Source organism: Mytilus californianus, unplaced genomic scaffold (genome assembly GCF_021869535.1).
Source record: "Mytilus californianus isolate M0D057914Y unplaced genomic scaffold, xbMytCali1.0.p SCAF_6, whole genome shotgun sequence".
Lineage (NCBI taxonomy): Eukaryota > Metazoa > Mollusca > Bivalvia > Mytilida > Mytilidae > Mytilus > Mytilus californianus.
Genome location: NW_026262712.1, coordinates 40,579,263 through 40,867,620, shown reverse-complemented (window position 1 = coordinate 40,867,620; position 288,358 = coordinate 40,579,263). Strand labels below are relative to the sequence as shown.

At 32.1% G+C, this 288,358-nt stretch overlaps 6 protein-coding genes and 1 long non-coding RNA gene across 25 annotated transcripts; 3 read left to right on the top strand and 4 right to left on the bottom strand.

The window, feature by feature from the left end:
* Positions 1-25,846: 25,846 nt before the first annotated feature.
* On the top strand, positions 25,847-29,091 carry LOC127704478 (uncharacterized). The gene is made up of 3 exons (XM_052208583.1): positions 25,847-26,131; positions 26,635-26,835; positions 27,522-29,091. Exons 1-3 carry the CDS (start codon positions 25,951-25,953, stop codon positions 28,520-28,522), a joined length of 1,383 nt encoding a protein of 460 aa, XP_052064543.1. The 5' UTR covers positions 25,847-25,950; the 3' UTR covers positions 28,523-29,091.
* A 12-nt stretch (positions 29,092-29,103) lies between these two features.
* On the bottom strand, positions 29,104-39,050 carry LOC127705646 (uncharacterized). The gene is made up of 5 exons (XM_052209973.1): positions 38,692-39,050; positions 31,162-31,347; positions 30,697-30,823; positions 30,089-30,300; positions 29,104-29,320 (listed from the first exon to the last, which is right to left on the bottom strand). The coding sequence occupies exons 1-5, from the start codon at positions 38,970-38,972 to the stop codon at positions 29,104-29,106; spliced, it is 1,023 nt and encodes a 340-aa protein (XP_052065933.1). The 5' UTR covers positions 38,973-39,050.
* Positions 39,051-75,108: 36,058 nt separating this feature from the next.
* Positions 75,109-85,512, top strand: LOC127704485 (uncharacterized). The gene is made up of 2 exons (XR_007983297.1): positions 75,109-75,168; positions 84,978-85,512. It is a non-coding gene; the product is annotated as an uncharacterized LOC127704485 (long non-coding RNA).
* A 13,863-nt stretch (positions 85,513-99,375) lies between these two features.
* LOC127704472 (titin homolog) lies at positions 99,376-224,400 on the top strand. Of its 18 annotated transcripts, none has more exons than XM_052208559.1 (13): positions 144,803-144,880; positions 156,421-156,551; positions 164,615-164,789; positions 179,439-180,530; positions 183,414-183,461; positions 185,461-185,521; positions 196,204-196,234; positions 199,723-199,783; positions 205,116-206,894; positions 208,791-208,835; positions 217,408-217,431; positions 220,509-220,654; positions 221,814-224,400. In XM_052208559.1, the coding sequence occupies exons 3-13, from the start codon at positions 164,628-164,630 to the stop codon at positions 221,962-221,964; spliced, it is 3,600 nt and encodes a 1,199-aa protein (XP_052064519.1). In that variant the 5' UTR covers positions 144,803-144,880; positions 156,421-156,551; positions 164,615-164,627; the 3' UTR covers positions 221,965-224,400. The 18 variants fall into 18 exon arrangements, with proteins under 18 accessions (XP_052064522.1, XP_052064519.1, XP_052064520.1 ...); XM_052208560.1 differs by lacking the exon at positions 144,803-144,880 and adding an exon at positions 151,630-151,683; XM_052208561.1 differs by lacking the exon at positions 144,803-144,880 and adding an exon at positions 151,728-151,818.
* LOC127704476 (dopamine beta-hydroxylase-like) lies at positions 121,208-185,116 on the bottom strand. 2 transcript variants are annotated; one of them, XM_052208580.1, is made up of 10 exons: positions 184,932-185,116; positions 138,763-138,848; positions 136,962-137,096; positions 133,169-133,301; positions 132,890-132,988; positions 128,601-128,771; positions 124,100-124,272; positions 123,312-123,555; positions 122,537-122,633; positions 121,208-121,854 (listed from the first exon to the last, which is right to left on the bottom strand). In XM_052208580.1, exons 3-10 carry the CDS (start codon positions 137,022-137,024, stop codon positions 121,329-121,331), a joined length of 1,506 nt encoding a protein of 501 aa, XP_052064540.1. In that variant the 5' UTR covers positions 137,025-137,096; positions 138,763-138,848; positions 184,932-185,116; the 3' UTR covers positions 121,208-121,328. The 2 variants fall into 2 exon arrangements, with proteins under 2 accessions (XP_052064540.1, XP_052064539.1); XM_052208579.1 differs by lacking the exons at positions 138,763-138,848; positions 184,932-185,116 and having other exon boundaries at positions 136,962-137,179.
* A 16,392-nt stretch (positions 224,401-240,792) lies between the features above and the next one.
* LOC127705175 (uncharacterized) lies at positions 240,793-262,375 on the bottom strand. The gene is made up of 7 exons (XM_052209423.1): positions 262,216-262,375; positions 261,105-261,256; positions 257,863-258,144; positions 255,446-255,616; positions 253,649-253,878; positions 253,115-253,226; positions 240,793-249,203 (listed from the first exon to the last, which is right to left on the bottom strand). Exons 1-7 carry the CDS (start codon positions 262,302-262,304, stop codon positions 241,825-241,827), a joined length of 8,415 nt encoding a protein of 2,804 aa, XP_052065383.1. The 5' UTR covers positions 262,305-262,375; the 3' UTR covers positions 240,793-241,824.
* A 1,382-nt stretch (positions 262,376-263,757) lies between these two features.
* LOC127705644 (uncharacterized) lies at positions 263,758-277,811 on the bottom strand. Its single transcript, XM_052209972.1, has 7 exons — positions 277,513-277,811; positions 274,451-274,520; positions 274,026-274,081; positions 270,438-270,497; positions 269,477-269,536; positions 267,714-267,986; positions 263,758-264,074 (listed from the first exon to the last, which is right to left on the bottom strand). Exons 1-7 carry the CDS (start codon positions 277,700-277,702, stop codon positions 263,758-263,760), a joined length of 1,026 nt encoding a protein of 341 aa, XP_052065932.1. The 5' UTR covers positions 277,703-277,811.
* Positions 277,812-288,358: the final 10,547 nt, after the last annotated feature.

Here is a 288,358-nt window from a genome sequence, read left to right as displayed (position 1 = left end):
AACGTCATGAAAGTATTTATGTCAGTGCTTTCACACAAAATATGAAGTTGAGTATTAAATGTTATCTGTTTAAATTGAAGTCGAAGCATTTTGTAATGTTTCAGCAATATGAATTAATAATATGTCATAAACCCGTTTACTCCGAAAATCGAACAGACATTAAAGGAAAAAATAATCATCTTAAAACCTTTTAACCACTTTCGTCATAGATTTTATTGTTAACTGTTGAAGAAATTAAATTGCCTGATTAATTTAAGTTGCTATAACCGATGTTTCTAATCAGTAAGATTATAAACTACTTTGTTTGTTTAAAAATGAAAATTGTTTAATGACCTTTTCAGTTTTGAGCATCACTGTCGAGACTTGTGTAGACCAAACGCGTGTTAAGCGTATTCAATTTTTGTAAGTGTAAAATTGAGAATGGAAATGGGGAATGTGTCAAAGAGACAACAACCTGACCATAGAGCAGACTCCAGCGGAAGGCCACCAATGGGTCTTCAATGCAGCGAGAAACTCCAGCAACCGGAGGAGTCCTTCAGCTGTCCCCCAAACAAATATGTATACTAGTTCAGTAAAAAGGACGTCATACTAAACTCCGAATTATACACAAGAAACTAAAATTAAAAATCATACAAGGCTTAAAATTCAATACGCCAGACGTGCGTCTCGTCCACACAAGACCATTTAGTGACGCTAAGATGAGAAAAGCTTAAAAGCCAAAACAAGTACAAAGCCAAAGAGCACCGAAGACCAAAACTTCCAAAAAGTTGCGCCTAACACGGCCAGGGTTTTCTGCCTGGGACAAGAACATCCTTATTATATCAAAAAGCATCCTCATTTTAGACGCATTTTGGGTAAAAAAAAACTATATTATCTATATTCTGTGAGAAACGATCTGTGAGTACATGTAGCTTTTAAACTGTTAGTGTCGAGATAAGCAGCTGTCACGTACAATCGAATCAAGCATATCATTTCGACTTGTTGCAGGACATTATCATTAACATTTAACTCCCTATGCAATTATGTAGAACTACTTTTGATATAATACAGAATGGAAATGGGGAAAATGTCAACAACCCGATCAACAGCAGAAAATAGAAAAAGACCACCAATGGGTCTTCAACACAACGAATAAATAACAAATATGAGGGTTGTAGCTGCTACACTGAACTCATAAACATACAAAAGAAAAAACATTAAAAAAACCCACAAAAGTCTAACAAAAAGTAGATATTTATGTACTTTTAGAAATATTGCTGCTGATTTTCATTTGGTCTCCTTTTTTTCACAGGGAACAGGAACAAAAACAATGTGCCAAACAAATCATTCCAGGATTTATTTATTAACCTGTGATTAACTCCAACAAAATTGATATCTGGGATGCGAGATATATAGCAAGATCGTATTCACTGCTGGAATTACTAATATAAAAATAAAACTACAGGACATTGAGTGTCTGTATAGACCCAATTTCAAAATATCAAAGATTACTTTAACTATTGCTTTATTGTCATTTTGTGTATGTACATTAGTAGTGTCGGTTTCTTTACGATTGTTGAACCTTGATTTCCATCTTTTGTATATTCTTTTTCTTTCATTTTACTTTTCAGGTGCCAACATTTACACATATGCTGTGTATGTCCATATAGTTGCAATATCTATAAGTCTGAGATTCCAGTACTGATATCAATGCGAAAACTAAAGAAGACCAATATCCATCTCCTTAACAGAGACAAATTAACCGATACAAATGACATCATGGTAGCTGTAACAAATTTCATCTTCACTTTGTAGAAAAAACATTTTGGAGTTAATGCGTTAAGGAGAAATTTTTACTATTCATATTGAATATAATGTATCCTATCAGTAGGACAGCAAGTGTTTAACATTCGCAAACCGAGAAACCCCCTCATCCTAAAGGTTGTTTCGAGTTTGCTTATAGCAACAGTGTTGCATGAAGGTGTAATACCACCATAGATTTTCCCCTATTAGTGTTTGTTAAATTTGCACTTTTCAAAAAATTGTGCAGAATTTATCTTTGTTTCAAATAAAGAAATACTTGGCATGAGTAAAGGTTTATCCTGTCCAGTACTATGGAAAAAATTTCACATAACATTTCATTGCATATAAGAAAATAACCATCACTGGAAGTTAACCAATCAAATTTTCCCCTTTTTTTAACCTGTGTACAAGCTTTAGTAACCATGTAACCTCAAGTTTCCAAAATATTCTATAGAAACCCCAAATAAAGAAATAATGGTGCTTTGAAGTACCCAAGATATATGTTTATGACCCACAAATGTTTTACTGCAATGAAATGTAGGATCAATTACCTACAACTGTAAAATTCAAGGGAATATTTTTTTTTCGACTTATTTTCGTATGCAACCTGATGTGACGTATTATGATTTGGTGGTATTACACCTGAAGGTTGTATGTATTCCGTCTTTTTCTATGTATAATCATTGTGCTGTGGCGGCATTTTTATTTTTTTTCCTGAGACATTTTCTCATTTTTGTGGTGTTTAAAATGTTTTTATGAATGCTGTGGACAGCACATGTAGAACTATGCCTTGTATTGTTATATTAACAAATATCATAAGCTGAATAAGTGTTAAAGAAGAATAGTATTGTTAATGAAAGATTTTTTATTTATAAATATATATTAAACAACACTAATTGTACAATATGAATAACCTGATATTAACATAATTTTGACATTTACATATATATAAATCATAACTAACACACAAAGACAGTAACTCAGTTTCAGCTTTACTATCACTGTTTCTTACAAAATAGATTGTTGACAATTTGATATGACCTAATATAACTTGAAAGCTATATATATAAAAAAACAATTAAAGTTGTACACACTTTTATAATATTGGTCTAAAATAAAACTTAGAATGGAAACGGGGAATGTGTCAAAAAAGACAATAACCCGACAAAGGAAGGCAAAAACAGCAGAAGACCATCAAAATCTCAACCCGTGGATGTCTTCAGTTTGACCCTAAAGAATACTGTATACAATTGCAGCGAAAACGGACTCCACACTATACTCGGAAACATATCAACAAAATAAAAGAAAAAGACAAAACTAACAAAAGCCAGAGGTTCCAGACCTTGGACAGCCGCAATATGCGACGGGGTTACACATGTTTTTTTAGATTGCAACCCTTCTGCAATTTCTCATGATAATATGGATTAAACGAACACACAGCAATACGAACTGTAAAACTCATTTTAAAAGCTTTCAGAAGGTAACTTTAGAAAAGGAAACAGAAGAAACTAAGCAAAATGACAATGATCAAAATAAATTAACAAATCTTACTAGTAGTTACAGATATGCCAACTCCATTGATTAAAAGCTTATGATTTCTTCATATAAAAATCGAGTAAGATTCAAAATGTTTTTGAAAGAGCCTATCGACGATTTGTATTCGTTTTTTTTTTTTATAATTGAATTGAAATTTGTAAAACGTGAACGATGACAACATAACGACAGACTAACAAACAAATTATAAGGGCCATCATCAGTGTTTTGTGATTTGTATTTTGTAATGGTTTTGAAATTGTTTAACCGAGTTTGGTGCTAATAATCATGCCTGTTTTAGATACTTATTAGGCCTAACAATGCTGTTTCCTATATAATCTGCAATATGTAAGACAACATATATATGTATATAAAGTATAAATACAAGACAACGATTTTTCATACGAGGGCGCTGGATCGTTACGAGTAGAGATACATGTATACAATAATTAAATTCTTTAAACGCCTAAAAAGTAAACAAAACAACACAACTATTAAAATAGATGAAACATTTAATGAAATTATCTATAATTATTTCGGATAACACATATCCATCATCAGTATGATTATCAGGTAAAAAGTAAAATCACAAAAATACTGTACTCTGAACCAATGATGATAAAATGTCCAGAAAATGAATCATTAAAAACACAAAAAGAAGTTACTTATTATTTTGCATGGCAATGTAAAAAAAGGATAAAAAATGTATCCGTGTGTTTATTCGGGTTTTTTTCGGAACATGATGAAGAAAAAAAGGATTTTTGGTTCTTTATATATTATATCAATCTTTTTTTTTTTTTTTATTTTGTTTACTTAAGAACTTTTATAGTAATGATTCATTTGATTCGAAACCGAATCTACTTGCTCGGAATTTGTTTGCTTAAATTGCATTTAACAATTGAGTTATCATTTTCAAATTTAACGATGAGGATCTGAGTCTGCATGAAATAATTCTTAATTAGAAAAAAAAAGTACAGTCACAAAAATACTGAACTCGAAGGAAAAAAAAAAACGGGAAGTCTCTAATCAAATGGCAAAATAAAATGACAAAACACATCAAACGAATGGACAACAAATGAATCAGATCTATCTACTATGATTTAACTATGGCAATAAACATATCGGTAATGACATACGTAATTAGTTGTTTAGGATGTGCAATGTTGGGTAGACAAGGAATGAGTTTTCCTAAGGATTTACACAAAATTTACAGTTTAACATTACTTTCTTAAGAATGATTTATAAATAATAAACATTTGCATTTGACTCACAGAACTATTTAACAAATTATTGATGTTTACAAACGAGTGTTGTTAATTTTTCAATAAGCCTTTCGGACACAAGTATTTCATCAGTTGTTTTCATTATCATGTCGAAAAGAATACAGGCGGATGATTCTCATGGGACATTGAAATCTCATATTTTTTTAGTGTCTTTTCAATAAATTCAAACATATAATCAATGCAATTTAAATCTTTACTATCCATACGCACTTGCTACAAATAAAATTAACAAAAATAATATATTTGTCTTTTATGGACACCTTTATTCAATACAAATGTAGTCCCTTGCAGACACAAACGCTATTCTAATTTTGAGTTTAAGTATGTTTGCCAATACATCTACAACATTTGTCCTTCAAACCCCTTTTTGCTTCTGGAACCCTGAGACACAAAATCAATGGATTTAACGCATTAAGAAGAAATTCTGCCAGAGAAATAGTTAAGGAAACGGGCCCTACATACGTCGGATCTACACATGTGAACTGGAAAACAAAAACTACAATTTTAAGTGGACAATAAAAACTGAGATACAAAACTATAACTATAGAAGCAATGCGAGATTGTGATCTTTGTGTGACAGACTGATTAAGTCTTGGCGATGTACACTTCTGAACTATCCCGGATAACATTCCTGCTAATAATAAAGCAACAACAATGAGGTTGAGAACAATGAAATCCGCATTTGTTTGGAAAATAGTTGACCATTTAGGTTTAGATCTACCGACAGCGCAATCTCTTAAACCTTGAAACCCCATAATGCACTCAATTAAAACACATGAAAAGTAAATACAGAAAATACAGCGAAAAACATTTGTCCTTGTATGATACACAAGTGCTTTGAGGGGAAAAAGAGACAGATAAATACGTTGAGAAGCTAGAAGACATAGATGTAAACTCCTAACATTTACAATAAAACCCCTACCACAGTTGATAAGCATACACTGGAATGCTGATTCGAATTCAAATATGAACACGAGTGAACACTGCGCTAAGCTGTAAAATAACAGGTCAATACCATGAATCAACGATATAATAGAAAAACTTAAAAGTGTTGTAAATATTGGTGACCTAAATGCTTTCGAAATGGAAGGAAGGACTAATACTAAGGTATTGCCAAAAAGAATGAGCATACAGAAAAGAACACACATTCCTATGTAAGCGCTTTTAATGTATTTACTTCGAAACATCGATTCACAATACTTGTAACTCGTATCTACATAAGTAGTTATATTTTCTGACAGAAACGTTTGGTTTGCCACCGTCAAGTCCATTTCACTAAAATCAAAAACAAATCCGGTACTTCCGTTGCTGGAATGCGTCAAGTTAGAAGTTAATATAGAATTCACCCATTCTAACAGCTGTATAGGTAGTGGTAAAATTTCAGGACAACTAGTTGCAGCTAAAACGCCAGAAAGAGACTGTAAATATATTTAATGATAATTAAACATCACTATCAATAAACATGATGAAATATAAAGTTGATAATACAAGACAATTTTGAACAGATATATCATGTTATGGAGGGATAATTAAACATCACTAACAATAAACATGATGAAATATGAAGTTAATAATACAAGACAATTTTGAACAGATATATCATGTTATGAAGGGGTGTTTGCGGAAAAAAAAACAGTCAAGGGACTGTGAAATTTCCCGAGCCACTAGGCGCGGAAAATTTGGTCCCAAGACTGGTATGTTTTGCAAGTACTCATCCATAACATGATATATCTGTTTATTTACATAAAATAGATTTTGATTGAAACACTCTATACTGGTGAAGGGAAATATTTTGTTAATAGTAAGCTGTAATCCATAAACATGTTTATGCATAATTTTAAGGATAAGCAGAGACTATCATAATATCGCGGGAATTATACATATACTTATACACGTTAGCGCTGTCTTTATGTAACATCATATTCGTTAATTTTGGCGAGAAAGGCTCGCGCGGGTACAAAAGGAATATACAAAATGGCATATACCATGGCATAGAGGGGACTTTGAGCCAAATTCACCGGCAGTGGTGTAAAACATGCAAGTTCTTTTAAAGTGAGAAAAATATTTGAATTTGCGACAAATACACTGGCTACTAACCAATCAAAATCCGTCATTCTTACATAAGGTGTAATTTGTTTAAAAACACTTTAGATTTGATTATCATTATCGGTATTAGTCGTACTCATGTTGATTTGGTATTTAAAATGAAACCAGAAAGTGGAGTGTTGCTTCCTGTATGATTATAATCTACATCATTTTGTTTATGCCCTAACTATATATATACTACTACATACACTAGTACATCTATAATTTGTTCTTTTTTTGCAATCATGTGTCACATAAAAATATTATATTATGTCCAGGAGTAGTGTTTTGGGCGTATGATTAACCCGAGGAATTAGACTAACTTTTCATTCCGAGTGCTAACATTAGCATACCAATATCAAACCTATATCTTTTATACGTTTATAACATGCACAAGTGACAATGTGTCCTTATAATTGTTTTTGTTGTTTTCTCCTTCTTTGTGAGTGTGTGTGTAGATGTCTGATTGTGTGTAATACACGAATTCATAGAAATACCCCAGTATAATGGATATCAGGCTCAAAGTCTTCTCCATCCGGCATTTGCCAATAGTTCCACTCTTGATCTGTAGAATTCATGACTGAAATATAAATAAGACAAGTAATATCAAACAAATAATACATACGATCGATTATCACATATATTAACGTTTCTGTTCATCCTTATCTATACAAAGGTATTAGCTTCCATTGAATCGCAATTGATATCTTTAAACAGGTAATTTGTAAAACCCTTTAAGGTGGTACCTAACACCTTGACTAAAATTTATTTGGCTCGTTTAATTTTCATAATATTTTGACAAAATATTTACTTTGACCCTTTGAAAATAAAACTTTTATAAACTTGAACCAATCATTCTCTCGGAAAAATTTCATTGGACATATAGCAGTTTGACAAACACTAATTTTGATCATTGAGAAGCTTAATACTTCCTTAACAATACAATGTGTTTCAAACGTTTAGCTGATTTTACAGAGTTATCTCCCTGTAGTGTAGGTACCATCTTAATGTACTTGATTTCCTTTTTTTAACAGTTTAACAATTTATTAATAATTTCATTTTAATTTCCACACAATATATGTTTATCTAAAAAAATGGCACACAGTACAATCGCTTTTTTCCAACTACTTTGTACATCAATACACTATGTTGTATTTATATTTGTTTAATTGTCATGTGTAATTAAATCATATTGCATAATTGCTTCTAAAGGTTTTAGTTAAGATGATGAATATTTTTTTCCTGCTCATAATACATACCTAACTATGGTCTCTGATTATATGTATGCTTCAAATAGGTTTCCTGCTATTTTTTTCTTACTAGCAGCTTTGTTAACCTTAAAAGATGAACAGACGAATACAGCTACATATATGCGCATATAAAAATACAATCTGCATACATAGTAGTCCATCTACGACCCAACTAGTAGAATAGACATATTAAATTACATGTACATACATAATAGAGAGAATTGTAAAAATATGTTCATGTTTAATTTTTCTGATTTACCTGTTGGTAAACTAATTTTGACCATATTTGCACATAATTATGTAAATCTACATAGTAACATAATAAATCAGTAATATTTTTATGTCCAGATAGATTGTACAATTCAAATGACAGCCATATTGGAACACAATAACTACAACTTTTGTCACCATCAACTTAGAGTGCCAGCATGTCTTCATCAAATACGGGGAAAACAATATTTTGTATGTCTTTACACCATCGAATTTTCTTTTCAATTTATAGGTCTTTATGTTTTAGATAAAATACGTTTTGTATAACACGTTTAATTCATTTTCAATGATGTAAATCTATGTTAAAGGCACCAATTGTGTTTATTGTATACATATTTCAATTGATGCTTCGGGTAAGAAAACCACACATCGTCGAAAATAATTTTATAGCATCGCGTTGTAAATGGAAAAACGTCGATTGTTGAAATTATCATGAGCATGTTGAAAACGCGAAAGTAATACACAGTTTCTATCTGTTTAAAAATCAAACGGGAATATATGTAATAGTAAAAGTTCAATGATAAGTTAATATTGATATTAAAAGACCTCCGAACAAAAAGGGATGTTCAGATTTGAACAGCCCTTTTTGTGAGGAGGTCTTTTAATGTCAATATTAACTTAATCATTGAACTTTTACTGACTTACAAACCGTCAAAAACATAAGAAAAGTACACAAAAAGCACTTGCAGAAACCTAATTCCCCTGAATTGGACGAGTCTAAAGATGTTCAACTTAATTGATAGTTAAACAGTACTCAGGCTGATATGTACAATTAACAGTTACCAAATTGCAATGGAAACGGACCGATTAAATGGCAGTACATCATTTTATTATGTATTTATTAAAAATTTGTTAGCATTAAAATAGCATCAATTGATAGTTTTACAAACTTAGGGGGTAAATGCATATTTTTGAATTCAACTTTTCGAAATAACGATTTCTTATTTAATAAATGAGGCAATCAAAACCCTATACAGACCTCATTTATAATTGACCAATGAACATTCTGCACAACAACGTCTTGTTATATATATTTGATGTTTTTAATCTGTTAGTAATCATGAAATAGATTCGTAAAGACCAGATCTTAGAAAACAGTAAGTAAATTCTTCCGACAATTAACTTTTCAAACTGCTTGTTTCAGAAATTCGAACAGACCTTAATGTATAAGGCCCTTCACAATATTCATCCGGTTAATGTTCATTTTGTTTTTGATTCTGTAATTTTCCAACACTACGTAACATGCGAATGCAAAATAATTAGTGTTGTCTGTTCAGTCCAATTAATTAATAGATCTGAGCTTTTTTTTTTTTTTTTTTTCTTTTATTAAATAAAAACTATGCATGCAAACTTCAATGAATAACATCGTATTAAAAAACCTAATTGTAACATATATAGCATCAACTAGGTTTCACTGGTCAGATCAAAACTTGTTGAGTTGAGATATTTTCCCAAGTTCAATGTATTATATGAAAAAAAACTCTTTTATTCTAGTCGTCCGTTATTCCCTTTTCTTGTCTAAATGAAGCAAAAACTCCTGAAAAAACTTGTACATTTCTTAGTTTGATCCTTATCATATTTTATAAAACGTATTAAACCATTAGATAAGAAGCATAGTAAAAAAGTATTTAAAACTTTTTTAAAAGCAGTCAGTAATGTAATAAATTGAAGAAGAAAAAAACCCAAAAACTCATAAAAATTTCAATGGAAATTGTACATTATAGCATTTTACAAGATCTTGTGTTTGTGTGCTTAGTACATGGAACAAATTATGAAGTTGATTGGTTTTTGTTTGCTTTACGTCCAGTGGCAAATATTTCATGCATGTTCATCACTATGACAAATAGATTTAAATACAATGGGTAGGTCGTGCAATAGGAGGTCAACAGTGAGGTTGGACGTGAAACTTTAAAATGCCACTGGAAAATGAGGGTATATTGAATAAGGACAAAAACTTAGACTTGCAACAGCTGGCCATATTCGGACCACTCAAATAATTGGTGCAAGAGTTTATAATTTGCCGAGAGCGTTGATCCATGAAATCTTCTCTGAAGTCGATCATCGATGTTTACGTGTAGTTTGAAATATCATTTCACGCATCCAATTTAGGTTAGATACGTTTAGCTCGCTTTAGTAACTGTGAGAATTCAGAAGATGTGGTATGAGTGTGTAACTGTTTTGTTTATTGTACTTGATTTTTTGGAATGATATTCTGTACTACCGCTCTCCTGGTTGGTCTCGTGTGATGGTGTTCGCCTCGAGTGCGGGAGGTCGTTTGTTCGAATCCCGACAAGGGCCAAACAAAGACGTTAAAATTGGTATTTGCTATACCCTTGCCTTGGGTGCGTTCGTTTGGCTTTTCAGATATGTAAATGCGCAGCTTTGTCTGATCGAAATAGGAATGTATTTCCGATGACTGGTGTAGTAGGAAATTTCACGCTATCTATACGTTAAATCATTAGAGGGAAATACGATCTACGCACGAGTTGAATGATTGAAATGTGTAAACAACAAGAAAGATCGGCTAAATCTGTTCAAATAAGTTGCATGGCTGACTTTAACACATTTTTTGCCACTTTTGCCAGGACAATTGTAGATGAACAAATTTTAACAAAACCGATTAGCAAGACAATAACTAGAAAAAAAAATGAAACGCTCAAAATAAGTTGAATCCTTATATAAATTAATGTTAACATTTTTTTATCCATTTTTGCTTTTCTGTCAACTATTATACCAGTCTGAGATATAAATAAACTTTAAACAGCAAATGTTGTCAACTAGACGAGACAGTTGTCATTGTACGCTTCAATATAAGAGTTATTGCCACTCAATTGAGATTGTTTTTCTGTTCTAATAAACCTCTCCTATTAGTTTTGCTGGAAAGGATACAATGTAACCCCTGATGTGTACTACGACAACGTTTTTCAATGTTAAAAAAAAGATTAAATGCAAATAGAAAACTGATGGAAGAAATGCTAAGATTTACGCTTAAAACTGCAAATGTAAATAAAATTGAAATATCTAAAATTAGGAAAACTGTTAGAAACAATTATCAACTGAAGACAAATGATTATACATCACTATATGAAGCTGATACATTAATTGTTCCATTAATGTCCAGTGGCAAATATGTCATGCATATTCACGACAAGTGGATCAACCTGAAGCAAATGTTTACAATTTTAGAGTGGCACTTTTTACAATAAGGCAGAGCGTTCGATTTAGGTAAAACGTATGCCGTAATAGAATACAGTTGAACCATGGTCGAAGTCGTAAGTTAAGCTTTTAGCCCTCCTTCCCTTTTTTTCTTCCACGGTAGACGAATGTCAAAAACAAAACGTAATGAATTTACAATCAATAACGGCCACTATAAGTAAATGAGATACATGTATATGAACTTTTTTGTAAATAAATTCCTATTGCAGCCAACATCTCCCGGTTCGAGACAGGTTAGTATTTCCACTAAAATACCGTTTGATTTTTGACCGGAGAGATTAAAGCAACCAAAAGCACGTTGAATCAAAAAATTCTAAAAATGTAAATAATGGTATTTTGCTGGGTGTTTTCCCGATCCTTATTCGGACCCCCTGATTTTAAGAGGGTGTATCTAATTAGTCATACCCGATTAACTTTTAGTAAATTTAACCTCAACTTAAAGATCTACACCGGGTGAATAAGTTCGAGGTACAATAAGTAGACAATAGAAATCCTTTGTGAAATGAGATCGTCCCAGGTCTCTTAGATAATTATTTTGCGTTGAATAACAATGAAAAATGCACGAGCAGGTTTGTAAGAATAAATAATATATCAAAAAGAAAAATATTGGCATTTATAAAAAGATATTTTGCTGTGCTTTCTCTGCGAATTTTTTTTTTTTTTTTTTTAAGATTTCAGTTAATTTCAGAAAATGCATCTTTTTTCGAGTTTCTGTTCAATTTTAACATGCCCCAGCTCTATGTTATATTTGACATTCATTGGTAAAAAAAATCAATTTATTGTAATTTGACCTAAAACATTTCTATTATACTGGGATGTTTCGATATATGTGTCTCAGGTATGACTGACGACATTTTAATTATCAAAACGCTCATTCAATGCTGTAAAATTGTAACCTTTTTCGTGTAATCTAAATACTGACTAAAGATTAATTATTTTAGTGATAAAGTCATGAAAGTATATCGAATGGTTTATATTACCAACATGATATAATTCCGAACACCGATGTACAGATGGGTGCGGTCATAACCTGTACAAAAGTTAACCTGGAGCAGACTTGTTGACTGCTTTCTAAGTAAACTTGAGAAATTTTAAGCAGACAAGCAAGTTAACTTCGTCGTTGGTAGACCAGACCTACAGTCTGCTTTTTTATGACTACTGAAGACCTATTGACAGGTCTGCTTTAGACCAGACCTGTGGACAAGTCTGCTTTTGACCAGTCATGAGGACAGGTCTGCCCCAGACCATACCTATGGACAGGTCTGCTCCTGACCAGACATGTGGACAGGTCTGCTACTGACAAGACCTGTGGAGAAGTCTGCTATTGACCAGACCTGAGGACAGGTCTGCTAATGGCAGATTACCGTGTTTAAGACTTTTCATATTAGACTTGAGCTTTAAAAATGTTACCAATAATCGCATTGTTCTTTTTTCCCCAGTAGGCCTGTATAGAAAATTTCTTTAGTCGTTAGACTATAGATATTATACATATTAAAAAAAATCTTTTTTTTTCATTTCATATTCTTATATACATTAAACAATGGCTTTAAAATCACAAACAGCTATCAAAAAAAAAAATGAAAGTTAGTTTTTTTTTATTAGAAAGCGGATAGAAAGGTTATCCAACGCATCGGAACAATATTCTTGTATCATGGGATATCAACATCATTGTCGACGTTGCTTCGTTCCCCATTTTTTACAGTCTCTTCCTAAATTTTACTTTTTGCATTACATGGATATTTCATCGTAATTCACCTTGATTGCATTGGATTTACGATTCTGTTTTCGACAAAATATTCTGACAAAAATTGTACACTGTCCAGATACATAAGGTGTTGTATAATTATGAAAAATCTAGTCAATTTAATTTCGTCAGATATGGGACGTCCGAAAAATATACTCGTTGTTCACATGATTGAAATAGTTGCCACTTGACGTTTAGATACCAGCTACAAACAAAATCAATCAACCGACATAATATAATAACAGTATACTATTCCAAGAAGAGAACCTCATATACTTTTCATTACAAAGTACAAATGATATCAGACATGTCAGTGTTGGATGATGCGGTCAAATATAGTTTTGTTATACACACCATCCCGAACTACTAACTTTAGTGACGGTTCAATATTATAAATACAGAGAAGAAATGCTGACACTCTAAATAAATGCGGAAAAGATTTTGCATTCATTGTTTTCCATTATTGCTTTAATTTGTAGTATACAATCCAAGCTGACATAAAAAAAACTTCTGATTTATAATGCAGTCATAAAGATTTACATACTAAAGTGCAAATATGGTCAGTTTTGGTTGATACGGTCAAATAATTTTGTTATACCAGCCAGCCTGAGGTATCACAACTACTGAAATTATGTTACGTATCACCATATCTTGTATATTGCACAAAAGGAGGACATGCTGGCACTCTAAATTTATGCGGACAAAATTTTGTAGTAATTGTGTTCCAATATTGCTGTCATTTGTATTATACATTCAATCCTGTTAACAAAATATTGCTGATATACTACGCGGCTATAGATTTACATAATAAAGTGCAAATATGGTTTATACGATGTATTGAAATATATATCCACTGCTCGTTAGCATTGTAACCAATATCGTTTTTTTAATTGATAGAAAGGCAGATCACGGATATATTTGTATAACAAGCAAAGTTTTATGCGTACTTTATTTACAAATACATGTATTTAATCGTGTTTTTATCACGGAAGTATTAATTTTACTTTATTTGTTTATATGTTTATACCAAGAAACAAAGACATTAAAAAATATTTTTTTTAAAATCGACGTAGAGCGGTCCTGGTTACAAATCAACTTAATGTTGAGCAGACCAGCCAAAAAGTTAAATTGAGAACAGGTCTGGTTCGTTCGATGTTGTCAAAATCTAAGTTAACTTATGTTAACTTATGGCAGGACTGGTTCGAAGTTAACTTAATTCAGTAGCGGACCTGTTTCCAAGTTAACTTTTTCGGCAGACATAAAAACAGTTCTAGGACAAAGTCTGCTTTTCAAGTTTAGAAGATTGTGGTCGTAAGACTGGTCAGAGCAGTCCTAAATCCTGTCACAGGTTATCTTTGACCAGTCTAAATGATTGGTTATCAAGTTAACTTGCTGTACAGGTTAGTACTGCACCCATCTGTATTTGTCTTTAAAATCTATTTTTCATCAATGATTGGGACTGTCTATTTTCTGTATTAAAAAAAATGATTTGTGCTGGCACGGACCTCTCATCGGCAAATTTCAAAATGATTACCCATTGTCAGATAATTTCTAAGCGAACAAAACATTTCCGACTAAGTCGTTCAATAGTCGAAGCTTATGTTACATTACTTAAGATCTTTCAATATAAAAGAAATACAAATGTTAAATTATATATAAACAACTTACAATAATTTGTGATTCCTCTCCTTGTTCGCAAAGATCCTGATTATGGAAAAGACACATTGGTCATTCTTTAAAACAATATCAGAAACTAATGAGAACTAATTGGTGAATTTTTATTCGTGTTTTTATTGAGTTATCTTCTTGACATTTTAATATTACTGGTTGAGAAATAAACTCGACCTTTAGATTTCCAGGTTCAAATAAACCTACATAATGGTTATCTTCATTTGCAAAAAGAAACCGTTATAGATTTCTAAAAATTTTACTTTTTATATTGTCTTTTGAAGTTGACATTGTAAATGTACAGCGTGCATATCATTTAAATGTGCGTTTTGCAAACGGAGGCGTGTGATGGTAGCTTAAATATTTTATAAATGGATTGGTTAACTATTAAATGCATTTAAATGACGATATTCTTTTGTAAGAACAATTAATAATTGTATCGTCTCCAAAATACAAATACGACAAATGTTTAAAAATGAAATAGAAATTAAAAGAAAAACAAAGAAAACACAATCAAATTTTGTAATGTGTTCTTCTCTATTTAGTTACAATGCATTGTAGCCAAAATAATGTTTGAATAATATGCATGTTTAACTTATGTTTATTCTATTTGATAACTGAAACTAAACCTGTAGTTTGTTTTCAGTGCTTACAAAAATCGATGATGCTTTAAACACATACACTTATTGATATCTGTATAACTTCCGAAGACATATACAAGATATGACTAGTCTATAATCATGAATTCGAAAACCATAATCAACAGTATTCAGAAATAGTTAACCTTCTTGAATAGTAAACAAAGACTACAGACAATATTATAAACCAATCGTAACGTCAAGAATATAATATGAAATGTTTAAGAAACTCCAAACTGTATTACTTTAACTATTTGTTTGATTTGTTTGGGCTTTTGTTTTTGTAATTTGATAAGAACAGTTTCCTTGGTGTCTTTTTTGTTATCTAATTGTTTTCTGAATACTCACACGATAGGACGGGGAAATCCCTTTTCAACTTCATCTTTTGATATATATTATAAACTTGGTTTCGAAAGAAACAACAATCGATGACTGATTGATGGTTGGTTGAAAAAAAATTTCCATAGAAATGACAAACTACTGAGATATAAGGCATGTTTCAACATAATATCATAATAAAGCCATGATGATGCTAAAAGTGTCAACAAAAATAAGAACGAAACATTAGAAACTTTTGCATCTGAAGCGCGTTTATTGCTTAACCTTCCTCAGGTGCGTTTGGAGCCGAAAATTCAAAAAAGAAGAATGTAAACAAATGAAATAACTGTAACAGTTACAGATCATTATGACCACCTCTCCCCCTTCCTTACCATCATAAAATGAAGACATTAACAATAGGTAAAATCTATCTCAGATCAACTCAATAAGTATTGTTAAACACCAAAATCAACCAATTCTTCAATTGCCCGTGTATCGGTATTAGAGCAAAAAGTAGGTTTACGATGCTCTACAATAATAATAAAAAGAAAGAAACCAACTAGTCTAATTGGACTAAATAAGATACGTAAATAATCATCAGATGATAGCTTCAGAATAGTTATAAGAAAAAAGATAAAAGAAGATGTGGTATGAGTGCCAATGAGACAACTCTCCATCCAAGTCAAAATGTATAAAAGTAAACCATTATAGGTCACAGTACGGTCTTCAACACGGAGCCTTGGCTCACACCGAACAGTAAGCTATAAAGGGCCCCCAAAATTACTAGTGTAAAACCATTCAAACGGGAAAACCAACGGTCTAATCTATATAAAAAACGAGAAACGAGAAACACTTATGAACCACATCAACAAACGACAACTACTGAACATCAGATTCCTGACTTAGGACAGGTACAAACAAATGCAGCGGGTTTAAACGTTTTAATGGTACCAAACCTTCACCCTTTTTCCTGAAACAATGATGTAACATCACAACATAGAAAGACACACTATAAAATATCAACTGAAATAGCTTAACTCAATCAAAGGACATATTAACACCATTGAACATACACTGAACAAATAAATTTGACCTATGATACAATGTAAATACAAAATAAATTCATTATTGTCTAGTTCGAGTAAATGTTCAGTTTAAAGAGTTTTATGAAGTATAAAGAAAAATATCTACATTAAGGTAAATGATAACCAAGTGAGCATGCTTATTAGCGCCGAAATCGGTGAAACAATTTCAAAACTTTTGCAAAATATTTTGAATACTATTACACTTATGATGTCCTCTATAACTTGCTTGTTTGTCTCTCGTTATGTTGTTCATGATGTTCTTCGTTCACTTTTTGCAATAATATCCTTTCAATTATAAAAAGAAATCATTAGGCTTTTTTAAACACTTTTTGAATCATACTTTTGACTTATTAAACCACTATTTTAAAGCTGTGTTTATCGAATAGTTTGTTTTTATGTTTGTTACATTGTCGTTTGTTTGTTGTTTCACTACCGACCTCTTCTTATTTTCTCATATGAACCGGAGTTCCTTCAGACACTTGTCAAAAACAAAAATATCAAAGAAGCCAGGTTATTTAATTTCACTTTTCTGATTGGGTTCCATTAATATATCCCCGACAGCAGCTAGAAATTAAAGAAACAACAGACACGCTTTTCTCCGCTTCATTTTTAGACTTAAACCTCTAATTTGACATACACAGTCATCTCTCAGTTCCAGAATCTATGACAAACGAGGCGATTTTAATTTTGAAATTTCCCCCACCTTAGTAGCAATATACCAACTTCACCTGCATATGGGATATACATTTCCCAACTTATTCGGTATTCAAGAGCTTAAAGCTTGAAGCTCTTACTCAGACTTTGTAAAACGTTACCAGTGTCTGAGCAGAAAGTTGATGAACCAGGGGTATGTCAAATGTCAAAGAACGTCTCGTCCTTTTTTCTAAAAAGGTTCATCGGAAGGTACCAAGACCTTGTTGATTAATATTCCGTATCAACTTTACAAATAATACACGATGGCCTTGAAGTATAGATTTTGCGTACTGACGTCGTTATATCATCCTTATACGCGTTATAGTTTTCTTTTATTTGTCTTTATTAATATTACTTTTACTGTTTAGTCTGGGTGTATTTATATCCATTTAACGTGACTCTGTAATTATGCATCCCTTCACTGTGTTTCATTTATAATAATGTGCTTTGTCTGTATGACTTTTTGTTTTCTTTGATACATAATAACGTTGTTCTTTTTTAGAAGAAATTCACAATAAGCATTAAGACGAGCGGCAAGAAGGACAAGGGAAACTTCTAATTTAGATTCTGCAGATAATATGCCTTAAAGAACTAGACTATATTCTGTTCATACTTTGAACGACAAAGTTATTTTATATCTACCTGTGTGACGTCAAACGCGTGGTTCTACGTCAGAATTTATGTTAATCTAACCATGTGTCTGTCAGGATAAGGATACGGTCCAAGTACTTAAAATATTTCAATCCTTTATGGGTGGATTTTATTGTGATTAAGATGATCACACAATTTTGACTGCTGTACCCCTATTTTTGACATTAATACCTATTATGTCTGTTTGTTTTGTTCACCCATCGTTGTCAATGTAATGGAATTTGATGCGACTGTCATACAAGTGAGAGGTTTAGCTAGCTATAAAACCAGGTTACATAAGAAAATTCCTGTACAGTCCCTGTAACGTAAAAGTTAACACTTTTTTCATTCGGGAATCGTACGTACAGCGTTCGGGAATCGTTCGTATAGAGTTCGGTCATCGTTCGTACATCATTCGTATAGCGTCCGTACAACGTTCGGTCAGCGTTCGTTCATCGTTCGTTCATCGTATGGTAAATGTTAGGGTTTTATTTCAGAAAGTTATTTCAATTAATATTTTGAGTTAAAATAAATTAATATAAAAAGATTTGGGATAAAAAAAAAACAATTATTAGTTTGGATTGATTGAAAGTTGATTGCGTACGTGCATATCCCAAACAACCAAACGGATGCCCCCACTTTGGCAAGTTTTTTTTTACTGCCAGCCGTAAGAAAACCTTTAGTGACCATATTTATATCCTTTTGTCACCCTTTGGACTATATTAGATTGGAAAGATTGGATTGGAAACATTTCACTTGTTAATTAAAGCAAATAAGTTATCTTATTTATTATATATTTTGTTTCATACTAACTGCGTAGTTCTTGATGTCTTTTTGTAATTTTGAATCATTTCAAATTCGATCTTATAAAATGTTAAAAAAAAAACTAACCTATACAATACCTTAGTTAATTGAAACGTGAACTATTTATTTACATAAAACATATTTAGTCGTAAAAATAGTATTGGTTGTAAACGTTTTATCTTGATTGAGAAACGTTTAGCAATGCAATAAACTTACTTTAAATGTACTATAACTTAACGTAGATTTCGAACTGTAAACCATATCTTACCGATAGAAAACAAATCTGCAACTAATATCATTATAGAATACCCTGCTATATAAAACGAAGGGGAAACATTTCCTTACACCACATTTTGACATGAATAACATGAGACCAATTTGAAATACCGCGCAATAAGTCTCTCTCTCTCCTCCACCAAATATTTCCTTGAAACAATAAATTATATATAATGTTCTATAAATGAGGCTTTATATGAGATACACGTTTTATATTTAAATGTATTTAAAGAAAAGACAAGACATCCATGGTATTTGTTCCCCTCAATATCACAGTCTGATATAAACCGAAAATTGCCAGGGATATATAAAAATTCCTTAAAGACTTCTATGGAACCAGCGTCGCTTGTGATTCCTGCTGTCGGTGTTAAAACTGTTATTTTGACTGTAAACAGTGCTTAAGTCCATGTATGAGTAAAATACAGAATTAAAAAAATAACTCTACCGTTTTTTATATTTCTTTATTTTAGAGGTAAGCTCCTGGCCAAGTTTCACCAATTTTAACGCAAATCATTTACCTTAAATAACCAATCAATTGTATTCTAAAAGTTATTGATTTGTTCTGTGTACGAATACATGAAATATTTGTCACTGGACGTTATGCATGCAATCGATGATCAAATACAAATCTACAGTATTTATAAACATACTGCAGTTGTATATATGAAAGAGACTAAATAATATAAATTTTAATTATTTTACGCATATTTGAAGGATTGAAATAACCACTTCCACAAATGGTTGTTATTGAAAGACTTAAAGTTTTACAAATATCACATGCCTCTATGAAATTTCATATCGACGCACCAAACTATTTCCTTTTATCGTGCATAGCTCATTTTCCAAATCACTTAAGGTTTTTCTAGACCTTCTTACTTGTTCATTACATTCTAAAATTAAAATCCTACACAAATTGCCAAAACTTTTATTCTCAGGCTAGACAGCGTAAAAGATGAATACTGTTTTGTTAGTGTACACACGGTGTTTTGAAGGCCGATATTCAATTTCGCTGAAAAAGAATTAATTTGCGCTAATTCTTTTTTCGTATCACTTTATTTTAAAAACTGCAGCATTCATTTGCGCCAATAAAACAAGCATGTAATTGCGCAAATGTTATAGACTTATTTGCAAATTGTTGTTCTTAGTGCACTCAGGAGGCCCTTTGCGGTATTTCTACTTGTTCACTAAGAACAAAATATTGCACGAAGGACCAGTCCTGATGGAATGATAGAATTGACACAAAAAACATGGCATATAGAAGGAATATAATTTCAAATTTTATAATCATATCTTTAGTACCCGGTAATTATAAATTTATTTAATGTTTTATCGACACGCGCCACCCTCTGTTGATTGTCACCTGTGTAATCGATAGCAATTCATGTTCGTTCAACCTTGACCCGTTTTGAATCCGCTTGTATTTTAAATTAACATGTTTATGATATTTCAATTGTCTCTGATTTTTTTCGTCTGTTTGTTACTGTCGTATTTCTTTTGTTTTTCTGACTGTTATATTTTTTAGTTCAATGTAATAATGTATGTTCTACTATTTTTGTATTTTTTTTCCTTTTAATTTCTCTTGGTTGTTTGTAAACTTCACTTTTTTATAGTTCTCTAGTATTTTTTTATTACAAAATATTTTAGAATGTATATACTTGTTTACCAGCACATTAGATACACATGACTGTTCAAAGTATAACAGTTTATTACATTTTGGTCGAGCCTGCGACTTTTGTCGCAAAAGCGAGACGTATAGCGATCCTACATTCCGTCGTCGGCGTCGGCTAGCGACATCCACATACTCACTCTGTGGTTAAAGTTTTTGAAATTTTAATTACTTTCTTAAACTATCCAGGATTTCTACCAACAGAAGAATGTTAATGATCATAAGATAGTATCCAGAAGTAAAGTTTGGAAAAAAAATCCTGGTTATCTGTGTTTTACTTACATGTATAAATGGACTATTTTTCTCTCAGTTAACATTACATTCATTCTGTGGTTAAAGTTTTTGAAATTTAAATTACTTTCTTAAAATATCCCGGTTTTCTACCAAACTTGGATAGAAGCTTGTTTATGATCACACAATAGTATCCAGAAGTAAATTTTGTAGAATAAATCGTATTTTATTTATAAATGGAGTTTTTCTGCCAGCTAACATTATTTTCACTCTGTGGTTAAAAGTTTTAAATTTTTTAAAAACTTTCTTAAACTATCCTGGATTTGTACCAGTGGCACGCGCGGATTACAAACTTTATATTTATGAGTTATATACTCATATCTTCTTTTATCCATGTTCTTTGTGGTCTTAAAACATCGTTTTAGTGTCCTTAGTGCAAACACGTTAGTCTTAGTGCACTAAGAAGTCCTATGCGGTATTTCTGCACACCGTTTTGATATTTAATTAATAACTGGATTCCCTCCTCCTAGCTATTTACGGGCTAGTTTCTGAGTGCTTAATGCATGTATGTGATCTTATTCACCATTCAAAATGATTGTGCACGAGTCATCTCTAAACAGCCTTGCAAAGCATGATTTAACAGCGCGCATTATGTTTCCATTTAATTTCTCCTTTTTCTATAATAAGTTCAAATGTTGCTTTATTAAATGCACATAGGTACGTATTTGTAAACTTATGTTATTACTTTATTTCATGTATCTTTTGTGTCTTCTTTTTCGGCTTCAATTACTTATTTTTTTTCTAATTGACTTATTCGTAAATCGAAAAACGCAGAAACCTAAATAGAATCATATGGCATTGAATGATTTCTCCAACTCAAAACTAGTTATAGATGCCTCTTAAATTTTATTTTTCTCGTTGGGTTGCTTGTCCATTAATTGACGTTTACGCAGTATTCTTTTTTTCGGTATTTGTAAAAAGCCGCTCATCGATCAATTTCACAAGAAATATAATACTCGTAATTCATGTACATTGAAGTTTAACTTGCTATCAATTTTTCGTATACGCACACAGATAAAATAAATGAAACACTTTTAAGCTGTTTAAATCATGCAGTGAATTTTGAAAATATGGTTTTGAAAAACCGATTATTTCTGTTTAATACTTTTCTGTCCCTTTTCTTAATAATTAGGACACGTGCCACTGGTTAATATAGAACTAGTCAACCATGAATAATCCCAAACAACAAATTTTTTGATTGGTTTGTCATACTTGCTTATCAATTTTGCATTGTTTTCGGCTGAGACTACTATAACAGTTTTTTTTATATAGATTAGACCGTTAGTTTTCCCGTTTGAATGGTTTTACACTAGTAATTTTTGGACCCTTTATATAGCTTACTGTTCGGTGTGAGCCAAGGCTCCGTGTTGAAGACCGTACTTTGACCTATAATGGTTTACTTTTTTAAATTTTGACTTGGATGGAGAGTTGTCTCATTGGCACTCATACCACATCTTCTTATATCTATAGTAGTCTCAGTTTTTGGCAATATTGTAACAATATCCTTTAGAATTTTAAATTGCTTGAGTCATTTAATATATAATTTATTTTTGTTGTTGTTCACGAATTATATTTTTAGATTGATAATATAATTGCATCATTTTTTAAGCATTATAGAAGTCACAGTAAACATTAAACTTATGCATGGCGGAAAAGAAATATACGAAAACGATAGGTGCAATGTTCATGCAGCCTTGCAAATAATATTTAAAAAAAAAAAAAAAACATTTAATTAAACTTAAGACTTTAATTTAAGTATTTTTGATGGGATGTTGAGGTTTCCAGAACATAGAAAATACACAAGAAAATCTATAAATACACTAGTCTATCAAAATGTGCTTGCTGTCCATTTTACAATATATTATTTAAGAATTTAGTGTTTTCTTATTCATTCTGACATATGTGTCCCTGGATCTGAACAAGAAATTGCGAGGACGTTATGCTTATCAGTTTACCTTTAAAATGATTTTTCAAACAAAATGGCCCTAAAGCTAAATGTCATCGTCAGATGTATAATGGAAGGTGATAAACACTTAAGAATATATATCACCTGCTGGTTCTTTTTACCTGGACACAGATCTTATTACGTAACAAGTTCGAATGTAAAATTATCGAATTGGTATATTCAGTCGAATATATACGGTATCTCTGGACTGGGGTTTAAAAGATATTTTGATCTGACAATGTATGAAAATTTATTTGTGCTTCAAATCACTGATTTCAAATTATAGACCAATCTCATTATTATCAACAGTGGGAAAAGTATTTGAAAAAATTGTATTTAAAAAGTAATTTGATCACTTAATTAGTTATATTTCAAATATACAAGAAAGCGTTTTTGTTTCAAGTTCATATTCGCCTTTTTAGAATACTAATGCAGGAGTTCCACAAGGCTCTGTACTAGGTTCCGTAATATTTCTTATTGATGTATATGAGATAGCTGGTAATTTGATAAGTCTAACTCGATTGTCTGCTGATGAAACATCCCTTTCTAATTTAAGTATTATAGTCCTTACACAATAGAGGATGTCTTTAATAGTGATTTAGAACAAATTTCAGCATGGTCTAAAGATTGGCTTATTGATTTTAATCCTAACAAGACAATTACTATGCTATTCTCCTGTAATTCTTCCCCAGATGATATTAAAATAGAACTTCAAAATCAAGTAGTAGAATTGTCTCTTGTCATAAACACTTAGGGATTACTTTTGATTCCAATGGTAAATTCTATACACATATAGAAAACGTTTTAAATTGTGCAAGCACAAGATTAAATTTCTAAAAAGAATTGAAATATGTATTGACTAGAAATTATCTTAATCGTATAAACTGAACACTTATAAGATTAATTATGGAATATGCATGTGAGTTATGGGATGGCTGTACTCAACAAGATTCCGACAATCTAGAACATGACGTTTAGTTGGAAGCAGGAAGATTAGTAACTGGGTTGTCCGTGTTTGCTAGTCCGGAAGGTATATATTTTCAGTGGTGCAGGCCCACATTTGCTAGTGGACAGAAGAAAATCCAGAAAGCTCAATATGTTCTATTCTTCACATAAAGAGGGACTGCCTCTACGATTTAATGCCACTTTTTCAGTTATAAATAGATATAACCAGAAAATTCTTTTTTTTTCATCTACTACTATCGAATAAAATAGCCTTAACCCCGACATATGTACGTCCAGAAATATGATTATATTTATCTAACTTGATACAGACACAATTACACTCCAATCTTTATTATTAAGGACAGTTGATTGGATAAAAGTGATGGATTGCCACGCCTATATTAAAACTGAGGTCCTATAAACTGACTTCAGATAGCTCCCAGTATTCGAATTTGATAAAAAATGGTTGTGGTGATGGTGGGGGGGGGGGGGGGGGGGGGGGGGGGGGTCAGATCGTCGTTTCTAAAGTTCTATATCTTTTATTTTTTTTACCATTTCAGTTTTCTTTATTCTTCTGCCAATTAATCTGTATAATAATTGTCCTAAGCATACATGTAATTTTTGCCACTGGACGTTAAGCAACAAACAATCACCTCTTTATTCTGTTATCTATATTTATTTATATCTATTGGTCCCATGAGTACATGTATCTGTTCTTTAAACCCCATCAGAGACATATATTATATATCTCTGACCCCATTCATATCCTCATAAATGATAACCTTTTCCTAGCCTCATACATATACGTACATTGTAACTGAAACAGGAAAAATATACAGTCATATTACTGTATGCTGGAACTAATAGATAAACGTATTAGTTCCAGATTATCTTCTAAAATGCAATTGCGTTTTAATTAGAAACAATGACAACCAAATTCTTTTTTTGTGGAAAGAGGGGGGGACAGTTTTTTTTTAAACAAATTATTGGTTTCCTTTGAAAATAGGAGTGAAAAGAAAATACGACATTTAGTTTATAAAAATGATAATGTGAGAATTTTTTTATGAAGACATATCCCATACATCGATACTTATATTCTTGGCACTAAATATTTATTTGTACATATTTATTTAAAACACATATTTTGGTTAGTAATTTCTTTCCTGGTCAGGGGATGATATTGTATTAAAAACCAATAAAAATATTCGTACTTTTCCAATCAACATGTACATCAAATCAAGGAGGTTATATGAGATCTCATATAACCTCCTTGATCAAATCTTTTAAAATGAGACATTACACACACGTGTTAAAATTTACAGACCCACCGATAACTTGTCATAATCACGCATGTTGAAGCTGGGGTTAATTAACGGCTAGTTAAGAAGTCAAATCTAGCTGTGATTAATTTCCACTCTAGATAAGCAGATTCAGTAGCAATATAATCATGTTAGAAAATGTATTGGTGACCTGGACTGGGGGCACGTGCCCCCTGTGCCCCCGGTAAATCCGCCACACTGCCCATTTTTTTTTTAAGTTATTCAACATGAAGAAATACAAAAAAAATCAGCTGGTTTTGAAATTTTTTAAGAGTTGCAAATATTTAACAAATTAAAATTATGATACAGAATGATTCTTTTTATTTGTTTTCCTCACGAGTGTTTGCTGAAGCATTTTTTCCCGAATCCCGAAAAGTTTGATCATATATTCCAGAGTTTAATAGGGAAGTTCGCCGTGACGTCACGGATTGATCACGTGACTTACTGGTGGGCACATAAAATGGATGATTGAAAATCGCAAGTCAATCGATGTTTACCGTTAATTAGCCATGGTAGCTTCATGTTGTGTTATCGGGTGTACAAACAGATTTGACAAGGACAATCCCAAAAGTTTTTACCGCATTCCAAAGAAGCCAGAGTCGCGCAAAAAGCTCTGGATTTCAGCAATCAGACGAGATCAGTGGGAACCAAGGGAAAATGACCGTGTTTGTTTTCGACATTTCATATCTGGTAAGTCAATATTTTAACTACAAATTCATATTTTTTCTAATATTTGTTGTCTTTCGAAAGTATGTTTCTACTTATCAAAGCATGTCAACCGGAGTTTATCCTTTTAAACACACATAAATGAAAAAGGGGGGTGGTCATTGGATCATATTTCTGTAACTTAGTGTAAGATAATCAGACAAGGTCAAGGAAGTTTTTTAAATATATTTTCAAAATTATATATATTATTCTCAGCTATTTCCGTACTTAACCTTGGTATTTTTTAACTTTGTGTCTTCCTGTAATTGTTTTTTTTTCTTCAATCAAATGATGACATGCAATGTACATCATACAAGTACCCCATACATGTAGCCTAGGATACATATATGTGATACTTATCTATGACTGTGTCGGTCATATAGTGAAGTCATGTTCTTCGGTCAACCAGTTGTACAACTTTCAAATGTTTTTAAAATAGCAAAACAACCTTGGTGTAAATTGAATTATAAATCATATGTAAATTTCAGGTGTGAAGAGTAATGACGAGAACAACCCAGACTATGTGCCATCAGTTGACATGGGGTATCAAAAGTACAAAGCAAGTGGTGACCAGCGATACGCCCGGTTTCAAAGAGTGGAACAAAGACAAGCAGACAAAGAGAAAGTCCAAGTGGCTTCAGTATTGCTTGACCTTAGTAATGCAGAGAATATCCCAGAACCTGAATCAGGTATTAAATATGCACAAATCATTAGTGTAATAATATATATAAAAAGAAGATGTGGTATGATTGTCAAGGAGATAACTTACTTATATTGACCCTTTTTATTTCCTAGAATGAACATGTAAATTTTTGAATACTGTTGCTAATTTGTTCAGTAGTTTATTTTACTTATTGAGAATTAAGAGAATATTAAACACATTGGTTCTTCAATGAATTATACATTTCAATTATCTATTACTCATATTGTACTTAACAAAACAAGTCCTAATTAGTGAGATATAGAACACTTAATTTCAGTGGAGTGTTTGAATAGCAGTTTCTTTTAAATTTAAATCAGAAATAATTGAACATGTAATTAATCTTTGAAAACAATAATTAATTAGTCTTATCACTTTAATCAAGGAGAGGTCAAGGTTAACTTTAGCTATAGATGATACATGTATCTACAAACAAAACAATTCATTAACAATGTTGTAAATACACATTAAGCATCTCATCATGATTCAAAGATTTCATCAATATCTGAAGTGACAGCAGGATCTTTTTTCTTTAATAAAATGATGTAAAGAAATGTAATGGCAATGGATGCTTAAACATTTTACTAAGTTTTATTTATTGAAGGCTGTTTAACAGCTATTGTATAATATAAAAACATTTTTTTTCACATTAATAAATTTTCTCATTATTTTCAGTGCAGTCAGACAACAACCAACACGATGCTTGCATCAACAAGATTGCCACATTGAGAATTGAAAATGAACAACTGTATGCTGAATTAGGTCGCCTTCAAACAGAAAACACCACCTTAAAGGCAAACATCAGTCAGCTAAATTTTGAAAACCTTGTTACTGCCAGTGATCGTAAAATACAGTTTTACACCGGTGTACATTCTAAAGCTCTATTTATGTGGTTGTTGTCATTTTGTTCCTGTATATTGCCATCATGTAAAGTAATGTCACCAACGAGTGTTCTGCTATGCCTATTAATGAAGTTGAGACTCAACCTTCAACATGAAGATCTTGCCTATCGCTTCGGTGTCTCCAAAACAACAATATCAGACATTCTCAACCTAGGACTTCCAAAATTAGCCAGCAAACTGTCCTTTCTGATTCAATGGCCTGATAAGGAATATCTATTAAGTAATATGCCATCTGTTTTTAAACAATCTTACCGAAGGTGCTCCAGTATCATAGACTGTTTTGAAGTTTTCATTCAGCGACCAGGCCAATTAACTGCTAGAGCTCAGACCTGGTCCAACTACAAGCACAACAACACCATTAAATTTTTAGTGTCAATAACACCAACAGGAGCTATTTCATTTGTATCAAAGGCATTTGGTGGTAGGACATCCGACAAGGTTATTACGCAACGCAGTGGTTATTTGGACAAAATTCAGCATGGAGATCAGGTGTTGGCTGATCGTGGGTTTTTGATATCAGAAGAACTTGCCAACAAAAGTGCAACACTAGTTATACCAGCATTCACAAGAGGAAAAAAACAACTAAGTGCCAAAGAAGTAGAACAGACCCGTAAAATAGCGCATGTCAGAATCCATGTTGAGAGAGCAATCCAGAGATTAAAAAACTTTAACATTCTTAGTTCAAACATGAGTATGTGTATGGTTCCTCATTCCGATAGCATTGTTACCATTTGTTCAGCAATTTGTAATCTCCAACCAAAACTTGTGTCTTAAAAAACTCTTTTAAAGACTTGTGTATATAGTTATTTGATAATAGAAAGTTTCTTATTTCAAATTCAACAGTCTGTAATGAATATAAAAATGTGTTTCAAAATAATTTATTTCACACAATGATGTATTACAAAATAATTTATGTCATACAATGTACAAGTCTATGGTTTTCAAACATGAGCAGAATAATTTTCATTAATGATGCATTAACAAGGACTTCTGTTTATTCCACATGAACGAAAAAGCCAGTTACAAAATATATATATGAAAATGTACATGTATATTAACAGATAAAATAATATATACAACTATTCTTTTTAAATTCAAAAAGTTTGAGCAAAATTGTTTCCAAATTTTCTTTATTATAGATAAATATCTTGTTAAGTTTTCATTTTTCAATCAGTCTTACATTTATTAGTGTGCATTCCAGCTATTGATAATGCAATTTTTAATTGTAACATGTACATGTATGTCTATTTTTATCAATACATATATATATATTGCATAAATACAAGATGTTGATTGAAAATGTTTTGCAATGTCTATGTATTAATAAAGTAATTCAACTGGTATTGTTTGAATGTCTATATTTCACAGCTAGCACAAAACCACCTTCCTCTTGGTTTACGTCGAATGTTTACACATTTGTAGTGGAACCATTCATAAGGACATTGGTCACCATCACACCTTATCATTCGACCATACTCTGGTTCGGAACAAATACACCATGATTTCTCATTAGCATTGTTGTTGTTGTCGACCCTGTCATCGTTGTTTGTTGTTGGCTCATTTTCAAGTTCTCTGGTGAGAAGTTCACGTATAACAAATGATTTAAAAAAGTTCTCACACTTGTGTATCAACTTGTGGCAGAAGTCTAGATCAATTGGGACTCGCACTATTACCATGCTTGCTTCAGGCTGACATTTGGTATATACAACAAAGTCACAATACTGGCAGTTGGTGATGAACATCTGCATCTGGACTTGCGTAAAATATCTGTGGCTGGTCTTAAGGGTTAAATTTGCGTCGAGACAGAAGTTTTTGTCACTTTTTGCAGCTTGTGGTACAGTTACATCTTTGTGTTTAAAAGGACATTTTACCTCTATTGTACCTCTGCCACAGCACTTACAGTTCACAATGCCATCAGGGCTGACTCCTAGGAATGGGTGACTTGTGTTTATAAAGAAACCACACGGAGAACATGTTAGGTCTAGGTGGTGGTTCTGTTGGTGATTTGTGTATGCCTGTCTACATTCATCTTCATGGTCTACGCCCCATTTGACTGACTGTTTTTTTGAAAGGTCATATGTGGAATAACCGGCTATCCTTTTGACAAGGTTGGCTGCAGGAGTTGTTGCTTTACGAACTAGCACATCATGAGCTTTGGATGCTGTGATTCTACCCATTCTATGTTGATACCATAAGGAACTGATGGCTTGATTTCTAGTTGCTACCTCTAAATTTTCTGCCTGGTATTGTGAAACAGTATATGAATCTATGGTTTTATCACAAAAGTCATTTATGTCATTGTTATCGGTCTGTTGAAGTGTTGACAGCAGTGGAGGGTACTTGTTTTCAGTTGTTTTTGAGGCAGGTGGATTATCTATACTTGGTGTCATAACGGAGGTAAAAAAGGCAGCATTAGGTGCAATAGCATACAGTTCCTTTAGGACTTCCTGGGGAGGGAGAGGTGCTGCCCCGTTGGCTTGGACACTTGCGATATCTTTTGTACGTCTACCCTTTATATGCTGGAAAATGTCAGTGACAGTAGTTGGAGTAACCTGACAATAAAAATAAATCAATTAGTTAAACTGGTGTTGAAAATTAATCATACATTGAATATACTACATATCTATACACATTTAAATAGTAACATACAAAATTAATTATTTTGCTTACATGTCATCTAAATCTGTGGTTAGCAGGTGTGATTAGCAATTCTTTTGTATTTTGTCAATCTCCTCAACATAAACATTTCTAATTACAGACATAGTGAATATTTTTTTTAGCTAATATAAAATATCGATTTGTCTCCTACTTTACATATATCTTTGATTTTTTTTTTATTATCCTTTTAATATACTGATAAATTTGCAGACAGGATAACACTAAATGCACTTTTTATTCCTGAGTCATATTGTAAAACTTTATACCTGAATAAAAGTGTAAAAATATACCTCTTTTCTAAATCTGTTATTCCACTGACAAGCTTTACTGGTTGAACTCGTTTGTGTGATTCCAATTTTAACAGCCATCTCCACCTTGAACAGTAGTGCCCCAACATGACTGCATACTTCCCCTAACCTGTAAATGAAGGAATTTTTGTTATATGACATTTTGAAAAATGTATCTGTGCTAATGAAACCAAATGTAATACATCAATTGAATTGTTTCATATTTTTCATGTCAGGGCCTTTTATAGCCGACCATGCGATAAGGGTTTGTCTCATTGTTGAAGCCTGTATGGTTGGCTATATCTGCTTACATCCAATTCAATTGAACTCTGCTGGATAGAATTGTCTCATTGGCAATTGTACCACATCTCCTTATATTTCATATCAATATATAAAACACATTACATATATTTATATAAGAACAATAGAACTCTGGGTCACAATCGAGTCATTGAACAGTATACATACCCTGCCATACAGGTACAGTGAGCACAGTATACTGTCCCACTGCTCTTTTCCAAATACACCCATGGTTCATGTGGTTTATCTCTAGCTCTCTGTGACGGTGTGACCTTTGCCTTGAGGACCATGAATGGACAGTCGTTGTCCACTGGGTGAGAAAACACGACTTGTACATGTCCACTGACGACGTAACTGAAAAAGAGAAAAATCAGTATAAGGAACATAAAGCAAAAAGAACATTTAGTTATCATGGTTATGGACATAGATATAAGAAGATGTGGTATGAGTGCCAATGAGACAACTCTCCATCCAAGTAAAAATTTATAAAAGTAAACCATTATAATGCATGTATGATACTTATAAATGTATATGTATAAAATTATTCAAAATATCTTCAGGTGACAAAGTGACTAAGCCTTCAGTACAATGACTATGCTGTATACATAAACCTTTTTAAACCATCTTTTAATTTTTTTTTAAATTTTATAGATATTTTTTAAATGTTTTATTTTTATGTATTCTAGTTCAAATATATCAAAATAAGTCAAACACTACAATTATAGATAAATCACTATCAAATTAAATTATCAATCAATATAGAAATGTAAAATGCAAGGTAAATTTAGTGTATCAAAAATAAAGGGTATTATGTGCATTTATTTAATGACACTACATATGATAATATGCACAGGGACATAAGTTCAAAATAGATGACACAGTTGTAAATACAGTGAATGACATTGTCACAGCAGGAATATACGTTTACCTGTGATCTGGTAAGATGACCAAATATGGCATTAACCACGTGACATAAACAACCCGATTACCTGAGAAGGTGAGATTACAAAAAAAAAATTTTCAAGCTCTTTCTTCATGTAAAACTTGTTTTAAAATCGAAATAATAATTCAAATACATATTTTAACACTTACTTGTATGCATCTAACGATTTGTATGCTTTCATTGACTCCTTGGTGTAGATGGAAGGCGTGTCAATCAGGTAAAGGTAAATATCACCAAAGGTCAGGTCGGGCCAGGTGCTAGGGTCAGAACTCCATTTTTCAGCAATTGCGTACGGATCTGGCAAACTTTTAGTTCCCGTGTTGTACAATAACTTTGTGGAATATCTCTGCTTTGCTTCAACTGACAGGGAATTTGCATATGTTGATAAATTGTTGAGAGAACTCGATGAAGTGTTTGTTTTATCGGCCATTATTTTTATGAATGGGTCTTGCCCACCAATTTTATACGCATGCGCAATGTGACGTCACTTTCGATTCGGACGAACTTCCCTATAAGGGAAGTTCGCCGTGACGTCACGGATTGATCACGTGACTTACTGGTGGGCACATAAAATGGATGATTGAAAATCGCAAGTCAATCGATGTTTACCGTTAATTAGCCATGGTAGCTTCATGTTGTGTTATCGGGTGTACAAACAGATTTGACAAGGACAATCCCAAAAGTTTTTACCGCATTCCAAAGAAGCCAGAGTCGCGCAAAAAGCTCTGGATTTCAGCAATCAGACGAGATCAGTGGGAACCAAGGGAAAATGACCGTGTTTGTTTTCGACATTTCATATCTGGTAAGTCAATATTTTAACTACAAATTCATATTTTTTCTAATATTTGTTGTCTTTCGAAAGTATGTTTCTACTTATCAAAGCATGTCAACCGGAGTTTATCCTTTTAAACACACATAAATGAAAAAGGGGGGTGGTCATTGGATCATATTTCTGTAACTTAGTGTAAGATAATCAGACAAGGTCAAGGAAGTTTTTTAAATATATTTTCAGGATTATATATATTATTCTCAGCTATTTCCGTACTTAACCTTGGTATTTTTTAACTTTGTGTCTTCCTGTAATTGTTTTTTTTTCTTCAATCAAATGATGACATGCAATGTACATCATACAAGTACCCCATACATGTAGCCTAGGATACATATATGTGATACTTATCTATGACTGTGTCGGTCATATAGTGAAGTCATGTTCTTCGGTCAACCAGTTGTACAACTTTCAAATGTTTTTAAAATAGCAAAACAACCTTGGTGTAAATTGAATTATAAATCATATGTAAATTTCAGGTGTGAAGAGTAATGACGAGAACAACCCAGACTATGTGCCATCAGTTGACATGGGGTATCAAAAGTACAAAGCAAGTGGTGACCAGCGATACGCCCGGTTTCAAAGAGTGGAACAAAGACAAGCAGACAAAGAGAAAGTCCAAGTGGCTTCAGTATTGCTTGACCTTAGTAATGCAGAGAATATCCCAGAACCTGAATCAGGTATTAAATATGCACAAATCATTAGTGTAATAATATATATAAAAAGAAGATGTGGTATGATTGTCAAGGAGATAACTTACTTATATTGACCCTTTTTATTTCCTAGAATGAACATGTAAATTTTTGAATACTGTTGCTAATTTGTTCAGTAGTTTATTTTACTTATTGAGAATTAAGAGAATATTAAACACATTGGTTCTTCAATGAATTATACATTTCAATTATCTATTACTCATATTGTACTTAACAAAACAAGTCCTAATTAGTGAGATATAGAACACTTAATTTCAGTGGAGTGTTTGAATAGCAGTTTCTTTTAAATTTAAATCAGAAATAATTGAACATGTAATTAATCTTTGAAAACAATAATTAATTAGTCTTATCACTTTAATCAAGGAGAGGTCAAGGTTAACTTTAGCTATAGATGATACATGTATCTACAAACAAAACAATTCATTAACAATGTTGTAAATACACATTAAGCATCTCATCATGATTCAAAGATTTCATCAATATCTGAAGTGACAGCAGGATCTTTTTTCTTTAATAAAATGATGTAAAGAAATGTAATGGCAATGGATGCTTAAACATTTTACTAAGTTTTATTTATTGAAGGCTGTTTAACAGCTATTGTATAATATAAAAACATTTTTTTTCACATTAATAAATTTTCTCATTATTTTCAGTGCAGTCAGACAACAACCAACACGATGCTTGCATCAACAAGATTGCCACATTGAGAATTGAAAATGAACAACTGTATGCTGAATTAGGTCGCCTTCAAACAGAAAACACCACCTTAAAGGCAAACATCAGTCAGCTAAATTTTGAAAACCTTGTTACTGCCAGTGATCGTAAAATACAGTTTTACACCGGTGTACATTCTAAAGCTCTATTTATGTGGTTGTTGTCATTTTGTTCCTGTATATTGCCATCATGTAAAGTAATGTCACCAACGAGTGTTCTGCTATGCCTATTAATGAAGTTGAGACTCAACCTTCAACATGAAGATCTTGCCTATCGCTTCGGTGTCTCCAAAACAACAATATCAGACATTCTCAACCTAGGACTTCCAAAATTAGCCAGCAAACTGTCCTTTCTGATTCAATGGCCTGATAAGGAATATCTATTAAGTAATATGCCATCTGTTTTTAAACAATCTTACCGAAGGTGCTCCAGTATCATAGACTGTTTTGAAGTTTTCATTCAGCGACCAGGCCAATTAACTGCTAGAGCTCAGACCTGGTCCAACTACAAGCACAACAACACCATTAAATTTTTAGTGTCAATAACACCAACAGGAGCTATTTCATTTGTATCAAAGGCATTTGGTGGTAGGACATCCGACAAGGTTATTACGCAACGCAGTGGTTATTTGGACAAAATTCAGCATGGAGATCAGGTGTTGGCTGATCGTGGGTTTTTGATATCAGAAGAACTTGCCAACAAAAGTGCAACACTAGTTATACCAGCATTCACAAGAGGAAAAAAACAACTAAGTGCCAAAGAAGTAGAACAGACCCGTAAAATAGCGCATGTCAGAATCCATGTTGAGAGAGCAATCCAGAGATTAAAAAACTTTAACATTCTTAGTTCAAACATGAGTATGTGTATGGTTCCTCATTCCGATAGCATTGTTACCATTTGTTCAGCAATTTGTAATCCCCACCAAAACTTGTGTCTTAAAAAACTCTTTTAAAGACTTGTGTATATAGTTATTTGATAATAGAAAGTTTCTTATTTCAAATTCAACAGTCTGTAATGAATATAAAAATGTGTTTCAAAATAATTTATTTCACACAATGATGTATTACAAAATAATTTATGTCATACAATGTACAAGTCTATGGTTTTCAAACATGAGCAGAATAATTTTCATTAATGATGCATTAACAAGGACTTCTGTTTATTCCACATGAACGAAAAAGCCAGTTACAAAATATATATATGAAAATGTACATGTATATTAACAGATAAAATAATATATACAACTATTCTTTTTAAATTCAAAAAGTTTGAGCAAAATTGTTTCCAAATTTTCTTTATTATAGATAAATATCTTGTTAAGTTTTCATTTTTCAATCAGTCTTACATTTATTAGTGTGCATTCCAGCTATTGATAATGCAATTTTTAATTGTAACATGTACATGTATGTCTATTTTTATCAATACATATATATATATTGCATAAATACAAGATGTTGATTGAAAATGTTTTGCAATGTCTATGTATTAATAAAGTAATTCAACTGGTATTGTTTGAATGTCTATATTTCACAGCTAGCACAAAACCACCTTCCTCTTGGTTTACGTCGAATGTTTACACATTTGTAGTGGAACCATTCATAAGGACATTGGTCACCATCACACCTTATCATTCGACCATACTCTGGTTCGGAACAAATACACCATGATTTCTCATTAGCATTGTTGTTGTTGTCGACCCTGTCATCGTTGTTTGTTGTTGGCTCATTTTCAAGTTCTCTGGTGAGAAGTTCACGTATAACAAATGATTTAAAAAAGTTCTCACACTTGTGTATCAACTTGTGGCAGAAGTCTAGATCAATTGGGACTCGCACTATTACCATGCTTGCTTCAGGCTGACATTTGGTATATACAACAAAGTCACAATACTGGCAGTTGGTGATGAACATCTGCATCTGGACTTGCGTAAAATATCTGTGGCTGGTCTTAAGGGTTAAATTTGCGTCGAGACAGAAGTTTTTGTCACTTTTTGCAGCTTGTGGTACAGTTACATCTTTGTGTTTAAAAGGACATTTTACCTCTATTGTACCTCTGCCACAGCACTTACAGTTCACAATGCCATCAGGGCTGACTCCTAGGAATGGGTGACTTGTGTTTATAAAGAAACCACACGGAGAACATGTTAGGTCTAGGTGGTGGTTCTGTTGGTGATTTGTGTATGCCTGTCTACATTCATCTTCATGGTCTACGCCCCATTTGACTGACTGTTTTTTTGAAAGGTCATATGTGGAATAACCGGCTATCCTTTTGACAAGGTTGGCTGCAGGAGTTGTTGCTTTACGAACTAGCACATCATGAGCTTTGGATGCTGTGATTCTACCCATTCTATGTTGATACCATAAGGAACTGATGGCTTGATTTCTAGTTGCTACCTCTAAATTTTCTGCCTGGTATTGTGAAACAGTATATGAATCTATGGTTTTATCACAAAAGTCATTTATGTCATTGTTATCGGTCTGTTGAAGTGTTGACAGCAGTGGAGGGTACTTGCTTTCAGTTGTTTTTGAGGCAGGTGGATTATCTATACTTGGTGTCATAACGGAGGTAAAAAAGGCAGCATTAGGTGCAATAGCATACAGTTCCTTTAGGACTTCCTGGGGAGGGAGAGGTGCTGCCCCGTTGGCTTGGACACTTGCGATATCTTTTGTACGTCTACCCTTTATATGCTGGAAAATGTCAGTGACAGTAGTTGGAGTAACCTGACAATAAAAATAAATCAATTAGTTAAACTGGTGTTGAAAATTAATCATACATTGAATATACTACATATCTATACACATTTAAATAGTAACATACAAAATTAATTATTTTGCTTACATGTCATCTAAATCTGTGGTTAGCAGGTGTGATTAGCAATTCTTTTGTATTTTGTCAATCTCCTCAACATAAACATTTCTAATTACAGACATAGTGAATATTTTTTTTAGCTAATATAAAATATCGATTTGTCTCCTACTTTACATATATCTTTGATTTTTTTTTTATTATCCTTTTAATATACTGATAAATTTGCAGACAGGATAACACTAAATGCACTTTTTATTCCTGAGTCATATTGTAAAACTTTATACCTGAATAAAAGTGTAAAAATATACCTCTTTTCTAAATCTGTTATTCCACTGACAAGCTTTACTGGTTGAACTCGTTTGTGTGATTCCAATTTTAACAGCCATCTCCACCTTGAACAGTAGTGCCCCAACATGACTGCATACTTCCCCTAACCTGTAAATGAAGGAATTTTTGTTATATGACATTTTGAAAAATGTATCTGTGCTAATGAAACCAAATGTAATACATCAATTGAATTGTTTCATATTTTTCATGTCAGGGCCTTTTATAGCCGACCATGCGATAAGGGTTTGTCTCATTGTTGAAGCCTGTATGGTTGGCTATATCTGCTTACATCCAATTCAATTGAACTCTGCTGGATAGAATTGTCTCATTGGCAATTGTACCACATCTCCTTATATTTCATATCAATATATAAAACACATTACATATATTTATATAAGAACAATAGAACTCTGGGTCACAATCGAGTCATTGAACAGTATACATACCCTGCCATACAGGTACAGTGAGCACAGTATACTGTCCCACTGCTCTTTTCCAAATACACCCATGGTTCATGTGGTTTATCTCTAGCTCTCTGTGACGGTGTGACCTTTGCCTTGAGGACCATGAATGGACAGTCGTTGTCCACTGGGTGAGAAAACACGACTTGTACATGTCCACTGACGACGTAACTGAAAAAGAGAAAAATCAGTATAAGGAACATAAAGCAAAAAGAACATTTAGTTATCATGGTTATGGACATAGATATAAGAAGATGTGGTATGAGTGCCAATGAGACAACTCTCCATCCAAGTAAAAATTTATAAAAGTAAACCATTATAATGCATGTATGATACTTATAAATGTATATGTATAAAATTATTCAAAATATCTTCAGGTGACAAAGTGACTAAGCCTTCAGTACAATGACTATGCTGTATACATAAACCTTTTTAAACCATCTTTTAATTTTTTTTTAAATTTTATAGATATTTTTTAAATGTTTTATTTTTATGTATTCTAGTTCAAATATATCAAAATAAGTCAAACACTACAATTATAGATAAATCACTATCAAATTAAATTATCAATCAATATAGAAATGTAAAATGCAAGGTAAATTTAGTGTATCAAAAATAAAGGGTATTATGTGCATTTATTTAATGACACTACATATGATAATATGCACAGGGACATAAGTTCAAAATAGATGACACAGTTGTAAATACAGTGAATGACATTGTCACAGCAGGAATATACGTTTACCTGTGATCTGGTAAGATGACCAAATATGGCATTAACCACGTGACATAAACAACCCGATTACCTGAGAAGGTGAGATTACAAAAAAATAATTTTCAAGCTCTTTCTTCATGTAAAACTTGTTTTAAAATCGAAATAATAATTCAAATACATATTTTAACACTTACTTGTATGCATCTAACGATTTGTATGCTTTCATTGACTCCTTGGTGTAGATGGAAGGCGTGTCAATCAGGTAAAGGTAAATATCACCAAAGGTCAGGTCGGGCCAGGTGCTAGGGTCAGAACTCCATTTTTCAGCAATTGCGTACGGATCTGGCAAACTTTTAGTTCCCGTGTTGTACAATAACTTTGTGGAATATCTCTGCTTTGCTTCAACTGACAGGGAATTTGCATATGTTGATAAATTGTTGAGAGAACTCGATGAAGTGTTTGTTTTATCGGCCATTATTTTTATGAATGGGTCTTGCCCACCAATTTTATACGCATGCGCAATGTGACGTCACTTTCGATTCGGACGAACTTCCCTATACGTGTAAAAACCGAATTCACACACATAATAAAGTCCCAACCCGACGTTCATAAAAGGTCTGTTCTAGAGTTTAGTTTAATTTTCAGAAATTAAAATCAAACACAATGTTTTATACAAATTCGTCTTCAGACACGTAAATAATATAGGTTATTAGCTTGCCTGGATTGTGATAGAAAATATCCAATGAAATGCATAAAATATCTAATGCTATGGGTCACGCATGGACTGTCTTACTTTATCATGTTTATAGGGATGCCCATGTGGCACATCAAAGATAAGATTGATTTACCCATTGTACTTTAGAATTGCAACAAATCTTAAATTCACTTGAATACATTAATATATTGACCTGTTATCTTGTCGACTTTAAAGCCAACATACAGATGGCCGTTATATCCTGAGAAGAGACCTCGATGAAATTTGAAAGTTTTACAAATCTTAGTTTTCACGGGAACGAATATTTTGTAAAAACGTTGTAGTGATCAGATTATCAATGACGCGTAATACCGATGAAAAATGTTGTCCTGCATTTTTTCTTTAAATGTAAACTTATTGTAAATATAGCCCTGCTTTTTTATTTTACACTCTATTCGGTATGGAAGCGCATATGGTACACCCCTTGTAAAGTTATTTTGTTGCAAATAAGTCGGAATTATTAGTTAAGTTGTGTGTTATAAGCTGGAATCAAATCATCATGTGGAATCAACTTGTCGGAATGATGAAGAAAAAATTGCATTACAATGTCGACTTGCTAATATAAATGTAATGACATAGTAATACGAAGTCGACATGTTGAATTCAACTTGTTAATTGATTAAGTCGACAACTTGTTTATTTGATGATGAGGTAAAACCACGTGACCATTTTGGAAAAACATTATTCTATTTTTAAATCGATTTCCATATGTCGTTTGTTTAATGTGCCTCGGATGAGTGTCGCTATCCATTGTGTTCAAGTTCAAATTAAAGGTCGAGTTGTTGCTCAGAGTTATTTGGTATGAAAAGGGGAAACGGCAGTCAAATATCAGAAAAAAAGTACTAAGAAATAACAATATTTCGGACATAAGGGGGATATCCTCACACCACTTGGTCCGGCGTTTATTTTCCTTAGTTCTCAAACGGAAGAAGTATTATAATAAATTCTTTAAGGTTTCCAGGGCACCCTCTGTTTTGCATGACATTGCTGCTGTCAGTGTAAAATTGTAATGTTGACTGTAAATATTTTATTTTTCAGTAACATACAAACTTTAAATAATTCATGGAAATTTACAAATTTATCAGGACAAAACATTGTTATTAACTGCAAAAAACTGAAAGCTTATATAAAAAGAAGATGTGGTATGATGGCCAATAAAACATCTCTCCATCACATACCAAATCACGGAGAACTATATGTCACTGGTATGGTCTTCAACAATGAGCAAAATCCTTACCGCATAGTAAGCTATGAAAGATCCCGAAATGACAAATGTAAAAAAAAACTAGAAACAGAACGATCTAAATGACGAAGACGCCGACGCCATTACCGACGACGGAATAAAGGTTTGCTGTGTCTCAATTCCGCGACATTAATGTCGCAGGTACTACACACATCAAATGACTTGTACTTTGTTGTCAAAAAATGAAACACTTTTAATCAACTCACACTCAATTTAAAGGGAAACAACGGTTAATTTATGTTCCAATTGTCGTAACCATAATTCCGTCCTCTTTTCCTCGAGGATGACCTACCGCATTAGACAAAATAACTGGGTTTGTAATTTCACGAATAACGCGACAGGTGACTCACGTTGAGCAGGATCAGCTTTCTCTTCAGGAGCATTGAGATTTACGCCGGATTTTAATGAATTTATATTGGCCAGTAATATCGATCTATTGAGTTAGCCAGCTGCAACTGATTTGTAAAGCTTTTGTTGAGCTGTTACACGGCGGTCCAAGGTTAGGGTTAAGATTGAGCGCTCACATACATGTTTAACTCCGCCACATTCTTCATATGCATATCTCAAGTCAAGAGCCTAAATTGTCGTTGGTTCATGTGTTTCATATTTGTTTTTCGTAAATTGTTTTGTTATAAATAAGGCCGTTACATTTCTCGTTTGAATGGTTTCACATTTCAACGTGGTGGCCTTTTATAGCCGACTATACTTACGATTTGCTGAAGGCCGTACGGCTGCCTATGATTGCTTACATCTTCTTCGTTTAAACTCTGGTGGCTAGTGGTCTCATTGGCAATCACACCACATCTCCTAATTTTATTCAGTAGTGGCGTCGACGTCTTCGTCATTTAGATCGTTAGGTTTCTCGTTTGAGTTGTTTTACATGTCATTTCAGATTCTTACTATGCGGTAAAGGTTTTGCTCCTGTTCTTAATTTTATTTAGCTTGCGGATTCTTTCCCGTGCGCTTTCTGTGTGTATACCAGTAATTCACTGCGATTCTACTCATGTACTTAGATTCTAGGGAACAGGAAAATTTGGTTTATTTTGCAGTAAGTAAAACTGTTTTGTTCTGATTAATTTGTAAATCTCCATGAATTGTTATAAAACTTGTATAGGAGTTATTCTTTCAGATCAAAATAAAGCATCTACAGAAAAAAACTATTTTTTAAATTTTGTATGTTACAGAAAAATGAACTGTTTACAGTAAACATTACAATTTTACACTGACAGCAGCAATCGCATGCGAGACAGAGGGTGCCGTGGGATCCTTCGCGAATTTTTCATTTTACTTCTGTTTGAGAACTATGGAAAATAAACGCCGGACCAAGTGGTGTGGGGATATCCCCCTTATGTCCGACATATTGTTATTTGTCAGTTCTTTTTTTCTGATATTTGACTGCCGTTCCCCATTTCCATACCAAATAACTCTGAGCAACAACTCATTCATTAATTTGAACTTGAATTTATAGCGACACTCATCCAAAGCACATTAAACAAACGACATATGGAAATCGATTTAAAAATAGACCTCTGTTTTTCCAAAATGGTCACGTGGTTTTGCCTGATTATCAAATAAACAAGTTTTCGACATAAGCTATTAACAAGTTGAATTCAACATGTCGACTTCGTATTACTATGTCATTACACTTATATTAGCAAGTCGACATTGTAATGCAATTTTTTCTTCATCATTCCGACAAGTTGATTCCACATGATGATTTGATTCCAGCTTATAACACACAACTTAACTAATAATTACGACTTATTTGCAACAAAATAACTTTACAAGGGGTGTAGCATATGCGCTTCCATAATTCGGTCCTTCCTTTCTTAGTTATTAATATCTCTGACTTGTTTTACATAAAGTCATCATGCCTTTTTCTTTTTGGCAAGATGCCCATTCTGCCTTTTTTTCTCTAAACTCCTGTCATGCCCTTTTTTCAAGTTTCATACTAGCCCCCCCCCCCCCCCCTTTCAGCCCCCAGCCCCCAGCCCCCGCCCCTAAAAATAAATGGTAGCTCCCTTATTTTGAATCAGTTGTCCTCCGACAATAGAGTACAAACTAGCAGTATTGGCAGTTTGACATTTCTACGAGCTACGTGACGACTTACTTTAGATATGCTTATTGTGATATAAAGTTAAAAGGTCTTTCTTCTTACAACGAATTTGCAAACGTTAATATATTATTAAGATCAGTACACTGTGTGTGTCCATGTAGCCGTGAGATATGGGACTTACGTATTTTCACGTCAGACAAACTTCTTCGTGCATGTGGCTTCATATTCGATTAAGTAATTTCAAAAGGGATAAAAAATGTCTTAATTGATAATTTCTACATTGCATTTAAAAAATCCATTGAAAGAATATTGTATAATTATAAATCATCGCCCGCTGTTGGAAGTTCACTTTCGCCATTTTTCGTGCTTGTCATGAGACGATATTTCAGGGGTTTCGATTGTTAATAGATATAGGAAGATGTGGTATGAGTGCCAATGAGACAACTCTCTATCAATGTTTATCGTTTATAAGATGTTGTACTTTCAATGCTATTTATAAACGCAGAGTAAAATTAAAAATGTTTGGTATACAAATTTTAAATTATTCATCTTAAAAAATATTCAGAAGATAATGGGAAATATCAAAGAATCATGATATAAATTTAAAGAAAAGAAGAAAACCCAACTCATTTTTTATTAAAATTGAAAATCCAACTTACGAAAAGTCGTATTGACCTCTAAAATTCTATACACAGAAAACAAGTACTTATAGTATCTTAAAATGTCCAAATAGAGTCCGTTTAATAAACGCGTACTGGACATAATTGTTATATTTCTATTCAGACATTCCACATTTTATCAACCGTTTCTGAACTATTTTTTGAAGATTACGAATCCGTGGCTTCATTGCACATTTAACGCAAAATACATTTTGTTTTTTTTTATTAAGAAAATCAGTAAAATACACAGTTACTTGTGTGTAAAATAATTTCAATGGAAGCTTTCTGAAGGTATTTGATAGGACGTACATGTACGCCAATTCATGAGGTCGTGACAAATTGTAACCAATGTCCAATCAAGTTTTTCTGTTGTTCAAAGTTTGACGTGCGGTGATGTTTGAACAGTGTTGAGTGTATTTTACATTTGTCATTTCGGAGTCTTTAATATCTTACTATGCTGTATGGATTTTGCTCATTGTTGAAGGCCGTACAGTGACCTTTAATTTGTTATTTCTACGTTATTCAGTCTCTGGTTAAATTCTCTCATTAGACATTATACATTTATTTCCCGTGTATGAGGGAGATATAAAGATTTGTTCACCCAAGAATATTCATATTTCACGAGGGCTCTGCCCGAGGGAACTCTGATTTTTCGAGGGTGAGCAAATCTTCATATCTCCCGAAGCAAAGGGAAATGAATGTTTTATTCCACTGCCTATGGTTTGTTTACTATCAATACATTAAATATTATTTTGCATACATTTTGTTTTCTTATCCGCTTGTTTTTATAAGTTAAACAAAACACGACATACCCATTGATAAACAGTACGGATCAAAATTTAATTATAAGTCTTTTTGTTTTATCGTCTGAAATAAATTTGAACATGATAATGATTATTGCTATCGCTATTTTAAGAAGAATAAGAAGTTCAAAACGTTATGTACATTAACCGCGCGTAACGTCACACGATGTAATCCCGACATTTCAGAGGGGAATATGATCCTCAGAATGGAATATGAAAATTTGTTCAACGACACGTGGGATAGTCTCAACCAATCAGATATTGATTAAACTATCAATATGTATAAAAAGTGGAATAATATCCCATTATAGATGACATCATTTGCACACCGACCGTGCGAGGGCTGTATAGCCAGTCAAGGTCGTTAAAAACTCCCATCATCATCATAGATGAACCGACCGTGCAAGGGCTGTATAGCCAGCCAAGGTCGTTAAAAAGTTCCATATATATATCATAGATGATCAGGTTTGATATAAAAAAGAAAACTACATTATCGTATCTCGGATATATATCTATTAAATATAATAAAGAAAACTTAAAGTAAGATTGAGTACAACAAAAGCTTTGCCTTATTAAATCCTTGATGCTTTCTCCTTCAGACTGTCAACACCGTCACCCTACGAATATAGTCCCAAGTGTGAACAGTGTATAAATATAGTCCCTAGTGTGAACAGTGTATAACTTGCATTTTTTTTGGATATACTTTCCCAATTGATTTCTTGAAATTGAATGCATGAAATATCAAGAAGGGGAATGAAATTACATGTTAAAACAATTTGGGTGCTGAATCTTTATGTTAAGGAGTGATTTGGACCAGTTAAAATAGGTAAACAATTAGTACGTCTGAAGCTGTCAAACTGAATTTTAGACCCCCTTATCACAGAATTGTCAATATTTTGAGTTAGAGCTGGTATAGAGGAGGGACGACACTCTGCACACGGCACGCAGATTTGTCTTATATTATCGATCGGTCGCGGTGGTATTGTGTCATTTATATCAAACTACTCGTGGTGTTGACATCACCGTTAATGACACCTGGACAAACGAAATTTGTTGAATCAATTAAAAAAAACAAGTAATATACAGGAGGGCTGATCATGCAATATACATATACTTTGTACACACATAATAAACAAATTTGTTAGTTATTTCTTGACAATAAACATATCTATACCCAAACTAACTGTTTATTACCAAGGGCTAATTTCGACATCGATAAGCACTGAATTCTCAATTTATTCAATCGGTTTTAAGTGTTTAATCGGGACAAAGTTGTAAAATACTTAATTTTAAATATTGCATTATTTCGTCATTTGTCAGTTAACAAAACAGAGATAACACTAGAGAGAAGGCAATTAAGCAATCCAATACACAAATAATGCACGATTCAATTATGAAAAAAAAAACTATATTTATCATGATGGTTATTCATAAGACAAAATTTTCATTTTGTTTTCAAAATGATTAAAATACATATAAGAGTTTATATGCCTAAAATAACATAATTACTAGCGGATTTGACAAATATTATTGATATTTTACTTACCGGAAATCATATTTTAGCGACTTATTACAAAGCAACGGCTGGAGACTTAAGGAGACTTAAGAAGATTTAGAATGTTTGAATAGTGTTCTTTAATTGACAAAAATTTGAATGATTTTCACGTGCTGATATTTGTAAGATTTACAAAAATCTGTGCCTCGTGATTTCGCAGAGATCGAAAAAAAATTCCCGCCATTACAGTGCATTTCTTTATTGATAGAATTTACTTAAAAGATGAAAAACATAAAGAAAATATTTCATATAAAGTGATCTTCTATCATTGATTAATCTTTTTATTTCAAAACTTTCTATATTTTCTGCGAGTGCAAGAGAGTACATGTATATTTGATATAAAAACATGACAGATCGATCTTTTCCAGATTCAAAATTGTCGAGAGACGCTAAAATCGTACCACGTGACCTACAAAAATTTGCACACAGCACCTAAGGCTGTCGCCCCTCCTCTGGAGCTGGTAGAAGTTTCTATAATTTTGATATTATTTGTCCCAATAGTAGTACACTACACTGTAAAAATCTTTCTTGAGGTAGAGCAGGTGCGATTTTTTTAATTTGAATTTATTGTCTAAAAGTAATGCACTACGAAATAACTGTGTTCTCGGGCCTAATTGTTAACGTGGTATTATATGTGATAAATTGTTGTAAGCAATAGTAAACTGAGTATAATAATTTATTCACAGTACGCACTTCCTAGTTTAGTTGTGGTGATAGAAATCTTAATATCATTGATACACAGTTGAGAAATATGGTGCAGTTCTTCAAATGCAGATTTAAACCTTATTAATATTAAACCCAATCCGGCATGCAGTTGTGGCCATCCTGTTGAGGATAGTATTCATTATTTTTTAAGAGCCCTTTTATCAACGAAGCAACAGAAATATTGTTTTCAAAATTAGAAAGATCTACTATATCCATTTTGCTTCTATTGGCTGGTGACGGTGACCTTTCATTTCAGCAAAACAAAGACTTTTTTGAGTCTGTACAATCATTTATCAGAAATACACAAAGATTTAGAACATTCAATTAAAATTCGGAATTCCTACTTCCTAACTCTTCACTCTAGTCCAGTTTTATATATTACTCTATATTATATTATACTTGTTGTTTTTGAGACAAGGCCATATTTTGTCAAAAGAGAAGCACAATTACCCCAAAGCGAATTGCGAGAAGTGGTTTCGTATTTCGTTATAGAAAAAAAAATACTAGTAGTTTATGTAAAGTAACGACTCTCGTACGGTGTCGCGTTAATATCTTTTTAATAAATTGGTGCAATTGGATGCAAAACATAATGACCATAAAATGTCAGGTTTGCGAGATCAGACAGTAACCTAACAACTAAACAATTGAAAATCTAGGGATCAATATTTAACATTCGTCAGCAATGAGCAATTTTCATCAATAAAACATGATTTAGTAGAAACCACATTACAACAGAAATTGGAAAATATGGCCTGGAAGTATTTCTATAAGACATTGTTGTTTTCCCGTTCTATGAAGCTTTCTTATTGGCAAACATGGTGATAGATTTTATAGATGCTGTCAGGCACCGACCATTGAAAACAATCGATCTGTTTAAAATAAGAAATGAAAATAACTGTTTGATGTTGTTTTTTTTTTTTTGGCAAATAAGAAAAATGACCGTTTGATTTAAAATTGTTTAAAATTATTTTGAAATAGATTTATGAAAATAATTTATTTACATGTGAAAAGGCTAGACTTTGTGGCGTAGGGATGTGATTGAGTGGTTTTGTTTACAATTATTTCCCATTATTTCGGCAGTGAAAATCTGCAATAATTATTTGTTCATCATGTTGTGTGATTTACACATTATAACAAAACTAAGAATATGACGGATGAATTTAGAGTTAGCTGTTTAATGTCCAGTGGCAACTATTATATGTATTATTAGGAGGACATTTCAAATGTTATAAATATGGACAAGGATATCCTTTGTTATGCAAACATGTATCACGGCACAAGCGATGACCTATAGACCGTGTGTATCATATGTATATTTAGGGTGGGGTTGCTCCGAATAAAGGAGGTATAGATACAGGAAAATAAAGAAAAAAAAATATAAAATTAAAATAAAGTATAACGGGAAAAATAAAGAACAGAGGAAAATGGTATAAGAAAATTAAAGAATAGAGGGTCTAGTTTTTTTCCGGACAATTGTTGATGATAGTTTAAAGTCAAGTGCATTTATAGTTAAAATAATACACAATCGTATGTACATCGGTAGGGATTTATGTTCGGGGTTGATGAGGCACATAACGAGTAATTGTTTTTATTTGAAATTTCTCGAATATTTGTTTTTTTTTTCGACTGATTTGATAGATGAATAAAAAAAATCTATAATCTAAAAAAATTGGTTTAATTACGATATATGGATACAACTATTATTCAGTCGATTTTAAAATACATGCGATAAAAGAGAATACATAAAAATATTTAACAAACCTTTTGGACAAAAGGTCAACCTTAAGACCCCAAATAACTTTTGTAAGAACATTAGATTATTTCCGAATTCCATCTTAAATCAATTGTTCATTTAGGTAAAAAAAATAATGTTAATACCTTGGGCTATTTTCTAAAAATGTTGACTAAATACCATGCAGACTGCAGTTTACTCGCACATTCACCAAGTACGTATTTCTACGGCTAACAAAATTCATAATCGTATCTTTTAATTTGTTTAAATTTATTTCAGTGTTTATTTTTCAAACGTTTTATGTAAATAATTTTGGATCAACATCGAGTCATATCAAATTATAATTTATTAAATTATTAATTAAAAACTGAAACATGCATCCAATCTAAATTTTACGCCTATTATCACCTATATAAAAAAATTAAACAGAACACCATTCATGTTTTATATTTAAAAAAAAAAACATATACGCTAAACGAAACTATGCACGCCAAGAAACGATGTACGCTAAACGATACGATATACGCTAAACGAAACGATGTACGCTAATACGCTAAACGATACGGTATACCCTTAATGAAACGATGTACGATAAAAGGACGCTTATGTTATCGTTTATGGTATGGTTTATGGTATATGGTTTCGTTCGTACATCATTCGTTCAGCGTCCGTACAACGTTCGGTCAGCGTTTCGTTTGCATTCGTACACCGTTCGGGAAGCGTACGTACATCGTTCGGGCATCGTCCGTACATGATTCGGGCATCGTTCGTATTGTTAACTTTTACGTTACACGGACTGTACCAAGTCAGGAATATGAGAGCTGTTATCCATTCGTTTGATTTGTTTGAACTTTTTATCTTGCCGATTGATTAGGACTTTGCTTCTTGAAATTTCCTCGGAGTTCAGTATTTTTGTGATTTTCTTTTTTTATACTCATCAATCTTTGTTTTTACTTTTTTTCAGTGTTCTGTTGTTTCGTTGTTTTCCTCTTATATATTATCTGGTTCGTCTGTGTGTGTTACATTGCCGTTTGGTGTTTTGTTGCACTTTAATGTTTCTGTTATTTCGTTGTTTTCCTCTTGTAGGTGATGTGTTTCCCTCAGTTTTAGTTTGTAACCCGAATTTGTTTTATTTGAACATGCTGTGTTGCTTTCGTGTTAAGTATAAAATATGTAAAATTAAATGTGAGTGAAAACATTAAATGCCATTCTGTAATTCATACTTTATTTTATGTGTATATTTAAACGATATATCAATTATCAACATTTCGTTTACTACTCTATTCGTCTATCGAACTTATTCAGTTATTGTTCTTGTCAATATAACATTATCAGGCTTAGTTCTATCTACTGCATCCATGAAAGCATTTTAAACAAGACATGAAAGAGCAAAATTGAGATAATGACTCTGAAAAATGAAAAATAAAGCGAACAAAACCATGATCAAAAAATGAAATGACGGTAAATATACGACAGTCCACACAACACTTCTATTTAAACCAAACTAGGACCAACCTTTTAATAGTGCCTAGGTGGTCCAGTGGTCTAGCGCGATGGGCATAGTGCAAGGAGATTTGGTGCCACGATATCTCAGTAGCATGAGTTCGAATTCCGGCGAGGGAAGAACAAAAAAATTGCGAAAGCAAATTTACAGATCCAACATTGTTGGGCTGATGTTTAGACGAATTATATATTATACAGAATATGTTTTCAGCCTTGTATCACCATCACTGCTGGTGATCCGATGGATAAAATATGTTGTAGAGTCGTCACTGGTTCAGTCGTACTTATAATATAAATATTTCTGCGACTGCATCTTACATATATTGGTAGGATCCTTCACAATAGATAATGCAGCTGATCTGTAAAAATTTCATCTTCATGCCTAATATATCAGGTACTGTGTTACGACGCTAGATTAAAACTGACAAGGAAAGGTAACACTCGGCCACCGAAAGCTTTATTATTGTAGAGCCTAGGTGGTGGAGTGGTCTAGCGCGTCGGGCATAGTGCAAGGCGATTAGTGCTACGATATCTCAGTGCATGAGTTTGAATCCCGGCGAGGGAAGAACAAAAAATTTGCGAAAGCAAATTTACAGATCGAACATTGTTGGGCTGATGTTTAGACGAATTATATTTACAGCAAAAATAATTGTCCTATCCCGCAAGTACCGATGAAAATTATATGTGTAATTTAATTTAGCCTTTAACAAAAGTTTTCTATGACTTATAAGATGACGGAAAAAATATCCGGACGCCTTTTATTTTCGTTTTCCTCCCGCAATAACCAAAACGGAATAAACGAGAATGACAAATTCGACTATACAAGGTAACTTTAGGACACAAAGGCATGATGATTAATTTATTGCGGAAGGAAGAGAAGCGACAAACAAAATAAGGTCTTCTCATTTAAAAGTATAGATTCCAGTCTCTTTAACGCATCAGTTTCAAAAAATGATATATCTGCCAAATGAAAATAACTTTCGTTATAATTTCCAAGAGGTCATTAGTTTAACCTGTAAAAAGTAATAAGTTGCTTATTGGTCAACTTTAACTTTATTTCTCATAGGAATCAGTGCTTGAACGTTCAAATATCCCATCAACACTGACAAATATTTGGAATGTTGCCACATGAAAATGAAAATAAAACAGAGATATATCATGATATGTCATGTGTATATGTCAGTGTGGCTTGGGTATTATAACAGGACAATGAGAACCGTAGAAACCTCAATTTCAAAATATCAAAGATGGTTTCGACTTTTTTTTATTGTGATTTATTTTTTTTTATTTACATTAATTTTGTCGGTTTCAGTACGATTGCTTAATTTGGATATCTCTTTTCGTATGTTCGACTTCCGTTTAATTTTCATTTTCAGATGGCAACATTCCGGCTTATGTATTTTGTATAAGTCCTGTTATTATATGTGTTATCCCAGTAGTGAACAAGATCAATTGTATTTCTGACATCCTTGATCTTATTTTTAGTGGAAAAGATTACAATTTAATACAGAAGTACTTGATATGGGTTTGCAGAATTTTTACGTTGTCCGCTTTATTCGATTTAACAATGAAAATGATAGTTTTTCTATATATTTCATTTGGAACCGTTGTGAGAGTTTCAGTGGAAAGTGATCAATCCTTAATTGTCTCGAAATATATACAAGTTTCTTTGTCTATGATTAAAAGCTTATTTTGCTGGCTAAGAGAACAATAGCAAGTTAATTGTCTTTATAGCCTTAATAGATGAATGTACTAATTTGTGAATTAAAAACCTTACTCGATTCAAACTGCTGTTGGTACAGTACGTAATTCTCTACTATACTCAATCTACAATACTAAAAAGAAAAACTTGTGTCTAATCCGTTTGGCCTTTTTCAATAATAAACTATGTTTAAATTAGCCATCTAATCTGAATTTTCTTGTAGTAAATCTTCTCTATAACAGAAAAAGTCCCAACTTCGGAACTATGTATTTTTCGTGAGTTAGGTATCAGTTTACCAGATTATATATCGTGGTTATGGTCAATGCAAGGTGTCATATTAATAAACATAAATATAAAATAAATAATATATACAGTGTTTCAATCATTTAAAAAAAAATCATATTGAATAAAGAGAGAAATTAAATCTATCGTATTTTGGAAATAGAACCTTTTTTTAAACTAGGTTTGTAAATACAGATGCATTTACACATATTGTATATACTTATAACAACTACAAACAAAAACAATGATTGGTACCTAAGGGACATTCGAATGATATTTGTTATTAACGATTTGTTATATTTTCCATAATGCACATGGTGTACCTATACTAGTTTATAGCAAACTGACATTATAAAAGTATATGTATACGTTAGATGAATTGATTTGGCAGCATTACCATTTATTTTACATATACATGTCACATATGAACATGGTGAAGTGTTTAGCTTCAACACTTAACAATAATATTTATAAAAAAAATGATTAAAAATTTCTAAAATGATTATTTTGTTCGTTCTATTTTTCTGATTTTCATCCAAAGGGGTTAATGACATATTATTAATATATATTGCTGACAATATTATTAACTACTACAATTCAATTTAAAAAGATAACATTAAATGTTGAACTTCGTATTTTGTGTTGAAGCACTGATTAATATGACATATAGATACTTTATAGGACGTTTTTGCTTTGAATTTGTAAATCTTTGTGATAATTTGTGATAATATTGTACAGTATACCAATAATTCATTGATTGATTGATTTGTGTTTTAATGTCTCCCAGCTATAAACTACTTTTTGTGAAGGTAAGTTTTATTGGTGTAGGAAGCCACAGTGTTCGAAGAGAACCACCGACCATCGGTAAGAAAATTGACAGTTCTAGTCAAGTACGATTTGAGTCAAATTAGCCTACCACGTGGGGGATTCGAACTCACAACATCAGTGTTGACAGGCCTGTTAAACATAAGTGTGTCTACTTAAAGCACACGACAACTAATGCTCACATATCAATGAGATATACTTCATATGTACATAAATAACCTGTTTCTTTAAGATTGTGTCTGATTTAAAAAAAAGTCTTGTTCTAATATATGAAACATTTTTTGCTAAGGCGGCGTAAAGCAGTCACCAAACAATCAATCAATGCAACTTAAATACCGATCAAAACTAAGTCAAAATGTTCATACAGCAAGCTTAGTATCAACAAAAGACGTAGGATAAATCATCGTACACGATTATCATTTGTAGATGCCATGGTCTATGGATCGAGGTAATTACATGAGGGTAACCCTTTAACTTATATAATTATTTTCAAGAAAATGGATACATTAACTGAATTTTTATATCTCTACGGTCGTTATGCTTTATCGTGTACTGAAAAGAAAATGTCTTAGACCATCCATTATATAAAGTTGTCACAAAAAAAGGAAAACACCACTTTATTTTCCTTTATCAGAAACACTAGAAGCTCAATGTTTACTTTAATGAAAACTGTTTACATGCTTCTCATTAATCCTGTTATAAAAATAAAAATGAATTAAAAGACATTATAGTGATTTCAAATAAAAAAGATTAATCTTGATCTTTTAAAGATTATGTATTAATAAATTATGAGTGAGTCATACAGTACCCTCATCATGCTAAATATGCCCACACTGTAAGTAAAAACCTTTGTTACCTATGAGTTATGGTAGATATATATGTAAATGTAAATTAACAGATCAAAATTTCATATTGTTATTCATAATGTGGAATTTGTGTTGTATAATATATATTGAAATAGCATATGATTAATAAATATTCCATCTACAACACAGTTCGATATAACACTTATTTAGTTATCAAATTTGTTATAAAAAAGGCTGAGTTTTATCCATAGCATTCACACAAGCATTTTAAACAACAACAGAAAACGACAAAACAGACAACACCATGAGCAAGCAATAAAAAGACGAGAGTATTACAAAAGCCCATGCAACACTGCTGCTAAATGTAAACTGGAACAAACTTTGACATGCATATCAATTATATGGTCATTTTTATAAATTTACTGTTTTCAAAAGTATGAATTATTCGAAATAATAAGGATTTTCTTATTCCAAGCATAGATAACCTTAGCCGTATTTGGAATTTTGGGTCATCAATGCTCTTCAACTTTGTACTTGTTTGGCTTTCTAACTTTTTTGATCTGAGTGTCACTGATGAGTCTTATGTAGACGAAACGTATTAAATCATAAGCCTGGTACCTTTGATAACTACTTTATGTTCATGACGTTTAATCACTTTCTGTCTTTCTGAGGGAAAATATCACGTTCCACATGAATAATAAGAATCCGAAAATACCTGTATATCCGATGATGACATTGTGTAGGTAAGGAAAAGTGTGACTGTTGCATGTCTTATTTGATAGTTTCGCAGTCTCTCTAACGCATCAATTTGGAAATGGTATAATTACCGAGTGAAGTTGACGTTCGTAACAATTTCAAAGAGATTAATAATTTTACTAGTTAAGCGACCCTGGTTTAGGTTTATTAATCGGTCAATTTCAACTTTCTCATTGGAATCGTTGGTGAAAACACTTAACTGTTAGATATGTTGCAAAATTTACACATACATAAACAAAAATTAAACAAGAGGAGAATATAAAAACGAAATTAAAATTTACCGACAGTAAAGAAACCGACAAAATTAATGCATGCTTAATTAAAAAATCAAAAATAATTATTGTCTATTGATCATGTGTGTTATTTAAGATGAGATCAAGATATTGTTCTCTTTCATATCAATTACTATGGGATCAATAAAGCTCGATACAGAAATCCTGGAATTGTTTATTCAAATAAATCCTTAACGTCTATTAAAGAACTTAATGTATATTTTGTAATAAATTGCTGCAATTCGTTTAAAGCCTTCTTCTCTGATGAGAAAGGTAAATATTGCACCTGTCATCAGGTTTTTGTTCGGGTTTGTTCGGCTGTTGGTGTGGTTAATCGGTGTTTCACGATCTCTCTCGTGTCTCGTTTTTTTTTATAGATTTGACCGTTGGTTTTCCTGTTTAATTTTACTCTAGTCATTTGGGGCCCTTTATAGCTTTCTGCTCGCTGTGGGCCAATGCTCCGCGTTCTTTTGGTACCCACGTTTCATTGTTGATAAACCACAACTCGTTCACTATGCCCGTGTCTGTTGAAACGTTTTGGATTTCAATGAATGTTACCTATGTATTATTGGTAAATTATAAAGTCAGTGATTTCGTTACCACAAATTAATCAAAACCTTTTCTAAACTGTTCCATAAATATAAAGATTTGATTTTGAAGTTTGATTGTACCTTTAAAAAAATGTTTCAGACGGGATAGGACATCCTCATTTTTTCGGATATCTTTTATACTTTTGTAATCGATGCATTACACGTGTAGATCTTTTAAATAAACTTATTATAAAAGGTTGCCACTTCATATATGTATCCATCTGATGAGTTAAGCCTTATTCAACTAAAATGCAACATATACATTGAAGATTGCTTGAATTTGCTTAGACATATAATGATTGCCCATAGTTTGTAGAAACGCTCTAACTTCAATTAATTAAAATCAAATTTATAGTTAAACTTTGTATTTTGTGTGAAAGTACCTACACATCGAACATAATTGATTAGTTGATGTTTTCTGTCTTGCATTTCTTTTTTTTTATAATTTGGAATGACACTACAGCAATGACATATACTTGGTTCATGTGTCCAGCTGCTACACAAGCGATTTGCTTAGTCAAAATTTCTAAAGAGCAAGCCCATAAACACCAAAAGACATATGCAATAACATTGATAATGAATATCTTAGTGATAAATACGACGTATATAGATCGAAGCAATTTCATGCAGTTGGCACTATAAATTATAGATTACAAGAAAAAGTAGTCAATTTACTGAACTGTATATCTTTCAAATCGTAATGAATATTCTATATACACAAAAGACGATTTCTAAAAATCTTATTGATATATGTCACGAAACGTTTACATTTATAAAAGATTGTAACATGCGTTTCAATCCTGATAATATACGAAAACAAATTTCAGACATAGAGATATTAAACGAATAAGACTAATATTGCTTTCTAAATTTTATTTATAGATAGAGTATGGTTCGTAACACGAGTTGGATTATCTTTGCTTTATTCATCAAAACTCTGTTTACCGCTATGTAACGTCAATGACATCAACGTGTTCTCACTCTTTACTGGCAGAAAACCTATTTAAGCTTAGAAGCTTGAGATTTTTAATTTTTCTTTAATAAAATTCTCTTGAATACCCTCAGATACAAGGCTTAAAATGTTTTGACGCTCGAATAACAAACATTAAAACATGGCTATAACCCCGTTTTCTACGACATTAATCCAAACAATTTTTTTTTTGTTATCCTCACTGATTAAAGACTTCGTTTAACGCAATTAAAATCAAGCAAGATATTTTATTTCATAACAGTAAAATAATAATTATTAAACGAAAGATTAAAAAGATGATTACTTTTTCTTTTAGTTTCCTTTTGATATTCGTATAAAACCAGTTAATGATCTTAATATACATAATACTTGCTATCTTTGCTAAGGCGTAAACATGTCTTGGCTGTATAAATTATTAGATCCTCAAAATTACTCTACTTATAAAGTTTTGCTGCTTAGTTATATACAAACATTTGGGGGTGACAAAATTTTACACTTTAGTCAAGATGGATTGCTTTATTTACCTGAAAAGTCAATCCCTGTTCTTTTTTTGACATTTATACCTATTATAGATATAAGAAGATGTGGTATAAGTGCCAATGAGACAACTCTCCATCCAAGTCTTAATTTGTTAAAGGATTATGTCTGTTTTATGTTTTAAGTATTATGTCTGTTTGTTTTGGTCATACATTGTTGTACATATAATGGAATTTTATGCGACTGTCATACAAGTGAGAGGTTTAGCTAGCTTTAAAACCAGGTTTAATCCACCATTTTCTACATAAGAAAATGCATGTACCAAGTCAGGAATATGACAGTTGTTATCAATTCGTTTAAAGTATTTGAGCTTTTGATTTTGCCATTTGATTAGGGACTTTCCTTTTTGAAATTTCCTCGGAGTTCAGTATTTTTGTGATTTTACTTTTCGCATGATATCCTGGTATATTTTTCCAAGTTGAAAAATAAGTTTAAAGATGAAACAATACTGATATTCTGGCCAAGCCCTTATGGCTGAACTCAAACATCAAAATGGATGGCAAGATGTTTTTGAAGTTCACATGTATTGAAAATTGTATTTTCTTTATTAATGATCTGGTGTCAGATAATAATACATTATTTTCATTTGAAGAATGGAAAAAAGTATAATATCCATACTCATTTTGTAGAATTTTATGCTATTATAAGTGCAATTCCAAATAGGTAGAAAAGTATGATAGAAGTAAGTTCTAAACTGGATAATATTGAAAATAAATTAATTGATAAAGTTTAAAAGGAACCAAAATCTTGTAGATTCTTCTATAAATTATTTTTGGAGGATAATTAAGTGTTAGCTTTATCTTTCCGTAATAAACGGGAAATAGATTTAAAAATGCTTATTGAAGATTGGAATATTATTCATTCCATGCCTTTCATTATAACCAGACATTCGTTTTTTATAAAATGTTCAATTTAAGATTTTTCATAGGATTCTACCATGTAATTCAATTTTATTGAAATGTAAATTTAAAGAAACTGAACTATATACATTTTGTTCAAAAGTTATTGAAAATATTTTCACATTTTTGGGGAATGTAATATATCACAAAGCTTTTGGTTATCCATTATAGACTGGTTTGAACATTATGGCCTTGCAGTGCAAAAAAAATCATTTTTTATAGGTGTATCTGAGGATATTGTCAACAGTAAAACGTTTTAGATAATAATATGTTGTTGTTATTCAAATACTACATATACAAATGTATAACATATTTCCCACAGAATATGATGGGATAGAATATTTCAAATATTCGATTAATAAAGAAAAATACTCTGTAAAATAAATCAAAATGGATCAGAAGTGGCATTTGTTAGTAGCAGCAATTATTGTAATGTGTATATCTCATTATATCTTTACGACTTCATCAATATTACAAGTGTTACTTTTTTTTATAATTTGTGTCTGATACTGTAGTATGTAATTTCACATATTTCATCATGACAAATAAAAAAAGTTACCATGGATCTTGTCAAACAGAATACAAAACGTATTTTCAAACAGATTTTCCGTTATCTAATACAACCGGATTATTTGCATCATGTTACTGTAATAAAGCTGGCTAATTTGAAACGAAATCCATTATAGGATTTAACGTCTTTTTAAAGGAATTTATTGGTGTATAAACTCGACCATTTTACTCACAAACGGACTTTTATGATATGTTTGTGAGTGATTTTTGTCCAGTTTATGCACCAATAAATTCCTTTAAAAAGGCGTATAATCCTTATAATTCTTTAAAATTGGAGATAAGGGATTTGTTCTACACTCGTAACCTCTTGCACATTGTATATTTGTGTCATTGAATTGGCCTGGAACATGAATATATTTGTTGGTTTACGCAAAAATATGTACTCAATGAAATTTGGAATCTGATAAATATAAATTACAAAAACTCTAATTATCATTCAAATGAATGTTTTGTGTATTATTTGAATTAACGACTAACGCAAAGTGATAATAAATTAAGTTAACGTCGAGTTGGACTGTGTTATTATCACCGCCATCTTGTTACAAAAAGAAGTTCGGTCAACGTCGTCTATCGAAAAATAAACAACGTCAAGAACAACTACCGGAAGTCCTCTCGACCAATCATATCAACGTATTCCCTCATTTGCAAATCATATAAGAATTATTACACAATAAAAAAACACGCATTTTGGCCTCTACATTACGTGGGATTATTTGTGAGTCCACAGTTGGCTCGTTCACGGTTACCGATAACAAAATAGAGTTATTGTATTTGTAAAAAGCCCCTGTTGTATTTATTTTGTTGTTTGGAAAGAGAAAGTAGGATTTGCAGTATCATGAGTATATTAACGGATCTAATTTGATTTTAAATAAAAAATAATCACAGCTTGAAGAGTACATGTTTGTACAATATGAGTTCACATTTAATCTGCTGTCCTTGTTCTAATTGTCGCGTGACAACAGTTTTCAATAATGTTTACAACAATTATGTGGATCAATTTTTTAAAAATTTAAAGTTTTTTTGCCAGAACAGTCATTTCGTTTTGATATCATGTTGGTGAATGAAGGGAGATACAGTCCTTTATCATTAGCCGTTGTAAAAAAAACCAATTAAAAACAACTGTAGAATGTGTTTTGAAATCATATTTTTTACGCCAAATCTTTCAATAATATTGGCTATCCAAATGTTTGAATGTTGTTTACTCTTCTACTCTAGCACCCAATTGCAAAATATGTTATTGATATAAGGACAATATTTGTTAGGTTCTTGATCAGACATAAATCATATTCCTATAGAAATAAAACGTCTATTCAAGCAGCAGTATTTAATTTCTGTATCAAGGAAGCCAGTAGTAAAACACATAAAGAGAACTCGTGCTAAATTTTCAATTGCAAGTTTATTTGAAGCTGTCTACGGAAACTGTTTTATGAAGTAGATCTTGCTCATTCTTTAGTTTTCTATAGTTTGTGAACTATCGTTTGTCTTTTCGTCGTTTTTCGTTTTTTTGAAATTACATTGTCACTTTGAACCTATGGTATTGGTCGTCTTTATTGCTATAACCATATTAACTGATGTGGATATATCCGCGATAACAAATTGTGAGTAATCTGTATTTTGCAAACAAGGCATATCTATGAAGGAGGAGCCAAAGATACCAGAGGAAAACTCAAAATCATAAATCGAAAATAAACTGACAAGTCCATGGCTAAAAGAGAAAAACACAAACAGACAAATAATAGTACACAAAACACAAAATAGAAAAATGAGGACATGAAGCTTAATAGAAATAATAAAGTAAATAATTTGTAGTATGCCCTGCTATTCATGCAGATATTATATAAACATATTAATAATGCATTACATTAATATTGGTGTTGTCAACGGTTAATCGGAAGGACCGAACATCGAGTGCAAAAATCGCCAACCGGTTAACCGGACCTTTTTTCAATACTTATATATTTGGTATAAATGTGTATTGAAATCTTAAATTTATTTTTAAAAGGATAGTCTTGCTTATCAATTTGACAGATCAACTGTCCAGTATATTGATTTCTATTTTTAACCTTAAAAACACACACATTTTTCAAATCAATTAGCACAAAAACTACTTGTGCTTCATACTGTAAGTATGACAACTTTCATTCCAAATATTGATTCCCCTATTCTCCCTGGAAGATCCAACATACCACAGTATTCAACGCAACAAATGTCAACCCCAAACTTCACTTCACCAACGGACTATTATCCTCATGGACCACAATCTTTTCCAAATATTCAACCTGTTATGCATTCAACAATGAATATGGGACACGACACAAACATCAAAACTGAAAATCTTGGACAATAGGTGAAAGAAATGTTGACAAAATTATCAATTCTTGACTCATTTGGTGAAAAAATTGACAAATTTGAGAAAGATGTATGCAAATATTTGCAAGTAGTGTAGGAAAATAACAGTTGGTAGGAGAAATCGAAAAAAAATTTTGAACTTTATAAACTCACAGTTTGAAGTAAATAGAAATGATCTATCCGAAATGAAATCTGAAATAACTGCTACTAGATCTGACAACAACGAGATTACCTCACTTCGGATGAAACCTCATGAAACGGATATAGGTGAACCATGGAGGGCAAACAAACTCAGCGAAAAGTGACATTTTTAACGATTCGGATGACTTTCACGGATCAACTCGCTACAAAGTTAACAAAACCTCAGATATTAAAAGATTATCTCTAAATGTATGTGGTGTCAAGCAACAATTATTTTATCCCGAACTTCAATGTTTAATAAATAAATTTGATATTGTATTTGCAATCAAGAAACAAAGCTTGATGATATAGACATAATTGATTGTGAAAACTTTATTTTCAAGTATAAAAAGAAAAAGAAAATTTTAAACTACAAATCTGGTCGTATTGCTCTAGGTTACAAAAATTACTTAGAACGTTACATTACTGTAATATAATCAGAATGTCCTTTTGTTTTCTGGTTTTCTGGTAAAAAAGAAATTTTTGATTTTCAAGAAAATATTATATTTGGTATTACTTATATACCCCCAGAAAATACAACTTATACATCAGATGAAGCCTTTTCGTAAATTGAATTTAGGTTTGAAATTTTGAGTAAGAATACTGACTACATGTGTTTACTTGGCAACTTTAATAGTCGAACTGCAACACTCAAAGATTTCCATGAAAATCGGAGATACCGATGATACTCATTTTAATGAATTATCCGATATAAATATAAATGTATTTTCAGATATATGTATTCTCGATGATATGAACAAATCAATATCTAGAAAAAATCCTGACACTATTGTAAATAAGTATAGTAGAAAACTAATTGAATTTTGTAAAAATAATAATATGTTTATCTTAAATGGTAGATGTGGGAAAGACAGTATTGTAGAATGACTTGTAAAAATAAGTGTAGTTGATTATATGATATGCACTTGTAATGTTCTTGAAACATACTCGACTTTGAAGTAAACAAGTTTCGTAGACTATTTCAGATGTTCACTCACCTATTTCACTTACTTTGAGCTGTAAAAATAAGAAGCATTCAGATTTGGAGACAAATAATTTTACACCACAAATTAGTAAATGGAAATGTGAAAAAAAAACTTTGGATTGTAGAGATAATTTAGATAGAGAAATGATTCAGAAATTATTTTTTAAGATACAGTCTTTAACTTATGCAAACGAAAACGCACAAAAAACGAAAGTATATGAAGTAGTTTTTGGTCTTTGTAATCTATCATTGAAATCGGCAGAAACTACTTTCGGTCTCACAGGTAGTAAAGCTCATTTAAGACATTCAAATAAGCAATGGTTTAATCTTGAATGTTTGAAAGCAAAGATAACAATTCAGAAAATCAAAAAGACTGTGTAAAAAATATGGTTCAAATATATTTAAAAAAAGATTAAGGGTGAGTGAACATTCTTATAAGAAAACTATGGATAATGGATGGTGAGATTTAATACAGATCTTCGAAACAAAAAGAAAAACTTGAGAACAAAAAATCCCAAAGAATTTTGGAAATATTTTCATCATGTTCATGGCAAAGAGATATTATAAAAATTCCTTGGCAAACTTTGGTTGACTTTTTAAAGATTTAATTACACATAAAGATCATTCAGACGATTTTGTTATTACAAACAAGATAAATTCAGACGAAGTAGATGGGATGATTAACAAGGATATAGCAGCAGATGAAATAAGAAAAGCAGTAAAAAAAAATTAACAAGTCTCCGGTTGATAATTTAATTATTAATGAATACATTTCATCTTCATTGAATTCTAAGATTGACATTACGGTTTATTATTCAATTTGATTTTTGATGCAGGTATTGTACCAGAGTCGTGGCTTTTTGGTGATGTTTTACTTAATTTTTGTTAAATAAAGGGAGTAAGATGAACCAAAAATGATAGACCTATAACACTATTATCTTGTACAGTACATAATAATGAAAAGTCTGACTTCTTTACTTATGATATAGGAGTTAGACAAGGGTAGAATCTCTCTCCTATATTGTTTTCTTTTATATCTAAATAACTTGCAAGACTTTCGAGAAACTACAAATGCTAAAGGTTGAGAAACTCTTAGTAAAGATATAGAACATGAACTAATGGTTTATTTCAAAATGTTTATTTCACTGTATGCTGACGATACAATTTTGATGTCAGAATCAAATGACGACTTACAATTGATGCTAAACGAATTTTGTGATTATTGTAAACAATGGAAACTGAAAATAAATGTACAGAAAACAACAGTTTTGGTATTTTCAAATGGTCGACTGTCAAGAACTTAAAATTGTATATTGAAAATCAAGAAATCGAGATAGTGAATTAATATAATTATCTTGGAATTATATTTTCAAAAAGTGGCTCTTTTTCAAAGACAAGAAAATATATTTATGGAAAAGCTACAAAAGCAATGTATGGATTGTTACATAAATGTAGGGAAAATAATTTATCTATTAAATATCAATTAGGTATGTTCGACAAAACTATTTTTCCGATACTTTTGTATGGATTTGAAATTTGGGGTTTTGAAAACTTGGAGTTACTCGAAAAAGTTCAAATTTCCGATTTTTTAAACTTATACTGCATTTGAAACAATCTACCCAAATTTTATGATTTACAAAGAGCTGGGAAGATATCCAATTTCATTTCATGCAAGAGTTCGTATGGTTAAGTTTTGGTTTCGTCTTTTACATGGAAAAGGATGTAAAGTCTCCTCACTTTTTTGTTTTCTATGTTGTGTCATCTGTACTATTATTTGTCTGTTTGTCTTTTTTATTTTTGGCCATGGCGTTGTCAGTTTGTTTTCGAACCGTGAGTTTGAGTGTCCCTCTGGTATCTTTCGTCCCTCTATTTTATATAAGCTAATATTTATTTATTCTAATAATTATGGTTTGGAGAGCAAATGGTTATGTTTTATAAAAAACACATTAGACAATTATGGAATGTCAAGTATTTGGAATCAACAGGGTACATTTACTTTTCATGTTTTGTGGATTTCTAAATGTGTAGAAAGGGTTTTTGTTTTTATTAAAAAAAAATAATCTGGCCGCTTTTTTTACCACAAAAAAAGTCTGGCCTTTTCAGGTTGCTAAAAAATATACTGGCTTCATCTTCAGCAAGCATGTCTTTACAAATGTTGAAAAAAAATATTCTTGCTTTGGACAGACTAAAAAAAATTATTATGGTTTGCATGATACGGAGCCCCTTAAGTGCCAAAGATGAAATTTAGAATATTTGTGCGCGCGACTTTAAATCTTGTGTGCACAACTTTAAATCTGTAGGGCACAGCTTTTAACTTGTGCGCACAATTTTTTTAATCTTGTGCGCACAACTTTTAATCTTGTGTGCACAACTTTTAATCTTGTACGCACAACTTTTGTAAACTTGTGCGCACAACTTTTTTAAACTTGTGAGCACAACTTTTTTAAACTTGTGCCCACAACTTTTTTAATCTTGTGCGCACAACATTTGTCAATTTGTCCGCATAACTTTAGTAAACGTGAACGTAGGACTTTGTAAACTGTTAACAGAACTGACAGTCATTCATGTCTATAAACTTGCTTTCATTTGCCATTTAATCAAACAAGGATGGACCTGATTTTTACGTATATTATTTTGGGAATAAATCATATGGATATACATATACTGCATTTTCTGGCATTGTAGCTTTTAACTTATGCGCACAATTTTTTAATCTTGTGCGCACAACTTTTAATCTTGTGTGCACAACTTTTAATCTTGTACGCACAACTTTTGTAAACTTGTGCGCACAACTTTTTTAAACTTGTGAGCACAACTTTTTTAAACTTGTGCCCACAACTTTTTTAATCTTGTGCGCACAACATTTGTCAATTTGTCCGCATAACTTTAGTAAACGTGAACGTAGGACTTTGTTAACTGTTAACAGAACTGACAGTCATTCATGTCTATAAACTTGCTTTCATTTGCCATTTATTCAAACAAGGATGGACCTGATTTTTACGTATATTATTTTGGGAATAAATCATAAGGATATACATATACTGCATTTTCTGGCATTGTAGCTCGAATATTTAAGCTGTTATCCGAATTACCATGCGAGCTATTGCCATCAATAAGCGTCAGTCGTCCGCCCGTCCACAATTCACATTTCACACCTCTAAAAACACTAGGCCAATTCGGACCAAACTTGGCAGGGATGATCCTTGGTAGGAGGGGGTGCATGTTCTTTTTTACTCAAGTGGTGTGTGGTCTGTGGGGTCTAAGAACTTGAGGTTAACTTACAGTTTTGAAACAAACGTAAGAACCAGCAGCAGCAAGGCAGTCATATTGTCTGACTCATCAGAAGGACATGATGTTTCAAATTTGTATGAATGAAGGTCCGGGGGTCCAGGTGGTCCGACCAATTAGGATCCATGGTTTAACATTAGCTTTAATGTGAAAATTCTTTAACAGTTTTTATGAGTCAACAGTAGCAACGCAGTCATATTTTGTATGAAACATCAAAAGGATAGCAGATTAAATTTTGAACAAATGAAAAATATCTTAAAACGAACCAGCAACGATGAGGCAGTCATGTTTAGCATGAAGCATGGATAGGACATACATATTCAAATTTATATAAATCGATGCCTAGTAATCTTTGGGTACCAGCATCTATGAGAACAAAGCTAAGAATATTCATCAATGAACAAAAGATTTAAAAATATTCTTAAGAACCACCATTGATAATGCAGTCAATTCTTGAATGAAGTACAAGTAGTAAATGAAGGTCTGGGACGCAAGCAGTGGAAGTCCGAAGATTAAAATAAGCTCTAATTGGAAAAAAAGCTATTAAAATCCTCTCTAGAACCAGCAATGACATGACAGTTATATTTTGCATTAAGCATCACAGTCAGTGCCGTTTCTTTCACGTTTTCCTTTGATGTTGTAAAATATATATTTATTGAAAGTGATTTAATTTAAAGTATTTTATAATGATCAAAAGCTCGGAAATATTAATGCCATCAATTACTTATCAATTATGGACTTCTGACGAGGTCAGTTCGTTGTTATATGGACCTGTTGAAGCTATATCGACACAAAGAACGTAGTCCTAGGTAGATATTTTGGTTTATCAGGTCCATATAACAACGTTTTTGTCGAAATAAGAGTCTTATATTTTTATATTATATGTTATATTTGTAAGAATAAATAATAAGCATATTAAGATGTATGTGACGTTCTCTAACTGGCATATACGGGGTATTGTATGAAAAAGGCCGTTAAAAGAATATCATCGTCTATGATGCTGAAATACGAAATAAATATTAAAGCTTTGCGACTGATATAATTGTTTTATCGGCTCGATTCTGTTATATTTCAAAAATTTTCGTTTGATATTTTTATTGCGATTTCAGTAAATGTTAGATATAATAGTTTATATTAATAAAATCAAAATACGAATTTTAATCATGCGACGAACATCTTGTTGCAATTTTCGCATTAATAAAATCGTCGCAATAATATCTAAATTTGCAGTACTTCGTCAGTATTTGCGTCCTGAACTTCAAGCATTCCTCGTTAATATTTGGTTTGTTTGTCCTCCGGTACTGTCAATTGATGTAATTTTGGATGAAATAAATACCAGTACATTCAAGTTAGGTACTACAGTAATGTGTGTGTGTGTGTGTGATAGTGTGTGTGTGTGTGTGGTTTTTTTTTTACATAAAACCCTCGAACAAAACTATTTTATTCTTCCACAAATAATTTGCGTCTGTTCCAAGGCAGAAATGTGTGGTCATTGACATATGTGATTGTCTCTTTATATGTTGTAGTTGCTCGATATATTTGAAGACAAAGTGTTGTGTCCGCCAATTTACCAACTTGATTATTTTGCTTGAGATATTTTAAGGCTATTCATATGGTAATTGCTTTCCAACTTTATTTAAGATCAAGTGTGAACTCCAAATGTCTAGTTTCTTAGGGGATGCATGTTGTCTCTTTGACATTACTACATATTCCTTCTCTTTCATTTTCATTTATAGATAGAAATGAAAAAGACAATGTTTTTACCTGTCGGGAAAAAGGGGTTAATGAGCCAAAAACAGTCTTTTTTGTCAACTTTTGGGCTGTCGACTAAAGGAGGTGATGGAAAAATAGGCTGTTTGACAAATGGGAAGTCTGACTTGTGGACTGTCGGAATATAGGTACCCACCCTTCCAGCTCACAAAGCTAACCAGCACGTTATCAAGTGGCAGATAGGCCGGGCTGTCTTAAATAACAGTGACATGTACGTTCAACTACTAGTAACTTCGAACCGATAAATAAGAACCTGCTTTTAACAATGTTGACTTTCGACCCTTTTTGGTGCCTTAATTTCCAGATAAGAAGGGAAAAAACCAATAGCAAACTCTGATTTCCATCTGGTCCTGGTAACACTTTCCTAGACATCAAGTAAATCAATCCACTGCAACTTCATAGGATAAGGGGCATTAGAGAACCTTTTTAGTCCCAGCATTTGACAAACATTTGAACATCTTTCCAAGGTGCCAGAGATATATTGACAGGGATTATCATGAAAAGGGCATATTTATGTAGATGTCTTGAGGAATCAAGACTATAACTAAACATTTGAATGAAGGAATCATATTTAAAGTAAATGTTTGCCTGCTTTTACTTCATTGTTTGACATACCTTGATCCGGTAAACATCGAGAGCACAACAAACACAACTTCATATTTAAAAGAAATGTATATTGCGGAATCATAACTAACATGTTAAAATATTTAGTTGGTGTGTGCTTGTGCGTTATACCTTGATGGTATGTTATATGTTTTGACCAACATTGATCTTTATCGCCCAAACTACTTTACACAGATGTAGATTTATCGAGTCTCTGTAAAGGAGGTGTCTGTAATCATGTAATAACTCATTGTTGTGCTTTGGTAGTCATTAAACCATTTTCTTCAGTTATAAAATTATCACACCAATGAAATAATGCAACCATTTATCGATTAGAAATAACACATTGTGAAAAAATTATCAGCCTCAACATGCCCTTGTAATCATGTAATCATGCAATCAAAAACCATATCATAGTCCCGTATCGTTATAGACATACATCAAATGATTCCTTCTTGTACTTGCATTGCGGTGAGACCGTTGAAAGCATCATTGTGACTTTCAGATGAAGAACAGCAATAAAACAGCTGTTCCGTTGCTTTAAGCTTTGTCAAGTGTATGTAGAAATTTTGTGTCATGCATTTATACACCATATTCATCGTTTCTTATTACACAAACAATTATTGCCGACAGACCTACACATTAATATTATAATAAATCAAATATTTGCATCAGTATAGACATTTGGGAAATATGTGTGCAAGATATAAAAGATGAGGGTAGTTTTTTCATGATTTTCTACACTTAATGAATTTAATTGTTCTATGTGTTTCTGGTACAAGTTAACTAGGCTATGAATAAAAAGAGTCAATTATGATCAAAATAATTTTTTTAAAAATTAAAAAAACGTTTTGATATGCAAACAAACATGTATCTATCAAGACTTCAATTTGGTAATAAAATGGTGTCCATTACCCAAATAGCATCGATAAGAAACCGTTAAATTCTGTTCTAAATGAGGGATAATTTTCGTAGCTCTTTGTTACTTTCAAAACTTTCCCACATGACCCAGACCATCTTGTGAATCAAACTGAATGGAATATCTGCCTGTTCCTTCAAGATTAAGTCACACGCTGTACAAAAGTATAAACACAATTTTAATTTGGCCTGGACTATTTCCTTGATGTATTTTCTCAAGTACTGCATGGCATCTCTATCAACAAAAGAAAGGGTTTCAAGAAAGATAAGGCTTCCCAAAACGTTCTTAACAGTCGGTTGTAAAGCTGTTGTTATATCGTTGGATTGATCAAGGTTCCCAAGTCCGGACAATGTACTTTGGTTGCTGAATTAGTTCTTAATGTGGAATTTCCTCTATAATGAGATTGAAAATTGTCAGGTTTTCCCACTTTATACAAGAGCGGCTATCAAGAAAATCTGCAAGGTTTATTTTGTCGATCTCTGCAAAGTTTTCCAAAGCACACAACACAGCTTCATTCTCACATGGAGTCCGGTACTAAAAAGATATCCATATTATCCGGTTTTACCTAACCAAACATTGCTTCTTCAAATATAACTCAGTCTAGTGCAATTGAACCGTGAAAGATTTAAAGTTGTGCGCACAAGATTAAAACCAATTGTGCCCACAAGTTTAAAAACGTTGTGCGCACAAGATTAAAAACGTTGTGCGCACAAGATTAAAAAAGTTGTGCGCACAAGTCTAAAAAAGTTGTGCGCACAAGATTAAAAGTTGTGCGCACAAGTTTAAAAATTGTGCGCTCAAGACTTAAAGTTGTGCGCACAAGTTTAAAAGTTGTGCGCTTGAGATTTAAAGTTGTGAGCACAAGATTTAAATTTCATCTTTGGCACTTAAGGGGCTCCGTAGCATGATAAAAGAAATCTGGCTTAATATAAAAACCCAGCCCCCCGCTGTTAGTAAAATCTGTTCATTTTGACAACACTTATTAACATATAAATAAATCTATATTTTTCCAAACATTATCTAGTAAAGAATCACCTAATATAAGGAAAATGAATCGAAACACGATCAGAATACACAGCTTTACCTGTACCTTTTTAAAACATTAATATCTCATTTTCTCCGAAACAGTTATCTTACTGAAGAGAAGTACTGAATGACAATTTCATCCATTTTGTGTAAAGAAAGTGTTAGTTCTATTTATATTACGTACGACATTGAAAATTGAAGGGATAAGCTTATTCACTGCAGTTATCATATCGAATATTAAAATTGATTGAAATGTAAATCTAACTTTTCTTAAGAAATCGTGTAAAGAAATTCCACTCATCACTTGATAGACTGAATGGATATGGTATGTTACTATGTAACTATGTTACCGAGTGTAAATATTAGGTATTAGAACAATCGCGTCGAAAATTTAAAGGTATCCCAAAACACCAATATTCAATGATGTCTTTATAGCATGACAAATCATCTTAAAGTCTACCTGTTTTCCATTCAACGCCTTTGAACATGTATGTTTAGTCATTGTCATGATCACTATTTATATGAACGCATTCATTTGTTTATATTACGATTACAAATCTTAAATATAAGTGAAATATTTTACCAAAATGACTTATAGTCAGTTGCATTATTTGGACACAATCCCGTTGAAATGCCGTTTTCAATCAACCAGAATAATTTAAAGTGTAAATTCTGTTTGCTAGATACATTGAGATAATAAAAATAATAATATTTGTTTAAGATGCTACCTTTAAAAATGCAAATAGGACACTGTGTAGACTTTTTAACTAATAATGTACATGTCTATAAATCCACGTTTCATCTAAATACTGCGGTCAAACTTTATTTAATCTACAGTATACTTATCGTTTTTCTGTCTTTTCATAAATCACCATTACACAGCATTATGTATGATATCCAATGAACAAAAACGTATGGCGTTAAGCAGAAAGCTACATAATTTGGGGATGAAGTAAGTTTTCGTGAAATAGATATTGATAAAGCTTAATTTCTCGAAGATACCACAAAAGTGCATTTTGTCAGACTGTCTCAGCGTTTAAAAATCAAAGCAAACAAACGTGAATTCTTAATAATCAAACAAACTAATCAGTTACTGTTAAATTAAATAAAACAATAGAAAGAAACCCTTAGAAATATTACAAACTGTCCTATTTGTTAATTTTGTCTAGTTGATCATTTTGATGTTGATATATTCTTTTTATCTATTATTATTTTTATCATTATATGCAGACTTTATCAAAACTACGAAATGAAATACTAATGACAATCCATGACAATTGGTACATAAAAAAATAAATGAATTCATAGATTACATAATGAGTAGGTGCGATAAGACCCTAAAAAAAGTGCCCCTAGTTTTAACTAAAATTCAATATAAAGATGTATTGACCAACATCACAATGCATCATGGTAAAAATAATGACTAAAAAAGAAATTTGTCTAAATCAATGTATTAAAGTTCTTTTCATGACCTCACAAACACCACATATTTTGATATTCCACAAAAAATCAATGAATACAAATACATGTTGTACATTGACAAAAAGCGCATGCGTCGACAAAAAATCCTTGTTCTCACTTTGTCTCTATCCGGAGTGTCTGTTAAATTTTATCAAAATCCCTTCTGATTGCCTCTTTGGGTTCTAACCTTTAACCATTCATCAGAAAAGCTGTTCAAATGAAGTTTGATGTAACTTTCTGACGTGTCTTTTTAAATTGAAACAATGAATTTCATCTTCGGAACCAAATATACCCTTACTGAACACACTCCTTTTAATACGACGCATTCATGACCTATTTGTATATCTTTTTATCGAAAGCATATTATCATTATTTAAAAAAAATATTTAATGAGGGAAACACGACGAATATTGAGTTGCAGTATATTTCTAGGAAGAGCTAATGAGAAAGCACTTTTTCACAACTTACAAAATTGAGCTTAAATGAGTGTTCATATCAAAAATTAGTTTCTTGTATTCAAATATACCTCAAGTTAATACCTTACACTGTTTAAAAGCAGTATAATGGGTGCAACACATGCATTTTGTTGGAGTTTTCTAAGGAAAATTTATTTGTATATTCATTTCATTGTATCTATTGTTTCAATTGTTATATGTATTAAAGCATTGAAGGTTTCAACTCGCTCAGGCAAAATTGACCTTAGATTGATTTGGCTATTTTAAGGGGTTTATTGTCATGTAGCTCTTCAACTGTTTAGGTTCTTATATATTTTGTGTAAAGAAAGCGTTAGTTATATTTGTATTACGTAAGACATAGAAAATTGAAGGGAAAAGCTTGTTTACAGCAGTTATCATATCGAATATTAAAATTGATTGAAATGTAAATCTAACCTTTCTAAAGAAATCGTGTAAAGATATTTTACTCATCACTTGATAGGCCGAATGGTTAAAAGCAGTATAATGGTTATGGTATGTTGCTATGTTGCTATGTTACCGAGTGTAAATATTAGGTATTAGAAAAATCACGTTGAAAATTTAAAGGTATCCCAAAACACCAATATTCAATGATGTCTTTATAGCATGACATATTCTTAAAATCAACATATTTTCCATTCAACGCCTTTGAACATGTATGTTTAGTCATTGTCATGATCACTCTTTATATGAACGCATTCATTTGTTTATATTACGATTACGAATTTAAAATATAAGTAGAATATTTTACCAAAATGACTAATAGTCAGTTGCATTATTTGGACACAATTCCGTTGAAATGCCGTTTTCAATCAACCAGAATAATTTAAAGTGTAAATTCTCTTTGCTAGATACATTGAGATAATAAAAATAATAATATTTGTTTAAGATGCTACCTTTAAAAATTGCAAATAGGACACTGTGTAGACTTTTTAACTAGTGATATACGCATAACATGTTTATAAATCCACGTTTCATCTAAATATTGCGGTCAAACTTTATTGAATCTACAGTATACTTATCGCAATTCTGTCTTTTCATAAATCACCATTACACAGCACTATATATGATATCCGATGAAGAAAAACGTAATGCGTTTAGCAGAAAGCTACATAGTTTGGGGATCAAGTAAGTTTTCGTGAAACAGATATTGATAAAGCTTAATTTCTCAAAAATACCACAAAAGTGCATTTTTTCAAACTATCTCAGCGTTTAAAAATCAAAGCAAACAAACGTGAATTCTTAATAATCAAACAAACTAATCAGTTACGGTTAAATTAAATAAAACAATAGAAAGAAACCCTTAGAAATATTACAAACTGTCTTATTTGTTAATTTTGTCTAGTTGATCATTTTGATGTTGATATATTCTTTTTTATCTATTGTTATTTTTATCATTATATGCAGATTTTTTATCAAAACTGCGAAATGAAATACTAATGAAAATCCATGACAATTGGTACCTACAAAAATAAATGAATTCACAGATTACATAAGGAGTAGGTGCGATAAAACCCTAAAAGTGCCACTAGTTTTGACTAAAATTCAATATAAAGAAGTATTGACCAACATCACAATGAATCATAGTAAAAATAATGACTAGAAAAGAAATTTGTCTAAATCAATGTATTAAAGTTCTTTTCATGACCTCACAAACACCACATATTTTGATATTCCAAAACAAATCAATGAAAACAAGTACATGTTGTAAATTGACAAAAAGCGCATGCGTCGACAAAAAATCCTAGGTCTAACTATGTCTGAATCCAAATGGTTCTGTAAAAATTTTATCAAAATCACTACTGATTGCCTTTTGGGGTTCTAACTTTTAACCATTCATCAGAAATGCTGGTCAAAAGAAGTTTGATGTAACTTTCTGACGTGTCTTTTTAACTTGAAACAATGAATTTAATCTTTGGAACCAAATATGACCCATACTGAACACACTCCTTTTAATATGACTCATTCATGACCTATTTGTCTATCTTTATATCGAAAGCATGTTATCATTATTTAAAAAAAAATATTTCATGAGGGAAACACGACGAATATTGAGTTGCAGTATATTTCTAGGAAGAGCTAATGAGAAAGCGCTTTTTCACAACTTTCAAAATTGAGCTTAAATGAGTGTTCATACCAAAAACTCATTTCTTGTATTCAAATATACCTCAAGTTAATACCTTACACTGCTTAAAAGCAGTATAATGGGAGCAACAAATGCATTTCGTTGGAGTTTTCGGAAGTAAAACTTATTTGTATCTTCATTTCATTGTATTTACTGTTTCAATTGTTATATGTATTAAAGCATTGAAGGTTTCAACTCGCTCAGGCAAAATTGACCTTAGATTGATTTGGCTATTTTTAGGGTTGGATTGTCATGTAGCTCTTCAACTGTTTCGGTTCTTATATATTTTGTGTAAAGAAAGCCTTTGTTCTATTTGTATTACGTAAGACATAGAAAATTGAAGGGATAAGCTTGTTCACAGCAGTTATCATATCGAATATTAAAATTGATTGAAATGTAAATCTAACTTTTCTAAAGAAATCGTATAAAGAAATTACACTCATCACTTTATAGGCTGAATGGTTATGGTATGTTACTATGTTACTATGTTACCGAGTGTAAATATTAGGTATTAGAAAAATCACGTAGAACATTTAAAGGTATCCCAAAACACCAATATTCAATGGTGTCTTTATAGCATGACACATCATCTTAAAATCTACATATTTCCTTTCAACGCCTTTGAACATGTATGTTTAGTCATTGTCATGATCACTCTTTATATGAACGCATTCATTTGTTTATATTACGTATACGATTACAAAGTGAAATATTTTACCAAAATGACTAATAGTCAGTTGCATTATTTGGACACAATACCGTTGAAATGCCGTTTTCAATCAACCAGAATAATTTAAAGTGTAAATTCTTTTTGCTAGATACATTGAAATAATAAAAATAATAATTTTTGTTTAAGTTGCTACCTTTAAAAAATGAAAATAGGACACTGTGTAGACGTTTTAACTAGTAATATACACATAACATGTTTATAAATCCACATTTCATTTAAATATTGCGGTCAAACTTTATTTAATCTACAGTATACTTATCGTTTTTCTGTCTTTTCATAAATCATCATTACACAGCACTATGTATGATATCCGATAAACAAAAACGTAATGCGTTTAGCAGAAAGCTACATAATTTTGAGATCAAGTAAGTTGTCGTAATAGATATTGATAAAGCTGAATTTCTCGAAGATACCACAAAAGTGCAATTTGTCAAACTGTCTCAGCGTTTTAAAATCAAAGCAAACAAACCTGAATTCTTAATAATCAAACAAACTAATCAGTTACTGTTAAATTAAATAAAACAATAGAAAGAAACCCTTAGAAATATTACAAACTGTCTAATTTGTTTACTTTGTCTAGTTGATTATTTTGATGCTGATATATTCTTTTTATCTATTATACAGATTATTTATGGATGATAACTTATATAAAGAGTCCATAGATCATTGTAATCATGTCTCGGTTTGTAGATCGTGTTGTTTATTGTTATTGTTTAAATTGTTTTCAGCTCTATGCATGATAATTTTCAGGATTCAAGGCTACATAAATTGTTTCACTGATATGTCGACTACCCCTTTCAGAACACAAACAATTCTATAGACATACTGGAAGGTGCGGCATACAGGAAATGTCGGTGATGAAAATGTTTGATGAAACCAAACTCTTCCTCTGATGTGGGACAGCGGTGTAACAGCACAAAATCAGAACAAACTAATAAATTTATATGTAAAGAGATTAACTTATTTGACCGATACAAAGCACAAAAAAAATTACAAAATACACAAAAGACAGTACAGATCTCAGAATATTCACGGATACTTAAAACTAGCTTATGCCAATAACAAATAAAACAAATATATCTCAAAAACTAAAATTTTGATTCAATAAAAATACTAGATGTCTATTGAAAAACCCATCTATCGGCTTAACCAATCTGTCGAATAAAGAAATAGCAAGCAATAAAAACAACTTCATTTTCGGGAACTAGAAGAGGCTGTTTAATAACTTACTGACTCATGAAATTCATAACGTATGCCTTGATTTTTTTTTTTTTTTTTTTCAATAAGGAATATAATGGCCAAGGCATAGTTTAAACTTTTAGTTTTGATAAAAAATTAAAGTCTGTATAATAAAGAAATTGTGAATTTAAACATAGAAAAAAACGCTGTCAATAATTATCTAATCCCGCCCAGGTAAAAACGATACACACCAATGCAATTTTAAAAGACATATCATTTAATTTCTATTTGTATTTAAGGAACATTTGCGAATCGTCCGCTATCATTTAACATTGGACTGTAAAATAAACAACATACAATGCAGGTAAGATTTATTGAGTTTTAAAGAGGGATTATAATTGCTGTGAATTGATTACAATTTGTGGCATACCAATTTTTGTAGATTTTATGGTTACATATGAATCATAGATTCAAATGAACAAAACATTACAAATATTCGATAGCATTATATGCAGACTTTATCAAAAGTACGAAATGAAATATTAATGAAAATCTATGACAATTGGTACCTACAAAAATAAATAAATTCACAGATTACATAAGGAGTAGGTGCGATAAGACCCTAAAAGTGCCACTAGTTTTAACTAAAATTCAATATGAAGAAGTATTGACCAACATCACAATGAATCATAGTAAAAATAATGACTAGAAAAGAAATTTGTCTATATCAATGTATTGAAGTTCTTTTCATGACCTCACAAACACCACATATTTTGATATTCCAAAAAAAATCGATGAAAACAAGTACATGTTGTACATTGACAAAAAGCGCATGCGTCGACAAAAAATCCTTGGCCTAACTTTGTCTGAATCCAAATGTTTCTGTTAAATTTTATCAAAATCCCTACTGATTGCCTTTTTGGGTTTTAACTTTTAACCATTCATCAGAAAAGCTGTTCAAAAAAAGTTTGATGTAACTTTCTGAAGTGTCTTTTTATCTTGAAACAATGAATTTAATCTTCGGAACCAAATATGACCCATACTGAACACACTCCTTTTAATATGACTATGTCATGACCTATTTGTCTATCTTTTTATCGAAAGCATGTTATCATTATTTAAAAAAAAATATTTCATGAGGGAAACTCGACGAATATTGAGTTGCAGTATATTTCTAGGAAGAGCTAATGAAAAAGCGCTTTTTCACAACTTTCAAAATTGAGCTTAAATGAGTGTTCATACCAAAAACTCATTTCTTGTATTCAAATATACCTCAAGTTAATACCTTACACTGCTTAAAAGCAGTATAATGGGAGCAACAAATGCATTTCGTTGGAGTTTTCGGAAGTAAAACTTATTTGTATCTTCATTTCATTGTATTTACTGTTTCAATTGTTATATGTATTAAAGCATTGAAGGTTTCAACTCGCTCAGGCAAAATTGACCTTAGATTGATTTGGCTATTTTTATTATGTTTTTTTTTTTTTGCATATGGCTCTTCATCTGTTTCGGTTCTTATACATTATCGGTTTTTAAATATTCGGCTTTGAGAGTTCCTGATTAAGGTAAATCCTGAAAAGCGTTTCGGACGCATGCACTTATTTTTATTTACCTATAACAGATGTTTATACATAGAAAGTAAAATATACCTAAGTATTATTTTTTTTGATTGACATATTTTTTATATGGAACTTACTTGAAAAAACATGTTATAATTTGTTCCTTTTGAATATACAATGGAGTTCGGTAATTTTGTAATACTATTTTTATTTTACTCTCATGATTAATAAACGCTTTTGCTTATTATTTCACTAAGCGATGTTCGGGTTGTATCCTTTTCAATATTTCAAGAAAGAAATTTTAAACCCATTTCCGATCGGACAACTGATAATTTTATGAATGATATTTGTGCATTAAGTGTTTATTTAAGCAAGTTTTAACATCAACATGCATTTATTTCTATGTTCATATGTATCAAAAATATACATCATAATCATCATAATAATGAAAGCAGGTAATTCAATTTGTTTGATATATTATGGTTGTTTTTCATCGGTCAGCAACTTATATCAATGCTCACCAAAATATTGTTAGTAGGAAGCCCATAAAAAATGTTTGTTTTTCTAAAAGTTTAAAAGTGGTAATCTATTCGGTTTATATCGGTTGTTTTTAAGTGTTGATATGCTAGATCGTATTTTTTCGTGGTAATGGGATTAAATATCTCTAGAATTTAAATTATATCAACCTTGCATAATGTGGAAGTTATTCGACCAAGTATCATTCCTTCAATTGTTTTCCAACAAAACATTACATGATACAATGACATTTTACGAGCCCCATTCAGTTTACACTAAACTATTTGAATGATGGTGATTGGTGATGTTTATATAATTAAGGTATTTATCTCTAGTAATTTCCCTATACAGACAAAGCAACAAGTGAGTAGTTTGTATTTAGATTAATTAAATATCGGTTTAGAAACGTTTTTCACCTAATTATTTAATAAAACAGAAGATAAATTTGCTTAAACATACATGGGAAATCTGCAATTGATAGTTTTCAATTATTATTATTATTATTATTATTATTATTATTATTATTATTATTATTTTATTCGTTTACATATATATTTATTTATGTAATGTTCTGTTTATGATTTTCCTTGGCATAAATTTAATTCTGGCCGTTTGTATATACAAAAACCAAAATAAGTTCAAACAGAGAAAACTCAATAAAATCTGAGAAAAATATAACGCAGGTTTTTCCAAAGACAATTTTGGTTAAACCTGGTTTCTAATTAGCTTAATCTCACACCTGTATGACAGGTGTTTATATTTGTGTTAAATGGAAAGAACCGAGCCACCTAACAGACATAAAATGTTAAATGCGTAACAATAATTAGGATTCAACAGCAAATACTGTGTAAACACACATCACAGACATATAACACAACAGACTAAAAAAATAAAAAAATCAGAATTGATTTGATTTGATGAAAGTATCCTTAAATGAACGTGCAAAAATAGAATATTATCATTTAAATCTTTTCATATTTTTATAAGCTTCGTTGTATATAATCAGCAATTGACATGTAAAACAAAATATGTTATATACAAGAAGAATATGATTGTGAAGGGACAAGAAAAAAGGTTTCTTTTTTTGTCTTTCTCGTCATTTTAAATAAACGGAATACGCAAAAGAATGATTATAGAAATTATGATAATGATAATTTTAATAATGATAGTAGGAATAACGAGAGTGATAAATCGAATAATAATTGTAGTAATAACAATAATCAAACTAAATTAATTAAGATTTATTATAAAACTAGTTAATTCGTTTTTTTTGTATTTCGATTATAGATCAGACATATCAGACGAAATTTAGAATGTTGAAATACCAAACAGTATTAAATAGCATTATAATCAACGGTGTATTTGATTTCCATCAGCTTTTTAATGTCAAGCGACTTTTTACAATAAACATATTCTATTCAACATTTTGAAAGATATAATGGTTTACATAGATCATATGTGGTGGTGTTAGCATGACCTTCAAATATATTTTTCAAATTGTTCACTTTTGTTTTATATTTCATGGGGTCGATATGTGGAAAACAAAACCAAAAAAAAACGAGTTCCGTTGGTCAAATTTATTATTTTGTGTACAAAAGAAAGATACATTAGTTTTTTCTAATTCTTACTCGATTTATCCTTTTCCTGACCTGTTGACATTTTATTTAATCAACGTGTGGTTCGTTTAATCTCAGTTCTCCATTGGTTAAAATTCGATTATGACGTCAGATTTTCTTACTTTTCTCAGAAAATCCTATTGTGACGTCACCAAAAAAGGCAACCATGCCTGATGATGACACGTAGAAAGAACACAAATTTTTTGCATGTCGTTCGAAAAGACGAGCCTCGCGTTTTAAATTTGAAAATTTAACGGTCTCGAGTGGCAGAATCTATATTTACCTAAATATCTGAGCTGCCAAAAACTATTTGAATATCATTTAACTACTGTCGCCTCAATTTCCATAACGACTGTTAATTGTTAACAGTTTTAAAAGTTTACATATTATAACATTTTTGAAGAAGGCTCACAAAGTCAAAACAAAACTACAACATGTACAAACAAACACAAAACAAAACAAAATACCTACAGTACAGTAGCGATCGCTGGGGAACAGGTGCAATTAATAATTGATACATGTTTTTGTTGATTGATTGATTGATTTTCAGCACTATTTAATATCTTGTGATGGTCAGTTTTTTTTTTATTTTGGCGGCGGCGAAAGCCGGAGAGAAACATTAACCTTCGGTATTAAAACTGACAATTAAGTCTGAAAAACGCACCCTTTAAGTGCAAGTTTCGAACTTACAAATTCAGTGTTAATATGCAAGTGATAGTGTATTTAACTACTTTGATCCCTTCGCCGCTGAGTACTTCTCATGTTGGTTGTATATTAAAGGCAACAGTAGCTGATTCCTATTAAAATCTCATATATTCACCTCGTAATTGTCTCGTTTATATCATGTTAATTTTTTCAAGTAAGAGACACAGCTAAAATTGAATAATTTTCGTTTAGAAGTTTTTACTCTTTTGTTTAAATGCATATCTGTTTGATCCAAAATTGTCCCCTGACTAGATAGTCAGTAACAAGATAACTATTTCCTCAATTGCATAGTTTTTAAATTAGTATCCTATTTTTTTTCAACCTAGAATTACTTGGAACATATAGCCTTCCAAAAGTATATGTTCCAAGTAATCATTGTGTATGAATTTAAACTCTGATAAGATATTTAGCACGTTAACTAATTTTAAAAACACTTTTCAAATTGTTATATCCACATTGATAGACAAAAAGTTCTATTATTGTGTTGAACGTGAATCTAATGTTTACTAAAAGTTTTTTCTTCATAGACCATATACTTGTATTTTAAAGTATGGTTTTAATAAAAGTTTAGCAAATTTGTACAATTAATGTTCAGGCACAACACAACACATGTGATAATCAAAATTTCTTTTGCAGAATCAAGTCTAAAATAGTTTCGAACATAGCATTTGTACCACTTTGATAAGAATCTGTTTAACAGTATTTCTTATCTTTTTTCGTTATCAGAAAAACATCGTTCTTTAGAGTTCTCAACTACCACTAAAAAAACTAATAGTAAAAAACTACTCCTTATATTCATGATTTATTGTAACATCCCTGAAATGTCCGAGGTTCGTACAATTAATAAATATATTGGGGAATTTTAAAATTCATGCTGTATCTTTAATTGATGTTAATGGTACCAATAGATTCACATTTCTACAGGTATGTTCCTTTCAGCAATGCTCAGGGCCAAAATATGTTACAAACTAGTACACCACATTTAAAAACTTACGACGGAATGTATGATATGAATGAAAGCACTATTGGTTAATTGATATACATATTACTACATTTGTTGTCTGTTCTCAGTTGAGAGTACCAGCATTTCTTGTGTTTGTTTTAATTTAAATCAGTAGTTTGAGTTTTATGAAAGATGTTTCTGCATAATAAGAATAGTATTTTTATACTGTTCGTAAATAATTTGCTAGCTTAAAGTTAGGGTGCTAAAATTGCTTATGTTTTATTAAGATGAAACCTGTTTATGTGGTAACTGAGAATGGACTGTACTTCAAAATGTATGCTGCGTGGTATTATTAAAGGCAGAAATATTTGTTTCTTCATAATTAATAGCATGTACCGAACGTACACGATGAACACGGATATTGCCAAAACGTTTTAAAAAAAAACAACTACATGAAATAAATTAGCAAAATAACTTATATTATTTATTTCTTCAATTAATTGCAAGGGATAACATTTACAACTGTATTTAACATAGTTGACGTAGTGTCCATTCTCTATGATACTTTTTTCTTCATATTTCGACAATGAAAATTAGACAACCGTTACTTAACAACACGACTTAGGCTGCCCATTACAGTGCTGATCACTATTAACTGTAAAAAGCTGACCTTTTTCATAACCGGTCAAAGGAAAACCTGTTCTTATATGTAGTAGGTGCTGGCATTCTCATATCCCGTTCAAATACAGCCAGTTAATAAGTCGGGTCTGAATCAGATATTTCTATAGAACTAGAGCAAACTTAGATAAACGGAGCTATTGCTCCGGTATACTGCCGACGAGGATTTTTGTTTGTCTGCTCCAAATATAATAATTTGAACAACAGTGGAAATGCCAGCTATAAAGTAAACTTTTAAAAAGGTAATGACTGCATGCATAGGCATAAAAACTATTTATACCTAATGCTTCAATTAAGAAGTTGCCGACCAATCAAAACAGATATAAAGGATGAATAACTTTCGTTTACATGTAGTCGTGATCAATGTTGTTCTCAATGTCATTATGGAAACCTACGAGTTCACGTTGTAGAAAATGTTTAAAGAGAGAGACAGGAGATACCAAAGAAATATATGAATGCATAGGTCGATTTCGAATTGGCAATATGGCCATGATAAAAAAGAGCAAAACGACAAATCAAAAGGTTTCAAAGCAAAACATAGAAAATTAAAGAGTGTGCAATATGGACCCAATCAAAAACCGTGGGTTTAGTATATATATAAGCCTCAAATCCGTGTACGGATTCACATCTGTGTCATTTTCTCAAATATATGTTCAATCGTTAAGTCATTCGCAAATATACGTCCATTTAAAAAATACGGCTTAAAATGTTTGTCCTTTTCTCAAATCTATGTCTAGTCGTTACATATTTTTACATATTTCAAGCTCCTTGTCCCGTCCTAGATGTGCATGAAATATTTATCATTATACGTTAAGCAATCTTCGCTTTGTTAGTGATAAATGTCGTTTCTTAAAAATCTAAATGACTTCTGCCACGTCCGCATTTAGATATTTGTATATTATTTCCTGTTGTCTCTGTAAAATTCTAGAGGAAAACAGTCCACAAAAATACATTGACTATTGCTCCTTTTTACGGGTGGCATTTTCTTCAGATCTTTTAACTAGACGACATATTGATAATGCTGAAGTCAAGATGATTGTGATGCGATAAAAAACACAGTACATGAAATGGACACGTACTTCAGGGAAGAAAAGACAGCATTTGTAACGGCTATGACTCAATATAAGATAGAACACATATTTGAGGAAAGGACATAGATTTGAGATTGGGTATAGATTTGAGCCTTATATACGTAAAACATATATGCCCATTAAGTTTACTCTTTTTGTTAGAAAATAAATAATTAACTATCACTTGTACAAAAAAACTAAACATCAACATTTTTCTGATTTAGAATATCCTCGAAGAGCATGTAGCCGTTATAGACGAAAATGCAATCCAAAAGATATCTTACAAGTTTGAAAATATCTTCGACCCTTCTTTGGCTCCTCAATTTACTAATGTTCTTTTGAAAGAAATACGTGAAAATAAAGTCGAAAATGATTGGGAAAATACGGAAATTTCAATAATATCAGATAGACGTAAAGTGTTCTGCATCTTCAGTGGCAAAAGAAGTGATAGCTGGGTACTTTATTTGGAAAATGGCGAAGTAAATATGGTGAAAGCAGTGCGTAAGGAATTCTTTGATGAGAAAATACAAGTGCCCGTCATTAACAAACGAACAATCGCAAAAGCCATTATCAAGTTCATCGGCAACGAAGGAGTTGATGTAGATAAAACGAAAGACCAGTTAAGAAAACTTTTACAAGCATTAATTGATTACGTTCAACACAATGATCAATCCGATATATGGGAAAATGCAACAGTAAATGTTTACGACAATGAATCTAATTCTTTCACATTTAAGAGTGGGAATGGAACTAATGAATTTCTTGTGAACATGACAAATAGAGAGCCTACGATTATACAGCTTAACATCAGCAAATTCACTAGCTTGAAACGCAATATTCGGAGGATCAACAGCGTCATATCCAAACCCAAAAACGTACATATATTGACATTTGCTGTGTTTGCTGGTATGTGTTTTGTTCTCCATAAGTACCTTCCACAGTTTTGTAATTTCATCCGCAGCCTGTTAGCTGTCGAATTGGACAATAATGTAAAGATTGACAACTGACAAGTGTTTTGTTGCAAGGTTCTTTAAATGACAAGTTTTGTAAATAGATTTGATAATAAAAAACTCTTCAAGTTATCTGTGTTTTACAGCTTCCTGATTAACGTATATAAATAACATTTAAGAATTATTTTTCATATGTTGTAAATCTTATATTTATCAGCTGGTCAACTGAAATTTCCCGAGGAAAATTTCCCCTGTAGCAGGTGGTTATGTTCTGGCATGATATGTGTATCATATCATTACATTAAAAATACTGTCAGTGTGTTATATAATACTTTTATGCATTTGGCTTATCAATTGTCAATTTTGACCTAAGAGGTCCAATAACATCTAATATCAAGTGATATTTGGATTGAATTCATAACCTTTAAGTAATAGAGAACTAGAATATGTTATATGTAGTCATCTGTCTATAAGGAAACTGAGGTCAAAGTCATTAGTCAAGAATTGTTATAAACTTTGAACATTTTTTGATATCAGTATAGCTCAGACACTGTAACAGTTAGCAATATAAGGTTTTCACAAGTCATTGGTTTTGAGTTTTGACTTGAATACAATTGAGTCGAAGTGCTTTCTGGACTTTTTGTAACAGTTTTTTCTCTTAAATATTTGAAACCAGTATAACTTTTCAACCATACTTTGAAAGATCTGGTGTTTTCCGATTTTAGATCCAAAACCAATGACTTTGAAATTCGGGTCAATGTCAAAGGTCAATTAGACGATGTAGATGTTGACCTTTGCTACAACATCATACTGGTGTATGATTAAACCATGTGGTCTTTTTTCATTAGGTTGGATAGGCATATGACCTTTTAAAAGTCAACTGAAATTGACATTGTTTAAACCTGGAGTAGTTATGTCTGGTGTATGTTTATTTATGGTTATTGTGATTCGGATATCACTGATTTCCCTTTTTTGTTAGATATTTATTGATCAACAGTATTTGCCACGACCTTTGATATACAACTTAAATTCAAGAAAGTGTATGGTTAGATGGGACGTTTAGAAAACTAAATTTGGTATATTGAAAAAAATATGAGTATTTTCAAAAGTTATACTTAAAAATGCATTTACACTTACTAACGGAATTGTCAAGCACTGTCCATTACTCTTTCGCTTTTGTCCTATGCGACTTATTGCAAATTGTTTTTAAGTGAAGCTGCGATTGTTAGCGGTCAACACAAAGCCGATCATTTTCTTTATCAAGTTTGCTAAATTTCTACCTTAAGTCTAATTTTCTCATAAATGAATTCCAATACTAGAATGCAAATCAAAATTAAAAATCAAAGCAAAACCTATTGCAGTTGCATGACTATATATAATAAACATGCATTTGTAGTTTGTAACTGTTATAAAACATATTTATCACTTGTTACAGTAATTGAGCGACTGGCTTTTACAGCAGGAATGTACTTTCTATGAAATAAAATTATTCGTGCGTCACGAGAAGAATGTCGGAAAACCATGCATAATATTCTTTAGAACAAGAACAAGAATTGATACAAATATTTGAAATCATTTTTGGGTTCTGTTTCAGGGCTTACATCTCCTAATCTGCTAATTCTTCAAATTAATCTATTGAAAAGGTCTTAATTTTACTATATGATCCCTAAGTAAAAAATGTCACATTAGGGATCCCCTCTGTTGTAGTATGACACAGTATTATTTCTGTAGTAGCAAATTATTAACTTTAACCTTATCAGGATTCACAATTTTTCTAATTCTTTCCGTGTATTTTGATAACTATTCGACATTAATGTAGAAATGATTATAATATTTACACGTATTGATATTGTTTTTTCATCTCTGTGCCCTCTTCTATTCCGTTGATATAAATCAAAAAGCCGGTTATGTGTTTTTTCTCGGTCATATTTACTGGATTCCTAGTCAAATATTTCTTTCATCATTTATAAATTGGTGTTGTTTCGTTTATCTTATTCTTTATTTTTTTTTTTGTTGAATGTGTTTGTAACATTACTACTTTTTTTAAATTTATCATTATAATTCCCTTATATAGCATGAAAAGGCTAATGAGATTAACTTAAAGAGTAACAACGTTTTTTTTCTAATATTTTATAGAAGCAAGCCTTTACTCAAGTAACCAATTCATCGTCTATTCCGGATTTTATTTTACGAGATAACCTTCATTTAACCACAGAATGTAAAGAGCAATTGCAGGATTTAAGACAACGTATTCACGACTATATTGATGGTGAGACCGATGTAACAATATCAGTTTACGTCACTGGGGGATTATATGATGAATTATATAAGTTCAGACTCGGAGATGGAACTGAACATTTGATAATAAATGTCTGTAATCATAACACTACACATGTGTATGGAACTGATCGAAAAAGAACACAAATCTACAGAAATACCAAGGAAGCCCTTCTTAAGCTTGGTGGTGGGGCTGCGGTGACGATGGTTGCCAGTACTTTAGGACCTGGTGCAGCTCTTCTTGGTTTGCTTGCATTTTGCTACATGGATATTCGAAAAAACTTCTTGCAAATTGATGATAAGTGAATTTGTTATTCTTGTATTGAACTTCAGTTGAAATCCGTTATGTCATTTCAACTATGACAGGTAGCCAATAAATGAACAAATGCAATTTTTCAAGGCTATATTACTAAACAAACATCGTTTCAATCGAAAACACCTCTTCACTTTAACGATATATGTCTGCATGTCACATCTTAAACATAAACCTCACCTATTTCAACATAAATTTCAAATATCAATCCCAATGATGCAATCGATATTGACGACTTTAAATTTCCTGTCCCTCTACTAGTTCAGATATATAGACACTTTTGAAATAATGCTCTGAACATTGTTAATACTTTCCTGGGAAATTTTCTAAATAGCTTAAGCCGTAATCCATAACTCAAGAGTACATAGTACATGTAGTGGTTAAGTTGAGGTCGTCAAACCTTTCAAAGGTTTATGGAGGCTTTTATGATTTTGTCCACCGTTAACTAAATCGGAGTTACAGACAACTATGGATATGTTGCAGTTGTGGTCATAACCACGTTCTCTTTTCGTCAAATGTGAAATCATCGAATGAGTGTTGTTTGTTGGTTGTTGTTTGTCTTATCATCGTTTTCCATATTTTTTTGTTATGGGGCCAACTTTGTTTGGGATAGTACAAAAGTAAACCTTTACACATTTCTCCTCGCCATGACACATCCCACTCTAAAGTATTATTTTCTGAAGTAGAACTGTATTCACAGGTCATTTTCAACATGTCTCCTGGCAATAATTGTATTGGTTGTTTATACCTGGTAAAAAGGTCAAAAGTAAAATAAAATGAAAATTAGGTAGGCTCAAACCCAAACATCTGAAAACCAAAGATGTATAAATACATAAAAAAGTTATGAGCTATACGACCAAAACGGACCCAAATGAATAATCATACCAACTTTGCGTGGGGTAGTTTTGAGCTTCTTAGTAATAAAAGTAGATGTTGAGTATCAGATTTTGGAAACAATTCATCGACTATGGTATGTTTCCATAAACTATCAAAACCTATGTGAATAGCCTATGAAAATCAAGAGACGACTGTTCCCGAAAGTATTATCATGTTTTTCTCAAATGCATCTATTGTAGAAATAATTAAGAGCTCAGGCCTATCATATTTCTTTTCTTAATTTTGATCTTTAAGAACCTATGTCTTGACGAAAATTTAACTGGTGAAAATACTGCAATTTTGATTTTCTTTTTGCAAACATCCTGGGACAGAATTAAATATCATTCATATGGTATATTGTCAAAAGATATAACATTTTTATATACGGTCGGCTTAATACAGAAACAGTTGTACAATAGATTTCTAAAGAACAAATAGCTTACCAAAAATAATGTGGATGAACAACTTTATAATTAGTATCATTTGTGACAATCTGTTGTAGTTTAACACCTCTATGGATCTCTATTCTTTGTTTCCTACCTAAAAACATTTTAAAAAAATATTAATACAAGTTTACTAAACAATGCAAGGTGCATTGCAATGTATCACTTCTATGTATACATATGTGGACGTTTTTGGTTTTGTGTTGATAACAGGTATATTAGATATGAACTATTTTCTACATTATCTTACCACTGAAGTTGACCTTATAAGGCTTATTTTCGCATTTTCAAAACGAAAACATGTAAATTAAATATTAATATAAAAACTGCTTTTAAGAAGACAGCCACGAAGTTTCTTTTTTAAGGCGCTAGATTACAAAGTAAAAGCCGACAGGAAAGGCATGTTATAAAACCTGGACAAATAGTTTCTTACTTCTTTGCTTTTAATTCTTAAAAGATGTTTGTTCAGCGGAAGAGCAGTAAATACCTGTTAAATCTGGTTTCGCTTGATCGGGGATAAAATCTACTACATTTCACACAACGAGGAATTTTTAAATCGTACACATCTGAATTAAATGCGATGCATGTAGTATCAAAGCGTGGTGGTTAACAGATTTAGCTCAATTCCTCTCCGAAATACTTATTTTATTATTTAATACCACAATCCCGTCTCCTTTTCCTTGAATGTGACATCCCCGATTGAGATTTATCATTCAATTTTTACTCATAAGAGCAAAACGACGGGTACCACACATGAACAAGGATCTTCTTACCCGTTTAGAGCACCTGAGATCATTCACATTTTTTGTGAGTTCAAGTGGTTTGTAGTTTGTTACATATTGTCATATAATTAGTCATAAACATGTTTTTAGTTTGTCAAACATTACTGCTAAGTCTTTTTAAAGATTTGCATAACACTTACCTAGCCTGTGCATATGATTCATACCAAGTATAATGTAGATTGGAGATGCAACCTGCAAAACAGTGCAATCTCCTGGGCATGCGCTCACTACTTCATACGATTCACGTCCGGGTGGAACTGAAAAATGTGTCACTTCCAAAGGTGAAACTCCTGCATCAAACTTCCTGAGCTTTGGTGTGTAATATAAAGTCATACCGGAACTGTCCGTGTATCCTTGGCGGCGGGTTGGATTGTAGTACTGAAACTATAGAAAAGGTAACATGGCATGAAAATATCTCGTTAAATCCGGATTAATGACAAAGGAAAACAAGACGTAGATTTCTTTTGTAATTCGAATATTAAATGCATATTGTAATCATACCAAATTGTTCATTATTTTTTAAGACATATACTAGTGCATTTATTGTTATTTTTCGTTGGTCGTTACAGCTGACACGTGCTACTCTTATCTTCCATACTCAATTCGGATTGTAAAAGCTATGTGTTTGAACTTTCAAACAAGAAGAAAGTAATGTTAGCGCAAATGGCATTTTGTTACAGAATACGATTGATTATTCATTAAATATCAATGTTATACGACAGTTCGACGGTGATGTTGTATACAGTTTATATATCTCTCGTTACATTATAACTGCCGTTATTGGTGCACTTTCTTTATCTTGCATGCAGTACCGTTAAACTACGAAACACTTAGTACGGTGGCGTATAGTAAGCTGAATCAGCGTTGCGATACAAGTAACTGTCAGTCTGGCACAACATAACCAATATAATTTTTATAACCGATACATACAGCTACCATGACTTGTTTAAATCCTTTAATGCCAATCCTCACTCCAGTTTCTGCTGGCATACACGTCTAGGCCAATGTAGATGCAAAGAAATATGGTAGGACCAACCTTGGACTGGAGTCCAAAGGAGTCACAACATACTGGATTGGTCAACCTGGTTTACAGTTAAAAGATTTGGACTCCCTATTGGATGCGAAAAAGAAATTTTTGCCTTTCCTTATTTCATGATTATTCACTGTTGAGCTAATGATTTGACAGATTTAGAATTGACAGGGAAGGGTTTATTTGAAAATGTAAAATGTTCTATCCTTCGTTACCAGGCATTATTCAAAAGTGTTATAATAAACTGGTCTTCAATGCTACAACGCAGATACTGGCATATTGCACCCTTAAATGCTGGTCCAAGAATGGAACAGAAGAGGAAAAGAGTTAATTCAGTGGTCAAAAACTTTGTAATTAAAAACAGGGGGAAAGCTTTTTAACATGAGAACATTATGGCAAGGAAAGTGTCTTTATACAGAACAGATGGAACTCATTTATCACAAACTGGAAATCAGGTTTTCTTAAACAATATACAAGGGGAGAAAAGGCGGGGGGGGGGGGGGGGGGGGGGTGTATGAGTCTTTTCTAAGCACAACAAAATCAAATTTTCCACAATGCCTCAATAATTGAAATTTTGTGGAGGTGAGAACCCAAGTCAGACCATTTGGTAGCTGACTTGGGCTCTCATGTGGCGGTCCAGGGAGACTGGTAGTGATTGGGGATTATTTCACTCGGCCCTTGCTCTGGGCATGACAAGTTCTACAATTTGAAGGTTTGGAAAATGTGGTTAGTGGTAACGGTGGGGTCTACAGATGGGTAACTCTGGGACCTCCTCCGTCTACTCTTTTAGAGGGGAGGCCTACACCTGGCACTAATAATTGGAGCATTGGTAATACAAGTGTTTTCCCCGGTCACTCCCCATGGTAGGTGGTGGTGTAACCATGTTTAACTACCAGGGGTTTTATGACACTTTGTCAACATAGGTCAGCTGATAGCCATTGTGTATAGGTAATCGGTAGTCACCCTGGCGTCTCAACAAAATATTATAGAATACTCTGTAGCCAAAGTAATGCCACAAAGTACAAATGTATATTCTAGTCATGAAAATGTAAACACAAGTTGGTGTAATAAATGTATGTTTATTTGAATGATTGTTTTTTGTATATAAGTGGTAAAGGTTATCAATGCATAACAGAGGATGGAACCTCTACACAACTGAGTATAGTATACAGACAGCATGTAGTATTTTAATCTGTGAATTACAATAACAACAGGCAAAGAGAGACAACTCTATAACAATTTTAATCAATTTGTGATTGAAGAAAAGAGAGAAAACAACAATAACTCTTGGTCGTTGTTCTTCATCTCATTGTTATTCAATCAGTATTATTTTAGGGTATTCTTCTATGAGTATTGCAATTAATTGGATAAATATATAATTCAGCAATACAATACTTTACATAAACTTATTCAAGATATGTGAGGCTATCTTTCAGAAAAATTTAGAAATGCAATATTCTGTTACAAGTGTTTATGCAATACAAGCGAACAAACAAGTTCTTAATTTATTTGAATTGCATATTTACATGTTACATATGAACATCGTTAAGTGTAATAGTACTTTGTTTTCAGGAAGACGAAGCATTTTATAATTGTCAGCAATAACATTTACTAATTAAATTAATTAAATCAACCCTTTTTCTACGAATATAGAAGAAAAATCAAACGAAACAAATATGTTTCTAATGGCATATTGTTATTCTAAACTGTTTCCCAAAATTGATCGCCCTGAAGATCATAAAACACATTTTATTAAAATAAAGTATGTCAATAAAGGTTTTGATTTTGTAAATATTGCCGGTATTTTTAACGACCATTCTGTTAAAGAACAAATTCCTGGATATTTTGATAATACTGAACTCCCTTTTATTTGTTATATTTACAAGAAATCTACCCGGAAATTTGTGTTTGATTATAGCCAAGTCTGTAAAGATGTAAATATCAGTGAAAATACACCTACGTCATGTAATTGTAGTAATTCCGAATACACTTATGGCCCCATTTCCCATGTTATAACAGAAAACCTTAACATCGTTCGCGACCGAGAGTTAAAATCATTCCTCAGTTAAGGACCTTGATATCGCCCCCCGTTAATTATAGTTGGAATGAGCGTAATATCATCCACGACTCACTTCGTGCTTACTGTTTGAAATGGATAAAACGTGAAAAAGCTGACAAAAAATCTTTGGACTCTTTTTTCAATTCAATAATGAAGATAGTTGATATACGTATACAACATTTTAAAGAACATTTTACTCTTCAAGACCGGACTTGGGGTATAAATAGCTGCCAATGAAAAATATCATGGTTTCTTAGGTTTTCTTCCAGTTTTCAAAATTAGAGCACATTTTTTCAAATATTACTTTCAACAATTTTTTTTATTCACATGAAATTTAGCACTCAAGGAGGAACAACAACCATACACCTATTCACAAAAAATTGCTGAAAAATAACTTGTATTTGAAGAAATATCAAGGTTGTAAATACTCAAGGGGCAAGATTTTCAAATTTTGAATTTCCCAGACTGACAGATGAAGGCGGAGCTTTTATTGTTATTGTTTACACAGGAAGTAGGAAATACCATGCTTTCCTGCATATCAGCATGCTGATAACAAATCAGCTTACCTTAGAGGCAGGAGAACTTTTGCATCCAATTTACAAACACCAAATGATTCATCATGTCAATTAAATATATTTCTAATCAGCACTTATATTTCTGAGTTATTATTCCCACATGTGACCCATGTATTGTTGTTCTGGTAAGTTTGGAAAACACTGTCTCACTAGCTCAAGCACACACTTAGGCATTAAATCCCTGCGATGATATACAAATTTATGTCTTCGAGGATCTCTTCTTAGTGACTCTCTCTTTCGCAATAAGTACCTACGGTCTTTCCAAACTCCCCTATGTAACAAATTGGTCCAAAAACGTTTATACTTGTCTTTTCTCAAATATGCATTCCGTTCATGTTCAGGGTAATTTTCATTTTCCCACCACAACTGTCTGTTCCTTTCATTTGTTATGCATGGCCGGCATAAACAATTAGGACATTCCTCTGAGTTTTCATCTTGTGCAATGAAGAAATCTCCTTCATTTGACTCATTTTCCTCAACACTAGCATTTTCACCAGATATGTCATTAAATTCCCAATCATTGTGTGCAAAAAAATGAAAAATTGCCTCACTCTGCTCTTGTGTAACTTCTAATGACAAAACTGATATTGAATTATTTACTGTCTCCTCCATATTTTTTTTAAATATATGTCACTCTCTCACTCTTTTTCTAATGAACACTCAGTAGTTAGGGTAATCTTGGGACAAGTATTTTATTTGAGAATAAATTGTCAAAGAAATTCTGCTTTTTATCACAATTTATTTTGCTGATAAATTTCCCTTTACATAAAACATGTTTATCTTTTCTAAATTTCCTTAATTAATTAAATTTATTATTCAATTAAAATGATAACCTTTAAGTAAGCCTCAGTTATTATATTACACATACACATGTTTTGCTTACTATCAGAAATATTTGGCGGAAACATTCCACAGCATCATAATACACCTGCTGATTTTTAGTGTGGAACTGTCAAGTAGGGGGAAATTAGCAACAGTTGGTTAAAGATTTTCAAATTAAAAAAGAAGATGACCAAATAAAATAAAAAAGGATATTCATTTATAAAAAAGTATGTCTTAATGATATATGCAAAATATATTACTATAATGAAATAAAAAGAAAAAAAATACAAATTCACCTATTCCATTTCATGGAATATTCCTGGAAGAATTTCTTAGGTCTCATTTCATGTATCCATTTCATTTGTAAACTTTATATACATCACAACGTATTCATAAAGAAAAAAAGAGAAAATGTCAGAGAATGAGCAGAAAATTCGCAAAAGAACTCCTAGTTTCAGAATTGAACTTTCTGGAAAAGAGGAAAAGAAAAAAATCATTTTTGATAAACTAACTAAAATTCGAAGTGAACTTACAAAGAAATGCAATAGGCCCATGGGAAACTTACAAGTACTTGAAGCTTTGAAAAATGGTTTGACAATGAAGATGAAAATCCTGGGCCAGCAATGTGTCCAAGCACATATATTAGGACCAAGAAGACTGATCCAGAAAATTTTCTTTATTGCTGAGGATTCATTTCGCCGTTGCATTCAATTTTCAGAATGGCATGCAAGGCAGTGCAGTCATAACCTGTGTACTAATAGACTTATTCAAAAGGGACATGTAGTTAAAACCAATTTGAAATGTGGTAACCAGGAGACACCACATGTTTTTTCTTGGTCGTCGTCTCCTTATTTACCAACAAAGGAGTATCTAATAAACAGCAGGGTAAACCATGGTATTGTATGCAGTGGTATACTTCCTTCAGACTACAAACGATTTGTTAGTGGTTCCGGAATAGGCATGTTAAATGTGGAAAAGAGAACAAGCTTCTTCAATAAACACCAACAACATATACAAGAGGAATATAATAAATGTATTGACACTGCCTTATTAGAGGAAATTGCTTCATATGAAGACCTTGACTCAATAGACATTATGTCCGATGCACGCCATGGATGGAGGAAAAATGCAAAAGACACTAGTGTTGTAGCAATTGGAGAAAAAACTCACAAAGTTTTAAAATGTGAGCATGTTACAAAGGCTCATGATATCGTTTCCCAGCGCCATGAAAAAATTGGAACCGTGCGTATTTACCAGTACATGAAGGATAAAGATGTACGAGTCGGTGTTCATTGCCACGACAGAAATTTGTCAATAAACAAATACATCCGAGAAGAAACTGAAACGTTCAACCAAAATGATACTTGGCATAGTGTGAAGGCAATGAAAACAACAATGAAAAAGATTTCATCCGGGCCTCAATATTCTTAAAGCAAAACGTGGTGTTTTCAGTTGAGTGATAAAGTAGAGCCCGTGGCAACACACGTACATTGGTGCATAAGAAATTGTAACCAACAGAAAGAAATGTTGAAATCATCCTTGTTGAATATTTTAGACCACTACAAAAATATCCATACTGGTTGTAGTGAAAGTTCTAGATGTCGGAAAGATACTAATTATGAACCTTCGCAGACTGTGATTTCGGATCCAGTAGCTGAAAAACTACTTGTGAATGCCATCCTCGGATCGAATATTTACAAATATGCAAATGACTACATTCTTGGCAGAGACACTTTTTATGTGGAAAGTTTTGATAATATAATAAACATTTATCAAAATAAGAGAATTTCTATTGGGGATTAACAGTACAATGCAAGAAATAACTTAGCCGTGTGTCATTGGAACGAAAACGTTGATCATGAATATACATCAGTGTCCCATCTCAATGATCATAGGATACCACGGAGTAAAAAGGGGAAGAAAAACTTCAAAAAAGCAACGTATAAATTTAGAGATAAAATCTGGTCTCGTTATATTAACAATATATACAAAAAGAAAAAACAAAACAAAAGGAAAGGGAACAATAACATGAATAATTTATTACAATTTCGAGAGTTGGAGTTGAATGTAATTGTATTTATTATTTTCTTTCACCGAAGTCTAATATTCAGAATAATTAAAAGGTAAATTTTAAAACTTATTCCTTGTTTATTCCATTGATTGGAATTTTATCAGTATATAACCTTTTGTATTATTGCCACTGATAAACGTGAGTTTAGCCATGTGTTGGTATTGTCAACAGATGCTGTGTGTGATATTTATAACTTAGCTCCACCCCTCCTTCCAAATATGCTTAATTGCTTACCACCTGGTAAATTTTATAGGTCAGATCCAGCCTTTAACAACAACCATAAAAATCCTAATTCTCGTATCAAACATAAACTAAAAGAACTAGCCAAGGAATTTGTTTTTGTCCCGGCTGATAAAGCTGCTAATAATATCATTACAGTTTGACGTAAATTTTACATTGAGGTTCTGCAAAAAGGAAATCACGAATTCACCAACATTCCAACTGACTTCATTTTCGGAAAACGATATCTGTAACAAACATAAACTATTAGCTACTTCTTTACAAGCAGAACCAAAAACAATGAAAGTCCCAACTATGTACTGGCTTCCGAAGCTACACAAATCACCTTACAAATATAGATTTATTTCGTATTCAAGTCATTGTTCCACTACTAAATTGTCTATTCTACTTACCAATACACTTGGTACAATCAAAAACCTGATAATAAATTTGCATGCTTTGATACTATATCTGCCTTTGAATTTTTACTTGATAACATTTTTGTTCGCTTTGGAGATTCCGTATATCGTCAAGTTATCGGAATTCCAAGGGGGACTAACTGTGCACCACTTATTGCGGACCTGTTTTTGTATTGTTATCAGTTACAATTTATGGCTAAAATCAGCAAAGACCCATCGAAACAACATCTGATACAAAACTTTAACAATACTTATATATATTTGGATGATATATTGACTCTCAATAATGACGACTTCAGTATGTATACTAAAGAAACTTACTTTAAATAAAACTAATACTAACAATGACCACTTTCCTTTCCTCGATCTTGATATCAATATCATTAACGGAAAGCTTAATACAAAAATTTATGATAAAAGAGATGATTTTTCATTTCCTATCGTTAATTATCCATTTTTAGATGGTGACGTTCGCTTGTCACCATCTTATGATGTTTATATATCTCAACTTGTATGATTCGCACGTGTATGTAACAACGTATTAGATTTTAGCGAGAGAAATTTATTTGTATTACTGAAAAATTATTACACCAGGGTTTTCGATATCATAAACTAATCAAAACATTTACTAAATGTTATCATCGGTATAAGGACATCATTCGTAAATATAACTCAACATGCAGACATCTTATACGTTCGGGTATTTCACACCAATCTTTTATGGTAATATTCTTTACAAAGCACAAAAATGTCAGTATTCACCTCAAAAGCTAACAAAACCTTTAAACGGACTTATTAAGAAGGGATATAGTTACGATACTGTTGTCAGGTCATTAAAGATTGCATATTTTGGCTTTAATATTGATTCACTTATAGGGTCTTTGCATCGGAATTAAACACATTTATTCTAAAACCAGTTGTTGGCATGACACAGGTTATGTTCTTCTCATATATTTTATGACGGTATAATACTAAACCCCTAACAGGAGGGATTGTGCCTGATATTCATATGATGAAGACATAATCTTTCAATCAGTTTAATTGAGGTCTGGAGCTGGCATGTCAGTAACTGCTAGTAGTCTGTTGTTATTTATGTATTATTGTCATTTTGTTTATTTTCTTTTGTTTCCTATTCTGACATCGGACTCGGACTTCTCTTATACTGAGTTTTACTGAGAGTACTGTTGTGCTTTTGTTTTTTTCTACATTTGCTAGAGGTATAGGGGGCGGGTTGAGATATCAAAAAACATGTTTAACCCCGCCGCATTTTTGCGCCTGTCCTAAGTCAGGAGCCACTGGCCTTTGTTAGTCTTGTATCATTTTTAATTTTAGTTTCCTGTGTATAATTTGGAGTTTAGTATGACGTCCATTATCACTGAACTAGTATACATATTTGTTTAGGGGCCAGCTGAAGGACGCCTCCGGGAGCGGGAGTTTCTCGCTGCATTGAAGACCCATTGGTGGCCTTCGGCTGTTGTCTGCTCTACGGTCGGGTTGTTGTCTCTTTGACACATTCCCCATTTCCATTCTCAATTTTATTCTGTCCTTAATGATCTGTCATATCACGCAACTTACTCTATTGGATAGGCTTTTTTGTGAAACGACTGACAAATCACAAATAAATGGTTTTATGGCATCTTCTGTCTAAAATGTGTCCATACAAATATATTGCATACATTATTATCGATGACAATATATTAATGACAGATACTTTATACGTATATACTGCTGCTAACATGACCGATACGGTGAATCAGAATATGTATAGAGCAAGCTCATGATCACAAAATTACATATGAAATATTATCGTACAAAATTCATTGTCAGACAAATACCGCGATCTTTGGATCGAGGCAATAACATGCTATTGTCATTTTTTCAAGAAAAGAGGTAAACTAACCGAATAGGATATCTATTCGACCGATATCAGTTTTCTATATAAAAAGAAGATTTATTTAAACATTATTAAATAAATAATGTTTAAACTATTTATTTAATAATGACGCTATAAAACCAGGTTCAATCCACCATTTTCTACATAAGAAAATGCCTGTACCAAGTCAGGAATATGACAGTTGTTGTCCATACGTTTGATGTGTTTGTGCTTTTGATTTTGCCATTTGATTAGGGACTTCCTGTTTTGAATTTTCCTCGGAGTTCAGTTTTTTTGTGATTTAACTTTTTAATATATAGTAATAACCAAACGTTTACATATAAGGTAAACGCTTTTAACATATACGACTGTGAAGACATCGTGATTTCAAACGAGTAAAATTTAATCCGACTGTTCATTTGTATATTCTCTTTGTTTTGTTTTTATTTTATCAGGCAAAGACATAGAATCATGCCGTCATCATGTTACTCAGCTGGAAAAAAACATTTTTAGCTGAAGAAAATCAGTTAGAACTGACCTGCTTGTTGGTACACTTTATGTTTACTACCCAAGATCTTCTAAAAAATAAGGAATAATTGGTATATTATTTCCAGTACCGAAAAAATTAATCTATACCAAAAAAACCAAGTTAATCGAGCAAAAATTACAGGTTAAAGTGACACAAGTCACCGAACATTCATCTTTTGTAGTGGAGGTTTGTTCTTTATAATAGAATTTCATTCTTAATTTAGTAATACATATTTTTTCCGACTGGAAGTGAAAATTAGGGGGTGCAGCCTTGAGTTTCAAATCAACCAAAATCCACAAATATATGTAATGAATCGGCGATGCCTAATTAGTTAGTGTTATCCTCCAGTATGGTGTCTTTTCAAAACTTTAAGTAGACTTAAAAGTAAAGGTTTAAACAAGATAAGGAACAATAGTCTGATACGGATAACTATATATGGCATATATACACACTTAAGTATTGTTATATTACAGATCCATTAGGTATGGGCCACCACAAATTAAGCACAGAAAAAGACAGTTGACGATGTATACCCACTTCATGGCTAGAAGGGTCTATAAAGATCTTGAGATTCAACTGAATGAACGATTGAACAGCAAGCTGGATAACCACTTTACCGCTGTTTTAAAATGTGTTTATAAAACCTATTATATATTTACTCTCAGACAGGATAAATTATTTCCCATGCAAATATAAACAAGCTATTATATGAGTGATAAAAAATCATTGAACGTGTAACATTTGTAAAGTACATCTGCATGTTGCGACCCTTCGTCCATCATTGGCTCCTTTGCTTACCAAATTAACATTAGGCATAGCCTCTACTTGATCTGCAATAAGCTCAAGATCATTCAGCCAAAATACTGCATTGTGCAGAATAGCATAATCGTTATAATGGTGCATACCATTTCAGGTTCATACGAGTCTTCATAAAAATGATTCAAACTTATAATTAACAATATGAACTAATGAATCAAGCAGACAAGACTTTCTTTGTGACAATTGATTGAAAAATAAAACGACGCAAAAAAAAAACATGGTGCTAGAGATCTGAGTTAGCTATACAAATGGAGTGCTATATTTGAAGTGACAAAATAGATTCATTTCCTTGATACCCCACCCCTTAATTGAAACAGTTGTCCGATTAGGTTATGTATCGCTGTCTTGAAAACTGTATTTTGATGAAATAACATGATCCCTTCTAATATTTTTTCGTCGTGCATGTGGTTTGAAACATCAAAGTTTTCAGTTCATTTGCATCACTGGTGGTTCAAAAATGTTTTGTCTGAAAAATAAAATTTCATCATAAATGCATCAAAGTTATTCGTTATGTCTCCACAACTTTCTTCAGTGTTGATATGCGGCAGAAGCAACATGCTACACAGTGTACTCATAATTTTTCTCCAATACTGTGCTGAGTTTCTCCCACCATTTTTTTATTTGATCCATTTTTCCCATTTATCATGTTCCTTCCAGTAGTTTTGGTTTTCTGTTTTTTATATAAATTGATATATTATTTTGATAAGTATTTCTGATTGAAAGAATGGAGTGGCTCAAATTTCCATCAGACATCAATCTAATCATAGTATTATCCCAGATTTACAGAATGGAAAGGCTGAAAAAAATATATAAAAAATCTAGAAACCTTGTTTCCATCTCAATTATAAAATTTCCTCATTTCAAATAAAAAAATATTGAAACAGATTGCATATCAGAATAAATTTCAACATTAGATAACTTCAAAACTTTCCCCATGAGTCAGTAAAAAGGATGACTGAGTTGCCATGTATGGATTAGAATGACACTCCCACAAAATTTTAGTTGTATCTTTCTCTAAAATCATATTTGATTGAAATGTCTGAAATTTCTGTCTTCTGCAGACATTGAAGACTATTCCAATATTATTTGTAGGGGGAAAGATGTATTGGATTTTGTTGCTTGTAATCAATAAAACTATAGTAAATAGTAACTTCCTCATATTTCAGTATGCAGAAAACTCAATAATCAATGGAGTATTATAATTCAATAAATGTATATTTCATGCATTGGCATATATAAGCATATGTCTATTTAATTGAATGGAAAGATTATCATTTCCCTTTGAACAAATATTTAATCCATTTAACCTGATTGATTGATAAAAATCTGTCTGATCACCCCTACTATGCTGAGAATTTTGTTTGAGTCCAGACAGATGATGAAAATATCATGTTTTCTCCTTGTCTAGGGACGAGGAATCTTAAGGGTTGATGATACTGAATTTACACTGATCAATTCATTGATAAACAGACCAGTGACCTGATAACTACTTTAATCCAGGACGTAAGAAGAAAGCTCTCAGACAAAACACAAAAATCGGTAAATATTAACGGTTAACATTTAAACAGTTAATAAAATAAATCACTTGGTATATTTATAAAATGACAAAAGAAATTGTTTTTTATTTGTTTTTTTATATATGTTTAAAATTAAAATTTCTAACATAAAATTATTGATTTATTTGAATATATTTACAACCTTTTAAGGCAATTATTATGACTGTTTGTTGTCACAATTGAACATTGGCATGTGCAATATTTATTTGACATTTATAAAATTGAAAGGTGATCGAAACGGAAATGTTAAATACATGTAGCATACCACACGCATGTTCTTTTTGACTTATTTCAATTCAAATGACATACTATTCTGAAAATTTGTATCCTGTATATCTGTTTTGTAAGTATTGAATTTGAATTTGTATTATTTATTATTGAATGTTAGATATCTCAAATCATTTCTTTTTAAATATAGCAAATCTTATAATAACTAAACCATGATGGTGTTATAGATTAAAGCCGGCTATATAATTGCAGTGGATATACAACATAGAAGCAGTTATTGTCTCATGGAAATGAGAAACACAGATCTTTTTGAAAATTAATTGGACGTTTTAAAGTATTTTATATGATGGACTGATAGTACTTTTTTTTTTGACCAATCAGAATAAAGAATTAAAAAAATATTTTTTTCCAAAACTGAGTGTACTGTGAAATCGTTTTCTGACCCGGTGCCGGCCTGATATGTAAAGCTCTCTCCGACTGATTTTAAATTTTTTTTCTGAAATATGCAGGGACAATAACAAAATAAAAGGCGATATCTAGATATGTAATTTGTTTTTAATATAAGGTGTTTTACCATGATTCTATTATTTCTATTTTTTATTTATAGAAGTTAATTCTTTAGTTATTATCAATCTGTTATTACGATATGGTTTACTATCACACTTTATTTTTAGAACAATTAAATGCACAAAATATCAAGAAGAGATTAAAAACTTTAATGATGATGATAACTTCGTGCTTTCGTATGAAAGAGGGATTAATTCTATTTAATCAATTAATATCTGGCCATCCTGTTGTATCGAGCTTTCTAACAACTTAAATGCAAGCTGCTCGGTTATAGTAACATGAGTAATCAAGATCTTCTTCATAAGTATAAATTTGTATAAAAATCTAAATTTACTTTTTTTAAAAGCCTTTTAAAAGTATGACTTAGGGTAAGCAAAACATTATATCCTCCACATGAGACATTCTTTATATGTGGTATAACGGATTTAAGCATAAAATAAATGTTCAATCCTTGTACACATTATTAGTTCATGTGACAATGTCAATCCGATATTTGAAGCATTTTTTTCCCAGGATTTTTTTTTTTTTTTTTTTTTTTCGAGCACAACATATTAATAATGAGATTTGATATTTGCCAATGAACTAAACTTTACCAGTTTCTTATTTTTTATGTGACATTCAATGAGAGGCTCACTGTGGAATGTTGTTTTGTATCCAGTATGTTTGAATATATATATGAATTACGGTAAACTTTTCAGGGTAGAATATGCAGGGAAGTTCAAAAGGAGAGTATCAATATTATTAACTCAACTTTTGATCAATTCATACTCAACAATGAGTATGACTAAAATATCAACACTAAATTTATCAGACATTTTGCTGTAAAAGGTCATTGTCTGACAAGTATGGTCAGCAACACACAATCTTATAATTCAAAATCAAAAGAAATTGTTCTCTACATAGATTTAAAAGTGTACAAAATTTCATGTGAACCCACTGATATTTATATAAGTTGTCATTTAAAGTGCTAAAGTGGACAGAATGGTGGAAAAAACAAATAGGTAAAAGATACCAAAGGTAAATTCAAATTCATAAATTGAAAATAAACTGCCAATTTCCATGGCCAAAAAAAAATTACAGTATACAAAACACAACATAGAAAACTAAAGCAAAGCAATACGAACTCCACCAAAACTAGTGTGCTTCAGAAGTGTTAGCAAACCTGTTCCTCGGGTGGCACCTGTCGTCATACTCAAGTCTAATTCGGTAGGTTTGATTCGAAGAGAAGAGGACGGAATTGTGGTTAAGACAATTGGAACATATTTGTGGTCATCTGTGAAACAGATGCTTTATAACGGTCAACCAACTGGTGATCGCTTCCGTAAAATTTTCGAATGAATAATTTCACCTTCAGCACTTCATGTCCTTGGAACCCTTTGTTTAATACCTTTTTCATGATTGAAACGCAAGCTCTAGAACATCAAATCCATTGGAGATATATAATTTACGTCATTTTGTCTCTGGTGTAGAGTTGTCTCATTAGCGATCAAACAACATCTTCTTATTCATATTTAATATGTAGGCGCTGGTAGAAGTTACTTCATTGAAATTGATAGTTCACACTTTCAAAAACTGATTTATTAGTACGTAGTTGGCCCCTTAAATATGTTTTTTTCATTTTTACTCGTTACTGTTGATGATGTGTTTTTAAAAATTAACGACATAAAAAAAAATAAACATAAACGTTTTCGTTTTTTTTTTTTTTTTATATATATACTATGAGGAAGTCTGTCAATATAATTTCAAAATTCAAAATGATTAGCATAAATCTATTATTCAGATATAAATTCTAATTTTATAAAAACCTTGAACGATTGAAAAGTGGTTAGTACACGGTGGAATTTTGAAGTTGACATCTATCAATGCATCATGACATGAATGATATTGTTAAATCTATAAATATCTGGATATCGATCTAACTCTGCTAAATAACGGTAAAAGTCAAATAGTGCAATACTTATCTAAGGTACAATGGTAACTTTGTGGTCTAAAGTGGAGACAGAAAATGTAAAAAGGATTTTCACACTCATAAGTCGAAGGCTTTCATGGCTGAAAAACGACAAAAAGACAACCGTCTACAAACCACTACATGTACATATAAAATTAAAGACTGAGCAACATGAACAAAATCAGAGGAAATCTCAGGTATCAAAGAAGGCTAACATATCTTGCATACAATATGGCTGATGATAAAGCAAGACAACGACAAAAAACTAGTGCTATCTTCTTATGCCCGACACCTTTCAATGTAATAACGAAACTCAAACTTAATTTACCAAATTCAGTTGGGGAATATTTTTTGTTCACTTCTCTGTTCTAAAATAGCAAACTTATTGAACGACTGTTATAAATTGATAGTACATGAATAAGGAAACTACAAAAGCAGAAAAAAATAAAGGTTCCGTGTGCTTGTTTTCGAGATATAAGCCATTGAAAATTTGGTGGTAAAAATTCTCTCCGGAATTCTCTTACATTTAACATTGGCACCTTTTTTCTTTCAAAAACGATGAAAAATAGCAAGGATTTTTTAGGATTTTCAAGGATGACATTTTAAATTATATGTAATCAAATTATGGAAAGAAAAGTAGGGGTTCGTTGGCAAAATTTTTGATGGCACTACATGGATAAAACCAGAGGATTCCAAATTTCTGGCAAAAATTCAAAAACTATAGGAGCGAACATCCTTAACATAGTTATGCTGTTTGACTATCGGTTGCAGTTGTGGATTCAGTATTACCCTTGAGCAATACAATAATTGATCTAATTTTAATTATCAGATGTATATTCTTCACATAATTTATTTGCTAGTGTGAGAATGTTATCAACATATTTGAAAACGTTTTTCTTTTTGCAACTACAAAATCAGATTTGAAATATGTTTCTTATAAATTAAGGAGTTGATACCCACAGACAACGAACTAATCTAAACCAATTTATTACTTGTTATATAACATTCCATGCGAATCATGAATGTTTTGTTATCAACAGTTTATTTCGGATTTAAGTTACAATCAATATTTCAGGGTAGAATATGACGAAGTTATAAGCGTACACGAATGCAATACGTGAAATTTTAATCAGTTCTTCTTCTGCAATGACTTTAACAAAATCATTTAAACTGTATTTATCCATCGATTTTCAAAAAATGATTGTCTGACAAGTATAGTCTGCAATGAAATGTCCTAATATTGTTCAAATCAATAGGAACTTTTTCCGCTTAGAAATAATTTGTACAAAATTTCATGAGAACGTTTACTGTTATTAATATTAGATATCGTTCACAGTGCTAGTATGCACCGAAAGGTGGATGGACAGGTTTTAGATAACAAGCAATAGTGTGATCCTGTTCCGAGTATCTTATAATTTAAACCAATTACCACTACGGCACAATAACAGTGATCGTGTTACGTAATATTTGCAATCATCCCATTTTCTCTGATTTTGTTAATTGTGTATCACAAATGTCTTAGTGTTATTCTGTGTTGAATGAAATCATATATATCTTAATACAATTGACGTACATCGTATTGACTTCAACTTGATTGTAAATGGATTGTTTTGAAGCACATAGCGTTGAATTTTTGAAAATTACAAATGTTGAAATCTTTGGGAGTCAATCTAATTTGTTTAAAAGATTTGTTTCTAAAAAACAAGATCAAATATTTTAATGTTGCATATGATAAGACGTACATTGTACAATAGTTAAATGCAAATACTTTTTAATCTGCTTTTATCGATGTGTTACTCAACAATGACTTGTTTACTAACGTTTCAAAAACTCTTCATAGATAACAAAATGAAAGTTTTGTACGCCAGACGCGTATCTCTGCTACAAAAGACTCATCAGTGACGCTTGCATAAAAAAAAAGACAAAATAAAGAAAAATGTTGAAAAGAATTGAAGACCCAAAAGTCTGAATCGTTTTGCTATATACAGCTACGGTAATCCATACGTTTTGTAAACAGTTAATTTATAATTATGACCATATCAATAATAATTCATGTCAACACAGATGTGCTCACTCAAGAAGAGGGACTGAAAATACAAAGAAGGTATATATTTTTTTATATTCAAGTCGAAGAAAAACTAACAACACCATGGCAAAAAGCGACACAAATGACGAACATACAGACAACAGTCTACATAAAACATAACTGTATAACAAAACTAAAGACTGAGCAACACAAACCTAACAAAAAAACGGTGATGATCTCAATTGCTCTGGAAAGGTTAGCAGATCCTGATTCACATATGGCACCCGTCAACACTTAATTCATAAAATGATTTGAACGAAATTATCATTATTTGACAAGAAAGAAACTAGACATCTAAATATCGTTTAAATCGAACGGATTTTATCTTCAAATGGTTTACAGATCTTAATGACTCATTGTTACAAAGTGAAAGTATATTTTTATAACATACTTGAATTGACTAGGTTAAGAATAACTTGTATGCAAATTTTCGTTGAAAATTACCTTGGGATCAAAATTGAAGTGTATGACCTTAAATGAAAATTAAACAAACAAAATTAAGACAAAGAAGATAAAACAAACATTTATAGTAGTAATCATTTTCACCTAAAAAAACATGCAATGCAAGATACTTTTTAATGTTTGTATACTAAACACAATGGATGTGTTCATGTGGTACTGATTGATATTTTAGACTAGGAACCCCGCTTCTATTATTTGTTGTATTTGGATTCGAACAAGCGTTAAGTAACTGCAAGTACTCCTATATCGGTACATTGTGTCTTTTCTGTTTATCTTACTTGTGTTTTGTGTTTTATGCCAATCTAATCAGATATTCTCTGATACACTGTTTTTACCCATTCAAATGACAACAATAATGATTCATTATCAAAGACCCTTGATATGACAATTTTAACATTTATCAGAATTTTCAATTATTGACAGTGTCTCTAATAAATTTGCACAATACTGTATGATGTATGATAACAACTACTTAACTTGTTTGAACATGTTAAATGTGTTGTTGACATCTAAAATGGTGTTTGGTTAATTTATCATTTACATATATCCTCATCTCTGTCTGAACTAAGATAAATACGTTTTAGACAACATTTATATCCTTTGATATCCAATGTATTAAAACAAATAGTACAGCCAAGTTTGGGGAGGACAAAACTTTTAAAAAAAAATGATATCAACTTTAAAAAATTGTTTCTCAAGAACAATTTTAACTTACATATAAACTTATGAATTTTAATCATTGTCGAGTTGTTAGGCTACATAACCCACAACGGCTGATTAATATCAAATAGCATAACTATGTAACTAAAATACAAGACGCAAGTCAAATCAGTGGTAGGGGCCGTTTTGAACAAGCACTGAGGTGACAGTTGTTTTAGGTGTCCAAGGCCTTACTCTGTCTTTGAAATATTAATCAGCAAAAAGTATTCTTTGACTACGACTTTGGAGACAACGAACAATACTAAAATAGTTATACTACCAATCATTTTACTAATTGAAATGATATTAATAGCATTATTTAGTAATAAATATGGTCAAAAGACTTGAAATCCTGGGAATATTATTTAACAGATACAATCAAACCAAAAATATATTGATACAATGGATAATGCTTACTCATATTTATGGATTTCCGATTAACGTAACTTAGATTTTGAATTTTTTTAAATACCAAATTTTTAATGTAATTGGTATGTTTTGGTGTCTGTTTACGTTGCTTTCAGACGTTTTGTAGTCGAACGACTTTTGCTGACACATATTGTATTCTATTCAACAATATTAAATGCAAGAGGCATGTTTAGGACAGTGCCGTTTAAAACAAAATTTTAAACATACTTATCAAATCGCTTACTTTTGTTTTATTCCTTAAGTGGACCAAAATAAAAAAAAAAGAACGTTGAGTTTCTCAGGTTAAATGTCTTAAAATAAAAATAATAATTTCATCTACAAATAAGAGGTGTCAGTAGATTTTTGGTGATGGCAGTAAACAAAAACGCAAAGGTAGCAATTTAAGAAAGGATCATAAAACAAAAGCAGAAAAAAACACAATTTTACAACAGCCGTTGTATGGGGACAGGTGTCATATATAGTTGTTACATTTTAACTGTAAATCTAAAGCAACAGCAGTTTACAAATTTTCAAATCTTTCATTTTCGGTAAAAATATGATCGTTTCTTTTTTTTGTTTTTATTAGGCTTTTTTGGTTTTTATGGTCACGAACTTTTTAAACAACTTGAACAAATTGATTAAATCCGTTTCTTTAGTGTTCTATATTTAGTGGACCAAAACAGAAAAGAAACGTTCCACTAGTCAAATTGATTCTTTCTGAAAGGAAAATGTGATGTTATCTTATTACATGTATTATTAGAGCCGTTACAAATTACTATGAAATAGTAAGAATTACTTGAATATCTTATGTGTTTAATCTCATTAATATCGTCAATCAATACATTACGATAAATACAAATATCGTTTCAAAGTGAAAAGGAACATTCTTTTAACTTTCTTCATGAACATAAATCAGGACGTTGGTTTTCTCGTCTGAATTGTTTTACATTTGTCATTTTGGGGCATTTCAAAGCTGACTATTCGGTATGGGTTTTGCTCATTGTTGAAAGCAGAGTTTACGTTTTCCGAACTCCGGCTTATTCTTTCTAATATGTTTTACTTCTTATTCAGCATCTCCCCGAAGAGCATGTAACACTTATTGACGAAATTTAATCAGGAAGGTATATAAAAAATTGAAAAGTATTTTTGACTCTCCTTTATTGACTAACTTTTGCATGATACGTCAAGATAAGGAATAAAAAGAAACTATTGTCACAAGGGTACTGCACAACGGTGAATCTAGTGTGTTTGGCGAGGTGTAGCGTGAGTTGATTTAAAATATCATAAATAGTTTAATAAAACTCCTTATAATAGTCTGTTTAAATGAAATTCCGATAATGTGATATAATTATTTTAATTAACAACCGCATCTGATTCAGTTTATTTTCAAACTAATCCACCAATAAATGAATTAATCAATAAGAAATAGGATCGAGTAAAACGACAGAAGATATGCTGACCCTTATTAGACATTTTATACCACCCTGCTATTTAAGTTCGTTTTTGGCTTTCTTTTCTGCTTTCTGTGAAGTGTTTCTTAATCAATTTGTAAATGGTATAGTTTGATTGCTCATTTACTAATCAGAATTTATCAAATAAGCAACGGAGAAGTACACATGTATATAAAGAATAATGTTGGTACCTATGGACAGATGCATGAGCTGATGGTATCCTCGGAATTAAAAGTCAACCAGAAGTGGTATAGCGTCCGAAGCGCTTTACTGGATTTACCTCCATCTATCTGGCTTACTATTTTAGATGTCTTTCATGTATCGATGGATAAAAACTATGTTGCACTTATCTAAATCACATGAGGATCACTTTTTTATTTTACAATTTGAATTATATAGCCACCTTTGTCACTTCCTTGCTTCCCTTTTATCATAACTGCTTGTAATAAAGAATAGAGAGAGAACATTTTTCAATTTTTTTTTTAATTTGACTTAAAAGAAAACAACTGAAGATTACTTACAATAAGTTATAGATATTGTTTTCATAAAATTGCAGGCGTTATGAATAACTATAACAAAATACTGTCATGAATGATTATCCCATTGGTCTTGTATTTCCTAATAATGTATCAAAGTAGCTTGTTGCGTGATTGGGGTAATAACAGGAACAACTACAGCAGTAAAAGTGCGATTTAATGTCATTTTAATCAATTGCGTCAATTTCTGTGGTTGTGGACTGTAAGTCTAAAAAGGTTCAACTTCGTAAGCTATATTCTTACGATATAAAAAAAAAACATCAAACGAATGGACAACAACGGTCATATTCCTGACTTAGTACAGGCATTCCCGTATGTAGAAAATGGTAAATTAAACCTGATTTTATAGTTAGCAAACCCTCTCACTTGTATGACAGTCGCATAAAATTCCATTATATTGACAACAATGTGTGAACAAAAAAAACAGACATAATAGGTAAAAATGTCAAAAATAGGGCAAAAAATAAAAACAAATAAATTAGACTGTTAACGAGATTCCTGATGAAAAACTGACTAACATAAAAATGAATTTTAAGTGGACTTTATTTTATTTCTAATCATTCCAAATAGGAACGTAACCAAGGTATATAGAAGACCTAAAACACAAATACAAGAAACCAGTGATAAAAAATAATGAAAAGGTAAGCACGACGTCGTCATATAATATATTGCACTGACACATTTCATAAGCTTTTGAGGGACCGGGGTTTCTTCATTAGTTAAACTTAGTAAAGACGATTCATTATACCTGATCCGAATCAAATCCTTGGATTCAATTTTGGTTTACTTTACTCTTTGTGCATCCATATATTACAAATTATGTAAGGGAATAGCTCATCCAACTAAAAATCATACTTGAGATGCAACAACATGCATTTAACATGTTTAATGTGAATTAACGTAACCGACAACATTCGCATCAAAGACATCATCCTATTACGTTAGTGACATTGGATTCGTTATTTCAATATATAAGAAGAAAGATGACTCATTGTTTTTTGAGTTAATATAAAGACATTCTGTCAGAAAGTTTGTACAAATATTAACACCATGTTTATATATTTTATATAGCTTTTTTCCATTTTCAAGCTAGAAGATAAAATCTCCGCTTGTATTATACAAACAGTCATGGCGGCAGTTAGCAAGAGGGAAGATCAATTCATACGTCTTGAAAAGCTGGTTGATCTATGTACCAAAGCTCTTCGTAATAAATTCAATATACTGCTTACACCAAATAAATTACCAAAAATACTAGAGAATTTCAAGTATTCCATAACCCATAGAATAAGTCGTCAAGAGTACGACAGATTATACCCACCAGGAGGAGGTAAGAATTAATAACTATAATGACTATCAATTTTTACAAGAGAAAATGTTAAACTGTCTAACCAAGAAATTAAAGTCCTTTTCACTTGCATCCCTAGGTTCGTTTTACAACATCATGATGGTAAATTGATTTTGAACATATATGTATATTTCTATTAAAAAATTAAGTATGACCTACAACGGTGCATTTAATTCTAGACTCATTTATGGACATAACCACGTGTCTAACAGTTCAGTGCCCGTTTGTGATTCCTATGAATACCATTGTCATGCAGAATGTATGTTTGTCACAAAATATTCACATTCATAGTTGCATTCTGTTCAAGTCTATATACAAACGTTAACCATAGAACTTCAATCTTTCCCAACTTCAAACATTCGATTGAACATAAATGTTGTCTTATTATTCTTTGGCGCTACCAGAATGCCGCCAATGTTCCCCACTGTAATATGTTTTACTATTTTAACCAGCGAACAAATTCATATTTATCAAACGAATTATGTAAATAATAATAATAATAATAATAATGTTGACGATAATAAAGAAAATAGAAAAATGAATGCGTAATAAATAAAGAACGAAAAGAATATAACACTATTGTCTGATTTGGAGTTTAAAATTCTATCTGAAAATTCCCGTATTGCGACAATAATTTCAAAATATTTTTAAGCATTTTGAACCATATTATGACTTTACGGACAATTTATTGTATTAATAGTGACAAGGAAATCAGTTAATTTGATTCAGCGTCCTATTATTTTAAACTCGTGTTAGCGATGTGAAACATTTAAATGAGTAATTATAAAAATAAAATGATTATGATAATTTCTTTTTTAAACGGGACATTATCTCTTATTTTTAAAAGACGACTGTTAAGATGAAAATTTTTTTTCATTTTTTAGACAATTTGGAAGGATCGGATTTGTTCAATCTCGAAAAATCTTACACTTACCTCATATCATTAAATGGTCAATGCAATCAAACCAAATACACAATTGTACGAGTATACGACTAAGTATTCAAAAATGCAATTTATAGGGCATATTTGTTGGTGTGTTATAATGTCAATTGTCCCCAACATAACTTAATTTTCTATGTACATATATGATATGTTCACGTATATATATAGTTCATGAACAAATCTTTTTCGAATGAACACATATTTGATTTTTAGGAATATATTTGTTTTATGAATACATTTTCTATATTTAAGAAAATATATCTAATATAAAGAATATTTGAACGTTTGAACGTTTGACTCGCCATAGGTTAGCAACAAGTCATTACATTTATTTCATCAATATTGATTTATATTTGTAAAGCCCCTGTAACGTCAGACGATATGGACTTGACGACATTGGTACGTGTATTACGAAATACTGTGTTAGATGAACCATTGTCTGGCTTTGGTTGCCATCCACAAGACAAAGACATTAGTTTCGCAGCTGATGGTGTTCGAATACACACTTCTAGGAACAAATTATATCACACAGACTTCGGTAAACTAAAAGAGCATGAGTGTGAAAACATGTCACATACATTGATAGAGGTAGGTCATTTTAAAACTAGTCAGTCTTTATAGCATTTCAGAATTTGCACATATAAAGGAAATTAGAAACGACACTCCAAAATACAATTACGCCTCGATTTAAAAAAAAAATGATCGGTCTTTAGTTTTCTATGTATTTAATGGACTTATCTGTCTTTTCGTCGTCTTTTGTTTTTCTGGCATGGCATTGTCAGATTGATATCTATGACCTATGAGTTTTGATTGTCTAGGTATCGAGGGCTTCTGTTTTTGCAAACTAGAACAGTAAAAATTAAGATCAACTTATCGTTGTAGTATAGTTCATAAAACATTCACACACAAATTCTCGTCCGAAGTAATTTATTCAGTATTTGCCGCTTGGTATTGGAGATTAAACATTCATCCTTCTGTTATAAAATAGAATATTGAATAAACATAAAACGAATGATCTCTACTACATGCTCGCTAAAACAATATCATTAATATTTTGGTTTCCTCCAATAACCTGTGTGTATGTATGTCTTACTTTCAAACCAAAATTTATCGTAAAGAATGAAAAAAAAGCAGATGCGATACAATTGTCATTGACCAACTTAATAATCAACAATAAATGGGAATTAGAGGTTTCATAAGTAGAAATTTGTCATAATAGGAAAAGTTTATCTAACTATGTAGAATATTGTGATTTGTACTAAATGCTTAAGCTTCTCTTCAAGGTTATCAAAAGACTCGGCGGACCAGGATTTGATGACCAGATAAGACATATAACGACGGGAAGTCTGGATTACCGTGCAGGAAGTATTTCTTGGCATGCACAGGAAGCGATAGCTTTGGTACCAAATGCATTTAATGAGTTGGTGTTTCAACCTGCAAAGGCGTCAGTCATTCATCTAAATGAACAGCAGCCACTTTCCTATTCAATTAGTGGAGGTACATTCTTATCCTACGTCATGCAGGATGTTTCTGATATTCAATCACGCGACGAACTTATTAACTACCTACTTGAGGTACAGAACCTTACTGTGAGACGATGTATTTTTATTCTAAATGAATATCCCTTTCTTAAACAAAAACTTGCAGAACTCAAACTATTTCAAAGAAAACAAGATAATTCACCAAATGATTTGACACTTGTTGATTTAGGGACAGAAGGAAACACTACCATTCCTGGATCAAATTCTACTCTTAATTCAGATTTACCAGGGCTTCTTTCTCAAAGTGGACACGTTAAACATACCTCTAAGCTTTTGCCGAGGTCATCTGCTATAGATCTCCCATACACAAATGATAATCTTTTTGAGGAACAATCCTACAACCCGCTTTCTTGCCTTCAAATGGTATATACTAGACTGTTTGAGCATCAGAACAGCACGAGCTATTCACGCTTACTAACAGTTTCTGGATCTACAGACAGCACAACTAAAATTGAGCGTTGTAATTCATTCAGATCAAACGTTGAAAATAACTTTGACGCTACATGCCGGATGGAACAAAAATTTGAGTTTCCTTCATATAGTCAATCATCAACTAACTACCCAGGTTCAAATTGGTTACCGACCCATGGTTATGTATCTATGAAGCATGCAGACATGAGATGCGTACCTCCCTTTAACCCTTTTATAACTTTAAGTCAAACTTCAACGTCATGTGTTGCAAGAGATGAAAAAAATAACCTTTTAGATAACAGTGTAACTAACCTCAGTGAATCAGATTTTAAGGAAAGTCTCTGTTGCCTCATATGGAAAAGGGATCATGAACCTGCGAACAAGAAAGCACGTGATGAACAGAATGTATTTTGTGACTTAAGGTGGTACTTTATGTTGACGATTTTTCTTTTCGTTTTATACATCATTGTAAGAGAAGTATACCCTTACGTTTGTGCCATCTGTAAGTCAAGACTACATGCTACAAGTTTAACAGCCCTTATTGTTCTTTTATATTTAATGTTCATTCTCCATATTTATATAAACTACATGTAATGTCAAGTTACCAATGAGTCAAAATGTGTCTCTCATATTGAACGCCACAGCTATCTTATGTGGTACTTTGACATTACGTTATGTGGTGTTATTATTACTTTATTAAATTTTGTCTTTACACATATGGTTTTGACATTACTTAATGATGTTTTGATATTACTCAATTTGTAAATGTATATTCATTACTTAATGACCTTTGGATATTACATAATATGACATGATATGGTTTGTCATTATCTTTATATGATTTCAACAATATATAATGGTGTTTTGTCATAATTCAATGTTGTTTTAATATTACTTAATGTGTATGTGGTTTTGTTATTTCGTAATGATTTACTGTCAATTCTTTATATGCATGTCTTTAACATTACATAATGATGTTTTGAAATTTGACGATTTTACACTACATGATGTGTTCGTGCCAGTATTTGATGTCGCTTCGTCATTTTGTAATGTTGTTATCACATTACCTGATGAGGTAAAACCTCATGACCCCCTTTTGAAAAAATAATTTCTATTTTTAAACCGATTTAATAAATCAAGTCATTATGAAACCATATCATGTTACATCTATATCAAAATATCATTAAGTAATAGAGTATCACATAAGACCGGTTAGGCGTTACATACTCTTACACTTATGGAATTTCTTCTTTCAAAGCACAATATAAGCACATGAAGCATGTGAAATGATAATTTAACTACTAAGAAACAAAAGGCATGAAGGTTCTCATTCAGAAAACGTTTAACCCAGTTAAGAACTAAGATAGCAATAAAAATAGACTTACGCCATTGTTAGAAATACGACTAGCACAAAAAGTAGTATTGGAAATTGTTTAAACATTTTGGAGTATGTTATACTGATTGTAGATCGAATAAAAATACCATTTCATTGATTGTAGGGTAAATAAATTGATATGGTCATAGTTCTGTAGTGTATAAGGTTTTCTCGTGGTGTTAATAATTATACAGTCCAAAATGAAAATCAATCAACTCATTTTAGAATAGTTTTTAGATAACCTTACTAACACTATATGCATGCTAAGTCGTGCACTAGTTTTTGGTGTGTACGTTCCATTTTTTGCCACTGGTAATACACAACATGTGGTTGGTTGAAATTTCAAAAAAAACTAGTATACCTTCCGTCATATGGTAACGTATCTGTTCTGTTATTCTTTTTTCTTTTTTTTTTGTATGGATGATTATGAGTCGCTGCGGGTCTTTAAACGTTTTGTGTACAATTTATCCAAATTGATCTATAGCGTGATACATTGTTTAAGCATCTTTATGTATTTGAAGACTTCATGTTTACCTGTAAATGTCTATTGGTTTTGTCGTTGGATTGTTGTCTCATCGACGTTTACCCCATGTCGCCTTTGTTAACATTTCCATTTAAATGTATCGTTTTGTTTGAGTGGACCATCAATTAGTCATGATAAATCTAGTAAATATTTACAAGGGAAATGAAGTAACAACTGGTCAAAAATTATATCATATTTTATAATATTTGGTATTTGTTAACTATAAATTAACGAAGTGATAATAATCAATGAAAAATACAAGACCAACGGATTGATAAAAAGTTGATATAACTAAAACATTATTGATAATATCGATTTTGGGGAACAAGATAGATTATAATATTTACTTGCTTCATAAATTATAAATCCCCAACACATCGCAACGCTTTGATAATATATTGTATGCTTCTTAGATTAGTTAGTTTTCTTAAATTATACCATATGGATATGCATGTACCTTGAATGTTTAGATTTTGACCCCACAAGAACAGAGTCTTTTATTTGTGAATATTTAAAACATAATTTGTGATATGTCCTGAGTGTTCTTGTGTTTATTTTTACTGGTGTATTCCTGTCACGGTATGTTGTCATTTAAGCGGTTTGTTTAACATTGCCATATAAGCTGGAGGTTTGGCGAGCAATAAAACCAGATTCACCCCACCATTTTGTTCTTAAAATGTCCTGTACCAAAGTCAGGAATACGGCAGTTGTTATCAAATAGTCCGTTTTTTATATGTTAGCGTTTGTTTTTGTTGTAGTTTAGTAATTTTGTTGTTCCGTTGTTTCCCTCGGTTTAAGTTTGTGATCCGGATTTGTAAACGCTTAATCGATTTATGACTTTTGAACAGCGGTATACTACTGTTGCCTTTATAAATTAGCATAACAGTGTAAATTAAGTTGGGAACTGAGAAATAGAATTACATTTTCAAATAATTTGGAAAGAAACTTTCTGTTCAAGATTTGTCTGATGAGGAAAAGGCGATGTTTATGCTTAATCACAGGTAAATAAATTATGGTCTTACATTAAAAGTAATAGCCTAAAGGATTCCATACTATTTACTGTTATTAAATGATTGTGTTAACTTGTTTGTATGGAATATATTTAGTTATATTGTATACTTATTATTTACTTTGTTACAAACTTATTGTTTAAAGTTTATATGACAATAAGCATTTGAATTTGAATTTTAAATTGATATTGATAACAAAAATATATTCATATAATTTAATAAGGCATTTTGGTAGAAGTATCAATAGTAGGAATTTTTAACTTCGCAAAATTTATCTCGAATCATATTCTCGACTACTTCGTCGCGCAATGTGTTTACTTTTGTATCATACTTACAGGTTATCAAGGTTTCCATTTTAGTAGCAATATAAAACTTCACCCACCTGTATATGGGATATACATTTCCCAATTCATTCGATGTTCAAAAGCTTGCAGCTGCTACTAGCTCAGATTTTATAAAACGTCACTATTGTATGACCAGAAAGTTGATGAACCAGGATAATGTCAAAGAACGTCTCGTACTTTTTCTAAAACAAAGTTCTTCGGAAGATACCAAGACTTTGTTGACAAATATTCCGTATCAACTTCACTCATAAGGCATGATGGTTTTGAAGTATAGATTCTAGGTACTGACGTTGTTTATCATCTAAATTACTTGTTACAGTGTTCTTTTATTTGTGTCTTTGTAAATGATTAACCTTTACTGTTTAGTCCTTTTTTAATAATAACCTTTTGACGCGGCTCGATACTTTAACATTCCGCCATTGTGTTATTGTGCTATGGTCATTTTTGTATTCTTGTCTTTCGTTTTTGTTTATGTGCTTTGTCTAAATGCCATTTTGTTTTTCTTTGTTGACATATTTGTTTGTTTTAAAGTGATTAATATTATAACACAATGTTGACTGCTGTACCCCTATATTTGCCATTTGTTCCTTCTATGTCTGTTTGATTGGTCACACATTGTTGTCAATATAATAGAATCTTATGGAACTGTCATACAAGTGAGAGGTTTAGCTAACTATAAAACCAGATTTAATCCACCATTTTCTACATACCTGTACCATTTCAGGAATATGACATTTGTTTTCCATTCGTTTGATGTATTTGAGCTTTTGATTTTGCCAGGGTCTTTTCGTTTTGAATTTTCCTTTAAGTTCGGTATTTTTGTTATGTTACGTTTCATTGGAGTTTAGCAAGGTAACGAATAAGTCAATATATATTGATAATGCGAGATGGTTCAATCAGTGTGATTAAAGCACTATGTGAAGCATCATTAGTGGAATAGTGTGTGTAACTAAAATAATGTCATTTGTTGAATAAAAATTACATTATACCTATACATATCTATTTTTAAAAGTATTCAAATGGGTCCTTAAGTATATAATATGGAGATGTGTTATAATTGCCAATGAAACAATTATCCAACAGAGTCTAAAGGACGTGGATGTTAACAACTATTGGTTACCGCCATCAAAACACATACAGTACAATCAGCTTCAAACGCCCCCGACAAGACAAAATGTAAACAAATCAAACGACAAATAAATTGTATGACTCATCAGATTTGCGTTAACTTAAAGTCTTGGTTGCTTTCAGATAATACATGTGATGTCTAATTATCAACATGTATTGTTCAAATATACCAAGTGTTGTTTCGTACAATCTTCGTACAATTCTAATGACTCTTAGTCATTGAATCTAACTATAATTATACAAAAGTTGAAATACAAATCACTGGTTCTCTTTTTCTTCAAATTGAAGCGGACTATTATTTAGAAGAATAAAAAACGGTTGCATCACCTCTTTGCATGTCTGAATTAGATATTGTTAAATTCAGATTGATAGGAAAACACTGTTATCACTTAGTGGTTGAATAAGAGTATGTATTAAGAGAAATCATAGCTGTTAATGGATAAAAACAAATCTTCCAACGAATGAAATAAGAGGAAAATGTTCAAAATATATTGAACATTTTTCTTTCCTTTTTTTTTTTTTTTTTTTTTTTTGTAAAAACGGCCTTTTAATTAAAAAAAACTATATTATCGAATTTAACTTCTTAATTGGTGTGCAGTCGGGAACCAAAAATGATAAATGTAAATATAAATTCAAATTCAAATTCTATATTTTCCTAATCACAGGGCCCTTTTTTTGGCATTACAAAATTTGTCAGGATCATTCACACTTTCATACCAATCTTTTTCAATCCGCTCTTACTATATATTTCTATATGAATATAGGGGCAAATACAAAATTTCACATTAACCACAATCAATATCCTTTCTGTGCAGAACTGAAGACCCGCGTTGAATCTTGACACAATAGTTTTCTCTTGTTTGGACATACAAACTTGTGACTTAGGAACTTCTTATATGTTTACAAATACATTTCCAGACCTTATTTTATGCTTGTTTATGTTGAACAGGGAAAGAAACAATTTCCTTTAATCGTGAAAATGATCATAAATCATAAATCAGTAATTATACTTAATTTAAAGTTGCAACACCCCTTTGACTGCTTTAACCTTATTTGACTGTATTCTTTAGGCCTGTAAAGATACCCTGAAAAGTCTTTTTTACTGTCAAAGGTTTTAGTCTATAATATACGAAGTGAAGTTAAATTATGGAACACATGAATTGCTCTATGTAATGGGTCCGGCGTGTAATTGAAAAACTTCAAGATTTTTATGCTATGATATTTTTTGTTTGTATTTATGAATAGTTTGTTTTAAAGTGTCTCTAAAATGTCATATTGCACTAATTTACATACGAAAATTTCAAACTATTATATTGTGTCAACCATGTTGTGTACCACATGTATTGATGTCGAATAAATAATAATTATAGTGTATGTATATATTGTACTAACAGCAGGATTTTAGAATACAATTTGATAATAGATTAGTGAATATTTCAATCATGTAAAATACAAACATTTATAATTGTTTATTGTAATCATCGTGCTAACTTAATTCTACCCGACAATAAACGAGGTTCTGTCGTACCCATTCGCTTATGCTGAATGTTTTATTACACAACTGAATATATCACATAGGTTGTCAACGTTATAGTTCTTGAATATTGATTCAGTTTTCGCTATAACATGTATGGTGTAATGTTGAATGTTGCATCGTGCAATGTGTAATGGTGTACCGTGTAATGGGAGATTGGGATATTGTGTGATGGAATAGTTGCCTTCATTTTTTGGTCGTGCGGTGACTGATAGTTGCCTACATGTACGTCATTTGGATTCCTCGTTGATAGTTGCCACATTGGCAATCAGACTACATATCCGTTTCCTTTACTCTGGAAATTTAAAATAGTGAATATATGTACGGTAAAACTTTCGCAAGTATTACTGTATCATCAATAATCCATTGTTAATTTTTTTCCTGGAAAGCAGCAACCATTATAAAAAAACAATCATGATAAAAATAAATTCTAGCATTCCGCATTACATGTCAGCTGAAAATTTCTCTTAGAGATAAATATTTCATATGCAAGTTCTGCTGTATTGTTGACACAGAAAACAAAAATCACAATATAAAAACATGAATTATCGTTTATGTTGTAAAGTTTAGTTTTATTATTGACCTCACTATCGATATTTAGGGTGCTAGTCAAGATCCAAGATATACCCTTGGTATTTAGATCATCAAGTTTAAACCTACCATACACAACTCAGTACTAAATGTATGTCAGTGAACTTGTTATAAGCGAAATTCCTGACCATTTTATTCATGATGAATTGTCTCATTTTACGTATCTGATTTTCTGATACAGTGTATTGTTTTGTGTTTTTGTTTGGGCGTTTTTGTCTTTCGACGGCGTTTGCATAATTAAATTTGTTTTTGTATGTTAAGGTTGGAGCTTGACGTTGATTGCAATAGTTTGTGTGCTGCATGTTTGTAATATTTTGTCGAGTGAAACTTACAGTTAACTGAACAAACAGTCATAGGGCACGTACGAGTGGTTGGTGGATGCTTGATGTACAGAATGATTACCGTCCCGTTGTTTTGAAAATTATAATAGACAAAGAGAAAATAGAAACAACGAATTCACCAGCTAAGAAAAGATTAACATATAATGCACATTGATAGATAAATGTTCTGTGTGAAGAGCAAACTGTGCTGGATAAGAGTTTTGGTGTGACATGTCCAATCTAAATTATGCTTGCCAATTTGTATGGTTATGCAGGCTTATTGTTAAATAATTCCATACAGTAATATTTCAGAAACTTTTGTCTGTGTGGATAAAACTAATCTTGAAAACTGATTCCAAAATCTGAATATGCATGCACAAATCTGATGCCTATGCCGGAATGGTTACAAATTAAATGTCACACATCTGATGTATATGCTTAAATGGGCACACCTCTGACGCTATGCCTGAATGGGCACAAGTCCGATTCATATGCCAAAATAGGCACAAATCCGATGCATATGCCTAAATGGTCACAAATCTGATTTCTATGCTTGAATGGGCACAAGTCCGATTCTATGTCTCAATGGCCACAAATATGATTCCTATGTGTGAATGGGCACACATCTGATTCCCAAGGCTGAATAAGCACTGATTTTACTCCTGAGTCTGAAAGGTCATAAATCTGGTTCCCATGTCCCAATTATCACTTTTTTGTTTATTCCTCATATTTGGATTGTCTTTCATTTTTTTAATCGGATTGAATAATCTTCATCTAAACTATAGTTTTGTCAATTTAAACAAAAACATGTACCAGTATACCTGACCAAATTTCAGTTTTGTAATTATGCAAGTGCGTGTGTAGTGTGTAAGACATAGGTTGATATTTCCTTAGAAACACATATCCTTAATCAAATAACAAAATAAATGTCCAAAACTAGATAAGCGATCACCATTACTCCCTTCTTTTGATTAACATTATTTCATTGTTGTTGTTATTACATTCGTTGCCAGTGCTTCAGTGCTAACTACAGGTGCCTTTGAAACATAAACATTGTAAAATTGAGAATCAAAATGGGAAATGTGTCAAAGAGAAAACAACCCGACAAAAGTAGAAATAGCCGAAGGTCACCAATGGGTCTTCAACACAGCGAGAAAATCCCGCACCAGGAGGCGGGTTTCAGCTGGCGTCTAAACAGAAATGTGTACTAGTTCAGTGAAAATGGACGTCACACTAAACTCCCAAACATATAAATGAACTAAAATTAAAAAAAAAACATACAAGATTAACAAAAGTCAGAGGCTCCTGACGTGGGACAGGCGCAAAAATGCGGCGGGGTTAAACATATTTTGTGAGATCTCAACCCTTCCCCTATACATCTAGCCAATGTCGAATAAACAAACACACAGCAATACGCATAGGTAACAAAAGAAACTAAGCAAAATGACAATGAAACATAAATTACCAAAGGACTACTAGCAGTTACTGACATACCAGCTCCAGACCTCAATTAAACTGATTGAAAGATTATGTCTTCATCATATGAAAATCAAACACAATCCCTCCCGTTAGGGGTTTAGTATCATACCATCATAAAATATACGAGAAGAACATAATCCGTATCATGCCAACAACTGGTTTTAGAATAAATGTGTTTATTACTTATAGCTTGAATACCATGACTCCTGCAAAGACAATGCTTTGCTAAGTGAAAACCAAAAATGATTCTAATAAAACTAAATACTAAAAAGGTGCACAATGGAATAACATGAGTACGATTGGGAGAATTTTTCAATAAACTGTTATGAATGGTTAAGTAAGAGTTTCGGATACAAAATTAACGTGCAATTGCATGTGTCTACAGATATGACGGTGTCCGTGTCGTTCCAAAGTAAACCAAAAAAAAAACGTTTCAATTAAGAAATGAAATACGAGATGCAAACCAAAAACATCATGTGAACAAATTTCTGTTAAAGTTTAAAATTCTGTCAAACGGTTTACAAGCCGTTGCGAATACACAAGTGAAACAGAAAAAGGATCTACTGAGCAAACAAACAGACAAACGAACGCACCGAATTCCCCATTGCTATATACCATCCATTTTTGAACTCAGGGGGTAAAATGACATCTGAACTGATTTACTGAATTTCATCCAGATATTCGGTAGTTTATTTTAACAACATACATGTACAGAATAATTTATGTCAATGTCTGTGTACTTAGAGAACACTATCTTAAAATGAATTTTGCAAGTTTTTGGTTATTACATATCTTCTGACTTTTCAATAGTTCTAGACATAACTTAAAATATTTGTCCCACATTTTATTTTACATTAAACTTGATTTATACACCAGACATAAAGTGTCAACCAAATCACGACAGAACTGTTCCTACATCAGAAAAAATGGTATCTGGAACTAGTCCCTTGTAAAATTCCTCACACTTCGTTAAAACATCGTACAAGGCCATCAGTTGTGTGTTGGCTTTTACTAGTCTAGTCTCTTTCCATAGATCGTATATGTCCCCTTGCAAACATGGATCTTGTCTTACTTTGCCAATCATCCGTAAACACAAAGGAGAGCACGATTTGTCTTGTCCGCAGTTTCGTATTACAGTATCTACTAACGTGCGGTTTGTTGTGGCTAAATTAGAAATAAAGCTCCGAAAATGGCATCCAAAGACAGGAGCATCGATCATAATCTCGCAAAGAGGAACGGATCTATAATTCTGACAGTGATGTGAAGGCCAACTTTGTTTGGGATAGTACAAAAGTAAACCTTTACACATTTCTCCTCGCCATGACACATCCCACTCTACAGTTTCATTTTCTGAGGTAGAATTGTATTCACAGGTCATTTTCAACATGTCTCCTGGCAATAACTGTATCGGTTGTTTATACCTGAAAATAGGTCAAAGTTGAAAAATGAAAATATAACTTTATACATTTTGTACATTCGCAGCGCTTTTCTTGAATAACTGTCACCAGTAACGTTAAAACCAAAACATTTAAAAGCTATGGATGTATTTATAGTGTAGAGTGATCCTTATCTAAGAAAAAAAGGAAATTTCTTTGTTATCTCAATAAAAACAACTGTTATTTAAAAAGAAAAGCAGAAACGAATGTTCCTATTTCAAACTTTCAATATTTCTTCGGCATTTACCTTTCTCAAATTTCAATACTGCTGACCATATAATTTTCAAATTCTAATAAAATTTTAAATCCCCCCCAAACCACCCTAAAATGTTCTTGAAATGTTGTATAAATATCTATAGATAGCTTAAGACGACGTTTTTTTCGGAGAGGAGAATCATTCTAGATTTTCATAAAATCATGTATTCTTAAAACAAGAACACAGACCTATTTTTTTTCCGTTCTAATTTTTTTATCTTTAAAAATTTTGTATTGACAAAAAATTCATTGATGAAAATACAGCAACTTTAATGTTTTTTTACAGCATACATCCTGGAACATAATTAAATTTCAATCATATAGCATACTGTCAGAAAAAACATCCACAACTTTATATATAGCTTGACATAATACAGAAACAGCTGTAAATTGTTAAGAACAACTTTCTTACCAAAAATAATGTGGATGAACAACTTTATAATTAGTATCATTTGTGACAATTTGCTGCAGTTTACCACCTCTGTGAATCTCTATTCTTTGTTTCCGACCTAAAAGCATTTCAAATAAGATATTAATACAATTCAACTGCACAATGCAAGATTCACGATAAAACTTTGGAGTATAACTTCTATATTTACTGCTGAGGAAGCTTTTGTTTTGTTGTTGATAACAAATATATAAACTATGAACTATTTCCTACTTTGTCATAGCATCGAAGTTTGCTTTTACTTCTAAAAGCTGTTTGTTCAACAGACGAACAGTACATAACTGTTAAATCTGGTTATGCAAATCTACCTCATTTCACACTCTGAGGAATGTTTACATCGTACACAAATGATTTTAATGCGATACATATAGTATCAAAGCGTGGTCGTTTATACAGGTTTTGCTTAAATCCTCTCCTGAATACTTATTGTGACGGTTTTTTTTATCCCACAATCCCGGCTTTGTTTCCTCTAATGTGACATCCCCGAATGAGACTTATCATCAAATGTTTACTCATTTGAGAAACAAATAGGTTGCCAAACGTGAAGAATGATCTATTTACTATTTTAGAGATTCCCCATTTTTTTATGGATTTCATGTTGCTTAGGTTATAGTTTTCTGTTTTGTTTTTTGAAGACTGCACAATTTGTCAGATGTTCTCGTATGATTACGTCATAAACATGAATATGGTTTTCAAACATTACCGCTAAGTCAATTTAAAAGATATGCAAAATACGTACCTAGCCTGTGCATATGATTCATACCAAGTATAATATAGATTGGAGATGCAACCTGCAGAACAGTACAATCTCCTGGGCATGCGCTCACTACTTCATAAGATTCTCTTCCTGGTGGTACTGAAAAGTGTGTCACTTCCAAAGGTGAAACTCCTGCATCAAACCTCCTCAGCTTCGGTGTGTAATATAAAGTCATCCCGGAACTGTCGGTGTATCCTTGGCGGCGGGTAGGATTGTAGTACTGAAACTATAGCGAAGGTACCATGGCATGAATTTATCTCATTAAGACTGGATTAATGATAGATGAAAAACGAGGTATAAGTTTCTTTTGTAGTTCGATTTGTGACAATAAATGCATATTGTTATCATACAACCGTGTTTCTTATTTCATGAAAAGACATTTACTATAGTGCATGATTGTTGTGCTACTCTATATTATCGTTACAGCTGACACGTACTACTCTTATCTCCCCTACTTCGTATTGAACATACTATGTGTTTCATACAAGTGGAAAGTAACGTTAGCGAAAATGGCAATTTGTTCCAGAATACGACTGAATATATATACATTAAGTATCAATATTATACGACAGTTCAATGGTGATGCTGTATATAGTATATATCTCTCGTTACATTACAACTGCCTTTACGGATACGCTGCCTTTATCTTGCATGCAGTGCCATTAAATATGCAACACGTTGTACAGTAGCATTGAGTACGCTAAATCCGCGATGCGTAACTGTCAGACTGACACATTATAACCAATACTATGTTTATAATTGATACATACAGCTATCATGACTTGTTTAAATCCTTTAATGCCAATTCTCACTCCAGCTTCTGCTGGCATACACGTCTGGGGAACGCCTGATGTATACCCTGTAATGATTTCTTGACAGGGAGTTGTTGGTATCCCATTACAAAGATATGCTCTGTCTGTTCTATTGAATTGCCTTCTGGGATCTAAAACAATAACCAAACATTGAATATCATTTCTGTAAATACAGGTATGATGGATCTGTTTTCGAAGGTCAGTACATCGGTGTTGACTGACTTGAATTATCATTGACATGGTCATAATTATAAATAAATAGTTTCAAAATTTTCGATGGCCTCGGTGGCCGAGTGGTTTAAGTAGTTACTACTGTAATCACTAGCCAGTCAACACTGCAGTTGTGAGTTCGAACCCCGCTCGTGCTGGTGCACTCGATCTTACTTGACTAGGATTGTCAGTTTTCCTATCGAAGGTCGGTGGTTTTCTCCGGGCACTCCGGCTTCCTCCACCAATAAAAACTGGCCGCCACGAAATAGCCCAAAATCAGTGCTTAAAAGTGACGTTAAAACACCAAAAATCAAAAATCAAATCAAATCAAAATTTTCGAAATACTAATGATTTTATAACCTAGGAGTAGATTACTATTACCCTAGCTTTATTTTGACAAACCTTTCGGAATTTTGGTTCTGAATGCTTTTCAACTTCGTACTTTATTTGGCCTTTTTAACTTTCTTGATTCGAGCGTGCGTACAAAATTTTAATCCTGGTATCTTTCATGAGTTTTTTTTACCCTGAACATTTAATGTGTTCCTAATGAAGACGAATACACATTTCAGTTAGAATATAAGAGTTAGAATGTTACTTTTTACGGGCGTCATTATAATTTGGTTGACCGTTAGGGAATATCTGAGTGTGTCAAATATGACCACGGATATTTTCCACTTGTCGTTGCCGAAATTTCAGTTCCTTTTTTGCCGATTGTGACATCGTTCAATTGGATTTACCATCAAATTATCACTTGCCATGCACAACACGACGCGTGTAACGAGTACATCAGGAACGGAGTACACTTCCAGAGCAACCGAGTTTCATACCTTGTTTTTTAGTGTGTTTTGTGATCTCGAAATCTTCATTTTATTGCGTAGTATTTTGAGGAATGTTTTCTCGTTATTTTTGTTTTGGTCATGATGTTTCAGATTTATTTCTGACATGTTTTTTGTTATCCACTTGGTATCTTCCACTTCCTACTTTCCAAGCCCAATTATAAACAGATTTCTAGTGGAAACAGTCTGAATTGCATGACCCCTAAACGTATCGAGACCAGATTTGACTCAGACTGGGTAAGTATATACTACAATGCATGCAAAACCTGTAAAATGTCTCAGTTTCCGGAATATGATAATATGAGAAAGGAGAATTGGTATAATTTCAAATGAGACAACTATCCATCAAAGAACAAGGGAAAAAAAAGCTGTGAACAACATTAAGTCCTTGTATGGTAACAACCATGAGTATAGACCATTCTGTTTTGTAAGCTATAAAAAGTCCCGGGGTAACAAGAAGTGAAACAATTTAATAAAGAAAAACTCCATCCTAATTTAAGATAATAACAGAAAACGAAAAACATATACGACAGAGGGCAACTAATGATAACTCGTGGACTACTGGCTCCTGGTTTCGGACATGCACATTAAGAATGTGGTGGGATTTAATATGCTTGTGAGCGCTCATTCCTCCCTCATAATTGTTATAATCCTTTAATTTCTATCCTCACTCCACCATCTGGTGGCAAACAATTCAGGGGAACGCATTCTTTGTAACATGTGATGATTTCTTGACAGGGAGGTGAATGTGTTCCTTGTCCGGGTTTAGCAATTGTTTCGGTCGTTTCGATAATCAGCTTTTCGTCGTTTCTTTTAGGGTTTTTTTCAAATACTCGTCCGGGTATGGCGCAATTCGTTTCGGGCCTTTTCGATTATAGAAAAGGTTTTCAACGCTCCAAATATTCTGGCCTAAATAATCATTAAACAGACATAATTTGTCAAAATGCGCAAGTGGTACAGTAAAATTTGTATCGTTTAATGTGATGTGATTATAGTAGCAGATTGGCTTATGAGATCTTTGACAAGAGTTACAATGTCTCTGGTAACACGAGAAACTGAGATAATATAAACCGACAAGGGTGTATACTATGTGTCAAATTTAAATTGACATTTGACAAGGACTATAAGGGGTATGCCATTAATTCCCAAACCAACATTAACAAACAACAACAGACAACTTTTGGTGCGAAACCTCATCCAAATGAAGATTTGTTGGGATTAAACTTCTAGTAGATTTTTTTAGAACTCAAACTTTTAATATCGATCAATGGACTAATAAAATGATCATGATATAAACTTTAAAACAATAAGCACTGAAAAGCACTAAAATGTCTAATAACGGTATAACATGTATAAAAAAAAAGTCGTCAAGTACGTTTCAGTATATAATGCATTTATGGAAGGTAGTATACACTTTTATCGCTATTTTACGAAATTTTCCTTTGATATTGCTGACTGATAATTTTCTTTTCAGTGGAGTCGAGTGATATGAAAAATTATCGCTAGAAACTAAGGGCCCACGTGCCCGTTGTCAATGAAATTAACAACGTCGTCATAGGAAAAACAGCGCTAAACAGATTATCATTGGTCATCTCAACTTGATTGCTTTTCTCACTTTCGCCGTACCGGCTCAAGCGAGAAAATCAATCTCGTTGAGATAACCAACGATAATCTATTAGTACAAGACAAAATATAAGATTGTTACTGGGTCAATTATTGAGACCATTGCTTAGCATACTATCTGTGGGGAAAATACATATTAAACACAACAAACAGTTTGCACTTATAATTATTGAGTAGAATATGAAAAGGAAATAACAAACAAAATAATAAACATATTATATGAGTTATATTTTGGACGAGATATTTATGATAAACGGTAGATAATCCAATGTAAATTTTGTTGCATCGTTCATTTCTAACGCACTACATTGTATCATTCGTCACAACTCGGCCGATTCCGTACCTTGATCTAAGATAGAAGGAGAGTAGCGGATTCACCCGAGGATTGCCGACTGTACATTGCATAAGTCCAATACCTTCGTTACATTCAAGTATAAATTGTGTATACGTTAGGTCGCTTCTCCCGACGTCTATGATATAAGAAACGAAAACAGTTGTACAAAAAATTACTAATAATTTATATCATATCGTATATCGAACCAACTGAGAGCGCTTCCCTCAAGAAGAAGGAGTCATTGTTTTTTGAATACTAGTATTTATCATCAACATAAAAAAAGTCTAAATCATTTGTTGTGTTATCTTTTAACAAGCCTCGTAATCTAAGTAGACCGATTGACAAATTTGTCTTCACCAATATATTACATAATTATCATAGTGTAGACAGGAACAATATTCGAAAATGAAATAGCACTCGCAATTAAAAAGCTAATTCTTAGATTTGGACATGCACATAAAAATGTTGCTATTTAATTTTAGGCTACGTTGTTCGGAATAAGATCCCTCTATAATTTCAAGGTTGATTATAAAAATATAAAACAGATAAAGATCACTCTATAAATTCACTCTTTTAAATTACAACAAACGAACTTAAAAAAGAAAGATTTTTAAAACATTGGTAATAGTTACCGCTTTTAAGAGCCAAAGATTCCAACTTTTGCTGTGTGGATTAGGTTACAGATCCAAGCAAATACATACAAATGTTTCGACAATAGTAAAAAAAAAAACTAGTAATAATTATGCAGGTGTGGTGTCCACTCTCCTCAGTGCAAAAGACATTTTAATGAACGGAACGTAAGCATGGAATATATAAATGACAAGAGTAGTGGGGTATACGCCAATGGGACGGAAACGCAGGTTAACGACACACGCACATAAACACAAAAGACATCTAGTGTCAACATATCGACTTTAAAAAACAAGGTTTATAAACAATTTTTCAACCTCTATATTGCCGTGAGTCTAGAAAAATCATAACTAAACAGAGAACATCTAAGATCTGTCATCAGTACAAAATTCCCTAACTGACAAACACAAACATCAGAGGTATACAAAAAAGACAACAACTGAAAAGGTTCCTAACTTGTGACAGGCACTTGTGGACAAATACAATAAAGAGCTGCGCCATGAGTGCTTGGTACGACCGTAGTTTTTATGACGAATAAAGTTAAAATACTCTCCAATGCCATATCAGAAATTTCTAAAAAAAAAACTAATTTTTTTAAAGGGGGCTTATTTTGATAGATGTAAACAATTCATCAAAGTTTCATGAACATTGGTTAAAACGTTTTTGAGTTATTGTTCGACATGTTGACGACAGACGGACGGACAATGGTATACCATAAGACGTCTCGTAAACGGGCCTATAAAAACTAGACGAAACATCAATGAATACTGAATAGCAATAGTATAGCTCCATACATACCCTCAAGTATTGGTATAATTATACTTACCACAACCGAATACAGTAATTCCATGTAATATCTGAGAGTTGTCTTTAATTGGCAAGGCAGCAATCACGTGATACTCTGCGTCACTTGGAAGACTGAATAGCGAACATACGTAAGATACTCGCCTAGCAGGTACATATGACAATGGTAGTCTCAGGGTTACATTTTTAACATCTAAAAAATAAATTATACACAATAGTATACACTGAAGTAGTGGGGAACGTAAAAAAAGGAAAACACTTGAACACTTTATACATGTCATGAGTACGAAGCGCCCTTTTGGATCTACCTACACCAGGAAAGTCCAAAGCCGAAAATTTGAAAGCCATGGATACTCAAGAACCGAAACAGTTGAAGAGCTTTATGACCAAAAAGGACCCGAAACAAATAGCCAAATCCATCTAAGGTCAACTGTGCATCAGGGGACTTTAAACTTTACTTTCTTAATAATTTCCAAATTTATAAACGGATAAATTAAGAACAATTTGTTATAAATCATATCAGTACTGAACTATTGACTACAGAGCTGATGATACTATCAGGGACTGGTAGTCCACCATCAGCGTAATTGACCCAGTGTTGTAAAAAACGAAAACAATACTTTATAAAAACTCCATGCGTCAAAAGCGTCAAAATATGAATGCAATTTTAGTGTAAACGGGTTATCATAATAATATAATAAGAGGGTTTGGATGGGGTTCACAGAATATAGAATGACGGACAAAAACTAAAAGAATAGAGAAAAATGGCAAAAGATAATTAGAGATTATTTGGTGCTAAAGTATAAAGAATACAAAAAGAAAAATGGCACGAACAATTATTGAATACAGAAATGAAGATTACCAACACCCATCCAAACTCTAATATATTTATCTTTTTTTTTTAGCCTATTTCGTTTTTCTTTCCATCGTACATTTATATCAATATTATATAAATAGCTTACTGATATGGAAAATAAAAGAATTTCTTTAAGAACAAATATATAAATATAAAAAGATGTGGTATGAGTGCCAATGAGACAACTCTCCATCCAAGTCAAAATTTATAAAAGTTAACCCTTATAGGTCAAAGTACGGTCTTCAACACGAAGCCTTGGCTCACACCGAACAGCAAGCTATAAAGGGCCCCAAAAATTATGCCTTTAAAGCTTTTAACGCTAAGTATATGGAATGGGTTTTGCTCATTGTTGAAGTCCACTAGTACAGTTGTGAACATATATTTGTTCCGCATAATACTTGTTCCCCCGGAACAAAAATATGGAAAATAAAAACTCTTGGGAACAAGCATTACATAATATTACTTCCACCTTTATAAGATATTTTCCTGGAACTAAAACATATGGTTTCATAATATTTGTTCCTTTAAAGAAAGAGTGTAATGTATTTTTGTTTACACCCGATTGCATCTTAATTACTGCTCACCTCACCTGTGTATGGCATTTACCTGTACAAATACTCCTGGAACTTTTATAATATAACAAATTTTCCACAAGAGCAATTAATGGACGACCAAAACAAAGAGCGCCCTAACAGTATTGGTGAATATTTTCCTCTCATAAAAAGCTGTAAATGAACAGTCAATGCATTCTCGAGATTTTGTTCTAAACAGTGTTTTGTATATATATGTACAATATATATATGTCTAAAAATGATTTTACCTCATTTGTTGTTACTTATTTGCTACCATGATAGAAATCAGTATATTTATTATAGGGAACTTAATGCAAAAGTTCCAATTCGAAGTTTCATATGATACTGGTGGAAAATGTCACAACATTGTCCATAATAGTTATTCCATAGAACTTTCAGCATATAACAAAAGTTCCATTGGGAACTTTCATTATGTAATATTTTATCCTTTGTGAAGAAAATTCTCTTATATCATTGGATAAAATATTACATAAGGAAAGTTCCCAATGAAACTTTTGTTATATGATAAAATTTCTTTGGAACAAACATTATGGGGAAACTTATATTCTGTCACACAGTTACTCAATTTGCTTGAATCCACGTCCTTTTAGACTCTGGTGGATATGGGTCTCATTGGAAATCAAAACACATCTCCTTATCATTTATATTTTATTTAAGAAAATTGTCGTTGCGTTGAAGACCTATTGGTGGCCTTGGGCATATTTTTGCTATTTGGTCGGGTTGCTGTCTCTCAGACACATTCCCCGTTTCCATTCTTTATTCCGGCGCGGGACGTTTGCACTTTTTCATAGGACATTTGCGCTTTTACACTATTTCCTTCTAAAGACTTCCCTCTTCTTTTATCAAGGCTTAGGACCGGTAGATTTGACCTATAGAGTTAAAGTCATAATTTTCTTTATGCTTAAAAGTTAAATAGTCATACACATATATCATAGCACATCCATTTCATCGCACATTCGTGTTTAAAAGTCTTTTCATAGCACAATCATATGGTTATGTATAGCTAAAAGCAAACATTCTAAAGACATTAAGACACGGAAAGTCATCACAGGTCAGTTTTCACTTAATATCTGAAGCCCTAGGAATGAACAAAGTTAGCCCTTGTAATCTGGTCTGACTGGTATTTCGCCCACATTTCAACTAACTATTCTAGTTTCTCTTTATGTAATTGTTTTCCTTTACTAGTCTCTATAACTTTAAATTCAATGTTTAAGACTGTGTTCATGTGAACTAAATAGGTAAAAAGCGCAAATGTCCGGTCAAATTTATATAGGTTTATCAAAATTTAAATAGTAAATGTCCTCAGTGTTTGCAGCGCAAATGTCCTATCGTGTTACAGGTTAAAAAGCAAGAGGTCCATAAGAGCCTGATATCGCTCACCTGTTATTTCAGTTTCAGGCATTTGACTTATTTGCAGATCTTACTTTGCTGAACAATTTTATCATTTATACACTTTCTCTCTTTCTATAATAATATTAAAGATAATACATAACCCAAAACTGTAAAATTTCCTAAAAATTAACTATTTCTGGACAGTAACCCAACAATAAGTTGTCCTATTGGTCTGAAGATTACGCGACAGGTAGATCTAAACCTGTTTAACACTTTCACCTATGTCAGTTTTGCTCTTACTGCTTTAGTTTTTGAGATGAAAGCCAAAAACTCCATGTTTTTGAATGGATCAAATCCCAGAATACAATCTATAAACTAGATACCCTAAGGAACCTTCAATTAAAGTTTTTAAGTATTTGGCCTAGTAGTTTCAGAGAAGAAGATTTTTTAAAAAGTAATTAGACTTTCACAAAAAATGTAAAAAAAAACGTTTTAAGGGATGAATTGACTATTTTGATCATGTTGACTTATTTGTAGATCTTACTTAGCTGAACATTTGTTGCCATTTATACTTTCTCTCTATCAATTATAATATTAAAGAAAATAACCAAAAACAGTAAAATTTAATAAAAATAAACTATTTCCAACAGTAACCCAACAATGGGTTGTCAAACTTGTCTGAAAACTTCATGACAGATAGCTCATGACCCATTTATCACTTTCACTCCCTTTTACTTTTGCTCTAACTGCTATAGTTTTTGAGATAAAAGCCAAAAAATGCATTTGACCCCTATGTTCTATTTTCAGCCATGGCGGCCATGTTTGTTAATGGATCAAAACTTCGGATACAATTCATAACCCAGAGGAGAAGATTTTTAAATGTTAGCAAACATGATGAACAAATTGTGTAAAATTGTCTTTAAAGGGCAAAAACTCCTTAAGGGATCAATTGACAATTTGGTCATATTAGTTTTGTTGTAGATCTTACTTTGTTGAACATTTTTGCAGTTTACAGTTTATCTTTATCTTCGATAATATTCAAAATAATAACCAAAAACTGCAAAATTTCCTTATAATTACCAATTTAGTGGCAGCAACCCAACAATGGGTTGTTCGGTTCGTCTGGAAATATTAGGGCTGATAGACCTCGACCTATTGAACATTTTTACTTCTGTCAGATTTGCTCTAAATGCTTTAGTTTTTGAGATATCAGCCAAAAACTGCATTTGACCCCTACGTTCTATTGTTAGCCATGGCGGCCATGTTTGTTGGTGGATCAAAACTTCGGATACAATTTATAAAGTAGATACCCTAAGGAACATTCAGTTAAAGTTTGGAGGTATTTGGCTCAGTAGTTTCAGAGGAGAAGATTCTTGAAATAGTTTACGACGACGACAACGACCACGACGACAGACGACGACAGACGACGACGGACGCCAAGTGATGGCATAAGCTCACACGGGGACCTTCGGGCCCGGTGAGCTAAAAAAGGCAAACGACCAGTGCACCTTTATTCCATCTATATACTACCTGTTGCATTTATTCCATCGCAAGCTGGCAATTTGTTGTTACACTGCAGTGAACCATTTCTGCTTTGACACGTTTCGCTGTCCCACGGCTCACATATTCCTAAAATAACAAGTGGAAATAAAAATAAATTAAGAAATAGACATGCATATTTGTGATCCGTAACTTTTTTAAAAGGAAATATAAAAGCGACGTTTTAAATTATCATATTTCCAAGAACTCAGGTTGAAGCGTTTTTATTTATAACGAAAGTAAAGTTTTTAATGATTCTTTTACTTGTACCTGGATGGGAGAGAGGTGGATATAGCGCCTGTTTGCTACCAGGAGTCCATAAGCACCATGGGTCACCTAACTCATATCCGTTGTAGCGTCCATCTTGGTCAGAATCCTTCCAGCATAAATCGGTTGTCCATTGCTATAAAAATAAAATACTGTTGTAGTATTTTTATTTGTATCATTTCTACTTACACGATATTTTATTTTATCGACGAGGGTCTGGATGGGGTTCCTCCATTTCTATATTCTTAATTTTTTTCGGCCAGTTTTTCTCTATTCTTTCTTTATTTTTTTGCCCATTATTCTCTATTATTCTTTATATTTTAGCATCTCATTATTCTCTATACATTATTTTTTTTTATCCATTTTTCTTTATTCTTTATATTTTTGATCCCTTTGTTTTCTATTCTATAAATCCACACCCTCATCAATTTACGGAAATAAGAACCTCGAAATGGTTGATGTTGACGTAACATGTGAACCCCTTAAAACGGATGATTTTTGTTTTGTGCAAACATATTGTACAATGTGTATTGTTTTACAATGGTTTATAGTTATAAGTCTAATCTTGAAAGAGGTGAACGACCATAAAAAGTTGGCAAATAACTGTGAAAAAAGGAAAATGTATCCGTGGGACACAGGTGATGCCCCCGCTTGCATCGTAAAAAGTTATAAAGGGACATAACTCCAGAACGGTAAAAGTGAAGCCACACAAATTCAAACTTGATCTGTGTTTTGTAGTAATAAGCATTGTGTATAAGTTCCACAACATTTGGTTGAGGCAAACGAAAGTTAGAGAAAGGAAACTAATTTTGGGACGTACGTCCGGATGGATAGACCAACGGGCAAGGGTAACACTTAATGCCCCGCATAAAAACTGTCGCAAGTAATCAAATTGGGGAAAAGAAAATGTTCTGTATATTTATTTAAAAACGTAAATCTTTTCCATATGCTTATACTCATTTTTTGGGGGAAACCTCTTGAAACATTCCTCTTGCGAACATTTGACGAATGCCCAAAAATTGGCACACGGTCATTCGAATTAAACTTTCAACTTGTATGATATCAAATCATTTCAGTTTGGTTGAACCAACTACGAATTGGTGCTATATTTTCCACTGATTCCGATGTTGCTTTGTAAATAATATCCGCAGCCAAACTGGCTCCACTTAGAAAGATCTAGCATGATTTACTAGGGTTATTTGAAACTAGAATGTATGGTTCCGTGCACATGGACGACATGGACATGATGGATATAGTGAATGTCTTCAAAAGTTTCAAAATTTGCATTTTTCATAATTGAATAACATATGAATATTTTATTAATTACTTGTCACTTATGTGGTGAAATTTGACATTATATAGCGACATAATTTGTAGCATGAAACGTAGAACTGACATTTAAATAATCCAACAAACGTGTATCGATACATGACATTTCATAAGGAATTTAGGAAGGCGCGGATCCAGCAATTTTGATAAGTGGGGGGGGGGGGGGGGGAGGGGGGGGGGGGGATTGCAACCCCTGGAACCCAACGAAACGCTGAAATGATTAAAAATAAAATATTAATTGAAAAAAATTTAACATAAGGAAGGTTGCAACCCCGGAACACCCCCCCCCCCCCCCTTTTTTCTTGATCCGCCAATGCTAAACATTTTAAAAGATAATTTGGGAAACTGTGACCCAGATTCAAATGCTCAACAATGTTGCCATCTACATTATTTGACCGAGATACAATGATTGTTTGACAGCTACCTGTCTAGCTTACAGAACAATTGGCAGAGTTTATAATGAACAAATCAAAATAGGGAATTTGATTTAGAATAAAAATCCCGGAAAAACACATTACAAAATCCAACAAACAAATCTTTTGATTGATTGGTTGGTGTTTAAAGCCTCTTTCAGCATTATTGTGTGCTATTTCGTGGCGGTCAGTTTTGATTGGTTGAGGAAGCCGAAGTGTCCGTATAAAGAACCATCACAGGCTAGTGATACAGTAGTTCGATTATTTAGACCACTCGGCCACCAGGACCCCTAACAAATCTTCTGATTTGCTTTCATGAAATTTCATCAATACGTACTAGTTTTGGTTTAAAATGTCGTAATTTTTTACGTTTGTATCTTATATAGGAACTTCATACGTCTATAAATACAAATTATTTCCCATAAAGTATAAGGACATCATGATAATTGGTCATTGTACTTTCGCCTGGTCGTTGGTCGATGTAACAAACTATTTATATGACAACTTTATTGCCTATTTATGTAAACGCTAGTCCTGGGTTCATGACCTTAGAAATATCTGAAGATTATGTAAAGGAAAAAAAAATCATCGGGTTCATGTGGCGTATTTTATAATGATTCTAGAAGTCAATATGGTAGATCATTGATGGAAAATATTGAATATTATTTTTGAAGGCTATACATGGTGTAGTACCTTGTCTGTGATGTGTGTAATAAGCTAATTATAAAGAAGCTCGTATTTTATTTGTGAGGAAACGATTGATTGAAAAAAACGGCTTAGAATGCACCAATTTGATAAAAATATAGATCTCTGATTTTTCTATATGCTTCAACGAGTAAGAGAGTTACGATGTATTTCTGAATTTTAATCAGATTGGCTATTGCACAGTCACCTCACGGAATTTCCAGCAATAAAGGAATGTTTATCATAGTCCGATATATATTATGATATAGGACAATTACTTGCATTACATCCTTAAGTGGTGTGAGGGTCTAGATGGCGTACTAATCTAATAGATATAGGAAGATGTGGTATGAGTGCCAATGAGACAACTCTCCATCCAAGTAACAATTTATAAAAGTAAACCATTATAGGTCAGGGTACGGCCTTCAACACGGAGCATTGGCTTACACCGAACAGCAAGCTATTGTGTATTTTTTCTCTATTCTTTATATTTTTTTCCAATTATTCTCTTTTCTTTATATTTGAGCACCCTATTATTCTCAATGGTTTATTTGTTTGCCTTATTTCTCTCTATTCTGTATTCTTTTTGCTAATTTTTTTGACCATTTTGTCCATTATTCTCTATTCTGTAAACCCCATCCAGACCTGATTGTAATCTAGCCATGGCGGACATGTTGGTTTAATGAACCGAAATATGCCAGCAACAATAAAAGTCTATAGGCTAATTCTTAAGTTGCTTATAAGAAATGTTTATAATACGGTAATAGTTTTACGAAATTGCAGTATAAAGCGGAAGGCGACGGTGCTTTACTTTAGGGATGTTTTTACAAGATTATTTGTGATGGCAAAAAGAAAAGAATAAGGATATAATATAGATTAATGGGATAATCAAGAACCATCAGTCGAAGAAAAATAGACAAAACCAAGGCAAATGAAACATTTTGGGGTCAACTATGACACAAATTTTCCACAATGGTCCATCAAATCATGATGGCGTCCGTAAAACTTTCAAAGAGACGACTTCAATTTTACCATTTGAGTTCCTTTGTACAATATATTTTCTTGCGAGCAAGATAAAGCACTATGATTGACCAATGAAACATAAAAAATTACTATTTTCTGTTTTTCCCAGACTGTATTGAACGACTTTGTCTATGCTGGTCTCCAATTTTCCCCTCTGTCTTCTTGCATGAACTCTTTACTGTTATAACTCTTTTAATATCTGTCAGAAGTTAGAATTTATATCTTTTTTTTTTGTTGTTGTTTGTTTCTAATGCTGTTAAAACCCACAATTGGTCAATCATAGTGCGTTGTCAAAGGAAAGAGAAAGTTTCCTTATACATGTGGTCATTAAGATAAAGCATACTTACGAAACCATTTAGTTTGAAGTCTTCACCAAACGCATTTCTCGGCCCAGACCCCAGTGGTCCCATATGACCAACGCCTTTCCATATCTGAGTGGCATCACATGGGTCTTTAACGTTCAGTCCATTTGGAATATAAGCCTGAAATTGATAATATCCAAAACATTGATAACAAGATGAAACTAACAACAGTATACTAATAATATGCATAGTACAAATGTAAAAATTTCTGTCGCTACATAAATAAACCTCGTTTCTGACAAGTATGAATATATAAAAAGTGATTCAAGTCATTTCATCAAGACAGGTAGAACAGGTTAGATAATAATTACTTTGATAAATGTGTATTGTTGTGATTCGCTCGGTATAGTGTGGTATTTTTTTTATACCGATGATAGTGAAATTTTGAATGCTGGCAAGTTCATTGTCGGTATTTGCATATTTAACCAACATTTGTGTCAGGACGATATCCTTGATATACGTGTTTGTAAAATTTGCACACTAAACGTCAAAAATATACTGATTGGAATACTAATACCATACGTGTTGTATAATGTGTTAACCTTCTCTGGATAGAGAGAGATATAGAGAGAGCGCGCTATAAATTCGTTTATATATTTATACGAATACGAAAGTTTTATTTTGATTCGGTTCACATATAACAATACAAACTTAAGCTCTTGAGACAGTGGCAGATCTAGAAACTCTCATAAGTGGGGGCCCACTGACTGCCTATGAGGGGCCTGCTCCGGTCATGCTTCAGTGATTCCCAATATAATCAACCACATTTTTCCCAGAAAAGAGGGGGCGGCCCCCCTGGGCCCCCCTCTAAATCCGCCTCTGTGAGAGCTTTTTACCGAATGCAAATAACATAAACATAACATTAAAACACAGAACATGCAGATAAGATATATAAGCAGCAATTTTTGTTCAAATGCATAGGAACCGCACAGGCATATTGAAATAAATGCAAAGCATTACTAAACTACACATCTAAACATGCCAAAACTGAAGCATAACTAAAAAAATGAAGCACCTAAAATTTAAGCAAAACTAAAAATTAAGCACAAATAAAAAATATAGCACACATGCAAAATTTCAGGCATAATGCAAACATTTAGAGCAATTTGCCGGGAATATAAAAAATCAAACGAAAATACGCATGATGGTCCATGATGGCAGTTCAACATCCATTGTCTGAGTTATGCAACCAAACTTCAAATAAATGGACACGTGTGTATACCAAGACAAACACGAACAGTTACATGTTAACGTGCTTTGTTGCATTGTAGCTGTTCAATATACAAAACATTACCCTATAGAAGGTAAAGAGATGAGGTATGATTGTCAACAATGAGAAAACCCATACCGCATGGTCGGCTATAAAAGGCCCCGACATGAAAAATATGAAACAATTCAATTGAGAAAACTAACGGCCTAATTTATAACAAAACAATTTACGAAAAACAAATATGACAGACATGAACCAACGACAACCACTGAACTACAGGCTCCAGACTTGGGACAGACACACAAAGAATGTGGCGGGGTTAAACAGGTTTGTGAGCGATCCTTAGAATATGAAACATTTTCAAAATATTCTATTTACACGATCCTAGTTTTTGCTGGAATAATTCCATAAATTTGGTGGGAAATCATGCATACATCAAAAAAGGATCGTTAACTTTTTATACATGAAGTTTTAAACTTGTGCATTTTCCTTTGATTTTAAGCACTTGGACGGCAGCTTTTCTTTGTTTTCTTAATGATAAATAAGATGAAGCAAACATTACAAATACAAATTTACCTATTTATCGATGATCTCATTGTCCATAAAACTCATTCTAATTGGCCAGGAACAATCAAGGTCCATCAACGTTGATTTGTTTCTCTCTGAAATATGATAGATCTGACTGTAAATGACGTCTTTACACTAAATCAATTGGATGTTGGATGTGTACTGATTGATATTTTAGTCTAAGATACATGATCTAGCTGTCCGAAACTGCGAGTACTCTCAGATATGTTCTTTGTGTCATTTTTGTTGTTAAGGATGTATAAATACGCTGCCACGTCCGGTCTGTGTATTTGATAGATGCTTTTCTGCTTTGTATCTATCTAATGAGTTAAGCTTTCAGCTGATTTTGGTAGTTTGTTCTTATGTTATACAGTAACAGTAAAAATAAGATTGAGATTGGGAATGGGGAATTTGTCAAAGAGGCAACAACCCGACCAAAGAGCAAAAAATAGCTGAAGGCCACCAATGGGTCTTCAACACAGCGAGAAAATCCCGCACCCGGAAACGCGGGTTTCAGCTGGCCCCTAAACAAAAATGTGTACTAGTTCAGTGACAATGGACGTCATACTAAACTCCAAAACATATACATGAACTAAAATTTAAAAGCATAAAAGACTAACAAAGGCCAGAGGCTCCTGACTTCGGAAAGGCGCAAAAATGCGGCGGGGTTAAACATGTTTTGTGAGATCTCAACCCTCCCCTCTGTTCCAGGTTAGGGGAGGGTTGGCGCCTTTAAACATATTTAACCTCGACACCTTTTATGATGTGCCGGTCCCTCAGCGGCTCTTTTCACAAAGAAATCATACTGTCCCTAGTCATTAGCCTGTACATGTAGTTCTGTGGTTGTTGTTGGTTCCTGTCTGTCATATGTGTTTTGTTATAAGTTAGGCCGTTAGTTTTCTCAATTGAACTGTTTCATATTTTTCGTGTCGGGACCTTCTAACGTCGACTATACGATATGTTTTTTTCCCATTGTTGAAGGCCGTTCGGTTGCCTATTGTTGCTTACAACCACTTCATTTGAACTTTGGTGGATAGTTGTCTCATTGACAATCATACCAAATCTCCTTATTTTTACATTGTTAACGTTAACATTTTTAAATTTGGATGCCTGAAACTTTGATCGTATAAATGGACCTTAACTTAATCTGAGCCTCGTATGTTTTTATATTGCATACACAGCTCCATAAAATGCCATTTCTCCTGAGTTTATTCCACACCAGGGCCATTTTCAAACGTCTTTCAATCTTTACTATTTTGCTTAAAGACAATTCCGTCATATGCTTTCATTTCGTTTGAAAGCAGATCATATTGTATAAAAAAACAATACCGTATGAAAGCAATCCAAGATAAAGAATTATTAGCTCCGCCTGCCTAGTTAATAAACACCTTTTTTTCGCATTGTTCCTGTACTTCGTGCAAACGATTATACTTTTTTTAAAATCGCAAATCTTATTCATTTGAAAAAAGTTGCTGTCAATATATCTTGTAAAAATGGAGGATTTATATAAATATATAACAACTAATAAATAATTATAACATAAACGGTACCAATTTTACTGCACTAATTGCTCATTTAGACAATCAATGTCTCTTCAGTGATGCTCGAGGCCAAAATATTTTAAAATCCAAAGCTTATTAAAAAGATGAAGAGCTATAAGCCTAAACGGACAAAAAAGGTATAGCCAAATATCCTATGATATACATGTATAATAATAAATCAAATTTAATAGATATTTTACGAGCTATCAACTTTGAAATCCACATATTCATATATGCCAATATTATTTGACGTATTATAATGATTGATTTCACGTGGAATAATACTGCTGTCATATCAATAGACCACGCATGAAATATTTGCCACTGGACGTTAAGCAACCAAAATCAATCATTAGACAATTTCTGACGAAGTTTGGTTTTCAAATTTGAAATGCATGTGAATAACATGAATAATAATATTTTTTGTTCCGAATATCTGGAAACATAAAAAGAATTTAATGCTTAGATATTGAATGTTTATACGAATTCTGATTTTATACGCCAGACATGCGTTTCTTTTGTATAAGACTCGTATGTGTCGGTCGAATCAAAACATTTCTAAGCCAAATCAGTTACAAAGTTGATTGGGGTTGAAAAACAACATTCCCAAAACTGATGCCAAAAGAAATGTCATATTTGCTTGGGATATAGATACCTTTTTTAAAATCAATCAAGAACAAAATTCTGTTGTACGTGATTTGAGTTATATTTTGTCTTAATTCAAAGATGCCCTTCGATGTGAAGTTTACGGAAACGTATAGATTTTTGTTAATTGTCTTTAACTCCAATGGGTAGAACCGAATTACATTTTAACTTTATGAAAATGTTTTAGTTATGTTTTATGAACTTTTGATATTCAATTTCCTGTCGGTTTATTTTAACGAATTTCTTATTTTTACCATACGAATGAATTTGTTTATATTTTTGAAGTGGTCCAAACAGATTTTGCATACAAAGATTTACGCAGGCACCATTTGTGATAGTATTACACAGATATTTTGTTTTGTATGATCTTAAAAATGATATGGTATATTAATTCCTGTCTTGACACAAATCGCAACGCGCACGTACTTGACGAATCCCATATGCTTTTATTGTTGTCACACATCTGAAAATTATAAGCCTTCAACACACTGAATTTTCACGTATAAGAACTGCATGTTCAAAATAAATTTTTTTGCAATTTATAAATTAGAAGACGTGGTATGAGTGCCAATGAGACAACTATCCATCCAAGTCACAATGTGTAAAAAGTAAACAATTATATGTCAAAGTACGGCCTTCAACACGGAGCCTTGGCTCACACTGAACAGCAAGCTATAAAGGGCCCATAAAAGACTAGTGTAAAACAATTCAAACAGGAAAACCAACGGTCTAATCTATATAAAACACGAGAAAAGAGAAACATTAATGAACCACACCAACAAACGACAACCACTGAACAACAGGCTCCTTACTAAGAACAGGTGAATATTAAATGCAGCGGGTTTAAACGTTTTATTTAGGAGGTTTTAAGGTGATTTGCCTGGTTTTCTTAATTAGTTTATTAGCTTTGTTCTGTCTTTGTTTTTTTCTATTGTTTGTTGTTGTTTTTTCATATTTTTTTTTTGGTTTTTATAAAAATAAGATGTGGTAAGATTGCAAATGAGTCAACTCTCCACAAGAGACCAAATGACACAGAAATTAACAACTATGGGCCACCGTACGGCCGTCAACATTGAGCAAAGTCCACACCGCATAGTCAGCTATAAAAGGCCCCGAAATGAAAAATATAAAACAATTCATACGAGAAAACTAACGGCCTAATTAATGTACAAAATAATAAACAAAAACAAATATGTTACACAGCAGCAAACGACAACCACTTAATTGCAGGCTTCTGAGTTGGGACAGGCACATACAAAATGTGGTGGGGTTAAACTCGTTTGCAGGCGCCAACCATCCCCTAACCTGGGACAGTGGTGTAACAGTACAACATAGGGACAAACTATAAAAATCAGTTGAAAAAGGCTTAACTCATCGGATGGATACCAATAGAAATACATCTAACAAAAACACAGAGAGGACGTGGACGGGTACTTATGTATATACATCCCCACAACAAAATGACACTAAGTAAAGATCTGATAGTACTCGCAATTACTGACAGCTATAATTCAAAGCCAATAGCAACTAATAAAAAAATCATGCATCTAAGACTAAAGTATCAATCAGTACACATCCAACATCCAATGGATTTAATGAAGACGTTATAAACAGTCGGAGAAAAACATTACCTTGTGCAATGCCAAGATACAGGTACCGACAGATTGTAGAGCTATGAATGTGCATATGTATATAAAAATAATATTTAGCTTGATTTTAATTTACTGATAACAAGTTGTTTGTTTTAGGATTTTCAGCCAACAACATGCGAATTTGGAATATAAAAAGACGCACCTCCCATTCATTGTATCATTTATATACCCAAGTGGTTTTAAGAAAGCGACACAGCCAATAGCTGAATCTCGTTTTCTGATTTTCATTCAATACATATATTTAGCTATCTTCTTGTTAATAACTAAGGCCTAAATCGCTAATTATATTTGTTCATCTTCAATGCGTTTGTATACATTTCAGAACTATATAAACTTTTTCTTAACACCAATAACATATAAACGCTAAGTCAAGGCAAAAGACTTTGTAGTGACTTTCAACATTCAAACATTGCGGAAAGACAAGAAATAAAAAAATCAGATTATTTGAATGGAATGATTACAAGACAATCATCCGAATGAACTACTTTTTTCCGAAAAACAATAGTGCAGTGGAACAATCTGGAAGAGAATATCGCATACCAGAAGACATTTGAGAGTTTCACGACTGGGCCCTCCAACAATATGACTAACCAACCAACTCTCCTTGGTTTCCAGTGCACATATATCCGCGATTGGACCGGACCCTTTACTGTGTATACAGATACAGATACCATAATAGACTAACAAATGTTAAGGGATGGGAAAAGTTCAAGGGTTGACTGATATAGAACCCATTTGCCTCTGTGTCTCTTTATAGAAACAATTCTGACTTTATAGGACATTGATTTTCTATTTTGGTAAAAAAAAATGCAATCTAATCTTAATTAAATGTTTGGAGTGTATTTGCTTCCGCAGTCCAGCTGATTTTGTTTTAACCATTCATTCCGTGCAGGAACTTTACATTCATGTATAGAACAAAAATGTTAAAACTTGAATTTAAGCATAACACCGAGTCCCGGCTTATATATTTCAGAAAATTTGAATAATGTTTTTGTTTATTTTCAGAAGTGAATTGCCTTCTATAAAAAAGAAGATGATCGCCAGTGAGACAACTCTCCACAAGAGACCACATGACACAGAAATTAACAGCTATAGGTCACCGTACGGCCTTCAACAATGAGTAAAGCCCATACCGCATAGTCAGCTATAAAAGGCCCCGAAATCACAAATGTAAAACAATTCAATTGAAAAACTAAACGGCCTAATTAATGTACAAAAAATAACGAAAAAAAAAATATGTAACACAGCAACAAACGACAACCACTGAATTCTAGTATTGTACAGATAGGTAACAGAGTAAATTCGATCTGGTAGGAAAATGAGTAAAAAAAGTCATTGAATGTCCTTGGAAAATGAGTCCAAAATATGGAAAATATGCCCATCTGGCACTTATTTTTCTAGAAAACTACTGAATTGTCAGATACTCCATTCTTTTAAAGCATGGAACATAAACTGGTCATAATTAGGATGCGAAGACATTTCGGGACCTGTTATCATACAGGAAGCCAAAATAACTGGTGACACTGTTTACTCTATTAGAAAAAAGCTTTTCTATAGTAATAATTTTTTAAGTCTATTCTATCAATTTAGCTTGTGAAAAACATGCCCTTTTACACTGACTGCATGCTTTTTCATGAAAAAAAATCCTTGGTTATTGCGTAGCAAACAGTGGCAAACATTTCAGGTATATATTCAGTACGATTTTAAAATGTATATCAAACTCTTTAGAACTTGAATGGCGAACTTTTATACAAATAAAAAAAAATAACACGAAGAGAAATGAAAAAGACAAGTTTCCTAGTTATAAATTAAAGTCCATGTTATCAATTTTGCTCGGAAAATAAGTCCCCTCTAAATTTCTTATGACAATTCTTTATAGTATGTTAAATTGTTTTTTTAAGACTTGAATCAGTAAATAAATGAAGTTAAACCTTTTCACCGGTCAATAAATAATATGTCTCTGATAAATCGATTATTTAACATCTTTAGAATCAGCAGACTGACTACACATCTTAATCATATATATTTTATCAGCCCTTGTTTAAATACATAGAGTTTAAGTCTGTGTTGCTTTGTGACAGCTATAAATAGATTGTAATAATTTACTAAAATGAATTTCCGGGTTTTATTTCCGATTTCGAGATCAGTTTAGATGTTGTGTTCCCTCTAGACTTTAGTTCGTATGAACGGAAAGCTTCTGAAGATTTCCGAAAGGAAGGGGCGGGAACGACTCGGTGCACTAAAACACCGTAGACCGAAACAAGTCGTTTTTCTCTTTGCAGATTAATGGTAAATGTATGAGATATGCTATAGAAACAAAGATTAAACATATAATACCATATAATTTTAGATAAGATTGAATTGTGTTCGTCTACATGAAAAAAAGGCAAATTCTACTGAGGTAGAAGCCACCAAAATGGTGCTATTAAAAAAATCAAAAACCAATAAAAGTTAAAGATCATAAAAACTGACAGCACTAGTATGGTTGGGAAAAAAGACAAGTAGACAAACTACCCACAACACACTGCACAGAAAAATAAAGATTGAACAACACAACCCCAATAAAAAACTAGGGTCCAACTTGGGTTCTCTGGTAGGGTACTAAGGGGAGTAAGGCAGTTTCTGCTCCACCAGTGGCACCTGTCATGTTACTCAATGGAAGTAAAAATTAGTCACATTCTTTGATTTTACAATCCAGACTTTTATACCAGGGTTATAAGAGAAATGGTATTTATGTCGTACCATTAGAGCTTTTGAAATCTGTTTTAATCATTGGTGTGGTCTATTTATATTGACAGTTTAGTGGCGTAGCTAGGCGGAAGCTCGGAAGACCAGGCTTCAACATCAACTTGATATTAAAAGAGAAAAAAGAGAGAGAGTAGGGGGAGGAGAAATGGGCGCTGTGTGGTCAATGACATCACTTCTCAGTTCGTTTTCATCCCCTGTGCTTTATTCCACCTCTTTTTGTAGCAGACGAATATTGTGTCTGTGGGGTGTTCTGCTTAGTTACAATGCAATGCAGAATGTTTTTACCCATAAGAATTTTGAAAGTACCATTTCATATGCCAGTACAGACACACAGGCTTTACAAGATGATTCCTCAGTCAGGAAGCCAGAAAGTCAAACAAGCAGTGAATTCCCCATCTCCATTCTCAATTTTACAATAACTTTGCATGGAGTTCATCTTCATTCCCTAATGTATCTGGTCCTTCATACCCTGACATTGGTATCCTTACCAAAGAAGATCTAGACTTGTCTGGATATATTGTTTATATTTTATCTCCAAACAATTTATCAAGTGATGGTTTTACTATACTGGTCTTAGTCTATAATTTTTTTTTACCCCTCTGGAATCTCCTGAATTTTACAATTTCTTGGAGGAAAAATATATAATTTTTCATTAGAATATTTGACTTGTACCAAACAAAAATGCTTTCGACTGGACCCTAATACTCATATTTTTAGTTCATATTTGTGGGTCTATAACCCCTAAAATCCAGGATTTTACGGGGGCTGTACCCCCTGGTCTGCCTACCAGGGCTTTGACTTGGACTGGCTCTGGGCCTTTAGCCAAAATTTCCGAAATTGGGCTTCACCTTCTAAATATATCCAGCTACGCAACTGCAGTTTCAGCATGTTCAGAGTATGAAATTAAAATATCAGGGCATAAACATTTTATTTTGATAAGCCAGAATTTTGTAAAATTTGCAAGTGCTCCTTGAACTCTGGATTCTTCTATGATATACATTTTGCAAGTCACTTTCTATCTTTAAAAGAAAATTGAAACATAAAAGACTAAAATTAGTAATGTTCTCAACAAAATTTTTAAACGTGAAGGTATATTAAGGCCTCTTTTTTGGTCCCTTGGATTTAAAAATAGTTGTCTAATATTTCATTTTGCAATGTTTTGTCAAAAACTACATGCATGAAATGCATGAATTAAGTGGCAATTTTAGGTCTAATATTATGTAAATTTCCACATGTTTATGACTGACATCACAAGTGACATTTCTGCTCTTAGGTGTCTTATATTGTATCATGCTTTTCATCTGTCAATGTACTCAATGATCACATTAACATCACCATGATCACTTTGAAAGCACATTCTGTATGTGCCTGTCCCAAGTCAGGAGCCTGCAATTCAGTGGTTGTTATTTGTTTCTGTGTGTCATATTTGTTTTTTTCGTTCATTATTTTGTACATAAATTAGCCGTCAGTTTTCTCGTTTGAATTGTTTTACATTTGCTATTTCGGGGCCTTTTATACATTTAGCTGATTATGTGGTATGGGTTTTGCTCATTGTTGAAGGCCGTACAGTGACCTATAGTTGTTAATTTCTGTGTCATTTGGTCTCTTATGGAGAGTTGTCTCATTGGCAATTATACCACATCTTCTTGTTTTAATATTGAAGAATAGGCTAAAAAAAATAGTTTTTAGGGTTTCCAGACCTGCCCTCATTTTGAGCCCTAGTGTCTTATGAAGATTTCTTTGAAAACTGTTTACCAACACTTTATTTGTTGTAACTGCTACTTTGTTTTATCTAGATATGCATCAGAATTGATACATTTTGTAAAAAAGATATATGTTAAAACAGAGTTACTTTGTTCAATTAAAAAAAATGTGAAAATAGTGGACATTATGGTCTAGAGCAAGGCTTCCAAAACGGTCATATATGCCGGACATTTGTATAATGTCCGGTAAAAGTCCGGCTGGGCAAAGCATGAAACGGTCATCTACTTTTTAGTTTTCAAGGCTTTAAGAGACGGTCATTTTAACATAATTCGCGATCTTTTTGACCCAACTTTTTGCCTTTAACAGCCACACATTTCCGGTCATAAAAGTGACATGATCATTAAGTACTATCAAAACAACCCCTACTTTAATACCTTCTCATTTTAATCAAGGCTAATTAGTTGTCAGACAGCTGAAATTTACCTGTTCAGGTGACAGCTAGGTAAACTATTTTGAACTGGACATTGATCGGTCTATTCAAAGTTATTTTCTTACATTTCAGCGGTTTGCATCTAATTAATTTAGTCAAAAAGATTTAAATTATCAGAAATACGTTTACAAATATGATTTGATGAAAAAATTAAAATGGTGAAAATGAAAAATAGTCATAACCATGTTGTTTGAACCTAGAGACATGTCACTGTTTGAACTAGTACACGTGTGCGCATGTGCGCAGGTGTGAAATTTAATTATGCATCCTAATTTCTTCAAAAAATGCTTAAATTGTCATTGATACCTTTATCTCGGTTTTATTTCGAATATTTTCTTGAAGAAATAACGTAGAAAGAGCTACTTCCACTCATTCACGCTTTGCAAACGTACACGGAATTTACGTATCCGTCTCTGGTCCATGTTTGGAAGCAGGAAAACTCGCCCCACTGGCAAATCGCCCCTCACCAAATTGCCCCACTTTTTCACCAACTCGCACCACTTTTAAAAAATCGCCCCAAACTGGTTTACCAACTCGCCCCACTTTTAAAAAAATCGCCCCACTTGTGAAAAGGGTTAAATCCCGTTAATTTTTCTCCTGCCAACTCGCCCCACTTAATGAAATAATGTAAACCTAGATGAATATATAATTTCAGGTCTGCCAACTCGCCCCACTTAACTAAAAAAATCTTATACACAGAATACAAAAAAACTAAAATTTACTAAATCATTATTATTGACATTGAGTTGGCCTAGCTTGGCTCACATCGAAACAGTAAGCTATAAAGGGCCCCAAAAATGACTAGTGTAAAACCATTCAAACGGGAAAAACATGTGTATCTTAGGTTTTAATAGGTATTGATTTTATTTATAAGTGGGGCAGTAACATAGATATACAACGGGATTGCATCTTTCTTCATAAGTTGGGCGAGTTGGCATTACTAAATTCATCAGGATTTATCTATTTTTCACAAGTGGGGCGAGTTGGCAGACCTTATATCAGAGGGATTTTTTTCCCTTTTCATAAATGGAGCAATATATCCAACCCATTTTCAATGGGATTTTATTCTTTTCATAAGTGGGGCAAGTTGGTAAACAAAAGTGGGGCGATTTTTAAGAAAGTGGGGCGAGTTGGTGAAAAAGTGGGGCGATTTGCCAGTGGGGCAATTTGTCATGGATTCCCATGTTTTACCATTGTCAAGATAACATCTGGCATAAAAACGAAAGTAAAGTTTTTGACAACGTTATTTTGCACAAATAAAGAGTCTAAGGCAGATATAAGTACAGTAGTACGCTGATGTTGCACACTTCGAATGATGCACTGCCAATTTAACAGTTTATGTCAGAACTTCGAATTTGAATCAAAGAAAGTTTAATATAGTTTTCTTTAATGTCAATCAAAATTTGGGATGACCAACTCGGCAACTGATTTAATACCATAATTGCCTTTTGTTTATTTAGTCTTAAGGGATTAAAATCGGGATAATATATAAAATGTCCGGCTGACTAAAAATAATTTTGGAAGCCCTGGTCTAGAGGTATGTAAAAGACCAATTATATACATGTACAAAGTGAAAACATGAATGTTTCCAGAATTGGACTCCAAAAATAAATAGCGAAATTTCAGGGTGCAGTCAACAGTTTTTTTTCTATAACATCATATTTTGAGGGACCATGCATAAGTGATCCTTAGTGGTGTTATTTTTAATAAAGATATTTGTAAAAAACTAGATTCACACATGTATCACTGGAATCAGAATTTTCTTTAGTTTATAATGAAATAAAAATAAAGTTTAATTTTAACATAGTAAAGAAGTTTTATCCAAAGAGAATGAAAAAGTAAGCCCAATCTTGACATGAAAAACATAAAATCAGGTCATGTGCATACCCATCATGCCCTTGTATGCATGATACAGCCACTTTTCAGATAATCAAAACTGTATGAATTTCATAGATTTTTACCTGGTCCTTTAAAAAATTCTCTCTTCAGTTTATGTTTGCATGGTTCGGAAACAGCTACAGTAGCTACAAATAAGTTTTCAATTTTCACTTCCAAAATTACAGTAAGCTAACAGTGTTGTCTCCTTCATACATTGTAAATCTGCCATAATCAACTTGTTAAACTGACTGCTAGACTTTTGAAAAAGAATTTTGAAGAATTTTGATTTCTTTGAGACTTGCTTAACCTTGATCACTGATCAATGAAATCATTATTACTCATAAGAGAGTATTTCACATGATAAAAAAAAAATAGAATTTTTTTTCAAGCAGTCACTGAACCATGAAAATGAGGTCAAAACCAAATTTATGTTTGCATACAAATCCAGCACTATATTATCATATGTATAAATAAAAAATAAGAAGATGTGGTAAGATTGCCAATGAGACAACTCTCCACAAGAGACCAAATGACACAGAAATTAAAGTCTATAGGTCACCATACGGCCTTCAACAATGAGCAAAGCCCATACCGCATAGTCAGCTATAAAAGGCCCTGAATTGACAAATATAAAACTATTCAAACAAGAAAACTAACGGCCTGATTTATGTACAAAATAATGATCGACAAACAAATATGATATGCAACAAACGACAACCACTGAATTATAGGCTCCTGACTTGGGACAGGGACATACAGAATGTGTGTGTGTGGGGGAGGGGGGGGGGGTTAAACATGTATTTATTTTAGGATTTAAAAAAAAACATTAACGGAAAGCTTAATACTAAAATATATGATAAAAGAGATGATTTTTCATTTCCTATCGTTAATTATCCATTTTTAGATGGTGACGTTCCCTTGTCACCATCTTACGGTGTTTATATATCTCAACTTGTACGATTCGCTCGTGTATGTAACAATGTTTTAGATTTTAACGAGAGAAATTTATGTATTACTGAAAAATTATTACACCAGGGTTTTCGATATCACAAACTAGTCAAAACATTTACTAAATTTTATCATCGGTATAAGGACATCATTCGTAAATATAGCTCAACATGCAGACTTCTTATACGTTCAGGTATTTCACATCCATTTTTTTATGGAAATATTCTTTATAAAGCACAAAAATGTCAGTATTCACCTCTGAAACTAACAAAACCTTTAAATAGACTTATTAAGAAGGGATATAGTTACGATACTGTTGTCAGGTCATTAAAGATTGCATATTTTGGCGTTAATATTGATTCACTTATAGGGTCTTTGCATCGGCACTAAACACATTTATTTAAAAACCAGTTGTTGGCATGACACGGGTTATGTTCTTCTCATATATGTTATGATGGTATGATACTAAACCCCTAACGGGAAGGATTGTGCCTGATATTCATATGATGAAGACATAAGCTTTCAATCAGTTTAATTGAAGTTTGGAGCTGGCATGTCAGTTAACTGCTAGTAGTCTGTTGTTATTTATGTATTATTGTCATTTTGTTTATTTTCTTTGGTTACATCTTCTGACATCAGACTCGGACTTCTCTTGAACTGAATTTTAATGTGCGTATTGTTATGCGTTTACTTTTCTACATTGGCTAGAGGTATAGGGGGAGGGTTGAGATCTCATAAACATGTTTAACCCCGCCGCATTTTTGCGCCTGTCCCAAGTCAGGAGCCTCTAGCCTTTGTTAGTCTTGTATTATTTTTAATTTTAGTTTCTTGTGTACAATTTGGAGTTTAGTATGGCGTTCATTATCACTGAACTAGTATATATATTTGTTTAGGGGCCAGCTGAAGGACGCCTCCGGGTGCGGGAATTTCTCGCTGCATTGAAGACCTGTTGGTGGCCTTCTGCTGTTGTCTGTTCTGTGGTCGGGTTGTTGTCTCTTTGACACATTCCCCATTTCCATTCTCAATTTTATTACATACATGTAGATGTATTTTGGAAAATAGTATTGGTAGGATGCTGCTTAATTGTAATTTAGTTACCTCACATTTCCTTTCACAAATTTTAATCAATGACTTCTCCAACCAAAATCTTTCAAAATTCAATAATAAGTAAAGATGCATTACCATGTACTTTGTGATGTCATAGAAATGTACATCATTACATAATCTATGATGATCATTAATGTATATATTGAAATACTTTACATTGGAAACTTTACATGTACATGTATGTGTCATTACTTGCTTTGGAAGTTTACCTGCACAGGTGAATTTATATATAACATTTAAGACTTTTATTATTACAGCTGGTTAGGGGGAATATTTTGATAGGAATAGAAAAAAGACACAATATATTAATTATTCGTTTATTACATGTACTTGTGTCATTCTAATTGTATGCGTAAGTAGACGATAATCACATTTTTATGCTAAATTTTTTAACGTATGTTAGTTCATTGTAAGATGGTTGACAGGCTGCGGGAAGGGTGTTACCTTTGTATGTGGTTTAGAGTGGCAGGCAATTATCACGTTTTAGAATTGGTAGATTGATTGTCGTTTGTTTAGCAATATTAAAATCTGTGTATCTTCTGAGAGGCATATTAAATCAAAGCTACTTAATTTTTTTCCCATATATACATTTGTACATGTATATATATCATGTTGTACAATTGTTAGATTGATTGTCGTTTGTTTAACGATGTTAAAATCTGTGTATCTTCTGAGAGGCATATTAAATCAAAGCTTCTTAATTTTTTTTCCATATACATTTGTACATACATATATATCATGTTGTTAATTTGTACAATTGTTAGATTGATTGTTTCTTGTTAATCAATGTTAAAATTTGAGTACCTTGTGACCAGCATATTGAATCAAAGTTTATTATCTAGAGATTTTTCCATATATATATATACATACCAGTACATGTGGGTATTGCATAAATGTACCAGTACGCAGGCCAGAGATCTCAAAATCTTTTTTTCCTGGTGATTTTTGAAGAAAATCTGCTGGTCCTTACTATTCATTGGATTTCTATTGCAAAATACCAAAATTGTGTCGGTCCTTAACACTTTTTGGTGGTCAAAACCTTCGGACCAACAATTTTCCAGAATTGTTAGTACCTACTTTTAGATGTAGTATTGAGTCTATCTTAAATATGCCTGTTCATACATGTACATGTAGGCATGAACTCTATTATTTAATCTGATCGATGTCACTTACATGTATATTGAATATACAATTAATGTAGCAGGGACTGCTTCACTTGAGGATGCATGAAAACACCTAAAACTATTTTGCAGGATTCATATTTCTAAATCGAACTTTCAGTTGCAAAATTTTATGAACTGTTATTTGTCGCTTTCTTTTGACCTTGATATTGTGTCTTTCCTTCACTGATGACTTTTTTTATTGCTGCTATGATATCTTTTTAAAATTAAAGGCATTAGATCTATTAAGTATTGATTATTTGATATAATAAACAGCTTATAAAATTTAAATACTGGACCACAAATATTTTTTATGCACCCGCCGTAGCAGAGGGGGCATTAAGTTTTACCCTTGTCCGTCTGTATTACCACTAAACACAGATCAAGTTTGAATTTTGGTGGCGTCACTTTTACTGTTCTAGAGTTATGCCCCATTACAAATGGAAAAATTGCTGAATTTTTCATTTCCGTTCTCTAACTTTAGTTTGCCTCAACCAAATGTTATGAAACTTATACACAATGCTAATTACCACAAAACACAGATCAAGTTCGAATTTTGGTGGCTTCACTTTTACTGTTCTAGAGTTATGTCCCTTTACAAATGGAAAAATTGCTAAATTTTTCGTTTCCGTTCTCTAACTTATGTTTGCATCAACTAAATGTTATGAAACTTATATACAATGCTTATTACCACAAAACTCAGATCAAGAACACATTTCGGTAGCGTCACTTTTACAGTTCTTGAGTTATGTCCCTTTAGAATGTTATATGCAAGAGGGGCATCATCTGTGTCCCATGGACACATTTCCCAGTTATTTTCATTTGCCCTAGCTTGGCATTTCTGACCTGTATGATCAAGTATCTTATAATTTCCAAAAAAGAAAATATCAGACACTCTAGGGCAAAATTTTAAGTTTCTGACTAGGCTTTTTGGAATCAATGAGTTGTCTATAAAATCTTACCTCAGGGTGTCATGAGGTCATATTGGATTGTTTTTGTTTCTCATTATTCAAATTGACAATGTTAAAATAAGTTTTTTTGAAATAGCAGGAAAATTGACATGAACTCTCTTAACATGGCTGGTAGTATAAATCAGCAATATTTTGGTCCATAGATTACCAAAATCTGAAAGTTTGCATCTTTTAAAAATTTTAAAAAGTGTAAGATTTTCATTCACAATTTATATAGTTTTTCTAACTCAATAAAAACAGTTTACTTCAAATGTCGTTTACATACTTGAACAGCTATCAAATTCAGTAGGGGAGGCTTCCGTTACATTCGTTTGATTCATAAAGTTTTTTTTTCACTTCAATCGAATTTCTACTCATGTGTGCAGGAAGTATAATTATAAAACAAGTAATTGAGTTTCTACATTTAGGCTAAATTGTATGCTTCCTCTTTTGTATATGGATCTTATTTTTCTGACTTTGGTTAGAAAAATGATTTTCAGGTTGATTTTTTTTTTTAAACACACTCCTACATGTACATTGTTTTTTGAATCTTTAATATCTACAATTTTCTGATGCAAATACTCTACTCATGAAAACATTCTAGTCAAGATCAGGGATTGAAGTTAAAATTTTGGCATGGTAGCCCACATATATAGTCCTATACAAGAAAAGCAGAAATTTAAGTAGCCCACACCAAATTTTAGGGGCCATTGGCGAGTGGGACCCTGCTAATTTCAAAACCTGAAGATGCATATATGTCAGTGAATATGTTTCTTTACAACAATTCTAGTCATTCCTTGTTTATGAGTGTTCCAGTATTTCATAATAAAATATTTTTCCTACCTACCGACCCTGCAGTCTGAAGGTACGGTCGGAAAACTGCAAACAAACATATTTTTAAGGTTGGCCTCAATCATGAACTTAATGCACATGTTTATATATACAGTGATATTATGCAAATTTTTACAAGACATGGCAGTTTGAAAAAGGAATTGCTTTTGTGTTGCTTCTAGCATATCTAGATTTAAATTGAAGTGTATGTTCAATTAAATAAATCAGAATTTGCATTGCTATAGATTGTTCTTTATTGAACAACAGTTATGTCCCTTTGATTATAAATTCACAAAATAAACTTGGCTTAATATTACTATCATCAGTTAAATCATGTATTAGTTTGTTAAGAAACTCAAATGAACTAAACAAATGATATAGGGCAACTTTCAAGGTAATTTTCATGGTACAAATTTGTTTGATAAGCTAGAAAGTCTAAATGTAAAAACCAAGTCAAACTACATTTTTGTTTAAAAAAAAAAAATATTTTATCAGTTTCAGAATTTTTTTTTTTAATCAAGGATAATCTTTATTCGATGAATGAATAAAATGGCAGGTTTATATCCTAATTTCACCCTTATCAGTATTTGTATAATAATTTCTCACACAAATTTCTGAATCAGCTGTAAATGATATTGATTTCGGAACAATGGATACACAGAAAAAGCAGGTAATTACTGATAGATATATGCAATATCTGTATTCTTTATTAATCCTTTGAGAATATATAAAACATTCATAGATGTAAAGCTGGCATTCAGTTCAGACTGTTAAATGGAATGAGTCTGTAAATGGTTAAGGCAATTTTGTGGATACAAGGATTTATGGGGTACTGTATTCATTGATGAGAGAGCAACTTAATAAATATAATGTAACAGTTAATGATCGTTAAACGAAAGTTCCTTATGATTAATTATCAAAGACAAAGTATATAGTTTAAACTCTTCACCATTGATTCCTCTGAAACAGCTCTCTCCATCCCATTTGGAGCAAACTTTTGAAAATCAATCATTACTTTCATCAAATGATTTGAGATTTCAGTGTTATTGTCTTCAGAACCCTATAATCAATATTTTTCAATATTATTATTGTAAAAATGATTTCCTGCAGTTATTCAAAGAGCAACTAAACTTTGTGCCTGTCTGTGCCTATTATCCTCAGAAAAGCTAAGCAACTAGCTACACCCTCCACTAAATCTGCATATTTTTTTTATTTGCTCAGTTTCAGGTGTTTCCCATTCCTCATTTTCCTTCCAGTAGTTTTGGTTTTCTGTTTTTTATATAAATTAATATATTATTTTGACAGGTATATCTGATTGATAGAATGGAGTGGCTCAAATTTCCATTAGACATCAATCTATTCATAGTGTTATCCATGATTTTATGTATTGAAAGGCTGAAAAAAATATATAAAAAATCTAGAAACCTTGTTTGCACCTCAATTATAAAATTTCCTCATTTCAAAACAAAAAAATATTGAAGCAGATTGCATATCAGAATAAAATTCAACATTAGATAAAATCAAAACTTTGCCCATGAGTCAGTAAAAAGGATGACTGAGTTGCCATGTATGGATCAGAATGACACTCCCACAAAATTTTAGTTGTATCTTTCTTCTCTAGAATCATATTTGATTGAAATGTCTGAAATTTCTGTCTTCTGCAGACATTGAAGACTATTCCAATAATATTTGTAGGGGGGTCAGGCTGTATTGGATTTTTTTGCTTTTAATCAATAAAACTGTAGTAAATAGTAACTTCCTCATATTTCATTATGCAGAAAACTCAATAATCAATGGAGTATTATAATCCAATAAATGTATATTTTATACATTTGTTTATATAAGCATCTGTCTATTTAATTGACTGGAAAGATTATCATTTCCCTTTGAACAAATATTTAATCCATTTAACCTGATTGATTGATAAAAATCAGTCTGATCACCCCTACAGTGCTGAGAATTTTGTTTGAGTCCAGACAGATGATGAAAAGTGCATGTTTTCTCTTTGTTTAGGGATGAGGATTCTTAAGGGTTGATGATACTGATTTTAGACTGACCAATTCATTGATAAACAGACCAGTGACCTGATAACTACTTTAATCCAGGACGTAAGAAGAAAGCTCACAGACTAAACACAAAAATCGGTAAATATTTACGTTAACATTTAAACAGTTTATAAAATGAGTCACATGTTATATTTATAAAGTGACAAAAGAAAATGTCATTTATTTGTTTTTTTTAGATATATTTAAAATTTCAATTTCTAACATCAAATTATTGATTTATTTGAATATATTTTACAACCTTTTAAGGCAATTATTTTGACTGTTTGTTGTCACAATTGAACATTGGCATGTGAAATATTTATTTGACAGTTATAAAATAGAAAGGTGATTGAAACGGAAATGTTGAATACATGTAGCATACCACACAAAGGGTTTTTTGACATATTTCATTTCAAATGACATAACATTCTGAAAATTTCTATCCTGTGTATTGGTTTTGTAAGTATGAATTAGTATTGCATTTTAATTTGTATTTATATTAATTTTCAGTAAATTTTGGTATGAATTATAATATGTACATTTCATTTGATTTTTTTAAACATTTTTAGCAAGTTGAGAAAAAGTATGAACTTATGTGGGTGTGAGTGGGAAAGGGGGAGGGGGTCAGGCAGTTTTCTGAAACTAGAAAGATCTAGTACTTGTTATTTGACATTAGTCTTGATCTGTGCAAAGACTTACTTTTTATGCCCCACCTAGGGGCATTATGTTTTTCGGTCTCTGCGTTCGTTAGTCTGTCCGTTCGTCCGTCTGTCCCTATTCAGATTAAAGTTTTTGGTCTTTAGGTAGTTTTTGATGAAGTTGAAGTCCAATCAACTTGAAACTTAGTACACATGTTCCCTATGATATGATCTTTCTAATTTTAATGCCAAATTAGAGTTTTAACCCCAATTTCACGGTCCACTGAACATAGAAAATGATAGTGCGAGTGGGGCATCCGTGTACTATGGACACATTCTTGTTTCTTAAAATGATAAAAGTTCTCTCAGTGGCATACACCTTATCGCTATTTAGTCCAATCCAGAAAAAAACAGTCATTTAGACAACTTCCTGTTTGGGTCAACAGGCAACAAACAAAGGTCATCAGTAACGAGCTGAGGGAGGGAAAAATTTAGAAAGCGAGCAATAGGAAACTTTGATAGATTATGATCCACTTTTTCGAAACTCAACTTATGGTCAAAAAATATTTTGTTTGAAGTATTAACGATGTTTTAAACAGGTCTCATTAAAAAGTATCATGCATGGTGCATTGTTTAAACAGGGTCCCAGATACCTTCAACTGGATAAAATAGTTGTGTAATTTTAGAACTTATCCGGAATGGAATAAATAGCGATTAATTGTATTCAAAGGAATGGTGTCTCCTTTTGAATTAAAGCAACACATTCATATACAGTTTATTTTATAAACCAAATAACTAATGATGTTGATTTTTTTTAACACAGATTATGAATAAAATATATATGTCAAAACAAATATTTTGATAAAAAATAATCAAGTTGAATATTAGGTCTAAAATAATAAAGTCTGTTTCTGCTATCCTCCCTATATTCCCTTTAAACATGTAAGTCAATCATAGATATATTTGTGTTTTGATCATGTTACTTGATACTTTATAAATAGATAAATGATATATATTTTAATAAATATATAAATATATTGGTCACATGGTCACTTTGACATTTTAAATTCTCAATGTAAGCCTGTCCCACTCACTCACACACACACACACACACACAGTTTCGTACTTTTCCCCAACTAGCTCAAAATGTTGAAGGGAATTTTTCAACTGTCATATACACAGAAATAGATGTTTATAACCACAAATGTCAATAAGATGATGTGTTAGGTCAGCTATCACATTTTATTGACATTTTTGGTTAAACACTAAAAAAGTCCAGACATTATTGGTTAAGCACCCTCCAAGGTCAGAAAATTTCCTGTAATGGTCTATTTAAAATTTCTTTAACTGAAAAAAGAAAACTGTTTTACCTACATTTTTCTGTCAGAAGGCATGTTACCTTTGCCCCAGGGAGTAATATTAAAAATCCCAAATGACATTTTATAATGGAATCAATTTACATGTTTACAAGTTTTCAAATAATTTATCACTTATTTTTATTGTGAAATTTGAATGTCAAAATGACCAATATTGAAATAACAGTTATCATTAATATCAATTAACAATTTTAACACACATATGATTGACTAATCATAACTTAATGATTAACAGATGTTCTGAGTAATCCATTTCATTTCATTATCAGACATGATGATGACTCACAGTGATTCCATCAAATCTATTTCTGTGTAGATGACAGTTGAAAAATTATTCCCTTTGCACAATATTCAAAACATATGGCATGGTTTGTACATATGGCTAGCTACATGCATTCAGTTTTTCCATGTTTAATGCATTTTGTTTGTTCAACATGCATGAAACATGATTGCATAACATTGTTATTTAATGTAAACATGCAAAAATATGATTTTGAAATGAATTTTAGCTGAGCACTCTAATTGTTTGTTTTTGTGCTTTAGCATGAATAAACATATAGAGAACAGCTTTTAACAGAACATTTACAGTAAATATTTTGCTTTTTATGTATGAAAGGTTTTTCAAAATTTCTTGTTAAATTTTGTATACTGTCAAAGTGAAAATAAACTAACAACTCATCAATCAAGGTTATAGAGGATTGAAATTTTGTCAGAACACATGCACTGGTATTTTTTTGTTAATAATACAGGGCACATATCTGTGTTTTTCAATGAACAAAGATACTGTTATTGACCTCTTAGGAGAAAATCCGCTCAAAATGGTGATGGGGACTGTCTTGGCCGTCAAATTTCTCATTTGAATTGTCTTACATTGTCATTTGCAGGGTCTTTTATAGCTAGCTATGCAGTTTTTGCTCATTGTTGAAGGCCGTATAGTGACCTATAGACTAGTTGCTAACTTCTATGTCATTTGGTCTCTTTAAGAGTTGTCTCATGCCTCATAGGCAATTCTACCACATCTTCTTATTGTCTCGCCTTGACAGAGTCAAAAAGTGAGACATAGGTATGCTGTTTCCGGCGGCGGTGTCATCAGCAATGTATTAGTTTGTGATTATGGTGAACCACTAGTGGTAGGTCAATGATATTTGGTATGCAGTTGTATTAGCATTGGCACATCTCATTTCCATGGAGATTATTTGGCCCTGCCCCCTCAGTCATGGTCTATTGAGTCATTGACTTCTAAACTTTGCTTAGTTTACATGTATTAGTTTGTGATTAGGTCAGTTTATGGGGAACCACTAGTGGTAGGTCAATGATATTTGGTATGCAGTTGTATAAGCATTTGCATATCTCATTTCCATGGAGATTATTTGGCCCTGCCCCCTCAGTCATGGTCTATTGACTTTGAAACTTTTGCTTAGTTTACATATGTATTAGTTTGTGATTAGATCTGTTTAAGATGAACCACTAATGTAAAGTCAAATTTGTATGCAAATGTCTATTGGTATTTGCAAGTTTCATTTCCATGGAGATTATATAACCCCACCCCCTCATTATGGTTCATTGACTTTGAAACTTTTACATAGTTTAAAATTAATGTTTGTGTTTAGGTTTGTTTAAAGGGAATGACTTATGAAAAGTCAATGTTATTTGGTATGCAGTTGTATTAGCATTGGCACATCTCATTTCCATGGAAATTGTTTAGCCCTGTACCTTCAGTCATGGTTCATTGACTTTGAATATTTGCATAACTTACATGTTAAAATATTGCTATTTTAATTTCAACATTTGCATTGTCAGAATAACAAAAAGGCGAGACATATCTCTGTGTTAACAGTTTATTTTTATATTGAGAACAGTTAAGTGTCTGTGTTAGTTTTGCTTTGTAGTGACGGCCTCACTGTGACTTTGAGATGAAGAACAGGAATACAATTGCTATTCTTTTACCAATATTTGGGTTTTGTAAAGTCCATGTAGGGAATAAGTATTATAAACTGATAAATCACATCTCTTCTTATTCATAAAATCTTCAGTATAACTGATGAAGGTCAAAGAAATTATATAGTCACATCCGAACTGCATTTATTGGTGACACACTCGAGTTACTTTTTTTAGCCATGTTTAAGATTCAAGATTTTACAAGTAATGCAACTTAGTCAGTTACTACATCGTGTGTGGTATTGAAAATCCATGACAAAAATGGGTCTCCTTGACCTACTTTTGGCAATTGAAAGACTTATTTAAACTTGCAGAAAGGGGCACATCAATCTTAAATGATAAATAAAAGATTGCCACAATTGATGAATACAAAAACTTGTGAGAGATAAAACTCTTGCTCCAGATCTTTATTGTAATAAAGTAAACATATTCTATTCTTCAAAGTATATAGTAAAAAATGTTTCTAGAGTGCAGCTGACAAAATGAATGCATTGATGTAAATAAGATGTGTCACTGTTTAGGAATGAAGATCCTGTTGTGAATCTACCTAAATTTATGTAATTTAATATATCAAAGATTACATAATTTGTTCGTCACAAGCTCGGAGTGTGACTTTATGATCATTTATGAATGCCCTTGTAAACTTCTAAACATTTAAAAGAAGCTCTTAATCTCTTTTAATGATATTTTGACAAAAATTAGCAGACATTTCCCGCCAGAGTGACAGCACGTTAAATAAGTTTGGTACTTTCCTTTAAATTAATATTAAATTGTAAATTATATAAATATAGATTCTACCACTCTACTGAGTGTGATACAATATTTATCCACTCGAGACAGTAAAGTTTTCAAATTTAAAACGCATTTTATATATTTGAAAATTTAATTGTCGAGAGTGGATAAATATGGTATAGCACAAAGATTTGGTGATAGAATCTGTTTCTCTAATGATTTATAAACGATATACAGACAAACTCAATCCTTCTTTTCGAATGATTTGCAAAAAGATGTGTTCTTTCTTTGTGACATCATCAGACATGGTCACCTTTTTTCATGACATCACAATAGGAAATTCAGAGGAAAGCAAGAAAATTTGACGTCTTAATCGAATTTTGACCAATGAAGAACTGAGATCAAACAAACCACACGTTGATTAAATAAAAATAATCAACAGGTCAGGAAAAGGATAAATCGTGTAAGAATAATATAAAACTGAATATCCATCTTTTACAATGTAACAGCTTTGAGATTAAAGGACATCTGATTGATAGGAACCACTACCCCTCTAGGTTGATAGATATGAGGTCAATCAGGCAAAAAAAAAAATGTGTTTACGGTCACCCGACCGACCCTCATTTTATTGCTGCGACCCTAATCTTTTTTTATCGGCAATTTGCTGGAATTCTGGAAATTCCCACCTTTTCTGTCACCAGTACTTGTATTTACTGTATTAAACAACAATTGCAGCCTCCAGTGAAAACAAATTACAATTTAAAAAGAAAACTAGCTGATAGACAAGCATGTGCACCACTACAGTGTCTTCTGTTTCTCTGTATTAAGCTAATTGTATCAAGAAACTACAGTTGAACTCCCCCACCACCACCACCGCCACCACCATCACAATCACCACCACCACCACACCACCCCCCCACCCCAAAAAAAAAAAAATAATTGACCTACCGACCCTGGGTTTTTTTCAGCATGTGGAAAATCACATATTTTTTTATTTGCCTCAGCCCAGGCTTGTAAAATTCTAAAGTGCCTGTAAGAATTTCTATTTCAGGCCAATAGATTCTAAACAAAATTTATCAACAAAAAATGATTGTGAGGCCTGTGGCTGCCAAAGTTTATTGTGAAGATTGCATTAGCATCAAACAGGCATTTCATTCTAAATGACATAGACATATTGGCTGTCAATTACTATTACAACCGAAACATTAATACTTTGCAATTCTTGAAATGTTTTGTTTCTTAGTCATGTTGATTTTTGTCGAGCCTGCGACTTTTGTCGCAAAAGCGAGACATAGCGATCCTACATTCTGTCGTCAGAGGCGGCGTCCACAAATATTCACTCTGTGGTTAAAGTTTTTGAAATTTTAATAACTTTCTCAAACTATCCTGGATTTCTACCAAACTTTGACAGAAACTTGTTTATGATCATAAGATAGTATCCAGAAGTAAATTTTGTAAAAAAAATCCTGTTTATCCGTATTTTTAAATTGAGAATGGAAATGGGGAATATGTCAAAGAGACAACAACCCGACCAAAGAGCAGACAACAGATGAAGGCCACCAATGGGTCTTCAATGCAGCGAGAAAATCCCACTCCCGGAGCTGGTCCTCAGCTGGCCCCTAAATAAAATTGTGTGCTAGTTCAGTGAAAATAGACGTCACACTAAACTCCAAAACATATAAATGAACTAAAATTAAAAAACATAATAGACTAACAAAGGCTTACTTATAAACGGACTTAGTTTTTTCTGCCAGCTAACATTCCATATTTCATTTATGAAATTATTTAGTATAATAAGCCAGATCTTCAAAGTTGTCTCCCCTTTTTTTTTGAAAGTTGAGTAATGTTTAATAAAATATCATAAGATTTGTTTGTGAACCAAGAAGTAGAAAAAAATCATACACTTGAAGTTTTATTGCAGAAAATCAATCATTGCAAAACAGCTCAATTTACTTTCATTGAAATCTAATTTTAAGCTTATTTCATAGACTAATAATTCTGTTACACAAGATTTATTTGCAATTTTTCACAATTTGATGTAACATTTTAAAAGATAATCTATAAATGAACCCCCATGGGTGGAACAAATATTTTGAATGAATGGTTTATTATGAAAAAAAGAACTTTTCCTATATTTTTAAAGTGAAATTTATAAACTTCTGATAAGAATTTTGAAATTTTCTAAGTTTATCTTTTATTAAGATTTTAAATGATTTTTTTTTATTGAATGTTTTACTGGATATTCTCTGATGTACAGGGACATTTTTGTCGACTGGCAGCATTTGTTGACAGACACATAGATTTATAGTGAAATTGACATTGTTTGTATACATGTATATTTCAAGTTGAATTTTAATGTTTGATTTGATACATTAATGTACATGGATATATATGTTGACCAACTGCTTATGACCCTACCATGTAAACAAAAGTTGTCATCCAAAAGGTCACTTGTAACATTTATGGAGATAATATCTGATATCTGATATTGACAGTGTTACATATTGTACATTGATTTGTCTAAGATAAATTCATTGAATTACGAATATGAAACTACTATTTCTATGAACAATATACTTCCCAGATGTTGGTGTGGAATCTTATTAATAATTAATTGAAGAAAAATAGGCCTTTTACAGCTTGTATATCTTCTCATAGATTTTAATATTTTGTGTGGATTAACAGTAGTATTTTGTGTGGATTAACAGCTTTAAGTGGATTAGGATTGTTCGATTCTTGTTAATTGGATTAATTGATTTGGTTTTATCCTTTAAAATTTGGTGGTCGGAAAATTAGTAAAGTTTAAGAGTTAAAGTTCATACAACTGCAGAAAATAAACATTTACTTAAGAAATCAAGATGTCAGCGGAAGAGTAAGTAACTAGTATTCTTATCAGGTAAAAAGGAGAGAGAAATAGAGAGTGAAAGAGAGAGAGAGAGAGAGAGAGAGAGAGAGAGAGAGAGAAAGAGAGCAAGAAAAACAGGCACATGGCAACATATAAAATGGGAGAGAGGGAGAGAGAGAGAGAGAGAGAGAGAAAGAGAGCAAGAAAAACAGGCACATGGCAACATATAAAATAGGCAGGTGCTGTGAAAATGGTCCAGCTGGAACACTATTTCAGGTGGACAGCAAAATAGTAAACAAGGTATTTTCTGGACTTGCAGGTCATCTTAAATTGCGATTTTTCTGGATGAAAGACATGTCATGTGGCACAACAGGTTGTACTGTAAAGATTTTGTCATTGTTTTACTGGTTGAGAATAGACGAAACATAACAAAATTTAAAAAAAAAATTTAATACAGAAGATGCACAGGAACGTGATTCTAGCCTTTCTCAGGCAAAGTCAACATTTTCCCCATCTATCCTAAAAAATGACAAACATTAGAACAGTGGCAATATTCTAATTTGCTTGTATCTAGAGAATATTGGTAATTAATTCTTTGTTTTCAGATTAAACAATTATGTTTTACCATTTCAGAGTAGAAGAAACCATGTCTCAGTTCGATGCTTTGTTGGATTTTAATGACACATCCTCGGGGGATGGGACAGTGAAGAAATCATCAGATTTTGATCCATTTGGACCAAGTCCAACGATGGATGTCAAAGGGAGTAGTGATGGTGATCTTTTGGGTGATTTTGGATTTTCTGGACAGGTAAATACATCAATGAATTGTCAGATTCTGATTTAGGCCATCTCAAGTGAAGCTAAGGCCTAAGAATATATATATCTGTTTACTACCTCGTGACTGACCCTAAGTTTGATCGTCAATGGTAAAAGATCTAAACAAATATTCAAGAAATAAGATTTTGTGTTGTTTGAGCAGACAAGGAATCCTATGATCTCTGTTTATTATTTTGTCCCAAATTTGTAATAAGATTGACAAAAAATAAAGTTGAATAGTTGTCAAAACCTTAGAAATTACAAGTGAACTATCATGCATTGCAGGGGCCTCGGTGGCCGAGTGGTCTAAGTAGTTACTACTGTAATCACTAGCCAGTCAACACTGAGGTTGTGAGTTCGAACCCCGCTCGTGCGGGTGTACTCGACTCCAATCTTAATTGACTAGGATTGTCAGTTTCCTATCGAAGGTCGTGGTTTTCTCCGGGCACTCCAGCTTCCTCCACCAATAAAAACTGGCCGCCACGAAATAGCCCAAAAGCGGTGCTTAAAAGTGGCGTTAAAACACCAAAAATCAAAAATCAAATCATGCATTGCATGCATCATTTACCAGATGTGTTGTGTAAATTAGGATTGGACTTGGGAGAAAACATGTAATTTTTGGGGGATTTTATCGATATGACAAAAAAAAAAAAATCCTGACTTCCTACCTAAATGTTCTTTATGGCTGGAGTCGGGAAACAGACATAAATTTTTTGGACTATTTGAACCAGTAGATTATATTGCCGACATTTTAGAGGCTGGCATTTGAAAGACCATGAAAAATTCTTGATGCCAAGTTTATGATAATCTTGACTCAAGCTCTACTGATGATGGATAATAATGAACTAACTTGTTGCATTTTTATTGATATTTGATTTCGTTGTTTTGCAAATGCCTGCATACTACAGCGTATTGAAAATTTGTCATTTGTTGAAATTCTAAATCCCTGGTTCACCTGTACCCACAAAAACCACCATATTTGTATCCAACGAATAATAATTAAACCACAGTATCCTGTTTTTAGCTAAACAAATTTCTTACAGACTAATGTGTTTTAACAAATCAGATAACGTCAAACATTCATTCTCAAGACTAAACAAATTTTTCGACAAGGACATGAAATTACAAGTAGAGGGCTTGTATTAAAAAATGCATGATACAGGCAATTGTATGCTGTAAATTCATGAATTAATGAGAACATTTGTTATTGTGAATCTTTGACATCTGACAAAATGTAAAATCTAATTATTAATAATGTGATTGCAAATATTTTATGAAAGAAAATCTCTATTGAAATTATGAATGCGAGTTTTGATTATTACGAACATAGTACTGTTGCATTTTTCGCCATAATAAAAACATCTCAATAATTTCTGAATTTACAGTATTTATTAGACCTCTTGAATTTGCTGTCTACTTTAGTGAAGTTTTGTACATACATTTTCTGTCTTATTGTTGACACTGCCCCATCTTATTATTTGGACAATAAAAAATCATAGCTAGTAAAAGAAGATATGACATTGTAGGTCAAATAGACAATTTTATGTCGGAAAATTTATTCAGTTTCAAGTGGTGTCTTTCCTCCCTTAAGAGGTATATATAAATCCATGTAGAAGATGTGATATTTACATACATAGATAATTGAACCACAGAAACATAAGAAGTTATCTTGTAATCAATTATTTACAACCTTTTATTGACTATGGCGAGAAGTTGATTTAAGATGTAAGAATTTACATGTTTAGCGATAAGGGTATTGTTACAATGTATTAAGCGTGTATGTGAAACATCTTTTTTGCAAAGATTGCAGATTTTTTTTTTATTTACCATTGTGAAATAAAAGATGTTGCAAATTATTTAACAATAATGAATGATTATACATACCAAAGGTACTCATCAGAGCTGTTTATAAAAACTAACAAGGGGACCAAGGATCGCAAATTGAATTTGAAACTTAATAATGGGTTTCAACAAAAAATATGTTTCATACCAGTTAAAATGTATCCAGGTCTCCACAAAATTGATTCTTTGGATGGCTACCTTATTTTTATAGTGCCTTCTTCATGTACCAAGCATGTTTTACTGGAACAGCCCTCATCAAAACTTTTCTTAATAGGTAATGGACTTTAGAACACATTTGTAGATAGAAGAAAAAATCATACATGGGTTCTAAGAATATATTTGAGAATGCTTAGAAGTTTGTAAAAGATTACCGGTAGGCAATCCATGTTGGTTGGAATTTGATCCTCTTTCCTCTTTCATGTAATAGTTCCAAGACGAGGGTTATACATTTTGCAAACTTTTCTTGCATTTAAAGTTAAAGATTTTAGATCTGTGACACTGATAGCTTGCATTTGGCTTTCCATTTTCTTGACAATAAGTTATGCTGCCTTATGTAAGTAAATATTTTTAGATAAGTAAAATCTGAGGTCCATTTTTGCTGAACTAGTACACATTTTTGTTTAGGGTGCGGGATTTTCTCGCTGTGTTGAAGACCAATTGGTGGCCTTGGGCTGTTTTCTGCACTTTGGTCAGGTTGTCTCTTTGACATGTTCCCCGTTTCCATTCTCAATTTTAAAATCCACTTAAATGCACAAAAAGAACAGACATTCAACAATTTAAAAAAAATTAAATAGCCATAAAAATATATATCACTTTGCATGTCTGTATGCTATTTTAAGAGATTGCGTAAAAAACAGAGGGTGGAACTATGGAATGCCTTTCAAACTTTTCTGCATTTAAATATTTTAGATATGACAAATCTTTAAAATCTGTCGTTGCTTGCATTTTTTCTTATGCTGCATTATGTAAGTAAATATTTTTAGATAATTATATAAGTAAACTCCACTTAAATGCACAAAAAGAACAGACATTCAACAATTTGAACAAAACAAATCGGCCATAAAAATAATATAATTGAAGAAACTAAACATCCATAAACTTTTACATTTAAATTTTTATGCAAGATTACTAAACGTTTAAATTCCTACACAAATTGTTCTTTAATTGTTAACTTTATACAATTATCTATTGATATTGATAAGTACGTTAGTTTAATAAATAGCGTTAAATGACAGTTTAACATAAACAAACGTCACACAGTAGACGGAAGGAAGTCCCCACTTGGGGCCTCATTTGTCCAAACCATCTCTGAGATTGTTGATAAGTAATACACAAGTAACTTTACAATTTCAAGTGAGGAAAAGTTAAAAAAAAAATCCAGGATCTTATCATCTGGCATATTTGTAAGTAAAAAAAGATTACCTTAGATAATAAGTTTATAAAAGTCTTTTAAAAAATGTTAATTAAATTGATACTATTGCATTTAATTGAAAAAGAAAGTGGAGACATAGGAATTTTAGTATATAGGTTGTAATACACATCTAATTATGTGTTCCTAAGGAAATAGAGTGTGAACTCTTATCTTTATTGTTGAAAAGGATGTAGAAAAAGAAAAATGTAAACAATGCATCTTCAGTTCTTGATTTTAGGTGGGGCTGGTATTTTAAAATATATCAGTTTAAATTTCACAAATTTTAAAGTATATAATTTAAAGTGTTGAGATTAAAAGACGTGTGTGTTCAGCAATATTAATTTAAGTGGTTTATTACTATTTTTGCAATGAAAGTGGGTGCTTTATAGACCTGTCCAGGGTTGGGACAGAAAAGTTGAAAGTCTTAGTAAAACTTTTTTACATTTTTTGCAGCAATTTATAATCCCATAGAATTTTAATTTGAATGTTTGAAGCTTTGATTCTTCTAAAATTCATGACTTGACATTGCCTTTTTTGTCATTTGGATAAAAGGAGGCGTGAGGGATAAGTCTACAAGTCGGCAACCCCAAGGACACAAAAAAGCAAAAGACATTTGCGGATTTGTTTGAGGCTTATAGGGAATGCAGGATTTTTCTTAACTTGCATGTATATGCAGTTTTTAAACTACGATTGATTTAGAATTTTATGATTTCTCTTGAATGTGTGAAAATTTGGGTTTTCCTAAAATTCAAGACTTCGGCTAAGTTGAAAAAACTTCTAATGAGGGTAACACACATTCATGAAGTCCAGGACTAGTTGAATAAAAAAGAATGAACAAAAAGAGCGAGTTTTCATCACTTTAATTCAGTATTTAAGTGTCATGTAAAGCCAAATAACTTTACATAAAGGTCTTATATCCTTGCTGTATGGAAGGGGGTATACTGGTTACTGTCTGACTGTCCATCTACAGTCATTCCTTCTCTTGAAATTTTTGTTGCATTTTTCTCAGGAACTGCAGACTAGAACTTTCTGAAATTTGGTATCAAGCTGTATGTGATTATGCTATGATGTATTTTCATATTCATCACTAATTAACTTCCTGTTAACCAAATACTTGTATATTCCTTCAGATAATGACCATATATATAAATTAATTTTGTCGCTTTTTCTCAGTAACTACAAGTAAGGGCTTTCTGAAATTTGGAATCAAGCATCATGTGAGAATGTTATACAGTGTTGTATTTTCATATCCATTGCTCATTAACTTCATTCTTACTGAATACTTAAAGGTGTGGTATCATTTGTGAGCTGTTGCTTAAGAGTTCAACTTGATATATTTTGGAAAAATTACCTCTGACTTCAGAATAAAAGTATCGCATCCTAATTGATCGGTAGTAGTCAAGTAACATTATATGGAATTTGTTTGCATATGAGTTCTGTAAATTCAGAAATTATTGTGCTTGATGAACAATTGACACAAATTAAACTTTTAAGATTTTAGGTTATCCTGCATACAAATAACACTCTCTGTATCAAAAGTTAAATTCAATTTTTTTGTGGTCATGTTTGAAATAATAAAAATATGGCACAACTTATGACTTCACATGTATTGTAGTTTAAAAAAAATTTTCTTGATATTTAGGTCCATTTAATATGGACAGTAACAAAGGATGATTGACACTTGACAGCAAAAAAGTTAAAACATTTATGACCTTCGTGTATATACTACATCAGTAAAAGAACAGAAAGAAATTTAACAGTTTGTACATACTGAAGGTTAACAGACCTAGACCTAGGTGATCAATATGTCAGGCATTTTGGGCAGGATAAAAAAAAACATGTCATGACTCTCCAAAAAGTAAAATAACAAAAAAATACAGAAATTCCAACGAAAGTTCAAATTGGAAAGTCCCTTATAAAATGGCAAAATCAAAAGCTCAAACACATCAAACGAATGGAAAACAACAGTCATATTTCTGACTTGGTACAGGCATTTCCTAAAGTAGAAAATGGAGGATTAAACCTGGTTTTATAGCTAGCTAAACTTCCCACTTGTATGACAGAGGTTTATAGTTCCATTATATCGACAAAATTGATAAAAAAACCAGTTGTGTGATCTGTAATTAACTGATTTGACAGTTTGACTGAGTAAGGGTTTGCATGGCGGCTGATACAAGCATTATGAGAGACACTTGTCCAATCTAAGTACCCGGTATCGCTACTTTACAATAGCAACCTTTTTGAATTTGATATCCCTTCTTTTTACTATGCTGACGAAATGTGTTTTCACTTTGTACTTTTCCAGTACATTAACAGATAAAATGTGTAAGGGAACACAAACATAATCTTGCAATGTAATCTGACTTTTAATGTAAAAATCTGAAGTTTGTTAGAAAATTATATGTAATGTTATACACCTTGTCAAATTTATTTCCATAACTGTTATAATTCTAAAATCAGTGTCCGGTTACATATAACAAAACCTGTTTTATTTTGTAAGTAAAAAGTCATGTGTGACAATTTTAATTTTTCATCTTTTTGACAGCAGGAGATTATTTAAGAGGATAAAAAAATTTACCAAGCTGAATACACATCCTGATAGAATTAAATACACATCCTTTTCAACTGAATATGGTTTAAATATTTTACATTTCACAAAACAGGACTTGTAAATATATTGTATAATAGAATGATTATGATCTGACATGAATTATCTCCCCTTCGATCTTAGACATCATACAGTGATTGTATTTGATGGTTTTATGATAATTAACTTGCCATGCTTGAGTGATTTCTGATAATGATCAATAATTTGTACTGTCTATTTAATCAGGGGACTGTTTGAGGAGAATTGTTTAAAAAAAAATGCAGATTAAAAATTTCAAAGGTCAAATGCACTTTAGCATGTTAAGTTAAAAGTAAGGAAAAAATACAAAGTTCACTTTTTTCAAAATTTGATAAAGTGGAATCCAGGAGGAAATAATAAAATAGTATATATATATGGTACAGTTGACAACTTATTATATATATGGTACAGTTGACAACTATCTCGTAATTTTTTTTTTATTTTATTAATTTGTTCTTTTTTTTATTAAACTTTTACTATGCTAAGATGACTAATTAACAGACAACAAAATGAGATGTTTGACATGTCTGTTTATGAGGACGATCTTATAAGATATAAATTTTTGGCATTGTTTAGACATGTAAGGTCACTCAATATCTGGCTTAGATGGCTTTTATTGGACTTTTATTAGACACAATTTTCACTGACGATTTGTTTGTCCAAAAAAGAAATATAATGTAAGAATTTCTAAAAACAAAATCTAAAAGATTGCATACAATGTATTTGGACCATGGCATGTGTGTTCAAAAATAGAAAAACAAAGGATATGGGGTATCCATCCATGACACAAAATCAGTAACATGCACAGCAAAAATACACACAAAGGAACAGTGCTTTTATTGCTGTTCTTCATCTCAGAGTCACAGTGAGGCCTTCAACACGGAGCAAAAAAAAAACTCTTACCTCACTGCAAGTTTAAGACAGCCCCTAGCACTGGCTTGAGTGGAATTCAAAAGCCTATATAAAACTGAATTCCAGAATATCTTTTCCAGATTGGGTTTACTTTAAATTTCTTATAGAATTTATGGGCAATGCTGTTTATTGGTGCGTTTTCAATGATACATTTGTACGTAAATTTTTGCCACCCCTCCTAATAATAATAATTGTAGACTGTATTTAAGTCATAAATTTTTTTGAAATGGTTTCCCCAGTAGAGCATCCTTTTGTTCGTAAATGAAAGTGCAAGCTTTCACTTGAAAAAAGCTAAATATTTTTAGAATGCATTCATTATTGCATAATGGTTACATCCTGCAGAGAGCCAAAACAACACTCTCAAAATCTACTTCAATTTTCTTTGTTGATTTCATTCTATGATAAGTAATTTTCAGCTGAATGTAAGATAACAAGGGTTTATTATTCTTGCGTATGTTTGGAACAAATTGATTTAGATGGTTTTCTATGTAAATAAAGGTGATAGTAATTTAATTTCCAATGATTCTCGATCAATCAATGTGTCACCTGTTTAGTTTAGCTAAAAGTTAGGTGACAGCATTCATTATTAAGTTCTCTCAGTTAAGGAGTTTTGAGGTTCTATGGTACATTTTAAATTCATAGATATTTAAGTATTTTTGTGTCATAATATTTTAGTTTGAAGCCATTATTTACAGTTTAACGAGAGTTTGAACCAAGAGCATCTTGTTAATTAATATTGTTGAAAGTTAATCAGTTATGATAGGACATAACAAATTTAATAGATTCTTGCTCATAAATTTGGAAATGGTTTCTTCAAGACTTAGAACTAGAGATGTGGGTTGGTAGAGAGGGTATTGGGGTTTGGTCAAATATCCGTTTTTTAGCTACAGTTATTATATTAAAGATATTTAGGTCAGTTTGTGTTATTGCACATTAAACCAATGACTTAATTTAACTTAAAAAAAACTAATTTGTAAGGAGTTAATTGAGAATAATCCAATATTCTAGATTAAATACTTGAAACTTTTCCTTAATTTATACGAAATATGTTTAACATTATGAGATGTAAAACATAAATCTGTCTACCTATTGGCAGTCTTCATGCTTGATGAGAGGCCCAGAAGCCCAGGCTTGTAAAATTCCTTTTGGGCTTGTAAAAATCATCTCTACAGGCCAACAGAATCTAACTAAAATTTTCAAAAAATTGAGCTTCTTGCCTGTAGATTTAAAAGTGTATGGTGAAGACTGTATTGGCCCAAAAGCTCTCAAGAAAAAATCTCAATATGTCTAACTATTTTGGGAAAAAGAGGGGGGGCCTATTCAAAAATAAGGAGATGTGGTATGATTGCCATTGAGACAACTATCCACCAAAAGTTCAAATGAAGTGGATGTAAGCAATTATAGGCAACTGTACAGCCTTCAACAATGATCAATTTAGCAACCATTAAGGTTGGTATGGTCAGGCACTTTAGTTGTCCTTATGTGTATGTACACTTTGACGAAAAAACCTTTGATTGGAAACAATGTCAGTATTGCAAAATGGACTATGAGAGAATAAAGTCTTTTTCTGATTTATTGAAGCAAGAACTTGGTATTTACGTACATCAATATCAATGGTTGAAATTATCAGTTTATTATTGTGATGGTGCTTATAATCTAATGTTCATCTACATGTATCCTGTATTTATAACCCTTTTTCCTGACTAGAGACGTATTAACCTTCAACTATTGGATAGACATGACCTTGAAAAGATCACTGACCTTTGCTAACTTAGAGATATTGGTATTTATATTACTTTAACTTAGCCCTAATGGTTACAAATATTTTAATTGAACTTTCTATGTTAAATTTGTCTTGAATAATTTAAATGGTTTGACATTTAGAAAAGTGGGCAAAACTGTGACATTCATAATTTTGCATATATCACAAATTATGTAAACAGAACCTATATTGGACCTGCAAATTTTATAACCAGTTAATGTAAAATTGAGAATGGAAATGGGGAATATGTCAAAAAGACAACAACCCAACCAAAGAGCAGACAACAGCCGAAGGCCACCAATGGGTCTTCAACGCAGCAAGAAAATCCCGCACCCGGAGGTGGTCCTCAGCTGGCACCTAAATAAAATTGTGGAAAGTTCAGTGAAAATGAACGTCACACTAAACTCCAAAACATATAAATGAACTAAAATTAAAAAACATACAAGACTTACAAAGGCCAGAGTTTCATGTTGCATATTTTCTTCAGACATATCATCTTAAAACAGATGTATTGAACATTCTTAAGTATGTATGGGCAGATTTATTTGCAAATTAGATTGATGGAGAAAATCATGTATTTTATAGCTTAACATCAATCATTAGGATGAAACAGCATTTAAGACTGGATTTAGTTGATAGTTTATGCATTTTTGTAGTTATATGAATATGTAAGATTCGTGTGCCAATTTCTTATTTTGTTGTAGAATTTTGTATTCTGTAAGTCTTTTCTTTCATGTTAATACTTCACATACGATAGTACAGGGGAATTCTGTTTTTATGCCCCACCTAGGGGCATTATGTTTTTCAGTCTGTGCATCCGTTCGTCCGTCTGTCCGTTTGTCCGTCTGTCCCGCTTCAGGTTAAAGTTTTCGGTCAAGGAAGTTTTTGATGAAGTTTAAGTCCAATCAACTTGAAACTTAGTACACATGTTCCCTATGATATGATCTTTCTAATTTTAATGCCAAATTAGAGGTTGACCCCAATTTCACGGTCCACTGAACATAGAAAATGATAGTGCGAGTGAGGCATCCGTGTACTATGGACACATTCTTGTTCCAGGCTGTCTCTCTCTGTATGTCCCTTAGTCCATTTGTCCCATATCAGGTTTAATTTTTAGTTTAAACTAGTCTAATCTGGTTCCATCAACTTGAAACTTAGTACACATTTTCATTTTGATGTGAAGGTCTTGAAGTATGTGCCTTTGGTTTTTTACCCAGATTGCCTGCTTTACTGAATATATAAATGTGATAGTGTGAGCAGGTCATGATGTCATATCTAGACAAATGTTCATGTTTTACATAGTAAAGATTTATAATTGTCTGCCAAGTTTTAGAACTTTCACTGTAGAGCAATAGTTACTCTGACTCAATCACAATTTAAGCAGCAATCAATGCAACTGACAAGAAAACAAAATATAACAATTAATCATTTGAAGCATGTTTCAGTATTAGTGGCACTTAACCCAAAAATATTTTTTCATGGAAATCAGCTGAAAGGCTTATCCTTATTTTCTAGAGTAGACATTGTTTCATTGTTACATACAAGAAGTATTTTATCAGTAAAATGTACTTCAATCTACATGCAATATATACATTTAGTACAATATAAAACATGTACAATACAAATTCAGTATTGTATTTAGCTCACAAGTACTACTTGACTGGATTAATGTTGAATTGTAAGAGGAAATCTTCAAGTAGTCAAACCTAACCGGAAACCAGTTGTTCACAATTGCCAAAAAATAACCTTGGTGAATCATTGTGTTGTACATAGAAAAGAGTAAGTCATTGTAGACTTAATCTATTAGTAGTTTGAAGGATTGTGCGATATTTTTGTGTAGTAATTTGTGATTATACTTGACGATCGATGAGATATTTTGGTATTGTAGTGCATACCTTGAGTGCATTTCTGTGCAATTTTTTGTTTCTGTCTAATTTATGATGTGCAGGTGCACTTTTGAAAATTGAATTATACAGTGCAAGTCCTTTAGAGGGGTTACTAGTTAGTGAATAGCATCACAAAGTGCAAATGTTACTGACTTGAGTCAACTTGAGACTTTTGGCTACCTCCTGTAAATTTTTGAAACTGTACCAATATGAAAAAAGTGCTACTTCTTTTAAGTGAAGCTTGGCAGAATTTTTCAGTTGCACTGAAGTTACAGTAAAATTTTCTACAAATATTGACTGAGGCCACGGCTAAGGATTTTAGGACTCTAAAAGTCACATATTTACATTTATATTATAAGTGTGCTCTGTTTGCAATTTATTGATCCCTTTTCAAAATTATATTATTTTTTTTTATGTTGATATAACTTACACTTTTAAAGCCCATAATATTTTGATAAACCTCTAAAAAAACCCTGAATTAAGCTCTCCAAAAAAGGACTCTGTCAGAAAAGTAAGATTTTTAGATATGAAAGGAACATTATCAAAAACATAAGTTTAAAGTCAAGCCTTAAATGAATCTTTGTCTACCATGTCTACATTATCCAAGAGTCCAAACATACTGATAACTTCAGAATTATATTATCTTCAGGTGTAGCAAAACTTATATATTTTGAACAATAGGCTTACAATGGACTATATTCCGTAAAAAAGCTAAAACCTGTTAAAATATCTTACTGATGGAATTCTATATCCTCTAGCAAATTTTATTTAATAGTTCTGACCCAATTCTGGTCAAGCAGTTTATGTGCTATTAGCAGTTTCTTGTAACACAGATATTTTTAATTTTTCAATACATACTGCAATATTTGGTTTACATTTAAAGCAAAACTTGTGAGTTGCAGTTAAACAGTGAGACAAATAAAGTTCAATTAGCAAAAGGTATTAATTTCTGTTTTAAAGACTATTCTATATATATTTTTGTGCCTAACGTAATGAAAAAAAAATAGTGTTAGGTTAGAAATGTTTACAGACAAAACACCTGGGATAATCATTTTTAATTAATGGGAAATTATTCACACAGGTGTGTTTCATGTTTAGCCAATACCTGTAATTAAGGTGGGATAAAAGAAAGATTTTATAGAATCAGAAACCATGAAAAAGTAATTTGCTGACATATACATTTACACTAGTTGGAGACAACTCTCCAACAGACTATTAAACCATTTGATTGTTTCAAAAAATCTTAAAACCAGCATCAGCACAACATCATATATATTGGAATCTTATTATTGTAGCAGTCAAATTTGTTCAAATATAAAAATAAGAAGATGTGGTATGATTGCCAATGAGACAACTCTCCACAAGAGACCAAATGACATAGAAATTAACAATTACAGGTCACAAATAGTCTTCAGTATTATAAGTGGTACTAGTTTTAAGTTTAGAATCCTGTATTACATGTAATATCTTTTTCTTGTCCTTCAGTTTCAAAGTCAAGGAATTGTATATATATATAGTAATTAGCTTATGAGATCTTTAATAATAAAATCATGCCTATATTTATGCACTAACTTTGAGAGTATTATGTATTAGGTAACTATTTTTCAAGGATTTCATAGTTTAATAACATAATTAACCAAAGAAGTTGGTAAAAGTCAATGTCAAGGCGGTCTGTCTGTATGAGAATCAAATCACTCAATATGATTTGGTTCAAGATTTTGAATGTTCAAGTATCTTAAAGTGGTATGTACTTAAAAGGTGCATGATTTGACTAAGTGTTTTAAAAATCTCACAAAAATGCTGAGAATTTTGTAAATTTATACATCTTAGAGATTAGAAAATTCATACATGACTACAATGATACTCACAGCTGCATGTATTCAAACGATATGTCAAATCTTGAATTTTATACAAAAATGTTACCTTTTGGTTACCCTTAACATTGTGTAGGTAAAAAATAAAATATCATACTTCGAATTAGTGTCATAAATAGGTACATATAAAATGAGTATTACCGATTCTTATGACATGATTTGTTGACAATATTAAGATATTATTAATAACAAATTAATGATCATATTTTATAGCTTTAGGTGTGACCACTCTGACAAGCTATGTTTACTGTTAATGTCCAATTACTATGATGGAAAAGGTGACAATTTTGTCTCGACTAACGTTACTAATGTTCTGACCTCTGTTGAGGGCAAAGGAACAGTCCAAAAGACAAACTGATACCTTACTGTATATATATATGTCTTTTATTATTAGTCCAAAAACATTGATGGGTTCAAAGTTTTTTCCAAGGATCTTGGACTTGCTCAAATTTCTCAAATCAGCAGTACTGAACTTTGTTACATGTAAAGGACTCACTATGACTTTTGAGACCAAGAACAGCATTAAAAACACTCTTTCTTAACTTTTGGTTTTGTTATAAGTGGGACATTAGGATAATTGATAATTTGAAAACATATGACATCATAAGGACCATCAAGCATTACTTTTGTCAATCTAACAAGTGTCTATTAGAAGATGGTTCTGGTGAGGGAAAATTCGGTTTGAACTTGTAAGAGGAATTGAAGAAGTTTGTCACAAATGTTTTGAAACAGACTGACATTATTTGAAGAAGAAAAAAAGACATGATCTTTTTTCCAATTTCAGGAATAGTCTTCACTAATATCAGGAAGCTTATATATACCTAGCTGCCATCATTTCCAAGATTTTCTGAAATTGGTGAAGAAAAAATTATCTTTGTTCTTTTTTCTTTTTTTTTTTTTGAAAAAATTAATTAAGAACATAATATGAAAAAAATTAGAAATCTTAAATATTAACCAACTTTCTATAGGGGACATAATCTTACCAATAGAAAAAACTTATTTTTTAGGCCATATAGCATTGCTGAGACAAAAACTAGATATACCGGGGCTACCAATCCCTGTTGGACTCAATTCCATGAAAATATCAATCTATAATAATAATAAAATGTAACCCCTCCTCTTTCTTAATTAACCCTTCCATTGTTTATCTTAGTCAATTCTTCCAATACACCACACATAATGCATGTAGAGGTAAACCACACTTAGACAGAAGATGCATGACTAATAGAAAGGTTATATTCTCTTTGCATTCCTTAAATAATTGTATGTTTACAATAGCTCACTTTTAACAGTTTAAAGAATTTCATTCAACAAGTAAGGAAGGTGTAAAAAATGGCTGAAATCATGGTATGTTCGTTTTCATTTACTTATCGATTTTTTTCTAAGATTTGTTTCAGAGATTGCTCCGAAATTTAATTATGTAGACATTTTTGTGTCCTTGTCTTGTGATGGATTAGAAATAGGAAGATGACACATATCTCTTCCAATAATAGATAGTTATTATCGAATGTTCTCTGCATAGTAGGTTGTTGTTTTGGGCTGACAAAAATCCTTTTATTGAATGAAATAGATTACAGTTGATAGTTGATACTGTTAGATTTGAGTAAGTCCATCTATATCCTAATTTGTCAACACAGATCTCTAATATATCACAGTTATTGTATTGCCTATTGGTAGGAATATGAGATTGTCATTACATTTCAATGTTGTTTTTTACATTTCTGAGTAAACAATTGTTTGCTAGGTATTATAATATATTAAATATATATAGTCCTTAAAAATTTATATTAATGAGAATTTCATTTATCACGTAAGAAAAGTGTAATAAAATGGCACAAATTATGGTATGTCGTTTTCTTAAAGATTTTCAGATTGATGAAGAATTATTTTCTAAACTTATCTCTTTTAATGGCTATATTTAAGGTTATGCTGGGAAAATCAAGAGTTGCTCAAAATTCAAGGCTGCCCCCTCGGGCTAAATATTCAAGGATGGAGGAGCACCACCCTTAAATAGACTGGTTATCCCTGGGAGATGCTAAATGTTTCATGTCATGCAACCATGATGTCAGACTTTAAAGGGGCATAATCTGCCAAATTCATGTCCACTTACTTGACTAAAACCTCTATTTTGTTTTATTACATTCTTAACTGTATTTTAGAATTTCAGAATTCTCACAGAAAAACCAAAAAACAATGTGTGAAAACTGTAAAAAGTGTCAACATTTTGTGCAGGCTTTGAATACTTTTTTATTTTTGCTGTTTTTCAATTGTATTGTATCAAAATACAATTTCATTTAGAATTCATCCTCGTTATTTTTCTATTTGCAGGCTTCTGTAACAACAAACGGTAACGGTCAGAGTGTGAACCCATTATATGAACTTTCAATGGACCAAGGTTTCTCTGCTTCAGAATCAAATAATTTAATCATGTCGGAGGAAATTGAAGTTTCACAAAAATCCACAAAATCTTCAAATCCACTTTACGATTTTGAAAATAATGACTCTGCTGAGCCATCTGCTAATCCATTATATGACTTGTCTGCCGGTGAAACTAATGGACATGATGTGGATTTACTTGGAACTGGAATTTCTGTTGTGACTGATGATTCTGGTGTTACCATGGAAACTGAGACATCAAATGAAGGAGATAATTTATTGTTGAATACAGGAGATAGTTTAAAGTTCGAAGTTCGACGAGATGAAAGTCATGAAAGCATGAATGGAATAAGTGATGAAGATAGTGAATTAGTTGAAAAATTAAACGAAGCTGAAAAACGGGAATTATTACAAAATCAAACTGAAAGTCTGGCACAAGGATCGGATGTCATACGTGAACAAACTGAGATCACATTTGATGATCAACCAGGAATTCTAATTACGCAGGAAGAGGACCAATTGATAAAAACCGGGGAAGATCTAGTTGAAGTTGGGGACCAGTTGGTAGAAACCAATGAAGATCTAGTTGAAGTTAGGGACCAAAATGAACCAGAAGTTATTGAAGATGTGCAAAATGACCAATATATTACAGAGGAAACAGAAGAAGTTGTAGAAATCACTCGACAGGAAGTGGTAGTGGACACACAGACAGAACCAGAAGTGCCACAATATAATGAGGAGTTTATAGAAACTGCTGAACAAGAGGAAGATCTAAATCAGAATAATCAACCTGACACAGTTGAGGTCGTGCCTGACACAGTTGAGGTCGTGCCTGACACAGAGGAAGTCGTACCTGACACAGTTGAGGTTGTGCCTGACACAGTTGAGGACGTACCTGACACAGATGAGGTTGTACCTGACACAGTCGAGGTAGTCACACAGGAAGAAGAATTACAAGAACAGGAAGTAGAATTACAAGAACAGGAAGTAATTCCCACCGAGGAATTCAGAAGTAGGAGTAGCAGCAATTCATCAGAGGAACAGGTAATACTCTGAATTTAAAAACATAGGGAAGATCGTGTAAATCATCTGAATATCGATTGATGAGTGTAAAATTATAACTACAATGTCCATAATTGATGAACCAATGTCATCATTTTACAGCTACAAACTCCAACTCCCTCAGGCAAAGCTGACCTAAGATGAATTTGACAATTTTCTTTATGGCCCTTTTGGTCATCTAGTTAGTAAACTTTCTATGTATTTACACATCCCTGGCTTTCAAATGATTAGGAGGGGTCTCCTGGTCAAGTGGTCTAAGTAGTCAAACTACTGTATTACTAGCCTGTCAACACTGAGGTTGTGAGTTAGAAACATGCATGTGGTAGGTGCGCTCTACTCCAATTGACTAGGATTGTCAGTTTTCCTATTGAAGGTATTGGTTCTCTTTGGGCGCTCTGGCTTCCTCCGCCAATAAAAAAAACTAATCACCACCAAATAGCACAATAGTGCTGAAAGTGGTGTTTAACACCAATCAATCAATCAATCAATCAAATGTTTGGGTTTGAGTATCCCTGATGAAGCTAAATCCAGAAAAACTCTTCGGATGCACAAAATTTTGTATTAAAAGATTTTTTGTTCATTTACAACAGGCAAAACATCTGTAGTATAAAAATGAATAAATTTGGTATGATTGCCAATGAGACAATTATCCAGATACCAAAAGAACAATGATGTGAACAATTAGTCCATTTTAGACACAGGAAAACTGTTCATTCATATTCAATTTGATAGGTTTGATTGGTGAAATTGCAATGCCAATTGTGTTTATATGCTAATTTTAATCCAGAATCAAATACCATATTTAGGTTTTGAAATGCTTATATTGTTTACTTAGGTCAAGTATAAAACAGTTGTGTGTTACTTCATGCCAGCGTGATTACCTTTAGTTCTTGGTGCTGACCTGGGCTAAACATTTATTGCAAGTCTTGAAAAGCACTGTAAAACTTTAAAAAATTTCTTGTCTATATTTGTCTAAGCACAAGTTGTGTTACATTCTTGCATAAATACTGGTGAATATTATCCATCCTAGTTACATATTTCACTCCAAATCTCAGGCAAAAAAATAAAAATTATTACATAACCTGCTGAAAAAAATATGATTGGTTATAAATGAAGTTTAATTTGATCAGCAAATCAGGATACATCCTTATCATGTTCTCAAATCATCTGCACTTGATGTGTTCACATAGGAACTGATATAGGAAGAAAGCTATAATTCAGAATTTATGTTTCAATTCAAATATTGATTTGAAATTAAAGATTATATCAAATACATTAAAATTACTAATAAAGTTACAAATTTTCCCTCCATCTATATATATAGAATCTAGTTCTATAAATGTCAACAACTTATTATGTGAATTTCATTAGTACAGTCCAAATTTCTGCTGTCATGAATTGTTTTTGTTAAAAAAAATCACTCTTTTAAATAAGAAATTAAAAGAAAAACATTTTTTTTACACAGACATTTATAATTCATTTTCTAAGGAAGATTTTTTCTCCTGAAGTCATATTTAATGGATAAATTTACATACAGTATAATATTACTACATAGTAATTCTTCAGGGTTTGAAATTAGCATGGGCCCACTCGCCAATCGCTCCTAAAATTTGGTGTGGGCTACTAAAATTTCTGTTTTTCTTGTATAGAACATATATTTGCTACCAAAATTTAAGCTGTGAGCTACTATGCCAAAATTTAAACTTCCTGCTTCTTGAAATCAAATATATCTTTTTCATGTAAAAGTTGAGAAAAAACTGCTTTCTAAATGAGGGAACACAAAGTACCCCAAAAAAATCAAACCCTAATATCATTCATGAGCATTTCATGATCAGTCAAAAGTAAGCCATGTTGCTAGTTTGAGGGAGAGAACTCTAACTGACTTGTGTAACTTGTGAAATGTAAATGGTATTTTGTAAGTCAAAAGACCTTGTAATTAATTGGAGGAGTTTGTCAATATGTCTTGTTTTCTTGTTATACAGATTTTATGACAGAAATGACATAAAAAGTTATTGTAGTGGTATATAATTACACCCTTTCCAAATAAAAATCTTTTTATTTGTTATATGACCTTAAGTTATGACCTTCAGGAAGAGGTGAAATAAGGGGGAATTCATCTGAATAATTCTGATATTTACTTTTAAATACAAATTCTTTTTAAAATTGCAGAAATGATGACATTAAAATGTTGATGAAAGAAATTAATTTTAATTAGCAAATTTAATATAAGTTAAGTATTTATAAGTTAAAATATGCACAAGTTTAGAACCAATATAAATAGTCATGAAATATGAAGATATTTAAATACTAAAAATCTTATTACAGTAATTGAATGCTTTATTTTTGATGGTGCATTTTCAAAAATAAGTCATTCTGTTCAACTATTAGAAATAGAGATTGGAATATATGCTGAATTGGCTTAACATTTTCATTGTGGTAGATATGTTGCATTAAAAAAAAGTAACTTTGAGGGAAATATAATGTTCATACATGTACATTGGCTGAGATGAGCTCTTATTTTAAAGACAGCTCTATACAATGTAAGAAGAAAATAGCATTTCGGGTCGGAATCCATGGTAGACTGTTCTTGATTTAAACTTAGTCAATCTCCTCCTCCCCATGGAAGGCACATTTTAATCATTTCTTTGAGCATAGATCTTTGTTTTAAAGATCATTTATACATTGTAACTATGAAGTTGCATTATTAAAATCATTTATGTTTTTCTCTAATGGAGTTTCATTATACTTTCCTTCTGTAACCAAATGTCTAAATAAAATATTTCTGACTTAGGGTTCGATTAATGGCAATTTAAAAAGTTAAAAAAAAATTGTTTTATTGGATTTTAATTTTCTACATGTATTTAGGTTACATATAAATCTACAAGTTTTATATCCCTGAGCGTAACACCAGTTGTAAGTACACACGTGTATTACATATGACTTTAACTTTTGTGTACATAATAACGTATTTATAACTTAACATATGTATACATAATACATATAATTTATTATCTAATATCTAAAACAATTAATTACATGTATTTTACAACCACATTGAATTGTGCCTTTATTATAATAGAGGCAAAAGATACCAGATGGATATATTAGAAACTTTTTGTAAGTTTAAGAGAAATTTGAATTAAGTTGCAACATTTGCAGTATTTGATTACAATTTCAAAATGATTTATATTAACATATTCAGATTATTTTATGAATATGCAATATAAAAATAAGGAGATGTGATATGATTGCCAATGAAACAACTATCCATAGACCAAACAACAAAGATCATGCGAACATTTACAGGTCATCATAAGGTCTTTAACAATGAGCAAAAGCCATATAGTCTACTACTAAAAGGCCTAAATATGACAAAATGTTAAACAAAATATTTTTCCGACAATTAACAAATGTTTTTTTAATTTTGAACAGTCACAACTCAACAATACTAAACATGAAGAAAATTAATAACCATGCATGCATATTTAAATAAATTTATACAATGCAAGCTATCTTTCTTTTCAATTTAATTTTTGAAAAACAATTTGTTATTTTATTAAAATAAGTAACCAGAGTAAAACTAAATGATTAGAGTTATCCCTCTTTGAAAATTGACAAATTTGACAATTGGTACATTTTTCTAATATTAATCATTTATCAAATATAATATTAACGACTTTGTACTAATGCTAATTTATCATAGTCAATTATATATTATCAGTAAAATACAGTCTGATGTACAGAAATATGCAACCTGTTCCAAGTTGTTAAATTTGTATCGTTCATTGATACCTATCGAAAGTTATTATCAGGAGAAAGTGATACCCTCTTTTTCAATTATCATCAAACAACCTAACAGTCGCTGATATTCTGATGCAGATTCAATGCAAATACCCTAGCAACAGGAATTTTTTGATAATTACAAACTTTTAGAGGCACAATAAAGGGTTTCAAAGACATTTTTGTCTGTACAACAACCATGACAATTTTTATTTAAAAATAAGTTTTTAATTGAAAGCAAATGGACGCATCTTTAACGGAATGATGATAAGTTAGATATTTTTCTGTCAACATATTCCAACTTTGCAAATGCTTTCAATGCATATAACACTTCTGCCCATGCCTGGCTTAAGTTCATAATGAATATAATATATGAAATTCAAAATTTTGAAAGGTATTCTCTCTCTGAGAAATCATGCTTATGACTTTACTAAACCACATGAAAGCAGTCTGTGATAATACTGAAATTAATTCCATTTATTTCGCATGTTGAGTATAATTAATTAGGAAAAAGATTTTAATATATTTTAGTATCTAAATATATCTAGTAGAGAATTGATTGATAAGCATTATATCAAACATTGTGCAAAAACATATACCTACCTTTGAAATATCTGCCACATTTCGTGCTTAATTTTCATGTGCGTAGAACAAGATTGCTCATTCCTGGCAGTGCCCCCATTGTTGACTGCTTGCAGTGTGCATTTGCAAGATACATAACAATGTTTGCTGATTAGTAACACACCTAAGCAATAATTATTTTTTCGTTTCCTTGTGTCCTCTTGCTACTGCTGTCATCTGAGATTGGATTAATTGGTATAAAATGGCTTCCCTTAGGACTAAAACTCCTGGAAAATTGACAGCGTCCTCTAAATTCCAAGTCTCTACCACTACAAGTGAAGCAAAAACAGAAAAAGTTCAAACAAATGTTGGGAAAGTTGACAAAGGTCAACTTTCTACTGGGAAGTCAGTTCAAACAAAAACAGGAAGTGCTCAGGCTCAAACTCAAAGTGTTAAAACCGAAAAAATGGATCCCAAATTAGGGAAAACATCCACGGAAAGTAAAACCGTTACAAAAGTTGAATCTAGTGATAAAAAAGGTGGAAAATCAAATGTGTCTTCTAAATTTCAGAAGGAAACTACAACCACCTCTAAAACTACCACAGTCACAGAGAAGACAAAGGTCGCACAAGGTAAGATTGAGATTAGGCATAATAGTAATACAGTACAGATCAGGAGGGAAGGGGAAAAGGTTGGGGGGGGGGGGGAGATTTTGTCATTTCCACCTGTTTATAATGGGGGGAGGGGACACTGAGTGGGCAAAACTACAAGATGGTCCCACTGTGCCAATTTGAATTTGGACATGTTATTTCTTATCAAAAGAGTTGAATACACTAATTACTATACTATGGAAGAATGATTTAAGCTTTTGAATTCAGTATTTATCAAAACTTCTATGGATCAATTTGAGTTGGCAGGGTGGGCTGAACATGGTAGGTAGATCAGGGGGAAGGGATTCACTTAGATCTTTTTCTGGTAAGGGTGAGCAACTGAGACATCCAGTACCCCCATCCTTTTCATATATATTTTAGATAACAAAAATACATACCCAATCATATATTTTTAGACAATAAAATATACCTATAGCTATCATCATGATCATGATTACGCTATTTCATGGAGAGGTAATAGTTTTGACAATTATCGCATGCATTATCGACAGTGTTTTAAATTGCATCTGTGAAAAAATGGATTTTGGGGGGATTTGTGAATCTTTAGCCAGTTATTTCTTGTATGAAATCTGTATGATACCAGAAAAAACTGGTTGAATATTTTTGTTGTTATGCATCACTCTAAAGCACCATTGTTTTCTTCTCCCCCACACTTATGTAGACAATTGCTGATAAGATAATTATCTTATGTCTTATCTAATTTATTTCTTTTCTGTAAATTGGTGAAATTATGACTTCTTTGTTATAAAAGTACAATTTTATTCTTGGATGCATGATTTGATTATTAGTTGTTATTGGCTTTGAACTAGCTTTTGGCAACTGTGAGAACACTAAGGTCAGTACTTTTGTGTCTTAAGGCTTTTTATTGTTGGTTGTTTTTTTGTGCATTTTGTTGATCTGACAAGTCAAAGCCTCTTTCAACTAATTTTGATTGCTTGTTCTTATATTGTGCTGTAATACCAATGTCCTAGTTTGGGGGAGGGTTGAGCACCCGCAAATATGTTTAATCCCGCCACATTCTGTATGTGCCTGTCTCAAGAATGGAGCCTTTAATTCAGGTTGTTGTTTGTTGCTGTAATATTTGGTTTAATGTTTTTTTCCATAGGTAAATCAGGCTGTTTTCTGTTAACTTTTTGGGTTGCTGTCTCATCAGAAATCACATGTACTTTACATCTTATTTTAGCCTTTTGAAGAAACACCTTTGTACATGTTGTACATGCATCGGAGATGAGTGTATTGTAATGAATACTGTATTCAACAAATAACTTGATAGATAGACTTCACTTTTGTCTGTGAGATTGTATCTATTCTTAGCTAACAGACATTAATTAATGGAATGTTCATATTTCTAGAAATTGCTTACACTATACCGAAAAACAAGTGTGTGATTAGTTCACTATTTGTCTAATGGCCTTGTACTGCTTCTGTTATTGAAATGTTGTTTACTGAAATTATAGTATGAATGTTACCTTTTCCCTAAATGGCGTTTTGAAAAAGCTTTGGTTTTATAAATAAACATGCAATTTTGCAAATTTCTTGAAATAGCATTAAAATGATTAGAAAGAGATTTGGGGTATACATCAAGGAAAAAGCAACACAACACAACCACCTAAAAAAACTAATCTAGAGATCAAAACCCATTCTTTATTTGAAATCAAGATGAACAGGGGCGGTTCCAGCCATTTATAAAAGGGGGGGGTTTCCTAACCCAGGATAAGGGGGGGTTCCAACTATATGTCCCCATTCAAATGCATTGATTGTCGAAAAAAGGGGGGGTTTCAACCCCCCCCCCCCCCCCACTGATGAATGAAATTGGACAGAAGTCATAAAAAGATCTACCTTCAACACTGAATTCTCAAAATAAAAAAAACATTAAAGATATTAGTCATAAGACAACAAATTAAAAGACATGACTTTGCACAGCTAGACACATTAACATGTGATGGGTCATTACTGGATAAAACTTGTATCCAGGGAATAATGCATATTTATGGATAGTCACACCAAGAATTAAATTGGCATAGGCTCAACAGCTAGGAGTGGTAAAAGATATATTATGGGAATGGACCAATCCAGGATTTTTGTGTGTGCAAATATCCAGTAATTTTGGAGCTAGTAAATTTTACACTTTGGGAATGTTGGGAATGTCTTCTTTGTATCTTCAACACTTTGTTTGGCATGATTCAGGGAAAAATCTCGTTGGTAATTATTCCTTTTTCAGGACTCTGAGGAGTGACTGAAACTAATTTTGGTTTTTGGAAAATTTTACTCATAAAATAAGAGAAACAAATTCTTCAGTTTTGTCTTGTGATTTCAAAGTCATCTGAGGGAAACTTAATCTAAACGACTTTAATGTCCTTAAATTATATCATAGGTGTCCTATTATAGTAGTTCAATTCTATGTTATTCAAATATATGTAAATATTATTTCTTACCTATGTTTAAATCTCGGAGCAGACGTTATGACAGAATAAGCATTTTAAGGTATACCTTTAAATACTATATCTATATAAATAGTAAAAAAAGCTGATTGTGATATTGTTGATAACTGTTAACTACGTTATTCATTGGGTATTTAGTTGGACCTGAGTAGTAAAATAGATTATCGTATTATTAAACGGACCGTTAGATTTGAAGTCAAAGGTCAATCATATTCTCTCGATGGTTATATTCATGAAAATGTTTTTGGACATGGTGCAGTGAGCATATCCGTCAATATCTGGGACACCAGCACCGGGAAGGCACCCTAAGATTATTTATTGGATTATTGATAGAAATGGCAGGTAAATAACTTGTTGTGTCTTGTTAACAGGTAAATTCACCTGTATAATTAACACCTAAGATCAAAATGATTGATACCTAATAATGAACAATGTTTACCACTTTTTTGTAATCTGTAGAAAAGGTTAAGAATGAAATTGCTCATTGCTTACCTAGCTTATCTTTTGAATAAAATGTACTCACAATTGCTGTATGAATGTGAAAGCAGGTTGACTTTCCGATTTTCAAAACTTGTTAAATTTAATTACCTGATTAGTTGCTTTGACACCTTTGTGATTTTAGATTAAAAATTTCTTTGTATATTCACATAAAGGAACTGGATTATCCTCTTTAATAGTGGTTTCAGAATGCAGGGGAGGATCCAGGAGTTTTGCAGTCTTCACGCTAAACCACAGGCCCAGCAGCCCAGTCTAGTAAAATTGCTCTCGGGCCTGTAATATCATATCTACAGGCCAACAGAATCTAAATAAAATTTTCCAAAAATTGAGCTCCGGGCCTGTAGATTTTAAAGTTCATCGTGAAGACTGGTTTTGAGGGGGGAGTGTAATTGCTAAAAATGGAATATACAGCACAGAGGGGATGCCAAAAATAATATATTTTCTGAACAAAAGGGGAGCATACACCATTTTAACCCCTGTTCTTGAATTTACCACTAGAAAAGAGTTCTGATGTATACTATGCACAGTTTGATTGGTTGAATTTTGGATGCTTAACATCTGCTTTAACATCTGAAGATGGGTGAAGGATTAATAAAGATACTATTTTGGCACCAGCAGACATGTTTAACCCAGCAACATTCTGTTTGTTACCGTCCCAAGTCAGGAGTCGGTAATTCAGTGGTTGTCATTTGCCTTTTAAAGCTTACTATGCTGTATGGTTGTTGCTCATTGTTGAAGACTGTACAGTGACCTGTAGTTGGTAAATTATATATCACGGTCTCTGGTGGAGAGTTGTCTCATTGGCAATCATATATGTATACAGATATTTACACGATTTGAAAATCACTCCCCATCTTCTTTAATAAAAGACTTAAATTGTCTGTCAAATTTTCAAAAGAAATATTTAGGCTTTAAGAACCCTATTTCCAACTATTGGTGGCTTCACCTTGAACGGAGTTAAGAATTCTATAAGCATTGACGGCTTGACCTTGCAAACAAGGAAGTGATTTAGAAATGCATGTAATCCACATATAAGATTGGATATATACATGATATAATCTCTGTCTTGAGAATGTTCTGAAGTGTGTAGATAAATAACTGTCAATTTAATTTCTTACCAGTATGTTACAGGTAGATATTAAACTGTGAATCAATTAAAGTTTACTAGCATGTAACATGCAGGTAATAGATCACACATTTTGTTTAAAGATAAGCCATGTTAATGTCAAAAGTTTTTTTGTTATTTGGAGAATTTTGAGTTGATGGCAGATCCCTTGTTTTGGCATATTGATAGAAATCTGTCCATTATGGATTTTTTTTTTTCGTGGGTACCTACTTTTTTTGTTGAATTTTTATTGATGGTTTTGACAATTTTTGGTATAAGTCTATAGAAAAGATAATTTATATTTGTGATTCACTTATTCCCATAAAATCCACGAATAAAATTTGATCCGCAGTATTCATTGATTTTAGAAGACTCTCTGTGTATGGTGAACTCTTTTGGTGAATTTTTGTTGTTTGGTTGCATGTTTTTTCATTGATGTATACCTGTTACCATGTGAAAGAAGTAAAACCATGTGGAATTAACATAAATAATGATTATAGACAGGGTTGAGGATAAAGATACATGAACAAATACCTAACAATTACAAGTTTAAGCACTTCCCTTCAGTGATATCGATCTCTTAATTGTTCATTTTATGATGAAAAACTATCCAATTTGACCTTAATATTTGTCTAGATTGGATTTTTGCTTAAGACAGCAAGGACCACATGCTTGGACCAACATTCTCTTAGTCTTCTAAACTTGTGGTGATATAGTGCTGTAGAAGTCTGTCTATTGTCGAAGACCATTTATCAACCTCTTAACCACCGAAGTCCTGAAAAATTGTGAATTTATATAGCAAACTGTCAATGATCTGTGTGCCTTCAGCACCAAATTTCATAAAGGCAACAAAAATAAGTGTGATAAAATTCACAGAAATGCTAGACTTTGTGTCCTTTTTTTTAAATTTTCAACAAGGTCTGGTTGTTTTGCACATATTTTTATATTAGGTAAAGATAACATAGAAATGTGTGTTGCATGACTCAGATAAATTTTTGATAAATAAGTTATTGAGTGTTAATATTGTGTGAAGATTAGATAATGACACAAATTTCATTGAATTCTATGATTGATTTAAAGCAGGCTAATGTACAGATTAATTAATACAATAAATTTAAGATTTATGAAAGAAATTTTTTTGACAAAGTACCATATCTCATGTTTGAATGAAATTTATATTGGCTTTAACCTGACCTCTTTACAAAGAAAAAAGTTGTCTTGAAAGTGCATGTAATATTTGCCACTGGACTTTAAGCAACACAAAAAAATCAGCAATCACCTCAAGGTGAACCTGTGATCAACATTTTAGAAATCTAATATTTTTTCTGAAATTTTCTCATTTCTTGGTTACATTGTTCTTGATTTGTATATATATTTTAACACTACCTTCCAGTGTCTTTTTGTTGAACAGTAATGTTCACAATAGTGTTTCAGATTATCTTATGCTTCGTTAAGATTTGCTTGTTTCTTCCACGTCATATTGTTCCACACAACCTTCTATTATTAAAGAATTAGAAAAAACATTGATAAGTCATGCTGAATAGGCTTGAAATATTTGACACTGGATGTTAGTAAAACAATAATTTATCAACCTTATTATCCTCTCTCATCTACAGAAAAACATTGAAAAGTCATGCTGAATATGCTTGAAATATTTGCGACTGGATGTTAGTAAAACAATAATGTATCAATCGTATTATTATCCTATACTTTCATCTATTATTTTGCTGAAGTCAGCTGATTTTGTATTCTTTAACCTGCAAAAGTATATCGTGATGTTTACACTTTACCGTGATTGATTTCATGTTTATCACTTGTACCTAGCTGTATGTAAATGTTTATTGAAGTTTCACTCTATTGAAAACTTATCAAGCAAAGGAAAACGTGAATGGATTGTGTTATTGGCATAAATAATGTATAGAAGTAAAATAAGGTGAAATTGAATTAGTTTTAAATAGTGTTATTTTTGAGAAGAAAGAGCATTGAGGTTAATCCTATCTCACTTGTGTTAGATTGGTATATTGGAATGATTTTAAAGCAAAAAAGAGTCTTCTTTTCATATATTTATATGCTTATCCAATATGTGTATTTTTAGATGTGTGACTGATATCTAGGTCAGTAAGACTTCAAGTTCAGTGAAAGATATATTCTTTATAGCTCTGTCTATTTTCAGTCTTCTCCAATGTTATCTTTTTTAATCAGAATATGGAGATGTGATATGATTGCTAATAAGACAACTATCCACCAAAAGCCAAATGACCTGGATGTAAGCAACTATAGGTCATCATAGGATCTTTAACAATGAGAAAAACACTTATGGTATAGTGAGCTAAAAAAGGTTCCCAAGATGACATGAAACAGTTCAAAAGAAAAAAAACAATGGCCTGATTTATGACAAAACAATTAAAGAAAAACAAATATGATAGTCAGACCAGCATCAAGAGTTGTCTTTCTTTGAGCAGGTTTTTTGTATAAATCTATATATTATTAAATGGTGTATTTTAGAATTATATTTTAGAAGAAACTTCTTCCTCCCAATTTTTGTTTTCTCTCAAAAATTTGAACATATCCCTCTGAAGGTCTTACTGACCATTCAGATGAAGAACAACAATAATAATAGTGGATATCCATTGTTTTTGGTTTGTCTTGTGTGTGTATAGTGATCGAGTGCTAATAATTGATACACCATATCCTTTCTTTTCTATACACTCAAAAATCTCCCTTCATCATATTTTATGGTTGTCATGTTTATAATTTGTGTTTAACTTACCTTACTAGTAAGGTAGGTCAAAAGACAATTCCAAATGACCTTGAACTTTATTGTATGCTCTGTTCCTATTTAATTGGTCTGTTCCAGGTAGATTTTGTACTGTTCACTGAAGATTTTTCATTCTAGCAGCATCCTGAATAAGATATATCTATAAACCAATTGATTTTAGTACATGACCTCAGTGCATGAACAGAAGTTTAACTTGACCTTGGGTGAACTTTTGACCTTTTCGAACTTTTTATGAATGGCTTTTGGACTTTTATATCACCTTATAATTCTACAATTTATGTTTCTTGTATACATATAAATTTACAACATACTTGACTGTCACATCTGTTGCCCAGAGTTAAAAAGAATTACCTCAAGCTGTTGTAACGATGCAGATATGTCAATTTTACCTAGCAGAAGGCTATCTTCCTTGAGAACAGTCCTGATCAATACTTTGACCTGGCAGAAGACTATCTTCCTTGAGAACAGTCCTGGTCAATGCTTATAGATTATATCCAACAAATATTTATTATTGATTAATTAAATATTTACTATTTGTCATCTTGATTGGAGAATTTGTTTTTAAACTGATAAAAATCTGCAGTTACAACAGATGCCTAGGAATATGTAGAAATTTGACCCTAGGGGGTCAGGGAGCGTGATTTTGTCCGGATTAGTGTCATTGATAAAACTGTCCTGTAGGGATACAGATTTGGATTATTTTTGCTTATGTTGTAACATAAATAATATATATTTGTTACTACAATTCAGATTTAGAAGTTCTGGAAAATATTGACATTATTTTTGCTGGCAGACTAAATATTTGCACATTTAAATATCCGTTTATTGGTTTGTGTGCTTAAACTGACTTTCGAAAAAGTTTTCATATACTTGTGGAGTATCTAACAGGGATTTTACGATTAAGAGGGATTAAATAGCAAAATAAACCTTTGTCTAATCTTGCTGTTCTTTAGCTTAAACAAGTCATTCGTTGAAGTGTTAATATTTCAAATGGAAGCTTTTTATTTAAATTGTAATTATGATTTTGTAATTCTTCATAATTAGTGAAAAAGAAATTGAAAAAAAATAGCATAGTTTTTCAAGTTCTTGACATTTAATTGGATTTAAGGATTACGCTTATAGTTTTTCTTATCCTTTTTCGAAATGAAAGATAATCACCATGAATTAGTCTGCTGAAGACAAGACGGGACATTTAACAAAAGAGAAATACTCTGATTGTTCTAATTTTTGCACTTGCAGTGTCAAAATTGTTATATGACAATTTAGATTTATGATAACAGTGGGGCTTTATTGACACAAGAAACTTTTTAAAAGACCAAAGTTAAAAGAATGTGGGACATGATAGTTTCGTGTACGTGGATTATTGTGTAGAATTATGCAGAACAAATCATGCAGGCTACAATAAAGAATGCTTCTTGGTACACAAGCTATTTGCAGCATTTTAAGGATAAGGATACCAAGTCATCAAAGTTGAATGTAACATTCGTTGACCTAGGCAAAGGTAGGGTTCACTTGAAAGTTTGTTCAATGGGCAGGTATAATTTTCAAGTTTGCATATTTTATCTTACGCCAAGATGTCTTTAGATGAAATTGGATACCCTGCATTCATCATGATTTTCAATAACATATATGGTAAAATTGCTGAAAGACCCACCCCCTCCTAAATTATTGAAAACTATCACTGTATTGACAATAATATCTGTGTGTAAACTAAATACACCCATTCAGGCTAACGCCCTCAATGTGTATTTAATACATAGACAGATAATATTTGCATTCTATCTTTTTTTCTTTTCTTGTTTCACTTTTCAAATTGAAGTTTTGGTATATATTGGGGGAACAAATGTTTGAACACTTGATTTAGAAGAAGCATATGGTTTTGATTTATTTACTTCCTTCTATGGGTAAATCTGTCAGAATTTGAAAATGCACAATTCCTAGAAATAGAAAGGAGTAAACTTGATTAATTTACATATTGCACAGCTAAAACTTCTCTCATAGAAATTAATGGGGAATATTTAGATTTAATATGAATAAAAGATGTTTGGTATGCCTAAATGTGACAGTTCCTTTTATGTGTAAATAGGCCAGAATGTAAAAATTGGTAATTCCTAGAAACTGCAAGTAGTGTCTTGATTAATTTTCACAGTTTAAACTCCTCTCAAAGTAACTTAGATGGATATTTAGATATATAAAAGATGTTTGGTATGCCTGAATGAGACAGCAACCAAACAAATTAAAAAATCAAGACATAATTAGAGGTCAAATTAAGGTAAAAAATTCAGTATTGCTTAGAACAACAGATAAATTTCTATACCATATATATGCAAATCTTTTAATCAACCAAAATCGGAAAAAGAAAGTATAATTGTAACAGATACTTTCAAAGATCTGTTTATAGACACCAACAAATAATTTTCCTAACATGCCTGTCTTTAAGAACCCGTGCAACAACTCTTTGAGGGGCACGTAGATGCACAGACTGTTGCAAGGTTAAATTTCTGTGCCTATCCAAAATTCCTCATTTTCTCATGATCATGCATGAAATATTTTCCACTGGATGTTAAGCAACCAACAATCAGGCAATCAAACCAAAAGTAATATGAATAAGTGTAACAGAAACTAGCAAAGATCTGTCAACACTGAAATGACCAAAAACGCTCAACATGCTTTTAAATTATATACCAAAAAACTCAAGTTCTTGATTAATGACTGGTACATGTATACACATATATATCCTGTAAATGGTTGTGTTAAAATACTTTTTAAGATATATATAAAGCCCCTCTCCCCTTTTCCCCTAATAAATGATAAATAAAGCTTCCGTCTGCCTTTATTAAAAATTTAAGCACATAATACAACTTTTTTAAAAGAAAATATTGCAAGAAATTTGAGATGAAATTACTCGTTAATAGTGTGAAACTAAGGTGTATTGCATTGTTTTTACCAGTTATAATTAACATATAACCATGATTAAGTACATCTGGTCACTAATTAACATGACCTAATCAGACAACAAATTAGTCTCAATACTGGCAATAGACTTGTTGCATAGCATTCAGAAAATGGGATTTCATCAGCATTTAGTGTATTTCCTTGACTGAATTTGATTTTGGAAATGTATGATTTGTAAAAATGTCTGGTTTCAAAGAAAACTGGTACCAGCATTATGTTGGACAATTGCATTCTGGGAGTAAATTTTGTGAAAAGGATTTGTGGAAATTTCAAAGTTCTGGTAGGTGCTCAAAACTTTGATTAAGTAAAGTTGATTCTCTGAATTTGATGTATCTTCTTTTGATTGTATAGTTCCATTCATCACCAGCAGTTGTATGATTTATTGATATTCTATTTTAAACCAAACATCTAAGCTTGATATAATCTCTATACCTTATATTGTTTTCTCATGGGTATCAACAGTTTCATTTTCAGTATTAAAGATGACTTAATAAATCTTACTGACTGAAAGTTAAAAATATAAACAGAATATTTTGAATGAAAATTTAATAACAATGAATAATGAGCACAATTTTAGGTTTGCACCATATTGTTTGCCAGCAAAAAAGAGGTACCTTTTCAACCCTATTGGGCTTGCTAGTGCATGATTATAAGGTATACATCTTTTTAAAAAAAAAATTGTTTGATTGATTGTTGTTTAAAACAAATGTCCAGTGGCAGATATGTCATGCAAATTTAGGACAAGATTTAAAAGTTTCTATTACAGTATGTCTCCAGAAAGAGTACAGAGATTATAAAAAGAGTGAATTTATGGCATTTTAAAATCATATTAAAAACTTAAATTTTGATATTTTTATACTTTCAGGAACTGGAGGCTCAGTTACTTCAAGTCAAAGGTAAATTTTAATGATCAATAAAGAAGATTGAGGGGAAGTGTCAATGAGTCAGTATCAGACCCAAAAACATGCAAAAAGCATCAGGATAACCATATGTAGTTTTCCAATTGCTATAATTTTTAATCCCCCACCGTAGGTTGACAAGGGCATTAAATGTTACCCTTGACTGTCCGTCCTTCCATCTATCCGTCCTTCTGTCTTTCTGTCTGTCCCATTTTCATTTGTTTGAAGCTTGAGCCTGGGAATTTGTGTCCTCAGACACATTCTTCTTTTATTATTTTCTTAGTCTTAATTATTTAATTTTTTTATGATACCATTTTCTGCTTGATCTTTATATGTTTCCACTTTTGTCACAAAGAGAGCATTTGTTTCAGCCATATTTTTTGCAAGTTTTCTCAGTTTTTCCTGTTGTCTGTCAGTGGTTCTTTATCATGCATTATTGTATGCATATGCCTCCACCAAAAAGACTGGCCGACATGATATAGCAAAAGTAACTGTAAGTGGCGTTAAACACCAACCAATAAAGAAAATTATTTTTGTCAGCTATGACTCCTCGAGTAAATTTAACCCTATAAGAATCATGCAGGCATTGTTGTATCATCTTGCATAACAAGAAAAGTAACAAGAGATTAAGAAAGTATACTAATTCAACCATTAACATGACAACATGACATAACTGTAGTTATGTTCTTTACCTACACGAAGATTGTTAGAATTAAACAGATTCCATGACTACATGTATACATGTAATCAATGACATTGTTTGAATTAAAAACCAACACGCTCCTAGTGACTGAGGCTTTTTAAAGCAGTGTCTGGGTAAATTTTATGGTGAACATTATTTTCTTAAATTGGGATGTTTTTAACTTATCTCTTTTGAACTTTTTGATATTGATTCTAGGCCTTTTATAGCTAATTGAACTGTATGTTCATTGTTGAAGGCAATATAAAAACTTGTTATTGAAGTTCTTTGGTTTTTATGACCCCGTCGTATCGAAGGGGGCATTAAGTTTTTATACTTGTCCCTCTGTACATCTGTCTGTCCATATGTCCTGAAATTGGTTTCCGTTCTTCAACTTTAGTTTGCCTCAACCAAATGTTATGAAACTTATACACAATGCTTATTACCACAAAACACAGATTCACTTTTACCTATTTAGAGTTATGCCCCTTTACAAAAATGGAAAATTGCTGAATTTTTCATTTCCGTTCTATAATTTAAGTTTACCACAACCAAATGTTATGAATCTTATACACAATGCCTATTACCACAAAACACAGATCAAGTTTGAATTTAGGTGGCGTCGCTTTTACTGTTCTAGAGTTATGCCCCCTTATAAATGGAAAAATTGCTGAATTTTTCGTTTACGTTCTCTCACTAAAGTTTGCCTCAACCAAATATTTTGAAACTTATACACCACAAAACTCAGATCAAGTATGAATTTGAGTAGCGTCACTTTTTCCGTTCTTGAGTTACTCATTTATAACGTTATATGAAAGCGGGGGCATCATCTGTGTCCCAAGGACATATTCCCCATTTATCAATGGATAATTGTCTCAATTGCAATCATACCACATTTCACTATTTTTATATAGATTCCTGTATGTATATCTTATCTCTGAAACCAAAAAATATGCCAGGCTTGACAGGAAATGTGTGTTTTTTTCAATGGAGCTTTTTTGTTTGTGCTCATCTACTGTTCAATATGGCCACCAAAAAATTTTTTTCTTAAAGGCAGCCATGCACCTCATGGGTGTAGAACTTTTTTTTATATATTGTGATCTAGTTGATTCAAAAAACAATTTACATTGATATTGTGATGAGTCATACCATATCAATATACTGCAAAAGCAAACACACCTTGCAAGAAGATAAAAAAACTTCAATGACATACATCACTGTCAATCTAAAACAAACCAATACTTTTCCTACATTAAGCTGAGAAACACCAGTTAAAACAGCTGAGATTTTTACCTTAGCTTTGACTATCACACCCACTTGATATAATCATGTGGGTACATGTAAGTTTATTTTCGTCGATACCAATTTTTAGTGGATTGAGGAAAAACAAATTTGTGGATATTTAGTTTTGAGGGTTTGCCAAAGTCTGTATACAATTCTTTCTAGACTGAATAATCTATCCCTTGTGTGATTATATTTGTCATTTCATATTTCCTTTTTATCATTTGGATTTTTTTTTTTGTCCACATGGACAAAAAAAAAAAAAAAAAAATCCAAATAATAAAAAGGAAATATGAAATGACAAATATAAACACACAAGAGACAGATTATTCAGCCTAAATTCTTCAGAAAATGTGTATTTCATGGATCATTTAAAATTGTGGTTAACCAATTTGCACCAAATCCACAAATAATGATAAGTTCATCCACAGTAACACAAAAATTAGATTTTTTTCTGTTATTGCACTTAATTAAACGATGACTTTGCAAACTTTATTGTATGTTCCTCATTAGAAAAAAAAAAGTTAAAAGTTCATGTAGTATCTGCACTTAAAGTTCCACAAGTGCAGAGTCAAAAACATACATGGTATTGCAATCATGCAACATTTTGTGCAGTCAGTTTGTCGAGACTGCATTTATCTTTATGATGAAGAGCCATTGATACAATGTAGTATATGTATAAAGCCTTCTTTATGATGCCAGCTATGTTTCAGTGTAGTACTTAATCATAATTTTAAAAAGTGTGGATTCATTATTACTAATGAGATTCAATTTTTTCAGGATTCTAAGCATATAGGTGAAGCATTAATTTTAAAACTCTTTCCAATTTCCAATAGGCTTCTATGCTGAAATATGTAAAAAAAAAAAAAAAAAAAAAAAAAATATCCACAATTATTCAGTTTTTCTTCAATCAATGAAATTTGGTAAAGACTGAAAAACATCTATCCACAGTTATGACATTATATAGTGTAAATCAAGAAAGTATTTTAGCATCATAGGCTCTTTGTCTGAAATTCAAAGTTTGTAACCAAAATCTTTTGTTTTTAGAAATAGCTTAAGGATTGAAATTTAAAGAGATAACTTTCTGTCAGTATTGCTGATAGGATTTAGAGGGGCACTAGCTTCCAGATTCATTCCCCCCCCCCCCCCCCCCCCCCCCCAAATGGTCTCAAACTTTCAAATTGGAGTTATGATATAGTCAAGGCTTATTTGAGAATTACAAAACTTCCAAATCATTAATAATATTCAATATTTACTACTATGATTTTATTTATTTTTGTGGGTACCAATTTTCATGGTATAAGGAAAACTTGCATTTTTGTGTATATTTTCCAAAGTCTGCATATATTCCTTTAGAACAATTATAATTCGTTGAACATTTGAATTTGTTCTTCCTCTGTACCGTCGATTCCACGAAAATTAGTATCCAACGAATAATAACTAATCCACAGTATATATAGTTATATATAGCTCAGGACACATCTATCTGTCCTTGTGTGTTACAAACATTACATTTATTTTACAGTGGTGTTCTAGAGAATGGATTTGATGAAGGTGCATTCAGAGAGACAGATAAAAATGAAGAGGTAAGGATAATGTAGAGACTTTGAACACCAAATCAAAGTATATTGAGGCGCTTTTTTTTAGCTCTTTCAACATAGAAAACATGATTAAGACTTTCCATAACCATGCACAGTGGTTTATTACTTTTTATACGCCCGTTTACGGGACGTATTATGGTATACCACTGTCCGTCGTCAACATGTCGGAGATTAACTCAAAAATGCTTTAACCAATTTGCATAAAACTTTGGTGAATTGTTTATATCTATTTACATGAGCTCCCTTTTTTTTTCATAAAATTTAGATTTTACGTATCCGAGTTGTGGGGTTTTATTCATTAAAAAAAGGGGGATTTTCCAGTTTTCGGACAATAAGTCAAGAATGCTTTCACCAACTTGCAAGAAATTGTGGTGAATTGTTTAGGTCTATTGACATGAGCTCCCTTTCCATTTTTATAAATTTTAGATTTTACGCTCCAAGTTACAGGGTTTTATTCATAAAAAAGGGGGGATTTTCCAGTTTTTGGACAAAAACTCGAAAATGCTTTCAGCAATTCTTATGAAACTTGAGTGAATTGTTTGTATGTATTGATGTAAGCTCCCTTTAGAATTTTATAAATTTTACATTTTACATTTCTGGGTTATGGGGTTTTATTCATTAAAAAAAGGGGTGATTTTCCAGTTTTTGGACAATAACTCAAAAATGCTGTCACCAATTCTCATGAAACTTTGGTGAATTGTTTATATCTATTGATGTATGCTCCCTTTTTATAGAACCGCAAAAAAAATTTTGGGATCGTATAATGGTATGATGTCGTCGTCTGTGTCGTCGTCCGAAGACACATTTGGTTTCCGGATAATTTCTTTTGTTTAAGTGAATGGATCTCTATGAAATTTTTCAAGAAGGTTCAATACCACAAAAGGAGGGTTGGGATTGATTGTGGGGATGGTGGTCCTAACCGTTTAGGAATTAGGGGCCCAAAAGGGGCCCAAAAGAAGTATTTTTCTAGTTTCAGGATAATAACTTGTGTATAAGTATCTTGATTGATCTGAAATTGTACCACAATGTTTAATACCACAAGTAGAAGGTTTGGATTCATTTTGGGGGTTATGGTGCCTACAGTTTAGGAATTAAGGGCCAAAAAGGGCCCAAAACAAGCACTTTTATAGTTTCCAGACAAAAACTTGTGTGTTAGTGTATGGATCTCTCTGACATTGTACCACAAGGTTTTATATCACAAAGGGAAGGCTGGGATTGAGTTAGGGGGTAATTGCTCCAAACGTAGGAATTAGGGGCCAAAAACAAGCATTTTTCTAGTTTCCAGACAATAACTTGTGTTTAAGTGTATGGATCTCTCTGAAATTGTACTACAAGGTTCCATACTACAAAGGAAAGGCTGGGATTGAGTTTGGGGGTAATTGCTCCAAGGGGGAATTCAAAAAGTTTGGGGAGGGGATTTTTTTCCAATTTTTTTAAGGGGTTCATATTTTTTTTTCAAAATTTTTCAAATTTCAAATTTTGAAAAGTTTCAAGAAGAAATCTGCAATTGCATAGTATTTCACAATAGATTTGTAAGATCTTTGACCACATTTATTTTGTGTCAGAAACCTATATTATGTCATAAACTTGATCACAATCCAAATTCAGACAGTATCAAGCTTGAATATTGTGTCCAAATTTACCCCAACTGTTCAGGGTTCGATCTCTGCGGTCGTATCAGGCTGCGCTCAGAGAAGCATTTTATTATTTTCATAAATTTCTAATATGACATTGAGAATTAATTGAACTTTATTTGTTTATAGTCTGACAACATATTTACTAAGTATTGTACAACAGCAAGAAATCTTTAATTGAATATAAATTCAATTCATATAACCAATTTCAAGTTCTTTGACTACATTTATTCAGAAACCTATAATATGTCAAATATTTGATACAATCCAAATTCAGACCTGAATCAAGCTTGAATATTGTGTCCATTTTTGCCCCAACTGTTCAGGGTTGGACCTCTGCGGGCGTATCTAGCTGCGCTCAGCGAAGCAGTTTATTGCCCTATGCTGACTGAGACACATAGTTATATCCATTCTTGTGATTCCATCCATCCATTTCCAAGATGCTTAGACTTTGTGTATCAAGTTTTGATTTTGTGTTTCTATCAAGTTTACACACTTCTTGTACAAACATTCCTAAGCAATTCCACTGGGCATGTAAAACAATAAAGAATGTTTGCAGTTATCTCCCTTGTTGACCTTAGTGCTTCTCTTCTCTTCCATTGATAAATAATGAAAATGCAGTAATGAGGATTTTCTGATTGTGTGGGATACCATAATAAAAATCTACTGATTATATTACTGATTTAATTAAAGCTACATAGTATCATTAGTTGATAATACACAAGTTCCATTCTTTAGATAAGGACTGAAAGAAAAGTTCTAATGTCAGCAAAAAATTTCAATGAATAAGAAACGATATGGTGTATAAATTTGTGACACAATATCCCTCCCTATATGCAATTCACCTAAACAAAAACAAAGGATGAGTTCTTTTATTGTTGTTTATCGTGTGACCTTCAACACAGAGAAAAAATTCACAATTGTCTTGCACAGGTTTGGTGGCAGGATTCTTTGAATTTATGGGGCCTCTGTGACTGAGTGGTCTAAGTAAGTTCATTTACTGTATCACTATCCTGTCAATAATGAGGTTGTGATTTCGAACACCACACATGGCAGGTGCGTTCAACTACAATCTTAATTGACTAGAATTGTCAGTTTTCCTGCAGAAGGTAGTGGTTCTCTCCATGCACTCTGCCTTCCTCCACCAATCAAAATTGACATCCACGATATAGCCATTAGTGCTGAAGGTGGCATTTAACACCTTAATCTTTGCTAGATGTTAATCATGTTTCAACAATATAAAGATGTAGTATGATTGCCTATGAAACAACTATCTACTAGAGACCAAATGATTTAGATGTAAGGCACTTTAGGTCGCTATAAGACCTTCAACAATGAGCAAAACCCATACCGTATAAGAAATGTATTAAGACTGTTCCAAGAATATGCTCATCAGGAAAGGAATAATACAGAGAGGCCGTGGCTTGTAATGAAATATTGCAGAACTTATCTAGTGGTCACCATTGTCACAGAAATGTATTGAGCAGCTCCTGAATTCAATCTTTTTCAAACAGACATTAAGGTTATTGAGAATCAGGTTTTACATAGGTGAAACCTATTCTTTTAGATTTGAATAATTCATATGACTAAGCTTTGATTTCCAATATTATTTTTCTGACTACAGTTTATCGGTCCCTATGGATACCACTGTGTGGGGTATCATACTTAGATGATGATATGGTAATTTTCTATATGTGCTAAACACAAGGCCAAAAATAAAAATCTATTTGTGTCCTCTGTTCCTTTTTTCTGATCCTTGTACTTCAAATTAAATAAAAAAAGGTGAATTTGCTTTATATACTTGAATGGTTAAGTTTTACTATAAAAAAGGTATAGATAGACTTTCTTATCAACTTTCTTTAAAAAAAAAAGTCTTTTATTTTATCAAAATCTTCAGAAAAGTACTGCTATTGAATTATTGTCTTCCTGTACTGTAATTTTCTCATCTAACTTATATTTTACATTATCTATAATTCTGTGTTGATTGTTTATCAAGATAGCGATCGGTTAGCTTAGCAACCTAAACTCTAAAGTTAATTACCAGTCAAGGTATTCAACGATCATCGATTAAAATTTATTTTTTTCTTGATTGTAAGTTGTAGGTTCTTAATAAATGTAAAAAATAGACATGTAGAACTAAGTTTAGTATATATTCATGCATTGGTTCAATAATTTTCATAACTCTATAATAACTAGGAACTCTTTTCGTAGGACTTTAAAGGGTCTTTTTCACAGGTATTCAGTCAACTCACATATATTTTAGTGTGGCCTTACAGAAAGATTTTTTATACGACCGCAAAAATTAAAAATTTTTTGGTCGTATATTGGTATCACGTTGGCGTCGTCGTCGTCAGCGTCGTCCGAAGACAGATGGTTTCCGGATAATAACTTTAGTATAAGTAAATAGAAATCAATAAAATTTTAACACAAGGTTTATAACCACTAAAGGAAGGTTGGGATTGATTTTGGGGGTTATGGTCCCAACTATTTAGGAATTAGGGGCCAAAAAAGGGCCCAAATAAGCATTTTTGTAGTTTCCAGACAATAACTTGTGTTAAAGTGTATGAATCTCTCTGAAATTATACCACAAGTTTCCATACTACAAAGGGATGGTTAGGATTGACTTTGGGGGGTTATGGCTAAAACCATTTAGGAATTAGGGGCAAAAAAAGGGAAAAACAAGGGCTTTTCTGGTTAAAGGACAATTGAGACAATTTAAAAGCAGTGTAAGGGAGGTAATCAAAATCAAAATCCAAATCAATTTAAATAACAATGTTTGATTACCTCCCTTACACTGCTTGTAAATTATGTATTAAGAAATGATGATTGTCTGAGATATTTACCATAACTTGATTGAAAGAATTATTTTTTGGAATAAGGGAAAGGGGGGAGGTGAAAAAAATTGGAGGGGGACAATTTTTCTCATTTCAGATTTCAGAAATTAAAAGAAAATTTCTTCAAATATTTTTTTTTTGGGGTTAATATTCAACAGCATAGTGTATTGCACAAACGCAAAAAAATTGAATATAAATTCAAATCATATAACCAATTTGAAGTTCTTTGACTACAGTTGTTCTGTGTCAGAAACCTATTGTGTGTCAAAAATTTAATTACAATCCAAATTCAGACCTGTATCAAGAATGAATATTGTGTCCATTTTGGCCCCAACTTTTCAGGGTTGGACATCTGTGGTCGTATACAGCTGCACTCAGCGAAGCATTGTATTTTTTTTAGTACTTATTTCATTAAAAATTTAGACAATCCTACTTTTGCAATCCGTAACCTCTGTTCAGCAGTGGAACTGATGAACTAGTTTTAATTATGTTAGCGAATTATGAATAAGTTGATACTTGTGGTCATATAATTCAGTGGGCAGATTGTCTAGAAAAACATAGGGCCATAAGTTCAGTCTGAATTTAAAATTACGGAAAATTCAGAAATTATTGCCAGGTTTTTATTAATACCAATAATGTGATTAGGCGAGTAACGCAATAATAAGAACTTGCATTTTGATATCTTTTATGTATATCTGTATGTAGATTTTCCTGAAATTGCAACAATTAAACTCAAATTTTAGTCCATTCTTCAAAATTCGAAATAATTAATGCATGCAATAATATCTGAATTTACAATTTATGATATTAGAGGAAAAAGGTTCAGAAAATTTTTGTTTATCTTTACAGATCAGTTTCGATCAGATGTCTTCAATTAGGAATAAATTAGAATCAAACCAATCTGATGAAATTATTAGAGAAAGGAAGAAATCAGTCCATGAGGAAATAGCCGATGCCGAAGGTGGGGAATATGAAAACGAACCAGTCAGAAATCCAGACGTGGTACGGGAAAGTGACAAAGATATTGGAGCCGAATTACCAGAAGTTGGATCTGCTCAGAATATATTGCAAAAATTTAAACAGATTGAGACTACAACTAAATCATACAAGAGGGAGTCTACCCCACCTGAGACTAGAGTTGCAGGAAAAGTTGAATATGTAAGCGAACCAAAAAAAGGAATTGAAATTGAACCACAGAAAGTAGAGGGAGGTGTTTTCGAGAATCAACCTGTGATGGAGGAAGGTGTGGTTCACTCATATGATGCCCAAGAAGAGGCCCTACCTGAAAAGGGATATGCAAAAAATATATTGGAAAGGTTTAAACAGATTGGAACTCAATCAGGGGAGTCAAATCAACAGAGACGGGAACTGACACCAGATCGTAACACTAAATATGAATACGTTAGTGAGCCTCGATCTGTCATGGAAAAATACGAAGGAAAAATGGAGTCTGGTATTTTTGAGAGCCAACCCCAAGAGGATCTCCCAGATATTATTCGTTCAGGCATGCAGAGTGAAGAAGCTTTACCTGAAAAAGGAACAGCAAAAAATTTAGCATCCCACTTCAAAGAGATTAGTGATAAAGCAGGAACACCACATGTGTCAGAAAGGAAAAGGGAGTTAACTCCAGATAAAACTGGAAAAGTGGAATATGTCAGTGAACCAAGATCAGTTCTTCCCCAATACGAAGGAAAATCTGAAAGTGGAATTTTTGAGAGTCGTCCTGAAGACAAAGAAGAAATTGTTAAATCTGATATGCAAGTGGAAGAGATTTTGCCAGAAAAGGGCGCAGCCAGAAATATTGCTGCCAAATTTCGTGAAATAGAATCATCTAAGACGCCTTCACCATCTTCTACCCCTAAACCCAGATATAAAGAAGTAACCCCACCAAGGGATGATGTTGATGGTAGAACAGTAGCAGGAGTTCTAGAGAGTACACCAACACAGCGTGGTGATATAGTCAAAGGCTCAGACGGGATGGAATTTAAGGAAGAGGAGCTACCGGAGCGTGGTATGGCTAAAAACCTTGCTAGTAAATTTAAACAGTATGGAAAAATACAAACTTCTCCTGCTACTAGGGGGAAGAAAGAATTTACACCACCTCCAGATAAAGGAGGTGTATTTGAAAATACTCCAACGCCATCTTTACAAGTTGAGGTCAGGCAAGCTGAGAGCGGCATTCTAGAAAGCACTCCAAAACTAAGAGACGATGTCTCTCGAGAAGGTGAAGCATCTGCCGGAGATGTTGAATTCCCAGAAGAAGGCTATGCTAGGAATATGGTTTCTAAATGGAAACAGCTCGAAACGAATAGTGGAAAAAATACGCCATCGCCAAAACACAAAGAATTCACTCCACCAAGAGATTTCCCAATGTCTCCAAAATCCCCCGCTGGTATTAATAGTAGTGTGCAGCCTGGTGACTTACCTGGGCAATATCAGGAGCAAGGAAGGCCAAGTGTGTTTGAAAGTCATCCAACTCATTTATATGGTGTGGCAAGAGAAGGAGAAAGTGATGCCCCTGAGAGTATGCCGGAAAAAGATGCAGCCAAATCTATGGTAGAGAAGTTTAAAGCTATTCAAGAGCAAGCCAAGAAAGCAGGAGCAACTCCTAAACCAGTATCAAGAAAGGTAAGTCAACATTATTGGCAATGAAACAGTAGTATGGGATTTTCTGTAGAAAGTTTATCACATTGTTTAATTAAACATGCAGTTTCTTGATAGAGGTATGAATAGGGAATTTTTTTACAAAATATTTAGATACCACTCAATCATATGTCAGAAGCTTTCTTGATAGAAATCTAAATGTTCTTTGAATGTTTTCGTTCTATTCATAAATGTAATAAACTTTCTATGGTCAATTTAGATTTGTTGTAAATATTGGAAATGCAAACGTTTTTAAGATTTTGTTTATGCAAACAAAAATTTTTAAGTCCTTAATTTAATATCAGTCACAAAATTCTTGTTTTAGATTTAATGTAGTGATGTGTATGTTAATAAAACATGAAAAAACAGAAAAAACAAACAAAAAAATGACTAAGAATATGGTTTCAGTCAAAGGGAAGTAACTGCAGTATTACAATACAGATTTAGAAAAATTGTTGCAAAAAGAAAATTTTAAGAGTTTGCAGTTCAATTTTTTTTATAGATATGATTTTTTAAACGCATGTTTTATGTTGTAGCATGGTAAAGACTCATTATTTTTTGTTGCTGAATTATAACTGAATTCTTTTTCATTTTTTTTTTCTTCAAATTTTCAGGAATAGATTGGAGTTCTTCTATTCAGAAGAGGGAGGTGTGTCTGTCTGTAAATAAATTCCAGATTACTGAATATTTTGTATTTCAGCAGTTTCCTAGAAGTTTTGTTTGTTTACATTTCTCATGACATGATTTCAATATCCTTAATATCCTAAATATCCTAAATATCCCACACCTGAATTGTTGACATATATTTTTTTATTTAAACAGTTGACAATAGACTTAAAACTTCCTTAAACATTTACAAGGTGAAATTAAGTTATGGGACTGAAATGAAAATTAAGTTATGAGACAAAAATGAAAATTAAGGTTGTTTGACATGAATGATATTTTCAAAGTCTGAGGAAAGTTCATGTTACTTTACACATGCATTAAGTTAGGTATTTTTAATGTTTGAAAATTCATTGTTAAAATCTTAGATTTTGAACACCATATGTTGACAAAACATTACAAAAAGAAAGATGAAGATATATTTCAGGGATAACTAAATAGGCAGAGCTTACAGAACACATAGATTTTGGTTGACAGCTGAAAAGATTAGCAGATAAAGTTCAAACTCTTCTTTTTATGTAAATCAGAAAGCCCACTTCCCTATCTTCACCAACCGGTAGTATCAGATGTCCTAATTTCTTTTTAACTACACAGTTTTGTAAAATGTTACACCCAACACCTTTGATTGTTAATTGGAGTAAAAAGTTTAACATTTTAACCCTGGCTTAAGTTGTATGTAGATTTCAACAGGAAATAAGAAGCAAATTAGTCATTTTAATCTTGAGGACTAAGATTTCCTGGTCGTTTTATTACAGTCGGAAACTCTTTGTACAATGGTTTGTTATTTTAGTTTTTATTTTTAAAAACGGTTTACAGATTCTTAAAATATTTATCTTTTTTTTTCTAATGCTACTTAAAATTTTAAGAAATCAAAGTCGTTTTAAAGTTTGATAAAAAAAAGTAATTATCTTTTAATCAGATACAGATGAATATACTAGGATTTTTTTTGTGGTTGAAGCAGACACAATTAAATAGCTACTAAGATTGCTTAATTGCATTAGCTGCTAAAATTAGCTAGTCAAAAGAAAAATATGACTTTGAGCATTCAGTGCATGCAAATTATTTGCTTGTTTTTAACATGCATTGTTTGAATCGTTGGTGCATTATCATGCATTTGGTCAATCATTGGTATTTATAGATGTGTCAGTGTTTGTCGTGTGTACTTGAGTTTTGATTGTCTCCCCTTTACATTACGGCATGCACATTTGTCATTTGTAGGACTCTAGTGACAGCGGTAGTTCTCCTGTTGAGACCAGTACCAAGGTTTGTTACAGAAAAATACTCACTGCGAAAGACTTGTTTATCTTCTAGCATGAGCTTGTCAGAATATGAGTATTACATGACACCTGTTTGATAAGAATTGTCAGTACTGGGGTAATAGGATTTTTTTTTACTTTTCTGTTTGATAAATAAAAATTTGGAAGAGATTATTACAGAAAAAATTGTACAGAAGCTTATGGAGTAGTTTGATCAGACTGAAAATTTTTATAGATGTTGGCGCTGGAAAAAAATTTAGTTTCAAGGATTGTTACTGGGATTTTTTGTACATGTATTAATAAATAAGACACTTTGGAAAATTCAAGCTATTTATAGAAAAACAAATTCTAGCAAATTTTAGGCATAAACTTCAGATTATCGACAAAATAAAAAAAATGGATAGTTTTTGCCAAAGCTAAATAATTTGAATATGCTTCTGAGAATAGGGAATATATATATACAAAGTTAGCTTGCCAGTAAGTACAAAAATACATATTCTGACAGGCTCATCTTATACATTTCAGTTGCCGCCTATGTCACTTAATATTTTAAATCCTCTTCTTAATTTGCTGAACTTCCAGCAAGATGAAACTCAATTTAAAATTCTCAGTTGCTCTAGTCAACACTTTACTAATCTTTCACATTGTTTATGCTTGCATCTTGATACTCTTAGTTCTTAGTTTCATTATCTGTAGACTTCACTCTACTAACTGTAATCATGTTTATACTAACTGTTTAAAAAAGGCAACATTTCTGTTCATAAGTTATGGATAGAAAAAAGTAATCAAAAAAGGGAGATAAATTCAGTGTTCTAAAATGCTTCAAGGGAGATAATTCAAATATTACAGTTTGATGTTGAGGAAAGAAAAAAGGGATAATGTCCTCTTAAAATATACTTTTTGTCATCATATCAGTCTTCTACTTCTTATTTCCTGATATATAAGGCTCTTGGTTTCAGTTTTGAGTGATCTTTTGTTAGAAGGAGATCTGACTTTCATTAAGCTTAAGATGTTGGATTTGTATGTGTTGTATGTTTTCATTGATCATAGCTTTGTTGTTCTTTCTGCAAAGTTTTTGCAATACATGTCAACATTAGTATTTTGCCATTTCTATTCGTATTTTGTTTCAACAAATTTTTGTCATCGAACATATTATGCTTTCTCACATCTTTCGCTGTTTTATAGAAATATACATATATACACTTATTTTCGATAGTTCAATGCATATTCTTGTAAGATTTGTAAAATAGTCAATGTGTGTCAGAAATGTGGTTTAGAACAAAATAGGTTTATTGAATAAAAAGGGTTGTAATTAGATTGTGGATAAAAATTTTGTTCAATAATTTTTATTTTTACAATTTCCATGAAGAAAATTACATTGGTTAAAGAAAAGAGAGTATGTTAGGGAAACACAATTATTTCTTTAGTTGCTATTGTACATTAATGGGGGTCTCTGGGCAGAGTGGTTCATCTTCAGTGTTCACTAGCCTGGTTGTGAGTTTGAATCCTGCTGCTTGTGGCAAGGTGCCATCGACTCCTATCTTAATTTACTAGAAATGCCCGAGTTGGTGGTTCTCTCCAGGTACTTAGCCTTCCTCTGCCAATAAAAACTGGTCACCAAGATGTATAGGCAAGTCAGCTGAAAGTGGTTTTTAACACCAATATTCAATCATATCATCCTTCTATGTTCAATTGAAATCAATTAACTGATACAGAATCAAATAAAATATTTGAAAAGTATATGAGATAAGTGGAATAGAGAATTATTAAAATCAGAAAATGGTAGGCTTTCAATAGGGAAGGAATAATATTCATTTCATTCTTCACGTTTACAAATGTATTTTATACTCTGAAGTATAATAGAAAATTAGTTTCTTTGTCCCTAATTATGAAATTAAATAATGACTTCCTTCCTGAATTTTTCATCAGGGTACTTGTAAATTATTTAAATGTTAATGCCATAAAATTGAGAATGGAAATGGGGAATGTGTCAAAGAGACAACAACCCAACCAAAGAGCAGAAAACAGCCCAAAGCCACAAAAAATGGGTCTTCAACACAGCGAGAAAATCCCGCATCCAGAGGCGGGCTTCAGCTGGTCCCTAGACAAAAATGTGTACCAGTTGATTTCAGGAAAGAAACATGAATCCCTATCTACTTTGGAACTCTTTGATATGATTCCTTAGGGACCAGTCGTTTTCTTGTATTTGGAGGGAAGACAAAAGTAGGACTGTTTTTTTTTCCACAACCCATCCTTAAAGAAATAAATTGAAGTCCTCTTTCTAACATAATTTAAATTTCAAGAGCCCCCTCCCTGGTTCTGCAGATTGCGAAGAAAACGTGGGCTTGTAAACCTAATGATACTGAGCTCAATTTATTGGTTGTTATTAAATATGTAATTACGTGACATCAGGTTCTGCATATAATGAATTATAAATGATATCATTAAAGTAAAAGATTTACATAAGTATTTTTAAGATAGTTGTAACAACTTTATCCAGCAATTTAGTGTGTGGGCGTCAACTTAAGACCTATATAATATTTAAATAAGTTTTAGTTTTGGTAACATTTGCATGAATGAACATAAGGATCAGCCACCCATTAAATACCCTAATTGATTGTAATGTATTCAAAATGGTCTGACTCATTTTAAATGTTTACCCTTAGGGATCCCCGTAACAATAATCAATGTACATTTCAAAACAATTGATTACCAGTGTTTTACAATGACAGGAAATGAATTATACAATTTTGAAACAGACCAGACAATTATGTTATAGAATTCATTTTAAAAATGGGTCTGGCTCAATATGATTCACTTCAAAGTGATTGACATTGTGAGGGAAAATCTCATGATGGATTACTTGGTCTAATTGATTTCCCTTAGAGGTGCCTCTTGTATAGTGATCACATTTCTTTAGCTGTGTAGTTTTATGTCAGAGTCAAAAGAGTTCATTCAAGGAGTTCACAGTGTGTTGTGTTTTTGTGCAGGATGAGTGCCATTCAAAAGCGTGTACAGGTTTGTCTGACCCTTGGTGGACATTTGTCTGAATTTAGTCTGCTTATGACATTTTCAAAACCTTAAATGATTTCATAAATTGAATTTTTTTATTGTTAAAAAATTTAAATTTGAATTTAAAGTTTTGTATGGTAAAGTGAATGAAAACAGATGGGAAATTTACATTAATGTGAAAATATGTAAAAAACCAAAGTAAATATAGAACCTTTTAAAGAAATGTATCATGATATTTTCATAATACATGAATTATGTCATTTTTATACCATAATTAAGTAGTAATAAATGTATATTGCCTTTGACATTTGGACATAAACTGCAAGATAATTGTTAACAATACAAACATTTTATGGACAGCTATCTCTTTGAGAGCTAATTATTTTATTGTTTTATGTGGCCTTGTCAATAAGACACTGGTCAAGAACTAATTAATTATTTATTCACATGTAAATAAAAGTGGGTTAGCTAGGTCCCAATAGGAGATTGAGAAGGTCAGTTGTCATGAAATACATGTATTAATTATGCAAGTATTTACAAGAGAATTATTGAATCAAAAAGAAAGAAAAATGGCCTAATAGAGGATGGGTTGCTTTGTTAATATCATTGGGTTAGGAGGGTCTTTGTATTCAAGTCATATTTTAGTCAACGACAGTGTATACATAGATGATCTATTATGCAAATCAGAGTCCTGTAGGAAGCTTGTGCATACATGTACATCCTTACTGGTACATTGCATCCCGTTGACCTAATGCTTTCATAGACGGTACATTGTTTTTATTGTTATACTTTTTTGAAACCTTGAGAATGCAAAATGTTTTGCAAAAACACATATGGAACTCAATAATCATCTGTTAACGAACCCACAGTTAGACTTATGTAAGAAGATAAAATTCATGAAAGATTAGGTCATTTGTGATGAAGCTTCTCAGCTGTTTCCAGTATTTGTCATCAAACCTTGACCTGTTTATATAAAGCTTTGTTTATATTCAAAACATGAGACAGGATTCCATGAAGGTATTGATTTCACATTTGAATATAATGGAATATTGACAACACGGCTCGAAGTTCATTGTCCTGAGGGTAAATCCTTTATTGCTGAGATATCAGCTGATTCATAATAACAAAGATTAGTTCAGATGTGCAATACTCTGAATCAATAGACATAAGGTTTCCAGCCATCCTTAGATAGATTGATGATTGATTGTGATTAGAATGGGCTTATCTGTAAGGAATAAATTGATCCAAATCTGGATCAGTCATTTAGAGGGGAGGGATAGCGGAAATTATGACCTGCTTTATTTGAGGTTTCCTGTTGTAGGAAACTCGGATCATTTCTAGTATAAATATATGACGTGAAAACCTGGGACGATTTGAAATTTGACATTTTCTGTAGTTTTATTTTAAATCAAAGATTTTGGGGGATAAAGGCATGAAAAAGAAAAACATTGGAAGCAAAAACTGGAAGAGGTTTACATTTGAATAAACAAAAAAGGGGAGGGGGTCCATCCGTGAAATAACAGAAAAATGGTGGATCTTCATTTATGCTACTTAGTTTTCTGATACTGTAGTTACACCATTTTGACATAAAATTCAATCATTATAAATCAGTAAAGTAGGCCAGACATGTGCTCTCTCTTGTTTAATTCTTATTACACATATTTTTTCTAATTTAAATCTGAATGAACTATGTCAGGACTAGACAGACAGACTGTTCATGCATGATATGTCATATCATCTGATTAATCTCAAATGTGAGGTAAATCTGTCTGACAGAATAAACAAAAACAAAAAATATATGGATGGCTGTAGGGACAAATTGAAAAAGCTTTTAATTTTAAGTTCAGGCAATACATATTTATCAAAAATGCCACTTTTGTGACAAAATTTATCATGTCTGAAACTGAAAGATTTGATAATGTTAAAACCTTTGAAAAATGTGAGATTTTTAATCATTACTTCTTTTTGTCAAAAGCAGATGTCCACTGCTACAAAATTGTTCTTGTAATTAACTTTTCTAATGAATACTCAAATCTTTGCAATCAAAACATTTTTTCACAGTTTTAACATGTAAGCTCATTGTCTCTGAAATTTTGGCCACAGGGATTGTCTTAAAACAAATTTATCAAGCCAATTTGGCCAGAATAAAATCCTTTCAATATTATTATTTAAGATAAGTCTCATTGGTGGGCTGTGTCGAGGTTTATTATCTATCAACAGAGGAGGTTAGAAAAACACCACTCCAATAATATTATTCTCTAAGATTAGTCTTATTGATGATGACTTGAGTGTTCAGGTTAATTTCTAATTATACCTAACTTGTTATACATTCTTGTGATAGTTAAAATGCATTCCTCTTTGTGTCCAACCCTTCCCCTTGACTTATCGTGTTTATTTTTGGTCTTCTCTTGTTTCTTTGCCGCCATATAGCCTTTCACGGCTAATTGGGTGGAAACTGTTACCCCTTTAAATACCTATTTTATTTTTGGTTTTCTATTTTGTTTTTTCGCCTCCATATATGTACATGATATACCAGGTATCCTTCTTTGGCTACCTAAGTGAAAATAAAAATCAATCGGACGTATATCCCGGACCTACATTTGTAAGTTTAAGTTAAGTAAAAGCCATATTCTTTTATCTTTTGTCATCAAAAATATTATATAGTTGATGAAATTTAACTTTTTAAAAATGCAGATCATCTTGAAACCTTATATTGAGGGAAATTATCAGAATTTTAAACTGTGCATTGATTTTTCACTTTTGATACTCTCCAAACCTTTAAAAAATTGATTTCATGAAAAAATCTATAAAGTTATTGAAATTTATGAGCTCATGGATTTTTATGAGTGCCTCAACATCTGTGCAGTGCAAACTTTAAACTGATAAAATCTTTTTACAGATAATTCTTTATCTAATATACCTCTGAGAACATTCCTCATCATGGCTACTTTTTTTTTTTTATAGAATATGCAATGTAAAATTATAATTTTCTCACACATTTGTGTCTAAACCAAAATGTCTGTTACTTACTTTACAGAATTATTCGAAATTTCCCATATAAAGCCAAGAGCAAGTGGTACTTTAAACTTTAATGTAGAATTTAATTTCCCATTATATTGATGGTTCAAAGCAATTTTTTACATGTTTTACAAATTAATTTAAATCCATTCAAGAATATATTTAAAATTTTTCTTCATCATTTAACCATTTATACATGCAAATGAGATGCATTAATGGAAAACCACAATCTATTTGCAAAATGATTAAATAACCTTCTTAGAGGATCTAGAATGTCATCATGTGAAGGTTTGAATATATCTCTGATAAGATTATGAGTATTTGATATTGTTGGGTTGTTGTCCAGTTGATCTATATTTCTGGTTATATTTTCGTTATTTTCTTTTCTTACTGAATGGCACAGGAAAGTCTAAATAAATTATAATTTGATTAAAACCTAACTTTTTTTAAGAAATGCATAGCAAGTTTCAGCCCCAACACCAGTTTTAATTTCAAATATTTTATCTGTGAGGATACTTGTTAAGACCCTCTTTCAAACAACATATATCCAGCAAAAACATGAAAAAGGCAGACAGAGCAATGTTTGACCTCTTATTGAATTCCTGTACTGAGTGATGAAAGTTTTGACAACATACATGCAGGTGTTCTACCTGTTCAGGTACAAATCAAATACACACCTGTCTTAATTACACACCTGATACTTTTGTTAGGACAGAGGAATGTAAATCATGGTGGATGACCTTGGTCTATTGCATAAAAGACATTCCTAATTCTTGACTGACAGTTATTTAAAAACAAAAACAAAATTACTTTTTTGATAACCTTCAAAAACTCTGAAAAGGTTTAGTTTCTAGGAGGATCTTGAAATTTAATTTAACGAGGATAGTGATATGAAGGAAACACATGTTATTATTTAAAAAGAGGGCAAAGTTAATGTTTATTTATTAGGGTTTAGAATCTTTTGGGTCACCTCTGAAGCTCTTGCAGTTCAAAACAATAGGCAGTATATATTCCAATCACTTCTCTGCCAAGGATCTTAAATTAAGATACAAACTATGATTTTTTTTTGTAAAGGGGGAGGGGTATCTATCTTCTGTCAGACACTTAGACTAAACTTTTTCAAGCTTATGTATAAAAGAGCCAGTAGTCAAGAGTACTCAATGTGTTGATCTTTAATCAGTAAATGAAAATATTATTTTTAAACCCACTGTAGGTTGCAGAATCCTCTTAAAATTTGATGAGTCAGCAATTAATATAATAACAGATTTAATCCAAAATTCCTTCTAGATTTAAAAGGTTAACTATTTCAAAAGTGCTAAGTGTTAAAAGATAGGATCTATTTTTGGGAGGCGTAAATATTTATGCCATTTAAATATTGATGGTAATGATTTAAATTTGTCACAATTACAAATATGTCTATTCACAATGGCATGAAAATTGATCATAGTGAAATGTAAATTGAAAGAAATGTTTCATTTCATTAAATTGAAACCATTCCCTGACTCCTATGTCAACAAGGTAGAATGTCCATTATAAATCTGGATTGCTCATCAGGTACAAAAATGTACATAACTTTGGTTTATGTGGTAAAACATGACTTCGTAAATTACTTTAGAATGTTTTGATTTCTGAGTGTGTACTGAAAACATCAGACGTTAATCATGAGATAAGCACACCCATTTCATGATTAGTTTTGGGTTACACACACATGTTTTACTGTTGTGTATTTGTTGAAGTGTTTATTACATAAGGAAATTCCAGTGGTAAAATTACCTTTATTGATGTTTATCTTGTCACTTGTGTATAGGTTTCAATTTTCACCAAAGTCTGATATTTAAGATGGCTTCTTCTTATATTGTAGTGTATCTATGGTATATACATGTATTAATAATCATCAACATTCTCCTGTGGTTTTCATTTTCCAAAAGGAGTTTTTGTGTTTTTTGATTGCTGTTTGTTTTACTTGTACCCCTAACCTCTTTTTAGTCATATTGGATTTTTGCTTAGTTGTCAGTTATGTCTAGCAGAGAAAAGATTTTGAATTCAGAATGTTGTTTTCAATCTTGTATACACAGTTTTCAAATATGCTGGATGGTTTACCATTGTTTACTGGTTTGATCTATTCAGTGGAAATTATCACTGCCTATTCTAATCAAAATTTCAGTGTAAAATTATATCATGGTCAAAGGAAAGTTGTGAACAATCAATTATATACACTGATAAAATTAATGGCGTTGTTAATTTATTTTCGACTTATGAATTGGAAAATCCCTATCGTTTGGTATTTTTCCCCTCTCTTTTAATATAACTGAGAACTAAACAAGAATTATCAGCAATTGTTCGAACTTGACTATGAAAGCTCTGTACATCAATCAAATAATAGTGAAGGAGGGGATTGTAAATAAAATTTCTAAAATAACCTCAGCATTTCTATTTATTTCACCCAAAAAGAATTGTTTAATATTTTTTTTTAAATGTGTGAATTATCTCCTCTGTTCTTGAGTGGGTTGCCTCCCCTTGACCACTAACTACAGAGTTTTGCATTGTAGATGTTTGAAAGCAGTACAGAGAGTGTAAGTGTGTCACCCGTGTTATTATTAATAACTTTCTTTTAGTTTTTATAGCTTTTGTTGTATAACTCTTCACATGTAACCATGTTTTTTTGTTTTTAATGAAAGTTCAGAAATACTTGTTCTGGTTTTACATATATATATATATTTGGCATCTTTTTAAATTTTGGCTGACGAAAGTTTGATATATTTACAGTGCAAGCTGAATTAACAAAGCTCTCAGTCCCCCAAAATTGTGCAATTGGCAAGTTAAAGTTTTGATTGAATTATTTGATTATTTCAAACGTGTTTGGGTATCAACCTTAAAAATACATGGATTTATTTATCATGTTTGTATCGCATCATTTCATTTCATTTTCTCTAACTATACATTAGTGTGAATTTGTACAATTTAACCCTGTGAATATGTACAGTTTAGCCCTGTGAATTTGTACAATTTAACCTTGTGAATTTGAACAATTTAACTTTGTGAATTTTTACAATTTAACCTTGTGAATGTACAATTTAACCTAGGAATACTGTATATTTGAACTTTCATTAATTATACTACAGCTCATCTTGATTTTGTCAATTACATCTGCTCACTGTGTACTGACCATGGGCCACATCTATCAACAGAAATTTAACCTAAAATGTCTTTAAAATAGTGATTTCAAAAGCTAACTTGATTTTAATGTACAATAGGGTCATTTCTTTTGGTGAATGAAAAGAAACGGCATGTCCAATTTAAAGGTTAGGCATGGGGGACTTTCTATAACTTGCTAATTTTTTTGATTTCGATATACATGTATATATAATTTTTGCACTTTTTTTTTAATTTCTAAAACTTTTGCCCATATTTTTGACTTTTTATTATTTTTGTCCATTTTATGCCCAGTCCCATGGTTGGCAAGTGGAAAAGGCAAAGTTCACCTGAGTTGTAGAGTATATTCATTAAGTGGAATTTGCATGATATTGTCACAAGATGTCATTGTATTTCAGATATTTCCTCTACTGCTTGAAATACTTACAAAATATTGATCGGACAGAGGGAAATATTGATCATAAAGTGCTGGGAAATCATTAATTTGAGATCATTGAATTTTTCCCTTTTACAACGAAATTCATTCTATCTTCTTGTTAATATCCAATTCAATTGTCTCTTTTCAATGGCTTTTAAAAGATGACAATGACCAATCCAAAGCTCACTTTTGATCAAGACTGTTCAAAAGTGAAAAATTGCTTGATTCTGTAAGGTCATGACAATAGTTTTAATTTTGTTTTTTTAATGGAAAAAAATAAAATACACCCACACTTTCATGTCAGGGATATTGTCTGTTAAATGACAAGTAGAATTATATATCTGACATGTGTATAATGTCTGCATCAGGATATTGCCAAAATTAAAATGAAGCAGACATGTTCATTTCCATATATGTTGAAAAAGAAATTTTCATTGCAATGCAGATTGGTCTACTGGCAGCACTCAATGACTAAATGAATTATTTCATATTAACACTACTACTGGTGTAGATTTTGCCCACATTGTGGGCAGCCCATGTTGTGCCATCTTGAATTTAAGTTTTAAGAAATCATTTGAAAATACTGTATTTAAATTTACAATGAACAGTTGTTCAATTCTCATAATCTTGTAATGAAAGAAAATAAATGACATGTCCAATCTATAGGAAAGGCATATGGGACCTCTGATGTGTATCCATGTTTGTGAAAGAGAAGGGGGGCAAAAATTAGACATACATGAAGTGGGAAATTGAAAAATTCTATATGTATGCCTTAACCATAGATGTAGCATAGTAAATCTGCCTTTAATCCAGAGCCTTCATGAAGTTTTGCCCACTCTTATCCAATTTCAATCATTGACAGCTTTTGAATACAATGTTCTTATATAAAAAAAAACTAAGGCTTAAATTCACTGTTCAGTTTGAGAAGTGGTCCACTTTCGACAGGTAAAAATAACAAATCCACTTTGGCTGTAGAAAGTTCAGTCATAATTTAAATCGTCTATTCACATTGAATTGATGGAATCCATTCCATTGATGTATATTACTTAGGCATGTGCATGATGTATTGTTAAAGGTGAAGGCTGGAGCTATGGCAACAGACCTGTACACAGCAGACCAATAAACCAGCATGAATTGGAGCAGTTGCTTTCTTAGTTATTTCTTTAGTTAAATACAATCATATATTTTAGTTTCTAGCTTCATTTCTGTTGTGTATTTAGAAAAGCATATTTTGTTGTCTTTGCACGTTGCTGGACCCCTTCATTCTGATATAACTGTGGCTTTAACATCAAATGATTCGAAGATTCAAATTTTTACATCAACAGTCAGACAAATTTCGTGTTATTTGGATTGTAAACTGCAGGCTATTTTGTATGAATTTATATCTAAATTTGGAAAAACAAAAGAAAACTGTTTACATGAAATATTGAAGGGGTTTTGCTCAATAAAATTGAAAACAAATATGAAATTATCTCCCCTGTGAAAGAAACAGTCCAGGGGAAGTAATTTCAAATTACATCATTTTTTGATAGAATTTTATCAATATAAATATATAATCTTATTTATAAATTAGTTTTATCATTTTTGTTATTTATTTTGAACATAGAAATGCATATATAAGATTAAAAAGTAGTTAAATTATTGGAAGGTTGTTGAGAACAAATACATCATTTGCATTTTGGTTTGGTAGAATGCTGATAAAGATTATTTTGAAAATTAATTCATTTTCTGCATGGTAGGCTGGTTTTGATACTGCAACTGCAAACAACTCTTAAATTAGATAATAGACCAAATTTAAAAATATAAAACAATATAGAGGAAAAGCATTTAACCTGTTTTTAAGATCTTTTTTGGCAAATATTTGAAACAGCAGTCACATTCAGTGATAAAAAATCTTAAATTGATGAAAAAAATCAACTAAAGAATCAGCAGCAACCATAAGATATTTATATCAAGTTTGCAGTGCAGTATTATCTTATCATATTAAAGTAGATTTTTGAGAGAGAAAAATGTTAATTAATCATGCATGGCTTAAAATGATTTTGCTTGTTTTATTTACTAAATTTTGTTTTTGCACAGCCAAAAAAAGGGTCCTTTGTACCTGTTCAGCTTGAGAAGTGTGCCGCATGCCAGAAAACCGTGTATGCAGTGGAAAAATTGGAAATGAATAAACACATCTACCACAGAGCCTGTTTTAAATGTTCCCATTGTAAATGTGTACTAACGTAAGATAATCTTTATTACCTCCCATTATTTGTATATATTTATCATATTTTATACATGGGGACATAAGTACATTGACTTGACTGTTCCCAGATTTTTATGGGAGACCAGTTTATTGTATGCAATTTGTAGGCTTAATCGCAGAAAGAAGATGGACGACACCACAATTAAATTATACAGAAAAGCATGGTTGCATGGACAATTTCAAATCAAATGTTAATACTAATCCTTGTAGAATGAGAATTTTTTAAAGATTTTTATGTGTTTGTTGCATGTGATGTTTCTCCGTTTGAAAGGAGATATTTTGGTACAAAAATTTATTCAAATGTAAATTATTCAGATTAAATTAAAAACTTCACATTTAATTTAGCAGGAGTAGGTCCCTCATGCCTAAAGGGAAAGTGAGAATTACACAATTTTCCGACAGAGACTCTTTAAGTTACTTTCAAGAAAGACATCTCTTGCTACACAAATCATAGTGTAGCAACACCAATATGAGGTCTCATATATTTCCCAGACACTGTTAATATACAGGGACACATTATTAAACCATTGGCAATACTGTTGTTTTGATAATTCTGTTAGATACACATTTTGGGTTCCACTGCCTCTGTGCGATAACAAAATAGAACACTAAAGTATGGATATTTATGTAAGTTTCACTTAAAAAGTGTTCAAACTTTATCTTACAAAGAAAAAACATTTATCAAGAGACTAAAACTTATTAGTACAAGAAAACTGCACAATTAGATGACACACAAAAATTAAAATTAAAAGTGACTAAACCCTTTCAAATGAATGAATATACAATCTTCCCATCATTTCATGAAATAAGAGTTGTGGTTTTGGGGTAGGTATATATTCTCTAGTGTTGTAAGGGGATAGCCTGCATTTTTGTTTAATTTTAGGAGGGATATGTATGGTAATTAAGGAATAGAGTTTCAAAAGCCATTCCTGAAATACATACGAATGTTTGGAATCGTGAAACTGTGGAGTAAAAGAAATTAACAAAATACAGTTTATGTTGGCTTTAACTTTATCAAAGCTTGATGGATAGAAAGAGAAAATATTATGCATGCATCTTATGAACTTATTAAACTACTCTTCATAAGCTAATAATTATTTAAGATCTTTGTATTTTATCTATTTTTTTTCTAACAGGGCAAAAACGTTCTCAATGAATGAAGGAGTCATATTCTGCACGAATCATTTCAAACAATTATTTGCCAGGAAAGGAAACTATGATGAGGGATTTGGTCGTCAACAGTACAAGAAAAAATGGGTCGCTGGTGAATCCAGTGAGGAACAATAGTGCTTAGTGATAGTTATATTGCTTAATTTGCCTTCATTTTGTTATCATGTGTCATTTGTAAAGGGAGATAACTATGTAATTGAAGTAAGGGAAGTAATTGATATTTATCTTCCTCTCAACTTTTCACCTTCATTAATAATGATAAATGAATACAATTTGTGTTTATATCATCTGTATAAAAACAAGTTATATATATATAGGCTTAAGAATTTAAGCTTTGAAATAAATCATGATTATGTTTTAAAACAAATTTTTTCATGAAATGAAGGTCAAAATTACATAGAAAATATTTCTTTAGTTTTATGTGATTAAACTTTATTAATAGAACCCACCTTTGTAAAAATTTTCATTTTCATAATGAATATCCTCCTTTTTTTCCTTAGTGCTCAAGTAGTTAATTTGTAAACATAAAAAATGCATTTTTTGTCAAATCATGAATTTTAGATACTCGTAACTTAGTTAAGAATAAGTGATCATTTGTGAGTGAGTTTGAGACTTGCTCTAGTCAAGCGAGATTTTTGCCAAGTTTTATATGATAAAAAGCACATGAACAAAATTTTTGTTAAATATGATTTTCTGTTTTGTTTTTGTATGTTTTTATTGTACTGCTATTTTTGAATTGGAAATATTAATGGGAAATAAAGAATATATGTGTATTTATAATACTGATTAAATCAATTTAAGATTATTATGTAATCATGAAATATGAAAAGTATAAAGCCGAGTTTATTATACAAAACAACTACAGCAAATGAAAGTTAAAATTAAATATATGAAATGCATGATATTTTTCTATGCCAGATTACGTAAATGTTTCAACAACAAAAAACATTGATAGTTGATACATGTAGTATGTTATAGCTGTCTTGTTTATAGCTGTAAATCAAAATGAAAAGATATCATTTCTAATTTATCAAATTCTTCTCTTTATTTATTTTCAATTTCTAATTCTTCAAATTTTTAATAATTTTAAACTGCTGATGTGAATTATTTTAAATATGTATTTGATATTCAAACTATAATTATCTGAAATTAAAAATGTCATATTTATAATCCTCTGAACCAAGTTGAGAGGCCAAATATGAAATGAAATATTTGTTGATAAAGGGGAGATAAACCCTGATGATTTTTAGTGCAATTAAAAAAATGTAGATATATGATTTGAGTTTGTGTATTTGTATATTAAAATGACATTTGTAGATATGAGGTTGACTATGCAAAAGCTTAATTATTTATACATAAATGTAGCTTTTTTTTGTAATCTTCGTTTTGTAATTGTATCAAACTTTCCAGTATTAAAAATTATAGAAAAGAAAGTCTTCACATTGAAAAAAAATCTGATTTTTCATATTTTTTTTATTTTTTTATTTTTTTTTTCAAAAATGAAAATACAAAGATCTCATGTTATGGAAATAAACAGTATGTACATTTTTGTCAAGCATTCAGTTCCATTTTTGGGTGATATCTTCATATGTTCAGCATGTTTGAAATTAAAGAAAATGTAGCAAGGGATATTAAGTCTTGCATACACTGTTGAAACATTAAGATCATTCATTGGTTTAGTTACTTTTTTTATTAAACAGAAAAGTATGCTTTATAAAATCAAAGATGAAGGTACTCAGGTTTTTGTACTCTTATATAGCTGCTCTCTGATTAAAAATCCCTGCCACAGAAGAGAAGGATAGAGTTAAATGTGACCCTTGCTTACAAGATTTTGAAATGTTTTTCCTTAAGGTGGTACCCAACACCAGACTAATATTAATTTGGCTCGTTTAATTTTCATAAAATTTTGACCAAATGTTTATTTTGACCCTTTGACAAAAATATAAAAATTTCAAAAAATTTGAACCAACCACTTTATCAGAAAAATTTCATTGGTTATATAGCAGTTTGACAAACACCAATTTTGATCATTGAGAAGCTTAATATTTCCTTAACAATACAATGTAATTAAAACGTTTAGCTGATTTTTACAGAGTTATCTCCCTGTAGTGTTGGGTACCACCTTAAATAAATTATGTATGAGTAAGTCTATTCATTAAAAGGGGGACTATGTATGGTTAAAATCATGTTTTGAAGTATTGATATTTTTATATTTACTTCATAATAAATATGTTGGTATTTTATTTATATATAAAACTCGATAAAACATAAGATGCATAATCGTACTTACTCAATAATCCATTCCCTTAGTGCTTACAACTTATCCTAAATAATAAGATCAACTGTTACCATGGTTACCATAGACTTGCTAGAAATATATATTTTATTAAATTTGGTAATTTCAAAACTGAAGCTTGTTCACCAAAATTATCTGAATTTGTGAAAGAGTTGAAAATATTGAAAGACTTATTGTTGTTGCATCATGTCTCAAAATACAACACGGTGCTTTATGCATGTAAACAGTTGTCTTGGCAATAAATTTATTAAAAATCATATGCCTTGATTTTATTTATGTTTGATATACTACTGAAACCAAGCTTATGTAACATAATAGAGCCGAAAGATACTTATGGGACATTCAAACTCATAAGTCGAATATAAACTGACAATGCCATGGCAAAAAGAGGAAAAAAACCAAAAGGCAAACAACAAATAAAATTGAGAATGGAAATGGGGAATGTGTCAAAGAGACAACAACCCGACCAAAGAGCAGAAAACAGCCCAAGGCATACAAAACACAACATAGAAAACTAAAGACTGAGCAACATGAACCCTACCAAAAACTGGGGGTGATCTCAGGTGCTCCAGAAGGGAAAGCAGATCCTGCTCAACATGTGGCACCTGTCATGTTGCTCATGTAAGTACAAACCCGCTGAAAAGTCTTATTCTGTAGGTCACATTCGGGGAAAGTGGACTGGATTGTAATTAAGACAATTAGAAGATATCTGTTGTTATCTGTGAACCAAATGTCCCATAACAGTTGACCAACTTATGATGGTGTCTGTAAATTTTAAATGTACAAAAAAATTTGAGAGAATATCTAGAAAGTTGGATTGGAGTTTAGGCCTGCTCAGTTACTCTGGAGACCACACTACCTCACTCCATATAAAGTACATTTGGATTTCCTAGATGACAAAACATTCTTATAGACTAATTATGAAATGTCACATTTTGTGTATTTCAGAATGGGAAACATAGGGATTACTATCTGGTGGCTGGGTATATTTTATTTCTAAAGTTATAAGCCTTCATGCTTCATACCTTGTAATTCTACAAAGTTTCCATCTGTCATATGTCCATTGTCCTTGACCCCATTTTTATAGTTCATCGACTGCTTGAAAAATTTGTATAGTTTCCTTGTAGTGAATTTTTTTTATGCCCCCACCGTACCTTGAGGGGGAGGGGGGCATTAAGTTTTACCCTTGTCAGTACATCCCAAAATTGGTTTCCGTTCTCTAACTTTAGTTTGCCTCAACCAAATGTTATGAAACTTATTCACAATGCTTATTACCACAAAACACAGATCAATATTGATTTTGGGTGGCATCACTTATACTGTTCTAGAGTAATGCCCGTTTACAAATGGAAAAATTGCTGAATTTTTTGTTTCAATTCTCTCACTTTAGCTTGCCTCAACCAAATGTTATGAATCTTATATACACAATGCTTATTACCACAAAACTCAGATCAAGTACAAATTTGGGTAGCGTCACTTTTACTGTTCTTGAGTTATGTCCCTTTATAACACTATATGCAAGCGGGGGCATCATCTATGTCCCATGGGCACATTCCTCATTTATTTTATGAGTAATGGGATAACTATATTTGGTATATGGTTAACATGTCTGTCAGACAGGGTACACCTGACCAAGACCTTAATTCATAGATCAGTGATCAAGATTAAGTTTTTGTGGCAAGTCCATATCTCAGATACTATAAGCAATAGGTCAACTACTACACTCAACTGACTGATTATTCTGCCACTTGTCATGTCTCGTTTGCTAGTAGTTCTGTCCTAAATAGGACCACCTCAAGTAAATGGAGGAGGTTACGAATTAAAAATATTCTATTTGCAGTTTCTAATTACGAATGTCAATTATGATTTTTGGGGAAAATATTTTACAGAGGGACTTGGTGGCTGCCCTTAATCTCTTTCTCTTGCAACTATGCAAAGCATAACAAAAATACCAAACACATCAAACGAATGGATAACAACTGTCATACTCCAGACTTGGTACAGGCATTTTCTTATGTAGAAAATGGTGGTTTAAACCTGGTTTCAAAAGCACAATCCAACAAACAAGGTGTTCAAGACGGTTTAACTTCCGAGTACAGCAACGGTAACAATCACAACCACAAACTATAGCACTTGGGTTCAATATACATAATGCATCTATTCTTACGTATATGCGGATCCAGGATTTTTAAAAGGAGGGAGGGCAAACTAAGCGATGTTTGGAATGGGACATGTAAAAAATCTGTGAATTAACCATGTATGAAGCTCTCTACGGATTTCCATTCCAGTATGGATTATGGATGATATTATGACATTTCCCTTATGTTAGTCCTATATAGGGGAACCTGCATAGTAGCGTTCAGTACGAGCGGAATATTTGGAATAAGCCTTTGATTTTGCATCTATATTGATGAGACCATATGTGATTTTAAAACATCATACACACTCTTGTTGTTGATGTTCTCTTTTCTATTTGTGACCACTCTTAATTGTTTAGTCATGGTGTCTACTGATAATGTACTACGGTATTTGTGCATGACAAACCTACCATCTCAATTTTGTCCTTATTATTTGTTTATGGGGGTCCAATACTGCACTTGCATATGCTAGTATTGGTCTTACTAATGTCTTATATGACACTTATACAGATGGACGATATAGGAACAGGGAAACTTCTTTTTTTTTTATTATGGGGTCAACAGGTAAAGGTTAAGGTCACTGTTACTCAAGTAGAAAATAAAATGGAAAATTGGTTTCCTGATTGTGGATTGAGTTTTCTTTGGTATGATTCTAACGAAACGAATACAGATTGGAAGATATAGGAGAAGGGGAAGAAGCCTATTGATCTTAGGGTAAAAAAATTCAATGTGACTGTTACTAAACATTGTTTGTACGAACAACGGCACATATGTTTTCTGATATAACGGCATCATTTGGAGCTGTTATTTAACATTTCTTTTCATCGACTTTCTGTCACAGGTATTGATGGTTGGTGAAGTAGCCATTTTTATACGACCGCAAACATTTTTTTGAGGTTCGTATAGTGCTATAATGTCGTCGTCGTTGTCGTCTGCGTCTGCGTCGTCGTCGTCCGAAGACACATTTGGTTTCCGGACCATTACTTTAGTTTAAGTGAATGGATTTCTATGAAATTTTACAAGAAGGTTTAATACCACAAAAGAAAAGTTGTGATTGAATTTGGGGTTATGGTACCAACAGTTTAGGAATTAGGGGCCAAAAACAAGCATTTTTGTAGTTTCTGGACAATAACTTGTGTTTAAGTGTATGGATCTCTCTAAAATTGTACTACAAGGTTCTATTCTATAAAGGGAAGATTGGGATTGAGTTTGGGTAATTGCTCCAAAGGGGGGATTCAAAAAGTTTTTTTTTATTAGTGCAGTATTGGACCCCCATCAACAAATAATAAGAAAAAAATTGAGATGGTACAACACAGAGGGCTAGCTAGGTTTGTCATGCACAAATACCGTAGTACATTATCAGTAGACACCATGACTAAACAATTAAGAGTGGTCACAAATAGAAAAGAGAACATCAACAACAAGAGTGTGTATGATGTTTTAAAATCACATATGGTCTCATCAATATAGATGCAAAATCAAAGGCTTATTCCAAATACTCCGCTCGTACTGAACGCTACTATGCAGGTTCCCCTATTGGGGGGATTTACTTTTCCCAATTTTTTTAAGGGTGTTTATATTTTTTTTTCAAAATTTTTCAAATTTCAAAATTTTTGTATAGTTTTTAAGAAGAAATCTTCAAATGCAAAGTATTGTGCAATAGATTTTTAAGAATTTTGACCACATTTATTTTGTGTCAGAAACCTATATTACGTAAAAAATTTGATCACAATCCAAATTCAGATAGTATCAAGCTTGAATAGTGTGTCCAAATTTGCCCCAACTGTTTAGGGTTCGACCTCTGCTGTCGTATCAGGCTGCGCTCAACGAAGCATTTTATTATTCCTAAAAGGGGACGAACATTTGGTATTCGGATTGGGGAGGGGTGTGCAGAGTGTTTTTCTTTTGTTGATTGATCACTCAATTTTATCTTTTGCTACGCATGCTTTTTTTTCAAAATCTAAATGACCCTTCCCCTTCTTTCCGTATACCCTAAAATAGTCTGCCGGCAAGATTGTTTAACGGAAATGATTTTTTTTTTCAATATGGGTGTTTTTGTATGTAAATGAAAATAGTGAATGTTCAATATAAAGCAAATTTTGTAATCATAGAAGAGCCAGATTATTCAAAAGTTTGTAGATTGCAAGTGCTACTTCTATTGTCCTAATGCTAATCACGTGTATGCTTTGACAAGAAGAGCTTTATAGGAGGATATATGCAGCCTCAAGTTCTTTCTTGTATTTTTTTAGAAACTGTCTCTGTACAACAATGCCAAATCAAAGGACAAAAGTTAGATTTACTCACGATATGAAAGTAATTGTAACTTTGTTTACTAGCTGAAATAAGGCATCGAGAAAACTTAAAACTGTTCCGATGCCAGTCTACACATGTTCTTTAAATAAGTGCATCAAATTTAAGTTGGTAATCTACATCAACTCCAATTAATGAAGTTGACAGTTTTTTTTCTCAAGATTTAGCCCGGACAGGCAATTTATCAGGATTTGTTTCCGTGTATCTTATTTTGATTATTAAACCAGCATAAGCGATCGAATCAGTTTGTAATGAAGATATGAGGTTGCCGAAAATCACTGAGGACTACAGAATCATGTGATAGGGTTATAATAATACCGGTATAATTATACGGCACAGTCTGTATCACAAAATAAAATATGTGATTTTTGAAGACTTTGCAATTAAAAGGGTCCCGTAAATAAAATAAAATCACAATTTCAACATATTTATTCTGAACAGTACACAAGACCAAAACGATTTCTTTGTAACTCTATAATCTTCTACATTTAATAATGCTATTTATGATTAATGGACCAAACAGATATATGCGACAATAACATCGTATCGGTACATTTTAAGCAAATTTAAATATCCCCTCCATATATATTAACTACCAAGCATACTATAAAGGTAACACACGTATTTTCTAGTGATCTTTTTTATGTAAATATGGACAGGCCAACATGTACGTGTGTCTAAATAAACAATTTCGTTTCTGTTATGAGAATATGACGGATTGTCTTTAAACTGTTTCTTTTGTGATTGAGTGAGGATATAAATTATAGTACATAATGGTTTTCTCGTTTGCCTTTTTTTTTTACATTTAGCTATGTTGGCCTTTAACAGCAAATTTTTAGGGTATGGGTTTCTTTCATAACTGTTGAATGTCGTACGGTGACCGACAGGAGTGTAAGACAACTCGGCCCGAAAAATTCTCGGACCGTTTACAAAAAAGACAACACGGACCGTCTATGCTAACAACTCAGACAATGATAAAGGAGAGTTTTGACTATATAAATGATTACTAGTAAATACAAAAAAGACAACTCGGACTGTATATGAAGACAATGTAGTCGTAAGAGCTAGACATTTTGTGTAGGCAAGAATGCATGTATCTACATAATGGTATCTATTGTTGAAGATAGAAATTATGAAATTTTCATTGCTGGTTGTTAATTTCATTTCATTTAAGTAAAGTATGACTTCAGATAAAATGTAATAAGATTTTGATTAACTAATATGGTAAATAATAAATTCAATTAACGGATGAATTAAGTTTGTTCAATGAATGAACAAAGGTTTTATTTTAAATATAGACTGAATCACTATATAATGAAATATAAATTCGGATTTACATTAAATCAATTATTTTGGGCACGGCCCTTCATTTGCAAATGCAGTAATGTATAAAGGATACTTTTATATTAAGATATAACATTTGATTATTTAATTTGAATAGCGCAAACTCTATGTTCATGCTTTGTCTGAGTTGGCATTATAGACAGTCCTATAGTTGACTTATTGACAGACTTTAGGTAAAATTCAAAACAAATATGCAATGAGGTTAAAATATTTAAATAAATACAATAAATAACAAGTTCAACAACAAAACTAGTAAACAAATTCATCACCAGCTTCGTTTTTGGGGTATAAATCAAGTTTTAAAATAAATTATAGATTTATATATGAAGATGGTGATGATGGATGGCTGCTTAACGTCCAGCGGCAAATGTATATTCAGGGCGAGAACATGTTATGATAATGATTGATTGATTGTTGGTGTTTTAACGCCACTTTTGGGCTATTTCGTGGCGGTCAGTTTTTATGGGTGGAGCAAGCCGACCTTCGATAGGAAAACTGACAATCCTAGTCAATTAAGATTGGTGTCGATTGCACCCGCACGAGCGGGGTTCGAACTCACATCCTCAGTGTTGACTGCATGGCTAGTGATTACAGTAGTAGAACTACTTAGACCACTTGGCCACCAATGCCCCCTGTTATGTTAATGTAATATAAAATAAACCCTGCTTTGTTCTAGACCGACATGCTGAGCCGGATTTATAACGTGCTATTTCACAAGGTAACAGTCCGAAGGGAGACATGTCACCGTGCCCGGACACATTATTCTGTTAAGCTTGTTTTGTTAGAGAAAAGTAATTGGGGAACGTGTTTAGGACATAATAGGCGCATTTTTCTTTATATTTTACGTATAAAGTTACGATCCTCTGTAAGGAAGTAAATTCGTATTGAAGGTTCCAGAAACATCGTCAGTAATTCCTACTCGAGAACTATTATAGACTTCACAATTAACTCCGTAAGAGAGGGGCGAATATACCAGAGGGACATTCAAACTCATAAATCAGGTGCTCCGGAAGGATAAGCAGATCCTGCTCCACACGTGGCACCCGTCATGTTGCTCACGTTAGTACAAACCCGGTAACAAGTCTAATTCGGTAGGTCACATTCGTGAAAAGGGGACGGAATTGTAGTTACGACATTAGGAACATATTCGCTACCATCTGTGAAACGGAAATTTTATAACGGTCAACCAACTCGTGATGGCGTCCGTAAAATTCACAAAGGGATGATTTCAACTTCACCGTTTTATAGCTTCCTTATGAGCAGCAACCCTCTATCAAAGAATTAATCACAAACCAAACAAATTTGGACATTTTGAAAATTTTTATTTTTTGCTGTTTCTATGGTAACGGCATCCATTTTGAAAATTCCAAAGCCAAAGAACAATTCTACCCATGCCAGAACTTTGTTAGTTATGTAAAGGTTCGTAATTTTTGAAGCATTTTGAAATTATAGGTCATTTTAGCTGTTTTTTTAGATAATTAAACACATTCAGGTGGGATATTGTGTGTCAGATTTTGAAAAAAAATGAAAGTAGATCCCCATAATGAATATTGATGAATTTCTGTTGTTAATTGTGTCAGGGATACAATTCCAAAAAGGATTTTCTTTTCACTTAAGCAGTTAATCTATATGTAGTATGATAACCTGGGGGTCTACGGACACTACATATGTGTTATAATAACAATGTGTAGAATATTAATACACTTCTAAAAACAATTAAAAACTTTTATTTGTGAAATAATTAGGCCATCAGTTTAAAGTTTGCTCAAACATTAAAGACCTTTAATGAGGAGAAAAGTGATAAATGCCAAAGGATTACGGAGACTACAGATTTTGTCTTACATTCATATATTATTAAAAAAGTTTTTTTTTTATCCATTTACAATGTATAATCTAACTTAATAGCGATATAAAATTATCATTTTGCGGAAAATACAGGCCTAGGTCTACGGACAAAATTTTCTTCAAAACTGACGAAAATGTCCTATCTGTCAGGATGTGTGTAAATTCATTTTCATTCTAATCATCAGTCTGCAGAAAAAATAAACATCAATTAAAGAATTCATTGCAAGACAAGTAACATTTCTTTGGAAATGAAGTAGGGTCTTCGGACACTACAATTCAATTGAAACTTTCATCGATATTTTTTGTATATGCTTGACGTTTTTCAGGATGATTATCCAGGAAAAAATGATTGAGGTATCAATTTAGATTGTAAAAATGTCATACATGCATGCTTTCAACATTTGAAGATATCATTATACTTACAGTCATATATCCAACACCTTTCAAAATTAATATTTTCATAACAAAGATGTCATTTTTAGTATTATCCGTTAAAATTTTATTATTTTATATATCTACAATCCGTAAAATCTTCCTAAATAAATTTCTTATTAGGTAACACAGATTTTTTACCTGTGAACCAAAGTAGTTAATTCCTGCCAATTTACCATTTTAATGATTAATAAAAGTGACACACCATAACGCCACAAATATGTCCTTTTTGAGGTGTTTGACAGCATTCTACGCGTTCACAGAGGAACGACCTTAGCATTGTTATATACCGTTAGAAAGAACATGTTGCTGGCAAACTGGATAGACTTGTTTCAACTATATACAATCAAATGCAATTGAAAATTAGTTCCATGACACTGAGTGTTTTGAATTTGGCTACCTGATTGTGTTTTAGCCGAACATTTTTAACTATCAAAGCTACAACATGTACAAGGTTAAACATTATTTGTTTGGCATATTTGTATGTATGGCCATATATTTGCAGCTACTAAACACGCATTCTCAACATTCCCGTCAGGTTTACGTTTCATATTAAAATTTGTGAAGAAACTCATGCTCAATGATTTAAATAATACACTTTAATTAAGATTTGCGAAAAATGCTAATTTAGACCTGTGAATGTAACAAATTTTAAATATCAAGAGAATAAGTCATACCTTATCATCGTTAAGAATAAATTATTATTATTCAAACTTTAAAATACAGACGAGATGAGTATACATTAATATAGGAATAAAAAGCCATGTGAAATAAAATTTAGAATGAAAATGGGGAATGTGTCAAAGAGACAACAACCCAACCAAAGGACACAAATGTATTTTAAGATGGTACATAACACTACAGGTAAATAACTCTGTAAAAATCAGCTGAACGTTTTCATCACGTTCTATTGTTAAGGGTACATTTTTTAATTCTAAAAACGCATAATTATATATTCGAAGTTCCTTTCATTCAACATTTCGAAATTCGGTACTTTCAATAGTACCTGTACTTTTAAGATATTTCGTATTCATTATTAGATATATTTTCGATAAGTTCTGAGCCAGAGATAATAAAATGTAAAGCTTCTCAATGACCAAAATTAGTGTTTGTCAAACTGCTATAACTATATCCAATGAAATTTTCCCGATAAAGTGGAAATATTACAGAATTAGAAGTCTTGGAAGCGACGAGGAATCTGAAAAATAACAAGGCTCCTGGTTCTGATAAAATACTTTATGATTTTTTTTTAAATTCACCTTCTGTTTTTGTATCATTGTATCAAGGATTTGTATAGTAAGATTGTATTGTATTTTAAATTATTTGATATTGTATTAGATACTGGAATTATTCCAGACACTTGGACAAATGGTTTTATTAAACCTGTGTTAAAAAATAAAGGCAATCCTACTGACCCTGATAATTTTAGAGCTATTACACTTATTAGCTGTTTGGGAAAATTATTTACTTCTATTATAAAAACTAGACTAAATTTTTTGCGAATGAAATTTCTCTTATATCAGAAAATCAAGCTGGTTTATAGAAAAGGATATGCAACAACAGATAATATTTTTGTGTTACATGCACTTGTAGAATTATATTTTTCATTTGGAAAAAAAAAAACTTTTATTGTACATTTATTGACTTTAGAAAAGCTTTTGACACTGTTCTAAGAACGGGCGGGCTTATGGCAAACACTACATCTTAGTGAAATCAAGGGGAAATGTTTCAAAGATATTTTTAATATGTTTCAAGGTATTAAATCTTGTGTTCAATTTAATGGTGAACAATCAGAATTGTTCCCATGTCTGATTGGTGTTAGGGGCCTCGGTGGCCGAGTGGTCTAAGTAGTTACTACTGTAATCACTAGCCAGTCAACACTGAGGTTGTGAGTTCGAACCCCGCTCGTGCGGGTGCACTCGACTCCAATCTTAATTGACTAGGATTGTCAGTTTTCCTATCGAAGGTCGGTGGTTTTCTCCGGGCACTCCGGCTTCCTCCACCAATAAAAACTGGCCGCCACGAAATAGCCCAAAAGCGGTGCTTAAAAGTGGCGTTAAAACACCAAAAATCAAATCAATCTGATTGGTGTTAGACAAGGAGAGAACTTGTCTCCCTTTCTATTTTCCATTTTCTTGAACGATTTAGAACAATATTTTAGAAATTTAGATGGTATTCCATTTGAACTTTTAAAGGAAAAAATTGAAAACGTACTTCATATATGTTTTGAATTGTTCGTAATACTGTATGCTGATGATACAGTTATTTTTCTGAAACAAAAGAAGGCTTGCAAAATTCTTTAGATATTTTCCAGTTGTACTGGGAAAATGTCAAGAAAACTAAAGTTATGGTATTTAGCATGAGGAAAACTAAACAAAATCTGAAATTTACATTGCAGAATGATTTACTTAAAATTGTAGATACTTTTTTTCGTATTTAAGTGTCATTTTCAAATATAACGGTACATTTTTTGATACCAAACAGAAACTTATAGGTCAAGCACAAAAGGTACTGTTTTATATTTACAAAATTATACGAAATGAATCTTTAATTTACCTATTGATCTACAATATAAACGTTTTGATTCTATGATAGAACCTATCTTACTGTATGGTTCTGAAGTTTGGGGCTTTGAAAACCTGAAAATTATTGAAAAGACACTTGAAATTCTGCAAAAGGGCGCTGTAAGTTAGAAACACTACGCCTAATGTTATGGTTTATGGTGAATTGGGTAGATTTCCTCTGGAAATAAAGGTGAAAGTTAGAATGATCATATATTGGTGTAAAATTGTAAATAATGAATCAAAGCTATGTAGTTTATTGTATAGACTGATGCTTGGCTTAAAGCCTAAAACTCAATACACCTTGGGTAAATTTTATAGAAGCAATATAAACAGCACTGGCATTGGATATATTTTTGCCAATCAAACTGGCTACTGTGATAAAATGTACTTAAAACAAATACTTTGTGATCAGTTTGTACAACAGTGGTTTAGTGATATTGGAAACTCATCACGAGGACAATTTTACTCGATATTTAAAAAAGAGTTTACTTTAGAAGCATACCTCTAAAACTTCCTGAATATTGCAGGCTTTGGATCACATATTTTAGGTGTTTAAAATTTGCGTCTGCCTATTGAAACAGGCAGATGGCAAAATATTCCGAGACATGATAGAATATGTACTTTGTGTAAGAGTAATATTGGTGATGAATTTCATTTGTTATTTAAATGTACTAATAAAAATATTGCTGATTAAAGTGACAAGTTTCTACCAAGCTTCTACACAGTGAATCCTAATTATAAAAAAAATGGAAGGTCTTCTTTCAATATGTAATGTACAACGACTTTCTGTATTTATCAAAAACATTGCCAATTTGTTCTGAAAAATGTTGGAAAACATATGTGTATATTATTGTTATATCTATATGCTATATCTATATTATCGATACCACATGTTTACTTCGTCATGTTTATGTAATGCTATTATTTATGACCTCATGTTAAACATGTATCTGTGTCTGAGTGTTCAAATAAAATCTTGAAATCTTCAAGTTTTTTTTAAATGTTTTAATATTTTGTCAATAGGTCAAAGAAAATATTTTGTCACTTTTCTAATGAAAATGAAACGAGCCAAATTAATTTTAGTTTGATACCACTTTAATGAGACAGGTCCCACCCAGCAGGGCCGTAACTACCGATGAGGCAGACGAGGCACTGAATTTCTGGCAAAAAAATAATATTAAGGTAAAAAAAAAAAATGGAGAAAGTTAGGCATGCAGAGGGTAGAACACATCCTTGCATTTTAACATCAAGAATTAAGTAATGCATACTTCGAATACTAATTTATGTTGACGTGCAGCTTCTATACTTTTATTTCAACGTAAGGTATCAAACTCACTGTATCTGATTACCATCGCCATTGACCGACATTTGGTTCTGCAATTATTTATTTCCCGCGAAAATGAAATATTGGTAATGGATATTTCCCACATTATCAGTGAGCAAAGTAAATCAAAATTAAAATAATTCGAATTCTTCAACTTGCTAGGTCAATATTATTAAAGAAGCATTCACAGATCACACATAAAGACGGTCGCACAATTAACCATGGTAAAGATGACTAGAGAGTATTTAATTTGTATCATTATTGATTCGGGTGTTATGCATTAATTTTATCAAATTAGGAAAATAAATTAATTATTCAATTTCAAGAAAGTAGTCAGGCGATGGGATCTTCGTGGCACAAGAAAGGTCAAAATAGCATTCACATACAGTACCTAGGTTCCAGTCTTTGTGCTTTATTAAAGAGTTATTTCAAATATGTGTTATTTTTAATGAAGCGTTGACCACACACACTTGTCCCGCATATTCTACTATCAAACATATACCCTACTGTAAATTGTACATAAATGATGGTACAAAATTCGAGGCAAGTTTCTGTCAATCGGCTCTGATAGCCTATTGCAGTTCTTTATACGGTAAATATGAAACAAAAACGATAAATATGATAAAAAAAAACGGAGGTAACAAGACATATTTAGAACCATAATATTACAATTTTCGACCGGGGGCTTTGCCCCATTACCTGGGGGCCTCAGTCGACGGTCCCAAAACCCCTGCCTCGTCTGTTCCCGAGGCCTAGTTACGGCCCTGGAACCAAACTTACAAAAGGGAAAACTATATCTATCTTTTGATCCATATTTGTTTTTGAAGTATACATAATTGGGAGTTAATATCTAGGATATTCTTGGGTGACATTTTTAGTCAGTATGATATAGTATCAATCCACTAAAAGGGGAGGGTTGAGATCTCACAAAACATGTTTAACCCCGCCGCATTTTGACGCATGTCCAGGAGCCTCTTGCCTTTTGTTAGTCTTGTATGTGTTTTTTAACTTTAGTTCATTTAAATTTTTCGGAATTTAGTGTGACGTCAATTTTCAATGAACTAGTACACATATTTGTTAAGGGACCAGCTAAAGCCCGTCTACGGATGCGGGATTTCTTCGCATTGTTGAAAGACCCATGAGTGGCCTTGGGCTGTTTTCTGCTCTTTGATCGGGTTGTTGTCTCTTTGACACATTCCCCTTTTCCATTCTCAATTTTGCTGAAATTGCAATTCAAACATTGCTCCATTGCGACTTGGACTATTATACTAACAGTCCCAGATTGCGAGTTATGGTCAGTTATTGAACTGATTCGTAAATAAGATACGAAGTAGCAAACGTATGTCTTACGTTATTTTAAACCATCTCTGTTACTTCAAATGTGTTCTCTTTTTGCGCCAACAATAGCTAGGTTTTTTTCAATGTGCATATTATATTGAAAGTCGTTCGCTAAAATATACAGTTACCAAATAACATTCAATTTAGAAATCAGAAATGTGGTATAATTGCCTCCAGAAACAAAATGACGTAAAAGTGTAATGGATGTGAGTTGGGTAGTCCCCCATTAGAACGTCCGGATTTGTATTCACTTAATTAAATGTTTAATTTCTGTTTAATTTGATTTAAACATGCTTAATTGCATAACAGCTTTACTTATTAAACTTAAAAGGTATTCATATCGAATTCACTTTATATATTAATTATTCAATAGTTTTAAAAATCATCTTTGTAAGTGATCAGTTTTTTTTAAAACTTTCCAGGAGATGCTCCGGTAAGAAGAATGCACACTCACCACTTGTATAAACGAGTTGGTAGTGTAGCTATGCAACTCTTCTCTTATACACTCTAAATTCAGTTTAGTGGATAAAGGCAACAGTAGAATATCGCTGTTCAATAGTCATAAATCGAATAAGCGAAAACAAATCTGGGTCACAAACCAAAACCGAGAGAACACATAAGAAGAACCCAACGGAACAACATAGACTACACCTCGCAGGAATCCATGGATTCCGATTGTGTTCAATTATCGGCAACTACATAAACATTGGTATTATTTTAGTACGATTTACTAAATTTTAAAACCCAACGCGAAGTATATAAACATTATTACTTTTACTTTTAAGAACTCAACTTATGAGAAGCCAAGTTCGATGGTTCTCTCAGGGCACTTCGGCATCTTTAACCAATAAAAACTCACCGCCACGAAATAGCACTATAGTGTTGAAAGTGGCGTTAAACACCAATATATCAATCAATCAATTTAATTATGGATATAACGTTTGTTTTATGATTTCATTAAACTTGAAACACCTTTCTTTTTTTCGTTTGCGATCTATTACTATTTAAGTTCATTTCATTTATGAGCATACATTTTGAAATGCTATTCTTTTATATTTCATTTGACTATGTTTTACAGGAATGTTGTAACTTTGTAAATAAACTGTTGCACTATATGATTTATGTCTCTGTTCAGCCAAAATCTGATATCAGGTATACCGATGATCGAATAAGGACGAACTACTAGCAACTACATGTCCCGTGAGGTGTCGACACTAGACCCTTTTTTGTTTCAGATGTATGTAATTATCATCATACAGCCTTCAACAAGACCAAAACCATTTCAGTATAGTATGCTATAAGAGGACCAAACGAAAACCTTAATTTATGTACAAAAACAATAAGCGAAAAGCTAGATAGTAACCAGCAACAACCACTACATTACAGGGTCCTCACTTAGAATACACACACAGAGAATGTGGCAGGGTTAATTACGATATGAAGCGGTCACCCTCCTCTCTAGTCATAGAATGTAGTGTAACCACCCCACAGATAAACACATTGTCATATTGATTTAACTTATCAAATCAACACAAAGCATAAAATGACACAATTTGGATCTAAGAGTATTCACAGTTGCTGAAAACTGACGAACAAAAATCATATTAGAAAACAATCCAGTACACATTCAATGGACTAAGTATGAATATGCCATAAACAGACTTTTCCAAATTGTGACTTGGATGGAGAGTTGTCTCATTGGCACTCAGACAACATCTTCTTATAATATTTATATAAGAAAAACACATGACCTTCGACTATTCACTGCTTGTTCAATTCCATTTAATCAACTGATTTTTCTTTCTTCACAAATTGAAAACTTATTCTGAATTTTGAAAGTTCTATTGAATATGAAAATAAGAAGAAGTTGCACGATTGCCAATGAGACAAACACCCACCACAGTTCAAATGATGTGGATACAGTCAGACGCAACCTAAAAAATTAGAAAATCCCATGCCATATTATCGGCTAAAAAGGCCCCGACGTGAAAAATGTGAAACAATTTAAATTAGAAAACTATTGGCCTAATTTATAACAATAAAATTTACGAAGAAAAATATGACAAAACATGGGCCACAAACAACCACTTAACTACAGCCTACCGACCCGTACAGGCACACACAGAACATCACTATAATCCCAGGAATATTAATTATATATGACTGTTATACACGCGGTAGTGGTCTTGGTAGCTATAAAACCAGGTTTAATCCACCATTTTCTCCATAAGGAATAACCTGTTCCAAGTCAATAATATAACAGTTGTTTCTATTCGTTTGATGTGTTTCAGCTTTTTATTTTGCCATTTGATAAAGGACTTTCAGTTTTGAATTTTCCTTGGAGTTTGGTATTTTTGTTATTTTACTTTCCACTAGGGGTTTACCTCTCACTCTGAATTTGACATTTATTATATACGTAATGACTTGACTTCTCGACTACCACTCAATTGATATAAAACTATATATTCTGATTTGTAATATTATCATCGAACTGGGCTCCGCACTCGTGGCGAACAAGCTATTATCAGACCAACAAGGCGTACTATTCAATTTCGAGTAGACTTTAACAGAAATGTTAATATAAGTAATTTTGCAACGAACCTTCAAGATTTAAACATTTTTCGCAGAGTTTTTCTAAAGTTATTGTAATTCTTCGCTGAATGGTCGGCGCTAACAGCAAGCACTGGTGCACAGTTTGTGAGGTATAATTGCAAACGAAAAAAGGTGCGCAATCTTGCTGCATCTTCACCACAAAGTTACAGAAGACATTCACCTTTGGAAACGATAGACATAGGGTTGGGATCCCGCTAACATGTTTAACCCCGCCACATTCTGTATGTATGTGCCTGTCCCAAGTCAGGAGCCTGTAATTCAGTGGTTGTCGTTTGTTTATGTCTTACATATTTGTTATTCGTTGATTTTTTGTACATAAATTAGGCCGTTGGTTTTCTCGTTTGAATTGTTTTACATTGTCATTTCGGGGCCTTTTATAGCTGACTGTGCGATATTGGCTTTGCTCATTGTTGACGGCCGTACGGTGACCTATAGTTGTTAATTTCTGTGTCATTTGGTCTCTTGTGGAGAGTTGTCTCATTGGCAATCATACCACATCTTCTTTTTTATATATATGCATGCATTTGATGATTGCACTCTTTTTCAAACAAGCAAAATGAGAAAAAAATAAGTTGCGGTATTTATTTTAATGATTTTTTATAATGTGAATGCTTGGTATCGATGTCCTGCCTTTGAAGATCCTTTTGACACATTGTTGTATACATGTACATGTATGTTCATCCGAAGTCAAGATTCCAGCTGGTATGATCATATAATATGATATAAAAAATAAACTATGAATACAAAGTAGACTATTTTTTTCTTCAAAACATAGTTCATTGTAACAAGATGCTTAATTAGTTTTCACAGTACTCTAACATGGGTATACGTTAATTCTTATTCAACTGTGAATCTTTAGAAAAAGTCTAGAAAACAGCCAGGCATCTAATTTAATACATATCTGACCGTCTAACGACAATACAGTGTTTAATATAACACCACAACACATGTTTTATCAAATTTTGTAAAGGAACTGACCATGATGAAAGCCATTTACGATTTCATTTGATCTTGTTCGAATAGTTTGTTATCTTTTTTCAGTATTGTTGCACAAATCTGAAGACATCTAGACATTTTGTTTGAGAAAAAAATAGGTTTCATAACTATCATGTTTCCTGATTTCCCCAACGACAGCGACAATATTTTCATTACTAACACTGACATCTGTCGATATATACATATTTATCTTACCTCCTGTACATTTCTAGGAATATGATTGGTTAAAAGCAACCGCGTGGAGACCGTGTATATTCCATATTAGGTTAGTAGGGTTCCATATTAGGTTAGAAGGCGGGGCTTATTTCAATACACGGTTAGTAGTGGTGTTATGTCCCTTTATAAAGTTGAGGAAAAATCTTAAAGGTTTCAACAGACGATGAAATTGATGATGAACGATTGAAATAAATTCATAAAACATATTTAAAGCTAACAAGTTGTTATTGTTGGCATTTGTTTTTGTATAGCCCAATGGAAGTAGGTTCTTAATATTAACGGTATTGAAGGCTTGATCACTTTGATAGGCCACTAGTCTAAATACCACATGTTAAGATAGTCGGTAAGATAAATTCGTTACATAGTGTGCTAGTGACCTAATACGATATATATGGGATCAGTAAATTCCATATGGAGATTCGAGCTTCGCTCTCACCCCATATGGAATTTACTGACCCCATATATATCGTATTAGGTCACTAGCACACTATGTTACTAATAATATTATACATATACATTATTTATAATTATAATGTGTTCAATGAAATTGTTTGTGTGGTTTTAATCCTCGTCTGTCACGTCTTCGTCTTCACTAATACATGAACCATGTTCTATCAACAAATGCTCAATACGCTTAAAGTTACCCTTATTTGCCAATTTAAGTGGATGCCATTTATCCAAACTGTATCTGTTGACATCTACTTTATACTTTAGCAATGTCTGCACTATTTCGGTATGCCCATCGTGGCATGCATTCATTAGTGGTGTCCATCCGTCCTGGTCACTTTGATCTACATGTGCACCATTTTTTAAAAGAAATTCGACTATCGACTTATGGCCGTATTTGCAAGCATACTTTAATGAACTCCACCCATTATTTGAAGTTACATTTATATCTGATGTTTTGGTCAGAATTGATACTACTTCGACATTTCCACCAATACATGCAATCATATGGGCATTCAGTCCATCAGCTGTTGCGATATTGACATCTGCTCCATGCATGATTAGTATATCTACGATATGTCTAAAACCACGCCTGCAGACCGCCATTAATGGGGTCCATCCAAGAATGTCTGCTTTATTTATATCAACTCCATATTCTATAAGTGTTTTAACTATACTGATGTAATCTATTTTTGGACCATATTGCATTAATGAATCATCACAATGATTTTCTGGGAGTAGATTTAAACGCAAATCTCCAAATGTGTCCAGATGTACGCGAAAAACTGAACACATACTGTCGCAGGTGTATTTTAGAACTGTAACATCATCCTCATTGACTAAACAAAGATCAGCCCCTTTTTCAATTAGGACACGAACAGCTTCTAAATTTCCTCTCATGCATGCATAGAATAGTGAACTTTCAGAACGCTTATTTTTTTGCAAGACATCTGCTCCATTAATGATGAGGATTTTAACAATGTCAACGGAATGCCACCTGCACGCCAACATTAAAGGACTTTCACCATTTTTGTCACATTTATTAACATTAGCATTATGTTTAACTAACAACTGAATTACGTTAAGTTGATTTTCCGTTCGTTTTGTACGATCAATATTGACATTGATTACTGTCGAAAATAGATTATAGTTGCATGCAATTAGGAGTGGTGTTTCATGTTTATAATCCACTATGTCAATTTCCGCTCCATTATCTAGAAGACACTCGACTGTTTGAACATGAAAATCCATACATGCTAGACTAAGAGCAGTTCTGCCATCAATGTCTCTTTTATTAACATTAGCCCCTTTACTTATCAACAAATTTGCAATCTTTATTCGTCCTAATCTACTTGCTGTCATTAGTGCTGTTTGTCCTCTGACATCAGCCTTGTCTATATCCAATGAATACGCATGATTCAGCAGAAGTTCGATTATAATACAAGACATTTGATCAATAGACGATTCTTCATCAAGTTCGAATCTTAACGTGTCACTTAATGTCGAGTCATAACTTAAAAACATAGGGATCTTTGTAGAGAATAGATCAACAAAACTTATCATTTTGTTCAAAATATAGAAAGTTGTACCCCAGTTCACATTACAAACTACATGCAAAAGTGTCTCACCATTTCTTGAAGCAATTGATATATCTGCATTTGCACGAAGTAATACTTTGATATTTTCTAGACGTTTATTTTCACATGCAGTACTCAAAGGTGTCTGCAGTTTCATATTTACATCATTGACATTAGCCCCATAATCCAATAACATTTCAATTATCTTGTTGTTTGCATTTTTGCTTGCTGATATTAGAGATGTGCAACCATCGTTGTCCTTACTATTAACCATTGCCCCATATGACAGAAGCAACAGTACTGTTGAGGCATGACCATCAATGCATGCTACTTGCAAAGGTGATCTGCCCTTTTTGTCTTTTTGGTTAATGTCAGCTTCTCTTTCAATTAGATATTTAGCTATCTTAGTATGACCAGATTGGCAAACAACAATCAGCGGTGTAGACCCATCATTTGAAACAGCGTTTACAGACGATCCTTCTTCAAATAAGTCGTTCACGATTTTTTCATGACCATTTTTACACGCTTTCATTAAAGCATTCCAACCAATGGCATCACATGCTTCTATTTCAGCACCATTATCAATAAGAAGTTTTGCCAAGAAGTTATTACCTAATTTGCAAGTTATTCCCAATGGTGTTTCTCCTTTTTTACTACTTATATTAACGTTGACATTATTGTCTAAGAGGGCCTTCACTACATCAGTATGATTACCTAAGCAGGCAGTGCGCAAAGGGGTTTGTCCTTTATAGTTAGCCTTGTTGAGATCGGCTTTTGCTTTAATTAATATGCTTACAATTTTGCTATAACCACCATTGCTTGCTAGAAACAATGCAGAAGATTTATTTGCATTTTCTATATTGACATTAGCTCCATGTTCTACTAGCAGAGACACAACTGCTTCTTGTCCATATTTACAAGCTACCAACAGACAATTTTTACATTGCTTAATTGTTAAACTGTTTTCTTTCATTATATAACTTATTATCTTTTCAAATCCGTATTTGCAAGAGATAGTTAATAGATCTTTGCCATCCCTTTCATGTTCACATAAAAAGCTTTTTACAAAAGTATTGTTACTCATATCAATTCCTGCTCCTAAAAGGTAATTGACTGCTTCGTACTGCTTTGCCTCGCATGCGATACCTATAGGACTGTTTCCTTTGATTTCAAGGTTTATATCTGCTCCTTTACTTAAAAGTGTTTTAATGACCTGAATTGCCCCTTTTTGACACGCAATCATAAGCGGAGTGATTCCATCTTTGTCATATGCATCCACAATTGCTCCGTGGTCAACTAAAATATTTATGATGTTGATATGTTTTCCAAGGGATGCTATCATGACAGGAAATAGTCCATTGCTATTTTGTTTATTAACACTGGCTTTCTTACCACATAAGAAATCAACAACGGAAGAGTGTCCTCCCAGGCATGCTAACATTAAGAGAGACAAATCTTCACCGAAATTGCTGTCAATGTCGTACTCATATCCCAAAAATGATTCTAACACATGCTTGTATCCACCTTTGCATGCTGACGTAAGAAATTGTGGACTGTTTATCTTAGAATTTCTTATCTTTGAATCCTTTCTAAATACAGCACCATGTGCTAGAAGAAAGTCAAGGCATTCCCAGTTTTCAGATTCACATGCAATATCTAGAGGAGTGAGGTTATTTATACCTGTTCCGTTAATACTAGCACCAATTGATATTAGAAGATGTGCTAATGATGCCTTACCATTTTTTCTACACACTTTCATTAATGGTGTCCAGCCTTTTTTGTCGACAGCATTTAAATCCAACTTAACATGAGAAGATCTGATTATAAGCCTTACAACATCGATGTTGTTTCTGTCTATGGCTACTGACAACGGCATTTGCTCATTGTTATCCACTTGGTCTATATCAGCACCACTATCGATTAACAATTGCACGGTTGTCTTATGGCCACCAAAACATGCTCTGGTGATGGGACTCCATCCGTTTTTGTCTACGACACTTGGATTCCCTCCATTCTGCAAAAACAATTGCACTAATTGTTCTCGTCCAGTTTGACATGCCTTCGTAAGCATAGTATAACCTTCCTCATCACAACTGGTAAGAAACAAATGGAGAATGTCCTTCTCATTACTTAATGTAGCACCCATTGCAGTCAGAAAATCTATAAGGTCATAGTGATTATGCATGCATGCAATCATTAACGGTGTTAAACTATTTCTGTTCTCAGCATTAATGCCAAAACCGCTTTTTATCAAAAATTTGGTGATTGCAATATTTCCATTTTCACATGCCAAAAACAAAGAGGAGTTGTTTAGGAAACAACCTTTTCTAATGAGGTATGTTACAATTGCTGCATAGTTATTCTTCATTGCTAACATAAGTGGTGTCCAACCCTCATGGTTTGATTTTGACATATTTGATCCGCACTGTATAAGTAAACGAACAACCTCTAAATTGCCGCTTTTACATGCTTCAGAAAGTGGTGGATTTCCATTTTCATCCAATATATGGACATCTGCCTTTGCATTTATTAAAGTTCTAATTATTGATAATTCACCTTTTGAAGAGGCAACCTTTAAAGCCGAATCACCATGATTGTCACATTTATTAACAGATGCTCCATAGTTTATCAGCATTTCAAGTACTGATTTATGTCTATACTGACATGCTATTTTTAATGGGAACTGTCCATTTTTGTCCGATGTTTCGATATTAGCACCATGTGAAATAAGAATATTTACAACTTTTGTTTTTCCATTTTTGCAACCTAACATAAGTGGCGTTGTTCCATCAGAACTTGAATGATTGACATTTGCCCCTTTAAAAATGAGAGTATCTATAACTGAAATTCGATTAAGATAACACGCTGTCATCAATGGTGTCCATCCAGCATTATCAGAAAGGTTGAGTATGGCTCCATGTTCAATTAAAGAATTAATGATTTTCATATTTCCGAACAAAGATGCTACTTTCAACGGAGTCCACCCTTCCCTGTTTGTTTTGTTGATGTTTGCATTATTTTTTATCAGGAAATCAATAACAGATATATAACCACCTTTTACAGCAGAATTGATTGGAGTCCAACCGTCGACGCCTGATGTATTAATATTGCAGCCAGATTCTAGGAGTACTTTCACAACACTAAGATGTCCACATGAACTAGCTATTTTCAGAGGAGTCCATCCATTGAGGTCAACACTATTGACATCAGAACCTTCACAGATCAAAAATTGAACGATTTTCACATGCCCAAGGTTACTTGCAATCCCAAGAGGTGTTACCCCATTGATATCAGGAAGATCCAACTTTGCTCCCTTTTCAATAAGCAGCTTAACAAGACTGAGATTGTTATATTCACATGCTGTTGTTAGAGGAGTATTTCCAGTTCTACATACATAGTTCACGTTTGCTCCAAACTCAGTCAAAATTTTAAATACTTTTTCATATCCTCTTTGGCAACAATACATTAAAGGTGTCCATCCTTTTTTGTCTGTTTTACTAACAATACCATAGTTTGTTAAAAGCAATGATACACATTCGTCAAATCCTTCAAAGCATGCTTTGTGTAAAGGGGTGTAGCCTTCCTTGTCAGTGTTATTGATCATAGCACCATATGCAATAAGCTCTTTCAAACAATATGTTTGTCCGTAAGCAGCTGCTATAAAAACAGGACTTTGATTAGAAACATCAAACATGTTGATTAATGAACCTTTCTTCAATAGTTCACTGACAACTAAATTACTACCATATTGACAAGCATAATGCAAAGGAATTTTTTCCCCCACATCTGGAGTGTTAATTTGAGCATTCATTTCAATAAGCATTTTTATAATAGTTGAACATTTACTTTCACATGCCATACTTAATGCGTTTCTACCTTTATTGTTTGTTTTATGTATTTCACAGTTTGCATTCAAAAGTAACCGGACAATTTCACTGTTTCCATTTCTACATGCAAACATGAGGGGTGTGGAACCATCTTTACTCTTTGTGTCAATATTAGTTCCGTTTTTAAGTAGCAACTCTACTATTTTTTTGTTGCCCAATTGGGAACTTATATGCAGCGCTGTAAATCCACTATTTTCTCCACCGAATTGATCTTCTTCTCCACCGAGAAAAGTATTGGAGATCGAACTGAATATATCTGTAAACCTGGTCAATTCATCTGTAAATGCCAAGTTGACATCTGCACCAAACGCAATTAAATAGTCTACAATATCGACGCTTCCAACTGTACAAGCTGTAATAAGGGATGTACGACCAACGTAGTCTGTAGCATTCACAAAAGCACCAACTGAAACTAGGAACTTTGCAATTTCAGTTCTCTTATTACCGGAAGCGACCATTAAAGGAGTTGTACCCCTTGCATCAGGGATGTTCACGTTAGCGTTATTTTCTACTAACAGCTCGATCACGTTCAAATTGCCCTTTTCACAGGCATACATAAGAGGTGTCCTACCATTCCAAGCAGAACCGTTGTTTAGACCAGTTCCGTTTTTAATAAATGTACGAACAACAGATGAATCACCTCCAACACAAGCCTGCTGTAATGCAAATTGCACGTTTTCATTGTTCTTGTCATCGATGTAATTTATTATAAACCTGGCCAGATCATCATGGCCTAGATGTGATACCGCTGATAATAACGTATTTCTGTTGTGTTTTTCTCCTATGGTGAGTCTTTTTGATTTTTCTTGTACTTCTGCTAATGCTGCTATGTTCACATTTTGTATTATTGACAAGTATTGAATGAATTCTCTCCTACAGTATGCATCTTCCATCTGTCTGCTATAGAGCACATCATCTATAACTCCCTTCTCAATTTCATTAACAATGCGTTGGAAAAACATTGTTGCATTCTGTTTTGATATAAGAACAGTGAATTCATCAACCTCACTGTCCTTTGTTTTGGACAACTGTAGTTTTGTACGATTCATTAAGATATTCACATGTGAAAACTGAATGAAATGTCCTTGACTTTTTCTCCCAAAATAGGAGCAAATAAAATCAAACATTGCATCATGAATCGCGTAGTACTTAGTGTTTTCTTTCTTTAAGTAAACACCAACAAAAGAGTCTAAACTTTCAATAATAAATCTACTGTCAACACTGAACTCTGCAAAAACATTTCTTAAAGTGTTTGTCATGGCACTTCTTTCCTGTAGTTTATCTTCAGTTAACACATTTTCATTGATAGTACCATTGAGAACAACACATACAAACAAAGCACAATATTTCGTTCTGTCCTTTTCGTAAAAAAGCCTGTTTAGTTCTTTGCTGTAAATATCAAAGGGATTATCAAAGAACTTATTGGGGTTTGGAACAGGATTTTCATTATATAATTTGCATCGCAATGGGAAAAACGAATAATGTTCTATACCATCCCTTATTTGTTCTACTACTCTTGTTTCCAAATATTCATTGGCTATTGAAAGCTTTTCTTGGACTGTTAATGAATAACGATGTGATAAATCAAATGATGTTCCTGTTAGGTACTTTATCTTCTGAAATTTCTTTTCTTGAAAAATTTGTGTTCTACATGTTGTAATGAATTTTGCTTTTCCTTTTTTCATAAACAGACTGAAGCTGGTTTTGTTATCAATAAAATCACTTAGCATACTATGATTAATCGTGTATTTCCCACAAATATCATCCAAAACAAAAATCTGGTCTCTATCATTTTTATAAAAGAGCTTAATATCAGTTGTATTTGTACATGGAATTATACAAAAGTCATATTGATCTTTCAATCGTAGTACTACATGATGCATTGTAACAGTCTTCCCAACACCAGCCTCCCCTGTTATTGTAATACAGTGAACCGTTTTCAGTGCTTCAAGGATGTCATTTACCACTGCTGTACGTTGAAATCTTTTATCCTCTTCAGTCCATGCCTCAATTACAAGCTGATGAAAATCTGGAAAAAAATGACGTTTTTTTTCGTTTAATATGTTCATCCATCTCTAAGAGGAACTATGAAATTATGTTTTTGCTCTGCTCTAACGGAAACAGAGAAGTTCAAACAATTTAAAAACATTTCTTTAGCAACATTAATTAATGTTTAATGCCACATATTTCTATAAAATTGTGGCATGTATAATCATATCTAAGAAAGATTGTTATATAGCTTAACGCTATCATGGATGTTAGCAAGTCGTTAAGTAATATTTTAGTTTTACAGAAAATAATTGTGAATGGACATCGATATACATGCATGTATTTTACAGTCTTTCATATTCTGAGATATCTTATAAAATTTTTGAAAAAATCCTTTGTATTTAGTACCTATAATATGACTGACTGTCATATCATTATTTGTTTGAATATTGCAAAGAAATAAAAATAAAAATAAAAATGGTCTTTTATTTGTATTCATTAATTTTTGTTTTAAAAAGTGCGAGGTCTTGACATTAGGTATTTTAGTTTAGAAACCGAAAGTTCATATCCAACCATAAAAACTTAAATATTTTTTGGGGTTCATATTTATATATCCCGGCGAGGGAAGAACTTAAATTTGCTTCCGCAAATTTGCAGATTTATCATTGTTGTGCTGATATTTAGAGTAATTATATATATATAGATATAAGAAGATGTGGTATGAGTAGCAATGAGACAACACGCCATCCAAGTCACAATTTGTAAAAGTAAACCATTATACGACCTTAAATATATATATTACATTTGTATTTTTGTTTTAATTTTACTCTACATTTCATTCAAACAAACTGATCCATTCAAAAGGATGATATTGCGGATATAAGAGTCAAAAAGTAATAACTCCACAAAAGCTTGAATTAGATTCAAGTGAAACATGATTGCATATGACAGTTATTTTTTAATCGTTTGATATGTTTGAGCTTTTGATTTTGCCATTTTATAAAGGACTTTCCGTTTTGAATTTCCCTGCAAGGACGGTATCTAGTTATTTTACTTTTACTTGATTATAGGATCTATCTTTAATAGCATTGCTTCATTTCCTCATTACATTGTTCATTTGAGCCGTTTTCCTGAGTTATGTAGTAAAGGGCGTACCATCATATAAACTGATTAAACGATTAATTTTAAGTTCTATTTTAGTTATTAGAGTAAGTTACACGTAACTATAGTTTAAGCGTCATTGCTTTCGATTGAATGATAAAAGCACTTATAAATTTCATGCGTCTCAAGCGCTTTTTTCATTAACTTCATCAAAAATGTTCAAAACTAAACATTTGAAAATAAGGCATGCATAAATATGCTGCAACGTTCCCAAGAGGATCAAAACAGAAAAGCCAAAGTCATTGACGGTCAACTTTAAGTATCTGAAAGATTTTTTAATTCATTAACGTGGAATTAGGATAAATTTTATGTAATAAATCATGTCAATACCAAAGCACCGACTACTCAGCTGATGATACCTTCGGGGTTTAAAAGTCACCAAGCAGCAGTATCTGCACAGTACTAGTAAATAAGATAAACATATATTGCGTATGTAACACTTTCTGGATTAAATTTAATATATACCATATAACCATTGATCATAATGATGAATGTTTCATTTGGCTAGTAGTTTCTGTATCTTTGATATGGAAAACGTTTTACATCTTTGTTATCACATTAAAACTATGAAACGAGCTGCTATTCAGTTGTTTTGACTTATTCAAAGATATGACTTGCTAAATATTTTGCTGTATACTTAATGCCTACTAACATTGCAAATGTTTTCTTTGATTCTGTTTGTTGAATTTATTATATATTGTACCTTTCAAGGTGATAGCTTAACAATAAAAATGAAAAATCGCTATGAAAGATCAAATACTACAAAGGGTGTCATCAGTTTCTTGTCTAAAATAGGCAATAGCGTGAGTTGTTTTGTTTTCAAAATCCTGTTAAAAATACTTGCCCCTGTCAAATGTTTTATCATTGAACATTTTTATTCCTGTGTATTTGTCTCTTTTTAACGGTTTTCAAGATATCAAATGTTTCTCACATTTATAATTTACAATGCAATTTATCTTTAAAGTTGACCACTATGTTCGTTACATTACGCAGGTTGGATACCTTGCTAAACTGGATATATTAAGACTGAATGTGACCACGTTTCGATCTAACTTGCTCTTTAGATTCAGAGTATGATAATTCGATACGTTAATGGACGACGGCGGCCTACGACGAAAGCCGACATCGCCGAATCACGTGAATAGTTTTCACTAGTTTTTGAGCAAACTTAAGTTAAAATGAGTTACTCCGGAAGATATGTTTAATTCATTGGTTGCGTTAACATTAAAATAATCAGTTTCAAGCTGATCGTCAACTCGGTGTAACGACACATCAATTAATAAATCAAAATAAAAAAAATCGCACCAGAGCAGAGATGTAACAGTTATCTAATTTGAGTTCAATTAATTTCCCAAAAACATTACCGTATAGTTGAAATAAGAAAATGTAAAATCGCCTTAGAAGATCAATGACTTTAAACGGTGTCATCGGTTTCTATTGTCAAAAAGGCAGAAGTGTAAGTTGGTCCCTATTTTAAAAATATTCTAAATAATGTTTGCTCCTGTTTTTTGAAAATGTTGATCCAATCAATTGGTCGCTATATAACGGTTTTCAAGATATAAAATTTTACTTACATTAATGATTTACAACTACATTTTATTTTTAGCGTTGGTAACCATGTGCGTTACATTTAGCAGTTTGCAACATAGTCGACATCATTTAGAATGATTGTCGTCAAGTTTCGTTCTTGTCAACCTCTTGGAATGTTGGGTCCTCAATGTTCTTCAATTTGGTATTTTTTTACCCTTTTTTATTACGCGTCTGGCGTAAACAATTTTAATCCTGGTATCAAGGATAATTTTAGTGACCAGAAAATTAAGATGATGATATTTAGATAAGTTAACGAACGACGACGACCTACGACGACAGATGTAATATTGTTGCGCTAAATTTAAGACGATATTTAATATATATCGACACGGGTTTGATATAGTAATAGATTTATGTAATCAGTCATTTCGTAAAGAGAGGCGATGGATACTAAAGGGACATTCAAACTCATACTTCGAAAAAAAAAGAAGAAAAGTTCAATAGACAAGCAACAGTACACAAACACAACATAGACAAACTAAAGACTGAGCAACACGAACCCCACCAAAACTGGGGGTTGATCTGATGTGCTTCGGATGGGTAAGCAGATCCTATATCACGTGTGACACCAATCGCCTTTGTCATTAAAGTTAACATCCTATAATAAGTCTAATTTCGTCGGTCGCATTCGTGGAAAAGTTGACTGGATTGTAGTTACGACAATTGGAACATATCCGTCGTCATCCGTGAAACAAATATCTATAACGGTCAACCAACTCATACCAAATATAGAGACATGATCAAAGTTAACGTGTCATGGCGTCTGCTTTGAATAGTAAGTAGGTAAATCGCAAGCTGTGATCCCGTTCAAGGTTTATACGGTGTTAACCTTTAACAATCTAGAATAAGCACGAGTAAGGCATATGATGTGATACGTTATACACTTCCTGGAACAACATGTACATTGCTATTAAGCGGAATGAGATCAAAATTTAAGGTTTTTCATACGCGTGTGTGAATTTCGAAAATCAAATCGGGGTTTAATAAATATTAATTGTGTGAAAAACTGCAGATGAATTGTATCAATATAGTATGTGTAAAACATTATATCATTTTTCAAGATGTGACTTAATTAACCAACAACGCAAATAGCTTTGTAAAATACAGCTCAATCGCCCGTTTTATTCTACTAGATTTCATTTGATCGTTGAAAAAATAAAATAATTCCCATTTCATCTCAGATATATATAATGTACTAACCAAGAGATGCATTGCTTTCTTCTCGAGTTTTCTCTACATCATGCATTGTGACATCCAAGACTTGGTCTTTCTTGTGTTTTAACTCACGTTTAACATTGAGTCTTGTTGTTGCCTTAAAATGATAACCATAAAATTTAGTTTAATTGATTTTATCTATAATACCTATGGTATCGTGAAAAAAAAATCACAAATGCAAGTCCTATGATTACTAATAAACTTTGCATTATAAAATGAAATGTAGGGTTTATGTCAACGTTAAAAAAAGTTAAACAATAAAAAAAAAAGTCAACACTTTTCGGTCTAGCCAAAAATGCGCCAGCAAGCGTAATAAATCGTAAACCTAGTTAAATTTCACCAACCACCGGGTCGATTCCTGTTATTAGCATATATTAAAAAAATATATACGAATAAATTAATTTAAAAGCAATAGTAATAAAGAATGCTCACACATGATGATTGTTTTAGTCAATTTGCATTTGAAATATTAATATTTTTTTCAACTAAATAGTAGCGATATAAATGACGACTACATACATCTTTCAGTGTTCTCCAGCATTTTCCAAATTCCTCCCTGGATATTCTACCAATATGGATATTCTGTAACGTCCTTCGGTAAAACTCTACTCTTAATAAATCTGATGTTAAATCAATGTTGTTGTCTTTTGGAAGTACTAAGTCCGTCTTTATAGCAGGAATGTATCCTTCGAGTCCCAGCATAACAGCCATAAGTACTTCCATGTCATCTGTTATATTGTTAAAACTGCCTAAAAAAAGTGATGTTAAACATAATAAATGTAACTTATTTAGTATAGCTAATGTAGTACAAAACTAGTCTGGCCCATGAAATTCATTGTAAACGAAATTAAATTAAATTAAAGCCTAATATATATTGAACAGAAAAGAAAACATATATAGTTTACAAATCACTTTAGATCATAATAACTAACAACATGACAATTACGAATTATTGACGTGAGCTAAACAATAATGTTAAGGTCTTTTTGTCTTGTCATATTGTCAGCTTTTTTACTATGATACCAGTTTACTTATTCATATGATCCTTCGTGAAGGCAGAATCAAATAAAAATCAAAGTTACTAGATTGTACTAGGGGCTTGAATTATCGAGTACTTAATCCGTATGAAGTGTAACATGTGTAATGCTATAATCTAATAATTTCTGCTATCATTATCGTATTAAAGGGGCATTACCTACGAGATATGAAAAAAAATAGAATAGGATGTAATATGGTCAATTATTAGTAAAAGTGAAATAATGAAATAATAATTCGCTTTTAGCAGCCAATTTGGTTCAATTTTGTCAAAATATGCAAAGAAACATCGCTGATGAATTATTCACTTGCAATCCGTATTCATGTGACCTTTAATTTAACCCATTAGCTAGAGATTGGTAACGCATGCATTAGTCTTGTTCAGCCATTAAAAGAAAAAGAATGCCAACATTGAAAGTGAAACAATGGTGAACCATTTTGTTGACTCATTCGATCCACAAAAAATCGTTTCTATACACTCATTTATAAACGATAATTAACTTTTTTTCTGAACCTATAATTCAAACAGGCACAGAACAATCCAATTCCACGAGGTCGCTAAATATTTATATTTATGTTTATGTTTATATCGGGTAATGTGACCGTCGGCACTCTTCGTTGGTGTTCCCGATAGTTAAGTGAATGTCGTCTAGACTGAAATACACACGAAATTCTGATATGTATCATCGAGTACATGCATTCTTAACTGTTTATTTCAGACTTATTGCAATTTGGATATACGTTCTAGTATGAAATAAATCAAATATGAGAGTATGAGTCAAATCGATGAATATGATTTTGACAGCTAATCCCCTTTAACTATGCTAAACTTTTTTGTAACATGCGATATCAAATAAATAGCTTGTGTTCAATAGATAAAGGCATTAATATTATACCGCTGTTCATAAATCGATTAAGCGAAATATAAATCCGTGTCACAAAACAGAACCGATGGAAACACAACAACTATAAGATGAAAACAACGAAACAACAGAAACACTGAACTTCAACAAAAACAAACGCCAAAATAAATAGGAAATGACTAATTGATAACAACTGCCATATTCCTGACTTGGTAGAGGATATTGTAAGAACAAAATCCACTTATGTGGCAATGTTTAAAATATTGCTAAATGACAACACTACGTGGCAGGAATATAGTACAAATAAACGCAAGAACAACGATATTTGTCTAGGGGAGAGAACTTTATCCAGTATTTTGAATTACCGGGCCAAAATCATCATTTGTTGCATATGTCAAGATAGTTTAAATGAACATACCTATCAACTTGCCAGATTTAAACGAAGAAAGTTCATGTTGAGATACAAACGTTTCTACTTCAGATTGTGTATATTCGATCTCAAACAGTTGTTTCACAGCGGAAAATGCAGTTTCATGTACAAATTTCCAAAGTTGCTGAAAGAATGCTTCTTCATTTTCCCGAAAAATGTCTGAAAAAATAAGTACGTTGATAAATTATATTTTTTTAAGGTATAAGAAGTTATAAACACCACTTTGCTTTTAAAACCAAGTACTGAGATAAAGCTCAAATTATTTCTTATAGCAAATGTTGCAAGTAAATTGGACAGTTCAAAGGATATCTAAAAACATTTGATAATATGTAGATTGCGGGAACACCAATATGTGTCCATTGAATGTGTAATAAATTTTTATAGTTCATTGTCCTATTACCGAAGCTTAAGGTAGCACAATACAAAGAGTTTTTTACTTCCAAACCCCAACCTTTAAAATGCTGTTACTTTCTTAAAAATGCATATAAATTAATAAAATAGGTATATATAGATAGATAAAAGATTAATCTTTTAAATGAATGCAATATTTTTGTTATGCAATCATTATGTAATCAATTATCATGCAATTAATGGCAAAATCTTAGTCAGTTCACTTGAATGAATTTAGCTCTTTCATCTCTATAACGATACAGGAAATTTAAACGAAATCTTAATCAACACAGCAGGAGCTACAAAAGGGTGTCTCAAATTATCGCTATGGTATTCCATTCTCTCATAAATCTGTAATTAGTGTAAACATCCTTACCACATAAAAGTAGATAATGTTTGATTAGGTGTAAAATTTGATCTATACATTCTATCCGAAATCTGAGACACCCTTTTGTAGATAATGGCTCTAGGAACAACATATAATAAAATCAACCCTCTAGGGGTAACCATGAAGAAGCTAATTTCAATTGAAAGTTGAAATTTCTTGTAAAATTTGTAGACACAGTTAACATTATAATTGATTACATAATGGTTGTATAATACTAACATTGCATTAATTTGAAAGAGTAATTTGTTAGCTATCCATAAATACCACTTTTATAAATTTTCAAGCATTATAAAGAAAGTTACAGCATTTTAAAACTAGGGAATTGGAGGTATAAAATATTTGTATTGTGCTACTTTAAGCTTATCAACCAACACTAAATTCTCAAATGAAATAATAAATTAATAAAAAAAAAATAATAAGATATGAGACATGCCAACCGTAGATTTTGGTTCTGACTTGCGACACGTGACAGGAATAAACCGCTTTTGTTAGATCTGAGATTTCAACCGGATGCTTACTGTCAACACGAACAGTGCATTTATTTAGTAAAATTTTACTAAAATATAGTCAAATGAACCCAATACATAAAAAGAACTCTACAAAAAATGAATTACTATATAAACAGGCACATTGAAACACCAGAATATAAACCGTAAGAAAGACGTCTCACTGTGACTGAAAACACACTTAAAGTACTTAATACAAAACTAGAGATGTGTATGAAGGCCGTACCTTGACTTATAATGGTTCACTTTTATAAATTGTAACTTGGATGGAGAGTTGTCTCATTGGCACTCATACCACATCTTCCTATATCTATGTGGTATGATTTCAAGTTTTACAACTATTCACATGAGGTAAAAGGACTTTGATTTAAACATTAATAGGTTACAATTTTGCCTTAAGCAACAGGAAAACCTATATCGTATTAAAAAAAAAAACCTTTTCAAACGAGAGAAAACCAACTGCCTTTTAAGCTTATAAACAAGAAACGAATCACTGATTAACAGGTTCACGACTAGGAACAGGTACATACACTATGTAGCAACGTTTAAGATTATTCGAAGCGCTAATTTCTATCCCCAACCAGCGTGAGAGATGTAACCTACTAAATGAATTCATATCGTTCAACACTCGTCAACGGTATGTTAATCTGAGATTTACTTTTTATCGCTATTTTGTGCATTTTTCCTTTGATCTTTTCTGTGATAATTTTTCATTCTACTTGCAAATTCTGGTACCTAAGGGCGTATGTGCTGTTGTCAATGTAAAAATCTGCGATGTCATAGGCAAAATAGCGATTAACAGATTATATTGGCCTTTCAAACTCGACGATGTTTCACCCCACATGTCACCTCAAAGCTACCACCCTTTGATTAAATTGTATCTTAAAAACAACCTTTTGTTTAAAAAAACGTCGAAAATCTATAGAAATATTTTTTTTTCATATACAGATATGACGGATTTTCCAAGAGTCAATCATATTAACTGAGGTTTTGATGTTGAAAGACGTTTAATGAAAAGAGTCGAAAGTCAATGTTTCTTTATTCATTCATTTAAAACAAATTTTGTTTTCCCATTTGACTGTTATTTGATTTTTATATATAATATTTAAAGAAAAACATACCTTTAGTAACAGTATACATTTTTTCACTCGGTAAGCTTTTCATTCCACTTTGAGCACAAGTAAAAATCTTAAATGCATACTTGGTAGATGGCTCATTATTTAAAATACAGTATTTATATTGATCTGCAGGAATTGAAATTTCTTCGTATGTGTTCCAATTGTCTGTTGATGTTTGCAGCAAATAATGAGTTGTCTTAAAAAATGTTTTCTGCGGTTCTGACCAAAAGATACTAATGGTTGTATCGAGTGTTTCTACATGAACAATATGTGGTGGAACTGGATCTATTACAATCGAAAGAAAATATTTCTACTTTAAATTAAAATAATAACAATACAAGTATATATAGAGGTACACACAGCTGTACTTGCAAAATGATAACCCAGCAAAATCTTGATTTTTAAAGGAAAACACTATTTAAATTGAATACATGTAGTAAAATTAAATTGAACAAAATGGATATTGTTGTTCAGTGGTTGTCGTTTGTTGATGTACTTCATTAGTGTTTCTCGGTTCTCGACTTTTTTATACAGTTTAGTATTCAGCGGGAGAATAAGAAAAAAGACACATCAGAAATAACAACTTATCCATACTAATATCAATGAAAACTTCAATTATCTAGATATCGTGATCTGACAGATGTTTTCCAAAACCGTAAATGGGGTTCACACAATTTCATCAAGGTTTCTAATTACTTGTTTATGTTTATTGCTAAGAAACACTTATTCGACAGAAGAACATAATTTTTGTTTTAATTTGAAATGACATTAATATTGTTTTCATAAATTTGATATTAAGATTTTTCTACTTAGGTAATCTAATGCACTGGTCATATTTTAGTACACCCTAGCAAATTTGCACCGTAAGGCTTCTTCGAGTAACAAAATAAGCCACTGTTAGTTAGTTAAAATATAAAGCAGGCGAAAAAAATATCAAACATTCATTTAATGGTCATAATTGAAACCACTAACATAAAAAAGAAATCATTGAAGTTTCAGTTTTGCACGATCATGATATATGTTAACATATCCTTTTCATAGACACCACTGTCCTAGATTAGATTTGTCGCCTACAAACTAGTTTAACCCCACCCCATTCTGTATTTGCCTGTCCCATGTAGGGAGCTCGAGCCTGTAAATCAGTGGTTGTCGTTTATTGCTGTGTAACATATTTGTTTTCCATTCATTATTTTGTACATAATTAAGGCCGTTAGTTTTCTGGATTGATTTTTTTACATTTGTCATTTCGGGGCCTTTTATAGCTGACTATACGGTATGGGCTTTTTATTTTTACCGCACTGCTTTTGATGTATTATGTACATGTGTTTTATCAATCTCACGGACGTGTATGAAATATCCCAAGTAAGGTACGGGAACTTCATAAGATTTCATATTGATATCCATATAAAATAAATGAAATGGTGAAACTTTGAGAGAAAAAGCAAATATGAAATCCTGTAGAAAGAAGTTCAAATTTAAGAAAACATCTAAATTTTCGCCAATTTGTATTGAAACAATTTCTTTTGAAAATCTGTGAAATTGTTATTCCTCAAATCCTTTCTCGTTTGACATAATTGAAATTTGTCTATTCTTTTGATTACTTTAGCGTGTAATTCATTTTTACAATGCATTTCATTCCATCAATTGCATTATTGTTTTGTATTTTGTTTTTTCTTAGACTTTAAATTAAGACATGACCTTGATAAAAATTCTGCTCTTTGGTCGGGTTGTTGTCTCATTAACACATTCCCCATTTCCATTCTCAATTTTATAAATTCTTTAGTAAGGTAGGCACCTCAATTAAAAAAGATTCAATTTACTGAAAACTTGAAAATGCAAATGTCGTTGATACATTTTTTTTTAAAAATAGGATGATAAGTATGCGCTAGGAGTTTTATTTCACACTACGAGCTGTGCCAAATTGTCACATTTTGTATATAAATTATACACCAAAAATCGTGCGAATTAAAAAGAATTTAACATTTGATGAAAATATGGTAAGATACGTTTTAAAGTGCGCTTTTGGAAATACAAAAATAAAAATATCGTTATTTTTATTTTGATGCAGAATACATGTAACATATTTAAAGCACATTCCTTTATGTTAAGTCATATCCCCTCAAATGATCACGTTCAAAAGATTGAATGAAATATTCTGTATACGTATAAACACATGCAATATTACGATAAATCCAGTTTTTGCCTCATCAAAACCGAATATCGAATATTGCACTCTGTTCGTGCGATTTGATATTTTTAAGACAACCCATAAGGGTTCTTATTAGTTGAATTAATTGCATTCATTCAAATCTTTCCATTTATATTTTTGTTTGTATTTTAATATGAACAATTACAAAAGATTTAAGTAAACTTTAAAATATTTATTGCATAATGTTGTACTTATATTAGACTATGTACACAAAAAAGTAAAACACACAGTGCATAACCTCAAGGAAAGTCCTTCATGTCTTCAACATAGTTGAATGTTTCTCTTGCTCAGTGCAAAGCACAACATGAACCTTATAATTATACTGACTGTTAATCATAAACCACAATCACTGTTACAACAATATCAAAATAGTGATCTGAACTTAACGTGAAAACATTCCTGAATTATTTGATGACTTCATGCAACATTTTGATTTCATTGTTTTAGACAACACTTCCGCTAAGGTCCGCCTACTCACATGAACCTACATTTGACTTTCAACAACATAACACTGTTAATTCAAGAACTATTGCGAGGTTTTTATTTATGCGAATAATACGACTAGGTTAGAATCGCAAAAAGAAGAAATTGCATTCTGAATATTGTGTGACTACTCATTAATTGGATATATTTTAATGAACAGCTGTAATGACTGGTCGGCGATTGGACACTTCTACCAACATTATTTATTTTAATTCTATATCACTATAAAAATTAGCAATTAAAGAAGTTTGTTTCAAATGGAACTAATGACAACGAGTATATTCTGAAATAGTTTCAACTTTATGAATCAACCTTATTATAAATATTCCTCATCTTTCCAAAGAGAAAAATTTCTTCATATTATGCATTTGATAAACAAAAGTAAGAATTGCAATTTATCAATCTATTTGAGAAAATGTTATCATCAAAGTGCCAGTAGTATTCCGACATTGACACTTTTCAACACGTCTTTGCATATTACACGCGTTAACAAAATATATAATAAAGTAGAGTGAAATAATTTCTTGTAATTAGCTATGCATAAATAACTTACTATCTAACGCTTTGAAACAAAACCCTTCCATTGAAACCTTAAAGTACCCGAATGTGCCCGTCTGTATTGCTTTTTCAAGAGAATTTCGTAATTTTACTTCATCATACCATCCCTGTGAAATCAGAATGAAAACCGCAAACAAAGATCCACGGCTGAAAAACAGAACATGAAAGGTGGAAAAAAAAAATAGAATTAAAACCTGAAAAAAAAACTCAACTTAAATGTTGAACTATCAATCAAATTACTATTTGTATCCGAATTAGATTAAACTTTTTGAGTTGTAAGTTGAATAATGTACATTGTTTATATTTTCTTTTCTAGGGGGTTTTCTTTCTTTAACATTGATTTATTATTTTGACCTCGCTGTTAGGGCCACACTCTTTAAAGAAATAAACTTAATAGACATTGACTACTTCTTTACAGAAATTAATATGTTTGATACAGACACACTACTTAACCTTATATATTCCTACCAAGAATAATGTCTATTTTTGACTCATAAGTTCTGTTGAAATATATGCTTCAGACTTGAGCAATGGGCAGGTTTGAATCTGACCAGCCCTGTGAATAGGTTTAGGCTGCATGTGTTACCTTCCAAACAAGACCGGTCGACCGGTTTGCATTTCACATGTTTAAATCAGATAACAATATCAATATGTATCCAATACTTTTTCTTTTAAAAGCACTTTATATTCCTCAATATTAACGGTATATTGATATCAATTGCAGAAACATTTTATGATATGGCATTAGCTAATACAAAGCACTTGAAACGGTTTTTTAACGATCTATAAAGCCCTAACACGGTCGGAAGCCTACATAACCATAGATGAACTTTTATAGAACGGGTCTGATTCAATTGGATCAGTTTGATCTTGATCGTATATGCAAGACTGGTTTAGAAGTAAACTTTATCCTAAGTAAACTGCAATAACGGATTAGTCAAATATTAACTTCTTTAGTGACCATAATAACTTTTCTTATATGAAGATTGCGTTTTAAGTTAATTTAACAAAATGTTTTACAACTGTCTCATATAATGGACTGATATGTCTCCAAGAAATTTATAATAGTGAGGTAATTTTTTCACCATTTTACAGTAAACACAAACCTTAACTCTAATTCTGTCACAATTAGTTTTCCTGGAAAATCAGGGAAGACAGTATTCACTGCAGTTTCGATTCCTTCGTTGAAATACATGTACTGAGGACTTGTTTTATCGTGCAAAACAGCTTCATGATCAAATCCAGTGAGTTGTACTTTTACACGACAGCTTGCTGAAATAGTTGTAAAAAGTAAAAAAAACAAAAAGACCAAACAGTAACAACACATACCACTTGTATTTTCGAGTATAACTTTTGAGTTTACATAAAATATTTGGTTCTAATGTTTTAATTTAAGCAAATGTAACATCCCTACTTGAATAAAGATACAGCAATCTTCCAAGTAAGAAAAGGTTTGAGCGCTACATAATTTACCACGTGCCTATCAAAATTAGGAGCTGCAATTCAATGGATGGTGTTGGCTGCATCTTAAGATTTCATTTTATTGTTTTTTTTTGTTTCTATTGATGGACAAAATATTAATTCTATCAGTACAATCAATCAGCTTGCATCTGTAGGTATATTATGCCAATTATAAAAGAAAAGCAAAACATAGATTTGATTTTTGGTAATATATTTCATGTATTTACAGCCTCTTTTAAAATTTAAAGAACACTTACGGCTTGCGATTTTTGCTATCTCTCTTGGTATACTTTTCACTGAATGACTTACAGTGAAAAGTTTGAAACGATATGTTGCATGCATTGTAAAATCTTTTATGACATATTCTAATGCACTGGCTTGTATAGAATATTCGCTCATAGTTTTCCATTCATCAATTGAGACTTCTAAATGATATTTCTTAGTTTTAAATAAGGTCTCCTCAGGGGATGTCCACACTAGTCTTATGTTTCCACTTTCAAACACAATTTCAAGTGAAGGAGGTTGTTTAGGTACTTGTAAAAGAAACATGAATATTATGTAAAGGTATTGATATGTTGTGTCAAAACATTACCTCTTTTTTATTTGCTTTTATGTCGAACATATTTTTAACGGCACAATATTCAATTTTTTGTTTATTTTCAAACATTGCGAATATGACGATTTAACTTTAAACACAAAACATTTACTACCTATGTACCTTTCATATCAATATCAGGTATATATGTCATATATTGTCGATTTTGAAATGTAAAGCTGATAGAAAATTTCCGTAGAATGTATACATGCGTATCATAGGATCAAACTTGAGTATAACATATTTATAATAATGATTCATAAACTGTCAACTTATTTTTCTGATCAATATCAAATTAACGATTGTTTTATTTAATATGTTTCCGGAATCACTTAATCGCTTTTAAAATGATAAAATGACATGACTCGTCTAACAGGCAATAAAAAATCCGTACACGTACATGGATAAATCAATCAATCAATTAATTTGTTAATCGCGTATATTAAAATCTTGCACAGTTATGAATTGTTTTGCAAATTGAAGATGATTTAGTTTAAAAAATGTCAGATGCCATGATTCAAGCTTGTCATCGTAGTAAAAGCAGAATCTGATAAACCAAAAAGAGCTATCAATAGTATAAACAAGACACACCCTAAGGATATAACCATACAACTTCCCCAAACTTACATCCAGAATAATACAATGTCTCAGCGCTTGGCTTGCCTTCATATGAATCTTGTAGACAACTTGCTATCCTAAATTTGTAGATCTTCTCCGGAAGTATATTTGGTATATTACAAGATGATTTAGTTGCATTAACAATTATGTCATCTTTGTAATTCCAATCATTCCATGTATACGATATTTTGTAGGAATTTGCTATAAATATGTTCACAGGAGGCGAAGTCCATATCAATTTTAATGTTCTATTAGCCACAACCACTTGAAGTTCATTTGGTGGATTTGGTGCTATTAAAAGATATGATACATGATACAATTGGCACAACCAAGGGATTTCATGTATGTAAATTATACATAAATGACAATGCAATAAGAAATCATTATATAAAATTTATCACATCACTTTATTCCTGTTGATTTATTTTGTTTTAAATCTGAAGAAAAGGCACTAAAGTTATTAAAAGTTATCAACATTTCTTTGTGTCTTTATGAACGCAGTAGTGAGATCCCTAAATTATGGTGCTATGCCATCCCCTCCCCTCCCCCCCCCCCCCCCCCAAAAAAAAAAAACCAAAAAAAACAAAACAAAAAACAAAAACAAAAACAAAACAAAACAAAACAAAATATCAAACATTAATATTGTTTCAAACAACGTCTTTCGGGTATTCATGATAAACTTATCTGTTAGACTTCAGCACTTTTTTTAATTGTATGATATATTTGCTTTAGGGGTTCAAACGTCTTGCCATGCATACAAACTATAAACACTTACCAAAAGTGCTTAATTTGGAGACATTAACTTAACTATAATATCAATACAGAATAAAAGGGATTTCCGAAAAGAGTCTTTGCTACAAGATGTCTAAGGCAACAATATAAGTGTTATTTTTTTATTTTTATAGAAAATAACTGTGCTCATACTTAATTTTATTTTGATCATTCTGTAAACTACCAATTTCAGGTCAAATATGTCAATTAATTTCAACTTGTTCATAATGTCATAGTGGCATCATCTTGATCATAATCATCAAAATGCTAATTTCTTTTATAAATTTTTATGGCTTAAACAAAATATCATCATTTGGCCGGAGACCATAATTAACCCCACTTTTCATTTTCCACAAATATACTTCTTTGTTATTATGTTATAGTGTCTTTTTTTTTATTTTTGTTCTCTGCCTTTCCTGATTGATTTCTAAGTTTTTATAGGCTGAGATAAAAGAAGAGAGTTGAAATAAATGTTTGGAGGCATTGTTTTATTTATTCAGTAGTCGAAATTTAGTGATTAGGCCAGTTGCAAAAGGTAACAATTATAGTTTTCGGAACATCTATTGACTTGTCCATTACAGTATGGATGTGTTTTGGCTAAATTAATGACCTACTCTTACAATTTGTACATTACACAACCTCAAACTTTTGCAAATTTGCAGGTTAGGGTTTTTTAACGTGAAAAAATGAATTAAAAGAAATATTAATAATCAATAAAAAATAGGTATCTGTAATCAAAACCCATTGCAGGCAGAAACAGGTCCCTCTTCAATCTTCAAAATTATCTTACAGATTCTGAGGAAAGCTTCACTTTACAATATATCTACGAAAAAGGACATTACTACACGCATTAAACATAAACCAATGCATCATAAATATGAATTAATGTTCAGACGAGCCCTGCCAGACGGATATTAACAGCTTACAATCAATCCATTCACCAATACATAATTGACTACATGTAATAGCTGAACGTTACAAAGAAAGTATCCCTTTCTCATCGCCTTCCAATCCTCACGCTGCAATGACACTTTCGGAAACAGGAAACAGTTTAGAAAGTTATAGATCAGACGACTATTTTAGTTTACAATTAGCTAAGACAGCGAAACACATAAACCGGTGAAATAAGACACAGACAGATCGTATCAGTCAACCAATTCGTGATGGTTGACAAAACAGTTTATAAGATATAGAAATGCGGTATGAGTCCCAAATGAAACAGATATCCAACAGGGAGAAGCAGTGACAGGGTACAGTATGGCCTTCACCAATAAGAAAATCACATAGCGTGCAATCAGCTATAAAAGGCTACGACATGAACAATGTGGAAAATAATATATATATAAAACTAACATCCTGATATATGACAAACAAACGAAAAAACAAATATGACAAAAACCAACCAACCACTGATTAACAAGCTTCTGAACACGGAATTGCATATATATTATAAAACAGTTAATCATTTTTGTAAGGGCCGCGCTAAATATTCTTAACAGCACATAATAAATACAATACCATAAAATTCCGTTTAGAATCACTTTACTTATCATATCGGCAAGATCAGAAATAAACAAGACTAATATAAAGACACGAGACACACAGTATAGATCTAAGAGTACCTTTTAATGCTGACTATGCGGGATGGGCTTTGTTCATTGTTTAAGGCCGTACAACTACCTATGTTTGTTAATTTCTGGGTGAATTGGTCTCTTGTTGAGTGTTTTCTCATATGCAAGCAAACCGCATCTTCTTGTTTTTATATTTGCAGTTACTTTAATTCATATAAAAAGTTTTTTGAAATATTAATTTCATCTAGATTTTTGATCCATTGCAGGATACATACTAAACTAAGTCTTGAAAGCACATTTTATATATTCAATACACATCTTTAACGTATTATAGACAAATTCATTAAGTGGTTTTTGATTGCAAGCTAATTAATTTTCTACTATGTTGCCGAAGTTTACATGATCGTGACATTGATAAAAAAATAAAAACAGAACACGTGGAGAGAGTGACAGATTTGAATTTAAAGATCCCTGACATTTGTTTTTATATTTTCCATGCATTCCCATTTGTTAATTTAACTATTTCTTAACAGTTGTTACATGATTTGATGTATAAAATTTGTTATTTAAGAATCAATTATTTCTATTTACCTTCAATAGCATATGTGTTTACATTCTTTAATCACGGGTTTCACCTCGCAATTGCCCTATGCGGTGGCCGAAGTTATAACGAGAGGTCTTGTAGTTGAGGTCACTTCATACGGGAAAATATCGCCGAATTAGTGTCTGGGAAGTCAACAATTCAATATAGGTACATTTATGACGATTTTGATAAAATAAAGAATTTTCTTTTTAACAAATTCAAATTTATAAATTTGGAGTTTTATATGACTTTACAGCGAGTATTTAGCCAATAGTAATCAAGTATGTTCTCCCAGTTAGAAAATATACATATCGCAAGAAGGATCCAAAAGACCACCAACGTCCATAAAAGGAAAAAAAAGAAAAACAATGAACGATGCACTTTCTCCTTTATCGTCTATCATTGTATAAGTTGTCCCGTGTGAACTGACATATTCAAATATAGAAAAATACTGTTATTGCTGTTGCCAATAGATGCATTGTTTTTATTTCAGTCGGTTGAATTTCAATATTTATATCTATTCTACTGGCAGAATCTTCTAAACCGTAACTATATATCAAAGGACAGCTTAATTATTAGCAATAACTTTATAAATTGCAAAATCATACCGTTTCTTTTACTCTAGTTATGTATTGATGGTCTTTTTTGTTGATTCAATCATTAACGTAATCGCCACTAATGACTTTTCTATAGACACACAAAAAAAAAAAACCGCTTCTTTTGTACTATTTCATAATTCTGGTATTTTTGTAAACATATTTTAATATCCTCTAGGTCGATACTCCCTCTAAGGGTATCGCAAGTACAGAAGTAAAAGCCCCTCTGCAGGCATGAAATATAATATATGTAGTCATTTTCTTTAAATTTAAAGTTAATAAAATATCTAGAACAAATAAATGGCTTATGTACAATGTTGTTGATGTTTATTTAAAATACACGTCTGGAACATTTCATTATAAATCTGTTTTTTATGATAAGTGTTTAACACACAAATAATATACTTACAGCCTGAGTTATATGTCACTTCTTCGCTTGGTTCGCTTTGCAATGAATTTTCTAGACAACTTGTTATTGTGAATCTGTATATTTTTTCAGGAAGAACGTTTGGAATTATGCATGATGATTCGCTTTTTCCTACGTATATGTATTCTTTTTCTCGCCAATTATTGTGTGTATACATGATTTTGAAATGTAAAACACTAATGCCTTCAATGTGTTTGTTTATCCAAGAAAGCCTCAACTGCGCATCCCTTGAGTGCAGTTCTAATCTTGGAGATACTGAATTAAAAAAAAAAACCAAACAAACATAAGCATAAAACAAGTCAAATGATGTTTTCTGCATTGAATAACATATTCTCCGAGCTATAGGACACGAAATGTACCCTGCTGAATGCTTTTGACGCAATGAAATGAAACAAAAAGGAAATAATTGTGCAAAGTTAAGATTCGATCAGGTGTCATATATCGATAAGGATACTAATTCTATAGTACGAATGATATTAAAAGTATAGTCATTCGGTTTTACCAATTATAACGCATAAAATCAAATTAACATGTCAAACTGTAGGGCATACTCAACTAAGCCTGGGGTCATATTTGATATTACTATATTATATATAAATGTGTGTGTGTGTGATTGTGTGTGTGTGTGTGTGTTTATTGAAATATCCAATGTAACTCAATACCAATCATTTGTTTTTCTCCCAGTGAGCTTATGTTATACCTTAGCAATTACGATTGCTTGTAGGAATATAAAATCTTGTTTTTTTCAGCAGTTCCGAAAAAATGAGTGCCTTAACATTTTTCCATTTATTTCAACGTGTTGGAGATTTCAAAGTATCGTCAAACAGGAAGTCAAAGTGTCTGATACCGCAAAGCACACATGCTATATTTCTTCATGGTCAAGCTGCATACTAAATATGAAGTAATTATGTTCAGTAGTACTAGAAACAAGAATTCATTACACATATCCAAAAACAAAAATGAATAAAGCATCGGGCAATATGAAGTAGGAGTTTGACAGATCACAAAGTGTTCGCACATTACAAGTCATTACCATCGGCCTACTGGTCAGGAATAAAGTTAATTTGTTCGGTAGGAACAAAAACAGTGGGAAAACAATATTTAAAGACGACAGGATGCACTTATGTACTGTAGGGCAAACAGTAGAATGCACAAGAAAAATGGAAAAATAAAAATCATTAGACACGATTAACAAATAAACACATAAATATATGAAAAGTTAAAACAACTATTGTCTACGGAAAAATCTTGAAAAGTAAACAGTAGTCTCGAAATCATAAAAATATTTAACAAGGGCTTGAAATAAATGAAACATATGGAGCGGAATTCAATTGTTCCAAATGACGTGTTCTGTATGTGAGTTTGAAATTTGTTGAAACCGAACCTTTAATCACAAGAGTGAGCAAACATTTGAATATGTTCAGTGTATGGAAATTTTATGTATTTCTGCTTGGAAAATATGAACGACTCTACTAAATACAAACGACTAGGAAAGGAAGCACACTTTATAAGGGTATTTCAACCGAAGTTCAACGGACATACATGAACATGCTGGATTGATTTCTCCTTGATACATTGAAATGTTCCAAAGTTTACCAATAGGAAAGTCGTCAAAAACAGAAATTATTGATAAGTCTTCCCTTCAAGAATGCAAAAAAGGCACGGAAGTACCAGTGATATTACCTGAACAAACTTTTAATGTTTGATGTGAAAATAAATATATATACGTAAATTTAGACACTTACATATCTTGATATAACATATTGATGGCATCTCATCCCGTACAAGAAGAAATATTGTTGTAACTGAAAGAAAAAAAGAACCATTACAAACGTCTTTAAATGATATTTGTCTATCATATTTTCATCAACTTACATCTAGCAATATATTAAATTTTCATTTCAAATATGGGATACAAGGCTGACAAAAATGTTACGCAGTTTTATTATTTACGACGATTTTCGATCATGCATTTGATTTTTAATCCAAATAAGAGAGAAATTACAAATGCCTGATTGATTGTCTGCATTTCATCAACATTCTGATCATCGACTCTACCGGTTACTTCTAAGTTCACTTAAAAGTATTAGAAATAAATTCTGTTCCATGGGTTAGTTTGTTTTCTCATGGTCATAATATTACTTGACTAGTATGGTTTATGGATATTCCGAGCTTCTCTTTTGACTTTCCAATACAAAAACATTGACTTTGCCATTTGTTTATTTTAGTTGCATCAATTTTGTATCCGTAACTCATTCTTAATTGTATGTACAATGTTAACCTTTTTAATCTGTTTTGCATCTCTTTTTGTGCTCTTTAGTATCATGTCAACGGTTTCATTACGTTATCACTGGCATACTGCAGTTCACATACACTTTAAGTTTCCCTTACATCATTAACAAAAGTATATTGTGTTTTTCTCATGATCTCCGTCATAAACATAGACATGGCGTTGTTAGTTTATTTTCGATTTATGAGTTGGAATGTCCCTCTGGTATCTTTCGCCCCTCTTTTGTTATGCCATTGTGCACTTTCTGTTTTGTTTTTTACTTGAAATATTTTTTAGGGTTTCCATAACCAGCGAATTACAATGGGTTTTGTGAGCTTTTGTCTCAAAACCTCTAGTTTGTAATCTATATTACTCAAGTAGCGCTTTACATCTAGCGTGTAAGAAAACAAACTTAATTACTGATTGAAAATGCTTACGTATGATAAATAAACACACGCTTATTACAATTGCTGTAACTTCCCTATTATATCTTGGACCTGAAATTTACAAATAAGCATTAGAAAATAAAGTACGATTCATTCTTGAACATATATACACACTGCATATTGTAAGACACTTTTCACACATCATCATTTGGTAAGAAGTTAGCATGTTATTTGCACACTATAGGACTTAAGCAATTAATACGTCAGACGCGTTTGTTCTACCATAAGTTTTATGTAAATTTACGGAAGACATACATCGTAAGGAACTAGAAACAAATGAACACATTTACCAAAAAAGCTTGGAGGAAAACAGTTTTGATATAAGTCTAAAGAGTGAAATTTCAGTAAAAATTCAGGATTTCTTTCTTCTTTTGGATTGTGAAACTAATGAGTTCTAACAGAAAGCATTTGGCGTAGGACAAAAGGTGGACGAAAAGCCAGACAAAAGGACAAACAGAACCGTCATTGAAGGACAGACGGAAAAGACGATGACTTTATGGTTTCGAGAATTTTTAAGGGAGCATACTACAAAAATTAATTATACATTTTAAAAGTCATCCCGCAGAGATGCATACTATTTAAGGGTTTCATGATGTCAGACAATGGACGATAAGTAATATAAAATGTTCCAACTGGCCTTGGGTTAAATGGGGTTAGATTAGGTAACACCAGTCACTATGTCATAACCGTATAAAAATAACGAAATGTGGTATGATTGAACAACTGTCCGCCAAAGTTAAAAAGAAGTGGATGTAAGCAAATATAGGCAACCGTTCGACATTCTACAATAAAAACAAACCCTACCTAATTGTCGTCTATAAAAGGCACTGACATGAAAATTATGAAACAAATCAATCGAGAAAATTAATGGCCTATTTTATAAAAAAAAAACAATTTACGGAAAACAAATACGACAGACATGAACCAACGACAACCACTGAACTGCAGGTTCCTGACTTGGGACAGTCACATAAACAAATCGCTGGTTAAACATGTTTATGAACGCACAACCCAAACACCTCTTTTCATTTGACAGAGGTGTAACAGCAAAACATAAGAACACACCATACAATCAGTGGAAAGGGCTTAACTCATCAGATCGATACAAAGAAAAACACTAAACAAAAATACTGAAAGGACTTGGCAGGGTATATATCCAGCCCTTATCCCTAACAACAAAAAAGACACTTAGAAAAGATAAGATTAATCGTTTTAATGACATTAAGTTCAAAGTCAATAAAAATTAATATATGTATCTAAGACTAAAACATCAAGCAGTACACATGCAGCATCCAATAGATTTAGTGTAAAGACGTCATTGACAGTAAGAGAAACAAACATGCTTCGTGTTAATAGATTATAGCACCATGAAGGTACTTATGTGTATTATTTAGTAAGGTTTTAACTTACTGATTACAAAGTCAATATATATATATGTATATATATATTAATAATTAAGATCCATTTTATAACATCTGGTGATCCGTTTATTTGGCTACGCCATGGCAGTCAGCAGGATTTAAGAAAATCCGTTGTTCGACCTGCTAGTAAAATGCGTTTTGTTATAATATTCTTTTTCTCTTTTTTGGTCTTTTGGAAAATGTTGTTTGTACTGTATTTAGACCCCTCTACCATGAAATTTGTTTTGCATGCACACGTATAAAAATTGAGGTTTTTATCCAACGCAATCATAGGTTTGAACGTTGTTTCAATTTATACTTGTTTATATATATATATATATAGCAACAGTAAATAAATACGGTGTACAGAATGTATCTAATAAAATTTAAAATTCGCACACTACATTTCAGATCAAATAATAACAGTTCGTTAAAATAATGGCACTTCTGGAAATCTTCCGGCGACGATTTAAAAATGTCCATGACGACACTACCGTTTACCATTATTGTAACGTAATGAACGTTACCAACGATAATGTCATCAAGGACATTGTAAAATCGTCGCCTGAAGATTGTCAGAAGGCATGAAAGCGCTAGTGACATTATTTTAACGAACTGTTATTATTTGATGTGAAATGTAGTCTGCGAATTTTAAATTCTAACATATATATTGTTGCTATTTTAGACACTATATACTTGTATATATATACAAATAAAACAATATTAAAAGATTTAATTACATTGTTGAATCGGCAACCTTTTAGAAAAAGTTTATTTAAAGAATTGATAATATAAAAAAAAAGAGATGTGGTATCATTGCCAATAAGACAACTACCCACCAAAGTTCAAATGAAGTGGATGTAATCAATTATAGGCAACTGAACGGCATTCAACAATGAGTAAAACCTATAACCTGTGGTCGGCTATAAAAAGCCCCGACATGTAAGATATGAAACAATAAGTTTAATCGGATCGTATCTAAATTTCCGGGCTCGTTAAAGGAGTAGGTTCGATAAGGCCCTAAAATGGCCCCTAATTCTAGCTTAAATTTGAAATTTAGATTTATTGACCAATGTCACAAGGAATCATAGGTAATATGATGACTAGATTGAAAAAAAGTCTTTTTGTTGAATATTTAAGTTTTTGCGTTCTATTCATGACGTCACAAATAGCACTCATTTTGATTTTCCGTGAAAATTCGATGACAACAGGTTAATTTACGTTGATTTTTTGGATAGGAAACATATAACGCAAGCGTCGACAGCAAAGATATTTAAACCTAATGTTTGTTATGACATTTTACATATCTGACTTGAATATTTTGTTTGTCGACGCCTGCGCTCTATGTTTCCTAGGTCTTAATTTGGTTGAAATCCGGATGATTTTGTCCAATTTCGCAAAAATCTCTATTTTTAACCTATTTTGGATGTCAAAATCAATGCTTAAAAATAAAACTCTGGCAAAAATAGTTCAATATTACTTTCTCACATGTCTTTTCATCAACTTAAAACATATTTTATCCTGAAACATTGAGCTTAATATTCGGGGCCAAATTTGGCCCCTACCGAACTTACTCCTTTAGGATGTGCTATACCATTTAAAATAAGTTATTTTTGCTGTTACAGCCAATCTTGCAAATCGAATCTTTGTATCTATGGCATAATTTGGTAAAGGTTTTAGGTAATTTGTGGTAAAGAAATCTTTGACTAAATAATCAATAGTAATACATAGATTACGCTGATTGAAACCTAAAATGTAACTTCAAACACGAGAATAGTGGACGAGTTGGTTATAAAAACCGTAAGACGGTGTCAAAAGAACATCACTGTCCAAAAAATGAAAATTAACAATAGGGAAAGAAAAAGTATCCTTTTTGTCGTTAATTTTGGCGCAGATTTTCTGGTGTAATACTGAAATATCTAAATCTAGGATAGGACTGTAAGTATTTGATTTCTTCAAAGTAAATTCCTTTGGGTAAATGTCAGCAGTATATTTAGCAAATTCTTGATTATTTAATGAAAAATTAAACATATCACCAAGATAACGGTACGTGTTCTTGAATTGATCGATTCAATTGAATTACAACGGTTCTTTACTGAGTTTTGCCATATAGGTTATAATAAATAAATTTGCAGTCTGATTTATCAAGCAACATTTAATTAAATAGAAAAACGTTTACCTTTGATCTGATTATCCTTATATGCTCCTCTATCAGTAGTATTATTAACATTTGGCCTGAAAAAAAATAGTTGTTCATTATTGTGCTACAAACTTTAAATAGAATCCGTTATTTTTACCGGAACTTGATCGGTGAGTTAAATTCTTCTCCATTTCCAAACTAAAAATAACTCAGAGTATTTTCAAGCTTTCTAAACATGCTAAATGACGTGTATAATATATTGATAAAGTGTATATATTTTGCCTCCATCTATGTTTGTAATCGGCTGAAACAAGTAAAATAGACAACACAGAAATAATAATTAAGGAATGAATCAAACAAACATGAAATGCAATGATTCATATTAAGTGTTCAATCAGCACCAAACCAGTTGATGGTAGTTAATTTTTTTGTGTTGCAGGATACCAGTATAAAACTATATATACCTTTCTTGATAATCCATGTCTGGACAACGTGGAACGTAGCTGTTGTTGTTCATGTGGATGCATAGATAATCTTCAAAAGTATGAAACAAGTGTAACTATAATAATTCAAATTAGAAACCATTTTCCTTTATCTGATGCGCAGTTAAACAATCAATCTATCTTTAGTGATGCTCGTGGCCCAATTATTTGAAAGTTAAAACCAAAATCAAACGTCGAAGAGTTGATAAAATCGGGGAAAACACAAGCTACATGGAATAAAGCCAACCTGTACACACCTAGTATTTACTATAACTCCTTTATAGGATATTTACAAACAATTTGTATCATTATGTAATTTGTTATCAACTATTCATTGCAAATATATTGTAGAAAACGCATCGTATTTCAGTAGAAAGAATAGATGGAGAAATTTAAAGAGTTGGCAAGAGGGGCACTTAACCGTCTCATACACATCCCAAGCGGATAGTTGAACAATTTTTGAAATAGATGGTCTACCAGAAACAATCTCTTTATAATTGTGTTTAAACCTAGTTACAGTTTTGAACAGCGGTATACTACTGTTGCCTTTATTTATCGTATTTATAGTGTCAACATTCCTTCTGTACATTGTGTTACTGATGAAAATCTGCGAACAAATTTGAACAAAAAAATGCATCCCTGCAATCAACAGGCGTTAGTAAGTGAACTCCCCTTTTTCAATGTCAAACATATATACTGTTTCAAATGCTAACATATGCTGTATTAATAAAAAAAACTTAAAGTAAAGCTAAAATAAGCTGAAATAGTGAAGACATTTAATAGAAAATACTGATAACACTGAAATATTAAGTTCTCTTGTTGCCTGTTCCGTAACCTATCTATAGAAATTTTCGAAAACTATTCGATACCGACGCTTACACCTACGCCTATGCCTACAGGTAACCTTTTTGAGAAGGGTTCATCTCAATATGTACAACGACCACAGGCATTTATATTATATTTTTTCTAATCTACATTGTTAACAATATATAAAACTTTTATTTTTGATGATTTTCTACTTTATTAGGTCTGTTTAGTAGCTGAGAATTGACCGATCTTATTTTGTACTTTGTAAAAAAAATTAGTAAACCTTTAATCAGAAACGGGAACGTGTAAAGTCCTTTATTGCATGAAATTAAACGTATAGATATAAAAATGAAAGTATGTGTTATCTTGCTGTAATCAGGGATGTACGGAATTTTAAACCGGTGTTGAAAATACATTGTAAAATTTTGTACATCCCCGATTACACCAAGAAAACGAATATATTTCTGATAAAACTTTCCTTTACCATAATTTATACCTGGTTTTAAAATTGAAATGTTTCAGGAAGAACTTTCACTTTACAATTCAACACTGGGTTTGCCGCGCACTTTGTCAAATATAACTTTGATATACATGTTTAGTATGTAAAGGTTGGGGAAGTGGATAAAAATTTTATTTTTGTGTTTACTTTTGAGACATTGTATTTTGATTTTAGAAATTTCGGCAAAAAAAGATTCTTTTTTGGTTTGTTTGTTTGGTTTTTTTGGGGGGAGCGGGGGGCATTATTTATTTTTTGTTGCTATTGTAATTTTATAATTGTTTTATTACTTTTGCACTTCGTTTTTGTTGAGCCTTCGACTTTTGTCGAAAAAGCGAGACATAGCGATCCTACATTCCGTCGTCGACGTCGTCGTTGTTGTCGTCGTCGTCGTTGTCGTTGTCGGTAGCGCCCACAAATGTTCACTCTGTGGTTAAAGTTTTTGAAATTTTAATAACTTTCTTAAACTAACCTGGATTTCTACCAAACTTGGACAGAAGCTTGTTTATGATCATAAGATAGTATCCAGTAGTAAATTAAAAAAAAAAATCTGGTTTTTCCGTATTTTACTTATAAGTGGACTTAGTTTTTCTGCCAGGAAACATTGCATTCACTCTGTGGTTAAAGTTTTTGAAATTTTAATAACTTTCGTTAACTATCCTGGATTTCTACCAAACTTGGACAGAAGCTTGTTTATGATCATAAGATAGTATTCAGTTGTAAATTTAGTAAAAAGCATTATTTTTTTCCCGTATTTTACTTATAAATGGACTTAGTTTTTCTGCCAGGAAACATTGCATTCACTCTGTGGTTAAAGTTTTTAAAGATTTTATAACTTAAACTATCCTGGATTTGTACCAAACTTGGACAAAAGCTTGTTTATGGTCAAAAGCTAGTATCTAGAAGGAAATTGTGTTAAAATTTTGTACCTGTTTTTTCGTATTTTACTTATAAATGGACTCAGTTTTTCTTCCAGTTAACATTACATACAGCCTGCAGTTAAAGTTTTTAAAACATTTATTAGATTCATAAACTATCCTGGATTTTTACCAAACTTGGACAGAAGCTTCTTACGATCAAAATATAGTATCGAGAGGAATATTTTTATTAATTTTTTTCCTCATTTTTGTTGAGCCTGCGATTAACAGCAAAAGTAGGCGAGACACCGGGTTCCGCGGAACCTTTACGAATTTTTATTCTTTTGGGCTATACTCATTTTTATTTTATACTCCAATCTACGAAACTTATATTACAAATCATAAGACCTGTCGACTTACATTGATTTAATATACGCTAAGCATTGATTCATAAGAAATAAGATATTTTATTTATATTCCGAAGTTTTTCTAGCAATTCAATTCGTTAATTATATAATCTACCGCAACAATGTATTCTATTTGAATGGTTGCAAACGGAGACATAAAAAAAAAATGCAGATGGAATGTCACAAATCCTTTACTTAAAATACTCCAAAACTAATGAGATCATTCGGAGTTTCTAGCTCCGATTCCGAATAAAAAAATATTTTTTTTATGTCCGCATCCAAGTTTGAACAGGTCCTTAATTCAATATGTTTCGAAATTTTTATACGGTCCCTATATTTTTCTAGTCAGTGTAGGTATCGGTGTCGGTGTAGGTGTCAGTGTAAACGACTTTTCGAAAATGTCTACTTGGTTGCCAGTCGATTATATGTCTAATCATTTTATGTGAATATACACCCGATCTATCTAAATTTAAATACCTGGTGTTATTGCGTAATTGACTGGACATCTTTGTAAAAAACATGAACAATCTTCAGTAGATGGTGTACAGTGACAACTGTTTACTGTCGTTGACACAAAGGCGTATCCTTTAGTAAAATCACAGCGGCAAGTTTTATCAACCTTTGTAGATCCTTCATTAAACCTAACCTGCCCAGGTTCAGAACACATCGATCGACGATAAACACATTTATCATTGAAATTTTGAAAACCAAATGGTTGATATCTGTTGGAATTTTCACATTTAACACTTTTCGGTCTGTGATTTATAATATATTTCTGACCTACAACATACACAAGTACATATAAAAAAGCAATAAACAGAGTGTAAATCCAAAATCCACAAACATATTCAGTTTATTGAATCAAATAAAAAAAAAAACATTTTCATTTGAGAACAGAAAGATGATCCGAATAGAACTATTCCATACAATGTATATATCGAGGAATCATGATGAAGTCAAAACAACACGTTATAAATATTATTCGTTCGAAGCGCTTTTTGTTTGTATTTACTTTCATCAGAAACGCTCAAAGCCGATTTTTTTTAATCCCAGAGATGATTAAGAATCGAACAGTTGTCGTGCTTTATGACCGAAAAAGACCTACAGATAAAAGCGAAATCTATCTAAGGTCAACATTATTTTCTTAATAATTTTAAATTGATAAACGGACAATTTCGATATAAATCAGTCATGTTTGTTCAACTAACAAACGCACAGACTTCAATGAAATATGAAAATAAAACAGTAAAAGAATAAGCAATAGACAAACCTGGATCTAAAATATCGGCCTGGAAGTTACATGTTTCCTCATAAACTTTCTCAATCTCATCATATAAGCAGGCGTAATTTTCCTCTTTAAGGCCTTGTTTTTGACAAAACCATTTTGCTCTTAGTCGCCTTTCAACAATTGACGGGCATTGAAAGTCTCCATACAACAAACACACAGGAAAGCAGAAGGCCAACTAAATAAATTAAAAAAATCCTTTTCTTCAATTTTTTCTGCATTTTCAATTTAATTACACATATGATGAATTTACATTATTCTATGAAATCTTAACGATGGAATTCATAGTTTTATGGAACCTCACACACATTTGACAAAGAAATTACAGTACATAAATTAATAACATATTGAGAGTATAAGTAAAACATGAAAAGGTTATATAGATTTCGAAGGGTTATATGAACATACATACCAGTAACGACATCGCATAGATCTTCATCTTTCAAAGTTTTTCTGAAATCTGTAAAATAAAAGATGATCATCATTATCATTCATCGTCAGAAGATAACTTATCTCCTTGTTTCATTATTGCAATTACCATAATTGTTACATTAAATTCGTCCTTTGTTTTGCCTCTTCTTTGCTTATTTCTATAATTATCATGATTATTTTATTATTTGTATTATCATTGCTTATATAATTATTATCATTATTACAAACATTGTATTTTGCCAATGAGTTTGTCCTCTCAATTTGTCATTGATTCAGAGAGTCATAAACTAATGCAACATTAGACTGTGTGCAAATATGCAATCAACATTATGTCTTCCACAATTGCCACAATTCCCGTGGAAGCAAAACCAATATGAAAAAAAAAATGAAAATAGTCTTTTTCCTTCATTAACTTAAGTATGCCTTATAATAATTGGAACACAATGAAGCTTTATAAATAAAAAAATCAAGTTGCAATGGTAACTACAAAAAAAGTGTAAAAAAATGATTCAAACCTTACAAAAATTAAACTCTACAATTATATATGAAAACTCCATAAGATGATATTTTTTCGTCTGTCTTCTGTATTATATCTACATTAAACCAATGTACTTTTAAAACTACGCACTTACAGGGCAAAAAACTCATTAAATTATCCGTGCCGATTCTTCTACAACAGATTCATCGCCGCGATATAGCCTTTCTGTGCTAATGCGGCGTAAAGCAAACAACAATCAATCAATCTACAACAGATTCGCATTTCGACAATTATAGTCACTTCAGTCATGCTCGAGGCCAACATATTTGAAAATGTTGAGCCTTATACAAACGTTGAAGAGCTTATGTTAGGTGATCATGTCATGGTGGGCAGACATTATTTTGTGTCTGTATGCAACAATTTGAAGTTATGAATAACCTTAAAAGTAGAGTACATACCTTTTATTCATATTTTGGAATGAGGTTCAAGTAAAGGTTGTATTATTGATGATAACAGGTAAAAATAAACGAATAAACTATAATAGGTGAAACTGTTTTAATCATCTTGAACAAATACTTACATGTCGTCTATTGAAGCAGTCATGTTGAAAGACACAAGAAACACATTATACAATGTAGTACAAAACAAATCGTAATATTGAAATTAAGGGGTTACCCTGTTGTATGTGTGTTAAATAATTGATAATGTGAGGAAGACGTGCATGAAAGATGAAGGAACACATGTAGTGTGTAGCAGAAAGTTTTTGCAATGGCAGTGTATATTATACTTCTATGACGTTTGTGATCCTAACGTATTGATAGGGTTCTATTCTGTATCTAATACACATCTAAAGAGACCGTAGCTAGCCTGTTGTAGCGATTACATTTTGCTTTTACATTATGTTTAGTTTTGTTATGTCAATGTTCAAGTCAATGGTAATCTTACTAGTAATTGCAGAGTAAAACAGTGTCTGTATGCCTATCAATTAAATAAATATCCACAAAAGATAAACAAACGGAGATGTTATAAACTATCGATCACCATAAGGCCATTAACAATGAACAAACCCATACCGCTTAGCAAAGTACACTAGGCCTCACATGACAACATGTTTAACAGTTCTAACGAAAATACCAATGACCTGATTCATATACAAAACAGTAAATGAATAAATAATAAGATACCCATCAATAAACGACCACCACAAGCTTCTGATCTGGGACAGTCAGAATGTTGCTGGGTCTTAACATGTTTGCACGGCCCCCAACTTCCCTTTACTTGGGACATTTTTTATACTTTATTAAATTCATTAAATCAACTCCAGGCAATAGAAACATAAAGCATAATTTTTAACATTTTTTATTTAATTCATGGTATTTATTTTATACTAGAAAAAGTTGCCCTTCAAGTCTATAAATTAGATTCCTACATACAAGTATATATCTAAGTGCTATACTTAAGATCTAATGCTTACAATATTTTATCCAATTTAACATAATTTTGAAGGGAAAAAACATCATTCATGTCATTCAAATGCTTCCCGACGTTAGTATATTGATGATGTGGTATGTTGGAATGTTCGGTACTTTTTTTCAATTCATGCTTTTCTTTATATATCAGGTATTGTGCACTAGAAAGGTTTTATCAAGACAGTTAGGTTAAATATTTATTACTCTAATTCTTTTGCAAGTTAACGAATGACAAATGGCCTTATCATACCTTTACCGTTACAGTTTATCGATACTCTACCGGATTTAGAGTTGGTCATAAGGTGTAAACACTATTTGATTGACGTATATTTTGGTTTCAAGCATTGTTTGATTTATTGCAAAAAAAAAAATAGGTTTGTTACGACAAATCTATAATGAAGCTAACGGATATTCTTACACGTCAAAACATACCTCACTCGCTTCAATGCATATCAAAAGAAAAAATATTATTCTATTCACAATATCTTGTGAAGTGTACCGAATGTGATTATAGTTATTAAACACGACATGTTTTAATCTTTGTATCATATACAACCCATATCAGCCCGACCACTTGACGTCTCATAGGGCTGATATTGGTTATCAACCTGGGTATGAAGTTATGGCTAGTGTACTGCCGCTCGTTACACATTTGCAAAAAATTACATAACAATGCTAAGAGTATGATAAATATGTTTTATTCCAAGCAATGTAAAAATCAACCGACCATTAAAATTTTCGATACTTTAAATGCAAACATGTAGCAATTTGTTAAAATTGACGATGGAAAAAGTGTATATATAAAACTTGTAAAAATCAGTATTCCAAATTCAATGTATTTTCTAAATTTTTCAAATAACTGTCTTTGGAAAAGTAACAGTTTTGAACACACACTAACAGTAATTCCAGTTGTTTATTTTGATGGTGACAATAGCTGAAAATGCCTGAGGCCAAAACATTGTGCATGTGCTTCCGCTATATTAAGTTATCTTATACTTTATATACTAGTCAACAAAAGAAAAGATACAAGGCAATGTATTTTCCAAACATAATGATATTGGAAAAACTGTACCAAGGTAAATACTTTCCCAATTGGTCTAATATTTAAAGTGTTATATTTTTATCATAACCATGGATTTAAAGCAAATACGCGATTTTATCTTTTGGAATTCTTGTTATCTCATAAATCGTATGTTCACCCCAAAATTCAAAAATCGATATTAGAACTTAAAACTTTAAACATATACATGGTCTGCTTAAAATTTTGAATGCCTTTGCAGATATTTGAATACTTAATTCTCATCTTCGAAATTAAGTGCGACTTTTGTCATGATTTTCCGCAAAATAAAGTTGACCCCTGTGTTCAATAACACGGTATTTAACTTTCCAATTTGGTCAGATTCTTTTAATCATATGCATTTGCTTTGCAAATGAATGTTTTTCATTTGATAGCTTTACAGTTTTTCCTATTTATTATATTTTATGATAAATTGGAGTTCAAACTTGTGTATCGTTTCTTTTGTTGACTAGTATATAATGTATAGTTGGTATTTTAACCTTGCTCAGAATCATTTTTTTTATTCAGTAAAAACTATATTTTACGTAGGCCAACCTTAAACATGTTAAATTAAAGTACAATTATTATCTCCTTGTTTAAACTGGTATTTCGAAACACATTTTGTACACAACACAAAATTCGGAAGGAAAAGTCAATATAGTTTCGTGCGAATGTAATATATTAAGACGCTCAATAGAATTACATCTTAGATTTTGGATATGCCAATATATTTTGGCCTCGAGCATCACTGAACAGACATTATTTGTCTAAATGCGCATCTCTGTCATAGAAATATTAACATTTTGAAACTTCAAATTGCTTTTGTGAGTTATTTTTTTTTCTAAATGAAATATTAAATGCTTGTCAAAATCGACATAGATTGTTTCGAAAATTGGCTTTCTGTACGATTGAACGATGTATTTATGTTTATTGACGATACGACTTAAATGTACATTCAACAACATTCCAACAAGAAATTTAAGCCTCTCGAGAAGTTTTACATAGGGGAAACTATAATGTCATGTAATAAGATGCTTTTCTAGCCATATTACATGATAATATAGTCTTGTACTTGTATGTAGCAATCTGTGTCTAGGATAATAAACAACCAAATACATTATGTAAAAGTTCTATACAGTTGAGGAAAGCACAGAACGTACATGTACATGCTTGCAGTGCAAAAATGTAATTTGTGAACAGATATTCAACTAAAAAAAAACATGTCTTACTGTCAAACGATCCAAAATAGTTATTGTTTACACATCATTTACAAATAAAATGATTGGTTGCAAGTGTTGATTTAATATACGGCTCTTTATTGCGATGCATTTATGAAAATAGCAGACAACCGATCATCAATGTAATTGATGTACATACGTCTTGATCAACATTTATCTTTCAAAAGACTTTATGTAGACGAGCTGCTGACATCAACACTTCAGAAGTTTTACGGTTACCATCACAAATTGGTTGAACGATCCGATATAACTATGTCTCAACTCATTGGAAACTAGTTTTTGTAGTTATATGTCTTTAAACAGCAAAATAGTCGTCTCATCTACAAGGATTAGGTTCGATAAGGCCCTTTTTTTAGCTTAAATTTCAAATTAGGATTTATTGACCAATATCACAATGAATCATAGCTGATACAGTGACTAGATAGGAAATAAGCCTTTTTGTTGAAAATTTACGTTCCTGCGTTTTATTCATGACATCACAAATAGTACTTGTGAAGTTTTTTTTTATAAACAATATTATGCCTCATCAATTACATTATTGGATATGTAATAAACTAAATTAATGCACTATAGTCAAGTGTAACTTCAAAATGTCACAAATTTTTAGTTCTTCTTTCTCACAAAACAGATTACACTTCAACATGTTCAAATTCCTAATAGGGCAAACACAGAGTAAACGATATCTATACAAAAGGTTTTGAATTATATTTCGAAATTTGTAAACAGACCAGTCCATTTGAAATTTATTCACACCCTTTAGTTAGTAATGTCGACTTTGAGGAGCTATACATGTGATATAAACACTTTTCTACTACTTATATTATTAAGACAAATTGATAATTTAAAGAAGGAGGTATATGCCTAAATTTACGGATTTAAAAAATACTCGCATGTATTAATATGCAGTATTGTACATTATATTCACACGGTGCAAAGTATGAACATGCTTTTCCACCTAAACCAATTGATTTATTTTATAAATGTTAACTCATTGTTGATTGTGTACAATGAGGTTTCTAAAGTTCATTTATTCTTTACAATTTCTGTCATATTCCATGTTTCAAGTTGAATAGAAAATCAATTGGTCTATACGAATAACAATATCAACCTGTTTAAATTAAAATTGATTTTATCACGACACACAACTGCACAACATAAAACATTTAATAAAAATCGATAATCATAATGAGTCTTTCAATTCTCTTATCTGTTTCAGTCATTTAAACCTTTGCTACCTAGACAAGTATAAATTTATAATACGCTCTTACTATAAACAAATCCAAAAGAGTATAATAATCATTACTTTCGTTTACTTAGTTCTGTTTCTTTATGTCATTGAGACTCAAATCATTGGGTTTTATTTAGTTGAGTTGCATGTTGCACGATCAAAGTAGTAAAATACTTTGTAACATAATTCATGAATTGCATTACATAAATATATTTGATTTGACATGATGTTGGGTGTTAATCTTTGAATATTCCAATTAAAATTCACATACAGTGAATACATTTGACAATAATTGATATCTATATGTTTTTCTTGGTTTGTGTAGCAGGGTTGGTCAGTGTGTGACACATTTGAAAGACTGCAAACAAACCTCTTTAAATTCAAAAGTAATAGTAATGGTTGACGAGCCTGTTTCCTTACAAATAATAGACCACCGTAGTTAAATATAGATAATATCATATCAAAAATCCAAAAAAAAACAAAGAACAGTCAAAGAACAGTCTACAAAACACTAGATTACAAAAAAGTAAGACTGAGCAACATGAACATGATGAACCCCACTAAAAACTAACAGCACTCGTTTAAAAGACAAATTCGAGATTTTAAACCTGCAGATTATGAGGGTCTTAAAAACCAGTTGATCGAAACTGACTGGGATGATGTAGTTTTTAACTCAAATAATATAAATGATGTTTATATGAATTTTGTCAAAACATTTGAAAGTACTGTCAATAGATATATACCTACTAAAACTATTACAGTACGACCAAATGATAAACCATTTATGAACAACCTAATTAGAAACAAAATAAGACATCGTAACAGAATTCACCATAAAGCAAAAACTTTATATAGTCCAGATCACTGGAAAAAATGAAGAGAAATTCGTCATGAAATTATCAGTTTAGTTAGAAAGGCAAAAGATGACTATAAGTGCAATCTGACATTACAACTTATTGATAAAAATATACCTCCTGGTAAATGGTGGCGCATTGCCAAGTCCGAGTCAACTTTTAAAAAACACAGAGATTCACTCCCTTTTTTAGAACATGCTGGCCAAATTTTTATTCACCCGTTGGACAAATCAGAGACCCTGAACAATCATTTAGGAAATATAGCTAATATTGATACGGAACCAGAAATTCCTGATAACAACGAGCCTCCTCCATGTCATTTAAACAAATTTGTCACCACTGAGAAAGAAATATTAAGTTTTAAAAGAGGTTGGTAGCTTTATTTTTAAACCATTAACTAAATTATTTAATATGTCTCTTTCAGTTAAACAGGTTCCATTGTTATGGAAAATTGCACATGTTAATCCTATTTTTAAAGGAAAAGGTAGTCCACATTCAGCTCTTACCTATCGTCCAATTTCTGTTACTAGTCTTGTTTGTAAGATTATAGAAAAGGTTCTTTTTAAAAACTTGTATAACTAAATGAGGAGTAATAACCCTTTGTCTAAGTTTCAATCTGGATTTCAGCCAAGTGACTCTACTGTTAATCAGTCAATTGAAATATATCATAAAATTATCAGAAATATGGATAGTGGGAGGAATGTAAGGTTTGTATTTTGTGATGTATCTAGAGCTTTTGATAAAGTTTGCATAAAGGACTTTTATATAAACTTTAACCATCTGGCTTACATGATCAGCTCTTATCTTGGATACAAAATTATCTTTCAGATGGTCAACAAAAGGTAGTTTCAGATGGCTTTTCATCAACACTTAGAAGTATACATGCAGGTGTCCCTCAGGGATCAGTTTTGGGACCCTTTCTATTTCTGATTTGTATAAATGATATAGTAAATGACATTGTTAATGATATTTGACTTTTTGCAGATGACACCTCTTTATTTGTTAAATGAACGATGATCATGCTGTTTCTTTGACTGATGACTAAGATGTTATCCAAATTGGACAAAATCATAGGCTGTTCAATTTAACTCAAAGAAAACAAAAAAATATTGTATTTACTAAAAGGGAAAGGGAGCATCCACCTGTATTTTTTGGGATAAATGGTGAAAAGGTTGATAAAATAAATATTCACTGCCATCTTGGGATAACATTTCAGTCATCAGCATCATGGAACACACATATTGATAATATTTATAAGAAAGCATGCTCTCGTTTATCTGTGCTTCGACAAGTTAAACATTTAATAGACAGGAATTCACTTATACGTATTTATTATGCTGTTATTAGACATATATTACAGTATGATAATGTTGTTTGGGGAAATTGCTCCAAGCACGAGTATGACCTTCTTGAAAATATTCAAATAGAATTGTTAGAATTATTACTGGACTACGGCGTAATTCCTCAAGACAAAATCTTTATATTGAATTAGGATTTGAAACTCTGGAGAATAGACGGAATAAACATAAGCTTATACTGTTTTATAAAATATTAAATGGGATGACATCTGCATACTTATATGAGTTTATCCAGCAATATTTTCCCAGACAAACCCCTTATACTTTGAGGAATGAAAATAATACTTTTCACCCTACTCTTGCTAGAACTAGCTCTTACTTTAATAGTTTCATTCCTTCCACTATAAGACTTTGGAATAGTCCTCCTCTAAATACACAAAAATCCCCATGTGTGTGTATCTAGAAGTGGACTGGACAAGTTTTATAAGACTGATGAAATATTTAAACCTTTCAACTATGGGGTGAGGAAACATAATATAAGTCATTTTCAACTCAGAAATAATGCAAGCAACCTAAAATCTCATTTGTTTAATCAGTTCTTATCAGAGAACACTATTAGTGCAAACTGTGATCACCCTGTTGAGGATAACCAGCATTTCTTTTTTATTTGCCCTAAGTACAATGTTGATAGACATATTTTACTTGATTCTATTTACTCAATTGTTGATAATGTTGACATAAATATTGACTTATTTCTTTTCTGAAACAGATTACTTGCATATGATATGCATATTGCTATTTTAAAATCTGTTCAGAAATATATAAATGACACTCATCGTTTGTTTTGAAATTTTCTGAATTTTTTGTTATATTTAGTGTTAATTTCTATTTTTTTCATTTCTTTCCTTTTTTCCCGTCAATATCAATTCATTTATTCCACTAAGTAAGTTTAGTTTCTCTTCCAAACATTATATATATATTTTTAATGACTTATAAAAGATATCTACATGTCTCAAGGTACTTGAATAAATGATGATTAATTGCCTACATACTTAAATATACTTTACATTTAGTAAATAACACTGTAAATATATATTTGCTTGTGTGTGTTCATAAGTAGCATGCATGTTCCACTATATTGTATTATTCTAAATACAGTTGTTAATATTTGATTTATTCCGTGTACATGTAATATGGAGAGAGCTTTTATAGGCTGTGCCTGTTGCTCAATCCTTTTCATATCTTTATGAATAAAATATGTTTGAAATAAAACATAAATACCATACTGAATGGTATACAAACAGACAATCTGCACTGATCGTGTAAATTCCTTGAACAGTTTTTACATTTAAAATAAATAGGAGAGGGAGACGATGTATTTACCATGTTTATGCTTGGATCAGAAATAACAATTCAAAAAACATTTCGCTAATAGATCTCTATTTTTAATTATTCATACGTGGCCAAATTCGTTAAAAGTGTTTCTTCATGCTCCCATTTTTGCAAAAAGGGAACAATTAGGCTCAAACTATAGTTTTATATAACAATAACACACCTTTTTCCATCATAATACCTATGATGATAATGGGTATTGTATTTTATTCCAGACTGGATAAAGGTGAAAGACAATTCTGTCAAAGATGAATATACCCAAGAAAACTATATTGAAACGAAAAATTCGTATTGAAAGAAATCACTAGTAAACCAATATTGATGTGAAACGGTCATATTGATCTTAACATATCATCTGAAAAGTCTGAACAAAAAAAGACAATTCGCTTGCACACTTTCAGATAATTCAGTATGGTGTTGATGTGGATAGGTACAAACAACAACTGAAGAGTCTGAACGTAGACATGATAGACTGAACAGATCTTAATTGACCGCAAGGGAATTGTCTGCACAGTTCTGAATTAACCGCAGTGTATAGATCTGAAAATTGACTGAAAGACTGAAAATGACGTAATAGTAGATTGTTCATTCT

Bases quoted from the DNA above. Each gene is read 5' to 3' on its own strand.
- LOC127704476 (XM_052208579.1), bottom strand. From the start codon at position 137,165: ATGCATATTATTAGTATACTGTTGTTAGTTTCATCTTGTTATCAATGT. The intron at 124,273-128,600 runs GTAAGTATAATT...TTATTGTTTTAG, and splicing joins AATTACTGTATTCGGTTGTG to ATCCCAGAAGGCAATTCAAT. The intron at 121,855-122,536 runs GTAAGAAAGTTG...ACCTATTTTCAG, and splicing joins GTTCATCCACATTATTTTTG to GTATAAACAACCGATACAGT.
- LOC127705175 (XM_052209423.1), bottom strand. From the start codon at position 262,304: ATGTATTTCAACGAAGGAATCGAAACTGCAGTGAATACTGTCTTCCCT. The intron at 253,227-253,648 runs GTATGTAGTCGT...TATCATTTTAAG, and splicing joins GCTGGAGAACACTGAAAGAT to GCAACAACAAGACTCAATGT. The intron at 249,204-253,114 runs GTTAGTACATTA...ATTTTTTTCCAG, and splicing joins AGAAAGCAATGCATCTCTTG to ATTTTCATCAGCTTGTAATT.
- LOC127705646 (XM_052209973.1), bottom strand. From the start codon at position 38,972: ATGGCCGATAAAACAAACACTTCATCGAGTTCTCTCAACAATTTATCA. The intron at 30,824-31,161 runs GTATGTATACTG...CTTCATTTACAG, and splicing joins CACTGTACCTGTATGGCAGG to GTTAGGGGAAGTATGCAGTC. The intron at 30,301-30,696 runs GTATATTTTTAC...TTTTATTGTCAG, and splicing joins ATAACAGATTTAGAAAAGAG to GTTACTCCAACTACTGTCAC.
- LOC127705644 (XM_052209972.1), bottom strand. From the start codon at position 277,702: ATGTGTTCTGAACCTGGGCAGGTTAGGTTTAATGAAGGATCTACAAAG. The intron at 274,082-274,450 runs GTATATATAGTT...ATTTTTTTTCAG, and splicing joins GACATGGATTATCAAGAAAG to GCCAAATGTTAATAATACTA. The intron at 264,075-267,713 runs GTAAGTATATTA...ATCTTTTAATAG, and splicing joins AGTGACATATAACTCAGGCT to CACCAAATCCACCAAATGAA.
- LOC127704478 (XM_052208583.1), top strand. From the start codon at position 25,951: ATGGTAGCTTCATGTTGTGTTATCGGGTGTACAAACAGATTTGACAAG. The intron at 26,132-26,634 runs GTAAGTCAATAT...TGTAAATTTCAG, and splicing joins TTTTCGACATTTCATATCTG to GTGTGAAGAGTAATGACGAG. The intron at 26,836-27,521 runs GTATTAAATATG...CATTATTTTCAG, and splicing joins TATCCCAGAACCTGAATCAG to TGCAGTCAGACAACAACCAA.
- LOC127704472 (XM_052208562.1), top strand. From the start codon at position 164,628: ATGTCTCAGTTCGATGCTTTGTTGGATTTTAATGACACATCCTCGGGG. The intron at 180,531-183,413 runs GTAATACTCTGA...ACATGTATTTAG, and splicing joins GCAATTCATCAGAGGAACAG to GTTACATATAAATCTACAAG. The intron at 199,784-205,115 runs GTAAGGATAATG...TTATCTTTACAG, and splicing joins AGACAGATAAAAATGAAGAG to ATCAGTTTCGATCAGATGTC.